General features: G+C 35.1%; 1 pseudogene; it reads left to right on the top strand.

The window, feature by feature from the left end:
- Nucleotides 1–67,172: 67,172 nt before the first annotated feature.
- On the top strand, nt 67,173–172,585 carry LOC125118076 (transcription initiation factor TFIID subunit 13-like; annotated as a pseudogene).
- Nucleotides 172,586–288,358: the final 115,773 nt, after the last annotated feature.

Genomic DNA, 288,358 nt, shown 5'->3' on the forward strand with positions numbered 1-288,358 from the left:
ATAAACCCATTTTTTTTGGCCATACCAACTGGCATGCTGAAGTTTCAGGGCCAGGGATTGAACCCAGACTAGAGCTGTAACCAGTCACAGAAGTGACAATGCCAGATCCTTAACTAGACGAGCCACCAGAGAACTCCAATAAGCCTATTTTAATAACAAAAATTATTAGAGAAATATCTCCTTGTTAGGCTGGAGACACCTCAGGTAAGAAAGCAACATTGACAACTCTTCATTTAAGCTGAGAGATAGACTGGTGCAAGGCCTAAAATCAAGGTTCAATATGTGCTTCCATTATATCAGGGGTAAATCAGGAGGGCCTCAAATGCCCTAACTACAAGCTATCCTCTCCCAACTCTCCTCCCACAGGTAAGATTCCTTAGTTAAATGACACTTCTTATCAAAAGGACTAAATTCATTTCCAGCTTGTCCCTGAGTAGTGGGTCTCAGTCCCTTGCCATCCCATGTAATTCAACAAGCCAATCACATCTTTTAGGGAGAGCCAGGGGACACCTTATCTTCTTGATACTATGAAGCCTGCCTACAACAAACTCCGATGGTACACTCTGATCCTGAGTACAACCACCATTTGGACTGTGAATATATGTAACTAATAAATTGCTGTCAGTACATTTGTCCAGGTTCTAACATTTTTACATCTGGTCATCCTGATAACTCTAGGGCAGAAATCCTTTCTTCAACAATGGTGTGAATGAGACACAACATAGATAATAACAGCACAGAAGTCTCATTTATATGGTGAAGAAATAGAGATTTTAAGTGACAAGAAAGTCTAAATGAACATATTCATTTATTATGTATCTATGCATTTATTAAAAATATTCATTGAGTGAATAATATTTTCCAGGCATTATGTTCCTACTAGGGAGACAGTGGGAAAAAGGAAGTCATAGTCCTTGACTTTTAGAGAGTTAATAGTAGTCAAAGCCATAAAGTTTAGTAATTCCTTAATCTCTAATCATGTCACATAATTTAGTTTTTGTACTCCACTTAGATTTTAGTTTCCATGAGAGCTTTCTTTAATCACTTACTGTATCCATCAAAAAGTTTGTACTCAATATATCTAGCTGATTGATTCATTTGTGCAATACATGTATATGGATAAAATGTGAGGCCAGTGACCTCATAAAGAAATTCTATAGACTTTACTACCATAAGGAATCAAATTATGGGGTTGATTTGGATTTCAATTTTCCTTACTATTAAGATACATTAAATTATTTTTCATAATAAATGGGAATAAGTTATGGCCTGAATAACAACATGTATTTTAAAATATTCGAGGTGATGACATATTTAAGATCATTAAAAAATTTAAATGAAATAAAACTGGTTCAGGAACCCGAAATGGAGCCAAGGAGCCAAGCACCCTTATTTCTTGCCAGCTCCAATCCTAAGTCTTGACAATTTATACAACTTTGTAATTTTTTGCCTTTATAAACTTCTTCCATATTGTAGTCTAGCAGAACACAATTCAAGTGCTTTCTTGGACTTGCGCTTCCCATCTGCAGTCCTAACAAACTGAATAAAAACATTTTGTTTTTCCTCACCCAGGTCTCTATTCTTGTAATTCTTGGATAACATGGATAAGATTGTTTCAGTGATAAACCCCTTTCATTTCTCTTCTCTATTTCCAAATTATTATATCATAGACATATTTAAAATATTCCAAATAATGTAATGCAATATTAATCATATTAGAAAATTATAAACATTGCAACTGTTAGCTTGGCATTTATATTTAACGCTACCATGTGACTATAGATAAATATAAGATATGAACAGCTGAAGCACTGATGTGGAGGAGTTTATAGCTGCTGAAATTATCTCAAGTCTGTCTCAACTGAGCTTGGAACAGTTAGTTTAGCAAAAGCAACAAATCAACTTGAGTACTACCTGTTTACTTAGAATTAGGTCAAATTAACATTGCAACTTGTTTCTTTCATTAATTTCACAGCATGTTTCTTTCATTAATTTCATAGCAATTCAACTGGGACCAATTTTTCTGCCTCTTAGTTCCTCAAAATGTCTTTCCATGGCTTCTCGTAGCCTTGATGTAAGTTTTCCTGGATCATATTACTTCCTAAACTCTAAACAGAGAGAGTAAAAGCACATATCACCAAGAGAATCATAAAGCATCTGCTTCTGTGAAATGATTTCCCATTTAGGATCTAGGCTAGATATCCCCTGCCAAATATCTAAAACATATTTTCCCTGACAATATTCTCTGAAATTCAGAATTTAGGAAATTTATCATCTCTTCTTTCTTTACTTAGGCTATCTACAACATAATCTTTTGAAATTGAAGTAGCCGATATTCCTTTACTGTACTTGCCAATTACAGCAATTACCTAAAATGATGAGTTGCCAGTTCTATCTCAAGTTGCTCATCTTTAATTCAGGCTTTAACTTGGATTCAAATGACTATTGGCCTAAAGAAGCCAAACCCAGACTTCTGTTTAATAGAGTTTCAGAAACTTTATTCTACACGCTCCCTGGCTCAAGGCAATATATCTGTCTTAGTTGAAAGTCTAATATTAATTTATTTTCAGTATAAAATATGTTTAATATATTTAAGTGCCTTTCCCATCAGATTATAATTGTTAATGAGAAAAGATAAAAAAAAATGCTTTTGTTTCCCATAAACGTTCAACTACTTACCACTTAATAAAATGGAACTTTTGAGTTATTTTGGTGACTCAAATTGCTTGAAGGAAATGTTTAGTAATCCAAGTGTATTTTTCAGTGGCTCATATAATCGCCAATGTAACTATTCTAGAAGTCTAGTCTACACTTTTCTGGCAATTTAATTTCAATTATTTTACATTTCCACTGGGTAGCAGTTGAAGAATGACTAAAATATATTATAAAATTATCAGAAAATTATTTTACAATAAATATTAGGGAAGTGCACAAAATGCTGTATCTTTTTATAACATCATTCCAGAGTAGAATGTACATGATATTTTACTTTAGTATAACAAGAATCCTATCATTTCATCAGAATAGATATTTCCTGTATATTTTTTCCATTTTATCCTGATTTTTTGAAAATATTCTTATAAAATATATTACTTTCTCTTTTGACAGTCCTTATTATAAAAAATTAATTCTCTATTTGACAGGTAGTGTATTTAACACATAACTCTACATTATGTTCAAATGAATAATATCTATTGCTAAATGATAATTCTTGGTTCAATAATTTAAGATGTAGACTTAATTAAACCAATGTTTCAAAAATCACTTCATTTTGAGGAGGAGATCAAGATGGCATATTAAAAGGGCACTGAGCTCACCTCCTATCACAAACACATCAAAAATATATCTACATTTGGAGCAATTATCACTGAAAATTAATTGGGAACTGTCAGAAAACTCTTCTACAATTAAGGCTATAAAGAATGATCCATAGGGAGTAAGGTAGGAGAGAAAGAGAAGTGATCAGGTCAAAAGAGAAGGGGGATATCATGGGCTTGGAGATCCTCCTTGTGGAATGAGGAGTTCAAAGAACACATTGGGCACTCCAGCCCTGGGATTCCAATACCGAAGATGAGTTCCCCTTAGCTGGTTAGAACAACAGCGGAACTTAGAGGAGTGCTGTAAGAAACCTAGACTCTATTTGTGAAGAGTGTGCACTCACTTGCTCACTCCTGGAAACAAGGCAGAAGAAGCAGATTGAAAGTGCCCAGGGATCTTGCTGGTTTCCCTGCCACTGCTCTAGTTTGATCCCTGGCACCTTTAGCTCAAGAGTAGCTCCCTACTAGGACAAAAGCTGCCATGGATGTGCAAAGTAAGCACTTGGGGGACATAAAGACTGCTCAAACCTGGCACTGCATCTTAATGGAATAAGGGCAGCCTTGACAGGTGTTAATGGATTAGGAGCTGTCTTGAACTCTTATGGGTGTGCCAGGACCATCAGAGCAGGAGTCCCAGCCTGTACTGGGTACTCACTCCAGCCTTTCTGGATTTAGTACTGCTCACCTCTAGGGCAAATGTACCATTGCTGTGAATGGAGAGAGTGCATAATTTGTGGGAATTAAACAAGATTGAACATGAACTTCAAGGTTTCTACTCCAGCACCTAGAAAACTACCCATGCCCCTGCCCATAATGGGGTGATCATGGACTACCTTATTCTACCCTCTCACTTCCAGTCTGTGTCCCTAGATCTGAAATGAGTCTCTTGTAGACAGCACATATACAGGTCTTACTTTAGTATCCAATCAGCCTCTCTACGTCTTTTGGTTGGAGCATTTAATCCATTTACATTTAAGATAATATCAATATGTGTTATTTTTGCCATTTTCTTATGTAGTTTGGAACTTGTTTTTGTAGGTCTTTTGTCTTCTCTTTCCCTTTTTTTTCTCTTCCCTTGTGATTTTATGTTGTGTTTAGATTGTTTTTTTCTTTTTTGTATGTGTATGTATTGTAAATTTTTGGTTTGTGATCACCATGAAGTTTTAGTACAGCAGTCCATATAAATACATGATTATTTTAAGTTGTTAATTTCTTAACTTCAAATGAAATTCCAACATGCTACATTTGTACTCTCCTCGCCGTTGCTGGTTTTGAAATCATACTTGTGTGTGGATGATGTCTTACATTTACTATATGTTTGTCTTTTTTTCATATTTAGGTTTGTATTTTTCCATTATAGTTTATTTACCTTGTTCTATCAATTTCTGCTGTATAGCAAAGTGATCCAGTCATACATACATATATATACATACACACATTTTTTTCTCACATTATCCTCCATCATGTTCCATCACAAGTGACTAGATATATTTCCCTATGCTATAGAGCAGGATCTCATTGCTTATCCACTCCAAATGCAATAGTTTTCACCTGCTAACCCCTAACTCCCAGGCCATCCCACTCCCTCCCCTCCCTTTCCCCTCCCCCTCAGCAACCACAAGTCTGTTCTCCAAGCCCATAAGTTTGTTTCTTTTCTGTAAAAAGTTTCATTTGTCTTTATCACCAAGATTTCCCATTCATATTTTTTTTTTTGTTTTTAGTTGTGATTTTTTTCTTTTACCTAGAGAATTTCCTGTAGCATTGTTGTAAAGCTTGTTTGGTGGTGCCGAATTCTCTTAGATTTGCTTGTCTGTAAAGCTTTTGATTTCTTCATCAAGTCTGAATGAGAGCCTTTCTGTGTAGAGGATTCTTGGTTGTAGGTTTTCCCTTTCATAACTTTAGATATATCATGCCATTCCCTTTTGGCCTGCAGAGTATCTGCTAACAAATTTGTTGATAATTTTGAGGAAATTCCTTTATATTATTTGTTGCTTTTCCCCTGCTGCTTTTAATATTTTCTCTTTGTCAATTTTATCTAGATGTATTTTGACATTTTCCTCCTTGGGTTTAGACTGTATGAGACTTTGTGCTTCCTGGACTTAAGTGTTAGGGAAGTTTTTGGTTGCTAGCTCTTCAAATAGTTTATCAGAGCCTTTCTCTTTCTCTTCTCCATCTGGACCCCTAAAATGTGAATGTTGATGCATTTCATGTTGTCCCAGTGATCTCTGAGACTTTCCTCATTTCTTTTCATTTTTTTTCTTTATTTTTTTTCTGTGACAGGTTTTCCACCACTCTGCCTTCCAGCTCACTTACTCATTCTTCTGCCTCAGTTGTTCTGCTATTGGTACATTCTAGTGCATTTTTCATTTTAATTATTGTATTGTTCATCTCTGTTTTTTCTTTAAATCTTCTAGCTTTTTGTTAATTTTTTTGGTATTTTCTCTGCCTTTCCTTCCATTATTTTTTCTAAGATCTTGGATCATCTTCACTATCAATGCTCTGAATTCCCTGCTTCACTTAATTTTTCTTCTGGGGTTTTATCTTGTTCCTTCATCTTGAATATACTTCTCTGCACCTCATATTATTTAACTTTCTGTGTTTGTGGTCTCTTTTAATCAGGCTACAGGATCATAGTTCCTCTTGCATCTGGTGTCTGTCCCATGGTGGGTAAAGTTGGCCTAGGGGCTTGCACAGGCTTCCTGGTGGAAGGACTGGTGCTTGCCCACTGGTAAGTGGAGCTGTTTCTTGTCCCCCCATTGGGCAGAGCCATGTCAAGAGGTGTGTTTAGAAGTAATGGTAGGCTCAGGATAATTTTAGGCAGCCTGTCTGCTGAAGGGTAGGACTGTGTTCCCACCCCATTAGTTGTTTGGCCTGAGGCATGACAGAACTTGAGCCTGCAGCTTGTTGGTGGGTTCAGGTTTCAGTGCCAAGATGGCAAACTCTGATAGAGCTTATACTAATGAACATTCCCTAGGGCCTCTGTCATCAGTGTCCTTGCCTCCACAATGAACCACACTGAAAGCCCCTTCCTCAGTAGAATTTCCAAGACCCATAGATAGGTCTAGCTCAGGTTCCTATGGAGTTACTGCCTTGTGCTGTGTCCCATGCACAAGAAACCTAGTGTGCACCCTCCAAAAGTAGAGTTTCTGTCTCTCCAAGTCCTATGGAATTCCTGAACTCAAATCCCACTTGCTTTTGAAGACAAATGTTCTGAGGGCTCTTCCTCTTGATTATAACCCTCTGGTTTAGAGGGCTATTTTTATGTGGGAATGTCCCAATGGCAGACCTCTATGGTTGGGAGCCTGACATGACACTCAGAAATATCACTTATGTTGGAGAACCTCTGTGTTATAACTATTTTCCAGTTCTTGGGTTACACCCTCAGCATGTAATGGATATTGTGAAAGCCCCTTCTGACTCTCTTGATGTGGCTTCTTCTTTGTCTTTGCATATATAACATATTTTTTGGAAAGTTCCAGTCATTTTTGCTGGTTGTTCACCAGTTAGTTGTGATTTTGGTGTTTTTGTGAGAGGAGTTAAACTCGAGTCCTTCTGCTATACCATCTTATCTCTTCTTTGGTAATATTTTTCCATGAGGCAATATGTAAAGCATGGATTAAAGGAAAGAGCAGAGGTTTAGAATTGGGCAGATAAGGGATCAAATCTGCTATATTAACTACGAGGGCTTTTGTTTATCAACTTGGATATGACATGTATAAACTTTAAATGTCCTTATCTGTAATGTAGCAATAACAGTTTTTATCTTTTGAGATTATAATTAAGATTATATGTGTGGTGATATAAAAGAATATTGAATCAGAGTGGAGATGGGGTGAACAAAAAATAATTTTAAAATGCAAGCAGAGGTTGAATCAGAAAGACATTTTAGAATTCATATGAATGCAATTTAGAATCATTCACTATTTCAAGCATGAGGGTATTTGATGAGGTGTTTAAGAATCATAAGAACAATGGTGCTATGGATTTGAATTGATATGAGGGAGAAATTAGTGGAAAGGAAGACAATTAGAGGGCTATTCATATAGTTTAATCAACATACCACACAAAACATGTATGGATTGGGCCACTAGGCATGATAAAAGCTCTATCTTGTGTCAGAGAGGCAAGGCTGTACTGCAGTGATGTGCTTCATAGTCAAACTGACAAAATTCTGGAAAGGGGAGTGAAAAAGTGAAATTATAATATAAGTGAAGGAGGATAATGAAGAGGAAGAGAAGATTAGATATTTATAGAAATATAGTATCTAGCTCCTACTTTGAGCAGACTGTTGACTTTTGGGCATCAAGATTAATTTTAGATTATTCGCACCAGAGCAAGAGATTTTTCTGTGAGTTCCCACTGTGGCTCAGCAGTAACGAACCCAACTAGTATCCATGAGGATGTGGGTTTGATCCCTGGTATCACTCAGTGGGTTAAGGATTTAGCATTGCTTTGGCCTGTGGTATAGGTCACAGGTATTGCTGCAATATGGCATTGCTGTGGCTTTGGAACAGGTCAGCACCTGCAGCTCCAATTTGACCCCTAGCCTGGGAACATCCATATGTCACAGGCGTGGCCCTAAAAAGACCAAAAAAAAAAAGAATTTTCTGATAATTATAGAATAACTGGCTAATTTCTTATCAAAATTGAAACACTTTCTAAACTGAAGGAGTACTGTTAATAATTAAATAAGTGAAACAGATAAAAATCAAGACCTATCCTGGGAAATCCAGAGCTTATGTTCACCTCATCATTTGACCATATTTAACTCAAGATCTGAGCAAAAAGAAACTTGAAGTTTTAAAATCTAATATATTTATCTTGGGGGAAATTGGGGAAGTTCCTTAGGAAAACAAATAAATCTTCCTTCTATTACTTTATAAAATACTTTTTTATGAATAAATTTTTATTCATAAATAGATAAAACACTAAATTATTATATATCTTTTTTTTAATCTGGGCACACAATATGCAGAAGTTCCCTAGCCAGTAATGAACCTGAAGCACAGCAGATATCCTTAACTGCTAGGCCACCAGGGAACTCCTTACACATATAGTAAATAACATTTGAAGTGAAATATATTGCTTTGAACATATGGGCTCTAGTTCTAGTTCCAAGTTACTGTGCGTGAGACTCCAGAAAAGTCATATCAGGAAATAATTGTCAAATTTCTAAAGACTCCTTACATCATATGTAAGAGTAGAAACAACACAGCCTTTTTGCCTTTATAGAGCTATTTCAAAGATCAAATAATATAATGCAAAAAAAAGAGTTTTGAGACTATGAGAGTGACACCAACATCATGGTGGCATAAGGCATTCCTCTTTTCTGTTCCCCTATTCAACAAAGAATTAGACATTCTCCAATTAACCAGAATACCTTTATGGTAGCTATTAGATCCAACACCATATGTCAAGGGATCCAAAAGTAGTCTTATCTACTTGTGCCTATCCGTGTATCCAGTAATAGGCAGAAAAAACTCATTATGAGCTTTGGAACAAGACTAGTAGCTAAGTTACTCCAACCTTCTTGCCATGGCCAGGGAGAGTACTGGCCTGAGCAGATGCCAAATAAAAAGAATTTGCAGAATTCCTGTCTTCCTTTTGGGAAATTCAGAAGTTTGGATGCAGCAGAGATGACTACAAGAATTTTACCAGTGCCACTCTTCACCCAACCAAGGCAAAATTACATGAAGCTGAACTATCAGTAGCAGCTATCTTTCCTGCTGGGGAAAAGGAGAGCAGTGAGTTAGTGCCTGGCTACTTCAGTGGTATGGGACAAAGTAGGAGGAACCCTTTTTCTTTCCAGCACCACCCAAGGTACTGAGGTGGGACCTCCATGACTGGCAGACACAGAAGATGAGGAAATACACAAATAAGAACATCAAAATGTATTGAAGGGACACAGTTCCTGATAAGTGCTCAACAGGAAGTCCAATCATGAGCCTATAAGAGTACTACACAGGGTATTTTCCTTCTAGGTCCAGGCGTACCACCAAAGTTCCAAGAGCTAAACTACACTTCTCCTTAATCTGAGGTTGGCTCTTTATGCACATTCCCAATTGTGGCTGCAAGAGTAAGAATCAGTAGATAGGGAATACACTCAGAAAACAGGTCAGGATATGTGGGCAAGTGAGAAACCACAAATTTGACCTATAGAACCACCTCTCAAAAACAAAAGAGATGTTTCCATTAGCCACCATCGTGAGTCATAAGAACCAGAGAAGACATAAAATCTTAAGAATTCTTCCATTAATTTGGGATTCTGTCCATCCAACTGCTGAGGTTCCCACAATTCTGGCATCCTTCTCCCCTACCCATAGTGGTAGAGCCTACAATCCTTACAACACTGGACATGGTAGAGGTACCTATGCAACCCCCCTTCCACCTGCAGGGGGAGAGTTTGTGATGGGGATGTCAGATGCAAAAGAAGAGCCCACCAACCCTGTGAACCAAGTGGTGATACCAGAGACATGGCAAAAACAAGGCACCACTGACCCCAGTGGCACATGAAGCTATAACAAAGGCATAGGATGATACCTCTGACAGAGGAAATGGAAGGGTAGAAAGTGCAGATTCCCAAGTATAACTAGAGATAGCAAAAATAAAAGAAACCAAAAACTTGTGCTCTAACATTACTAAAAAACAAAAGATAGACCTATAATTTCTAACCTGTTGAATCAGTAGAATCAAGTAAAAAGGTGTTTTTTACTTCAAATGAACCAGGAAAGGAGAAAGTCACCAAGAACCATGAAGAACAGCAGTAACACTGTGCCCTGAAAGGAAAGTGAGTTCTTCAGAAATCACTTAAAGTTATAAAATACTTCATTTAACAGATGGAGAATTCAAAATAGCTGTTATGAAGAAACTCAATAAACTATGAGAAAACTCAGAAAACAAGTTAAATGAGCTCAGGAGTAAAATCAGTGAAGAGGAGGCATACTTTACCAAAGTGACTGAAACTCTAAAAATAACCAAACAGAAATTCTGAAGATGAAAACTTCAATAAATGAAAAATGCATTGGAAAAATATTGGATATAGAGAAGACTATATGGAAGACAGAAACATCAAGCTCAAAGACAGAAATCTAGAAATGGTACAAGTAGAAGGTACAAAATAAATAACATTTAAAAATGATTAAATTCTACAAGAGCTATCCAACACTTGTAGGATGGTGGACATTATAGAAATAGGTATTCCAGAAGGAGAAGAAAGGGAGAAGGGAGTAGAGAGTTTATTTAAATAAATAATAGCTAAGAACATGCCAAACCTGAGGAAGGGATGGGCTATATAAATTCATGAAGCTAAGAGAACACCTAATTACATCAATGAAAAAAGACTTTCTCCAAGATACATTATATTAAAAATATCAAAAGTCAATGACAAATAAATAATTTTAAAAGCAGCAAGGGAGAAGAGGAAGGAAACATAGAAAGGAACTTCTATTAGACTACCAATAGATTTCTCAGCAGAAACACTACAGGCTAGGAGGGAGTGGAATGACATTCTAAAAATACTGAAAGATTAAAAACTGTTACCTAAGACTGAAGTATTCAGCAAAATTATTATTCCGATATGAAGAATAATTAAAAACTTTGCCAGACAAAAAAACTTGAAGGAGTTCATGAACACTTGCCTTATAAGAAATGTTGAAAGGATCTCTTTTAATAGAAAAAAAAGGCAAAAGTACACAAACCTTTGAATAAGTTGATAAACAGAATCGGAAAATTGCAATTCTGTGTGAAAATAAGTTTCAAAATACTTTATTATAGCACAAAGTATAAAAATTTTAAAAAGTAGAAAAAATAACTATACCTATGTAAATTTGGTAACAAAATCACAATATAAAAAGGGATAATTTGAGACATTAAAAATACCAAAAGGAAGAGGAAAATAATGGAACTCATTAGGTAAATGAAGATAAGATGTTATTAGCAGAAAAATTACTACTTTATCTATGAGATGTTTTATACAAACACCATGGTATAAATCTAGAGCACAGATATGAAACAAAAAAAATACTGGGGAGTTCCCATTGTGGTGCAGTGGTTAATGAATCCGACTAGGAACCATGAGGTTGTGGGTTCGATCCCTGGCCTTTCTCAGTGGGTTAAGGATCTGGTGTTGCTGTGAGCTGTGGTGTAGGTTGCAGACGCGGCTCGGATCCCGTGTTGCTGTGGCTCTGGCGTAGGCTGGTAGCTACAGCTCCAATTGGACCCCTAGACTGGGAACCTCCCATATGCCGCAGGAGCAGCCCAAGAAATGGCAAAAACAAAACAAAACAAAACAAAACAAAAACAAAAAAACTGGAACTCATTAGGTAAGTGAAGATAAGATGTTATTAGCAGAAAAATGACTACTTTATCTATGAGATGTTTTACACAAACACCAAAGCATAAATCTAGAGCACAGATACGAAACAAAAAAAAATACTGGAAACTGTGAAAACATCATAGAAAACCATCAAACCAAAATTCCAGTAAGAAACACAAGGAAAAAGAAAAAAATAGAGATACAGAAAAACCATAAAACAAAAGAGAAAAGGTTAGTACCAAATCTTTATCTATAAATTAATCGCCAGAAGTGAAAATGGATTGAATTCATCAATCAAAAGACTGAATGACTGGATAGATTTAAAAACAAAAACTTATGGTCTCTGGAGGAGACAGTTTGGAGGGTGGGGGGCTGTGCTTGGGCTGTGGGATGGAAATCCTGTGAAATCAGATTGTTATGATCATTATACAACTACAGATGTGATAAATTCATTTGAGTAATTGAAAAAAAGAAAAAAAATGAAAATCATAAAATAAAAAAAAAACAGAACAAAAAAAAAGAACCAAGAATCAACTACACGCTGCCTCCAGGAGACTCTTCTCAGTTCTGAAGAAAAACAGAGGCTAAAGTGAAGGGATGGAAGATGATACTTCAAGCAAAAGGCAGACAAAAGAAAATAGGAGTATTATTACTCTTATCGGATGAAATAGACTTCAAGCCAAAATGATAGCAAGTGACAATAGGATAGTAAGTAATTATAAAGGGGACAATTCATGGATTCACGAGACATAACAGATATTATTATATATACTTGTAACACAGGCACACAAAATTATATAAAATAATTATTAATAGGCCTAAGGAAGACATTGATAGCAACATAGTACAGGTAGGGAACTTTACAACCCAACATACATCAACTGATAGATCATGTGGACAGAAAGTTAACAAAAAAACAGTGGCCTTAAATGAAACATTAAGCCAGATGGCTGTGATAGATTTGTACAGAACATTCCTTTCAAATGCAGTAGAATACATATTTTTTTCAAGAGCACATGAAACTTTCTTAATGACAGACTATACACTGAGACATTAAACAAGTCTCAATAAATTTAGGAAGATTGAAATCATATCAAGCATCTTTTCTGACCACTATGGTACAAAGTTAGAAATCAACTGCAAGAGGAAAGTAGGAAAAACCTTAAATATGAGGAGACTGGACAGCATGTTATTGAACATCTATTGAGTCGGTGAAGAAATATATGGACAAATAAATATCTGAGAATAAATGAAAATAAAAATACACTCCACTAAAAATTTGTGGAAACCAGCAAAAGTGGTACTAAGAGGGAAGGTTATAGCAATATAGGACTAACTCAAGAAACAAAAAAAATCAAATAAACAATCTAATTGTATACCCAAAAGAATGAGAAAATAAGAACAAAGCCCAAAGTTAGTAGAAGAAAGGAAAAAATAAAGACCAGAGTAGAAATACATGAAATAGAGACTAAAGACAATAGAAAAGATCAATGAATTTAATGGTTAGGTTTTTGAAAAAATAAACTAAATTGGCAAGGCAATAGGTAAACTGAATAAGAAAATAAAGAATTAAGATTCTGATAAATAAAATCAGAAACAAAAGAAAAAAAAATTAGCGCATACCACAGAAACACAAAGGATTATAAGAGAATATTATAAATAGTTTTAGGCCCAAAATTGGACCACCAAAAAGAAATGGACAAATTCTTAGATTCATACAACTTCTCAAGATTTGTATTAATCTTTGAAGAAATAGAAAATCTGAATAGACCAATCACTAGTACAGAGACTGAAAGAGTGAAAGATCAATCAAAATGCTCTCAAGAAATAAAAATCCAGGACAAGATAGCTTCACAGGTGAGTTCTATCAAATATTCAAAAAGAGTTAATACTTATTCTTCTCAAACTATACCACAAAATTTCAGAAGATGAGCATTTCTGAGCTCATTCTAGGAGAAAAGCATCACCCTGATACCAAAACCAGATCAAGGTACCACCAAAAAAAAAAAAAAAAAAGAGAGAATTATAAGCCAACATCCACAATCAATATAGACACACATATCTTTAACAAATTATTAGCAAACTAAATTCAACAATGTATTAAATGGATCATGCAGCATGAAGTAGAATTTCTCTCAGGGATGCAAGGATTCTTCATTATCCACAAATCAATTAATGTGCTATACCACATAAAAAATTGAAGAACAGAAACCATAAGATAATCTCAATAAATGCAGATAAACATTTGATAAAATTCAACATCTGTTTACAACAAAAACTATCAACAAAGTGGGTATAAAGGGAACATACCTCAACATAATAAAGGCCACTTACAACATACCCTCAGCTAACATCATACTCAATAGTGATAAGATGAATGCATTTCCTTAAGTTTAGGACAAGACAAGGATATACATTCTCACCACTTTTATTCAACATAGTATTGGAAGTCATAGCCACAGCAATCAGACAGGAAAAAGGCATCAAAATTAAAAAGGAAGTAAACTGTCAGTTTGCAGATGACATAACAGTATATACAGAAAATCCCAAATATACTACCGAAAAACTTTTAGAATTCATCAATGAATTCAATAAAGTTCCATGATACAAAATTAAAATACAGAAATCTGTTGCTCCTGTACAGTAAAAATGGACTATCAGAGAGAGAGAAATTAAGAAAACAATTTCATTTACAATTATATCCAAAGTTAGAAAACACCTAGGAATAAACTTAACCAAAGGAGGTAAAGGACCTCTACTAAGAAAATTATAAGATGCCAATTAAAGAAATTGAAGATGACACCAAATCAAAATATATACTGTGCTCAGACTGGAAGAATAAATATTGTTAAAATGACAATATTATCCAAGACAATCTACAGATTCAATGTTATTTCTATCAAAATACCAATGACATTTTTCACAAAACTAGAACAAATAATTCTAAAATTTATGTGGAAAAACAAAATATATCTCTCTCTCTCTTTCTTTTTTTTTTTTGTCTTTTTGGGACTGCACCCATAGCATAGGCAAGTTCCCAGACTAGGGGTCAAATCAGAGCTGCAGCTGCCAGCCTATGCCACAGCCACAGCAACACCAGTTCCAAGGCATGATTGTGACCTATACCACAGCTCACAGCAATGCTGAATCTTAACCCACTGAGTGAGGACAGGGATCAAACTCATATCCTCATGCATACTAGTCAGATTTGTACACCACTGAGCCATGAAGGGAACTCCAACAAAAGATCTCAAATAGCCAAAGAATCTTGAGAAAGAAGAATAAGGCTGTAGTTATCACGGTCCCTGATGTCAAACTATGCTACAAAACTACAGTAATCAAACTTGTATGATCTTGGCACAAAAGCAGATACAGAGAGCAATGGAATAGACTAGAGAGCCCAAAAATGGAACAATAATTTTATCACTAATTAACCTATGACTTAAGATGCACAAATGAATAGAATAGAATAGAATAGAATTAATAGAATAGAATAGAATAGAATAGAATAGAATAGAATAGAATAGAATAGAATAGAATAGAATAGAATAGAATAGAATAGAATACCAGCTCTTCAACGAATGATGTTGAGAAAACTGGAGCTAGATGTAAAATAATCAAACTGGACTAATTTCTCACACTGTATACAAACATAAACTCAAACTGGATTAGAGACTTAAATGGAAGACTTGAAATCAACCATAAAACTAGCAGAAGAGTACAGAGGTAATATATTCTTTGACATTGGCTTTAGCAATATTTGGGGAGTATGTCTGCTCAGGTTAGCAAAACAAAAGCAAAATAGGCAAATTGGACTATATCAAACTGAAAAGCATTTGCACAGCAAAGGACACTCTCAACAAAATGAAAGGGGCATCTACTGAATTTGAGAAGATATTTGCAAACCATATATCTAATGAGGAGTTAATATCCAAAATATAAAAAGATCTCATACAACTCAACATTAAAACAACAACAACAATAAACAACCCAATTAAATATGGACAGAGGGCATGAATAGATACTTTTCCTAAGAAGATATGTGGGTAGCCAACAGGCCCATATAAAGATGTTCAACATCATTAATCACCAGGGAAATGAAAATCAAACCCACAATGAGCTACTACCTCATACTTGTAAGAATGGCTGTTATCACAAAGACAAAAAAATAACAAGTGTTGGTGAATATGTGGAGAAAAGGGAACCCTGGTTCATAGTTGGTGGGAATGTAAATTGGTAGAGCCACTTAAAAAAAACAGCATGGAGTTTTCTGAAAAAAATTAAAAACATAACTTGATCTAGTAATTCTACTTCTGAGTATTTTTCCAAAGAAAACAAAAGTATTAATTCAAAAAGATATATGTGCCTGTATGATCATTGTAGCATTATTTATAATGTCTAAGATATAGGGGCAACTTAAGTGTCTATCAATATATAAATGGCTAAAGCTGTGTTGTGTGTGTGTATATATATCTATATATAGATAAGTTTTATATATATTGATGTGTACATATGTGGATTATATATAAATATATATGTTGTCTTATATATATGTAAAATAGACTACATATAAAGAATACATATATATAGAATAGAATGCTACTCAATAATGAAAAAGAATGAAATCTTGTCCTTGTGATAACATGGGTGAACCTTAGGAGTATTACGCTAAGCGAAATAAATCAGACAAAGAAAGTCAAATACAATATGATTTCACTTACATGCAGAATCTAAAAAACAACGAAATGAATATAACAAAACTGAACAGACTCATAGAACAAATGGGTGGTTACCCTAGAGGAGAAATGTTGGAACATGAGTAAAAAAACAGAAGGGAGACTAAGAAGTATAAATTTCTAGTTACAAAATAAATGAGCCACATGGATGAAATGTATAGCATGTGGAATATAATCAACTATATATTATAATATATTTGTATGATGATAGATGGTAACCAGTCATATCATGGTATTCATTTTGTAATATACAGAAATATCAAATGCCTATTGTGTGCATCCAGAACTAATATAGTAATGCAACTCAATTACATGTCAATTAAAAAATATGTAGACTGTGAGGAAATGCTTCAAAATACTAATGATGATTATATCAGGGCCTGGGATTATGGGTGACTGCTAATTTTTACTTATGTGTTTATGTATTTCTATTTGTCTTCAGTGAACATGTAATGCTTATAAAATTAGAAATAAAATAAATGTTATTAAAAATTAAAGACATTGAAGAAGACACAAAAATATGGAAAAATATCCACATTCATTGATCTGAATAATTATTTTAAAAATGTCTGTTCTACACCAAGCCATTCATAGATTCTACACAAGTCCTATCAAAAATTCCAATGTTTTTTTTTTCACAGAAATAGAGCAATCCTAAAATTGTATAAAACAATAAAAGTCATCAAATTGTTAAATAAATCATGAGAAGAAAAATGCTGGAGGCATCACGCTTCCTAATTTCAAACTATACTACACAGCTTTAGTAATTAAAACATAATGGGTAATAATAAAAAAAAAACATAATGGTACTGGCATAAGAACAGACACATAGACTAATGGAAAAAAACAGAGTCCACAAGTAAACTCCCACTTTTATAGTCAACTAATATTTCACAAGGGAGCCAAGAAAATTTAATTGGGGTTGGATAGTGTCTTCAACAAATGTTGGGAAAACTGGATAACTCAATGCAGAAAAATGAAATTGAACCCATTGCTTACACTATAGACACAAATTAACTCAAAATGAATTAAAGCCTTAAACATAAGATTTTATACCATAAAACCAACAGAAGAAAATGAAAGAAAGAAACTCTGACATTGGTTTTGGCAATGATTTTTTTATATATGACAACAAAAGCACAAGAAGCAAAAGTAGAACTTAACAAGTGTCACCATATTAAGCTAAATTGCCGCTTCACAGTAAAAGAAACAATCAAAAAATACAAAGGCAACATATGAAATGGGAGAAAATATTTGCAAACCAATTATCAGATAAGGGATATATCCAAAACATATAAATAATTCATGTGATTTAATAACAACAAAAATCCCATTATAAAATGATTAGAGAAACTAAATAGACATGTTTCAAGAGAAGACGTCTAAATGGAAAAAAGGTACCAAAAAGATGCTCAACATCACTCATTGGAAATGCATATTAGAACCACAATGAAATATCATCTCACACCTGTTAGAATGACTATTGTTAAGAAGACAGGAGAAAACAAGTATCATCAAGTATGTTGAGAAAAGGGAACACTTGTTCATTGTTTGCAGGAATGCAAATTGTTTCTGTCATTGCGGAAAACAACATGGAGATTTCTCAAAAAATTAAAAATTTATCTACCATACAATCCAGCAATTCCAATACCATTTGCTTATCCAAAACAAGGAAAACATGATATAAAAAGCATATGTGCACTCCTATGTTTATTGCAGGATTTTTTCACAACAGCCAAGATACAGATACAGATCAATTCTAAACGTCCATCTGTGGATGAATAGATAAGGAAGATTTTATATACTTTCCCACACTTCACACAATAGAATATGATCAACCATAAGAAAGAAGGAAATCCTGATATTTATGACCACATGGATGGACCATGACAAACTGTACTATGTGAGATAAGTCAGACAGATAAAGACAAATACTATATCACTTATCATGGAAATAAAAAAAGCTGAATTCAGAAAAACAGTAGAATTATTATTTCCATGGGCCATGCAGTAGGTAAGTTGGGGAAAGTTGTTTAAGGTTACAAATGTGCAACTCATAGATAAGTCCTGGAAATCTTATGCACAGTGTAGTGATTATAGACAACAATACTGTATATAATCTTCAAGTTGCTAAGAGGCTAGATCTTAATTGCTCTCACAAAATAATAAATGATAATTATGTGACCTGATAGAGCTGTTACTAACAACATTGTGGTAATCACAATGTAATATGCAATTACATCAAATCAATAAGTTGTATACCTTAAACTTAGTGTTACTTGTCAATTACATCTCAATAAAATACATTTTAAAAAATTTCAAGTCTTTAAAGTTTTATAAAATTTAAGGAGGTATTATTACTACCAAAAGTACTATGATGATTAAATCTATCTCCTTAAAAGCTTATTCCTTACACTATAATATCTTCTATTAGAGGTAACTTACATTCCAAAGATAATATAGCTAATAGAGGATGATATTTTTTATTCCATTTAAGAGTGTGATGTTAATTTGAGCAATAACTATTAATCCAACTTAACTATTACTATATAAGACTTGAGAATTTCTACTGTTTTTGAAAATGATTGGCCAATTACAAATACATGCAGTGCACTTTGGGATTTAAGAAATTAATCCTCCTTCTAAATTAATCCTTTATTTTAGTGTCATACAATCCCTTAATACAAAGGGATATTCATTTAAAATACAGTTGTGAAATAAAAAGTCAAGAGTCTAGAAACAAAATATATTTTTAAAATGATTGTAGCACTGATAGTATGGTGCATAATTTTATTCATATTTTAATGAAAAGAAATAAAACCAGAAACCCCTTGATATTACTCCCTTTCTTCTTTTTCATCTTCCTTTCTACTAATCCACATCAATGACATGAGTTGTGGGTTATATTTTCCAGAGCAAAACAAATAAATGCAGGTAAGACCTGTCAGAATAAGGTAGTAAGTACAATACTGGCCCATTTTGAAGATGATGTGACCTTTAAAAGTAAAGTGCTCCTAGCTAACAATGAATTGTCATATAGGAGGCAAAAACTTGATTAAAGATTTACATCATTTGATATCAAACATATCTAGAAAATGCAATTTGAAAGGAAATATACTGGATTGATATGTATCACCTCCAGATTGTTAAAGAAATAATTTGAAATTAAAGAAAGTTCCAATTAATCACTTTTACCTATAAAGACTATATTTTTTAAATGAATGCTAATGTTGTAAACATTCAAAATAGATAAGATCTCAGAGGAGCTCTGACATGCACTCCTTTGGGGAAAATGTTGAAAAGATTAAAGGAAGCTCAATGCTGATTTTTTTTTAGGTAATAAAAGATGTTTGTAAATCTCTTTTTTTTTAATTTTATTTTCCCACTGTACAGCAAGGGGATCAAGTTATACTTACATGTATACATTACAATTACATTTTTTCCCCACCCTTTGTTCTGTTGCAACATGAATATCTAGACAAAGTTCTCAATGCTACTCAGAAGGATCTCCTTATAAATCTATTCTAAGTTGTGTCTGCTAATCCCAAACTCCCGATCGCTCCCACTCCCTCCCTCTCCCATCAGGCAGCCGCAAGTCTTTTCTCCAAGTCTATGATTTTCTTTTCTGAGGAGATGTTCATTTGTGCTGGGTATTAGATTCCAGTTATAAGTGAGATCATATGGTATTTGTCTTTGTCTTTCTGGCTCATTTCACTCAGTATGAGAGTCTCTAGTTCCATCCACTTATGTCAGGGCCACTTAATGACTACTAAGGCAACACTTAGGGGAAAAAGTAATGTATGGTTGATAAGAAAAAATCCAAAGTATCTTCATGTTAATATTATCCTCATTATCTTGTCTCAACTTTATTTCTCTGTTAATAGATTGCTAATAGCTCTATTTTCTCTTAATTTCCATTATGTTATTTTTCTCCTTGACCTGAGGGATGCTTTTTCTAAAGTTGAGGTGTCTGAATACAGTGCTTTATGAAAGGTGTAGATTTCTCATTTCTAGCTGTAATACTTACACAAGAGAGAATACAGTGGGGGAGGTTTTATCTGGCCTCACAGCTATTACTGAACTGTCAGAACAGAATATGAATTTGTGCCAGAAGATGGAAAATATCAAAAGTAAAATCTTTTTTCTATATGATATAGATAACTAAATGTGAATTTTCTCTGAATATGAAATGTGTAGCTATATTATTTGGATTATAACACATGATACATATGGAGAGTTTTAATTTGGACAAAAGTTTTTTTGTTTTGTTTTTTTGTTTTTTGTCTTTTTTTGTCTTTTTTTTGCTATTTCTTTGGGCCGCTCCCACGGCATATGGAGGTTCCCAGTCTAGGGGTCCAATCGGAGCTGTAGCCACCGGCCTACGCCAGAGCCACAGCAACGCAGAATCCGAGCCGCGTCTGCAACCTACACCACAGTTCACGGCAACGCTGGATCGTTAACCCACTGAGCAAGGGCAGGGACCGAACCCGCAACCTCATGGTTCCTAGTCGGATTTGTTAACCACTGCGCCACGACGGGAACTCCTGGACAAAAATTTTATATAGTTTGACCCAAGCAGTGGATGAGCTTTCCCTGAATCTAGTGGAGGTGTTCAAAAACAACTGCCCTGGACCAAATCCAGTCTGCTGCCTTTTAAAAAAAATTAAAAGTTTGTTAAAATGTAGGAGGGATTATTTGTTTATATATTGTTTATGGCTGCCTTCAGGCTGCACCAGCACAGTTGAATAGTTTGCAACAGAAAATTTATGGCCCGGAAAACTGAAAATATTTTCTAAATGGCTTTTCACGAGAAAGTTTGCTGATGCCTATTCTAATGTATTATTCCTTTACTGATTCTTCTATAAACTAATAAAATTTTACAAGAAAGTGCATAAGGTATCAGAAATAAATTTTCAAGGGACCAATACAGACATGAGAACACTTCACAATAAGAACCACATTGTGAAATATCACTGAGAATAACCTCTATTGGCCAATCTGTCACTGTTGCATTCATGCACAATTTTGAGTGTGTTGTATGATGATAAGTTAGCACCTAAACACTCCTGAAAATTTTATAAATATTATTTATTCATCTGGGCAGCAAACCAGTCTGTATTTGACTGCCCATTCAATAATTATTAGGCACTGAGTTCCAGTTAAGTTTTGTAGTAAAATGCTAATATTAGCTGATAATGATTATACCTGGGAAAATTATTCAGTAGGTTGAAATGATAAAAAAAATACTTCATTATTGTTAAAATATAGGAATGTTTTCTGATACAATGAGAAAACAATTTGGACTAAATTCCAACCTGAATTATTTGAAGAGAAGAGTTTGTGTAATCATCAGCATGATATGGTAATTAGTTCATAACAGACACCAACGATTTTACTTCATTACCTGTGCCAAACGAAAATTGTCACTTGCCATCTGCCTCTACAAGGATTAAGTCACCAGCCACTGGTGCTTGGTTGTTCACTGGCTTTCAACATGCCCTGGAAGGAGTTTAGGATGGTGATCTAGATTTTATGAGTCCAATTAATTGCATCTTCTCATATCTAGGAAAGCACAAAAATCATTAATGAGGACATCTACTCCCCATGACTAGCAACAACCTTCCTGTGACTAGCAGCAACATTCTACTAAAATGTGTGCTTGAAAAAGTTACATATATATTGACCCCCACTACCACCTCTTTGGAGAATTTCCTCAGAGCTACTTGAGAGGCTGTTTTCTGGACTGCAGTCATCACTTTTGCCTGAAGTAAAACTTAACTCATAACTTTCATGTTGGGCTTTATTATCAGTCAACACACATAAAATTGATACACCATTGATTTAATGAATACATCATTGAATCAATGAATATGTATATATTCAACAAATTAAAGGTGATTGGACTAAGAATTAGATGGCTTTATTTCAAAATATAGCTCAAAAACATACTCATGGTATATAATTGTACAATTAATTTATCTTCTTTAAGCTTCAATGGCCTCATCTAAGAAAAATAGGTAATAACAATACTGTCAAGAAAATCAAGAGATGTGTGTCAAAGTACACTTATAAATGTAAGATATTAAATTGATAAATTATATATCCATATGTAACTGTAAATATATTAACTCTACATGTTCATCAGAAATGAAGGTAATATTAGTACTTACCTCCTATGATTTTTCATAGTAAGAAAATCCCTAAGTAAATGACTGACAATGGTATGTGCTAAAAAATTCTTAGCAGTTAAAATTAATAATTATATAAAAATTATTTGATTTGAATTAAGGATATATGTATTTAAATACTTTTTTTCAAAATCTGTCATCAATTACTCTATTTCTTAGAGCATTAGTTTTCTTAACTATAATAAAATATATTTCCTTCTAGGATTATTGACAGGATTATATGAGAACATGTAATGCTATCTTGCTAGGTACTCAATAAATGTTATTATGTTATGAAACAGATAAAGGAGTTTGAAAACAATGTTCAATACATAATATATTTAAATTTTTACTACATCCCTGATGAGTCACCTTATGACTTTCACAATCAGAAATAAACTTCAATGCTTAAATATATTTTTGCTAACTAATTTTACATTTTATGCTGCCAGATTTTCCTCAGAAATGGGGTTCAGAAAATTATGATTTTAGGCTTTGGACCATCAATTTACCCATTTTTGCAATTTAGTGTAATTAGAAAATAATTGAGATGCAGTCCAAATTTAATTACCCACTATGCTGATTTACTATTAAAATTATTTCCATTATTTTGATAACATAGCCTGGGAATTTGAATATGGGACTGGAAATCTAAAAAAAAAAAATTGAATTTTATTTAATACAAATCTTCATCCCCAAATATCAAAATTTTTGAATTTCTTCCTTTTTGGACCTCAGTTGTAAGACAAAATCAATAATAGCTATCCTTCAGAATTTCAGATTCAGTTTTCATTATTATGTAGTTAACCAGCTAATATCAAAAAGTATTATGGGAAAGCAAAAAGGAAAATAAACATATAACATATAAACTATTATTATTTTTTAGAAAATTTGCAAGTTCAATTTCATATTCAACCCACACATTTGCATTTTATGCAGTAGCTTTCTTTGTTTAATTTCATTTTTGTACCTGATGTGAAGTAAGGTCAGGAACATGTGTGTTTCTTTCTAGTATTAAGCAAATCTCGTGTTTGTTGTATTTTTTTCTAATTTCATTCTTTACAATGCATCCACATTTATGCGAAATCTTTAAGTGTGTTAAAGAATTACAAAGGTTCTTGCATTTACTCCAGGAAGGTAAGCAGAGATTCTGTTTTGGAGAATCTCAGGAAAAAAAATATCTGATTAGAAAAAGAAAAAAAAGGGGGCTGAGGTTGCACTGGTAATGGGCTGTTTGCTCACAATTTATGTTCTTTTCTTAGCAAAATTTGCTGTAGTCATATAGCAAGACTTGCTTACAGTCAGTGCTGATTTTAAAGGAAAGTGGAGGTTGGGTAATGACTGAGGAAGATCTGTAGTCATGGTTAATTCTTAAAGATTAGTCATCAATCTACAAAGGAAGCCATGGAGCTAAATGGAGCATGAAAACATCCTACCCCTCCACAAAATGAAACAAAAAAGTGAAGTTATTGAGAATCTTCTGCTGTGAACACATAAACACTTTATGAAAAGTTTATGTCCTATTTTATCCATATTAGCAGAATTAATGTAGATATAACTTTGATACTTTATATAACTTTGGACAGGGATTTTAAAATACCTTTTAGGTGACTAATTCCTTTTAAAATACCATAAAAGAAATATATATCTCCTTCCAATTATCATATACGTATATATTATAATACATAAATATATGTGTATATATTATGTCTAAAAATAATATGTATGTGTATATATTTATATAAAAGTTCTCATAAACCTTCAGGGACCCCACAGACCATCTTAAGGCCTATTTGGGACCCCAGCTTAGGTATTCCTGCTCTAGTTTAGTTTTTAATAAGAAGTTGAATAATATGACTTTTATTATTTTTTCACTCAAAAATAAATTCTTTGCTTTTCAATTAAAAAAAAAACTTCTTCAATCCCGGTGCTGTGTAATATCCTCCATAGAATGTATACCAAGCTTTCTATTTAGATTTTTGATACTTAAAGGATTGCTTGGCTACATATGAAATCATTGCCTCACTATTTCTTTTTAAGCACTAGTTCTTTTTCATTTATTTGTTTTCAAATTTATTCATTTATTTGTTTAAAATTTTTCTTCATGGGATCCAATTAAATGTATATGTATGTTAGATTTTTGTATGTCTTCTACAAGAATAAATTATCTTTGATTTTATTCTTTTTTCTAGACTGTTTATTTTTAAATTTTTTGACACTTATGCTTTATATTTTTATTAAAGTGTAGTTGATTTACAATATTTCTTCAATTTCTATTGTACAACAAAATAACCCAATCACACACATTTCCTGTGCTGTACAGTAGGGCTCCATTGCCCATCCATTCCAAATATTATCTGAGTGTTTAAGTGTGATTTTGAGAAGAGTTTTCAACATTTAAGTTTCAATTCTTGTATTCTATTCTCTTCTGATAGTAGTTTTCTGCGGTTTTTGGCATACTGTTTTCTGCTTATTTTGCTAATGTATTATTTCTTAAAGACCAGAAGTAGAAGTCATTTGTGAGCTGTGTGACTTTTTATTTCCTTAGTTCACTGTACCAAGAGGGGTGTTAAATGCAGTTTATTTTCATTGGTGGTGTTTTCATCTAGTCAAAGGGAAAGAGCTAGTATGTCTTATGATTTTGTGATGCAACTTTGTTTTTCAGACCTTTAATTTTCACCACTTCCTTACTTTATCCCTTCATTACCAGGCCACCAACAGAAGTATCCTCCTTCCAAGGTAGCCAATTCTTCCCAGAATGATTCTCTAAGAATTTTCCACACTTTCTAAAGCCTTTTATTTTTTATACATTTTTAGTTCCTTTCATGATCTCATCCACTATGTCTTACCCAAATTATGTACTTACTTACTGAGATTGAGAACTTCTTTTTCTGGGGTTGACTTTACCCAAGTTCTACCAAAAATGATACTCTCCACTTGTTGAGTTTTTGAACTCTCCACTTTTATGTGTTTATTCTGCTTTGGTCAGCTATGGCATGGAACTGACTGTAGTTTCAAAAAGTTTATTGCCACCTGAATTAGCTTCCTAATGCTGCCGAAACAAATTGCCACAAACTAGGTGGCTGAAAAATAACAAAAATTTATTCTCTCACAGTTCATGAAGCTAAAAGAATGAAGTCAGTGTGATGACAGAGCCATGATCATGTCTCAAAGCTCTAGGAAAGAATTTTCTCTTGCCTCTTCCTTATTTTTGATGATTGTCAATCTCTGGCATTCCTTGGCTTGTAGTTGCATCACTTCAATTTCTGCCTCTGTCGTCATATGGCCAAATTTCCTCTGTGTGTGTCTGTATCCCTGTGCCTTCTTTTATAAGGATATCAGTCATATTAAAATTAAGGCTCACTCTAAATCACTCATCTTTAATTATATATGCAAAGACATTTTGTGCAAATAAAGGCAAATATTGAGTTTCAGAATGAACACAAAATTAGGGGAAGAGATGGATACTACTCAACCCAGTATACTTACTTACATATATAAATTGTGCTACAGTTATGGGTTATATTGGTATTATTTTCCCTGCTTGTATATCATATACCTTTTTGAGGCTTGTGCAGAGAAATTCAGATATAGGTAACTATCATTATTCTATGGGAAACTGGATTACCAAAGCACTCCGAGGCTAAGAAAGTAATCTCCATATTAATCAATGCTTAGCTAATGCTTATAAAATTTTCTCTTGATTCTGTTTACATTGACGAAAGATGTTTTATCTCAGAAAATTGATTGATACAATATTATTGAGAATTACCTTAGTTGATGATTTTTATTTTCCAGATAAGAACCCAAGAAGGTAAAAAAATACTTAGCCCCTTAGTGAGAAGGTAAGGGCTAAAATTTAGTAAGTGAGTGTAAAAAACAACAAAATATTTTCTGGAAGAAAACTACTTAATAATTTTGCCCAAGGAAATTAGAAATTAGCCAAATTAATAGAACTGGGAGATTATACTGATAACCACAATAAATTAAATTTAACAACTACTTAACCTGATTTAAAAAAATTCTTAAGCTGTGTTTATATCTGATCTACAGATTGAGTTCAACTTAAGTTATCATACATTAACATTTATTCCTCTGCACACTATGAATTTTTTTTTAATTCTCAAAACATAAGTCTTCTGGTTTGAAATCAAGATAGCAGAGTAGGAGGACACAGTGTTCACCTCTCCCCACAAACACATGAAAACTACATTTACATGTGGAGCAATTTTTACTGAAAACTAACTGAAGACTAGAAGAAGGACTTTTGTACAACCAAGGCTGTAGGAAAGATTCACATGAAAATGGGTAGGAAGAGACGCAATCAGATCAGGACCTGTGCTCTTGAGAGGGGACACAAAAAAAGAGGTGATTACATAGGTAGAGAACCTCCCTGAGGAATACACAGTTCAAACCCCATATTGGATCCCTTCAGGGATGGGGTCTGACACCAGGAAGACAATTCCCCTTAGCTGATTTGAAAACCACTGATACTAACAGGACAGTTGAATGGAACCTAGACTCTAGCAAAGAGCATATAAGTACTTGCTTACTCTTGAAACAAGGCAGAAGACACAGACTAAAACTGCATGGGGCTCTAACAAATTTCCTGCAAACATCAAACACATGCCTCAGTCTGAGTTAGGGGCTTGGTCTAGCCTCACTTGCTCTGCAATGCAGCTCCACACTAGGCCAAGGGCTGCTGTGCCCAAGGGAAATGCTTAGGTGTGAGGGACAAGATGCCTCAGACCTGGAACATCATCCGAATGGGGCAGGGGCAGCATTACTGGTGCTTAAAGAGGCAGAGATCAGCAGCAGCCCAGAACTCTAACTGGGGTTGAGACCACCACAACCCAGATACACATTGACCCATACCAAGTACCTTCTCCAGACTGCTCCAGCACTGTTCTCCTCTAATGCAAGGGTAATGCTGATCGAAGAGGGGAAAGTATGCACCTACAGGGAATGGAGCCTGCTCAGGACCCTCAAGTCTTCTGTTCTAAAAACTTGGGACCCACTGTGGCTCTCAATAGGGAGGTGTTGGCCACTGAGCAGAGGAGAATCTCCAACTCATGCCTGGCTCTGGCCCTAGCCTGTCCATATCCAGCCCCACTTCGTACCAAGTTGATAACTGCCAGTACATCCCAAAAAAGATGTGACTCATGTTCATGTCAGATCCAGTTCTCATACCAAAGCCCCTGGGCACACGCAGACTATATAGGGATGCTTCCACACAGGATACTCCTTCATGACTGGAATACATAACTGTTTTGTCTAATTTTATAGAGATGGAAATTTAAGCAAGATAAGAAGACAGAGGAATTTCTTTCAATTGGAAGAACAAGAGAAAAGACAACTAATGAAACTCAAATAAATAATTACTAGATGCAAAATGGAAATCATAAGTAAATGAATGGTAACTGAATTAGAGAAAGTATAAATCAAGACAGTGAAAATTTTAACAAGGCACTGGAAAGATATAAAAAAGAACCAGTCAGAATGGAAGAGTACAATAACTGAAATGAAAAACACACTAGAAGGAATTAACAGCAGACTACATGATACAGAAGAATGTATAAGTGATCTGGAAGAAGAAATAATAGAAAGACCAGAAAGAAAAATAAATGATAAATGAAAACAGTTTAAGGGATCTTTGGGACAACATCAAGCTTACCAGCATTTTTATTATAGGGGTTCCAGAAGGATAAGAGAGAAAGAAAGGGGTTAAACAGCTCATACACCTCAATAGAAAAAACAAAAAAACAAAACTGACCCAACAAAAAATGGGCTGAAGACCTGAACAGAAATTTTTCCAAAGAAGATATACAGTCAACAGGCACAAGAATTATGCTCAATATCAGAGAAATGTTAATCAAAACCTTAATGAGATAGTACCTTCACACCTATCAGAATGTCTATCATCAAACAGTCTTCAAATAATATATATTGTCAAGAATGTGAAAAAAAGTACCCTAGTACATCTTTGGTGGGAATGTAAATCGGTGCAGCCACTGTGGTGTTTCCTCAAAAATCTAAAAGTGGAACTGCCATATGAAGCAACAATTCCACTCCTGGATATACATCTGAAAAAATGAAAACACTTATTCAAAAAGGTACATGCCCCACCCCACCCCCCCACTGCAGGATTCACAGCAGCATTATTTACAATAGCCAAGATTTGGAAGCAATCAAAATGCCCATCAATGGATGAATGTGTAAAGAAGATGTACATATATACAATGAGATACTACTCAACCATAAAAAAACAGTGAAATTTTGCCATTTCCAGCATCAAGGATAAACTTGGAGGGCATTACGCCACATGAAATAAGTCAGCCAGAGAAAGACAAACACTGTATGATACAACTTACATGTGGAATATAAAAAATAGAACAAATATATATAACAAAACAGAAACATATTCACACATATAAAAAAGCAAACTAGTAGTTACTGGTGAAGAAATGAAAGGGGGGAGAGCCAGGATAGGGGTATGGGATTATGAGGTACAAACTACTTTGTATAAAGTAAATAAGTGATAAAGATATATTGCACAGCATAGGATAATACCACTATTATTTTATAGAACTTTAAATAGAGTATAATCTATACAGGTATAAAATCACTATGTTGTGCACATGAAACCAATATAATATTGTCAACCATACTTTAATAAAAGATACATTTTCTGTAACATTTTTTTCCCATTCACTCAAAACGTGTCCTTATTTATAAATTCCTGTGTGATGACACTTAATTATCACAACATTCTTTCTAGCTGGCCTCAGGCGGGATTGTGCAGCTGCCAATTATTATAGAGAACTTATATGTGATTCTCCATGAATAAAAAGTAAATTTGCTCACAATTCTTCCTGTTACTAGGTCAGGAACTTATACAAATGAGTACATGTTACTGAGTATTTAGAGATATGCCAAAGAATTGTTGGTGGGAGGATAACAAGGAAGAGATGATATTCAAGACAGTTTAAAAAAAAAAGGTCATATTTACCAACTAATGGTTTAAAAAGATCCAAAACAAGAATGTGCAGAATAAAAATAATTAAAAAAATTAAAATCATTAAGTAAAAATCATTAAAACATGTGAAGATAATTCCAAGGCTTCGATCCCTGACAATGATACTAATTTTTCTATCTTTCCCACACTGATATTAAGATTTTCAAGCCATTTGGGGAATAATTTGATCAACTGAGAATGTTCATTCTTTAAAGAATAATTTATATGTTTGAATTTTGTATGTTCTTATTACAGATATATGAAGATGTGGTGAAGTTTTCACATGATTCCCCTTAATGAGTTATCTAGATAAAATTTTTCTGTACCTATGTGCAAAGTATGGCATTGAGGACAAAATTATAGATGATTCTTGACATGAATGTGTTTTCAAAACTGGGATCAAAGGCATGGAAGATCAACTTAATGCCTTTTTTTTTGAGCTAAACTCTTGGACATTTAAGTAACATTATTAATATATAAACACTTCATTGAAATAATAGTGTAAGATAGTCTATTCAAACCAAAGTGGTAGTGTATGCAAATAATTGTGTGTGATGTAGTATATATATTATATAAATATGTATATAAAATATATCTATATCACTCCACATATATGCATGTCAGGTTAGAGAAACATGAAATAAAAGCTAAATTAATTTGGAGACAAGATGGCAGAAGAGTAGGGGGACACACTTGCCCGCTCCCACAAACACAACAACAACAAAAAAACACATCTACAGGTTAAATGATTCACACAGAACAGCAATAATCACTGGCAAAAGAACCTAAACTCCAATAAAGGCAAGAATCTCTTGACATAACTGGGTAAAACAAGAGAAAAGAGGAGAGTGAGAGAAGGGGAATATGGGCTGCATGGGCGCTCCCGAAGGGGAACTGTGGAGGAGAAAAGGATCCCACACCCTGGAAAGTCACCTACTCGACGGAAAGAACAACTGAATAGGAGGGATATCCAGATGCAGAGAAGAGTGCAGTAGTAAGTCTGAGATCTGAAGAGCAGAGTGAGAACTCAACAGATCATCCGAACTACTGGCACAGTCACCAAAAACAGAAATGCTTGGGTGGGGGCTATGCACCAAGACCTCAGCTCTGGAGGTTAGTCCCCTGGAACGGGCTGGGGTGGGTGCTGTAGAGACTGCTTGGGGAACTAGGAACTGGTCAGTCGGGTTTGCTGGGAAGAGACTGCCTTGGGGGTCTAGAAAGTGGTCTGTCAGATTGATGGGGCAGAGACTGCCTGGGAGTCTAGAAAGCGGAGCATCATGAGTGGAGGGAGCAATACGCTAAGGGCTGAGGGGTGGAAAGCCACATCAGAGGGAACCTGGCAGAAGAGCTGGATCTTCAGGAAAGACAAGGCACCAGTGTCGGGGAGGGTAGAGGAGAAGGGGTGGGCCGCCATAGAATACTCCCCACATCACAGCAAACTCACTTGCCTGCCAGATATCAGAAAACTGTGCTTCCCAGTGCATCCCCCCTCCACTCGCATGCCAGACCTGAGACTGCCTGCCATCCCGGAGGGCTGGCCTCACCATTTGTGGGAAGACAACCATCGCAGGGGCTTTCTCTGCCCTGGCCTGCTTGCCCCCTGGAGGGGCTACACTCCCTCAGAGCATCTCCCAGCACCGCCAGCCCCCTGGAAAAGGACCGCAGCCCAGAAAAGCTAGAACAAACTTGGCCCGGCCCTGCAATATCTGCCTCCATTCCTAGGCAGTCCTGCCAATTCACCTGCCCTGGGGAAGAGCCCCTTAGGTTCTCAGTGGCCCATCTAGCCACTCCCACCCTCAGGGGGTGCTGCACTCCTGTGGAACAGATGCCCAGCACTGCCAGCCACCTGGAAGAGCCCCACAGCCCAAAAACACCAGAGCAAGCTCTGCCCTGCTGAGTGAAATCTGCTTACAACTTGGTGCAGACCTCCCAGTCATGTCTGCCCTCAGGAAGTCCTCCTTTGCATCAGAGAGTCCTTGTCAGCCATGCCCAACATCAGGAAAAGCCATGCTGCCTCAAAGAAGACCGACCAACAATGCCAGCCTTTGGGAAACATCCCACAGCAGTGCCAAGGCAAACCCTGCCCAGCCATGGGGAGTACAACTCCACCAAGAAAAAGAAAACAACAGGCAAGATGAAGAAGCTGAGAAACCACCCCCAGTTAAACCAACAGGAGAACAAACCTACAACAGTCAACAATGAAACAGATCTCTGCAGTCTGACAGACCTGGAGTTCAAAAGGGAAATAGTGAAAATACTGAAGGAATTAAGAGAAGATATGAACAGTAATGCAGATTGCCTCAGGAAGGAGCTAGAAAATATAAGGAGGAGCCAAGAAAAATTAGAAAATTCATTGGCAGAGATACAGACTGAACTAAGGGCAGTAAAAACCAGAAGGAATAATGCAGAAGAATGAATTAGTGATGTGGAAGACAGAATAATGGAAATCACCCAAACAGGACAGCAGACAGAAAACCAAATGAAAGCAATGTAAGAGACCTATGGGATAATATAAAGCAGGCCAATCTATGCATAATAGGAATTCCAGAAGGAGTAGAAAAAGACAAGAGGATTGAAAATATATTTGAAGAAATTATCACTGGAAAATTCCCAAATCTAAAGGATACTGAGTTCAAGATACAGGAAGCTCACAGGGCCCCAAACAAGTTGAACCCAAATAGACCCACACCAAGACACATTATAATAAAAATGGCAAAAGTTAGTGATAAAGAGAGGATTCTAAAGGCAGCAAGAGAAAAGCAGAATGTTACCTACAAGGGAACCCCCATAAGGTTATCAGCTGATTTCTCTACAGAAACTCTACAGGCCAGGAGGGAATGGCAAGAGATATTTAAATTGCTAAAAGGAAAAAATATGCAACCTAGAATACTCTATACAGCAAGAATATCATTTAAAATAGAAGGGGAGGAGTTCCCATTGTGGCTTAGTGGTTAATGAATCCAACTAGCAACCATGAAGTTGCGAGTTCTATCCCTGCCCTGCTCATTGGGCTAAGGACCTGGCATTGCCGTGAGCTGTGGTGTAGTTTGCAGACGTGGCTCAGATCCCTTGCTGTTGTGGCTCTGGCGTAGGCTGGTAGCTACAGCTCCAATTGGACCCCTAGCCTGGGAACTTCCATATGCCATGGGAGCAGCCCAAGAAATGGCAAAAAGACACATACAAACAAAGAAAAAAAGAATAAAATAGAAGGGGAAATACAATTTTTTTCCAACAAACAAAAGCTAAAAGAATACAGCAATACAAAACCCTGGCTAAAAGAAATATTGAAAGGGCTCCTCTAAACCAAAAAGAAAGGAAGGAAAGAAAGGAAGGGAAAAAAAATGTGGGGGGAAGAACTAGGATGATTGAGGAAACCACAATCAGAGAGCAGTCACTCAAATAAGCCAGCATACAGATTTAATCATGAACATGTTTCAAACAAAATAAAATTAAAAAGAAAAAAAAGAGTCATCAAAATCATAAAATGTGGGCAAGGGAAGTAAGCAAATTAATAGACTCTTTGTTAAATTTTTTGTTTGTTTCTCTTCTTAATTTTAGTATAGTAATTAAGTGTTTGAACCTACAGGACCATCAGGCTAAAATGCACGATTATAGGAAGGAGTTAGCATATTTAAAAAACAGGGCAGCCGCAAACCAAAACCAAACATTGCACTGACAAAAAATGAAAAAAAAAAGCAAAACAAAACAAAAAAACACTCAAGCAGAAAATAATCAGAGACCATCCAACCAAGAAAATAAAAGAATAATGGAGATCCACAGAATCAACTGGAACATGAGGTTCAAATGGCAATAAATAATCATCTATCAATTAGCACCTTAAATGTCAATGGACTGAATGCCCCAATCAAAAGACACAGAGTGGCTGAGTGGATAAAAAGGCAAAAACCTTCAATATGCTGCCGACAAGAAACTCACCTCAGGACAAAGGATACATATAGATTGAAAGTGAAAGAGTGGGGAAAAATATTTCACGCCAATAGACATGACAGGAAAGCAGGAGTTGCAACACTCATATCAGACAAAATAGACTTTAAAACAAAAGACATAAAGAAAGACAAAGAAGGACACTACTTAATGATTAAGGGATCCATCCAAGGAGAGGATGTTACTATCGTCAACATATATGCTCCAAATACAGGAGCACCCAGATACATACAGCAAGTATTAACAGACATAAAATGAGAAATTGATGGGAATACAATCATAGTAGGAGATTTTCATACCCCACTCACACCACTGGACAGATCCTCTAGACAGAAAACCAATAAGGCAACAGAGATCCTAAAGGAAACAATAGAAAAGTGAGACTTAATTGATATCTTCAGGACACTACATCCGAAAAAATCAGAATACACATTCTTCTCAAATGCTCATGGAACATTCTCAAGAATCAACCACATATTGGGACACAAAGCTAACCTCAATAAATTTAACAGCATAGAAATTATTTCAATATCTTCTCTGACCACAGTGGCATGAAACTAGAAATAAAGCACAGGAAAAGAAATGAGTAAAAATCTACTACACGGAGACTAAACAACATGCTACTAAAAAACCAATGGGTCAATGAGGAAATCAAGAAGGAAATTAAAAAATATTTTGAGACAAACAACAATAAGGAAGACACAACCTCTCAAAATCTATGGGATACCACAAAAGCAGTGCTCAGATGGAAATTCATAGCGATACAGGCCTTCCTCAAAAAAGAAGAAAGATCTCAAATTGACAACTTAACCCTCCACCTAAACGAGTTAGAAAAAGAACAAAAAAGACCTAAAGTCGGCAGAAGGAAGGAAATTATAAAGATCAAAGAGGAAATCAATAAATTAGAGATTCAAAAAACAAGAGAGAAAATCAATAAAACCAAGAGCTGGTTCTTTGAAAAGGCAAACAAAATTGACAACCCCCTGGCTAGACTGACTAAGCAGAGGAGAGAAAGAACCCAAATAAACAAAATTAGAAACGAAAAAGGAGAAATCACAAACGCATACTGCAGAAATACAAAAAAAAATAAGATAATACTATGAACAACTATATGCCAACATATTTGAGAATATGGATGAAATGGACAACTTTATAGGATCTTACAGCCTGCCAAAACTGAATCAAGAAGAAACAGACCAACTGAACAGACCAATCGCTAGAAACAAAACTGAAGAAGTCATAAGAATACACCCTACAAGTAAAAGTCCAGGACCAGATGGTTTCACAGGCCAATTCTACCATATGTTTATATCTGGAGGATCTGATTCCCATCCTCCATAATCTTTTTCAAAAGGTTGAAGAAAAGGAACACTCTCAAAGACATTCTATGATGCCACCATCACCATAATTGCAAAAGCAGACAAAGATAACACCAAAAAAGAAAACTATCAGCCAATATCTTTTTTGAATATAGATGCAAAATTTCTCAACAAAATCTTAGCAACTAAATCTAACAACATATCAAAAAGATCATACACCATGACCAGGTAGGGTTCATCCAAGGTTCACAAGGATGGTTCAACATAGGCAAATCAATCAATGTCATACACCACATTAACGAAAGAAAGTAAAAAAACATATGATCATCTCAATAGATGCAGAAAAACATTTGACAAAGTCCAACATCCATTCATGATCAAGACCCTCGCCAAAGTGGGTATAGAGGGAACATTCCTGAACATAATCAAAGCCATTTATGACAAACCCACAGCAAGTATAATCCTCAATGGGGAAAAACTGAAAGCCTTCTCACTCAAATCTGGAACAAGACAGGGATGCCCACTCTCACCACTGCTCTTCAACATAGTTTTGGAAGTCCTAGCCACAGCAATCAGACAATCAAAAAAAAATAAAAGGCATCCAAATAGGAAGAGAAGAGATAAAACTGTCACTGTATGCCGATGACATGATACTAATCACAGAAAACCCTAAGAACTCAACCCCAAAACTACTTGAACTGATTAATAAATTCAGCAAAGTAGCTGGATATAAGATTAACATTCAGAAATCAGTCAGATTTCTGTATACCAGCAATGAAATATTAGAAAAGGAATACAAAAATATAATACCTGTTAAAATTGCACCCCAAAAAATAAAATACCTTGGAATACACCTGACCAAAGAGGTAAAGGACCTAAACAAGATGTAAAGAAATGGAAAGATATTCCATGTTCCTGGATTGGAAAAATCAATATTGGAAAAATGGCCATACTACCCAAAGCAATCTACAGATTCAAGGCAATCCCTATCAAACTATCCATGGCATTTTTCACAGAAGTAGAACAAACAATCCAAACATTTAGATGGAACCACAAAAGACCCAGAATTGCCAAAGCAATCCTGAGAAACAAAAACCAAGCAGGGGGCATAACTCTCCCAGACTTCAAGAAATACTACAAAGCCACAGTCATCAAAACAGTGTGGTGCTGGTACCAAAACAGACAGACAGACCAATGGAACAGAATAGAGAATCCGGAAATAAACCCTGACACCTATGGTCAATTAATCTTTGACCAGGGAGTCAAGAACAGGATGTCTTGTTCTTGAACAGTGTGTCTAGGATACTTTTGTGTATCAAATATGTATAAACATATATATTATCTATAAAATATATGAAATATATATCCATCCATTCATATGTCTGACTAAAATAACATGAAAAAAACATGGAATAAAAACATAATTACAACTGTCTTGTCTAGCAGTCTTTCCCAATCTTTCTCTGTTCTCAGAAGGATTGAGGTAAACCTCTTCTCATCCTTTAATGTATTCAGTAAATCCATAAATCACAATGCATTTATGGAAATACTACTATGTTTTTGACTTCTTGGGTACAAGCGGAGCAGCATGTCCTATATCTTCCATCTTCTGTCATGCCTATCTTTTTAAATTTTTTTTTTATTTTTTGCATTTTAGGGTCACACCAGTGGCATATGGAAGTTCCCAGGCTAGGGGTAAAATTGCAATGACAGTTGCCAGCCTATGCTACAACCACAGCAAGGCAGGATATGAGCTGCATCTGAGACCTACACCAAAGCTCATGGAAACTCTGGATCCTTAACCCACTGAGCAAGGCCAAGGATTGAACCCACATCCTCACGGATACTAGTCAGATTCATTTACACTGTGCCACAACAGGAACTCCTATCATGCTTATCTTTAACCTGCTTGCACTTATATTTATTTCTCACCCTTCCCCTTCTCTAGTCTACATAAAAGGAGGCTTGCCCATTATACGTTGTATTTCTTATGGTTCCCAGTCATTCAATTTTGGCCTGAGGGAAGAAAAGGTTGGAGACTCAAGGGTAGAACATACAGTAATTTTTCCTCCATGGGTTCAGCCACTGCCAGATAGCTAAGCCTGGCTCTAACCCAATGAAAGTACAAGATCTCTCTAGCCTACGTTTGGTAGAAACTTTTTCCAAATGCTAATATACTGGTTGCTTCACTGTCCCCTTTTTGGCTTTTCAGCTCATACATCATCTGTGCAGAAAAAAAAATCATGTGCATCAAAGTTCATCTGCCATATGCACAATGTGCTAATTGCAATGGTTGGTCAACAGGGAAAAAGAAAGGATGTGTCTACATATATAACTGAATCACTTCACTATACAGCAAAAATTATCACAACATTGTAAATCAACTACACTTTTAATAAGATTTAAAAAAATAAAGTCCATCTGCTTTAAGCTCTCAGGTTCGCTCTCCTGGTTTCATCTTGATTGATTTGATAAGAATAGAGTTTAAGTGCAAATAATGAAACATCCCAGAGGAATGGCTGGAGAAGAAAAGGAGTTTGCAAAACAAACCACATAATTCACAGTTTACACTTTCTTCTGAGTAAAGATATTCCCCTCAGGATCTTGCACTTTAAGAAAGTATTAAAGAGACATAGATTTATTGTATATTTTGATAAAAGCAATTCAATATTAGCATGAAGTTCTCATTCTTTTTTTAGTTGTAATGAGAGCTAACTTTCATTCATTGTATGAGATGTAACTGGTCTCTTTCACAATAATGAATCATTCACCACATATTTCTTTAATTTTTTTCCTGTGGGAAAAGTGCTGTTGTCGAATAAGGGGAAACAAAAACATACAAATACATGTACAAGGAAAAAGCCGGACATGAATAACTAAAACTTATCAGTCATCTTTGCTCTGAAAGGTCTACTGATTTCTAAAGAAAAGCACTGGATTTGAATTTAGAACCTTTGCTTTGACAAATTTAATTCTCACAGAGGGGTAAAAAAAAGAATTCACCTACTTATTTTTACAAGCAAAGACAAACCATTACTCACATTTTTAACTAGAGCTCCTAAACCATTCTTTACCATTTTCATGACAGCTATTTGTAGGCTGTGGACTGTTGGATGAGTGTCTTGAATTCATTCTACTCACTTATTTTATAGGAGAAAAAACTGGAGCCAAATAATCCATTTGAAACTGTAATGTATATCCTGAATCATCCTGAATATCATACTTTCCTTGATCACAGTATTTTTTTATTTCCCCAACATATTATTTATTTCTACTGTACATCATAGTAACCCAGTTACACATGCATGTATACATTCTACTTTCTCATATTATCATGCTTGATCATAAGTGACTAGACATAGTTCCCAGTGATACATAGCAGGATCTCATTGCTAATCCATTCCAAAGGCAATAGTCTGCATCTATTAAACCCAAGCTCCCAATCCACCCCACTACATCCTACTCCAACTTGGCAACCACAAGTCTATTCTCCAAGTCCTTGATTTTCCTTTCTGTGGAAAGGTTCATTTGTGCCATGTATTAGATTCCAGATAGAAGTGATATCATATGGTATTTGAATCTCTCTTTCTGACTTACTTCCCTCAGTATGAGAGTCCCTAGTTCCATCCATGTTGCTGCAAATGGCATTATTTTGTTCTTTTTTATGGCTGAGTAGTATTCCATTGTGTATATATACCACATCTTCCTAATCCAGTCATCTGTCAGTCGACATTTAGGTTGTTTCCATGTCTTGGCTATTGTGAATAGTGCTACAATGAACATGCAGGTGCATGTGTCTTTTTCAAGGAAGGATTTGTCTGGATATATGGCCATGAAAGGGATTGCTGGGTCATATGGTACTTCTATGTATAGTTTTCTAAGGTACAATTCTCCATAGTGGTTGTACTATCTTACCTTCCCACCAATAGTGAGGAGGGTTCCCTTTTCTCCACACCCCCTCTAGCATTTGTTCTTTGTGGACTTATTAATGATGGCCATTCTGACTGGTGTGAGGTGGTATCACGTGGTAGTTTTGTTTTGCATTCCTCTAATAATCAGGGATGTTGAGCATGTTTTCATGTGCTTGTTGGCCATCTGTATATCTTCCTTGGAGAACAGTCTATTCAGGTCTTTTCCCATTTGTCCATTGGGTGATTGACTTTTTTGCTGTTGATTTGAAACTATTTTCTCCCATTCTGTAAGTTGTCTTTTTGTTTTCTTTTTGGTTTCCTTTGCTGTGCAAAAGCTTTTCAGTTTGATTAGGTCCCATTGGTTTATTGAATATGTCATAAAAAAAACTCCCTACAAATAAAAGCCCCAGACCAGATGGCCTCACAGGTGACTTCTAATAAACATACAAAAAGGAACTTATACCCACACTCCTTAAACTTTTTCAAAAGGTTGCAGGAGAAGGAACACTCCCAAAGACATTCTATGATGCCACCATCACCGTAATTCCAAACCCAGACAAATATTCCACCAAAAATGAAAACTATGAGCCAATATCTTTGATGAGTATAGACACAAAATTCTCAATAAAAATTTAGCCAGCTGAATCCACAACATATCAAAAAGATCATACACCATGACCAGGTGGGAATCCTCCCAGGTGCACAAGGCTGGTGCAATATATTCAAATCAATTAATGTCATAAACCATATTAACATAGAAAAGTCAAAAACCACATGATCATCTCAATAGATGCAGAAAAAGCATTTGACAAAGTCCAACATCCATTCACAATCCAAACCTTACCAAAGTGGGTATAGAGGGAACATACCTTAACATAATTAAAGCCATTTAGAACAAACTCACAGGAAATATTACTCAGTGGAGAAAAGCTGAAACCCTTCCCACTAAAATCTGGAATAAGGCAAGGATGCCCACTCTAACCACTGTTACTCAACATAGTATTGGAAGTCCTAGCCACAGCAATCAGACAAAGAAAAGAAATAAAAGGCATCCAAATAGGAAGAGAAGAGGTCAAACTGTCACTGTATGCAGGTGACATGATACTCTATATAGAAAATCCTAAGGACTCAACCCAAAAACTACTGGAACTTATCCACAAATTCAGCCGAGTAGCAGAATATAGGATTCACATTCAGAAATCAGTCACATTTCTATATACTAGCAATGAAATATTAGAAAAGGGATACAAAAATACAATACATTTTAAAAATGCACTCCAAGAAATTCAAATACCTTGGAATACACCTGACCAAGGAGGTAAAAGACTTATATGCCAAGAAGTATAAAATATTAATCAAGGAAATTAAAGAGGAAAGATATTCCATGCTCCTGGGTTGGAAAAATTAATATTGGAAAAATGGCCATACTACCCAAAGCAAGCTACAGAGTCAATGCAATCCCTATCAAATTACCCATGACATTTTTCACAGAACTAGAACAAACAATCCAAACATTTATATGGAACCACAAAACACCCAGAATTGCCAAAGCAATACTGAAGGACAAAAACCAAGCAAGAGGCATCTCTCTCCCAGACTTGAGGCAATATTACAAAGCCACAATCATCAGGACAGTGTGGTACTGGTAGCAAAACAGACAGACCGACCAATGGAACAGAACAGAGGACCCAGAAATAAACCCAGACACCTATGGTCAATTAATCTTGGACAAAGGAGGCAAGAACATAAAATGGGAAAAAGACAGTCTTTTCAGCAAGTATTGCTGGGAAAACCTGGACAGCTGCATGAAAATCAATGAAACTAGAACACACCCTCACACCATGCACAAAAATAAACTCAAAATGGCTGAAAGACTTAAATTAAGCCAAGACAGCATCAAACTCCTGGAAGAGAACATAGGCAAAACATTCTCTGACATGAACCTTACAAATGTTTTCTCAGGTGAGTCTTCCAAACCATCAGAAATAAAAGAAAAAGTAAACCAATGGGACCTCATCAAACTGACAAGCTTTTGCACAGCCAAGGAAATCAAAAAGAAACCACAAAGACAACCTACAGAATGGAAGAAAATAGTTTCAAATGATGTAACTGACAAGGGCCTAATCTTTAATATATACAAACAACTGATATAACTCAACAGCAAAAAAGCCAACAACCTAATAGAAAAATGGACAAAAGACTTGAATAGACATTTCTCTAAGGAAGACATACATTTGGCCAACAAGCACATGAAAACATGCTCAACATCCCTGATTATTACATAAATGCCAATCAAAACTACCACGAGATACCACCTCACACCAGTCAGAATGGCCATCATTAATAAGTCCACAAATAACAAAGTCTGGAGGAGGTGTGAAGAAAAGGGAATCCTCCTGCATTGTTGGTGGGAATGTAGTCTGGTACAACCACTATGGAGAACACTATGGAGGTACCTTAGAAAACTATACATAGAAGTACCATATGACCCAGCAATCCCACTCTTAGGTGTGCATATCCTGACAAAACTCTCCTTAAAAAAGACACATGCACCCACATGTTCATTGTAGCACTATTCACAATAGCCAAGACATGGAAACAACCTAAATGTCGACTGACAGATGACTGGATTAGGAAGATGTGGTATATATACACAATGGAATACTACTCAGCCATAAAAAAGAACAAAATAATGCCATTTGCAGCAACATGGATGGAACTAGGGACTCTCATACTGAGGGAAGTAAGTCAGAAAGAGAGATTCAAATACCATATGATATCACTTCTATCTGGAATCTAATACATGGCACAAATGAACTTTTCCACAGAAAAGAAAATCAAGGACTTGGAGAATAGACTTGTGGTTGCCTAGGGAGAGGCGGATGTAGTGGGGTGGATTGGGAGCTTGGGTTTAATAGATGCAGACTATTGCTTTTGGAATGGATTAGCAATGAGATCCTGCTGTGTATCACTGGGAACTATGTCTAGTCACTTATGATCAAGCATGATAATATGAGAAAATAGAATGTATACATGTATGTGTAACTGGGTCACCATGGTGTACAGCAGGAAAAAAATCATATTGGGAAAATAACAATTGAAATAAATAAATAGGAGTTCCTGTCATGGCTCAGTGGTTAACGAATCCACCTAAGAACCATGAGGTTTCAGGTTCGATCCCTGGCCTTGCTCAGTGGGTTAAGGATCTGGCCTTCCCATGAGCTGTGGTGTGGGTTGCAGATGTGGCTCAGATCCCTTGTTGTGGTGGCTCTGGTGTAGACCAGTGGCTACAGCTCTGATTAGACCCCTAGCCTGGGAACTTCCATATGCTGCGGGAGTGGCCCTAGAAAAGGTAAAAAGACAAAAAATAAATAAAATAAAATAAAATAAAATAAAATAAAATAAAATAAAATAAAATAAATAAATAAAAATAAAATAAAATAAAATAATATAATAAAATAAAACAAAACATAAATAATCCCCCTCAAAAAATAAATACAAATAATAATAAATTAAAATACCATTTAACATACACTAGATAGCATGTTTGGGAAATGAAACCAAATACTGATCAAGAAAAGTTTATCTGTTCCTGACTTAATTTTTTACCCAGGCAAAATAAAGCATATTTTATATAAAAAAAAAAGTACCCATAGGAAAGGGTAAAATTATTTTTCTTTAAATATGTATATACATACATATACACTTATATGTATATATATGTACATTTATATAGTCAAGAATTTAATGTATAGCAAAATTGAAATTAAAATAATGCAGCTAAATTATTATGAAGATTTTACTAAAAAATCACAGGCATCAAAATTTTCAGTTATCTTTACCCTAAAGTTTGTATGGATAAAATTTGTATATAAGGAGTACTCTGCATGTTAATAACTTCTGCTTGTTTTTTCTTTTCTTAATCTGTATTTTGTCAGTCCAATTTACAGAGTCGCAGCTAGAAAACCTAGGGGGATAGTAGGATTTTTTTTCCACTTCTACAAATACATGGGTGTTATTCCTTGGAGCTTGCATAAACCTTCCTGAATCAATTATTACATTGGTGATTATAAAACACAGATTTTGAAACTTCCTCATTTCTTTTGTATTTGTTAGCTGGCATTCTTCTGAAAGAGAATTCTTCCATTCTCCCCCTTTTATTAGTATGAATAATAGATTCATGGATTCTTTTATTATCCTTTGTCTATTTAATCCATTACAATTATTCTGTTTTTGAACTTTAAAATAATGGTTTAACTCTTTATTTGGGAATAACTTAGACTTACAAAAGAGTTGCAAAGTAGTACAAAGACACAATATACCTTTACCAAGATTCTCAAAATATCATAAAGCCAAATCATTAATAAGTAGAAGAGGAGCACCTCTGTACATATATCCCCTTCAGCAACAATAATTTGGTAGCCATATGCAGGAAAAATTGCTTTTGTGGGAGTTTCATGATCCAAGTATAAAATTATGTAACTTCAGTGGAGTTAAAGACTTGACTCCAGCATCTCTCATCCACAATCCATGAGTACTTCTGTCTTTCAGGGAAAACATAGAAACTTTAATATTATTTATGCAGAATGATTACATTTAGCATTGAGAAGCAATGAGTTGCTCCGGTATAGCACAAGGAACTATATCCAGTTTCTTGTGATAGAAGATGATGGAAGATAGTATGAGAAAAAAAATATATGTATGACTGAGTCACTGCTGAACAGCAGAAAAAGATACAACATTATAAATCAACTATAATTAAAAATTATACTTAAAAATATTATTTATGCAGAACTATGAAGTCCTGAGCATATTCTTTTCATTCCATATTTTCTCCAGCACATTTAGGAGCAAGGAACAAGTAGCAAATCTCATTCTTCTCATAAAATTGACAAAAAAATTTCTGTTATGAAAATCATAGTCATTCAGAACCTGGCCTTTAAAAGTATTTGATTTGAATATCCAGGGGCAATATTTTGCATGTCTTTATTGCCATATCACACCAGGCATTACCAGTGTCCTCTTTACCACTGGAAATAGAGTTAATGGTACCTTTAAATGTGGTAATATCAGAGAACCATTACCAGAAACACCAAAACAAATTTATAGCAAACTCATCCTTATCTCCTGTAGCCAGAGCGAAATTTTCAGAAAATTAAATACAGAGCATCATCCTGCAAGTGATTAAATTACAATTTAAATTCCCAACCTCACTGAATGGCTTATTTTTTTTAAGTTTATTTGAGAACAAGAGTGAAAGCTTTTGCACATCTGGCAAGGTAGACATGTTTTGATAATAGACACAATCCACCCTACCAATATCATCACAAACGGAAAATATTTTTGTCTATGGTGACTACAGAGGAATAGTATCCTGAAAATTGGAATAGGGACATATGAGAAGTTCCTAATGAAGCTTGGAATATTGAACCCTTAAATTCTGCTATGTCTTCTTTGCCAATAGAAATAGTCCTTCTGCCTCTGTCTGAAGAACTTAGTCATACTTTGCATGAAGAACCTGGATGGCTTACTCTGAATTGGATGTCTTGCAAGACACAGTTTATTACCATCAAGACTTACCTCCACCACCTGTCTTTGCTTAAGGACATATAACTAGACTCAGTCTCAGCAAGCTCTGAAAGATGAGATATAAGTCTTGACCCAAGCAGAGAAGCACTATGCTTAAAAACAACTGCATGATTTTTGCAATGTACACAAACAGAGACATGGAGAATATATGTGTGAATGAATATTTAAGGGTATAGGAAAATGCTAAAAGGAACATAAAATTATATCAAGCCAAATTTATTGGTATGGGCCAGCTAAGCACTCCTGGATTCCAGGAGTGTTCAAGGAGTTATATAGGGCTCTAAAATTTATTTTCTTGGTTGACTGAAATGTGAACCAGATGATGCCCTATAGTGTATAAAGTTAAAATGCCAGACCTGTCTTGGTACACTATAGAGGAAGTGGTCAAAAGGTTAGGATGATTGGGATATTAGAGTGGATTTATTATAGAAAACCTGCTCACACACACTGGTAGGATCAAGAGGATGCATCTTCCACTGTGGCTGAGAGAAATAAACATCTTTTTATTTTCCTCTTCTCTGTAGTTCAGGAGTTACAGTGGAAACCGCTGTCACTGAGCAGTCTACTAAATTTTTACCTTATCTCTATAAATAATGGATTTTAAATCAGTCAACAGAAGTCTAACTAGCATCAGTCACCAAAACAGGGAGAAGAAAGTCCTCAATAAATCCCCAGATTTGAAACACTTTGGAGACACAGAACCACATGAGCAGGAGGCTAGGTCCCATGGAGAAAAAAATCCAACCACACTGCCAAAAATTTATGTTATTTCTCTCAGCCTTTTCCAAAATGACTTATAACCTTTCCCCAATCTAATAATGCAGTGGGAAAAGGGAAATAATTAGATTTTGGGTAATTACTGGACACTGGCTCTAAATTGACATTGATTTCAAACATGACTGTGGTCCACCAGTAAGAGTAGGGTCTTAATGGAGAGGAACAGTGGAGTTTTAGCTAAAGTCCATTTCACAGTGGTCTAGTGACTCCATGACCCCAGATATGATTATTTTCAAAGCTTTGGACTGCATAATTGGAACAGACATACTTAGCAACTAGAAGAATCTCCACAATGGCTCCTGGACCAGTAGACTAAAGACTACTATGGTAGAAAAGGCCAAAAGAAAAAAAAAAAAGAAAAGAAAGCCACTAGAATTGCCTTATCTAAGAAAATAGTAAAACAAAAACCATGTTACATTCCACAATTTTTCTCTCTCTACTTTCTATCACTCAGGTACTACTGAGCATCTGTTATAGAAATTGATATGATTAACCATTAATCTTGGGAAATATTATAGGATTTCATCAATACTTTCCTCTAGAACTTTCATATTTGATTTTATGATCAATATAAAGTTTCCACAATTGTTTGGAATGAGGAAAAAATTATTTGTTTTCCATATGACTTTTCAGCCTTTCATGCTGTAGTGGGTTGAATGGTGTGGGTTGAATGGCGACTCCCCCTGCCCTCCTTAAGGCATGTGCTCATTCTTACCTTTGGATTTGTAAATATAAGTTTACTTGAAAAAGGGAGCTTTTGTGGTATAATAGAGGTTCTCAAGATAATATTATCCTTGATTGCCTGGTTGTGACCTAAATCCAATGACTACTGTCCTTTTGAAAAAAAAAAAAGATGGGGGGATATGAGGCAGACACCTACAATGGAAAGCGGCTGTAAAGATGGAGGCAGAGCTTGGAACGATGGGTCTAAAGCTAAGGAACATTAAGGATTGCCAACCACTACCAAAATCTAGAAAAGTATAGGAATAAATTATCCTCTAGAGCACTGTGAGGATATAGCCCTGCCAAGACACTAAGTTCAGGTTTGTAGTGTCTGGAACTGTGAAAGAATAAATTTCTGTTATTTCAGGCCACCAAGTTTGTAGTACTTTAAACAGCAGCCCTAGGAAAATATAAAACTACAAATAAATTTGATAATCTCCAGAATAATAAAGCATCAAATTTGACTCAAGTAGGAAAAAAAATCAATAGATCACATGAAAATGATAGAAAATACAGGGCTTCCACATAAGAGTGTATGAGGTCTAGATGGTTTAAGAGAGTTCATTCTATGAACCTCTTGAGAATAAATAATCCAATTCTACTTAAAATATTTCAGAGCGTAGAAAAAGAAGGAAATCTTTCATATTTAACTTTTAAATATATTTAACCTTTGGAGTTTTATTTCTTTTTGTAAATTTTATGAGAAACTATTTTGAATTTGTGTTTATTATTGTATTTGTTCTTAATGCTATTGTTCTTATCTTTATACACTTTATTATTGAAGTATCTTAAAATTCCCTCTAATCTCATTGCAGATACTTGGGTGGTTTTACTTATTAATATGTCTAAACATAATTTGAAATAAATATAGAATAGGAAATTATGTTGTGAGCCACATGGGAGGTCCAGAGCAGGTAATTATTTATTTAATCTTGTTGTAAACTTAGTTAATTCATAAATATGACTAATTTTAATGTCTGATAGTGACAAAATCTAAATTGGCTTCCAGTTCTTCTAGTGAGCTATGGTCAATAATGGGGATGGGGCTCATGAAGGTAAAACAGGAATATCTGGTATGCTGCTAGTAATATTTATTTTCCAAGAATGGATAGCCATACTTCAGATTCACCTGAAGCACAATGGCTAAGCTTAATGGATTAGGACAAAAAGTTATTGTACATGTGTCTTTATAATCTTAAGACATTGTCTCAGTGGCATAAAAATCAATATTCTGCTAAAATAATGTCTGCCAGTAACAGCAGTTGTTGATAAAGATATGGACTACCAGGAACTCATATACATGTAGAAATGAAGAAAATTTGATAATGCTTAGTTAAATTGCATGCACATATATCCTTACCGAGGTATGTATGTGTATTACCTTGACCCAAGCATCCTTCCTCCCAAACTCCTATCCAGACTCACCTTTGCAAGAAGAGCAGCTTAGCATGATAAAGTAAGTGATGGTATCAGGATTTGTACATTGTCATGCAAAGCCTTTAATTCTATGCTACAGCAAGAACAAAACAATACAAAAAATAAAATTAAGAGATTAATTGTTTGGTGACATTAGACATTTGCTTTGTTTTGGAAAAGCAATGAATGTTACAGAAGCTTGAGACTATTTAAAAGAAAGTAAGCCACTCCTTAATATTTGGTTATCGTCATTGAGATTAAGGTCTATCTTTATATTCCCTCCCTTGACAAACCCTCATATCTCACATAAGGATATTTTTCATATCAGTTCATCCAACTATAGCCACCTCATACCCAGAGACAGAGCATTTGGATGCAGGACGTTTACTGGAAAATATTCCTGAGATGAATACCTGTTGGGGAATGAACAGAACAGGATTGGACAGAATGAGTTTAGTGTTGATGCAGTCCCAACAAAGGACTCATCTGAGTTCACAGTGAGCTTTAGACTTAAGATGGCCATACAGAGTTGCCCTCTAATGTGGAAATGGGTCTGGGTTGACTATTCATTTGATCGATGCTACTCCTGGGAAGAATATATACCTTGGGCAAGGTGGCTCGCTTCAGATGAGGAAAATGCTGCTGGTGGGTAAATGTAGACACTAGACATCACCTGGTTACAGCACCATCTAAAAGAGTAGTAAGTGCTTCATGGAGCATAGGGAGGATCTTATTGGAGACCCATAGCATTCACTAAAACGACACTTGCTATTATTACTCTAAGGTTTTGCTAGACCTACTAGGTCACTGGGAAGAAGATAAAAATATAATGTCTTCTTGGGTTTGACATTTTTCCCCAAGAAGGCCTTTTGAAAAGTGTGTCTGGGGAAAGTAAAAGAATCATGGAAATTTCAATCCCCCAAATTGCTGTTAGAAATATCATCTGAAAAAACAAAGCAATTCTAAGTAATCTGAAATATATTTTTAAACATTATTTGGCCTTTCTTATCCCTCCTAACATCCCTGCTATGCTAATTTTTATGTACAATCACTCCAACACCACACTCAGTACCTAATCATGATGCCCAAAGTTTATTTCTTTAGAGTAAACTTTTTTTTAGAGTAACTATTTTCTTTAGAGTAACCTTCTTCATATGCTCTTTCCATAATACACACTTTGGAACAATAGCCAGATAATGTTCCTCAAGACTGAGGATATGATAAATTGCATCTTTGATTTTATTAGGGAATCTGGTCGCAGTGACAATGTTTGCATCTTGCACTTCTTTAGGAGGGAAACAGATGTCGACCTGGAATTGATTCATGATTTTATGAATGACTTCTCCATAAAATCTAATAATATGGTCATAAACACACTTGTTCAGTGAAATTTGCTTAGCAACAGTTCTTCTCAAAATTATGTACCATTTATTATTGTATCCCAGGCAGCTATGGGGTTATTTTTATATCCAATGATTGTGATTTGGTCTTGTATCTCCTTGCTCCCTTTACTTGGTAAATGGATAGTAAATTTATGTGCTAAGTAAAGCTATGCAATAACTAACCTCCTTTGATCAATGATCTTGGAGTGGTATTTGAGGCCTACTGTAAACTTGAGTCTAAAATTTTTTTTGAGTCAAATTTTTTTAATCAATGAATTTTATTACATTTATAGTTGTACAATGATCAAAATTTCTTAATGATTGATCTTTTATTTAAGCTCATAAAACCTTGACTTGTTCTTATAATATATCCTTGGCTTGTTCTACATTTGCTTCAAGGCCAGTGATGGTATCATACTCTAGTCCAAATGCTGATACCTTATATTAAATTCATTCATTATGATGTGTACCCCACTTTCTTTTTGACCACTGAGAAAACTGCACATTTACTTCCACAGTGACAGGAATTAAAACCTCAAAGGCTCACATGGCTGCTTCACACTTTTCCTTTTGACATGAAATAAAGGTAGTGTTACATTTTCTTGGGGAAGTAGAAGCAGTTCCTCTAGTGTCCTTTCTTTCAACTTCTTCCTTATTTTCCAGAACAGCTTGCTCTATACTAGTAAGTAGAATTTCCTCTGGGTATTTGATTTGAACATTATAATTTCTAATGATTTGTCTGATTTGGTAACACATTGGTCCCATGAAAAAAAATGATGAAATTTCTGGGGAATAACACATTTGTTGTGACTTCAGTGTCCAGATCCCCAATAATCTCTTGATTATATTTCTTGGCTGCTCCCAAACAAGGCTTTGCTCCTTTGATTGTGACTTTGTTACTCTGTTTTCCCGAACATGAAAAGTTAATAATCACATCACCATACTCCTCACTCAGCTCCTATAATACCTGGCCCCTTTGCAAAAGATAAAAGTGCTAGTAGTACATGGGATTTATCAGTATGTTGTCCTCTACCACATTATCTAGATTTGTAATTAGATTCAGTAGTTTCTTTTATGTATTTCAACAGCCTTCTCTGTCCCTATGATAGTTAAAAATTCTTGATTATTGTCTTCAGGGACTGGGAAAATTATACATGCTGCAGTCTCCTCAGAGACTTTGGGATCATCACCTCCATTTTTACTCATGAGGAATTTATGATACTCTGGTTTGACATGGAGGACCACAAAATAACCCTTTGTTTGCTCTTCTTCTGCAAGTTGCAGCAGTTTTTCTTGGCCTTCTCAACTCTTTGGGCAGGTCCCCTATTAATAACTCTTTGAAGTCCTGAGTTGCTTTTTGGAAAGTGGATGTACATACTTTCACATTCTTTTATAACTGCACCAATTGTTTTTTAGAGTTAATATGGGATTTGTATAGATTGGAGGGAATAGAAATTTTCACTTCCAAAATATTGGCTGTATCTTTCTGAATTGAAAAAAAATCAAATTACAAGCACCACTTCACAGTTTGCTGGCTTTCCACTGATGACAATATTTTCTGAGTTGCTACTTGCTTATTATGGAAGGTTAATTTTGGTGTTGCTTGCTGCAAAGATTCTTTTTTGATGTTCATGTCTCCTTTTCCAATGATATTGTTGCGAAGCCTTTTGAATAGGGTAATAGCTATGGAATAGCTACTTTCTACAATGTTTGTTATTACATTCTCCAAATATTGTGTGCATTTTTCTAATTCATATTTTGGTCCTCTAAGTTGAACAATATGACTTTTTTGTGCTGGATCAGAAAAATTTTACAACCTCTGGAAATTTCTTATGGATGTCGCATATCCATTCACCTTTCTGCCCAATGATTGCATGGTGGAATCTTTGCTCAATGATTAAGTCCTTGTGCTCATTTTTGAAATGAGAAGCAAGTTCAAGAACTTCTCTCTTGGCCTGTGGGACACCCTGAGATTCCCCATCAATTCTTTTTATTATTTTTATGGCCTCACCTGCAGCACATGGAAGTTCCTGTGCTAGGGGTTAAATTGGAGTTGCAGCTGCAACCTATGCCACAGCTTGTAGCAATGCTATACCCTTAACTGACTGAGTGAGGCCAGGGATCAAACCTGCAAATTCACAGAAACAACATTGGGTTCTTAACCCACTGAGCCACAGTAGGAACTGCTCCCCCTCAATTCTGATCAAGTTATTCTTTTCATTTTCAGGTGAGATTAGCACAGAAACCTTATTCCTTTTGTTGATTCAGTTTATAATAACACCTTTTTTCCCTAGTAAGTGTTTGTAAAACTCATAGCCAACTTAAATCTCTGCATAATCCATCCTGTTAATTAGCTCTTTGACTATGACCGCAACTTGTTCTTGAGCATAATTCAAATCTTCTGGTCATCCTTCTCTTTTAATTTTAACTTCTCCAATAAAGTTTATGTGAACTTTTAGCATATTCCAAATAATTGTGGATACATTACAACCTTTTTTAACAATAACAAATTTGTAAAGCCAGGAAGGTACACAGATGGAGGTAAGAGTGTAAACTTTGGTCTCGGAGTAGACTTCAATAGATGCCTACCTCATACTTTCAGGCTTATGTTGATTTGTCACAGCATCTGACATGATTTCTGAGGGCAAAATCTCTATTGAAGCACCAGTTCTTTCCAGGATCTCCTGGACAGAATTACTCTTGGGACTTACTGTATACTTGTGCTGCAATTTCATCTCTATATCTATGGATGTGGTTTTCTCCATAGCATTCGAAAACATCATCTTTATGTTATCCTGAACTTGACCTAGTTATTACTTTTTTTCAGGAAAGCTTATTTGTTTCTGATTAGCTCTAGTTGGTGAAATGATGTGTGTCTCCATTTCTGGTGTGATTTTGTCAAAAAATTTATTGTATGGTCCAGCAATGAAAGGATGAAATGCCTTTCTACAGCACCCTTATCTTGCTCAACAGACATAAGTAAAACTTCATGTGGTGTCTTTTTCATGACCTCTTTGGTGCCAACAATATTGATCCAGCTGTTATGGTTAACTGGGCATAAGGTCTAGATATTGGTTGCAGATGTTTTTTACCAGGTCTTGTACTTTTTCTCCAGTCTTATCTACATCAAAGCAAAGACATTCTTTGGGAGTGGAAACTGTAGCCAAAACTTGTTTCTTAAAACATGTAAAAATATACACCTGAGCTTTCATGACAGTTTCTGGCTTACCAGAGACTATAATATAGAGCCCTTGGTTTTTGACAGAAGTTAATTCTAGTTGGCACTGGTTCTTTGCATGATAGCTAGATAGAATTTTGCTTGCCTACCTTCCTCAAACTGATTTATGTATTGTTTTTCCTCCAGAAGTACATAAAAAACTTAAATGACAACTGAGGTCATGACAGGTTGAATATTATTGTTCAAGGATGCAGCAGGTTCTTGACCATTTTCCAACCAACTTGTTTCCTCTAGTAGTTGAATGAATTTATGTTTGTAGGTTAGACTGCCAAGATCCTCTTCTGAATTTAAAGCAGTAATACAATTGTTTTTTTTAATGTACCTACTTTGCTGTTCAGGTAATTCTTTTTGGTATTCATTGTTTTTTTAACTATTTAGACATGTTGTAGCCAGAAAATTCTTCTTGTAGCTGCAGTTTTTCATATTGCTGGGTGGGAAAAATAAATATTTTAAAGCTGTAATTCCTCTCCAAATTAACCTATAAGCTCTAGTCAATAAAAATTGAAATCCTAATATTTACAAAATTTGACAAAAATATCTAAGGTACCTCAGCTCTTATTAGAGTACCAAGATAAGGCTCAAATTATAGGAATTGTGAGGAAACAGCCACTATTATGTAAAAGAGAAAGATATCTTTAGATTATTATTTTTTTTGTCTTTTTGCTATTTCTTGGGCCACTCCCGAGGCATATGGAGGTTCCCAGGCTAGGGGTCGAATCGGAGCTGTAGCCACCGGCCTACGCCAGAGCCACAGCAACGCGGGATCCGAGCCGCGTCTGCAACCTACACCACAGCTCACGGCAATGCCGGATCGTTAACCCACTGAGCAAGGGCAGGGACCGAACCCGCAACCTCATGGTTCCTAGTCAGATTCGCGAACCACTGCGCCACGACGGGAACTCCTAGATTATTCTTATCAGAATCATCAACAAACTTCATTTGCCTAAGTTAGTGCCATCATTTTTTGATCCTTAGCACTTTGGGCTGCAAATTACTTTTGAAAAAATATTATTCTCTAGTCTTCAAAACCATATTTAGAGGATTTCTTATTTTTCTTAACAACTTTTGAAGAATAATTTATATACTATAAAATTTACATAATCTATACATACAAGTTAATGATTTTTAGTCAGTTTACAGTGCTGTACAACCATCACAACAGCTCAGTTTTAGAACATTCCCATCACCCCAAAGAATTTCTTCATGTTTACTTGCAGGAAATCTGGTTTCCACACTCAGACAAACACTAATTTATTATTTTTTCTCTATAAGTTTGCCTTTTATGTAAATTTAATAAAACATTATCATATAGTTTAAGGGGTCTTTTGTACCTCAATTTTTCCCTTTATTTTTTTTATGTCACCTTGCTTTTTACTTTTTATTTTTTTATGTAATGATTTTATTTTTTTCCATTATACCTATTTTACAGTATTCTATCAATTTTCTACTGTACAGCATGGTGACCCAGTTACACATACATGTATACATTCTTTTTTCTCACATTATCATGCTCCAACATAAGTGACCAGAATTCCCAGTGCTACACAGCAGGATCTCATTGCTAATCCATCCCAAAGGCAATAAACTTCATCTAATAACTTCAAGCACCTATCCATTCGACTCCCTGTCCCTCCACCTTGGCAAATACAAGTCTATTCTCCAAGTCCATGATTTTCTTTTCTGGGGAAAGGTTTATTTGTGCTGTATATTAGATTTCAGACATAAGTGATATCCTATGGTATTTGTCATTTGCTTTCCAACTTACTTCACTCAGGATGCATCCATGTTGCTGCAAATGGCATTATTTTGTTCTTTTTGTGACTGAGTAGTATTCCACTGTGTATATATACCACGTCTTCCTAATCCAATCATCTGTCAGTGGGGGGTACTATTTATTTTTAGTGTGGGAGTTCAAATTTTGCTCTCTCTTTCTTTGGTGTGAGCAGGCTGTTATCCCCATGATGCTCAGTGTGTTTTCAGGGAGAAGGAGGCAATGGGTAGGGCCAGCAGTCAGTGCCTGGTCATTGGGCTCTCAACAGCCGCAAGGACATGCAGGAAGTTGGCACAGGCTACTCCTAGTTGCAGAGCCCTGGGAAGTGATAATAAGCCCTAGGCAGATCTACAAACTGACCAGAATATTTTGCAGTAGCAGTAGCAGGGTGCGTGATTTCCCAGGGGAGTGAGAGCAACAAGAGCTAAGGTGATTGGAATCCCAGGTGGTCCCTGTTCATGGACCCCTGTGGTGGCAAGCCACTTCCACCTCTGGAGCCAGAGATAACTGCAGTGATTTGTTCCTGCCTCCTGTAGACCATGCAAGAAGCACCTTGTCCTGCTTAGCCCCCACAGGAGGTGCTGCACAAGCTGCTCCTAGTTGCAGGTTCCTGGGAAGGGACAATGATCAAGTTTCTGGGCACTGCCCAGAATGTTTTGCAGTGGCAGCTGTAGAGCAGGTGTGTTCCCTGGGGAGTGAGAGCAACAAGAGGTGTTGTTCAATTGCACCATCCTCTTCTGTGTTGCCCTCTGAGGTGGTTGGGGCTGCAAGTGATTTCTCTTCAGGTATCCCAGTGGCGGTGGGCTACACCTAATTCTGGAGTCAGAGATATCTGTGGCAGTTTACCCCCGTCACCTGCAGACCATGAAAGAAAAACCCTGTCCCGCTTAGCCCACACAGGAGGTGATGAACCATCTGCTCCTAGTTGTAGGGTCTTGGGAAATGAAAGTGACCAATTGTCTGGGTGCTGCCAAGAGCATTGGCAGTGGAAGCTGCAGGGCGGGTGTGTTTCCAGGAGAGTTAGAGCAACAGTGTATGCTGCTTGCTTGCAGTGCCTTTTTTCTTTTTTCCAACCCCTTAGGTGACTCGGGTCACAATGTGGAGCCCACTCACAGGTCCCCAAGTGGTGGCAAGCCATACCTCCCTCTGGCTTCTGAAATGACCATTGTGGTCTGTCTCTGCAACCTGTAGATAGTGCAAGAGGTACCATGTTGCCCATAGCCCCCTGATGCCCTTAGTTTACACAAGAGGTTCCTGGCCACCCATAGCCTGCACAAGAAACTCCCAGTCTCCCCTAAAGACCAAGAGGCTTTTTGCTACCTGTAGTCTGCAACAGAGCTGCCCCATTCTCTGTGATCCCAGGGGCATACACATGTTCTGGTGGTTCAGAGAGTTTCCTGTGATGGTATGCCTCTCCTCTTCTCATTCTCCCCAACAATGGTGCCTTGCCTCTCCTGCAGATCCGGACCTTCTCCCAGGTTCCTCTGCCATGGCATTCCACTCCCCAGCCCATATCACACTGCTCCCCCACCCATGGTGCACTGTTCCTTAGCCCCTCAGGCTGTCCCCACATAGCCAGCCCCTGTCTTCTCCCCAGGACTGACCTCCGGAGCATAAGTCTCAGTGTCCAGCCCCCAACTGAGTGTCTCAGGCTGTAGTGTCCAGGCCAGTGGTTCAGATGATCTGTACAGCTCTCACTCTGCTTTGCTGTTCTCAGTCCAGCTGCTGGGCTTTTCTAGGTGACTTTGAGGTCCCTCTGACTTGGCTGATATTTTTGTCACTTGGATGGCTTCCCAGGATGTGGGTTCCTTTTCTCCTTCACAGCTCCCTCTGGAGAATGCTAGCCCCATCCTGATTCCTTTTCTCTCTCTCTCTCTCTTTTTTTTTCTTTTGTTCTGGCCAGTTATGTCAAGAGTTTCTTGCCCTATATGGAGGTTTAAGTTCTTCTGCCAGCATTTAGTTGATGTTCTTGTGAGTTGTTTTACATATTGATGTTTTTTTTAATGTGTTTGTGTGAGAAGGTGAGCACAACCTCTCATTCCTCCACCATCTTGCTCCACCCTCCTCTTTTCCTTTACATAAATGCTTTTCAGATTCAACCATGTTAGAGCATATATCAGTAGTATATTCCTTTTTATTGCTGAATGATGTTTTAGCTCTACTTATTTTTACCCTAATGTCTGTCCTTACTCAATCTTTTCCTTGCTCCAAAACCTCCACTGGGACTCTATATACCCAAGTGTTACAGGATTTTCTTTTGGACTCCTTTCTTTGTCTATATTTTTTTCTACATATGATATAATTTGTAGTCATAACATTGAATATCATTGATAGACGGATTATCCTCAAATCAAATACCCCAACACTGAGCTGCAATGTGTATATGCATAAGCCTTCTTAACATCATCACTTGATTGTCTAATAGTCTTTTCAATCTTAGTATATCAAGTGAACATTTGATTTTGTCTTAAGATTTTCTCCTCTTGGAATATTCTGAAACTCAGAAAATGTCACCTGACTTTTCTCCTACTAATCAGGCCAAGTATTTGGTGTCATCTTTGACTTCTCACATTTTTTCACATAACACATGTAAATTAAGAGAATTCTTATTCATCTAAGTCTGACCTTTTCTCCTCATTTCTGATTTACATTTCTTGTCTAAACAAAAATGTAAGAAGAATTTAAATGCTATACCACTCCCCCTCTTGGACTCTCAGGACATATTTTCCACAAAACATTCAAGTAAGAGGTGATATCAACATTGTGGTGGAATAAAACATTATTTGTTTTTGCCCCCCTTTTAACAATGAATTAAACATCCATCTATGAACAAAAACACTTTTGTGGGAGTTGTTGGATGCAGCTCAATATATCAAAGGACCTTGGAGGAGTCTCACCCACTTGTGTATCTGAAAAGAGGTAGACAGATAGTGATATAGGCTGTGGAACAAGAAGAGCCAGCAAACCTGCCCCAACCCTTCTTACGATAGTCAGGAAAAGACCAGAAGAATGCTGATCTGGCCCAATACTGAATAGATAATAGAGAATTTGCAGAAGTCCAGGTTTTCTGAGGTGGAAGTTACCATATACTATTTGAGCATAATAATAATAATACATGTTTAACCACAGTGCAGATGGTATGAAGAATTTTTCTCAGAGCCATCCCTGCCCCCAAAGCATCATTGCATAGGGATGAAATATCTGGTAGCTGGGACACCTCCTGTGAGATAAAAGGATATCAGTGAGGTCTCCCTACCTCAGTCGTGCCAGATGATACTGGAGAAACCCTTTTTTTTTCCAGCTTTACTCAAGAGTACTGAGGTGGGATCCCCATGATTTGTGGGGAGGGAGGAGACTGGGGAAAAGTCAGTGAATATCAAAGTGCCTTAAGGGGACATGATTCCTGCCAACTGTGTCAGAACTTTAGCAGGAGGTCCACCTAGGAGCCTCTGGTTGTACCTCAACTGAAGATCTCCTTAACAGGTCTGCAAGTATCCCTGATCTTATAAATGCTAAACCCATAAATCTTCCAATTCTGTAGCCAGATCCTTGTGCATGCTTTCAAGTGCAATGGTGAAAGCAAGTCTGATATATACAGCTGTCAGAAAAACAGAACAGAATTGTGGACAAGAGAAAAACCATGTATGAGCTATGTACTACCTTCTGGAAAATAAGTGAGTTTTCTCAGGAACATGAAAACTAAAGGACACATGTCATCACTCAAAGATAACAATACATCTCCAATAACTGATCTCAATGCTGGATTTTTTCAATTTAGCTGATAAAGAATTCAAAATAGCTGTTTTGAAGAAATTCAATGAGCTACAAGAAAACTCCAAAGGGTAATTCAATGAAATCAGAGGGAAAAAAAATACATGAACAAAATATTTACCAAAGACATAAAAAATAAAATAAGAACCAAGCAAATTAAGGAGTTAAAGAATTCAACAAATTAAGTGAAAAATGCAATGGAGAATACCTGCATCAGAGTAAAGCAAATGGAAGAAAGAATAAGTGGGCTAGAGGACAAGAATTTTGTAACAACTCAGTCAGAGCCAAACAACAACAAGAAGAATGAATAAGAAAGAACCAAAACCCCAAAGTAATCTGTGATTCCATCAAGAGAATATACATTAAAATAATCATGATTCCAGAATTTCCTATTGTGGTTCAACTGTAAATAACCTGACTAATATCCATGAGGATACAGGTTTGATCCCTGACCTTGCTCAGTGGGTTCCAGCATTGCTACAAGCTGTGGTGTAGGTCACAGACATGGCTTGGATCTGGCATTGCTGTTGCTATGGTGTAGGCCTGCAGCTATAGCCCTGATTTTACCCCTAGCCTGGGAACTTTCATATGCCACACCTGTGGTCCTAAAAAGCAAAAAAAAAAAAAAAAAAAAAAAAAAAATCAGGATTCCAAAAGAAAAACAGTGGGTGAAGGAGACAGAAACTTTATTTAAATAAATAATGAGAACTTCCCAAAATGGAGTAAGACTTGAAAACCCAAGCTCAAAAAGTTAATAGATCATCCTTTATCTCAATGCAACAATCAAAAAAAAAAAACCTAGGATACATTAGATGAAACTGACATAACTCAGATATATGGAATCCTAAAGGCAGCCAGGAGTGGGGGGTTGTAATTTACAAAGAAACCTCCATTAAACTATCAGCAGATTTCTCAGCAGGAATCCTACAGGTCAGGGGAAAGTAGAATAACATGTTCAAAGTGTTGAATAAAGAAATTGCAAACCAAAACTATTCTATCTGGTAAAGTTATCCTTCAGATGTGAAGGAGAAATAAATACTTCTTGCCAAAAAATGCTGAGGGAGTTTACCACTGCAATATTTGCCTTTTGATAAATGCTAAAAGGATTTCTATAAGCTGGAAGAAAATAATGCTACTCAGTGACATGAAAACATTTGAGAGTATATAATACACTGGTAAAGGTAAATATACATTCATATAAAATAATATGCTTATGGAATTCCCTTGTGGCATAACCGGATGAGCATCCAGCATTGTCATTGCAGCTGCTTTGGTCGCTCCTGTGGCACAGGTGAATTTCTGCATACCATGGTGTGGCCAAAAAAAAAAAGGTAAATATATTTAGAAAAATCTTTTAATAGGATTGTGCGTTAACCACTTAACTATAATATAAAAGTTTAAAGATAATAATGTTAAAAGAATTATAGCTACCATAATTTAATAAATACACAATATAAAAAGAGATAAACTGTGACATCAAAAATAAAAGAGGAGGAGTAAAAAAGAGTGAAGCTTTTTTAAGTGATCAAAATTAAGTTGTTATTGAGTTACAAAGGACTATTTTCTCTGTGAAACGTTTTGTGTGAGCCTCATGATAACTCCAAAGCAAAATCCTAGAGTAGATGAGCAAAAGAGAAAGAAAGGGGAAAGAGAGAATACTAACATGAAAATCACCATGTTTACAGAGGTAGGCAGAAACAGGGGGAAAAAGAAACAATGGATACAAAAGATCCAAAAAGAGAATGATAAGATGGCATTACTAAGTTCTTACATATCAGTAATTACTCTTAGTGTAAATAGAAATAATCCACCAATCAAAAGGCACAGAATGGGTGGATATATTATTTTTTAAAAAAGCAAGAACAAACTATATGCTGCCTACAAGAGACACACTTTGACTTTAGGAATGCACATAGAATGGAAGTGAACAGATTGAATAATATATTCTGTAGAAACTGTCATCAAAATGGGTAGCAATATTTAATATCATACAAAATATGCTCTAAGTCAAAAACTGAAACAAGGGAGAGAGAAGGTCATTTATCATAATAAATGGGTAAATTCATCAAAAAGATAGAAATTGTAAATTCTATGCACCCCAAATGGGAGCATTTACTATAGCAAGCAAATAGTAATAGAATTGAAGGGAGAAATATACAGGTTTTTTCTTTTTTTTTTTTTTGCATGGCCAAAAAAAGAAAAAAAAAAAGAAAAGAAAGAAAGAAAGAAAAGAAAAGAAAATAGAGCCACAATATAACAAAATCTATGGGGTGTGCAAAAGCAGTTTTGAGAAGAAAGTTTACAACAGTGAATGCATATAGTAAGAAATTAGAAAATTCTCCCCAAATGGCCAAACTTTACAACTATAGAAACTAAAAAATGAACGAAGTAAACCTGAAGTCAGAAGAAGAAAGGAAATAACAAAGCTCAGAACTAAAAGAGACCAGAAAAAAATAGGAAAAAAAAAGAAACTGAGATGGCTTTTCTAAATGTAAATAAAATTAATAAATCTTTAGCTAGACTAACTCAGAAAAAAAGAGAGAAGACAGATAAAATAAAAATGAAAGAAGTCTTTCGATCAGTACTGCAGAAATGCATCAGATGAAAAGAAAATACTATGAACAGTTATATGTCAACAAATTAGATAATGTAGAAGAAATATATACGTTCCTTGAAATATACATCCAACCAAGACTGAGAGAGCAATAAATAGAAAATCTGACTAGACCAATGAGTATAAAGATTGAATCAGTAATAAAAACTTCCCAATACAGAAAAAAACCTAGGACCAGATGGCTTCACTGGTGAATTTTACTAAACAAATAATAGTTAATACCAATCCTTTCTCAAAATTCTCAAAAATAAATCAAGAATTTATACTTCCCAACTTAATTTGTGAGGCCAGCCTTATCCTAATACCAAAGCCAAATAAAAACACTACAAAAAAAGAAAACTATAAACCAAATATCCTTGTGAATACAGATGCAAATATTCTCAACAAAGTATTAGCAAACCAAATTCAACAACACATTTAATGACACCATGATCAAGTGGGATTTATCCCTGAGATGCAATAATGGTTCCATATATATGAATTGATAACTGTGACTCACCACATAAATAAAGGATAAAAATCTTATGATTATCTCAATAAATGCAGAAAAATATTTTGACAAATAACAATGTTCTTTCATTAAAACACTCTAAGATTGGGCACAGAAAGAATATACCTCAATTTAGTAAAGGCCATATACAACAAATATACAAATAAAACTATTCTCAAGGTAAAAAACTGAAAGCTTTTCCTCCAAGGTCAAGAACAAGACAAGGATGCCCACTCTCACCAGTCTTATTCAATATAGTACTGGAAGTCCTAGCTAGGGAAATTAGGTGAGACAAAGAAAAAAAGTCTTCCAAATTGGATAAGAAGAATAAGATTGTCATTATTTGCACATTATGTTATCTTGGATATGGAAAATCCAAGACTCAAAGGAAAAAAAACCTGTTGGAATCAAACAAGTTCAGTGAAGTTTATACTTACAAAATCAGCATAGATAAATCAATTGCTCATCTATACATTAACAACAAAACGTGAAAAAGAAATAAAGAAAATCATCTTATTTACAATAGCATCAAAAACAATAAAATACTTAGGAATAAATATATCCAAGGAGTTGAAAAACCAGTAAAAACTACAAGAACTTGAAAAAAATTGAAGAAGCAAACAAATGGAAAGATATTCCATGTTGATCAAAAAAATTAATATTATTAAATGTTCATACTACCCAAAGCCTTTTAAAAATTCAATACAATTTCTATTACAATTACAATGGAATATTTCACAATGATTAAAAAAATATGAGAATTTGAATGGACCCACAAAGACTCAAATAGCAAAGCAATTATGAGAAAAAAGGGCAAAGTCAGAGGCGCCATGCTTCTTGATCTAACTACACTACAAAGCTACAGTAATTAAAACAGTAAAAAATTACAGTAAAATATAAATGTCTGAGCAGAGACTAAAGTACGTTATCAATAGAATTTCTAGGTAGAATTTTAATTGTTTAATAAAAAGTTTATTTAGTCCCAAATTCAGAAGACTTTTTAATATTTGCCTTTGACTGGAAATCTTTTGAGATGTACAAATGTGAGAGCCCTTTATTTTTTATCGATGGACTTTGGCACTAAGAAATAAAGATACACACATACTCATACATATACACAACACCCTCTGAAAGTCTTACAAATATCTTAAAACCTGGCAATCTGACAATTTAAAAAAATGGCTTAATGATTGCATCAAAAAGTGTTAAATTGGAAATTCCCTTGTGGCTCAGCGTTAAGGATCCTTCATTGTCACTGCTGTGGGAACTTCAGTCACTGGCCTGGGAATTTCCACATGCTGTGGGTGTGGCAAAAAAGAAAAAGAAAGTGTTAAATAAATATGGGTTGTTGTTTTAAGTTATTTTATAATGAAAAGATATTAGTCTGTCTATTGCATTTGAACTTTCACCATCAATATATTGCTATGCATACCTACAAATATCCCCATGTGTGCATGCATGTGTGAGTGAGCATGTTTGTGTGTGTGTGTGTGTGTGCATGTATATATCTTTTATCTGTAAATGGTGAATCATCAGGCAGATGTTAAGTTATTGCTAAAGCAATATGCACCTGAACACTGTCCAGACAACTTGTGCAAAATGTTGAGCAACTACATGACGTAAAATATTAAACCCAACCAAGTAATACTTAAATTATGCTTTACCTGAGAAAGAGAAAATATGTTATAAAATTCTGGTAGGAGAACAGACCTATAAAAGATGAAATATGAGGAGATTAAAAATTTGTCAAGAACAGAAGTTGCTAAAAAATACTGTCAGCCAATGTCATCAGTATAAACCAATACTAAAACAAAATCCAGTGGAAGTTTAAAATGTCAAAAAAAAATAATCCTACAAAAATCCAAAAAGGAACAAACATAACTTCAGAGGATTGTTCTGAGTAGGCTTTGAACCACTGTTCATCCAAGGGATGCCAAGAAAATTTATACAGAATTATGATGGACCTTGTGATCTAACATAAAACCCAGCGAATGTGGAAACATGTACATAGTGGTAATGATGTTCATACTAACATATTAAGTTACACTGCACTCAAGTAATAGATAAAAATTATATAACTATGTACATAGATATATAATTTAAATTTATATACATTAATATATATGCTTTGAAATAAAAATAGTATAATTACTAATTATACATTTAATGTATAGTGGTTATAAATAACATAAATAAGGTCTGAGAATAGATTATAAATACACACAAGAAGAAAGATAATTAGAATATGGCAATATCTAGATGCATCTGGCACACTTTCAAAAATCTGGGATAAAGGGAAAAAATATGACTTGTCAAGGCTGAATTGACATACTGATGTGAGATGACATTCTCATTGTGCATCAGAAGTTTACCTGGACATCCATATGCCTAGAGTACCATATATTGTAGGTTTCTGACCTCACAATAAAAAAGGCAGCCATGATGACCAAACATTCAGTGTTAGGTTTAACCTAGTCTAAGATATTATATATATATTATATATATATATATATATATATATATATATAATATATGTATGTATATATATATATGATAGATATCAATTCAGACATAAGCAAAAAGATGAAAAAGTACACAGACATTATGGTATAAAATAAATTGTGATTAAAGGATAATAAGAGATTAATTTCCAAAGAGTGATAATAGGGTGACAATGGTAAGTAAGAGAGGGTGCTAACAAATAGATTATTACAACTGGAATTTTAAAAATAGGAAAGTAAAAAATCCAGAACTAAAAATATAAACCAAACAGATATCACACTATGTACCAGAATAATATTAGAGGAAATAAATCAATATCTAAAAATAATTTTGCAGACATTTCAAAGGACAAAATGAAGTTAGAAACCCAAAAATATCATCCAGAAAAGGTAAAATTGTATTACCTGGAGAGAGTGAAATAATCTGACTGACATGTATTGGCTCTATAATATCACATGAAGGCTGCCAGAACTGCTAAGAATTTTGAAGGACTGACATCACAGTGAAAAAATCAACCAAGATGTCCATACTCTCACAGTACTAGTATTGGCCTAGGCTAGGATATTATAGATCTATATAAGAGATAGATATGAAAAAAATATGAAAACCAAAAGAAAAAAGGCAAGAAATATTATGGGATAAAATATATGAAGATTAAAGACAGAAAAAATGATTTGGAAGAAGAAATAATAGAGTGACAAGCTGATATAAGGAAGGTTGTTAAAAAAATAGACCATTACAATTACACTTTTAAAAATCCCAGAACTGATGATGTAAATCAAACAAAAAGACAACTTACAGAATGGGAGAAAATAGTTTCTATGATGCAATGGACAAGGGTTAATCTCTAAAATATACAAACAATTGATACAACTCAACAGCAAAAAAGCCAACAACCCGGTTGAAAAATGAACAAAAGACCTGAATAGACATTTCTCCAAGGAAGATATACAGATGGCCAACAAGCACATGAAACAATGCTCAACATCCCTGATTATTAGAGAAATGCCAATCAAAACTACCACAAGATACCACCTCACACCTGTCAGAATGGCCATCATTAATAAGTTGACAAATAACAGATGCTAGAGGGGGTGTGGTGAAAAGGGAACCCTCATGCACTGCTGGTGGGAATTGAAGCTGGTACAACCACTATGGAGAACAGTATGGAGCTACTTTAGAAAACTATACCTAGAACTACCATTGACCCAGCAAGCCCACTCTTGGGCATATATCCAGAAAAAACTCTACTTAAAAAAAACACATGTACCCACACGTTCGTTGCAGCACTATTCACAATAGCCAAGACATGGAATCAACCCACATGTCCATTGACAGATGACTGGATTAGGAAGATGTGGTATACAGACATAATGGAATACTACTCAGCCATAAAAAGAACAAAATAATGCCATTGGCAGCAGCATGGATGGAACTAGCGATTCTCATTCTGAGTTAAGTAAGTCAGAAAGAGAAAGACAAATACCATATGTTATCACTTATATCTGGAATCTAATATACAGAACAAATGAAACTTACCCCAGGATTGAAAATCATGAACTTGGAGAATAGACTTGTGGTTGCCAAGTGGGAAGGGGAGGGAGTGGGAGTGACTGGGAGCTTGGGGTAAATAGATGCAGAATATTGCCTTCAGGATGGATTAGCAATGAGATCCTGCTGTGTAGCACTGGGAATTCTGTCTAGTCACTTTTGATGGAACACGTAATGTGAGAAAAAAGAATGTATACATGTATGTGTAACTGGTCACTATGCTGCACAGTAGAAAAAATATATATATCAATAAATGATAAAAAATAAATAAATAAAAGGAAAAGTCCAAAGTGCCAAAAAATAAAATAAAAATAAAAATCCCAGAACTGAGGATGTAAATCAAACAAATACTACACTATATGATATTAAAGAAAGGAAGCCAATATCTAGAAACAATTTAGGGGAACTTGGAAAGATCAAAGGTAAAGTTAGAAATGTACAAAATCCAGAAAAGATAAAATACATTACCTTGTATGTAAACTTGTAAACGTAAATTATGGGAGTAGTCTAATTTGGTTCTAAAATATTATGTACATGAGCCGTGGCATGACAGCTTAGAATTTTGAGCTAGTTTCTGCTCTCACAATAAAAAAGACCGTCAAGATGGTCTCATGTTCATAGTGCTGTGTTTGACCTAGGCTAGGATAACAAAGTTATACACAAGTGTTAGATGTAAATTCAGGGACAAAACTCAAAAGGAAAAAAAAGCATTTAATCATTGTGCTATGAAATATATGTTGATTAAAATGATACAAAAGTTATAATTTGGAAAGAGTGAAAACAGAATGACGAGCATATATATGGGAAAAAGATATCCGAGGAAGAAGACTACAATTACATTGTTAAAATAAAAATATATTCAGAAAATGTTGTCAAACAAAGTCAAGACCACATAGAGTAATCATAAAGGAAAGATATCAACATGTATATATATTCTGATTGAACATTAGAAAGTCAAAGATAAAGTAAGATCTGAAAAATTCTAGAGAAGGTAAAAAATAATATCTGAAAATGCTGAATTATCAGATTGCTCTATGATGGCTCTGAAACACTCTATACATTAAGGTTCCCAGGACAGCACAGACAGAATTATGGACTCTGAGACATCCTTGGTTTAAAAAACAACCAACCTGGCCACATCTACACAGTGCTGGATTGGTCTAAAGTAGGATATTGAAGATATACTCCACTCAACTGCAGGTTGAAAATTAAGCTTTTAAAGAATGCATATTTATGTCATAAGAGTATTAATGGTGAAGAGATCAGAAAGGATTAACTTGAGAGGACTGATAAAAGTCAAAATTCATAGTGATGTTGCTAAAAATTGGCCTATTACAAATAGATTAGTGAAAATACTAATAAAATAACTTTTATTAAAGTTGAGCACATGAACCAACTTAAAATTTTACCATATATAAGGTTAACATTTATTACCATTATGTGTAATAAAGCAGGCCAACATCTACACAAAGTCAGGCAAAATGCTCTATGGCAAGGGTAAAAAAAGAGACACACTAATATCCAGAAAGGGAAAAAATATTATCTATAAAGGATGACTTGTCAGACTGGTTGAAATTTCTTTCTTTTCTTTTTTTTTTTGTCTTTTTGCCTTTTCTAGGGCAGCTCCCGCAGAATATGGAGGTTCCCAGGCTAGGGGTCCAATTGGAGCTGCAGCCCCCAGCCTACGCCAGAGCCACAGCAACACGGGATCCAAGCCGTGTCTGCAACCTACACCACAGCTCACAGCAACGTCGATCGTTAACCCACATAGCAAGGGCAGGGATCGAACCCACAACCTCATGGTTCCTAGTCGGATTGGTCAACCACTGAGCCATGACAGGAACTCCTGGTTGAAAATTTCTTTAAAGTGTAATCCCAAAAGTATCTGGGAATTTATGCAGAATTTTGAGAAATTCTGTGACGTAAAAGTGTAAAAGTCCAGGTTACATTCGCATACTGAAAGATGTACTCCTTACCTGATAAATGAACATTTTTTGGTTAAATATATGAAAATTATTTTTATAAAAGGATTGGTGGTGAAAGAGATAAAAATATATGAATTGTGTGAACAGATAATAGAACCACCACCACACAGGTGTGTTGAAAAGCAAAAATTAATAACTGAAAAAAATTCTGCATTTTAAATAATCTCACAATTTAACTGAATAGTAATAAAGACTCCAGGATTGACAGTCATTATAGTGAAAATTTCAAATGTCAAGAATGTCTCTTTGTCTGACTTTTGGCAATTTGATTATAATGTAGCTCACTGAAGATTACCTTAGATTCATCTTTTTTGTCTTTGAAATTCATGAAACTGGATTTCATTTTCCAAGCCATATTTATGAACTGTCAGTCAGTAGTTTTTAAAGTTTTATGATTATTAGGTAATTAATTTTTTTTGGGCCACACCTGCAGCATATGGAGGTTCCCAGTCTAAGGGTCGAATCAGATCTGTGGCCATCAGCCTATACCACAGCCACAGTGACACCAGATCTGAGCCATGTCTGTGACAGACACCACAGCTCATGGCAATGACAGATCCTTAACCCACTGAGAGAGGCCAGGGATTGAACTTGTGTCTTCCCATGGATGCTAGTCAGATTTGTTTCCACTGAGTCACGATGGGAGATCTTAGGTAATTAATTTTAATTTAAGTATAGTTGATTGATACTATTATATTAGTTTCAAGTGTTTAACAAAATGATTAAAATTTTGTAGATATACTTCATTTAAAATTATTATAAAATAACTTCCCTGTTTTGTACAACATATGTTATAGTTTATTTATTTTACACATAGTAGTTTTTAACCTCTTAATTCCCAGGTCTTATCCTGCCTCTATCACCTTCCCTCTTTCCACTAGTTTGTTCAACATATATTATATGTTTTGTACAACATATATTATAGTTTAATAATTTTACGCATAGTAGTTTTTAACCTCTGTTTTGTACAACATATATTATAGTTTATTTATTTTATGCATAGTAGTTTTTAACCTCTTAATTCCCAGGTCTTATCTTGTCTCTCTCACTTTCCCTCTTTCCACTAGTTTGTTCTATGTGTTAGTCTGTTTCTGTTTTGTTATATTTGTTCATTTGTTTTACATTTTAGACATCATATATAAATGATAATATAGTGTGTGTTTTTCTCTATCTCAATTATTTCACTAAGCCTAATACCCTCCAGGTTCATCCACATTGTTGAAAATGGTAAAATATTCTTTTTATGGAAGAATAGTATTTTTTGTGTATATATATATATATATATATGTAGTATGATTTCATATATTATATATATATACATATATGTGTGTATGTGTACCCACCATATCTTCTTCATCCATCTATTGATGTACACTTAGGTTGCTTCCATATCTTGGCTATTGTAAATAATGCTGTTAGGGATATTAGGATACATGTATCTTTTTGAATTAGTGTTTACATTTTCTTCACATATATACTCAGAAGTGGAATTGCCACATCATATACTAGTTCTATTTTCAGGTTTTTGAAGAACTTCCTTACTATTTTACATAATGTCTGCACCAATGTCCCTTCCCACCAAGAACACATGAGGGTTCTTTTTTCTCCACTTCTTTGTCAACACTTGTTATTTGTGGTCTTTTTGATGATAGCCATTATGATAAATGTGAGGTGATATCTTGTGATTTTTACTTGCAGTTCTCTAATGATTAGTGATGTTGAACATCTTTTCATGTGCCTATTGGGCATATGTCTTTGGAAAATGTCTATTCATGGCTTCTGCTCACTTTTTAATTGGGTTGTTTGTTTTCTGAATATTCAGTTTTATGATCTGTTTATATATTTTGGATACTAACTCCTTATCCATATTATTTGCAAATACTTCTCCCATTCAGTAGGTTGATTTTTCATTTTGTTAATAGTTTCCTTTGTTGTGCATAAACTTTTAATTTTAATGGGGTTCCAGCTGTTTATTTTTATTTACTTTGCTCAAGAGATATATCAAAAAATATTACTGCAATTTATATGTTCTGCCTATGTTTTTTATAGAAAATTTATGGTTTCTTTTATTCCATTTAGGTCTTTAAATAATTTGGGGGTTATTTTTGTATATGGTGTACAAAAATGTTCTAATTTCATTCTTTTACATGTAGCCATCCAATTTTCCCAGCACCACTTACTGAAGAGATTGTTTTGCCCATTCTATATTCTTTCCCCTTTCTCATAAATTATTTGAACATAAGTGAATGGTTTTATTTCTGGGCTCTCTATTGGGGTCCATTGATCTACATGTCTTTTTCTGTTTTAGTACCATACTGTTTTGATTACTATAGCTCTGTAATATAGTTGGAAATCAGGGAGCCTGATTTCTTCAGACCTGTTCTTTTTCAAGATTTTTTGGCTATATGGAGTCTTCTGTGTTTCTATAGAAATTTTAGATATATGTGCTCTTGTTCTGTGAACTATGCCATTGGTATCTTGATAGGAACTGCATTGAATCTGTAGATTCCCTTGGGTAATATGGTCATTTTAATCCATTAACATGGTATATCATTTCATCTGTTTGTATAATCTTCAATTTCTGTCATCAATGTCTTACAGTTTTCTAAGTACAGGTTTTTAATTCCTTACTAAGATTTATTCCTATATATTTTATTCTTTCTGATTCAATGGTCAATGGGATTGTTTCAATAATTTCTATTTCTGATAGTTCATTTTCAATGTATAGAAATGCAACAGATTTTTGCATATTAATTCACATCCTGCAACTTTATCAAATTCATTTTTGAGCTCTGGTAGTTTTTTGGTGGCATCTTTAGGATTTTCTATGTATAATATCACATCATCTGCTGTGATGGTTTTACTCCTTTTCTAATTTGTATTCTTTTTTTTTTATGACTACAGTGGCTAGGACTTCCAAAACTATGTTGAATAAAAGTGGAAAGAGTGGGCATCCTTATCTTGTTTCTGATCTTAGATGAAATTCTTTCAGCTTTTCACCATCAAGTATAATGTTAACTAAGGGCTTATCAGATATGGCCTTTTCAGATTGCAATGTGTTACTTCTATTACACTTTTTTGAGAGATTTTATCATAAATGTATGTTGAATTTTGTCAAAAGTTTTTCTAATTAAGATGATCATATGAGTTTTATTCTTCAATATTTCCCACATCACATTGATCGATTTGTGGATATTTAAACATCTTTGCATTCCTAGGACAAATCTAATTTTATCATGGGGTATGCTCCTAATATTGTATTGTCAAATTCAGTTTGATAAATTTTTGAGGGCTTTTGCATCTATATTCATCAGTGATGTTGGCCTTCAATTTTTTCTTGTAACATCATTGTCTGATTTTGGCATCAGGGTGGGGATGGCCTTATAGAATGAGTTCAGAAGCATTCCTTCCATTGCAATTTTTCCAGTAGTTTGACAAGCATAGATGTTAACTCTTCTCTAAATATTTGGTAGATTTTACCTGCGAAGCCATCTAGTCCTGACCTTTTGTCTGCTGGGAGGTTTTTTTAATTAATGATTCTATTTCATTATTGCTATTTGGTCTGTTAATATTTCCTTCCTTCCAGGTGAGGGGTTGGGAGATGGTACATTTCTGGGAATTTGTCCATTTCTTCCAGATTGTCCATTTTATTGGCCTATAATTGTTCATAGTAATGTATTATGATTCTCTGTATTTTTGTGGTATTGTTGGTAACTTCTTTTCCATTTCTCACTTTATTTGTTAGGTCCTTGCTCTTTCTTTGTTGTTGAGTTGGGTAAATAAGTTTTGTCAATTTTATTTATTATTTGAGAGAACCAGATGTTAGTTTCCATTGATCTTTTATATTATTTTTAATCTCTATTTCATTTATTTCTGTATGATCTTCATAAATTTTTTCCTTCTACCAGTTTTGGTTTTTTTATTTGTTTGTTTTTCTTTTTCCAGTTCCTTTAGGTGGAAGGTTAGTTTGCTTATTTGAGATATATTTTATATCCTGAGGTAGGCTTATATCACTATAAAGTTCCTTCAAATAACTACTTTTTTGCATCCCATAGTTTATTGGATAATTGTGTTTTGTTTTCAATTGTCTCAAGGTATTTCTGATTTCCTCAGTAATCAATTTGTTGTTTAGAAGAATATAATTTAGCCTCAATGTTTCTGGGTTTTTTTTTTTGCAGTAGTTTTTATTTGTTTGTTTTGTTTTGTTTTTGGTTGATTTTCTAGTCTCATAGCACTGTGGTCTGAAAAAATTCTTGCTAGTTTTCTTAAATTTACTGATACTTGTTTTATGGCCTAGCATTTGATTACTTCTAGAGAATGTTCCATGTGCATTTGGAAAGAATGTGTATTCTGATGCTTTTGATTAAATGTTCTCTATATATATCTATAAAGTTCATTTGTGAATGTCTCATTTAAGGTCAGTGTTTACTTATTGATCTTCTGTCTGGATCATCTGTCCATTGATGTAAGCAAAGTATTAAAGTACTCTACTATTGTGTTAACTGTCAATTTCCCCATTTATTTTTCTTAATATTTGCTTTATATTTAGGTGGTTTTATGCTAGGTGCACTTATATTTACAGTTGTTAAATCTTCTTTGGGTTGATCCCTTGATCAGTAGATAATGTCCTTTTTCTCTTGTTACAATCTTGGTTTTAAACTCTATTTTTCTTATCTAATTATTGCTACCTCAGATTTCTTTTCTTTTTTGTTTTGTTTTGTTTTGTCTTTTTGTCTTTTCTGGGGCCACACTTGTTGCACATGGAGGTTACCAGGCTAGGGGTACAATCGGAGCTGTAGCCGCCAGCCTATGCCAGAGCCACAGCAATGCCAGATCCAAGCCATGTCTGCAACCCACAACACAGCTCATGGCAATGCCAGATCCCTAACCCACTCTGCAAGGCCAGGGATTGAAACCATATCCTCATGGTTCCTAGTCGGATTCATTAACCACTAAGCCACAACGGGAACTCCCCTCAGCTTTCTTTTAATTTTTATTTGCATGGAGTAACTTTTTCCATTCCTTCACTTTCACTCTCTGTTTCATTAGCTCTGAAAGGAGTCTCTTGTAGGCAGTCTATACGGGTCTTGCTTTTCTACTCATTCATCTACTCTTATGTCTTTTGCTTGGAATATTTAGTCCATTTAAATTTAAATTTAAAGTAATTATGTATAGGTATGTACTTATTGTTATTTTGATAATTGTTTTTGAGTAGTTTCTATAATTCTTTTTGTTCCTTTCTTCTTTTGTTCCATTCCAGTGTGATTTGATAACTGTATTTAATATTATGTTTGGATTTTTTTTCTCTCTCTCTTGCATGTGTTTACTATTGTTTTTTGGTTTGTAGTTATTATTATAAGTTGTATTATTATTTTAAGTTGCTGATCCTTTAATTTCAAACACATTTTAATAACCTTGTATTTTTACTCTCCTCTCCCCATAATTACTGTGTTTGATATCACATTTTTTATCATTTTTATGTTTTGGATCCCTTAACTACTTATTGCAGATATAGATGATTTTAATACTTTGTTTTTAACCTTCCAAGTAGCTTTCATATGTTTGATTTACAAGCTTTATTATATATTTGCCTTTTCCATTGAGCTTTTTCCTTTCATTGCCTTCATGGTTCTGGTTGTTGCATTTACATTTTTGTTTGAAAAGGTCCCTTTAATATTTCTTGTAAATCTTGTTTGGTGGTGCTGAACTTTTTTAGCTTATGTTTCTCTGTAAAATTTTGATTTCTCCATCAAATCTGAATGAAAGCCTTGCTAGAGTATTCTTGGTTTCAGTTTTTCCTCTTTCATCACTTTAAATATATCATCCCACTCCCTTCCTGTCTGCAGAGTTTCTGCTGAAAACTCAGCTGATATCCTTATGAGAATTCCTTTGTATATAACTTGTTGCTTTTCTGTTGCTACTTTTAATATTCTCTCCTTTAAGTTATCCATTTTAGTTACAACGTGTCTTAGTGTGATTCTCTCTGGGTTAATTCTCTGTGCCTCTTGCACCTGGAAGTCTGTTTCCTTTCCCAGGCTAGGGATATTTTCGGCTATTATGGTTTCAAATATGTTCTTTGCCCCTTTCTCTTTCCCTTCCTCTGGGATCCTTATAATGTGATGTTAGCATGATTGATTTTGTCATAGAGGTCTCAAACTGTCTTCAGTTTTTTCCTTTTCTATATTCAACTTCAGTGATTTCCACTACCCTGTCTTCCAGCTCATTGATACCTTCCTTTGTATAATATTATGAACTGTTGATTCCTTCTAATATATATTTCATCTCAGTTATTGTATACTGAAAACATTGGTACCGATATGTGCATTTTGGAGTCCTCCTCATACCTTATTTGTGCTGTTCAGCACCAGTCCTAGGGCTCTAGTTGGTTCTTCTTTATATTTTGTAACTCTTTGTTTATGTTCTTACTGTGTTTCTCCAGTCTTCTCCCTAGTTTTTTGAGCATCTTTATGATCATAACCTTGAACTCTTTATTGGGTAGTTTGCTTATCTCCACTTCACTTAGTTTTTTCTTCTATGATTTTATCTTTTTTCCTTCATTTGGAATATATTCCTCTGCCACCTTGTTTTGTTTAAATCACTCTTTATTTCTATGTATTTGGTAGGTTGGTTATGTTTCCAATCTTGGAGAAGTGGCCTTATGTATGAAATATCTTCTGGGGCCCAGAAGCATGTTCCCTTCTGGTCAACAAAGTTATATGTTCTAGGATTGCACTGTGTGTAGACTTTATGTGCCTGTTTCGGTGAGCTGACTACAGTGAGCACATTAGTAAATGTGGCTGAACTTTGGTCTGGTTGGCTTCCAGGCCCTACCCTGTATGGAGGCTTCTGGCTTCTGATGAGTGGGGCTGGATATTGGCATGGCTGGCTTCATGGCCAATGGTATTCCAGATCTGGTTCTGGCCCACTGGTAGGAAGAGTTGGGTTCCCATAGCTAATGTTTGCCTGCTTATGGGAGGGGCCAGTCCCTGACATAATCCTCCACAGTCCAAGGTATTGTGGAGCTGGTGCTGTCCTACTGGTAAGAGACTTGGATCTTGGGATATATTTGGATATAGAGGGTTCTAAACCAGCCAGTGTGCTTGTTATTAAGGCTGTATTCCTTCTTAGCTAGCTGGTTGGCCTGAGAAATCCCAGGACTGGTGCTGAACAGCACGAATAAGGTATGAGGAGGACTCCAAAATGGCATATGTAAGTACCAGTGTTTTCAGGGTAGGGTATGCTCCCCAAAATGGCTGCTGTCATGTCTATGTCCCCAGGGTGAGTCCCAGTTACTTTATGCCTCTCCAAGAGTCCTTACAAAAATAGAAAATGAGTCTGACTCACTGACTCAGGCTCTTTTCAAGTTGTGGCTTCTTCCCTGGGTCTCAGACGGCATGAAATTTGGAGCAAGGGTCTCTATTTTCCAGAGCCTTTTGGCTCTCCCGAAAGTAAGTCCCACTGGCCTCAAAGCCAAAACTTCTGGGGGCTCTTCCTCCCAGCATAGCACCCCCAGGCTAGGAACCTCCAGTTTAGGGCTCAGACTCCTCATTCCTTAGGAAGAACTCATCAGTTTTAATTATCCTTCCATTTGTTGGTTGAATATCCTGGTGTTATGTATCTTAACTATTAGTCTCCACCCCCCTACATTTATTTTTTGCTGTTGTTGGCCATCCCCACAGCATGAAGAAGTTCCTGGGACAAGTAATAAACTGAGCCACAGAGTGACCCAAGCTGCTGCAGCGACAGCACTGGATCCTTAATCTGCTGCATCAAAAGAGAATTCCCAGTTTCTTCTATCTTTAGTTGTGGAAAGTATTTCCTGCTAGTTTTCATGTTTTTCCCATGAATAGTTGCTCTGTAAATAGTTGTAATTTTGACATGCTCATGGAAGAGGTGAGCTCAAGATCTTCCTAGTCTGCAGTCTTGGCTACTCACTTGTACTTAATTTGAAAACATATAGAAGTTGTCTGTAATTTGTACTTCAATAAAGTTGATTTTGCTAAATTCGGAAGGTTTTTCATATGTTGATCAATATATTCTATATTTTTATTGGCATTTTTTTTCTTTTTCAATCTTTTAATAAAATTCGTGTTAAAGTGACCAGTTATGATAATGGATTTGCTTATTGGCTTTTCTAGTACCATTAGGTTGTTTCTAGTTTGAGGCCATGTTTTCATGCCAACACAAGTGAAACCTTATTATTTCCTCCTGGTTAAGCGAAAGTTTGGTCATGATGCAGGGCCTTTATTTTTTTCTAGTAATTTTTGTTGTTGTTTTAAAGTCTGTTATATGCAATTAACATAAATTTATGCTAATATTTATATGGTACATAATTTTCTTCTATTTATTCTTTTCTTAAATTTATTTATTTTTTATTACTCAATGAATTTATTACATTTATAGTTGTACAATGATCATCACAATCCAATTTTATAGGATTTCCATCCCACAACCCCAGCACATCCCCCCACCCCCCAAACTGTCTCCTTTGGAAACCATAAGTTTTTCAAAGTCTGTGAGTCAGGATATGCTCTGCAAAGAAGTTCAGTCTGTCCTTTTTTCAGATTCCACATGTCAGCGAAAGCATTGGATTTTGGTGTCTCATTGACTGACTGACTTCACTTAGCATGATAATCTCTAGGTCCATTCATGTTGCTAAAAATGACAGTATTTCATTGCATTTAATGGCTTAGTCATATTCCATTGAGTATATATGTACCACATCTTCTTTAGACACTCATCTGTCGATACACATTTAGGTTGTTTCCCTGTCTTGGCTATTGAAAATAGTGCTGAAATAAACATTGGAGTACATGTGTATTTTTGAGTCATGGTTTTCTATGGATAGATGCCCAGGAGAGGGATTGCTGGATCAAATGTTAGTTCTATGTTTAGTTTTATGAGGAATCTCCACACTGTTTTCCACAGAGGCTGCCCCAATTTACAATCCCACCAACAATATGATGGGGTCCTTTTTCTCCACACCCTCTCCATCAATAATTGTTTGTAGACTTTTTGATGATGGCCATTCTGGCTGGCGTAAGGTGGTAGCTCATAGTGGTTTTGATTTGTATTTCCCTAATAATGAGTGATGTTGAAGACCTTCTCATGTGATTATTGGCCATCTGTTTGTCTTCTTTGGGGAATTGACTGTTTAGATCTTCTGCCCATTTTTTGATGGGGTTATTTGTTTTTTTGGTATGGAGCTACAGAAGGTGTTTATAAATTGTGGAGATTAATCCCTTGTCAGTAGATTCACTTGCAAATATTTTCTCCCATTCTGTGGGTTGTCTTTTCATTTTGTTTAGGGATTCCTTTGCTGTGCAGAAACAAGTTTAATTAAGTCCCATTTGTTTATTTCTGTTTTTACTGTCACTACTCTCAGAGGTGGATCTGAGAAGATGTTGCTGTCCTTTATGTCAGAGAGTGTTTGGCCTATGTTTTCCTCTAAGAGTTCATAGGGTATGCTCTTATATCTAGGTCTTTCATCCATTTGGAGTTTATTTTTTGTGTATGGTGTTAGGGAGTGTTCTAATTTCATTCTTTTCCCTGTGGCTGTCCAGTTTTCCCAGCACCACTTATTGAATAGGCTGTCTTTTCTCCATTGTATCTTCTTGCCTTCTTTGTCATAGATTAGTTGACTGTAGGGGTGTGGGATTAATTCTGTGCTTCTATCCTATTCCACTGATCTATATTTATGTCATCATGCAAGTACCATATGGTTTTGATGACCGTAGCTTTGTAGTATAATCTGAGTCAGGGAGCCTGATGCCTCCATCTCTATTTTTTTTTCAAGATACCTTTGGTATTCTGGGTCTTTTGTGCTTCCGAACAAACTTTAAAATATTTTGTTTGAGTTCTGTGAAAAGTGTCCTTGGTAATTTGATAGGGACTGCACTGAATCTGAGGATTGCCTTGGGTAGTATAGTCATTTTGATAATATTGGCTCTTCCAATCCAAGAGCATGATATGTCTTCCCATCTGTTTGTGTCATCTTTGATTTGTTTCATCAATGTCTTATAGCTTTCAGGGTACAGGTCTTTTGTCTCTTTAGGTAGGTTTACTCCTAGGTGTTTTATTCTTTTGGATGTGATGGTAAACGGATTGCTTCCCTAATTTCTCTTTCCGATCTCTCATTGTTACTATATAGAAATGCCATCAATTTTTGTGTATTAATTTTGTATCTTGCAACTTTGCCAAATTCATGGATGAGCTCTAACAGTTTTCTGGTAGAGTCTTTAGGAGTCTCTAGGTATAGTATCATGTTGTCTGCAAAGAGTGATAGCTTTACTTATTCCTTTCCAAATTGGATTCCTTTTTTTTCTTTTACTTTTCTGATTGCTGTGGCTAGGACTTCCAAAACTATGTTGAATAGTAGTGGTGAGAACAGACGTCTTTTTCTTGTTCCTGATCTCAGTGGGAATTCTTTCAGCTTTTCAACATTGAGAATGATGTTCACTGTGGGTTTGTCATTTATGGCCTTTATTACAGTGAGGTAGGTTCCCTCTATGCCCACTTTCTGAGGGGTTTTTATCAGAAATGGGTGTTGGATTTTGTCAAAGGCCTTTTCTGTGTCTATTGAGAGGATCATATGGTTTTTATTCTTTAGTTTGTTAATGTAGTGTATCACACAGATTGATCTGTAGATATTGATGAATCCTTGCATCCCTGGGATAAATCCAACTTGATCATGATGTACAATCCTTTTAATGTTGTTGTATGTGGTTTGCTGGTATTTTGATGAGGATTTTTGCATCAATGTTCATCAGTGAATTTGGACTGTAATTTTATTTTTCTGTGGCATCGTTGTCTGGTTTTGGTAACAGGGTAATGGTGGCCTCAAAGAATGAGTTTTGGAGTATCCCTTCCTCTGCAATTTTTTGAATAGTTTCATAGGGACAGGTATTAGCTCATCTCTAAATGTTTGATAGAATTATCTTGTGAAGCCATCTGGTCCTGGGCTTTTGTTTGTTGGAAGTTTTATAACCACAGTTTCAGTTTCAGTGATTTTGATTGGTACCATCATCTTTTCTATTTAATTTTAGTCTTGGAAGTGTGTACTTTTCTAAGAATTTGTCCATTTCTCTAGGTTTTATGTTTTATTGGCATACAGTTTGATATAGTATATCTTATGACCCTTTGTATTTCTGTGATGTCCGTTGTTACATATCCTCTTTCATTTCTAATTTTATTGATTTGAGTCCTCTCTGTTTTTTTCTTGATAAGTCTGGCTAAGTCTTTATCTGTTTTGTTGATATATTTAAAGAAACAGATTTCTTTTCATTGAACTTTTCTATCATTTTCTAAGTTACTATTTCATTGATTTCTTTTTTTATCATTTATTGATTTTTTTTCTACTGTACAGCATGGTGACCCAGTTACACATACATGTATACATTCTATTTTCTCACATTACATGTTACATCAAAAGCAACTAGATAGAGTTCCCAGTGCTACACAGCAGGATCTCATTGCTAATCCATCCTGAAGGCAATATTTATCCCAAGCTCCTAGTCGCTCCCACTCCCTCCACTTCCCCCTTGGCAACCACAATTCTATTCTCCAATTCAATGATTTTCTCTTCTGGGGAAAGGTTCATTTGTGCTGTATATTAGATTCCATATACAAGTGATATCTTATGGTATATGTCTTTCTCTTTCTGACTTACTTCACTCAGGATGATAGTCGCTAGTTCCATCCATGTTGCTGCCAAAGGCATTAATTTGTTATTTTTTTATGGCTGAGTAGTAGTCCATTGTATATATACCACATCTTCCTCATCCAGTGATCTATCAGTGGACATTTGGGTTGATTCCATGTCTTGGCTATTGTGAATAGTGCTGCAATGAACATGCAGGTGCATGTGTTCTTTTAAGTAGAGTTTTTTCTGGATATATGCCCAAGAGTGGGATTGCTGGGTCATATGGTAGTTCTAGGTATAGTTTTCTAAGGTAGCTCCATACTGTTCTCCATAGTTGTTGTTCCAGCTTACATTCCCACCAACAGTGCAGGAGGATTCTATTTCTCCACACCCCCTCCAGCATCTGTTATTTGTTGACTTTTTAATGATAGCTCTTCTGACTGGTGTGAGGTGGTATCTCATGGTAGTTTTGATTGGCATTTCTCTAATAATCAAGGATGTTAAACATATTTTCATGTGCTCATTGGCCATCTGTATATCTTCCTTGGATAAATGTCCATTCAGACCTTTTGTTCATCTTTCATTTGGATTGTTGCCTTGTTTGCTGTTGAGTTGTATCAGTTGCTTATATATTCTAGAGATTAAGCCCTTGTCCGTTGCATCATTTGAAACTATTATCTCCCATTCTGTAAGTTGTCTTTTTGGTTTCCTTTGCTGTGCTAAAGCTTGTCAGTTTGAATAGGTCCCATTGGTTTGTTTTTGCTTTTATGTCTGTTGCTTTGGGAGACTCATCTGAGAAAATGTTCATAAGGTTGATGACGGAGAATGTTTTGCCTATGTTCTCTTTGAGGAGTTTGATGATGTCTTGTCTTATATTTAAATCTTTCAGCCATTTTGAGTGTATTTTCATGCATGGTGTGAGGATGTGTTCTAATTTCATGGATTTGCATATAGCCATCCAGGTTTCCCAGTAATGCTTGCTGAAAAGACTTTCTTTTTCCCATTTTATGTTCTTTCCTCCTTTGTCCAAGATTAATTGACCATAGGTGTCTGGGTTTATTTCTGGGTTCTCTATTCTGTTCCATTGGTCTGTCTGTCTGTTTTGGTACCAGTACCACACTGTCTTGATGACTGTGGCTTTGTTATATTGTCTGAGGCCTGGGAGAGAGATGCCTCCTGCTTGGTTTTTGTCCCTTGGGATTGCTTTGGCAATTCTGGGTCTTTTGTGGTTCCATATAAATGTTTGGATTGTTTGTTCTAATTCCGTGAAAAATGTCATGGGTAACTTGATAGGGATTGCATTGACTCTGTAGCTTGCTTTGGGTAGGATGGCCATTTTTCCAATATTGATTTTTCCAACCCAGGAGCATGGAATATCTTTCCATTTCTTTGAATCCTCTTTAATTTCTTAATTAATGTGTTATACTTCTTGGTATATAAGTCTTTTATCTCCTTGGTCAGGTTTATTCCCAGGTATTTGAATTTTTGGGATGCAATTATAAAGGGTATTGTATTTTTGTATTCCTTTTCTAATATTGCATTGATAGTATACAGAAAGAAGACTGATTTGTGAACATTAATCTTATATCCTGCTACTTTGCTGAATTTGTGGATAAGTTCCAGTAGTTTTGGGCTTGAGTCCTTAGGGTTTTCTATATAGAGTATCATGTCACCTGCATACAGTGACAGTTTTATCTCTTCTCTTCCAATTTGGATGCCTTTTATTTCTTTTCTTTGTCTGATTGCTGTGGCTAGGACTTCCATTACTATGTTGAGAAACAGTGGTGTTTGTGGTCATCCTTGCCTTATTCCAGATTTTGATGGGAAAGCTTTCAACTTTTCTCTATTAAGTAGCATATTTGCTGTGGGTTTGTCATTAATGGCTTTGATTATGTTAAGGAATGTTCCCTCTATACCGACTTTGGTAAGAGTTTTTATCATGAATATATGTTGGACTTTGTTAAATGATTTTTCTGCATCTATTGAGATGATCATGTGGTTTTTAATTTTTCTTTTGTTAATATGGTGTATGACATTGTTTGATCTGCATATGTTGAACCATCCTGGTGCACCTGGGATGAGTGTCTCCTGGTTGTGATGTGTGATCTTTTTGATATCTCGTTGGATTATGTTGGCTACTTTTTCGTTGAGAATTTTGTGTCTAAATTCATCAAATATATTGCTTGATCATTTTTTTTTGGTGGTGTCCTTGCATAGTTTTGGAACTAGGGTGATGATTGCATCATAGACTGTCTTTAGGAGTGTTCCTTCTTCTTCAATCTTTTCAAAAAGTTTAAGGAGGATGGGCATAAGTTCCTCTTTGTATGTTTGTTAGAATTCAGCTGTGAAGCCATCTGGTCCTAGACTTTTATTTGTAGGAGTTTTTTATGACATATTCAATTTCATTTATAGTGATTGATCTTTTCAGTTGATCTATTTCTTCTTGATTCAATTTTTGGCATGCTGTAGTTCTCTAGAAAGATGTCCATTTCTTCTAGGTTGTGGAATTTTTTGGCATATTGTTGTCAATGGTATTCTCTTATGGTTTTATATATCTCTGTAGTATCTGTTGTGACTTGTTTTTCATTTCTTATTTTGTTTATTTGGGCTTTTTCTCTCCTCTTCTTGGTGAATCTAGCCAGAAGTTTGTCTATTTTATTTACCTTTTCAAAGAAGAAAGAAACTTAGAATCACCTGGAAAACAAGTTAAAATGACATTGGAGTTCCTGCCATGACTCGGTGCTTAATGAATCCAACTAGGAACCATGAGGTTGCAGGTTTAATCCCTGGCCTTGCTGAGTGGGTTAAGGATCTGGCATTTCCATGAGCTGTGTTGTAGGTCACAGATGTGGCTCAGATACTGAGTTGCTATGGCTCTGGCATAGGCTGGCAGCTACAGCTCCAATTAGACCCCCTAGTGTGGGAGCCTCCTTATGCCATGGGATCAGCCCTAGAATAGGCAAAAAGACAAAAAAATGGCATTAAATACATATCTATCAATAACCACCTTAAATGTCTTTGGACAGAATGCTCCATTCAAAAGACACAGAGTGGCAGATTGGATAAAAAAGCAGAATCCCTCAATCTGTTGCTTACAAGAAACTCATCTTAAATCAAATAATACTTATAGATTTAAAGTGAGCAGGTGGGAAAAGATATTTCATGCCAATGGACAAGACAGGAAAGCAGGAGTTGCAATACTCATATCAGACAATATAGGCTTTAAATCGAAGGCCATAAAGAAAGACAAAGAAGGACATTATTTAATGGATAAAGGATCCATACAAGAATGGATATTACAATCGTCAACATGTGTGCCCCACATATAGGAGTACTCAGATACCTGTAAGAAATATTAAATGACATAAAAGGAGAAATTGATGGGCATACAATCATAATAGGAGACGTTAACACCCCACTCACATCAATGATCAGATACTCTAAACAGAACATCAATAAAGCCACAGAGATTCTAAAGGAAACAATAGAAAATTTAGACTTAATTGACATTTTCAGGACATTACATCAACAAAAATCAGAATATACCTTCTCAAGTGCACATGGAACATTCTCAAGAATTGATCACATAATGGGGCACTATGCTAAACTCAACAAATTTAAGAGTATAGAAATTATTTCAAATAACTTCTCTGACCACAATGGTGTGAAACTAGAAATCAACCACAGGAAAAGAAATGAGAAAAAAAACCTACAACATGGAGACTAAACAACATGCTACTAAAAATCCCATGGGTCAATGAGAAATCAAAAGGAAATTAAAAAACACCTCAAGCACATGATAATGAAGACACAACCACTCAAAATCTATTGCAAAAGTAGTGCTCAGAAGGAAGTTTAGCAATACAGGCTTTCCTCTAAAAGAAGAAAAATCTCAAATCGACAACTTAACCTAACAGCTTAATGAAATAGAAAAAGAAGAATAAGAAAAATTAAAGTCAACGGAAGGAAGGAAATAATAAAGATCAAAGAGGAAATCAATAAAATAGAGATTCAAAAAACAATAGACAAAATCACTCAAGCCAAGATATGGTTATTTCATTGACTTCTGCTCTTATATTTATGATTTGCTTCTTTCTACTTACTTTAGGTCTTGTTTGTTCTTCCCTGTCTAACTGCTTTACATGAAAAGTTAGCTTGTTTACTTGAACTTTTTCTTGATTCCTGATGTGGGCTTTTATTGCTATAAACTTTCCTCTTAGAATGGTTTTTACTGCATCCCACATGTTTTGGAGTGTCTTATCTTTGTTGTCATTTGCTTCTAGGTATTTTTTAATTTCTTCTTTGATTTCTTCAGTGATCCATTGGTTGTTTAGTAGCGTGTTGTTTAGGCTCCCTGTGTTTTTGTTTTTTGAAGTTTTTGTTGTTGTTGTTGATTTCTAATTGTATAGCATTGTTGTTGGAGAAAATGCTTGATATGATTGCAATGTACTTAGTTACCAAGGTTTGATTTGTAGCCCAGGATATCATCAATCTTAGAGAATGTTCCATGTGCACTTGAGAAAAATGTGTGTTCTGGTGCTTTTGGATGGAATGTCCTATAAATATCTATTAAGCCCATCTGGTTCAATATTTCATTTAGGGCCTGTGTTTCCTTATTGATTTTCTGTCTGGATGATCTGTCCATTGCTGTAAATGGGGTGTTAAAGTCCCCCATGATTGCCGTGTTATTGTCAATTTCTCCTTTTAAGGTTGTTAGCAGTTGCCTTGTATATTGTGGTGAACCTACGTTGGGTGCGTAGATATTTAAAATTGTTATGTCTTCTTCTTGGATTGATCCTTTGATCATTATATAATGACCTTCTTTGTCCCTTAAAGTATTCATTTGAAAGTCTGTTTTGTCTCTTATGAGTATTACTAGTCCAGCTTTCTTTTGATCCCCGTTTGCATGAAATATTTTCTTCCATCCTCTCACTTTCAATTTGTATGTGTCCCTAGGAGTGAAGTGGGTCTCTTGAAGACAGCATATATATGGGTCTTGTTTTTGTATCCATTCAGCCAGTCTTTGTCTTTTGGTTGAGGCATTTAGTCCATTAACATTTAAGGTAATTATTGATATGTTTGTTCTTATTGCCATTTTATAAATTGCTTTGGATTTGTTTTTGTTGCTCTCTTTTCTTCCCTTCTTCTCTTGTTCTCTCTTCTGGATTGATGACTATCTTTAGTGTTGTATTTTTTTTTATTTGTGTGTATCAATTGTAGATATTTGGTTTGCAGTTACTCTGAAGTTATGATATGAGTCCATATATATATACACCAGATTGTTTTAAGTTGCTGGTCTCTTAATTGCAAGTTCATCTCCAGTGTCCTGCATTTGCACCCTCCTCTTATCATGACTTCTGATTTTGGTGGCATAATTCTGTGTGGATGATTTCCTACCTTTACTGCATATATACCTTTACTTGTGAGCCTTGTCATTTGTGGTATTTTTGTTTCTGGTTGTGGTCTTTTTTTTTTTTTTTTGGCCTAGAGAAGTTCATTTAGTATTTGTTGTAAAGCTGGTTTAGTGTTGTTAAATTCTCTTAGCTTTTGCTTATGTGTAAAGCTTTTGATTTCTCTTTCAAATCTGAATAAGAGTTGTTCTGGGTAAAGTAATCTTGGTTGGAGTTTTTGTCCTTTCACCACATTAAGTATATCATGCCATTCCTTTCTGGCCTGCAGAGTTTCTGCTTAAAAATCTGCTGATAACCTTATCAGGGTTCCTTTGTATGTTATTTGTTTCTTTTCCCTAGCTGCTTTCAAGATTTCCTTTGTCATTAATTTTGGTCAATTTGATTAATATGTGTCTCAGTGTATCCCTCCTTGAGTTTATTTTATATGGTACTCATTGCACTTCCTGGATTTGAGTGAGTGGTTCCTTTCCTATGTTAGGGAAGGTTTCAGCTATTATCTTTTCGAATATTTTTTCTGTTCCCTTCATTCTTCTCTCTTCTTCTTCTGGTATCCCTATAATATGGATGTTCATGCATTTAATGTTGTCCCAGAGTTCTCTGAGACTCTCTTCATTTGTTTTCAGTCTTTTCTCTCTTTTCTCTTCTGCATCTGTGATTTTCATTAATCTGTTCTCCACCTTGCTTATTCATTCTTCTGCCTCCTGTATTCTACTGTTAGCTGCTTCCAGAGAATTTTTTTTTGTCTTTTTGCCATTATCTTGGGCTGCTCCCATAGAATATGGAGGTTCCAAGGCTAGGGGTCCAATCGGAACTGTACTTCAGTATAATAATTTTGGTGTTCCTTCAAGTTGTAGTGTGCATCCACACTTCTTTCCTTTTAATGTATGAATAATATTCCATTGTATATATCTACTGAGTTTGTTTATGCATTCATCTGATGATAGATTTGTTTCCATGTTTTTCTTATTATAATTAGTGCTGCTATAAACATTTGTTTACATTTTTCTCTGTAGACACATATTTTCATTTGTTTTGAGTTTATATCTATTATTGGAGTAGCTGGGCCATAGGGTAATTCCATGTTTAACTATTTAAGGACCTAGCAATCTGTTTCCACAGTAAATGCACCATTTTATCTTCCCATCAACAATGTGGAAAAGTCCTAATTTCTCCAATCCTCATATTTTATGTTTTCTTCTTTAAAGATATTCTAGTAGGCATTAAATGGTATATAATTGTGTTTTCGATTTGCATTTCCTTAATGGCCAGTGACTTCTACTATCTTTTTATGTACACGTTGTCCATATACACATCTTTGAGGAAATATCTATTCAATTCTTTCCCCAGTTATTTAACATTTTTGAATTATTAGTAATCTTTATATACTCTGGATGTTATCCCTTACCAGATATATGATATACCAATATTTTCTCCTAGTCCTCATGTGTTTTTTCACATCCTTGATAATATGTTCTTTGACACACAAAAGTTTTAAATTTTTTATGAAGTCCAATATACCTAGATATTGTTTTACAGCTGAAACTTTATTGTCAAATCTAATTCTTTGTCAAATCTGAAGTCATAAAGATTTACCAGTATGTTTTCTTCTAAGAGTATTATTCTCTTGTATTTAGGTTATTGATCAATTTTGAATTAATTTATACAGAGAATGTGGTAAGTATTCAACTTTATTACTTTGCATGAAGACATCCAGTTTTTCCAGCATCATTTGTTGAAGAGGCTGATTTTTCTCCATTAGATGGTGTGGCACACTTATCAAAAATAAACTGGCCATTAGTTCTCGAAGTGGCACAGTGGTTACTGAATCTGACTAGGAGCCATGAGGTTGTGGGTTTGACCCCTGGCCTTGCTCATTGGGTTAAGGATCCAGCATTGCCATGAGCTGTGGTGTAGGTTGCAGATGCGGCTTGGATCCCACGATGCTGTGGCTCTGGCGTAAGCTGGCAGCTACAGCTCCGATTTGACCCTAGCCTGGGAACTTCCATATACTGCGGGAGCAGCCCAAGAAATGGCAAAAAGACAAAAAATAAATAAATAAAAATAAACTGGCCATAGATGTTTGACACTTTATTACATTGATCTATAGTTAGACCTTTATTCACACTATTTTGACCACTGTAGCTTGGTAGTAGACATTGAAATCAAGAAATGTGAGTTTGGTTTATTTTTCTTTTTAAGTTTTATTTTGGCTATTTGGGGCTCTTTTCACTCCCATGTGAATTTAAGGATCAGATTTTACATTTTTGCAAAAAAAATAAAGCTATTGGGGTTTTGATAAGGATTGTATTGAGTCTTTAGATTGCTTTGGGGAATATTGTCTTAAACAATATTAAGTTATCCAATACATTGTATATCTTTCCGTTTTATATAGGTCTTTAATTACTTTCAGCAATGTTTAGCAATGTTTTATAGAACAGTGTAGATGTCTTGCATTTACCTGTTTAATTTATTCTTAATTAATTTATTCTTTTTGATGCCACTGTGAATGGAATTGTTTTATTATTCCCTTTACAAATTATTTACTAATATATAGAAATTGATCTTTGCAAGTTGATATTTTATTCTGCAACATTGGTGAATTTGTTATATATTTTTTTTCTTTTTAGGACCACACCTATTGCTATGGAAGTTCCCATGCTAGGGGCTGAATTGGAGCTGCAGCTGCTGGCCTGGCCATAGAAATGCTAGATCCAAGCCATGTCTGTGACCCACACTGCAGCTTGTGGCACAGCTGGATCCTTAACCCACTGAGTGAAGCCAAGAATCAAGCCCACATCCTCATTGATACTTGTCCGGTTCCTAACCTGCTGAGCCACAATTGGTACTCCTCTTTGTAGATTTTTTAGTATTTTCTACATATAAGTTCATGTCATTTGCAAATAGAGATAGTTTTGCTTTTTTCTTTCCAAATGAAGATAGCTTTTATTTGTCTTTCCTTTCTAATTGCTTTGGCTTGGACTTTCAGAATGTCGTCTTCTAAAAATTGGAAGCTTTAGCTGCTGGCCTACACCACAGCCACAGCAACGCCAGATGCAAGCTGCATTTGCAACACAGCTTGTGGCAATGTCAGATCCTTAATCCACTGAGTGGGGCCAGGGATGAACCTGCATCTTCATGGATCCTACTCAGGTTCATTACTGTTGATACATAATAGGAACTCTGGTGTTCATGTCTTTCTATGACTTTGTTCATTTCAATTAGGTTATCTAATTTCTAGGTATACACTTATTCACAATATTACCTTAAAATCATTTTTATTCCTTTATAGTTGGTAATAATGTCTCTTTACACTACTGATTCTACTAATTTGAATCTTCTATTATTTTTTCTTAGTTTACTTAATAGTTTGTCATTTTATTTCATCTTTTGCAAAAACCATCTTTTAATTATGTTGATTTTCTCTAGTGTTTATTCTATTTTTTCTTTATTTATCTCTGCTTCAATCTTTATTATTTCCTTTACATTGCTAGCTTTACAATTGTTATGTTCATCTTTTTCTAATTTCTTAAGGTGGGAAGTTAGGTTACTGATTTGAGATTTCTTTTTCTAGTCATTTACTGCTACAAATTTCTCTATTTCACTGTGTTCCTTAGTCTTTGCTTATTGTGTTTTTGTTTTGACTCATCTCTAAGAATTTTTTGGTATTTCCTCTTGGGATTTCTTCTTTGACTCATTATTAGATTATCTGTTGTTCAATTTCCACATATTTGTGATTTATTTTAGTTTTTAGTCATTGATTTCTAGTTGTATTCCATGTTCTTAGAGAAGATAATTTTTTTGATTTCAATCTTTTAACATGCATTGAATTTGTATTGTGGCTTAATATATACATATAGTCCTTTCCTAAAAATGTTACATATGTGAGAAAAATATGTATTCTGATTTTGTTGGCTAGAGTGTTCTGTCAATGCCTATTAGGTCTATGATATGCAGGGTTGTTCAACATTTCCTTGTGTTCTATATTTAATTTTTAGCCAAGTATTGAATTTTCTAACTATTATTGAGGAACTCTGTTTCTCCATTAATTCTGACATTATTTGCTTTATATATTTTGGGGTTATCTTGTTTGGTGCATATACTTTATTAATATATTCTTTATGAAGTAACCCTTTCATCAATATATAATGTTCTTCTTTGTCTTGTATAACAGTTTTTGACTTAAGATTTTAAAATGTTAGTTTTCTTTATGTTCTATAACTCTTTTGTTACTCACTTCAGCAAATACTTCTTTTGTGTTTGATGTTTGATTTTTTCCTAGAGTACTTTTTTATTCCTTTTTCATTTTATTTTCTTAATATTTTAATTTATTTTATTTGTGGAGATTATTACTGTCATCTTTAATTTATAATAAACTTGTTTGAATGTGTAACAACTTATATTCCATAGTATACAAAAATCTCTCCTCTAATACATTTTCCTTACCTCTTTATGTTGAAACTGTCATAAATAAAATTTGTATATTTTGTCTATTAATATAGGTCTATAACTATTATTTTATGCATTTTAATATATGGGGTAAAAGAGCAGTTACAAACTAAAAAATGTTATAATAGTTACTCTAATATTTAGCTAGGTATTACCTTTCCTGGAGTTTTTTATTACTTAATATTGCTTTTAAGTTACTATTCAGTATACTTTCATTTTAAGCTGAAGAATATTTGAAATATATCGTCCAAATGCCTTCTGGCCATCTTGGTTTTTAATGAGTAATTGGCTGTTAAGCTTGTTGAAAGTCCAGATTCACTTTTCTCTTGCAGTTTTTAAGATTATTTCTTGGTCTTTTGAGCAGTTTGATTATAATGTGTTTTGGTGTGAACCTCTTTGAATTTATTCATCTTAGAATTGGCTGAGATTCTTAGATATGTAGTCATGTCTTACATCTTATTTAGGTCATTATTACATATTATTTCTGGTCATTATTTTTTCAAATTAATGCCCCACTCCCCATAACCTCTTTTTCTGGGACTCTAATATTATGTATGCTGGTATGTTTGATAGTATCTCACAGGCCTTTTGACAATTTTTTTTCAATTTTTTCTTTTTGCAACTTTGACTGGATAATTTTGATTGCCCTATATCCAAGTTTGTTGATTATTTATTTTGCCTGATTAACTTTGATGTCAAACCACTCTAGTGAATTTTTCCTTTCAGCTATTATGCTTTTTTAGCCAAGGAATTTTTATTTCATTCCATCTAATATTTTTTTCCTCTTTATTGGTGATCTCTAATTGGCAAGACACCATTGTCCTGGTTTTCTTTAGTTCATTGTTGAAGATCTCCTTTAGCTTCTTAAGCATATTTTAGACTACTGTTTTAAGGTCTTTTTCTTAGTATGTCTTATGTCTGTACTTCCTCCTGGACAGGTTCTGTTAAGTTCTGCATTTTACAGTAAATTGTGCCTACCTTCTTTTTTCTTTGCATGTCTCACAATTTTTTGTTGAATATTTGATATTATGTATATTATAGTATTTTTAATTTGGAGATCAAATTCACCCATCCTAAGATGTTTTGTTATTTTTTGTTGGAATACTTAATTTTTTAATGGCTTTTCTAAATATTTTTAAAGATTGTATACTTTTTATGTAAAGGCACTGAATTCTTTCTGTTACCTTTCTTATCAACTACTGATTTGACAAAGATTGCCTTAAACTGCTGGATCCAAAAGGAAAGAATAAACAACAGACTATATTTTAAAAATATATATTCTTCTTGTCTTTGAAGATTGGTTATGAATTTGATAGCTCCTCTTCTTATCTAGGCCTTTAAAGTTGTGCCTTAGCCTTTAATTCTTGCTTATGTGAAACCTAACAATTAAACAAAATGAAAGCTTAGGCTCTTCTCCATTCTTTTCTGAGAATGCTTTAGTTCTAGACATATGTATAGCCTTCTGCATACCCTGGTACATACCAGTTTTCAAACTCTATTTCCTCACATATCTCCTTCCCCAGACTCTTCCTTCATAGGTTTTTGTTTTGTTTTGTTTGCTGTTTGTGCCATCTAATGTCCCTTACATCAGTCAACATCTGCTAGTATATACCTTTAAATACTTTTAACATATATTTCCCAGAAAATCACTCCAGCTCCAGAATTTAGAGGGGTGGAAAAAAGAAAATGTAGGCCACTTAACTTATCCTTCAGGGATCTACCAAACAGGCAAAAATGCACAACCATGATTCTTTGACAACAAGGTCCATAATCCTCCCAGTAGCAAAAGCTATACCAGAAACATGATTTGCCATACCCATGGTTGCCACTGACACCCTGGGGATTGGAGGATAGCAGTTGGGTGAAACAAAAAAGATAAAACACATTGTTACTGAAAATTATTTGTTTTTTCCCTTTAATTAAGCATTCCACTGGGTGCTTTTTGTTTTGTTTTTAGATTCCAGATTCATGATTATATTCAGAGTCTCAAAAATTTGACTCTGATAGTTTTTGCCAGCTTAATCACTGCTGTACTAGAGAGTCAGATCCTTGGAACTCCCTAATCAAGACAGTCCCATTTTTAAATACCTTTTAAAATCTCATCTCTCAGTTGTATTTCCTAAATTTACAAATCTCCAAATTTTTTGATTTTCTATATTTTCTTTTATTTCTGCTTGCAAAGTGTCTTATTCAAGACATAATACATTTTTTTGTCTTTTTTAGGGCTGCACCCACAACATATGGATGTTCCCAGGCTAGGGTTTGAATCAGAGATACAGCTGCTGGCTTACACCACAGCCACAACAAGCCTTGACTGCAAACTACACCACAGCTCACGGCAACACCGTATCTTTAACCCATTGAGTGAGGCCAGGGACTGTACTGTGTCCTCATGAATACTAGTTGGGTTTGTTACCCCTGAACCACCATGGGAACTCCTTATATTCACTGTTAATTCCAAACAGTAATAGGTAGAGGTCCAGTAATAGATAAGAGGCTACTGTTCTGAGTCCTTCTATACTTTTAGCTTAGAGCTGTAATTTCACTTAGCATCTTATAAACCTTCAATGTTAAATTTGGTGACAGTTTTATCAAATGTTCTGCCATGATATAATATTTTCTCCATGTTTCCAGCCTCAGATATCAATTTCCTAATTTCCCACCACCTGAACACTAAGCCGGTGATACATTTATTATAGAAACACACCACTTGAAGATTTTTTGAATTTTATGTTAGGGCAATTAACTCTATTGGCTGTAATAAGCAATCTAAAAATCTGTGTTTTGGCAAATAAAAGTTTATTTATAACACAAAAATTTATTGCAGATATGGCAACCATTCTAGGATGTTCTTCCTCAGAAGGCATTCAGGGTTATAGTCTACTTTAATATTTGCCTCTGACCTCTCAGAATCATTCCTTTCTGGGATTAGGTATCTGAGAAACAGATGAAACAAAAATATCTAAAGAGGTTTCAGAGGAAAGGCCCAGGAATGGCATACAGTGCTTCTATCCACAATTTTCTGGCAAGAACTAGTTACATGCCACCTATTTAAATTCAAGATTAGTTGCTATGGCATCAGGAAAAGTAAATATAACTGGTTATTAATAGACCTCTCTTACACATAATATATATAGCTGTTTTAAGATGTGTGTCTTGTAATTAAAATCTCTGAAATTGCTCAGGTCTATCTCTGGTATCCATGATATTTGTCCAATCTTGCTGCTGCTGACTTATTTTCTTATTTGTCTGTTAATGTTTTACTTGTTTCTATTTATTGCTCTTCAAGATTATATGTGAGGATTTTCCTACAGTCTAAGTTAGAGTTGTCTTCCTTTAGGGCTGTTTTTTGTTTTTGCTTTTATAATGCTTCTAGGTATGCTGCCATGATATTTCAATATTGTCCTTACCTCTCCTGTTGAAACCTTGCATTAAAAATTTGGTCTGGGTGAGCCTGTCTCTGCTTTAACATGCTCAATGCCTTAAGGAGTTTTTAAATGTTTTATTCATATTTTTTGTTGTTGTTGTTTCAGTGGAAAGATTGATCTAAGCAATCTAGTCTGCTTTTATTGGAAACTAAAAATAGAGTCAAACTTGAAAAACTGTACATATAAGAGCTGTCTTTACTTTCCAATCAACCAATCCTCAATTAACTGTAAACTCTTCAGTGATTTCTGGTTGTAAAATACAATCAATAAGTTTTTCTCAAGTTGTATGACTCATGGACATGGAGAACAGACTTGTGATTGCCAAGCAGGAGGGGGAGGGACTGGGAGTTTGGGGTTAGTAGATGCAAATTATAGCATTTGGAGTGGATAAGCAATGAGGTCCTGCTGTATAGCACAGGGAGCTCTATATAGTCACTTGTGATGGAACATGATCGAAAATAATGTGAGAAAAAAATGAATCTATATATATATATAGAATATATAAATATCACTCTGCAGCAAAGTGACCAAGGTTTATAAATAAATAAACCTTGGTCACTTTGCTGTAAAGCAAAAATTAACAGAACATTGTAAATCAACTATAATAAAAAAATAATAAAAAATAAATTTTAAAAAATATTTCATGACTGAGTCAGAAATACCCTAAAGTGACCCAAGTCATATTTTGAGTCATCCCCACATCTTGAGTACAAGCAGAACCTATGACTTGCGTCTAGTCAATAGAATACTAAGTAGTGGGATAGTCACTCTTGTGACTATACTAAAAAATATATGACTCTATTATCAGACTGGAGTGAGAGAATCATCCATGGGCCTTCAAGAGGTGAGCTTCCATGTTGTGAGAGGACCTGTGAGCATCTAGGGTCTAAGAGCAGCCCTCAGCTGACAGCTAGTAGGAAAACATAGGTCTCAGTACTACTACAACTCAAAGGAATTGAAAACAGCCAATAATCTGTGAGAGTTCAAAAATGAGTCTGAAGCTCTAAAAAGGAACACAGCCTGACTACTTGATTGTGGTTTTCTGAGTGCTCATCAGAGTACTCAGCTAAGGAATCCTGACCAGTGGAAATGGAGATATAATAAATGTGTGTTCTTTTAAGCTGCTAAATTTGTGGTAATAGGTTCGACTGCAACAAAAGGAAAATGACAAAATATATAGTCATAATAAATATTTATAAGATTTAATCTTATTTATTTATACATATGTATATACTTTACAAAGCACAAAATATAATTATAAATACCTTTTCTTTTAAGTAAGAGAGTAATATACAGATGGATTACATTTGCAACTATTATGCATATATGTATATATATTATATATTCTACTTTTAAAAATAAAACATATTTATAGGCTTTTAAACAAGGTTAATATTTTTATTTTAATGTTATTCAGGCTCCATACACTGTGCTAGAAAGTTTTCTGTCATAATTTTTATTTTTTATTTGAAAATTTTATTTTTAAATTATATTTTTATTTTTTTTACAGAATAAAATACATGTATTTAAACACAATTACATTCACACAGATTATTATATTATGGATCTTAAGAAAGAGATTAAGTGACTCCCTCTGGAGAAGTAGAATGGAAAATATGCTTAGACAAATAGGAAATTTATTTTATACTTTATCCCATTTTGTATGGCTTTCATCTTTACCATTTAGTATTATCAATTTTTCTTTAAAAGTTAGCATTATATTACCATTTAGTATTATCAATTTTTCTTTAAAAGTTAGCATTATATTAAAATTATGTATATTATGCAATTAAAATTTATAAAGAAGAAAGCCTTATGTACCATTAAATATTTTATATAGCATAATACAAAGAATAACTTAACTGGTAAGAATAACAAAAATAATACATCCTCTGAAAATAAGTAAAATATAAAATGCATAAATTGGTTAAAAAACAGTGGAACTATATAAATATGTCCTCACAATTTGTTACATCTTATTGATTCTTCAATATAGGCATTACACCATTCTAGGTGATGTGATAAACAGGACATTATATACCTTACATTGTACCATGGAGAGAAATGGTTCTTACTAATACAATTGTAGAACTGTATTATTTAATTGTACAGTTGCATTATTTAATTATAATTATCATAAATTCTTTGATGGAGAGGAAATCAGAATCAGATTGAAGAAGACTTCAGCATTCCAAGAATGATGTCAAATGACCCCCTTCATGGTGGATTACGCACTTATTTACTATGAGATATATTTCTTCTCCAGAGATTCCTTGTTTGGGCATCCACTGTAGATTTTTGGTTTGCAGTTATTCTGAAGTTTTGATATAAGAGTCTATGTATATATAAGCAAATGGCATTATTTTGTTCTTTTTTACGGCTGAGTAGTATTCCATTGTATATATATATCACATCTTCATAATGCAGTCATATGTCAATGGACATTTGGGTTGTTTCCATGTCTTGACTATTGTGAATAGTGCTGCAGCAAACATGTAGGTGCATGTGTCTTTTTTAAGGAAAGTTTTTTCTGGTTATATGCCCAAGAGTGGGATTGCTGGATCACATGGTAGTTCTAGGTATAGATTTCTAATGTACCTCTTTACTGTTCTCCATAGTGATTGTACCAGCTTACATTCCCACCAAAAGAGAGGAGGGTTCCCTTTTCTCCACACCCCCTCCAGCATTTGTTATTTGTGGACTTATTAATGATGGCCATTCTGACTGGTGAGAGGCGGTGTTTTGTGGTAGTTTTGATTGGCATTTCACCAATAATCAGGGATGCTGAGCATTCTTTCATGTGCCTGTTGACCATCTATATATCTTCCTTGGATAAATGTCTATTCAGGTCTTTTGCCCATTTTTCAATTGGGTTATTTCCTTTTTTGTGTTGAGTTGTATCAGTTGCTTGTATATTCTAGAGATTAAGCCCTTGTCCGTTGCATCATTTAAAACTATTTTCTCTCATTCTGTAAGTTGTCTTTTTGGTTTCTTTTTGGCCCTTTGCTGTGCAAAAGCTTGTCAGTTTGAATAGGTCCCATTGGTTTGTTTTTGCTTTTATGTCTGTTGCTTTGGGAGACTCATCTGAGAAAATGTTCATAAGGCTGATGACGGAGAATGTTTTGCCTATGTTCTCTTTGAGGAGTTTGATGATGTCTTGTCTTATATTTAAATCTTTCAGCCATTTTGAGTGTATTTTTGTGCATGGTGTGAGCATGTGTTCTAGTTTCATGGATTTGCATGCAGCTGTCCAGGTTTCCCAGTAATGCTTGCTGAATAGACTTTCTTTTCCCCATTTTATCTTCTTGCCTCCTTTGTCCAAGATTAATTGACCATAGGTGTCTGGGTTTATTTCTGGGTTCTCTGTTCTGTTCCATTGGTCTGTCTGTCTGTTTTGGTACCAGTACCACACTGTCTTGATGACTGTGGCTTTGTTGTATTGCCTGAGGCCTGGGAGAGAGATGCCTCCTGCTTGGTTTTTGTCCCTTGGGATTGCTTTGGCAATTCTGGGTCTTTTGTGGTTCCATATAAATGTTTGGGTTGTTTGTTCTAGTTCTGTGAATAATGTCATGGGTAACTTGATAGGGATTGCATTGACTCTGTAGCTTGCTTTGGGTAGGATGGCCATTTTTCCAATATTGATTTTTCCAACCCAGGAGCATGGAATATCTTTCCGTTTCTTTGAATCCTCTTTAATTTCCTTGATTAATGTGTTATAGTTCTCAGCATATAAGACCTTGATCTCCTTGGTCAGGTTTATTCCCAGGTATTTGATTATTTGGAGTGCAATTTTAAAAGGTATTGCATTTTTGTATTCCTTTTCTAATATTTCATTGTTAGTATATAGAATGATTTTTTTTTTTTGCTATTTCTTGGGCCGCTCCCATGGCATATGGAGGTTCCCAGGCTAGGGGTTGAATCGGAGCTGCAGCCACCAGCCTACACCACAGCCACAGCAACGCGGGATCCGAGCCGCGTCTGCAACCTACACTGCAGCTCATGGCAACGCCGGATTATTAACCCACTGAGCAAGGGCAGGGACCAAACCCGCAACCTCATGGTTCCTAGTTGGATTCATTAACCACTGCGCCACGACAGGAACTCCTAGAATGATTTCTGAATGTGAATCCTATATTCTGCTACTTTGCTGAATTTGTGGGTCAGTTCAAGTAGTTTTGGGGTTGAGTCCTTGGGGTTTTCTATATAGAGTATCATGTCACCTGCATACAGCGAGAGTTTGACCTCTTCTCTTCCTATTTGCATGCCTTGTATTTCTTTTCTTTGTCTGACTGCTGTGGTTAGGACTTCCAGTACTATGTTGAAAAACAGTGGTGAGAGTGGGCATCCTTGTCTTGCTCCAGATTTTAGTGGGAAGGGTTTCAGCTTTTCTCCATTGAGTATTTTATTTGTTGTGGGTTTGTTGTAAAAGGCTTTAATTATGTTAAGTTCTGTTCCCCCTATACCCACTTTGGTATAAGTTACCAAAACATTTGGATGACAGTTGCTAATATTCAATCAAAAGCCAAGATGCTCTGATAAAACTTTTACAGATCCTCTATAATAGGAAAACAAAGTTTCTGCTTCTCCAAAAAGAGGAAGGAACACATATTTGATTGTGTCATTATTAGAATGTGTTTACAAATGGGCAGAGGAATTGTATTCAAGCAAATCCAGGCATGGTTTTCCGTCAGGAAGATCTTTATTCAGCCTCTCTCTTTCTGGCCCTCCCTCTTTCTCTCTCTGCCTGCTTAAGTGTGCTCACCATTATTTTGTTCTCCTGTATAATATGGCTCACCAGAAGATAGCAAGAGTCAATGTTTTTTTATTTACACTTAAACAGAATAGAATTCTTACTGTAGTCTTAAGCCTAAACTGCTTTGTTTTGGGTGATGGGTGATATTGGGGACTCCCTTCCACAGATAAGGACAATGTAACTTATTTCTCATTTGGGTCTATGCTGCATTTTAACATATATGTTCAGAGAGCTCTCAGAGAAGCATAATGATTTGAGCAGTTTTTCACATGTCTATAATCACATCTTAATACTCTCACAGCATTACCCTAAATTGTTAGAGCTAGCAATATGTAGGTATAATATACAGATCACTGATTTTTATTTCACCCATTACCAGGACAATTTAATATCAAAGGACTGTAGACTAAAGTTTGTATTAGAAAATTTTCAGTTTATAGAATATATATATATTTTTTAAAATATAAATTCAACAGAAAAATGACTTTGTATTTTTTTTAAAAATTGATCTTACTATGAAGTAGTGTTTAATAATATATGCTTAGTACCATTTAAAATATCTCTTTTTTTTTGTCTTTATAGGGCCACACCCATGGCATATGGAAATTCCCAGGATAGAGCTGGAATAAGAGCTATTGCTGCCAACCTACCACAGCCACAACAATGCCAGATCCAAGCCACATTTAGGACATATACCACAGCTCATGGGAATGCTGGATCCTGAGAAATTATTAGCATATAAAGTTAAAAATCCATCAGAATTAGGTTGTTTTACCCTGATATAAGTGTGCATATATAAAGGGATGGGTTTTAAATATATAAGTATGGAAATGACAGGATAGTTACCTGAAGCTTATTTATTTCCTTTTAGTTAAAATGATGAAGCTTCTATGAATAAGAAATATTTTCCAAGTTAAATTCAAATGCTGCTTGTTTTGGCTTTACCTCAGAAACTGATCACTTGGTTTTAGCTTTATTCAATTGGGATAGAAGCCTATAATAAACAGCACTTTATAATACTATTTATTGTTTGTTTTCAGCCATTTGCATTACTAATATAAAATTATTTTCCTCAAAATTAATTTTTCTGGAATATATTCTTTCTTTGATGCATTACTCACCTCAAACAATAATAAATTAGTTTTTTCAGTACAAATTCTTCTTGCAAATGATTGCTTACTAGCTCAGTATATTCATAACAATTCTTACCTCAACAATGCCTCTTTTTTCTCACACTCTCTCTTCACTAAATCAGACATTTATGACCACTCACTGAAGACTACAGAACAGTAAATTAAGTAATCTTGCTGTTTATAGTACTTCCTTGGTCCAATAAATCTATACAGTGCTACCAAGATATGCTTCTAAAGCAGTAATCAGAGCATGTTGCTCAAAAATATTCAGTAGCTTTCTCCTTTCCTTCCTGTGTGTGCATGTGTATATATGCACCCGCATGTGTGTCCATTTTATATTTGGGGTAAAGAAAAAGATTGGATATCTTAAGGAATTTTTATCATGCTTTGGTTGGAGAATAAGCACTCTTCTCCAAAAAAACTTTCAAGTGCAAAAATGCAGTTAAATTTTCTTGTCAACTTGTACAAAGGGGAATAAACTAAGGAAATATTCAAAGTATTTTTTCCTAATATAACCTCTTCCAGAATGTCAATCTAAGAAAACTCATAGGTGATTAATATAAAAATCAGCCTTGAAGGAGTTTCTATCATGGCTCAGAAGGTTATGAACCTGACTAGTTCCATGAGGATGCAGGTTCAATCCCTGGTCTCGTTCAGTGAGTTAAGGATCCCATGTTGCCATGAGCTGTGGTGTAGGTGGCAGATGCGGCTTGGATCCTGCAGCTGAAGATTTGATTCAACCTCTAGCCTAGGAACTTACATATGCCACAGGTAAGACCCTAAAAAGAAAAAAGTCAGCCTTGAATGTTTAGATAACTGCTATCTTACCCATATTTTTCTATTATTTTCTTCTTCAATTAGTTGCCAATTTTTTCTGCTTCATCTAATCATCAGTTTATCAGATATCATGTTATGCCCCAAATGTATGTTTATGCCTTTAAAATATGATCACCCCTACTCAGGGGTGTGTTTTTGTCATTAAAATTATGACATTTTCCCTTGAGTACTCCTTTAAACTAAGAAATTTAAACAGATAAGTTTATTAACTTCCCATTGATAACTGTGGCACTCATAATATTTTCTACAGTTTACTCTATAAAAGCTTCAGAATTACATCAGCTCTGAAACTGGTTTGTGTGTGTACCCAACAGCACCGTGAGTTGGTTTCAATTTATATTTGGTTTCTTTAGAGTCTAGTGAGAACTTGAGCAGGTTTGAAGTGAGTTTTTATTATTTTCTCTTTTAGCTGTGCTAAGATTTAATGTTTTAAAAAAATGCATCATTTCACCCTGGCATTATTTAAGCTATTCTTATTTTTCTGATCAGCCAAATAAAATATGTGGCTGTGTAATGATTTCTAAGGAGAAACAGCTCCATCTAAAGGCTATTATGAATCATCTCATCCTTTTTTATTTCCAAGCTTTCAGAAATCTATGGCAAAATAGACATTACTGGTAGAAATGAAAACCCTTATAATGTTAATATAAAACTGTATTTAGAATATATACTTAAACATTATATGTGTGTGTGTGTGTGTGTGTGTGTGTGTGTGTGTGGTTAGTTAAACAAGGAGGCCATTAGACTGAGGTGGCCCTGATGCTGTGGCGGCCTATATAAGCAAACCAAAATCTAAGCCTATATACAACTCAAGGCCAAAAATTGAAATTTAGGGACAATCAATCATAAACAGCTAATTAGGTCTCAAACTATAGCCAATCAATAATCTCCTTACTTTACTTCTGCCATTTTTCTACAAAAGTCTTTCCTCGATCGCCTGTTTGGTGAATACTCCCAAAAACTTCTGTTTCAAATCATTTTTGCTCAAATAAACTCTTAAAATTTTTAATATCCTTCAATTTGTCTTTTAATATGATATCTCCTGAATAGGTTTGCTGTCCTATATTTAACTAGCTAGAAACTACACTACATTTTCTAAAGTTCATGTGTCTCTTGAGCAAAAATTGATATGGATTCAGTTTTGTGCTGAACTTGAGATAGTTTTTGGCTTTTGAGATAAATTCATGTCTCTTGCAATTTAACTTGATTTTTAACCAGCAGGGGATAAATTATAGGGTTGTGACTGATATATAGACACTACTATATATAGACAGGTAACAAGGACCTTTTTGTGACACAGGGAAATTTACTCAACACTGTGTAATAACCCATATGGGACAAGAATCTGAAAAGGAATGATTTATGTATATGTATAACCAATTTACTTTGCTGTACACCTGAAATTAACACAACTTTGTAAGTCAACTACAATCCAATAATTTCTTAAATAATTAAAAATTTTAAAATAAATTAATTTTTGACATTACTGAAGAGATTCACACACTAGAATTGAATGAACATTATTAGTGACATTTATATGAAAGAGGTGATAGTGTTATCATTTGTCTTTCAGGGATCAAATATTTCAAGTCACTTATAAATTTCATGTTTAATTTTCAGGAGAAAACATTCATATCTATAAGTGTTCTCTGAACATAAAAGAATTTTTTTTGTCATACTGATTTCACAGGGTGGTTTTTATTGTTTAGACACTGTGAAATGAAATGCCTGCATAGAATATTTTCAATAGCCTCCCATTTTTACAATACATACAAAGGCATCTCTCAGGAAATTCTTTATCATGTCTTTCATGGAGTTCTTACCAAGGATCTACAAAAGAATCCAACAGAAACAAGATTGTATTTTGGCTAGGAGAAATTAAAAAAAAAAGTAGGAGGAAGGATCTATTTCATTTGGGTATTTCTGAAGTGCTCTGCTCCTCTTTGGCAGTAAAGGATAACTTGTTAATGACCTATTCACCAACCAAATCTCTCCTAAGAAGAAGAGGAAACTGTTAATAAACAAAAAGGCAAAGTAGATTTAGTTTAATATCAGTCAGAATCATCATTTTGACATATCTCTCAGTCACAGAATTTCTGTTTAGCCAATATGGCTACTTTCAGATTCCTAATATCTACAGTCTAAGCTTTCTGCTCCAGAGCCTAAGGACATGCTACCCCTGTACCCTCTTGAAGTTTCCCTGTCCTTTATTACTATCCTCCACAGAGGGCTACACTTATTCATTTTAAGATCAAGTAATATTAGTGTCATCGTGGAAACAAATTACCTGTCTTTGTGGTCTAATGCCTCACTACTCAAACTGTGGTTCATGGACAAACATCTTGTCTGAGGAATATTTCCAGATTTACAGGAAATATGGCTATCATTATGAAAATCAGGTAAAGGAGATACTTTAGAGTACATGTTATCTTTTAAGTTTCCCTGAATCATTTATTCTACTTCTGTTAGAATAAAACAAATTTAATGTTTGTCAGAAAGGGAGCTAACATTTACTATATATTTATCATGTGCCAAGTCCTGGGAATTTAGCAGAGAAATTAAAGATATCTCTGTCCCCTATCATCCAGTAGTCTATGGAGAATCTTTATTTTACATTTGATACAATTAAGGTTCACAGTAGTAAAGTACAATGTTGGGTAAAGTTACGATAACTTTTGGAAATAGGTTATCAAAGCCATCCCTTACTGGCTCTATCAACCTGCACAGGTTACTTAATCTCTCTGTGCCTCAGTTTCTCATTTATAAAATGGAGATAGTTTTTTAAATATAAGCTATTTTATATTCTCATTATGGAGACTAAATGACTTAACAAATGTAAAGCATTTGAAACAGTGCCTGACAACGCTCTGTAAATATTATTGTTGCTGTTATTATTGTTTTTGCCCAAAGTCACACAGTTGGTAGGTAAATGCCCAGATGAGATTCAATCCAAGCATGACTGAAATCAAAGAACTTTCCACTTAACATAATTTAACCAGTTCTTTTAAAATAAAATTAAAGGCAGCTGCATTATTGTCAAAAGAACTCTGTAAGAGCATTTTGAAGACTGGCATTTTTATCAGTTCTATTTCCCTGCGCTGAAATTCAGGAAACCACTCTGTAACCACTCTAAGTTAGTTTCCCCATGTATGCAATGGAGATAATACTAGAAAACGGAGATGCTGAAAGATTAAATAACAGTGTAAATAACCCAGTAAACTGTAAATTGAAAGTTAAAACACTTGACATGGGTTTTAATAATACAACTGTTTTGATCATATGGACAATATTTAAGGAAACTCTCCTTTGCAATTGTCTTCAAACATCATGCCACACTCTTTTAAACATGACACATTTTTTTACTTTCTGAGATTATTATTTTTATAGTATTTAGTATATCACAAATATTAAATACAGAAGGTAGGTGATCAAGACAGTTAACACCTTTGTGACTAAACATAAGTTTCAATTATATTGAGTGTATTTTTTTAAGTGGCTTTCACATCTGAAAGCATATTTAAATTATGACAATACAAAATTGAATGTATGGTATGTTTTCAAAAGCCGTTATCTATCAATTCATTATTTTATGATTCTACAGGGTACTTTTTTCATGTTCATGAAACATGAGATTTGAATATCCTTAAAACTCATCTCTATGTAATCTTTAAAAATACATATAGTTTTATAATTTATAAATTATATATAATTTATATTATATAATTATTACTTATAATTATGCATAATTTATATATGTAAGTTTTATACTTTAAAATGCTGTGTGAATTTTTTAGGTCAATGGAGTTTATATATAAAATGTTAGGAAGAATAATTTGAAATACCTTCTGAGAGTATAATGATCCCTTAAAAATGATATTTATCAATCTATGTTTCAGAAGTTTAAATTATACTTTACTTAGGTGCTAAAATTTTGTTTCCCTGCTCTGCATCAATTGAAAAATGTAGGTTATCAATAATAAAATAATAATTTGTCCTGAAAAACTAATCCCTTTGGAAAGTACTATCAACCATAATACTTTTAATCCAAAATATTCTATATTTTGGCAATGTCTTCTGTGTATTTAATATATGTTAGCTAATAAATGACCAGACTCATATTCAGTTTCTATATTGCATAACAAATTATCTTAAAGACATATATAACACCCATTTGTTATATAACTTTTTACTATTGTTAGGATGGGCCATCTACTTAAGGCCTCATATGGCTCCATTCCAGGTGACAGCCAGAGCTGAGTTCTCTGGGATAAAGACCAAGTTTTGAGGTACATCAGATTGTTGGAAGAATTCATTTCCAGCAATAATGGAATTCATGATAGCTTGTTTCTTCAAAGTCAGCAACATAGAGAGAGAGCAAATCTGTTAACAATACTGAGTCTTATGTCATGTAATATAATCACAAGAGCTACTTGCCATCATCTTTACTGTATTCTATCTATTAGAAGGAAGTTCAAGGTTTCATTCACATAAGGGATGAGGACTACTTTAGGATGTGGACACAAGGAAATTGGCTTCAATAGGCCCACCTTAGAGTCTGCTCCCCATACCCATTTCTTAGCTTTAAGAGAACTAGAGGTATTAGACATGAAATATTTTAAAAATTTTTCTTCAGAATTTACATCGGTAAACCCAAATTCATATAGACTATTGAATTCAAGTATAACCCCTTCCAAAGTAACAACCTCAAACACACTTTCGATTCAAGTGTTTTGTTTCATTCGATATGTAAATGTTTTCATTGGCTGGAGTAAAATAGCACAGGGTGACTTCATGGCTCCTCCTTCATGGTGAATTCATTCGATTTTATGTAGAGTCTTGACATCCCTCTGAGCTTTGAAGGCAAGTATGTTTTAGCATTAAGTATATCAATGCAAGATATAAAGAGTACACAGCTGCCTGGAACAGAGAATATCATCTGTTTAAAAGAGTCACCATGGCTCTTTGCTTAATTAGTTGGTTGGGCAGACCATTTCTACCTTCTAACAGTCTTACAGCCTTAGACTCTGTCCTTTGTGTATCCCTTATCCAAATTTTATATTGGAAATATCAATGGCCCTAAATCTTAAAAAGATACCTTGGTTTCAGGGGTCTTTTATCAACATTATTATTATTATGAAAACAAGTACTATTGCCTGATAAACCTCTTTCTCACAGTTTTGCAGGAAGAGTATGTTTGTAAAATTACTTACAGGATCAGCCATAATATAATAAACATGTGACCCTTCAGGGCATGCACCTTTTATCCAAAAATTCCATGATACTTTTTGAAAACCTATCTTACTTTATACCAGGCAATGTATTAAGTACATATGAAAATTTCCACAAATTTCTGTCCTTTTTAAGTAACTTGAAGTTTTGGTTTGTTTTTGTAAAAAATGGTCATCAAAGATATGCCAATCACTGTATTAAAAATCATTAGGGATAAAGAGCATAACCTTAAGATACTGAGGTTAGCAATCTAGTCCTGGACAAGCTTCATTTCAGTGGAACTCTTCTGAAATTAAAACCTCCTTTTCATTTTTGTAGCATTATTTGTCAAAATGATTATGGAATGCTTAATGAAGCCATAAGGATCATTTTTAGAGGGACAAAGCAAAAATTTACAGGGTCAATTTCTCAACAGTAGCAAAAATCTTGTCACAGAAAAAGTTCTGTGCCAATAAACATTCTAAATTTCTGCTTGGACTAGAGAAGTTCAAATCAAGTCACCTGCAAAGTAAATTAATATTAATAATTAACAGTATTGATGGGGTATTGTAAGAGGCTATTTTAAAAGAAGTAGAGGATATGGACCTTACTATATGTTCATTTAAATGACATTTCAGTATACTCTGCCTTCCATATTTTGTATCCTTTAAATATCCACATTGGCATGAAATCTTTTATTCCTCCTTCACTAATGCAAGCATCTTATATGGATATTAAAAAGATTACTATGCAGCATATACAAAAATAAATTCCATATTTAACATTTGAATAATGAAGTACTAAAAACATAAATATGCCAGTAGAAAGATGGACAAAAGATGTTAACTATTAATTCACAAAAAGAGAAATAAAAATGGCCAATCAACATTCAAAAATGACCAACTCTTGGAGTTCCTGTTGTGGTGCAGCAGAAATGAATCCAATTAGGAACCATGAGGATGAGAGTTCAATACCTGGCCTTGCTCAGTGGGTTAAGGATCTAGCATTGCCGTGAGGTCTGAGGTCATAGACTTGGCTCGGATCTGATGTTTCTGTGGCTGTGGTGTAGGCTGGCAGCTGTAGCTGTGATTGGAACCCTAGCCTGGGAATCTCCATATGCCAGGAGTGTGGTGCTGAAAAGTGCAAAAAAAAATGACCAACTCAGAAACTACCAAAAAATTAAATATTGGGATTTTTAAAAATACCAGTTTGGTAAAGATTAATAAGGATACTAAACCCAGATGATGTAAATAATATAAGAAATTAGACAATCTTATCTTAAAGGAGTGCAAATTCCTACAGCTTCCCTGGAAATTTGACTACCACTTGTGTGTATGCACAGACTTCAAAACCAAATATCCCTTCTTGACTGAGCAATACAATTCTAGGAATTTACCACATTGGATTTATTATGGATCTATCTTCAAGAATATTCATTGCAACATAATTTTCAATACTAAAAAATCTGAAATGAAGTTAGAATAAAATTAAATGTGTAGGAAAAGAAAATGAATAAATTTGATAACTATGCAATGGACTATGATATTACTTTTAAAAATAGAGATACAGAATATTAAGTACATTGAAAATGTACGTGTGATATTAAATGAACACTTCTACAAATGATATATATTATAATCTTATTTTATAAAAGATGCATCTATTCATAAGAAAAATATAAAATGCATATTAATAAGTTGTCTCTTAATGGTGAGCTTGTAGATAATATTCATTTCCTAATTTGCATATTTTCAAAATGTGATCAGAAAAATAAATATTTTTATAAAGTTAAATAGTTAATGCTATGAATACATTAGCAATTTATCTTTTAAAATATAAAATGTCTACCAGATGAATTTTCATGAACCTAGAAATAAATAGTTTGTGTTGGTACTTTCCATTTAAAAAGAAATGTCTGCAATATGTTTAACTCAACTTGACTGGAGACATTTAACCAGAACAGACTGTTTGAAATTGTTTTCTTATAATTCCCATGTAATTTCAAAATAGTTTTGTTTCCTAATTACACTTAGATTTGATCTATTTCCACGGTAAATGCCCCTAAAATTGTTAGGTGGTAATAATGATAATGTGACAGAAACATACAAGTAACTTGAAAATAAGAGATCCCCCCTTTTAAAATTTTTCTTTTGCTTTTTAGGGCCTTACCTGTGGCATTTGGAAATTCCCAGGCTAGGGGGCAAATCAGATCTGCAGCTGGCCTATGCCACAGCCACAGCCATAAGAACAAAAGATTTAAGCTGCGTCTGTTACATAGACCACAGCTTACGGCAATGCCTGATCCTCAACCCACTGAGCAAGGCCAGGGATCAAACTCACATGCTTGTGGATGCTAGTCAGGTTCTTTACTGCTGAGCCATAATGGAAATTCCTGATCCCATCTTTTTTAAAAAATAAAAGCTTTTAAAAAGTGAAGAAAAATTAGAACAAAAAAGATTTTGCTATTCACTGTGATATTTTTATGAAATTCATTAGTAAACATTAATAATTTAAAAACTATATGAAATAAGAGCAGATCTAAAACTTTATATAGCACCATAGATTCACTATCATTTTGTATTAGTAACGTAATTAAGATTGAGAGCACTGGGCTTATAAATATAAGCAAAGTTCTTTCTGGAAAATCAATCTCTTTAGTTTTTAAACAATTAGGCTTGTTGCAGAGGAAAATATTAATTTTCCATTTTATTACACACTAACAAATGCATACAAACAAATTATAAATGTTCTGTGATAGTTATTTACATAAAATCTGATTTTATAAAATTCAAATAAGGACTTTATATGCAACTCAGCCAATCATTTTGCAGGTAGATGAGTAAGTTATCAATTATTATAATAAATGAAATAGTCATCCAATATCATTAACTCAATCACAATAACTGACCTATAGAATAATCAGACCAGAGATTTATTGTTTTGCAGATAATTCAGGTTAGATTACTCAAATAGCAGATGTTCAAAATCCCTACCATCTTATTTGTTTCACTTCTGGCTAAAGTAAAGGCTTAGGAAGAGCCACAACTCCTGGGCTTTAGGTATTTTTATAGAGAGCAGCCCACAATGAAATAAAGTATATAATCAGTAAGTCTACATTCAAATAAAAAGACCCAATTCCACTAATTTTGTATGCATAATTTATATGATACATGCAAGCAATCAAAAAATGCATCAGTGGCCCCCACTAACTATTTCTTTTTACTTAAAGTGTTATGTAGCTTTATCACCAAAATGCATGCTTGGGCCCATTTCTGCTACTGTATCTTTAGATTCTGCCAATTATCTAAGACAAAAACTTGATGTCGTAACCCTCTTGGTTCAGTTTCTTTCAAGATTTCCAATTAAATAAAGATAAAATCTTCCTTGCATGATATGCATAGCCTTCTGGTCTTTGCTTGCATAACCAACCTCATTTTTTTCTTTTCCATCACTTGTATTCTACTTACCAGCAACACTATACTACATGCAATTTCCCTAAAAAGAAATGCTTACTGTGACTCTTTGCCATTGCACTATGTGTTCTGCATGGAATGCTCCATTCATGCATATCTGACTGCAAAACGTAGACCCATTCTTAAATTCTAAGAACAATAGTTAAAACTCCATTTTTCTCATCTGCAAATTCTAAATATTGCCAAACATTTCTCATATTGCTCTGGAAATAAATGAGATATTGTATAATTACCATGTAGCAAACTACCAACAAAAGGCAAATGCTCAAAAATTATAAAGTTTGGAGGAGGAGGCAAGATGTCAGAAGAGTAAGGGGACATGCTTGCCCTCTCCCACAAACACAACAACAAAAAAACACATCTACAGGATAAACAACTCACACAGAACAGCAACCAATCGCTGGCAGAAGAACCTAAACTCCAATAATGGCAAGAATCTCTTGACATTACTAGGTAAAATGAGAGAAAAGAGGAGAATGAGAGAAGGTGAATCTGAGCTGAACAGGTGCTCCTGAAAGGGAACTGTGGAGGAGAAAGGGATCCCGCACCCTGGAAAGTCACCTACTCGATGGAAAGAACAACCAAACCAGAGGAATCTCCAGATGCAGAGAAGAGTGTAGCAGTAAGTCAGAGTTCTGAAAAGCAGAGCGAGAACCAAACAGATTATCTAAACTATGGGCACAGTCACCAAAAATTGAGATGCTTGGGTGGGGGCTGGGCACCAAGACCTCGGCTCTGGAGGTTAGTCCCCAGGAAAGGGCTGGGGGTGGGGTGGAGCAGAGACTGCTTGGGGGGTCTAGAAACTGGTCTGTCAAGTTTGGCGGGGCAGAGATTGCCTGGGAGACTAGAAAGCAAAGCTGTCCAGGGGAAGGGAGCAATACACTAAGGGCTGGGGAGAGGAAAGCCACATCAGAGGGAACCTGGGAGAAGAGCTGGGTCTACACCAGTGTTGGGGAGGGGAGAGAAGAAAGGGTGGGCCACCAAAGAATACTCCCCACACCACAGCGAGCTTACTGGCCCACCAGCTATCAGAAAGCTGTGCTTCCCAGTGCATCCCCCCCCACCACCCTTTACACACACGCTGGACCTGGGGCTGCCTGCCATCCGGGAGGGCTGGCCTCAACAATTGCTGGAAGCCTACCACCGCAGGGGCTGTCCCTGCCCTGGCCTGCCTGCCCTTTGGAGGGGCTACACTCCTGCAGAGCAGCACCAAACACCTCCAGCCCCCGGGAAAAGGCCTGCAGCCCAGAAAAGCTAGAACAAGCTTGGCCACGCTGTGAAAAGATCTGCCTACATTCCCAGACAGTCCTTCTGAGTCGGGCTGCCCTGAGGAAGAGCCTCTTGGGTTCTCAGTGATCCAGATAGCTGCTCCAGCCCTCAGGGGGTGCTGCAATCCTGAGGAACAGCTGCCAAGCACCACTAGCCCCCTGCAAGAGCCCCACAGCCCAAAAACACCAGAGAAAGCTCTGCCCAGCTGAGTGAAAACTGATCCCATCATGGGGTGGACCTCCAAGTCCTGTCTGCCCTCAGGAAGTCCTCCTTTGCTTCAGAGAGACCCTGTCAGCCCCATCAACACTCCAGAAAAGCCACACTGCCTCAAAGAAGACTGACCAAAAATGCCAGCCCTCAGGAAACTTTCCATGGCAGTGACAAGGCAAACACTGCCTGACCACGGAGAGTACAACTCCCTCAGGAGAAAGAAAACAACAAGCAAGATGAAGAAGCTGAGAAACCACCCCCAGACAAACCAACAGGAGAACTCACCTAAAGCAGTCAACAATGAAACAGATCTCTGCAGTCTGACAGACCTGGAGTTCAAAAGAGAAATAGTGAAAATACTGAAGGAATGAAGAGAAGATATGAACAGTAATGAAGACACCCTCAGAAAGGAACTAAAAAATATAAGGAGGAGCCAAGAAAAACTAGAACATTCATTGGCAGAGATACAAACTGAACTAAGGGCAGTAAAAACCAGAATGAATAATGCAGAAGAATGAATTAGTGATGTGGAAGATAGAATAATGGAAATCACATATCAGGTCAGCAGACAGAAAACCAAATCAAAAAACAGGAAAGCAATATAAGAGACCTATGGGATAATATACAGCAGGCCAATCTATGCATAATAGGAATTCCAGAAGGAGTAGAAAAAGATAAGGGAATGGAAAATATATTTGAAGAAATTATCACTGGAAACTTCCCAAATCTAAAGGATACTTAGTTTAAGATACAGGAAGCTCACAGGGCCCCAAACAAGTTGAACCCAAATAGGCCCACACCAAGACACATTATAATAAAAATGGCAAAAGTTAGTGATAAAGAGGGGATCCTAAAGGCAGCAAGAGAAAAACAGAATGTTACCTATAAGGGAACCCCCATAAGGTTATCAGCTGATTTCTCTACAGAAACTCTACAGGCCAGGAGGGAATGGCAAGAGATATTTAAAGTGCTGAAAGGAAGAAATATGCAACCTAGAATACTCTATCCAGCAAGAATATCATTTAAAATAGAAGGGGAAATAATTTTTTTTTCCAACAAACGAAAGCTAAAAGAATACTGCAATACAAAACCCAGGCTAAAAGAAATACTGGGAGTGCTTCTCTAAAACAAAAAGAAAAGAAGGAAAGAAAGGGAGGAAAAATTAAAAAAAAGAAGAGGAAGTACTGGGATTGAGGAAACCACAATCAGAGAGCAGTCACTCAAATAAGCCAGCATACAGATTTAATCATGAACATGTTTCAAACAAAATAAAATTAAAAAGAAAAAAAAAAGAGTCATCAAAATCATAAAATGTGGGCAAGGGAAGTAAGCAAATTAATAGACTCTTTGTTAAATTTTTTGTTTGTTTCTCTTCTTAATTTTAATATAGCAATGAAGTGTTTGAACCTACAGGACTGTCAGGCTAAAACACACAATTATAGGAAGGGGTTAGCATACTTAAAAAACAGGGCAGGAGCTCCCGTCGTGGCACAGTGGTTAACGAATCCGACTAGGAACCATGAGGTTGCGGGTTCGGTCCCTGCCCTTGCTCAGTGGGTTGACGATCCGGCGTTGCTGTGAGCTGTGGTGTAGGTTGCAGATGTGGCTCGGGTCCCGTGTTGCTGTGGCTCTGGCATAGGCTGGTGGCTACAGCTCCGATTCGACCCCTAGCCTGGGAACCTCCATATGCCGCAGGAGCGGCCCAAGAAATAGCAACAACAACAAAGACAAAAGACAAAAAAAAAAAAAAAAAAAAAAACAGGGCAACCACAAGCCAAAACCAAACATTGCACTGGCAAAAAATGAAAAAACAATACAAAACAAAACATTCAAACAGATAATAACTGGAGACCATCCAACCAAAAAAAGAAAGGAAGAATGGAGAATCATAGAATCAACTGGAACATGAGGTTCAAAATGGCAATAAATAATCATCTCTCAATTATCACCTTAAATGTCAATGGACTGAATGCTCCAATCAAAAGACACAGAGTGGCTGAGAGGATAAAAAGGCAAAATCCTTCAATCTGCTGACTACAAGAAACTCACCTCAGGACAAAGGATACATACAGATTGAAAGTGAAGTGGTGGGAAAAAATATTTCATGCAAATAGACATGACAGGAAAGCAAGAGTTGCAACACTCATATCAGACAAAATAGACTTTAAAACAAAAGACATAAAGAAAGACAAAGAAGGACACTACTTAATGATTAAGGGGTCCATCCAAGGAGAGGATGTTACTATCATCAACATATACGCCCCAAATACAGGAGCACCCACATACATACAGCAAATGTTAACAGACATAAAGGGAGAAATTGATGGGAATATAATCATAGTAGGAGATTTTAATACCTCACTCACACCAATGGGAATATCCTCTAGACAGAACACCAATAAAGCAACAGAGATCCTAAAGGAAACAATAGAAAAGTTAGACTTCATTGATATCTTCAGGACACTACATCCAAAAAAATCAGAATACACAAATGCACATGGAACATTCTCAAGAATCGACCACATACTAGGGCACAAAGCTAACCTCCACAAATTTTGGAGCATAGAAATTATCTCGAGCATCTTCTCTGACCACAATGCCATGAAAGTAGAAATCAACCACAGGAAAATAAATGAGAAAAAAACCTACTGCATGGAGACTAAACAACATGCTACTAAAAAATCAAAGGGTCAATGAGGAAATCAAGAAGGAAAGTAAAAAATACCTTGAAACAAATGATAATGAAGACAAAACCTCTCAAAATCTATGGGACACTGCAAAAGCAGTGCTCAGAGGGAAATTTATAGCAATACAGGCCTTTCTCAAAAAAGAAGATCCCAAATTGACAACTTAACCCTCCACATAAACAAATTAGAAAATGAAGAACAAAAAAGATCTAAAGTAAGCAGAAGGAAGTAAATTATGAAGATCAAAGAGGAAATCAATAAAATAGAGATTCAAAAAACAATAGAGAAAATTAATAAAACTAAGAGCTGGATCTTTGAAAAGGTAAACTAAATTGACAACCCCCTGGCCAGACTCACTAAAGAGAGGAGAGAAAGAACCCACATAACCAAAATTAGAAATGAAAAAGGAGAAATCACAATGGATACTGCAGAAATACAAAAATCCATAAGAGAATACTATGAACAACTATATGCCAACAAATTTGAGAATCTGGAAGAAATGGACAATTTTATAGAATCTTACAGCCTGCCAAAACTGAATCAAGAAGAAACAGACCTTACAACAGCCAGACTGGCCATCATGCAAAAGGCTACAAACAATAAGTGCTGGAGAGGGTATGCAGAAAAAGGAACCCTAGGTCACTGTGGAAAGCAGTGTGGAGATTCCTCAGAAAACTAAACATAGAACTACCATTTGATCCAGCAATCCCACTCCTGGGCATCTAACCAGAGAAAACCATGACTCACAAAGACACATGTACTCTGATGTTCATTGCAGCACTATTTACAATAGCCAAGACATGGAAACAACTTGAATGTCCATCGACGGAGGAGTGGATCCAGAAGATGTGGTACATATACACAACGGAATATTACTCAGCCTTTATAAAGAACGAAATACCAGCATTTTTTGCAACATGGATGGACCTAGAAACTATTACACTAAAAGAAGTCAGCCATAGAATGAGACACCAACATCAAATGCTTTCACTGACATGTGGAATCTGAAAAAAGGACAGACTAACCTTCCTTGCAGAACAGATGCTGACTCACAGACATTGAAAAACTTATGGTCTCTGGAGGAGACAGTTTGGAGAGTGCAGGGGATGTGCCTGGGCTGTGGGATGGAAATCCTGTTAAATCAGATTGTTACGATCATTATACAACCACAGATGTGATAAATTCATTTGAGTAATAAAAAATAAATTAAAAAAAGAGAAGAAACAGACCAACTGAACAGACAAATCAATAGAAATGAAATTGAAGAAGTCATAAAAACACTCCCTACAAAAAAAAGTCCAGGACCGGATGGCTTCACAGGCGAATTCTCCCATACGTATAAAGAGGAACTGGTGCCCAACCTCCTTAAACTCTTTTAAAAGGTTGAAGAAGAAGGAATACTCTCAAAGTCATTTTATGATGCCACCATTACCCTCATTCCAAAACCAGACAGAGATACCACCAAAAAAAGAAAACTATTGCCCAATGTCTTTGATGAATACAGACACAAAAATTCTCAACAAAATCTTAGCCAATCGAATCCAACAGCATATCAAAAAAATCATACACCATGACCAGGTAGGGTTCATCCAAGGTTCACAAGGATGGTTCAACATACGCAAATCAATCAGCATCATACACTACATTAACAAAAAAAAAAGGCAAAAATCATATGATCATCTCAATAGACGCAGAAAAAGCATTTGACAAAGTCCAACATCCATTCATGATCAAGACCCTCACCAAAGTGGGTATTGAGGGAACATTCCTGAACATAATCAAAGCCATTTATGAGAAACCCACAGCAAATATAATCCTCAATGGGGAAAAACTGAAAGCCTTCTCACTCCAATCTGGAACAAGACAGGGATGCCCACTCTCACCACTGCTCTTCAACATAGTTTTGGAAGTCCTAGCCACAGCAGAAATAAAAGGCACAAAAGAAATAAAAGGCATCCACATAGGAAGAGAAGAGATAAAACTGTCATATATGCAGATGACATGATACTCTACATAGAAAACCCTAAGGACTCAACCCCAAAACTCCTTGAACTGAACAATAAATTCAGCAAAGTAGCAGGATATAAGATTAACATTCAGAAGTCAGTGGCATTTCTGTATACCAGCAATGAACTATTAGAAAAGGAATACAAAAATACGATACCTTTTAAAACTGCACCTCACAAAATCAAATACCTCGGAATACACCTGACCAAAGAGGTAAAGGACCTATGTGCCGAGAACTATAAAACTTTAATCAAAGAAATCAAAGAAGATGTAAAGAAATGGAAAGATATTCCATGTTCCTGGATTGGGAAAATCAATATTGTAAAAATGGCCACACTACCCAAAGCGATCTACAGATTCAATGCAATCCCTATCAAACTACCCACGGCAATTTTCACAGAACTAGAACAAACAATCCAAACATTTATATGGAACAACAGAAGATCCAGAATCGCCAAAGCAATCCTGAGAAACAAAAACCAAGCAGGAGGCATCACTCTCCCAGACTTCAAGAAATACTACAAAGCCACAGTCATCAAAACAGTGTGGTACTGGTACCAAAACAGACAGACAGACCAATGGAACAGAATAGAGAATCCGGAAATAAGCCCTGACACCTTTGGTCCATTAATCTTTGACAAGGGAGGCAAGACCATAAAATGGGAACAAGAAAGTCTATTCAGCAAGCATTGCTGGGAAACCTGGACAGCTGCATGCAAAGCAAGGAAACTAGAACACACCCTCACACCATGCACAAAAATAAACTCAAAATGGATGAAAGACTTAAATATATGACAGGACACCATCAAACTCCTAGAAGAGAACATAGGCAAAACACTCTCTGACATCAACCTCATGAATATTTTCTCAGGTCAGTCTCCCAAAGCAATAGAAATTAGAGCAAAAATAAACCCATGGGACCTCATCAAACCGAAAAGCTTTTGCACAGCAAAGGAAACCCAAAAGAAACCAAAAAGACAACTTTTAGAGTGGGAGAAAACAGTTCCAAATGATGCAACTGACAAGGGCTTAATCTCTAGAATATATAAACAACTTATACAACCCAACAGCAAAAAAACCAATCAATCAATGGAAAAATGGGCAGAAGACCTGAACAGACATTTCTCCAAAGAAGATATACAGATGGCCAGCAAACACATGAGAAAATGCTCAACATCGCTGATTAAAAGGGAAATGCAAATCAAAACTACCATGAGATATCACCTCACACCAGCCAGAATGGCCCTCATTAATAAATCCACAAATAACAAGTGCTGGAGGGGCTGTGGAGAAAAGGGAACCCTCCTACACTGTTGGTGGGAATGTAAACTGGTACAGCCACTATGGAGAACCGTTTGGAGATACCTTAGCAATCTATACATAGAACTTCCATATGACCCCGCAATCCCACTCTTGGGCATCTATCCGGACAAAACTACTTAAAAGAGACACATGCACAATAGCCAAGACATAGAAGCAACCCAAATGTCCATCAACAGATGATTGGATTCGGAAGAAGTGGTATATATACACAATGGAATACTACTCAGCCATAAAAAAGAATGACATAATGCCATTTGCAGCAACATGGATGGAACTGGAGACTCTCATAGTGAGTGAAATGAGCCAGAAAGACAAAGACAAATAGCATATGATATCACTTATAACTGAATCTAATATCCAGCACAAATGAACATCTCCACAGAAAAGAAAATCATGGACTTGGAGAATAGACTCTTGGCTTCCCTGGGGGGAGAGAGAGGCAGTGGGAGGGATCGGGAACTTGGGCTTATGAGACACAACTTAGAATAGATTTACAAGGAGATCCTGCTGAGTAGCATTGAGAACTTTGTCTAGATACTCATGTTGCAACAGAACAGAAGGTGGGGAAAAATGTATACATGTAAGAATAACTTGATCCCCATGCTGTACAGTGGGAAAAAAATTATAAAATTCCTTCCAGCAAAAGAAAATACATAGACATGATTTAGACTAAAACTAAAAATAAATATCTAAATAATTGAGTACATGTACGCTTCCTCCTTTTATACTGCCTATTACTGCAGTACTAACAGTAACAGTAAAATGATTGAAGGACAACCAAAAGGGCTTGTTATATAAAATTCAAAACACAAGTCAAAACAAAAACAATAGACTTTTTTTGAGAATTGTAAATATATTTATTAATGTGTTTCTAATGTAATTTATTTATTTTTATTAATGTATAGTTGATTACAATGTTTCTTCGAGTTCTGTTGAGCAAAAAAGTGACCCTATCATACACATTTCCCTGTGCTGTACAGAAACAATACATATTTTTTTAATGAGATCAAGCTTCTGAGGTTTTAAAACTTGTTAAACTGATTTATCCCCACAAGTAATTATTTTAGGTGGGAATTAAAACTCTTCAAATGACACATATCTTTTGCCCAAATTGTTGAATTCCAAACTAGCACTAACAAATTTGATGATTAAATGAGATAGATGGAATATAGATTTAGTTGTTATAGAATTTTATATAAATATGTGACTAAACACAAATCAGAACATAACAAAACATTTTTTGGTATTGGGCATTTTATATTCCCAGACTAATGTAATGAAAGCAAAGTTAAAATTCTTTATTGAAAAAGAAAAATAAAGACTTTGTGGAAAATGTTTCTTAATTTTTAATAAAAATATAATAAACACTTAAGGGAAGCCTCTCGTTAAATTATATTAGTAATTTTTTTTTCTCAAAAATGGATACACTTAAAGTTAAAAAAAGCATGGGAGAAATATAAGTAGTACTAAATATGTAATAAGTACCTAAAATATGTCAGATACTGTGCTAAGTATCTAGTGTAAGATAGCATATTTCATCCTTAGAAGAACCCTATGAATTAGGTCCTATCTTCATCCTTGTTTTACAGAGAAATAGCCTGTTTCAGAGAACTGATTTATTAAAAGAAACACAGCTAGTGAGAGGCAGAATTGGGCTCTAAACCAAGATCCATATGATTCCATGTTCCTGTTTTCATGCAAACAAAAACAAACTTTTATTCAGACTTCAGTGTGTTTGAGTGTTTATTTCATGTAGATCTGTAATCTGTTTTATCTCTCTGCATGATACCTAGCACTGTTTCTAGCCATAGTAAGTGCCTATGTATACCTTAAATCCTCTTACCTCACACAGCTATTATAAGAATTAAGTCAGAAAATGTGTGTAATTTGGATGTAATACTCAAGACACAATATAAATGCTAATTAATTTTAGTATTACAAGCCATGTAATACAGGCATCTTCAGAATGCAAATTTTCACTTGAGTGGAAGAAAACCAAAAGCAAATAAACACAATCAGTATACTTCCACAATATCTCTTCCACTTGGTAAAAAACCATAGAGCATTCTAAATTTCTAAAACATTGGATTATTTGTTATAGAAGTAATTAGAAAAGTTTACACAAAAACTGCAAACACAATATGTTGAGTTTTGGTTATATTTAAACCTAATACCACTTACCAAGGTTGGAATCTGTTCCTTAGCTAAAAAACAGGGAATGATTCTCTGGATTTAATTAATTTTTCTATTAAGATTCAAGCTTGGCAGTTTCCCTTGTTCTATTTCACATTATTCTTGTTCCATGATGGTGACAATTGGGATAATTATGAGACATAACTACAATTTGCAAAAAAATCTTTGATTTCTACATCATAGTATCTTAAATTTTCTATTTTAATTGTAGCATCTATTTTCTAATGCACTGTTAAGTGTGGAGGGTGAAGTGATGGAGCACATGCTTCTACAAATATGCTTCTTTCATAGTGTTGTATAGAATCTTTCCTTACCGTGAAGTGTTGCCTAAAGTTGGAACTGTGTTGTTGTGTGCTAATATTTGAATAATTGCATTGTCTGTAATACTTACTGGTATAAACTACCAAATTAAAAGCACTCTGCTGCCCCAAATTATTGATTTATTTTTGTTTATTTAGAATAAGTGAATTCACTAATTTCATATTTTTCCATAATATGATAACTAAAACCATTTCATGAATTTAAATCAATTTACTTCAAATAAATGAATTAACTCCAACTTAGTAAAACAATCAATATATTCAGAAATTATTTATTAGTTGTAAAAATGATTAAACCAATGAGATTACACCTAAAAGAAGTTTTAAAAGATGTTATGAAATTTCTATGCACCAGAATTTGAAAAGCATCAAAATGAAGGAAATAAAAAATCTCTTGTTGTCTTTTAAAGTGACTCAAAATCAAAGAAAATAATAAACAACTACTGAATTTTAAATTATGAATTTGATTTCAACTTGTTTTCTTCATTTATTTATTCGAAGAAATACTCTGAGCTGATTACACGTGAGTCATAGGCTCAGATGTGGCTCAGATCCATTGTTGCCATGGCTGTGGTGTAGGCCTGCAGCTGCAACTCTGATTCAACCCGTAGCCTGGGAACTTCCATATGTTACAGGTGTGGCCATAAACAAACAAATTACAAAGCAAAACTAAAACAACTATCACAAACTTCCCCTACTACTTCTGCTTAAATTTGTCAGCTGGCACTATGATATCCTATTATATTTAAATTTCAATTCAATATGTCATTATTTCAAAAAGTTGGCCCTTCTCTGATGTTTTTGCCCATTGCACACAGCGTATAGCCTGTTATTGCCAATTTAGACCCAAAATTTTAACAATGAGATTTACTCAATGTCTTCAGGGAGTTATTTATAAAAGATGCATTTCTGCTGGTATAATTCACTGGGCATAAACTAATTTTCTTAATGATTTGTGACATTTTGAACAATATACCTTTTATTCAGGTGACAGAAATAATTATAAAGAAGTTGTCTTTCAGAATTTACACTCATTTTAAAGGAAACTAGTTAATGATTTGGGTTCTCTGAGAATGTAAAGTGGAGCTGTAATGGGAAAAACATAAAAAATAATTAAGATAAACAAGTTTCTGGATCACAGAAAGAAAATAATTTATTTTGCAAAGATTTTCTCATCTTATTTTAGAACTCTATTTATACATTCAGTCTAGTGTTGAAATGCTAATCTGGTTGGTGCAATAAATTTCCTTTTCATGTAGAAAGTGTAATAGAATTTTTATTAGAAATAGAGGAGTAATAAGTATCATGTGTCAGAATCCTGGCATCCAAATTAAAGCCTTGTAAACAATAACCTCTTAAAAAATAGAGGCACAGGAAAACAGGAAAATAGGAAAAAGATTACAGCCTGAGAGATTTGCTTGGTAGTGTCTATTTCTCATTCTACTAAATCTCCCTTTAGCTCACGTTATCCATGATCTAGTTTTGTCGTACTTTTATTAAAAATTTTCAACTTATCAGATAATTAAAATTAAGCTCATTTTAGTAGTAAAATATAGAAGGAAGAAAACATGGTTTTAAAATATAGACTTCCAAAAAGGAATGTTCAAATATCTTACTATTTTTGCCTTTTAAAGGGTGGCAAATGGAAATTTACTCACCTCCCTCCAGCCTCCCTTATTACATTCCCATAAAAAGGAATACAAATACATAATCTGAGAGTGATAGTTTATCTAGAGAGCAAAAGAAGCTATTATCTCTAACTCTCAAAATGTACATTCTATAGCAATTAGAAGTGAACACTACAAGAAGTATCATTTGTAAATTTCAACTTGTTTTCTTCATTTTTTTTATTTGAAGAAGTACTCTGAGCTGATTACACGTGAGAATACTGCAATCTGAACCAGTCAGACACAATCCCTCTCACTTATAGACATCATGACAGTAGATTTAAGGTCACGAAAGAATTGAATGTCATAATCTGCACCCTATCTCTGTATACCATATTAAAAAATCTGATTATTTGTGAAAGAGTGAAAAAGGGTGAGTGAAGGGAAAAAGAACAGAGGGACAAGTTAGAGATCTTGTTAGAAGCTGACGCCCATTGGGCAAAACTTTTTTTTAAAAAAAGCATATTCCTAGCATATTCCCAGAGAATCTGAATGCATGGTTAGTGAAGTACAGGATCTAATATTTTTAGGTGTGTGAAAGAAATGTAAAAAAAAAGGATCTGGAGGAATAAAGATATAAACATGGTTGTGTAGGAAAATTAGTAGGATATTTCAACAAACAAAATGCATTTGTTCAGGATTTTACTTTTATTGGCTATCCAAATCTGAGATTAGGAATATACTCTTTTTCATTTTTTTCCATAAGTCAATATAGAGTTTTATCTATTTCTAAGTGCCTCTTCTCTGACCACCACAAAAGGAGTTTGTTTCTCAATATATTCTTCTCTCAGCAAGGAATGTGTTTTAGGTATTGTAATTGTGAGTCATGGATTTGACAGTCAAGAGAGGTGTCAAGGTTGGTGTGAGAAAAAAAATCAGAATCTTTATTATATATATAACATATTTAAGCAAGGTTGGAATGTGAATTCTAGGCAATCGATAAGAAGTTAATATTATAGCTATTGTATTGATAAAGATATTAAGGGCCAGAGAATTAAGAAACATCAAAGATCAGCTTCATAAACATGTTTTGAGGTTCAAATAAGTTAATATAAGTGTTTAAGACAGTGTAAGAAATTTGATCTATGGAAACTCATTGCTTTTACTACTCTGCTCCAATATCTAGAATAAAATCTGGCATATAGTAGAAAAGTAGTACATGTTTACTCATAATGTTTTATAATTTACATATCTCTAGAAATTAATAATGCTTTTTTGTATGTCTTTATTCAGAATAAGTTAATCATTTAGTACAGATTTTATGAAAGAAGACATATTAATTGGAAACAAAGCAAATATGAATGATCTTTAAAATACCAAATGTACAGGCAATAATGAAAATGTTTGCAAAAAATAATATTAATATTTAAAAGTAGTTTGAATATCATATTATGTAGAAAAACTTAGATGTCTATGAAGAAGAAATTCAGTGGGAGATTATTTTTATTGCATGTCATTTAAGATTTTGTAGACTATTTCTATTAAAAAATTTACAATAATCAGAAGAGAGTGGTGATTAAAAATTTGGATAATGGAATAGTAATGCTGTCTTGCACCTTCAAGTTAACTTTGAAGACATTTTCTTCACCCATCCACTTCTTGTTCTGTTCTCATATTCCACTTTAAAGTCGTTTTCATGATCTACCAATACAATTTATTCAACAAGTAAATATTTTAAAGACACCTTATAATGAGAAATTTTATATGCCTCTATTCCTTATACATGATATAAATATAGATCTCTTTTTCAATTCAAACATTTGCTATTACTATCATAGGTTTCCACTATTTATGACTCCTCTGGAAAATTTGTTATGAATAATAAATAAATTTAATAATTGTAGTATAGCCAGACTATGCTCTTCAGATTCCAAAATACATATTACCTTAAGTTAATAAAAAAGAATCCATGCTTAATGGGTAGCAATCATAATTTAAACTAACAATTTTAATATTACATAAAAATCTTAATGTTATTTATATCTTAGGTTTTGGTACTCCAGATTAAAAAATTACTTTAAAGTGAACATATGTGGAGCACACTTAGTGATCTTTATAAAATAATTTTTATATGTATGACATTAATAATTATAGATATAAATAGTGAAAAAGTTTTGCTTTGTTTTTAATTTATGGCTGCACCCGTGACATGTGGAAGTTTCCAGGCCAGGGACTGAATCCACACCCTAGCTGTGACCTACACTGCAGCTTCAGCACCGCAGGATCCTTTCACCCACTGTGCTGGGTGGGGGATTGAACCCGCAGCTCTGCAGTGACCAGAGCCACTGCAGTCAGATTCTTAAACCACTGCACCATGGCAGGAAATCCAGTGAAAAAGTTTTAAAAAGACAGAAAGTATTTTTAAAATCATACATATATCCATCACATATATTAACTGTTACTTTGTTTTAGTTTAAATTTTGGCCTCTTTATTTCTCATTTTAAATGGTGTTATAGAATATGTATGATTCTTTCTCTTATTCACTAAATATTATCATGAGCATTTCAATGTTATGAAATATTTTGAAAAAATGATTGAAAATTGTACAATAGTCCATTTGATACAATATGAACCTTATTATTTTAATTACTGCCTTAATATTGGGTATTTAGTTCATATTCTCTTTCATTTAGTAATGTCAAACAGTAAAATTACTGAGCCAAAGAAATTACCATTTTAAGATTGTTTATATTGATAAATTATCTCTCAGAAGAGCTATATCAAATTATAGGCTCATTCCAAAAATTATAGGCTCATTTTGAGACAGGTTGGGGGTGGGGGGTTGCGCTGAAGGTATGGGATGGAAATGCTATAAAATTTGGTTGTCATGATCATTGTACAACTATAAATGTAATAAAATTCATTAATAACAAAGTAAACTTTTTATAAGTAGTCATCAAAGGAAAAAACTAAAAAACAAAAAAATTATAGGCTCATTTAAAAAAATCAAATTTCAAGTACATATTAACACATATAGGACATTATTATTTTAAATTTTTATTTTTTCTAATTTGATTAAAGTAGTATCTCAATTTAATGTTTATTTCCTTGTTAATAAGGTTGAATCCTTTCTCCTATATATAATTGCTTCTTGTATTTCATATTTAGTAACATATTTGTATGTCCTATATACCTGTTTTATTCATTATTTATTATCTTAATTTAATTCCCAATATTCTCCTCCTCTATGTGGTCCCAATTGCATGTTATACAAACTTAGACAATTTGTTAGGCAAAAAACTTCCAAAGAATGTTTTAATCAATGGCTGCATCCATGTAGCATAGCCACAAGCAGAACCACAAAAATAATAATAATTTTACAAACATGCTAGTATACAGTGTATTGCCTACACTGATAGGACCAAATTAACCTGGGAATAATATGTAAGCCATGCTCAAAAGCCCTTTTGATCACTCAACTTATTAATTACTTAATTGCTTTTTAGGGCCTTATGCTAGGCATATGGAGTTTCCCAGCTAGGGGTTGAATTGGAGGTGCAGCTGCCGGCCTACACCACAGCCACATCAATGCAGGATCTGAGCCATGTCTGTGACCTACACTACAGCTCATGGCCATGCCAAAGCCTTAACCCACTGAGCGAGGCCAGGGATTGAACCTGTGTCCTCATGGATGCTTGTCATGTTCGTTTCTGCTGAGCACTCGAGAGCACTCCTGAGCACTCGAGTTTAAATTAACCCTTTAAAAATGTGACAGAGTGTGTTAAATATTCTCCAAAATTCATATTTTTCCTTCCACAGTATAAATTTGTTGTCAATGAACAAACAAACAAACACTGCCAAAAGCAATTTTTCGTTCAGAGACTATATTTTCTGATTTGTCTTGCAGTAATATTTGGACTTGTAATTGCGTTGTAACAAATAGAATATGAGGGGAAATGATGTGTGTCACTTCTATGACTGACCCATTAAATTGCCCCATGTGAAACTGCTTCTCCCCTTTGATGGCTGGATTTCTACTTGTAGGCCAACATGGAAAGCTACTTGTTAAAGATGGAACAGCCTCCATCAACTTATGCTAGGTGATGGTAACTAAAACCCTTTTTAGCTATGCCTTTACTTAGTCTTTTCTTTTTGCTGTTCCAATATGAGCAGATTCTAGTTAAGTTCAATTAAATGATGCTAGCATCTCCTTCACAACTACCAAATTCAAATTTCAGTTACCATGATTAACCATGAGTAATTGCCTATATCACAAACTTTACTTCTTTTTCTTAAGGCCAAAATTTACTCTAAAAATAAAAGATATGCACACTGTTTAGCAACTAATATCTCTTTCAAAATTTGTCATTTATTTGTCAATGCATACCAACTTTTCATTTCAGGTACAGGTACTGGACATCACTTATGGTTGAGATGGAGTACTGACTTCTACTTTTGACTGAAGAATGTCATTAAAAATACCAGAGGGCTTGTCTCATTCAGGCCAAAGTGTGGAAGTTAGTATCCACCTTCAAATAAAAGAAGATGATGACTTCCACAAGCCAGGAAAAATGCCCTCACTATAACTTGACCATGCTGGTACCCTGATATCAGATTCCCAATCTCCAGCACAGTGAGAAAATAAATTTCTATTGTTTAAGCCACCCAGGCTATGGCATTTTTTTATATCAGTCTGAGCTGACAAATACAGTACATAAGACCAGTAAATTCCATAAGCATGGATCTGTTGCTGCACTTCATTTGTTGTGAAATGAGTTCCTTGATTAAAAGCAGTGCTGTGTGCAATACTATGATAGTGGATAAGGCATTTTGTAAGTCTACAGATGGTAGTTTCAACAGGAGCATCACATGCAAGGAAGGCAAATCTATAACCAGAGTTAAGACCCTTGTCCATTAAGAACAAAATCCTGCCCCCTCCATATTGAAAGCAGTCCAATGTAATTAACCTTGCACCAGGTAGCTGGTAAAACACCACAGGGAATAGTGTCATATTGGAAACTCAGTGTTGGGCACTCAGCCATGACTGTAGTCAGATAAGCCTTGGTGAAGGATTAAGTCCATATTGCTGAGCCTGTATGCATAATAGACATTTTTCGCCATGACAGCTACTTTGTTCATGAGCCCTTTGGGCAATGACAGGAGTGGCTGGGGAAATAGGCTGACTTGCATCTGCAGAACAGGTCGTCCTATCCACTTGACTATTAAGTTCCTTTTCTGCTAAGGTCACACTTTTTTTGGCATAGGAATGGAACAAAAATGTCTTCGTATTTTCTCCCATTGTAAAAGGTCTATTCAGATACCTCTTCTTCAGACTTTCTTGTCACCAAGTTTTAAACATATTCCTACCAAGTTCCTAACCATTCAGCCAAACCATTTAAAACAGCCTTTAATCTAGTATATTAATTATTATTGACAGAATTATGTCTCTCCCAAAATTATAGTTTGACACTCTGAATTCAATGTAACTGTATTTGGTGATAGGGCCTTTGAGGAAGTAATTAAGGTTAAATGAATGCAGGAGAGTGGTGTCCTCATAAGAAGACAAGATGTCAGGAATGTGTACATACAGAGTTAGATCACAAGAAGAATGTGGCTATCTGAGAGCCAAGGAGAGAGGCTTTAGGAGAAACTGAACATGCTAATATCTTGATATTAGACTTCTAGCTTCCAGAAATATAAGAAAGAAATTTCTGTTGCTCAAGCCATGCAGATTGTGGCATTTTGTTAGGGCATCTTTAGCAGATTACTAGAACCACCAAACATGCCTTTATGAATCCAGAATATGGACCAAGGAGTAATTTCAAAATTTATAGCTTATTATCTAAAATGGACTTTCTGATAGGTTATCAATGCTATAACTAGAGATAATGCAATTTCTTTAGCTGACATGACAAACAAACCTGTCTACAAAACAGCAGCAGACTCACAGCCATGGAGAACAAACTTGTGGTTGCCTAGGGGGAGGAGGGAGGAAGTGGGATGGATGGGGAGCATGTGGTTGGTAAATGCAAACTATTACATTTAGAAGGATAAGCAAAGAGGTCCTACTGTACAGAACAGGAAACTATATCTAATCTCTTGGGACAGAACATGATGGAAGATAGTATGAGAAAAAGAATGTATGTAAGATTACATTTTATATATATATATATATAAAACTGGGTGACTAAGCTGTACATCAGAAATTAACTCAATACTATAAATCAACTATACTCTAATAAAATAAAATAAAATAAAACATGGCATAAAGCATGAAATTGAAAATATATAAGCATCATAGAAGGAAGCAACAGGAATAATACATATGAAATATGGCAGGTACTTTTACTACATAGTGCAAAAAACTTGCAGGATTCAAATCAAATATAAATGAAGTTAGTTACAAAAAAGTAGCTGACCAGGAGAATGCTGACACAGTTGAAGAGACTCTAGAAATGTAGTCAAACGAACTTAGTGAAGGCAAACTCATTCAGCATAAATATAGGAAATGGTTGTGATAAAAAAATAAAGATGTTCTACAGGAAGTAACACTAAAAAATAAAAACCTCACATTATGGAGATACTTTATAACATTGAAAGCAAAAGGGTAAAACAAGCAAAGACTAAAAGAGTCATGTTGGAATTTGATTCAAAACTTGAGTATGACAGTTTTGTCCAGGCATGGAAAAGATTCTTACTCTGTTGTAAGTTAAACATCGAAAAGAAGGTGGTGAGGGAAGAGTAGGAGGATACTGAGCTCACTTCCCCTCATGATCAAATCAAAACTACAACTACATAAGTACTAGCAGGATGGCTTTTCTACAATCATGTCTGTAGAGAAAGACCCACACAGAGTCTGGTAGGAAGGGATGAGAAAAAATCTGCTTCTAGAGGTGTATGCAGAAGAAAGGGGCAGTAATCACAAGTTCAGGATGGAAACAGATATATAGGCAAAGGAAGCTCAAAATATTCCAGACAGAATGAATCCAAAGAAATTAACACTGTGACATATCATAATTAAACTGGCAAAAGTTAAAGAGAATAAATCGGCAAGAGAAAAACAAAGAGTCACATACAAGGGAACTCCTATAAGGCTATTAGCTGATTTTTCTGCAGAATCTTTGCTGGCCAGAAGGGAGTTCGATGATATCTATAAAGTTCTGAAATGAAAAAAATACCTATATTCTAGGATACTCTACACAGAAAAGTTATAAGTTTCTCAGACAAGAAAAACTTGAAAGTTCATCAATACCAAACCAACCTTACAAGGAATGTTAAAGGACATTCTTTTAAAAAAGTTAAAAAAAAAAGACAGTAACAAAATATAAGAAATTATAGGACAGGAAAAATCCTACTGGCAATGGAAAACATATAGTAAATGTTGTAGATCAACTATTTAAATGTGTTGGTATGACAATTAAAACACAGACATTATAAAATTAAGTAAAACCACAACAAACATTTAAATGACAGACATGACATCAAAATATGACATTAAAAACACAAAAGATGGGGAGGTTAAAATGTAGAGCTCTTAAAATAAAATTTTAAAAAACCCTACTGTACAGAACAGAGAACTATGTCCAATAACTTGTGGCAGAACAGAAGACAGTATGAGAAAAAGAACCTGCACACAGACACACACACACACACACACATATATATATATATGACTGTCTGATGCTATGCATCAGAAATTGACACAACACTGTAAATCAACCACACTCTAAATAAATAAATAAATAAATAATAAAATGCAGAGCTCTTAGAAAATATTTGAGAGTTTCCACCATGGTTCAGTGGGTTAAGAGTCTGGCCATCTCAGGTCACTGCAAATGTATGAATTCAATTTCTGGCCTGGTTCAGTGAATTAAAGGATTTAGTTTTGCCATAGCTGTACCTTGGATTCAGTCCCTGGCCTGAAACTTCCATGTGCCACAGGTGAAGCAAAAACAAACAAACAAAAAGCAACAACAAAAAACGGAGTTTCTGTTGTAGTTCAGTGGGCTAAGAACCCAACATAGTGTCCGTGAGGATACAGGTTCAATCCCTGGCCTTGCTCAATGGGTTAAGGATCTTGCATTGCCACAAGCTGCAGCATTGGTCACAGATGTGGCTCAGATCCAGTGCTGCTGTGGCTGTTGTATAGGCCTGTAGCTGCAGCTTGAATTTGAACCCTAGACTGGGAACTCCATGTGCCACAGTTGCAAACCTAAAAAAAAGAAAGAAAAATTTTGAACTCAAATGACTAAAAGTTTAAAACAAGTAGATACAAGTCAACATGTATAAATTCCATGGTAACCACAAATCAAAAAACTATAATAGATACAGAAAAGTGAGAGTAAGAAACACAAACATAACACTAAAGAATATCACTAAATCACAAAAGTGATTAAAAGATGAAATATCTGATAAATTATTTTTCTTAATTTTTGAAAGACATTTTCTTTAGATATAGAATTCTTTGCTTCAGTATTGTGATGGTAAGTATCTAGGGTCATATATTTATGGACGAGAAGTCTGTTCTTATTCTTGTGTTTTTACTTATCCTTCTTGTTCTCTGAATCCATGGTTTGATGTCTGTCTTTGATTTTGGACAATTTTCATTTATCTGGGAAATTTTTAAATAATAATAACAATTGTTATTATTTTGTCTTTTCAGGGCTGCATCTGCAGGGTATGGAGGTCCCCAGGCTAGGGGTCCAATCAGAGCTTCAGCTGCTGACTTATGCCAGAGCCACAGCAACACCAGATCCAGGCTGCATCTGTGACCTATACCACAGCTCACAGCAGTGCCAGAACCCCATGTGCAAGGTCAGGGATTGAACCCGTGTCCTCATGGATGCTAGTCAGGTTTGTTAACTGCTGAGCCACTATGGGAATTCCCTAATAATTATTTTCAAAAATATTTATTTATGCCATTGTCTTTCTCATCTACTTTTGAGATTTCAATGACATATTTTAGATAATACTTTGCCCCATAATTCTAGGATGATCTGTTCTTACAGGATTTTTTTAATTGTCTTTTTTCCTGTCTTATTTTCAGTAATTTGATTCATCTATCATTAAGTCTACTGATTTGCTTTTTGTGTTTGATTTTAGTCTACTGTAAATTTTTATTGAAGACATTGCTTATATCTATTGCTGTTTTTCATTTCAAAAATTCCCAAACGGGCATAGTCTAATGGGGGTTTCTTTGTAGGTTACAATTTTCTTTGTTATTGCAACACTGTGGATTCTCTCTTTGTCATTGATTTTTAAATTTTTAATTCAACCTGTCTTGGAGAAGTTTGTTTTGAATTAAAAAATGATGTGATCTAAGGAATCCCCATCATGGCTCAGCAGTAATGAACCCAACTAGTATCCATGAGGATAAAGGTTCAATCCCTGGCCTCACTCAGTGGGTTAAGGAACTGGCATTGCCATGAGCTGTGGTGTGGGTCACAGATGGGCTCAGATCTGGCATTGATGTGGCTGTGGTATAGATCAGCAGCTATAGCTCAGATTTGATTCCTAGCTTAGGAAACTCCATATAACTTGGGTTTGGGTTTGGCCCTAAAAAGACAAAAAAAATGAAGTTATCTATTAACTACATGAATTTGGATTTCCAAATCTCTCCCCAGATTTTGGGAATTCTCAGACATTATTTCTTTAAATAAACTTTCTGCCCCCTAATGCTCTTTTTCTTCTGGAACTCCAATAGTTTAGATATTGAATTTTTTTATGGTGTCCCATATATAACATAAGCTTCCTTCACTCTTTTGCATTGTTTTGTCTTTTTTTTTTCTTCTCAGACTGGGTTATTTCAAAGCTTGTATCCTCTATCTCACTGATTCTTTCTTCTATTTATTCTATCTTGCTTTTGATGCTCTTTATTCCATTTTTCATTTTATTCATTGAATTCTTTAGCTCAGAATTTTTTTTTTGGTTCTTTTATAAAGGTTAATTTCTCTATTTAATAATGTATTAGTTTTCTTATTTTATCAAATTGTCTTTCTCTGTTTTTATTTTGTAGCTTATTGAAATTCCTTAAAATAGCTATTTTGAATTCTTTATCAGATAAATCATAGATTTTTATGTCTTTGTTTCCTGTTACTGGAAAATTATTTTGACTTTTTGATGTTTTTATGTTTGTTTAATTTTCATGTTTATTGGAGGTTTGTATTGCTTTTTTTTCACATTTGAAGTAGTCAATTCCTCCAATCTTACTAACTCCCTTTCAGGGTAAAAATATCTTTCATTAGTCCTGTTAGATTCTGAGACATTATCTGACCTTGTAAGGATATACCTGCTCCATGCTTCTTGTTTCCTCTTGTGTTAGAATTTTTTTTCTTTTTCTTTTTTAATTGTTATTTGAATTCTTAGATATCTTCTTTTGATCCTAAGTTACCAGTCTGGCTGCTAATAGCCTCTCTTTTCTTGAAGGTAATGCTATAGCTCAAATTTGTGTTTTCTCCCTTTCCTGTAGACAGACTCCACTTTCTGAGCTCCATGTCTACCGGAGCTCACTCTCACCACCACCCTCAGGGACATGCTCAGGGAACTAGCCACAGAGTGCAGGAAATTATATGTTTGGCCCATAATATGCTTTGGGTTTAACCATAGGTCTGTTGAGGAAATCTATTGGTGAGGTTCCCCTGAAACTTGTGGGCATACTTACTGATGGAGTCCCAAGCACATTCAGCAAGAACTCTGTTCCTTTAATGCCCTCTGAGAATTTTATATTCCATGCTCCCAATCTCCTCTATCCCCTAAACATGGACAAGTTTAATGCTCTGAATAGTATGGTAGAAAAATGAATCTCTTTGATAACATTGCCCACAGCTGGGAAAGTCAGGCATTCACTCACTGTCTCTCCCTTTCGCAGGTATGAGAAATCATGGGTTGTATAGTTTAGCCTGAAGTTGTACCTCTGAGTGAGGAGTAATATTGGGAAAGTCAAGCTGTTCCTTTTGTTCAATACAGTGAATCTGGGCATTTTTTTTTCTCCAATGGAGTGGTAGGACTTTTTCTATGAAAACTTTGATCCACAAAAGCTCTCTTGTCCATAGGTCAATGTCCAAGTCAGTATTCTGCCAACTCTGCTAAGACCATGCCCATTAAGGGCCAGAATGGTTCAATCTCCTATAGGTTCCACAGTTGGTACTGAAGTCTGTATGTCTATTACCCAATGTGACAGTGGCTGCAACTTCTCCTGGGTGACCCTGGCACACGATTCCAGGTCCCATTCTTTCCACAGAGGCACCTCTGTTCATGAATAGATGTTAAATTTTATTGTCTAAGAGAGAGACCAAAATGAAGGATGTCTTATATCACCATAATGCTGATGACACTACTAAGACAAACATCTATTTATGCACTACTCTTAATACAGTCACATGGTTTAATGATATTGCTTCATTTTAATACCTATTAAGGGATGTTCTTCCTTATTTTTTGCCTTAAAACTTTCTTGAATATTTTCATCTTGTATTACCTCAGGTGTGTCTTCTATAATAACTTCCTATCAAGATTATATAATTATGTTTGAATATATGTGAATATATTCAAAGGCTATTGACATATAATACTAATATTGCCATTTTGAAACATGATATTTCTCTCACTATTCAAGTATATGATGATACAATTTTTAAAAAAATACATGTATTTTGTGCACATTGTTTTAATAAAATATTTAATCTTTTTTATTATTCTGTTATCTAAATGTTTCATTTACCTGCTAAGTCTTCAATGTCATCATCTATTTATCTCAGTGAACACTGTGTTTCCTTTATCTGGGATTATGTACTCTTAAGGCACAATGAAACAACAGTAATTAACACAGTATTTCTGCAAATTTGTCAATTGTTTGAATATTAAATGTTTATTTTAAAAATGTATACACATTCATTTTTAATTGTAATTTTCTTTTTTTATGAGTGCATTTAGAGCCAAGATGATTGAATATACCACAGATTTGGCAAATCTTGTTGAACAAAAAATACACACAACATTGTGCTGCATATTGGAATTATGTGCTAACCAGATTTCATAAATTTTGAAGGAAAATGTATGTTCATGTAATTAATCCAATTATAGGTGATTTTAACTGTGGTCTATATAATTATAGGAAATTATATACAGGATGCAGTAACTAACTCTGGTAAAGTACAAAAATGTAAATCTCTTTGAAAAAATGTTAATTTTGAGTAGCATCATTAAAAAACATTGATGAAGCAGGAATTATTCGAATTCAGAATTTCAATGACATCTGGGATGAGGTCAATTCCCCTTACCTTAAAGTAGAGAATATTGAGTAAAATTTTAAATGGATTTACTTGGTGTCACAGACCCTGCCTACAGAACAGTGAAACAGCTTATAGAATAGTAAAATACAGCACAGATATCTTGTATTCAAGGGCAGTTTTCCATAACTATACTATGTTGTGTCATATAAAGGAAAACATGGACAATGAAATCTATTTTATAATAAATAATTTGTCTAGTCTTCATCCCTGGTTCCAGGATGGGAGCTTCTAAACTCTGGAATTTCCTTTGTTGATAGGACTATCTTTGTTGTTCATGGTGGGTCCCTCAAACCACACTTATGTTTATGCTAATGAAGTCACTCATTCTGGGCTCCAAGATATTTTTATAATGGGTGCTGGCTATGCTGGAAAAACCAATCATGTGATTATAAGATTGGGGCTTTGAGCCATGTGGCATAATCCTGACCTCTCAGACTCCAAAAAGGAAAGAGAGGCTACAGATTGAGTTCAATCACATGGCAATGATTTAAGTAAAAAATGTAATAAAACCACAATAGGAGTTCTTGTTGTGGCTCAGTGGTAATGAACCTGACTAGTATCCATGAGGATGCAGGTTCGAGCTGGCCTCATTGAGTGGACTAAGGATCTGGAATTGCCATGAGATGTGGTGTAGGTCACAGATGTGGCTTGATCCTGCATTGTAGTTGTGGTGTAGGCTGGCAGCTACAAATCTGATTCGACCATTAGCCCAGGAACTTGCAAACAAAAAACCCTCAATAAATACTTTGGATACCTGAAGTTTGGGCTAAGTATCTAGTTAGTAATACACATCTCTGTGGCAGGAGGTTGATGTATTTTGCACAGAAACTTTGCATTGGGAACCCTCACAGTTCTCACCCAATGTGTTTCTTCATTTCACAAGTCCTAATTTGTGTTCTTTTTAAATGATTTTTATTTTTTCCATTATATTTGTATACACTGTTCTCTCAATTTCTACTGAACAGCAAAGTGACCATTCACACACACACATATATATGTACACATTATTTTTCTCACATTATCCTCCATGATGTTCCAACAGAAGTGACTAGATGTAGTTCCCTGTGCTATACAGCAGGAACTCATGGCTCATCCACTTTAAATGCAGTAGTCTTCATCTATTAACCCCAGACTCCCAGGCATCCCATGCCTATCCCCATCCCCTTGACAGACATAAGTCTGTTCTCCAAGTCCATGTGATTATTTTCTATGGAAAAGTTCATATGTGCCATATATTAGATTCCAGATATAAGTGATAACACATGGTACAAGTCTTTCTCTTTCTGACTTATGCATGTAGTATGAGAGTCTCTAGTTCCATCCATGTTGCTGCGAATGGCATTATTTTCTTCATTTTTATGGCTGAGTAGTATTCCATCATGTATATATATCATCTCGTTCTTTTTAATGTCAAGTTATGTAATTTTTTTAAACTTTCTTTTGTCTATTTACTTTATATCATTTCCCTAAATACATTTTTTTCCCACTGTACAGCATGGGGAACCAGTTACACATACATGTATGCATAATTTTTTCTCTCATTGTCATGCTCCATTGAAAGTATCTAGACAGAGTACTCAGAGGTGCTACAGAGCAGGATATCATTGCTAATCCATTCCAAAGGCAAGACTTTCCATCCATTGACCCCAAGCTCCAAATAATTCCCACTCCATCCCCCTGGGCAACCATAAGACTACTCTCCAAGTCCATGATATTCTTTTCTGGGGAAAGGTTCATTTGTGCTATATAAAACATATCAGATATGAGTGATATCATATGCTATTTGTCATTCTCTTTCTGACTTACTTCACTCAGTATGAGAGTCTCTAGTTTGATCCATGTTGCTGCCAATGGCATTATTTTGTTCTTTTTATGGCTGAGTAGTATTCCATTGTGTATATATACCACATTTTCATAATCCAATTGTCTGCCGATGGACATTTGGGTTGTTTCCATGTCTTGGCTATTGTGAATAGTGCTTCAATGAACGTGCAGATGCATGTGTCTTTTTCAAGGAAAGTTTTGTCCAGATATATGCACAAGGGTGGGATTGCTGGGTTATATGGTAGTTCTAGGTACAGATTTCTAAGGTACCTCCGTACTGTTCTCCATAATGGTTCTACCACTTTACATTCCCACCAACAGTCCAGGAGGGTTCTCTTTTCTCCACACCCCCTCCAGCATTTGTTATTTGTGAACTTATTAATGACGGCCATTCTGACTGGTGTGGGGTGGTGTCTCATGGTAGTTTTGATTGGCATTTCACCAACAATCAGGGATGTTGAGCATTCTTTCAAGTGTTTGTTGGCCATATGTATGTTTTCCTTGGAAAAATGTCCATTCAGGTCTTTTGCCCATTTTTCCATTGGGTTGATGGATTTTTTCATGTTGAGTTGTATTAGTTGCTTGTATATTTTAGAGATTAAGCCCTTGTCAGTTGCATCATTTGAAACTATTTTCTCCCGTTCCGTAACTTGTCTTTTTGGTTTCCTTTGCTGTGCAAAAGTTTGTCAGTTTGATTAGGTCCCATTGGCTTGTTTTTGCTTTTATTTCTGTTGCTTTGGGAGACTGACCTGAGAAAAATATGATATATATATATATATGGTATATATATATATATGTGGTATATATATATATATATGGTATATATATATGATATATATATGGTATATATATATGGTATATATATATGGTATATATATATATATATATATATATATATATATACCTGAGAAAATGTTCATAAGGTTTATGTCAGAGAATATTTTGCCTATGTTCTCTTGAGGAGTTTGATGCTGTCTTGGCTTATATTTAAGTCTTTCAGACATTTTGGGTTTATTTTCGTGCCTGGTGTGAGGGTGTGTTCTAGTTTCATTGACTTACATGTAGCTGTCCAGGTTTCCCAGCAATGCTTACTGAAAAGACTTTCTTTTTCACATTTTATGTTCCTGCCTCCTTTGTCCAAGATTAATTGACCATAGGGGTCTGGGTTTATTTCTGGGTTCTCTGTTCTGTTCCATTGGTCGGTCTGTCTGTTTTGGTACCAGTACCACACTGTCCTGATGACTGTGGCTTTGTAACATTGCCTGAAGTCTGGGAGAGTTATGCCTCCTGCTTGGGATTTGTTCCTCAGAATTGCTTTGGCAATTCTGGTGGGTCTTTTGTGGTTCCATATAAATTTGTGGCTTGTTTGTTCTAGTTCTGTGAATAAGGTCATGGGTAATTTGATAGGGATTGCATTGACTCTGTAGCTTGCTTTGGGTAGTATGGCCATTTTTCCGATATTAATTTTTCCAACCCAGGAGCATGGAATATCTTTCTATTTCTTTACATCTTCTTTAATTTCCTTGGTTAATGTTTTATAGTTCTCAGCATGTAGGTCTTTCACCTCCTTGGTCAGGTGTATACCCAGGTATTTGATTTTCGGGGGTGCAGTTTCAAAGGGTGTTGTATTTTTGTATTCCTTTTCTAATATTTCATTGTGAGTATACAGAAATGTGACTGATTTCTGAATGTTAATCTTGTATCCTGCTACTTTGCTGAATTTGTGGATCAGTTCAAGTAGTTCTTGGGTTGAGTTCTTAGGGTTTTCTATATATAGTGTCACGTCATCTGCATACAGTGACAGTTCAACCTCTTCTCTTCCTATTTGGGTGCCTTTTATTTTTTTTCTTTTTGTGACTGCTCTGTCTAGGACTTCCAGGGCTATGTTTAATAACAATGGTGAGAGTGGGCATCCTTGTTTTGTTCCAGATTTTAGTGAGAAGGCTTTCACTTTTTCTCCATTGAGAATTATATTTGCTGTCAGTTTTTTATAAGTGGATTCGCTTATGTTAAGATATGTTCCCTCTATACCCACTTTGGTGCGAGTTTTGATCATGAAATGGATGTTGGACTTTGTCAAACGTTTTTCTGCATCTATGGAGATGCTCATGTTATTTTTGACTTTTGTTAATGTGGTGTATGACTTTATTGATTTACATATGTTGAACCATCCTTGTGAACTTGGGATGAATCCCATCTGGTCAAGGTGTATGATCTTTTTGATATGTTGTTGGATTTGGTTGGCTGGGATTTTGTTCAGAATGTTTGCATCTGTATTCATCAAAGATATTGGCCTATAGTTTTCTTTTTTTGGTGATAATATTGTCTGTTTTTGGAATTAGGCTGATGTTAGCATTATAGGATGTCTTTGCGAGTGTTCCTTCTTCTTCAAACTTTTGGAAACGTTTAAGAAGGATGGGTATAATTTTCTCTTTGTATGTTTCTTAGAATTCATGTGTGAAGCCATCTGTTCCTGTACTTTTATTTGTAGGGAGTGTTTTTATGACATATTCAATTTCATTTCTAGTTATCAGTCTGTTCAGTTGATCTCTTTCTTCTTGATTCAGTTTTGTCAGGCTGTAGGTCTCTATAAAGATCTCCATTTCTACTAGGATGTCAAATTTGTTGGCATACAGTTGTTCATAGTATTCTCTCTGGTTTTTTTTTTTAATTTCTGTAATATCCCTTGTGACTTCTCCTTTTTCATTTTTTATTTTGTTTATTTGGGTTTTTTCTCTCCCCTTCTTGGTGAGTCTAGCCAGAGGTTTGTCAATTTTCTTTACCTTTTCAACAAACCAACTCTTGGTTTTATTGATTTTGTCTACTTTTTTTTTTTGAATTTCAATTATATTGATTTCCTCTTTGATTTTTGTGACTTCCTTCCTTCTGCTGACTTTAGGTTTTGTTTGCTCTTCTTTCTCCAATTCATTTAGGTGGTGGGTTAAGTTGTCAATTTGAGATTTCTCTTCTTTTTTGAGGAATCCCTGTACTGTTATGATCTTCCCTCTGAGCACTGCTTTTGTGGCATCCCATACTTTTGGAGTTGTTGTGTCTTCATTATCAGTTGTCTTGAGGTATTTTTGAATTTCCTTCTTGATTTCCTCATTGACCCATGGGTTTTTTAGTAGCATGTTGTTTAGTCTCCATGTAGTAGGTTTTTTCTCATTTATTTTGCTGTGGTTGATTTCTAGTTTCATGCCATTGTTGTCAGAGAAGATACTTGAAATAATTTCTATACTCTTAAATTTGTTGAGGTTAGCTTTGTGCCCCAGCATGTGATCAATTCTTGAGAATGTTCCATGTGCATTTGAGAGGGATGTGTATTCTGATTTTTTTGGATGTAATGTCCTGAAAATGTTAATTAAGTCTAAATTTTCTGTTGTGTCCTTTAGGATCTCTGTTGCCTTAATGATTTTTCTGTCTAGAGGCTTTCTCTAGTGATGTAGTGGGGTGTTAAAGTCTCCTACTATGATTGTATTTGCATTAATTTCTCCTTTTTTGTCTGTTAGTATTTGTTGGAGGTATCTGGGTGCTCCTATATTTGGGGCATATATATTGATGATTGTAATATCCTCTTCTTGAATGAATTCTTTAACCATTAAATAGTGTCCTTCTTTGTCTTTCTTTATGGCCTTCGTTTTAAAGGCTATTTTGTCTGAGTACTGCTACTCCTGCTTTTTTGCCTTGTCCATTGGCATGAAGTATCTTTTTCCATCCCCTCACTTTCAATCTATATGTGTCCTTTGCTCTAAAGTGAGTTTCTTGTAGGCAGAAGATTGAAAGTTTTTACCTTTTTTATCCAATCTGCCACTCTGTGTCTTTCGATTGGAGCATTCATTCCATTGACTTATAAGGTGATTATTGATAGATACATATTTATTGCCATTTTAAACCTTGTTTTCCAGTTGATTCTATGTTTCTCTTTTCTTCTTTTCTTTTTTTGGGTTGGATGGTTTCCATTTTTTTTATGCTTGTGTTTTTTTTTTTTCTTTTCAGTTTTTGTGAATGCAATGTTTGGTTTTGATTTGTGGTTGCCCTGCTTTTTTTTTTTTTATCACGTTAAGCCCTTCCTATATCTGCTTGCTTTTGCCTGATAGTCATATAGGCTCAAACGCATTATTAAAATAAAAAGAATAATCTATATTTTCTTGCTTTCCTTCCCCACATTGTATGATTTTGATGTGTGTTTTTTTTTTTTTTTTAACATCTTCATGTTTGGATTTGTATGCTGGCTTATTTAAGTGACTGCTTTCCAATTGTGGTTTCCTCCATCCTAATTTTTCTTTTTCTCTATTCTCTCTCTCTCTTTTTTTTTCAATTTAGAGAAGCCCTTTAAGTATTTCTTTTAGAATGGGTTTCATATTGCTGTAATCTTAGCTTTTGCTTGTTGGAGAAATTCTTTATTTACCTTCTAATTTAAATGATATTCTTGCTGGATAGAGTATTCTAGGTTGCATATTTTTCCCTTTCAGCACTTTAAATATATCTTGCTACTCCCTTCTGGCCTGTAGTGTTTCTGTAGAGAAATCAGCTCATAGCCTTATGGGGGTTCCCTTATAATTAATGCTTTGCTTTTCTCTTGCTGCTTTTAGAATCCTCTCTTTATCTTATCTTTTGCCATTTTTATCATAATATGTCTTGGTGTGGGTCTTTTTGGGTTCAACTTGTTTGGGTTCCTCTGTGCTTCCTGTATCTTGATATCAGTATGCTTTATATTTGGAAAGTTTTCAGCCATAATTTCTTCAAGTATATTTTCAATACCCTTTTCTTCCTCTTTTCCTTCTGGAATGCCTATTATGCATAGATTGGCCTGCTTTATGTTATCTCACAGGTCTCTTATATTGCTTTCAGATTTTTCTTTTTGGTTTTCTGTCTGTTGTCCTGATTGGGTGATTTCCGTTATTCTATCTTCCATGTCACTAATTCATTCCTCTGCATTATTCATTCTGCTCTTTGTGGCCTTTAGCTCAGTTTGTATCTTTGCAAATGAATTTTCTAATTTTTCTTGACTCCTCCTTATATTTTCTAGTTTCTTTTTAAAGGAATCTGTATTACTGTTCATATCTTCTCTTAATTCCTTCAGTATTTTCACTACCTCCCTTTTGAACTCAATGTCTGTCAGGCTGCAGAGGTCTGTCCCATTGTTGTCTGCTTTAGGTGAATTCTCCTGTTCCTTTAACTGGGAATGGTTTCTGTGTTTCTTCATCTTGCTTGTGCTTTTCTTTTCTGTGATTCTGGGGAAGCCAATCTGTAGTTGTGTAAGGCTACTTCTATGCAAGAATACCCTTTTGTATTTTTGGGGGGATTACTATTTTTTTTTTTTTTGGTGTGCAAGTTTGAATATTTGCTGTCTCTTTGGTGTGAGAAGCTTGTTGTCCCCAGGATGCTCAGTGTGTTTTCAGGGAGAAGGAGGCAATGGGTGGGGCCAGCAGTCAGTACGTGATTGTTGGGCTCTTAATAGCAGCAAGGACCTGTAGGAAGGTGGCACCAGCCGCTTCTAGTTGCAGGTCCCTGGGAAATGGTAATAAGTGCTAGGCAGATCTTCAAGTTAACCAGAGTATTTGGCGGTAGAAACAGCATGGTGCTTGAGTTCCCAGGAGAGTAAGAGAAACCAAAGTTTGGGTTTGATTGCAATGCCTTCTTCTGAGGTAATTGGAACTGCAGGTGTTGCTCGTTCAGGGACCTCTATTGGGAGCAGGCCATGACCATCTCTAGAGTCAGTGATAACTGCAGTATTTTGCCTCTGCCAACTGTAGACCATCCATGAAGAAACCCATCCTACATAGCCCACATATGAGGTGTCATGAAGGGTGCTCCTAGTTGCAGGATCCTGGGATGTGACAGAGATGAGGCATGTGGGTACTGCCCAGAACATTTGGCAGTGGCAACATCAGGGCTGGTGTGTTCCTGGGGGTGTGAGAGCACCAACAGGTGGTGTTAGGTCACAGTGCCCTCCTCTGTGGTGCCCTTTAGGTGAATGGGGCTGCAAGTGATTTTTGTTTAGGTATCTCCAATGGAAGTGGGCCACGCCACCTCTGGAATCAGGGATAACTGTGGCAGTTTGCCCCTGCTGCCTTCAGACCACACGAGAAGCACCCTGTTCCACTTACCCCACAAAGGAGGTGCTGTACCAGTTGCTCCTGGTTGTATGGTCTTGGGAAGGGACAGTGACCAATTGTCTGGGGGTCACCCAGAGCATTTGGCAGTGGCAGCTGCAAAATGGGTATGTTCCCAGGGGAGTTAGAGCAAAAGTGTATGGTGCTTGGTTGCAATGCCCTCTTTTTTTCTTTTTTGGCAACCCCTGACGTGACTGGGGTTGCTGGTGGAGCCCACTCACAGTCCTCCAGTGGTGGCAAGCCATGCCTCCCTCTGGCCTCTGAGTTGATCACCACCATCTGTCCCTTCCACCTGTGGATCATGCAAGAGGTACCACATCACACTTAGCCCCCCTATGCCCTTAGCCTACACAATAGGTGCCTGCACATGAAGCACCTAATCTCCCTTAAATGAGCAAGAGGCTTCTTGCTGCCCGTAGCCTCCACAGAGCTGCCCCACCCTCTAAGCCTGTGGGCATGTGCATGGTCCAGTGTAGGGAGTTTCCTATGGTGACCTGCCTCTCCTCCTCTCTCCTCCCTGTCAATGGGTCTCCTGAAGGTCTCTCCTGAAGGTCTGGACCATCTCCCCGGTTCCCTCTGCCATGGTGTTCCCCTCCTTAGCTAGTGGCACACTGCTCCTTAGCCCTTCATGCCATCCCCAGTTCTCTCCCCAGGACTGACCTCCAGAGCCTGAGTCTCAGCACCCAGTCCCCACCTGAGCTTCTCAGGCTGTGGTGTCTGGACCAGTGGTTCAGATGGTCTGTGCAGCTCTCACTCTGCTTTGCTGTTCTCAGTCCAGCTGCTGGGCTTTTCTTGGCAACTTTGAGGCCCCACCAACTCAGCCACTCTTTCGTCAGTTAGGTGGTTTCCTAGGAGGTGGGTTCCTTTTCTCCTTCACAGCTCCCTCTTGGGAATGCTAGTCCCATCCTGATCCCTTTTCTCTTTTTTTCTTTTGTTCTAGCCAGTTATGTCAAGAGTTTCTTGCCATTTTTGAAGGTTTAAGTTCTTCTGCCAGCATTCAGTTGATGTTCTGTGAAAGTCGTTTTACATATAGGTGTGTTTTTTTGATGTGTTTGTGGGAGAAGGTGTGCATGAGCTCTTACTCCTCTGCCATCTTGTTCCACCTCCCAATATGAAACTTTATAGAACTATTTTCTTTTGCTTATCCATTCATCCGCTGATGTATATTTGAATTGTTTCAACTGTTTGGTCAATGTCAACAATGCTGCTGTGAATATTCATACATATTTTTGTTTGAACACTTGTTTTCAATTTTTTGTGGCCTATATCTAGGAGTAGAGTTCTTGAACCAAACTGTAATTGTATTTTACCTTTTCAAGGAAATACCAAACTATTGTATGTACTGTCTCCACCATTTTACATTTCTACAAGCAATGCGTATGGGTCCCAATTTCTAAAAAATATTTTAAAAAGTAGGATGTCAACTCTGTCATTCTTCTCTTATCAAGTTCATCAAATCACACAACAGCACTTAAAAGTAGAAGGATATTTTGGAATTTTTTTCAATTTCATTTTTAGATTCAATTCACTGTCAGCCTCTAAAAATAAAATTATTACATTATTTATGAATGTATTCTTTTGTTGAATTCTATTAACAAAAATATTTTGACTTTCAAATTGTTAAAAAAAATGTATTTATTTCTGAGATGACAACTGTCCCGCCTATTACATGTACAGACAGATCTTGATATTTGAAAATATTAAGATATCAATATATTTCATTCCTTCTGCTCTTTTTTTGGTTTGGAATATATCTGCACAAATACAAGCCAGTAATTGAACCCATGATATTCTTTATTGAGAAATTAAATGTTTTGGCTTTAATTGAAGTAATTACATACAAAAAAAATCACAGCAGTCAAAGACACATTCCATGTATCACTTTAAGGAAGATCTTAACTGATTATTTCTGAACTGGATAATTTTAAGTTAGTTTGCATCATCTGGAAAATACCAAAGTGACATATTTTCACACTCATGGCTTAATTACTGTATTTTGCAGACCTGTTGATAAAGCCTGCAGGAATTCTAATTAGCTGTGATTCTGCCTTGCTTTCTCTGTTGTACAATCCACTGTTAGCTTACAAGCTCTGTACTGTGATTTGCTCAGCCAAGGGTGAATACAGCTGTTGGCCTCCTGGCTTCTATCCAAGCTGGAAATCCTGCCAAATTTTTAAAATAAGTCTGCTTACTAACCTTTCTTTTCTTGTTTTCTAGATTAAATCTTAGCATGAAAAAGTTTAATTTTGTCCTAAAAGAGAATAAATTTCATTTCTAGCAGTAGGTTTAAAGGCATTATTTTATATTACCCTTCAAATAAGTTAATGATGTTAAAATATAATTTATAGCTGCAAACAGTAAATAAATAAAGTTACATTTTCCAGGGTTTTGGAAGTGAAATTAGGCAAAATGCATCATTTTTGGTACTCAATGTGATGCATGTTTTTAGTGATTCTTCAACTACAAATCTGGATTTCATTTTAACAATTTTAAATTTTGATGAAGTCTCAAACAGAGACATATGTGGCAACAAAATTTATCTTGTTAGAGAAACCATTGATAGCACTCCTTAAAGTCAAATAATGAAGGAGGGGGAGTAAAATTTCTCATTATATGTTTTAAATTTTGATTTTTAAAATACTTAAAGACCTTTTCTTATATATGTAATAAACAACAAATAACATCATAATACTATATGATTTCTTCTACCTTGGGAACTGTGTTCCTTAAGGGAATATTAACTTTTACATTCCTGTGAAATCTCAAACTCTGATAGACAAATTCTGGAGACCATACCAGAGGGAGAATATCCATAATTTCGTTAAAATAAATTACTAATTAAATTTAACAACTTTCTCTTATCTATATTTTAACTTCTAGCTATAATCAGATAGACCCTACTCTTTAAGACCAAAGAACTAAAATTATATTTTATTCTTAAAATGTATGAGCTACTTTAACATTAATTTATTTGTTGTCAAAACCAAGAATCCACAAACAATATGCCAGTCTAGATTGATCAATATGGTTAAATTGCAGATGAATTCTTTATATTTCAATCTACTCTAATCAACTTAAAAGTGGAGTCCAAATAATGAGGTCCTACTGTATAGCACAGGGAACATCCAATTACTTGTGATGGAATATGATGGAAGATAATATGAATAAAAGAATGTATAGATATGTATAACTGTGCCACTTTGTTGTATAGCAGAAATTGACACAACATTGTAAACTATAATAAAATTTTAAAAAGAACAACTGAATTGATTGATGAGGAATAACTGAATCAATATGATAAAAAAACAATATTTATTATCTCCAATAGAAAATTATGATTGGAAAATTGATTGCTCATCCTTAATTTACTTTAATTTATTTAAAAAACGATTTTTAAAATTTTCTGAGCTGATAGAAATGCATTACAGGGTTTGAGGGAGAGGGAAACATGGCTGGCATTTTTTTTTTTGCTCTTTTTGTCTTTTAGGGCTGCACCCATGGCATATGGAGGTTCCCAGGCAAGGGGTCCAGTTGGAATAGTAGCCGCCTGCCTAGGCCAGAGCCACAGCAATGTGGGATCCAAGCTGCATCTGCAACCTACACCACAGCTCATGGAAATGCCGAATACTTAACCCACTGAGTGGGGCCAGGGGTCGAGCCTGCGTCCTCATGGATGCTAGTCAGGTTCGCTAACTGCTGAGATGTGACGGGAACTCCAGTTCATCCTTAATTTTAAATATCAATTCTAAGGGATACAAGTTGACTTAGATATTTTTCCTAAATTGACTTTTTGTGTTCTCTGTCTTCATTGTCTTATGATCTTTACCTCTAGAGCCATTTACCTTTAACTTTACTTCGGGCTCTCCAACAAATGTAACCCTCATGAGGACACATATAAGGAGTCTTGGTTACATAACTCATTTGCTGAGCATTCATTCATTCAGCAAACATTTGCCAAGTGCTTACAATGTACTACACACGGAGAACACAGTAGTGAAACTAAGAGACCAATATCAGTGTTCATGGAATTTTGCTTTGAGCTTCATCTTACCCATTTACTGCACTCCCAATAACTGAATCTAGGTTCTGTCCTCTCCAAATTATCTATCTGTCTGTCTGTCTATCTTGATGATCTGTCAGTATGTTTATAAACGAGTATATGTGTATATATATCAATACATTTATTAATCTCATCTTCATTCCAGTAATTTATCTGATTTTTTCTTGAATTTTTAGTGTTAACAAGCATATCCTATGAAAATGATGCTGTTATTTCTTCCTTTCCAAATATGATCATTTTTAATTATTTATACCTGCCTTACCATAATAGGTGGTACTCAATGCATTATTAGATATGGAGGTTGTGGGCATCTTTATTTCATTCTAGATGTCAGTGAAAAATCTTGCACCATTTTACCACTAAGTGGGTTGATTGTTCTAGACTAATTAATAGATATATTTTAATATTACATGAAATAAGATTCCTTCTAGTTTAAATACATTTTTATCATAAGTGGATGCTAGATTTTATCAAGTGCATTTTCTGTATTTTTGGAAGTGATCATGTTATTTTTCTTTTTATCTGCTGATGTGGTGAAATACATAGTGAGTGATTTTCCTTTGTTAAACAATTATTAATTCCTGGAATGAACCAAAATTAGCCTAACTATATTACCCCTTTTCTATATTGCTCACTTTGTCTTGCTAAGGTTTTGCTTATAACTTTTGCATTTACGTTCACAAGTGAGAATGTCATATGGTAAAATTGGTACTATTTAATCCTTAACTCTTTGGTAGATTTAACTATTAAAGCCAGCTTACCCTGGTGTTGCTTTTAAAAAGGTTTTATAGGAGTTCCCTGGTGGCCTAGTGGTTAAGGATTTGGTGTTGTCACTGCTGTGACTCAGGTTTGATCCCTGGCCAGGGAACTGCCACATTTTGCTGGTGTTGGTGAAAGAAAGAGAGAATGAGAGAGAAAGAAAGAAGAAACAAAGAAGAAAAAATAAAGAAAGGTTACCAATAGTTATAAAACTAATCATAATTTATATTTACCCTGTGGTATTTTTATTAGAATTTTTTCTATTTCATCTATATTTCCAATTGTGTGACATAGAGTAGTTTGTGATAATTCCTGCCAAACTTTCTCATATATTTAGAATTTTTAATAACATTGCTTTTTAATGTTTTCATGGTTTCCTCCTCTGTGCAAAAGTTTTGCAGTTTGAGTAGGTCTCATTTATTTACTTTTGTTTTTTCCCTTGCCTGGGGAGACAGACCCAGGCAAGGGAAAACATATGTCAAAGACTATATACTGCCTATGTTTTGCTAAGACATTGCTAAGACGTATGTCAAAGACTATATACAGCCTATGTTTTCTTCTGAGAGTTTCTTCTGATCTTACATTTAGTTATTTAATGCATTTTGAATTTATTTTTGTATACAGCATGAGAAAAATGCTCTAATTTTATTCTTTTACATGTAGCTGTCCAGTTTTCCCAGCATCACTTATTGAAGACACTGTCTTTTCCCCATGGTACATTCTTGCCTCCATTATAATAGATTAACCATATGTGTGTGGGTTTATTTCTGAACTCATTATTTTGTTTCATTGATCTGTTTTTGTGCCAGTACCATTGTGTTTTGAGCTTTGTAGTTCAGTATGAAATCAGGGAGCATCATAACTCCAGCTTTCTTCTTACTTCTCCTCAAGACTACTTTGGCTATTTGGGGTCCTTTGTGGTTCCACACAAATTTTAGGACTGTTTTAGTTCTGTGAAGAATGTCATAGGTATTTTATTGGGATTGCATTAAATCAGTACATTGCTTTGTGTATATGGAATTTAAAGGGCAAGTTAGGTAAAGGAGATTAAGAAATACAAACTAGTATGTGTTAGATAAATAAGATAGAAGGATGTAATATGAAACATAGGGAATATAGCTAATATTTTACAATAACTTTATATGCAGTATAATCTATGAAAATATTGAATTACTATGTTGGAAATCTGAAATTGATATAATATTGTAAGTCAGCTATACTTTAATAAGAAAAAGCACACAATATCACATCATATCCATTAAGAGGGCTATTAAAAAAAAAACCCAAAAAACAAGAGATAACAAGTCCTGGCAAGGATGTGGAGAATAGGGAACCCTGTCTGTTGGGACAGCCACTGTAGGAAGCTGCATGGAGACTCCTCCAAAAATTAAAAATAGTACTACATATGATCCAGTAATTCTACTTCTAGGTACATATCCAAAGTAAATAAAATCACTACCTTGAAAAATATCTGCACCCCTTCGTTTATTGTAACATTATTTACAATAGCCAAAACATGGAAGCAACCTAAATTTCCTTGGACAGATGAATGGATAAGGAAAATGTGATGTCTGTATGTATCTACATATCTACATACATATGTATACCTACCTATATATGTATATCTACATATAGATACAGAGTATGCCATATAAAGAAAGAAACCCTGCCTTTTGTGAGGATGTGGCCCTCAATGGCATTTTGCTAATTGAAATTATCAGATAGAGAAAGACAAATACTGTATGGCCTCACATATATGTGGTATTCAAGAACAACAAAAAAAACCCTCACAGATGCAGAGAACAGGTTATTGGTTGCCATGGGTGAGGTACATGTGGGGGAAATTGGTGAAGGTGGTTAAAATGTAAAAACTTCTATATAATATAAACAAGTATGTAATGTTCAGAAGAGTTACTACAGTTAACAATACTACGTTGTATATTTGGAGTTGCTAAGAGAGTAGGTATTCAATATTCTCAAGAAAAAAATCCGTAGCCATGTAAAGTGATTGTTCTTAAATAATCTTGGAATATTTTTGCAATATATTCACATATAAAATCATTGTACACCTTACACTAATACAATGATCAATTACACCTCAAAAATTGGAAAAATATGGCACATATTTTAGTTTTTAAAAAGCTCTGGATTCCTAGACTTAAATGAGTTTCCATGGTAGACAATACTTCACACAAGTTGTCATATCTGGATGATTTCGCTTTGTATTGTTTTGCTGCAACAAATTTTAGTTGAGTACAAAATGCTGGGTCTTGTGAATCCTTCTAGCAAATCAGCAAACCTAAGTAGGATTTTGAAAGCCCTCAACATAAACATTTACTTCTAAGCATGATATTAGCTGAATCTCTCAAGTTTTGATATACAGTATTTTCATTAGGATCCAGATTAAAAATATTTTCTTAGTTCCATTGTTATTTGTTCTTTACAACATGGGTCATTCAGGAGTAGATATTCTTTAATTTCCAAACACAGAGTAATTTGAGATATGATATATTTATCTTATTGCTTATTTTAATTATAGTAAGAGAACATATTCTTCATAATCTTGAAATTTCATTTTTTTTAATACTTGCTACGGAGAGAGGGCGCATATATTTCAGTTTCCCCCTAAAAGTTGCGTTTTATTCCTCTTTTCCAAATGTATTAATAGCACTTTCTTTGATAGTCAGAGGACTCCCAGTTTGGTTGATCATTCATATTGTTACCCTTTTTTTATGGATGAGAATTTGGCAAATCTGTGGAAGATTCCATTGAATTTAACCGAGTGTTTTCTTTGGGAATTACATCTCTTTGTCTCTACTAATCTCGACTAATACTTTTTTTTTCTTTCCTGTCTTTGCCTTCCTTCCTCCTTCCATCCTCCTCCCCCTTTTCTTGACTTAAAATCTACATTGTCTAATAGTAAGACAGCAACACCAGCTTGCTTTTTCATTGCATAATATATATGTTTCCATTCTTCCTTTCAGTTTCTTTTGCATCCTCATGTTAGACAGGTTCTCATAATCAGCATATAGTTTGTATTATTGTTGTATTATATCTAGTCTGAAAATCTTTAATGTTCAATTGAGTCCATTTACATTTAATGTAATTATCATCATATTTTTAGTGACATAGCTTATTACTATTTGGCATTATTCTATTGTTTGTTACATTTCATTGCTTTCTGTCCTCTCTTTTTTGAGTTGATTGCATGTCTTTATCAGTCCATATTAACTTGAAAGTTAAATGCTCTTTCACTATTCTTTTTTTCTTTGTTTAGCATTTTTATTTTCAGTAAACAACTTTTCAAGAGTTCTCATCTTTTTTTCCTGGAACTTATGTAGACCATCCATAACATCAGTATTGGAAATATTTAAATATCTTAACACTCTTCTTTCATAATTACACTGGAGATTAAACATATTTTATTTATAAAAAGTTCATTCAAATGAATGATTTTTACTTCTTCCCAGAAAATGCAAGGATATTAAAACCTTTTGCCTATGTCAGAAAATTTTAATTTTAAATTTTACACACATATAAAAACACACATGCATGCATACACATACACCTATATCCATTAGTTTTTATTATTATTATTATTATTTGGCTAGGTTTTCCAAATAATTTCAGTTATTTGTTGCATGTCATTTCCCCCATCTCCCTAAACTTCTATTTGTGATCATTTAACTTTTACTTGAAGAAAATCCTTTAGTAATCTAATGAAATTCTGATGGTAACATATTTTATTGTTGTTTGTCTGATAATATTTCTAATTAAAGTTCAAATTTGGAGAATATTTTTGCATTGTATATTATTGTAGTTTGACACTTCTTTTAGCACTTTGAATACATTTTTCAAAGTCCTGTCTTTCAATATAACTATTGACAATTCGACTCTACATCATGGCATTGATCTTTTAAAAACACATTTCTTTTTCTGAAATTTTCTTTGTGAAAATTTCCCTTTGATTTTGTTTTTAGCAATTTTAGTTTTAGTATATTTTAGTATGTTTACTGAGGTGATATTTTCCTTGTGTTTATCCTACTTGCATCTTTATGAAAATCTCATTTAACTATTTCAATCCACTCTCTTCCTGCTTGTATAGTTTCTGGAGAGAAGTCCAATGCAATTTTTTTTGGTCTACACCTGAGGCATGCAGATAATAATGGTTATTTTTGTATCTAAGTCTAATAATTCCAAAATGTCTATAATATCTAAATCTGTTTTGATGGTAGCCCTGCTCTTTCATACCATGTAGGACTATGTTTAGCTTCATAAGAAATGCTATACTGTCCTTCTGCCAGCAAGCAATGAGTTCTTTGTACACCACATACTTATTAGTAATAGTTATTGTCATTTAAAAAAAATTAAACCATTCTAATAGGTATGTAACAGTATCTTATTGTTGTTAAATTTACATTTCCTTAATGATAAATTATGTTGAGCATCTTTTCATATGCTTATTTGTTGAAGTGAATACATAAGATTTTCCCAATTTTTCACGTTGGATTTTTTTTTCCCCTTATTAGTCAGCTTTTAATGGTTTCTTTGTACATTGTGTACAAAAGTCCTTTATGAGGTATGTGTTTTCCAAATATTTTCTTCTGGTCCAAATTTGGCATTCTTTTAAGAATGTCTTCCAAAAATCGAATGTGTCAAGTGTCTCCACCAAATTGTCTTTGCTCCTTTGTCAAAAATCAGTTGACTATACTTGTATGGGTTTATTTATGGACTAATTCTATTCCATTGATGTATATGTCTGTTCTTTTGCTAATACCATATTGTTTTGATTATTGTAGTTTTGAAGTAGTAAAACTAAGTAATATGTATCATCCAGCTTTGTTCTTCTTCATTTTCATTTTTAGTATACTAGTTCTTTTGCCTTTCTATATAACTTTAGAATCAGTTTGATGATAGATATGAAAGTGCTTGCTTGGATTTTAATTGATATCATATTGAATCTATTGATCAATTTGAGTAGAATTGGCATATTTATAATATTGCATCTTTTCATCCATGAACCTGTAATATCTTTCCACTTATTTAGATATTCTCTGATTTCTTTCACAATTATGTAACTTCCCTGTCATAGACTATATACATACTTTATTAGATTTATATCCATGTATTTCATTTTTGGTGATTTATAAATAACATTGTTTATTTATTATGAAATTGTAATTGTTCATTGCTGGTGTAGGAAGGCAAGTGATATATGTATATTAACCTTGAATCCAGCAACATTGCTATACCCGCTTATATGTTTCAGGGATTTTTAAAAGCTATCGGAGAGAGGACAAGATGGCAGAGGAGTAGGGGGACACGCTCGCCCTCTCCCACAAACACAACAAAAAAAGCACATCTACAGAATAAATGACTCGCACAGAACAGCAACCAATCGCTGACAGAAGAACCTAAACTCCAATAATGGCAAGAAGTTCGTGACATTACTGGGCAGAACGGGAGAAAAGAGGAGAGTGAGAGAAGGTGAATCCAAGTGGGATGGGCGCTCCTGAAAGGGAACTGCGGAGGAGAAAGGGATCCCCCACCCTGGAAAGTCACCTACATGGGGGAAAGATCAAACGAACTGGAGGAAATCTCCACATGCAGAGAAAAGTGTAGCAGTAAGTTGGAGTACGGAAAAGCCGATCGAGAACCGAATGGACCATCTGAACTACGGGCACAGTCACCAAAAATTGAGATGCCTGGATGGGGGCTAGTCACCGAGACCTCAGCTCCAGAGGTTAGTCCCCGGGCTGGGGGGGCGGGGCGGAGCATACGTAAACTGCTTGGGAGGTCTAGAAACCATTTGACAGGGCAGAGACTGCCTGGGAGACTAGAAAACAAAGCTGTCGCAGAGGAAGGGAGCAATACTCTAGGGGTGGGGAAGTGGAAAGCCGCATCAGAGTGAATCTGGGAGAAGAGCCTGGTCTGTGCCCATGTTGGGAGGGGAGAGAAGAAGGGGTGGGTCCCCATAGAATACCCCCCATGCCACAGCAAGCTTACAGGCCCGCTAGCTAGCTGAAAGCTGTGCTTCCCAGTGCATCCCCTCCCCCCACCCCCGCCACCCATTCCGCTCTCGCTGAACCTGGGGCTGCCTGCCATCCAGGAGGGCTGGCCTCAACAATTGCCTGAAGCCTACCACTGCAGGGGCTGTCCCTGCACAGGCCTGCTTGACCTTTGGAGGGGCTACACTTCCACAGAGTAGCACCAAACACCACCAGCCCCCGAGAAAAGGCCTGCAGCCCAGAAAAGCTAGAACAAGCCTAGCCAGGCCGTGAATAGATCTGCCTAATTCTCAGATGGTTTTTCTGAGTCAGGCTGCCCCAGGGAGGAGCCTCTTGGATTTCCAGCGGCCCTGCTACCCGCCCAAGCCCCCAGGGGGTGCCAAGCTATAGAGGATCAGCTGCATAGGACTGCCAGCTGCAGGCAGGACCCCCTGCAGCCCAGAAAAGCTGCAACAAGCCTGGCCAAGTTGGGAAAAGATCTCAGACGGTTTTTCTGAGTCAGGCTGCCCTGGGGAGGAACCTCTTGGGTATCCAATGGCCCTGCTGCCCGCCCAAGCCCCCAGGGGGTGCCCTAGTGGATCAGCTGCATAGGACTGCAAGCTCCAGGCAGGACCCCCTACAGCCCAGAAAAGCTGTAACAAGCCTGGCCAAGTTGGGAAAAGGTCTCAGACATTTTTTCTGAGTTGGGCTGCCCCGGGGAGCAGCCTCTTGGGTTTCCAGTGGCCCTGCTACCCACCCAAGCCCCCAGGGGGTGCCCTAGTGGATCAGCTGCATAGGACTGCCAGCTCCAGGCAGGACCCCCTGCAGCCCAGAAAAGCTGCAACAAGCCTGGCCAAGTCTGGAAAAGATCTAAGACGGTTTTTCTGAGTCGGGCTGCCCCAGGGAGGAGCCTCTTGGGGTCCAATGGCCCTGCTACCCACCCAAGCCCCCAGGGGGTGCCAAGACCTAGTGGACCAGCTGCATAAGACTGCCAGCTCCAGGCAGGACCCCCTGCAGCCCAGAAAAACTGCAACAAGATTGGCCGAGCCGGGAAAAGATCTCAGACGGTCTTTCTGAGTAGGGCTGCCCTGGGGAGGAGCCTCTTGGGTTTCCAGTGGCCCTGCTTCCCACCCAAGCCCCAAGGGGGTGCCCCACTCCTGCAGAATAGCTGCTCAGCACAACCAGTCCCCTGGAAGAGCCCCTGCAGCCCAGAAAAGCTGAAACAAGCTTGGCCAGACTGTGAAAAGATCTGCCTACATTCTCAGGCCAGCCTTCTGAGTTGGGCTGCCCTAGGGAAGAGCCTCTTATGTTCTCAGTGACCCAGATAGCTGCTCCAGCCCTCAGGGGGTGCTGCACTCCTGAGGAACAGCTGCCCAACACCGCCAACCCCCGGCAAGAACCCCACAGCCTAAAAACAACAGAGCAAGCTCTGCATGACAAAGTGAAATCTGCTACCATCGTGGTGTGGACCTCCCAGTCCTGTCTGCCCTCAGGAAGTCCTCCTCTGCTTCAAAGAAACACTTTTAGCCCCATCAACACTCCAGAAAAGCCACTGCCTCAAAAAAGATTGACCAACCACGCCAGCCCTCAGGAAATATTCCACAGCAGTGACAAGGCAAACACTGCCCGATAACAGAGACTACAACTCCCTCAGGAGAAAGAAAACAACAAGCAAGATGAAGAAGCAGAGAAACCACCCCCAGTCAAACCAACAGGAGAACTCACCTAAAACAGTCAACAATGAAACAGATCTCTGCAGTCTGACAGACCTGGAGTTCAAAAGAGAAATAGTGAAAATACTGAAGGAATTCAGAGAAGATAGGAACGGTAATGCAGATACCCTCAGAAAGGAACTAGAAAATATACGGAGAGCCAAGAAAAACTAGAACATTCATTTGCAGAGATGCAAACTGAACTAAGGGCAGTTAAAACCAGAATGAATCATGCAGAAGAACGAATCAGTGATATGGAAGATAGAATAATGGAAATCACTCAATCTGGTCAACAGACAGAAAACCGAATCCAAAAACTGGAAAGCAATATAAGAGACCTATGGGATAATGTAAAGCAGGCCAATCTACGCATAATAGGAATCCCAGAAGGAGTAGAAAAAGATAAGGGGATGGAAAATATATTTGAAGAAATCATCAATGGAAACTTCCCAAATCTAAAGGATACTGGGTTCAAGATACAAGAAGCACAGAGGGCCCCAAACAAGTTGAACCCAAACAGACCCACACCAAGACACATCATAATAAAAATGGCAAAAGTTAGTGATAAAGAGAGGATCCTAAAGGCAGCAAGAGAAAAGCAGAATGTTACCTACAAGGGAACCCCCATAAGGTTATCTGCTGACTTCTCTACAGAAACACTACAGGCCAGGAGGGAATGGCAAGAGATATTTAAAGTGCTGAAAGGAAAAAATATGCAAACTAGAATACTCCATCCAGCAAGAATATCATTTAAAATAGAAGGGGAAATAAAAATTTTTTCCAACAAACAAAAACTTAAAGAATACTGCAACACAAAACCCAGGTTAAAGGAAATATTGAAAGGGCTTCTCTAAACCAAAAAGAAGGGAAGGAAAGGGAAGAAAAAAGAAAAGAAAAAAAAAAGAAGAAGAGGAAGAACTAGGACTGAGGAAACCGCAATCAGAGAGCAGTCACTCAAATAAGCCAGCATACAGATTTAATCATGAACAGGCCTCAAACAAAATAAAATTAAAAAGAAAAAAAGAAAAAAGAGTCATCAAAACCATAAAATGTGGGCAAGGGATGTTAGGAAATAAATAACCCTTTTTGTTTGTTTGTATGTTTTTCTTCTTAATTTTAATATACTGATAAAGGGTTTGAACTTACAGGACCATCAAGCTAAAACACACAATTATGGGAAGGGGTTAGCATACTTAAAAAACAGGGCAACCACAAGCCAAAACCAAATATTGCATTCACAAAAAATGAAAAAAAAATGCACTCAAGTAGATAATAACAGGAGATCATCCAACCAAAAGAAAAAAAAAAAGAAATGAAGAATGGAGAACCATAGAATCAACTGGAACATGAGGTTCAAATGGCAATAAATAATCATCTATCAATTAGCACCTTAAATGTCAATGGACTGAACGCCCCAATCAAAAGACACAGAGTGGCTGAGTGGATAAAAAGGCAAAAACCTTCAATATGCTGCCGACAAGAAACTCACCTCAGGACAAAGGATACATATAGATTGAAAGTGAAAGAGTGGGGAAAAATATTTCACACCAATAGACAAGACAGAAAAGCAGGAGTCGCAACACTCATAACAGACAAAATAGACTTTAAAACAAAAGACATAAAGAAAGACAAAGAAGGACACTACTTAATGATTAAGGGATCCACCCAAGGAGAGGATGTTACTATCATCAACATATATGCCCCACATATAGGAGCACCCAGATACATACAACAAATATTAACAGACATAAAGGGAGATATTAATGGGAATACAATCATAGTAGGAGACCTTAATACCCCCCTCACATCAATGGACAGATCCTCTAGACAGAACACCAATAGAGCAACAGAGACCCTAAAGGAAACAATAGAAAATTTAGACTTAATTGATGTCTTCAGGACACTACATCCAAAAAAAGCAGAATACACATTCTTCTCAAATGCTCATGGAACATTCTCAAGAATCGACCACATATTGGGACACAAAGCTAACCTCAATAAATTTAGGAGCATAGAAGTTATCTCAAGTATCTTCTCTGACCACAATGCCATGAAATTAGAAACCAACCATGGGAAAAGGAAAGAGAAAAAACCTACTGCATGGAGACTAAACAACATGCTACTAAAAAGCCAATGGGTCAATGAGGAAATCAAGAAGGAAATTTAAAACTACCTTAAAACAAATGATAATGAAGACACAACCACTCAAAATCTATGGGATGCTGCGAAAGCAGTGCTCAGAGGGAAATTTATAGCAATACAGGCCTTTCTCAAAAAAGAAGAAAGATCCCAAATGGACAACTTAACCCTCCACCTAAACGAATTAGAAAAAGAAGAACAAAAAAGACCTAAAGTCAGCAGAAGGAAGGAAATGATAAAGATCAAAGAAGAATTCCATAAAATAGAGACTCAAAAAACAATAGAGAAAATTAATAAAACCAAGAGCTGGTTCTTTGAAAGGGTCAACAAAATTGACAAACCCCTGGCCAGACTCACTAAAAAGAGGAGAGAAAGAACCCAAATAACCAAAATTATAAATGAAAAAGGAGAAATCACAACGGATACAGCAGAAATACAAAAAACCATAAGAGAATACTATGAACAACTATATGGCAACAAGTTTGACAATCTGGAAGAAATGGACAATTTTCTAGAATCTTACAGCCTGCCAAAACTGAATCAAGTAGAAACAGACCAACTGAACAGACTGATCACTAGAAATGAAATTGAAGAGGTCATAAAATCACTCCCTACAAATAAAGGTCCAGGACCAGATGGCTTCACAGGTGAATTTTATCAAACATATAAAGAGGAACTGGTGCCCATCCTCCTGAAACTCTTTCAAAAGGTTGAAGAAGAAGGAATACTCCCAAAGACATTCTATGATGCCACCATCACCCTCATTCCAAAACCACACAGAGATACCACCAAAAAAGAAAACTATCGCTCAATATCATTTATGAATATAGATGCAAAAATTCTCAACAAAATCTTAGCCAACCAAATCCAAAAACATACCAAAAAAATTATACACCATGACCAGGTGGGGTTCATCCCAGGTTCACAAGGATGGTTCAACATACGCAAATCAATCAGCATCATACACTACATTAACAAAAAAAAGGCAAAAATCATATGATCATCTCAATAGACGCAGAAAAAGCATTTGACAAAGTCCAACATCCATTCATGATCAAGACCCTCACCAAAGTGGGTATTGAGGGAACATTCCTGAACATAATCAAAGCCATTTATGAGAAACCCACAGCAAATATAATCCTCAATGGGGAAAAACTGAAAGCCTTCTCACTCCAATCTGGAACAAGACAGGGATGCCCACTCTCACCACTGCTCTTCAACATAGTTTTGGAAGTCCTAGCCACAGCAGAAATAAAAGGCACAAAAGAAATAAAAGGCATCCACATAGGAAGAGAAGAGATAAAACTGTCATATATGCAGATGACATGATACTCTACATAGAAAACCCTAAGGACTCAACCCCAAAACTCCTTGAACTGAACAATAAATTCAGCAAAGTAGCAGGATATAAGATTAACATTCAGAAGTCAGTGGCATTTCTGTATACCAGCAATGAACTATTAGAAAAGGAATACAAAAATACGATACCTTTTAAAACTGCACCTCACAAAATCAAATACCTCGGAATACACCTGACCAAAGAGGTAAAGGACCTATGTGCCGAGAACTATAAAACTTTAATCAAAGAAATCAAAGAAGATGTAAAGAAATGGAAAGATATTCCATGTTCCTGGATTGGGAAAATCAATATTGTAAAAATGGCCACACTACCCTAAGCAATCTACAGATTCAATGCAATCCCTATCAAACTACCCACGGCAATTTTCACAGAACTAGAACAAACAATCCAAACATTTATATGGAACAACAGAAGATCCAGAATCGCCAAAGCAATCCTGAGAAACAAAAACCAAGCAGGAGGCATCACTCTCCCAGACTTCAAGAAATACTACAAAGCCACAGTCATCAAAACAGTGTGGTACTGGTACCAAAACAGACAGACAGACCAATGGAACAGAATAGAGAATCCGGAAATAAGCCCTGACACCTATGGTCAATTAATCTTTGACAAGGGAGGCAAGACCATAAAATGGGAACAAGAAAGTCTATTCAGCAAGCATTGCTGGGAAACCTGGACAGCTGCATGCAAATCCATGAAACTAGAACACACCCTCACACCATACACAAAAATAAACTCCAAATGGCTGAAAGACTTAAATATACGACAGGACACCATCAAACTCCTAGAAAAGAGCATAGGCAAAACACTCTCTGACATCAACCTCATGAATATTTTCTCAGGTCAGTCTCCCAAAGCAATAGAAATAAGAGCAAAAATAAAACCCATGGGACCTCATCAAACTGAAAAGCTTTTGCACAGCAAAGGAAACCCAAAAGAAACCAAAAAGACAACTTTTAGAGTGGGAGAAAACAGTTCCAAATGATGCAACTGACAAGGGCTTAATCTCTAGAATATATAAACAACTAATACAACCCAACAGCAAAAAAGCCAACCACCCAATGGAAAAATGGGCAGAAGACCTGAATAGACATTTCTCCAAAGAAGATATACAGATGGCCAACAAACACATGAGAAAATGCTCAACATCGCTGGTTATAAGAGAAATGCCAATCAAAACTACCATGAGATACCACCTCACACCAGTCAGAATGGCCATCATTAATAAATCCACAAATAACAAGTGCTGGAGGGGGTGTGGAGAAAAGGGAACCCTCCTGCACTGTTGGTGGGAATGTAATCTGGTATAGCCACTATGGAGAACCATTTGGAGATACCTTATAAATCTATACATAGAACTTCCATATGACCCCACAATCCCACTCTTGGGCATCTATCCAGACAAAACTCTAGTTAAAAGAGACAGGTGCACCCGCATGTTCATTGCAGCACTATTCACAATAGCCAAGACATGGAAACATCCCAAATGTCCATCAACAGATGATTGGATTCGGAAGAAGTGGTATATATACACAATGGAATACTACTCAGCCATAAAAAGAATGACATAATGCCATTTGCAGCAACATGGATGGAGCTAGAGAATCTCATCCTGAGTGAAATGAGCCAGAAAGACAAAGACAAATACCATATGATATCACTTATAACTGGAATCTGATATCCAGCACAAATGAACATCTCCTTAGAAAAGAAAATCATGGACTTGGAGAAGAGACTTGTGGCTGCCTGATGGGAGGGGGAAGGGGCGGGAGTGGGAGGGATTGGGAGCTTGGGGTTATCAGACACAACTTAGAATAGATTTACAGGGAGATCCTGCTGAGCAGCATTGAGAACTTTGTCTAGATACTCATGTTGCAGCAGAACAAAGGCTGGGGGAAAAATGTAATTGTAATGTATACATGTAAGGATAACCTGACCCCCTTGCTGTACAGTGGGAAAATAAAAAAAATAAATAGATAAAATAAAAGCTATCTTTGGGGATTTTTTTACATATGCAATTATGTAATCTGTGAATTGTAGTTTTATATCTTCTTTTCCCATCTGAATAACTTTTATCTCCTTTTTTAATCTTATTTCACTAACTCCAGTATCATAATATGCTTTTTATTATCTCCTAAAATTATCCTAGGAAACTGTAACTTGGGAAACACTATCCTGCTGAAGACAAACCAAACTATTTCACATTATATATGAGGTCTTACATATAAATCCCTATTAATCCTTCCAATCTCATATCTTTCCTCCTACAAAAACATATCTCCAATTGCAGTAAATTATTTTAGTTATTTTCAATGCCCAGAATTAAAAAAAAAATTTCTCATTCTGTCTACATGGCCTAGAACACTTTTTCTACCAAGCTCACACTTTATTAGCTCAATCTGTTTTCCCTTTCATTTTATGTATCACTTCTGTATCCTCAGTACTTAGGACAATGCCTAGTAAAAATAGGCAATTAACATTTGTTTAGTGAGTAAACATATGACTAAATATTTTTTACAGTAAACTATTTAACAAGTTTTTAAGTGAAAACACATTTTTATCTATAGCCACTAATGACGCACAAATTAAGCATAACTTTATGAAAATAATCAGATATTGCATAGTTTCTTTCAAATGTAAAGAAAAAAATAATTTCCCATAATATTATCCGGTTGTTATTTTTTATCATCATATAGACTTGGAAAAATGATGATACCTCTGTATCAATAATTTTTCAGGTTTAATTTCAAAGATAATGCTGGCGATGAAAATCCCTCAACTAAGACTAAAAAATAAATTCTTCTTCTTCTATTTTACTTATGCCATTGTTAAAACTTCTATTTCAGTCACTTCAAATTTATATTCCTGAAAATATTAATATTGCCATTGTTTGTATAATATAATTGAGACTTGAACACCATATGTTTGGACTGTGTGGGTTCACTTGTATGTAGATATTCAAAAATATACTACTACAGGTCCACAGTTGGTTGAATTTGTGGATGCAGAACCTGAAGATACAGAGGGCTAACTGTTAAGTTATATAAGGTTTTTCAGTTTCACAGTGGGTTAGCACCCTTAACTCTATAGAAGGGTCCATTGCATATTTTGTGTGTGTGTGTGTGTGTGTGTGTGTGTGTGTGTGTGTGTGTGTAAATTGCATTAAAGAATATACTCAAGAGACTCAATGAAAAACCACCTCAGTAGTCTTGAAGGTAGGTGGGAAGATATTTCTCAAGGGTTTTATCTGTCTTTGATTCACCAAAAACAATTAGGTGAGACACCACCCTTGAATTAGCAAGAGCTGTTAAATTGTGGTTTATGATTGCCTAGGAGCTGGCAACTGCAGCACTTTACAAAATTCTGCCATGAAGGCAAAGAAAGAGAGTTGCTACTTTACTTTACCTGTGGAACAAAAGTCTAGATTTCCCAAAATGCATATGATGAATACAGAGTGTTCTCCAATAATTACACAAATGAACAGAGACAATTATTTTGTATGGGTGAATATCTGCTAGAACATGGGCTGAGGTTCACAAACTCATTTTCACACATAAAAATAAATGCTTTTGAACTCAAGTGTTATCTAATAAAAGGTTTGAAGGACTGTTTTTGTCAAAAGACTTTTCATCTTTACATGGCAAAACTTTCCTTCGAAAAAGCTGTGCAGCTTGTCAATTACTCTATACATCTTTAAATTGCTCCTTTCAACATACAAACCAGCTTAATAACTGTTGTCAGTTTGAGCAATGTTTCAGATTTTTATAGTTTTATTCATATGGATGAATAGACCCAATCATGTTAATAAGAAATATGTCTCTGAATGAGTAATTTGTCCTAAGTTTCTTTTTTACAAAGATTTTTCTTATTTAAATATAACCCAAACATGAAAATATATATCCAAAATGCCAGGACATTCAAATAAGAACTTATTAAATAGCCTCTAATGTGCAGCTACAACTATGATTCTTCTTCTAGTGTATCATACCAAAATGGTGGAGTAAAATACACATGGATAATTGCATTTAACTATTTTGATGTGTTAAATTTTGGTGACACTCAGTGGTGGGAAATGATTTTTTTGGAATTCAGAACATTTCTAAAAATCTCCATTAGGATACTTACTGCTCTAAAAATTTGGATACATATATACCAACATGCAAAATTATTATAGATAATTTTAAATTAAAAACATTGAATGATAGTTAAGACTTATAATTACACTAGAATGAATCAGGACAAGAGTTTCTCTTCACAAACGGAGAAAAGAATAAACATCAAGTTTTTCATATACTCTGAATGATCTTAATGAAACGACAACATTCCACTTTTTGTTCACATTGAGAATATAACTCAAAACTTGCAAATATTCTTAATACCTTTGAGACACTATGATTGTGGGGATACTAATTTTAACACATTTTGCATTTTAGTTTTTATCCCCATAGCACTTCTTACAAACCTATGATCTGAAAAACACATACTTGCCTTTAAAAGATCAATAGGATTTGTTAATGTGAATAGATAGTAACATAAATATATATACAAAGTAGACTTCTTATTAAAAATAAATCGCTCAGAGTAATCATAGGAAAAAAAACCCCATACACACACATATAGAAGGGCATTCTACAAAATAACACACCAATACTCTTCAAAAGTGCCATTAGGAAAACAAAGACCAAGGGACTGATCTAGACTGGAGGAGACTAAATAGATATAACTACTAAACAGATTTGGACTGTGGGATTCTGGATTGGATCCTGGACCAGGTAAAAGATATTAAGGAGAAAATTGGTAAAATAAATTCTATAGATTAGTTAACAGTATTGTACCAAATTTAATTTTCTGGTTTTAATAAGTGCCAACAAAAATCAGTTGATTTAAGAAAGAAATGGAAAATTTTAAATGAGCCAAATTGAAGACTGTAACCTTGGGAAGAGCATATCAGAAGACTCTGAGAATTGTTCTACCCGTTAGAATTCAAAACATAGTTATAGAAGTTTTCTGAGACAGAGAGCTATACATTAAATGACCTATCTAAGTGTCATCATGACCCCTTAAAAGATCAAGAAAGAATATTACCTTTTAAGGAGTTGTCTTTTGAAGCTAGCTAAATGTTGCTCCTTATGGTAGAACAGGCATTTCTGGCTATGGGAAGGTTTGGTCAATGCATAATGTATATATACAGTACAGAGTAGAGGGGAGAGAGGGGACCAAATGGCAAAGAAATTTTATGTCTACATTTTTTTGATTGCCATAAACTCTGAATTTTATTTCACATAAGTATACTATGCTTATGTAAAATATTAACATTAGGGAAAACTAAGTGAGGGGTATAGAGGAACCTCTGTGCTGTTTTTCTAAGTTTTCTGTAAGACTAAAATTATTTAAAGAATAGTAATTTAAAATATTGGAATAAAGATACTTAAATTATTATATATATATATATATACACACATTTTAAATGAGAAATATATCAATTATGTCATGAAGTTCATTTTCAGAATTGGAATATCAGTCAATTTAACTTCATAGCAATAAGCACTTACTACTTACTGTTGTATATTTCTTAAATTCCTTGAAGGACATTCCAATAAATTTCTCATTTGCTAATTACATCAATCCAGTAAAGAAAATACCAGGTCTGTGTTAAAAATCAGGAACAAATGTTCAATGAGGTGACATAATGCCTTGGCCAAGAGCATAAAGCCATTTGTAACAGAGCTATGGCTTAGTTCATTGCCCTTTACCATGATATCATGCTGCTTCCAAATGCCTACTATGTGCAAGATACCCTGCTAGTCTCTGGCATTACATATTCGATATTTGTTGAAAGCTGTACGGAAGTTTGAAAAAGCATACTCTAAAACTGAAAGGCTTTGTTATAGTTTGTTGAGAGGATCAGAGATGGCTGAAAGATATGATATCAGATGATGATAAAGAAGCAGTCAATAAAAGCAGGCACCTTTGATCAGGAACATTAGAATGTAATCGCTCTTTTATTATGTTTTAGCCTCAAGCTCCTCAGATTTTTAGACAGACTATATTTGATTGCCGGAAACACTCAACCATTCTCTGATGCTTTTCTGAGCAACCTTTTTGCTTGTGTTTTTTGTTTGTTTGTTTGTTTTTTGTTTTGTTGTTTTTTTTTTTTAGATAATACAGCATCAGTGGCTGAGAGGAAACCAATTTGTTCTGTCAAAATTCACTTATTGTGCACTGTGGGTGTTTCTCCATTTGGCAGATTTATGCTTCATATTAAGACTAAAAGCAATACTATTGCCAATTGAGGTACTTATCTTTGACATTTACTGTCATACTTCTCACTGTTCAAAGGACAACAACAGCTTAATATTTCTTTTTTGTTGATGTTAAATTACTAACCCACTACCAAATCTTTCTCTGTCAAGATATTGAACATCACAGTGATAATCAGTGATAATCACAGTGGCAAAGCAGACATAGGTCTGGTAATGCTCTCTTTTATAAAGCATATAATAATAGTTGGAATGGATGAAGGAAGAAGGGTGATTATTATTTGAGAATGTTTTTAGTAAAACTATCACTAGTGAAGCCACATTTTGATAACTCTAGATTTACAACCTGGAAAGTGTCAGAGAAAACTGCTCCACATTGTGCTTTCCAGTTTTTAATGGCCACTCCTGAAAATGTTTCATTTTTGACCACAGGAACTTGGTTGCTTTAAAAGTCAGGATGGAACAAAGTCAGTTTAGTCATCCTAGCTTTGTCTTTAGAGATACAAATTTTCTAGGAACTGTATTGAAAAACTCAATTTACATTAATTAAGAATTTTTTTTCTTAAAATAGTTTCACAAGTTTTGGTAACATAGAAGAGGTTAAGACCGTTTGCTCTAGTGCCTTAAATCACTCAACATCATTCTTTCAATGAATATTTATTGATTTTCTTCCATATGCCATGTACTTTTCTAGACACTAGAGAAAAGACTGTGAATCAAATAATCAAAATCTCTGCTATTAGAAGCTCACACACTTACTGGGAAGTTAATAGCTAATGTCAATAAAATACTAATCAGTCAGTCTAAGAAAGAAATACAAAATTTTAAGGCAATTGAGTTTATAAACTGGGATTAACATCTCAGAAAGCCCCAAGAACTGTTCCACCCATTAGGTGTCAAAACACAGTTATATAAGTTTTTTGAGGCAGAAAGCAGTACATTAAATGATGTATTATTGAGAGTTAACAAAATCCAAATCTGCAAGTACAATGGATGATATATGGATGTAGCCAAATTAGACATGATGGAAATCCCTGGTCAAATTCATTCATTTTGTCTGGATATATTAATTTATAAAGATAAATGAATTTAAAATTTATGTATACTCACTTCTTTCCGGTCCTTGTAAGGAGAAAGAGCAGACCAGCCAGAGCACTGGCTAAAGTCTAGGGCCAGAATTGGTTTACGAGGAACTGGCTAGAGTAGGTAAATTGCCCAAAGTACTTTATGCCAGATAAAGATAGTGAAGTAAATAAAAATGAATCATTGAATAGGAATAAGATTTAGAAATCAAAATTATCAGTTTAAAAATAAAACAAAACAAACAAAATGTCCAAAGAAGTATGAATATGACTGAAGTATTAATATTACAGTGGAGGGAAGCAGCAAAGGAGAGCAAGCAAGGATCCTAGGTCATTTGTTATTTTAAACACCATGTACAGTACTTACAATATAGGTCAATGAGTGCAGTATGGACAGACATACATGGTTGGTAGGTTGATTTGGATTGAAGTGGGAAAAAAGTACCCATTTATTTAATCACATAGCAATCATTATGAGCTGCATTGGTCATATTCATTTACTTTATTAATCAGATCCAGTTTTTATCCTGGCCATTCAGATCTAACCCTAGCCTGGTGAAATGTATACCATGGTGGAATAGCAGGGTCTATTGGACAACTGGTACCACAAAAAAAATTTCCATCACTTCTATTTCATTGAAAGATGTATTCTAGAGTTTGAGCAAATAACAAACAAACGAAAAAAATTCAAACCCCCCCAAATAAATGAAACAAACATGTGTGTGACATATAATTCTCAACATATAATTTAGTATTGTGAAAAATTATCAACAGGTGAAGTATTTTAAAAGAACTAAAATGGAGACAATTATAGAACAGAAGATCTTACCTTAAATTAAAAAAAATGAACTATCAGTTTAAAAAATATTGGAATATGTATTCTAATTTGGAATCCTGAGGCACCTAGTTTATATCCAGAACCATTTTATGATGAACTGTGAGTTCCAAGGACATGAGCTGTGAAGAGCTCAATATTTTTTAGAATAACATTTTACATGTTAAGATGTTTAGAGTCTGGTGTTAAATATCTGAGGCTACTCACACACACACACACAAACACACACAGACTTACAAATAGAATTAACTTAAAATGAATGGTTTTTTAAAAGTTTAAAACTTTAAAAATATAAAAAAAGCTTTAGTCTCCTAAATGAAAACTCACAAAATAATCCTTTTGACTCCTATCAGCTAATCAGTTAATCAACTAATTGGATTAAGTCCATGAGAAAACCCATTTTATTTTAGTGAATAATCTATGCACAAGAATCACAGCATACTAAAGGAAAATAGGACCATACAAAATGAGTTCTCGTACCAGGATATATGGTAATCTATCTATTTGTCAAAGATCCTCATGTTTGTATTTGGCCAAATTCTTTGGATAATGCTTTGAGTAGTAAGTCTGTAATTTATTTAGAGCTATTAAACTATCAGCCTATAAATAAACTCTAAGAAACTACATATTTATATTGATATTTTAAAATATTTAATATTGTTCAAAATGATTTTATATTATCTCAAGAGTAACTTAAGTTAGCAAAAAAATCCAAGCTGAGATCACTATTAAATTAGTTGATATGGCTTTGTGATATCAGGAATTGTATTCTTCTTGCTCATTACTGAATCTCTTGCTGTAGCACAATTATTGACACATTGCCTGTTTGTTAAATATACATTGAATATAAGAATGAATTAGTAAATGAATGATACAGTCTTTAATTTACAGATATTCTCTACCAAGAGGGAAAAGTTTAAGTAAGCTAAGTAAGTTGCTTATCAGGTTACAAACTGTCTTTCTTAAGATTTCCTTAAGAAAAACTATCTTCCTTAGAAACATGTAAAATTTAATTATAAAACAAAGATAATATCTACTGTTAAATTATGTTTCTTTAGGTTAGTATTAAAAATCAGTTGTGGAGAGATGTTTGTCCTACAGCTAAGATGAGGACAGCACAAATGGGTAAAAATGGCTTAAGTAGACCAAATGAGAAAAATGAAAACAGTAAAAATTTAGCTTATTAGCTTCATAACTAATTTAATAAAGAGAAGGAGAGTGATAGAGACTGGGTTATAACCCATCACAGATGAGTAAACCAAAACAATAAAAATGTATCCTGTAATAACCAGGTAATTTATATCAAGACATTAAGGGTCTTTGAAATAATTGTAGGAGAATAAGAATGTGCATAACGATATTCATTGTGCAGGTGATATATTACTGTTAATAATTAACTGTTAAACTTGTGATTATATTTTTATGTTATTAACACATAAAAATTAGGTGTGTTCTGCAATACATGTTAATGAAAACATTTGAAACATTGTTGGACAGAAACACATTCTTCCTATTCCTTATACTTTCTTCCACATAGAGTGAAACCAGTGTGTCATCTCTGGCCTCACTTCCTCCCTTATTCAGACTCTAAAAAGATAAAGGGACTTAATAGTAGATTCAAACTCTTACATTTAGAATGGATAAGCAATGAGTTCCTGCTATATAGCTCAAGGAACTATAGCCAATCTCTTGGGCCAGACCATGACTCTTAAGTATCCCAGTTTGGATGATAAATAAAACGGTCACCTTATTTATGCTATACAACATTTCTGCTGTATTCTGTACATATGTGAATGTGTCACTTTGCTGTATAGCAGAAATTGACAGAGCATTGTAAATCAACTATAATTTAAAAAAAGATAAAGGGACTTAATCTGATTAGTGAGTTTATAAGGAGAAACATGGTCTGCATAGCCTAGCTTCTTATTTTCTTTCTTTTGGAAGAGATTTGTTTTCAAAATACTTTTCACCTCTACCTCTCCATTTGATAAGTCTTACAGAGTATATTGCCCATGATTTTTTATATTGCCCATGCAGGGAAGCCTATAAGAGCTGAATATTATCTGTGAAATGGTCACAAAGTCTGTGTCATACTGGGGTTCAAAATTAGGAATTACCTAATAAAAGTGAATTTTGACCACCATATGTCTTATTCCTTTGTTATATTTCTTAACTCCCAGGCTGTGAGTTGTTATTTATTGCACCTCCCTTGTTTTAAATTATATGTAGTTAGATTCCCCAGATAAAAGTCTCATAAATCAGCAAGACTAGAAGCAAGGAATTTTCCACTGAAGCTATTGTTTGTTATTGTATGAACATGGCCTCAACTCAACCTCAGCAGAATAAAAAAATCAGATAACTACTAAATTTATAGCACTTGATAATTTCTAGCATGCTAATTTTGCACCACCAAATAGTACAGATTGTCAACTATTTGAAGATGAGAACATATCATTGTATAACTTTGCATCTCAATAACAACAATAATGTCACTGATATCAATAACAATGGCAGCAAAAACATTAACAACGTCATTTATTGAATGCTTACCATGTGCTAAGTTCTTCTGTCATCTAATCTTCACAACAAATAATTTAGGTAGGTATTTTATCTCATTTTAGAGAGTTTTCAAAAAAGGGAGATGTGAATAACTACATACCTTGCTAAGGATCGCATAACTCTTAAGTAGGAGAACCATGCTTGAACTCACTTTTCTCTGCTTCCATAGTTTGTACACTAAAGCATTATGCCTACTAAAACCATAAGGTCTGTTTGCCTGGGACAGTCCTAATTAAAGCCTTTTGCTTCAGCATCTCATCCTGTTTGTATCTTTACTGACTCTTGAGTATCCCACTTTGGATGATAAATAAAAAGGCCACCTTAATTATGCTATACAACCTTCCTGCTATATTCTTCCATCCTCAGGCAGTATGTCAACATTTTATATCTCTTTCCTCCTATTAAACTTTGACCAATCTTAGGTTCTATACTATAAATACATCTTCCGTATAAGAGCTTGCTTATTAAAAAATTAATCAATACACTTCCAGTTGATACCTATACTTTTTCAGAGGCTTTCCGGAGATATTGAAACCAGCCAAAAGACTCTAATGGTAGGAGGTTCAGAGTTTGGGACAGAGTACCATATGTTAAGCAGTCTGTACCTTGGGCACTCCTCAAATTGTGCCACCTAGTCCTTCTGTATGAACAGATCCTCATGAAGTAACTGTCACATTTAAATTTTACTTTGACTTGAACTAATTTACTACATTAACCATTAGAGAATATAATAATATTTGATAGTATATTGGTATCTACATAGTTTGAGGTTATTTACACTTAGAAATATGTCACTACAAACTAAGAGTAAATTACATAAAAATAAACTAGCTTATAACTCTGGTTGTTAAATTCACATTTATTTAAAGGAGCATAGAGTGCCAAATGCTGAGCTGAGGTTCAACAAAAGACCACAAGAGAAATGGAAATAGAAGTTTATTATTTGCAGGCCCTGAAGTAAGTTTATTATTTGCAGGCCCTGAAGTAAGTAAGTAAGCTCCTCAAGGAGCCACATGGGAGCATCATGGTAGAGTGCACATACTTTTATTAAGGTCCATGGGTGGAACGCTTTGATATTCTTGGGTTAGGGCTGGATTGGTCAGTTCAAACCCAAAGAGCAGGATTTGAGTGATCCCTATGTGGTTCTTATGTAAGGGGCACATAAGGCATACAGGTGCTGAGAGGCAGGGTAATTGTTGAGCTTTGGGGAAAGTAATATTAACAACTTATCTGGGTTCCATGGTGGCTCAGTGTGTAAAGGACATGGTGTTGTCTCTGCTGTGGCTTAAAAAGAACATAGTTGCCTGTGACTCTAGGTTTCTGTATAAGGCATATGCTTCCATGAAAGGGCTCATGTCAGTTTAAAGTCCCTGCAAGCTGCTTGGCCAAATAGATTAGATTTATTGATTATTTATTTATTGGTGACAATAGCACAGAGTAGCTTAGCTAAACCCTGGATATGTGATTTTTAAGATAAAATGGAAAACATTTTCCATGGGAAAGTAATCTGTAAGAGCTCACTTCATAGGCAGTTTCTATTTTTTCCTATATTTTTTCCATGTGGTGTTTTTGAAACATAGCTATAAAATTCTTTGGAACTCTGCCAAAGAAATGTGGTATCTATGTCTGCTCTCCTTAAATTTGAATTCTGTGTGTGCTTGACTAGCAGAATATAGCCATAGTGATACTTTGCCATTTTGTGGGCTAAAGCCTTAAGAAACCTAGTTTCCACATGTCGTGTCTTAAGATGCTTTCTCTTGGAACCTACAGACTACAATGTGGAGAAGCCAAATCTGCTTTACAGAGCTACATAGAAAGGAATCAACAATCACCATCAGCTTGTCATAATATTTATGATCCAACTTGGAAAAGGGTCTTCCACTCAGTTCCTGTGAAGATGACCTAGCTAATGCCACGTAAAAAAAGAAATGAGTCGTCCCTACCAAGCCCTGACCAAATTGAGTATTCATAAGAAAAAAGTGAACATGTTGTTTCAAGCCACTGAGTTTTGAGGTATTTTGCTATGTAGCATTGATAACTAGAACAAAGTAATTTTAAAAAAAGAACTTTAATAATTTTTGAAACCAGAGTTCCTTTCATGGTGCAATGGTTAACAAATCTGACTAGGGACCATGGGGTTGCAGGTTCAATGCCTGGCCTCGCTCAGTGGGATGAGGATCTGGTGTTGCCCTGAGCTGTGGTATAGGTTGCATATACGGCTTGGATCCTGAGTTGCTGTGGCTCTGGCGTAGGCTGGTGGCTACAGCTCTGATTAGACCCCTAGTCTGGGAACCACCATATGCTGCGAGTGCGGCCCTAGAAAACACAAAAAGCAAAAAAAAAAATTATGAAAAATTAGAAAAGAACAAAATAAAATATAAGCTCCTTCACAGATACAAACTATATAAACTGACATGTTTTCCATGCCTGACGTGTATTTTTTTTTTCTGATATGTTTTAGTTTTTGAAGTGGAATTTTAGATAGTTTTCTCCTCATTTTAAGAAACAAGGGCAAAGGTAAATTTTGTTGTGAAGTAAATTATTTTCATAACTCATCCTTCTAATAGTCTCTTCAGCTGTCTCTCATTCGACTTTTAATATTTAGGGAAAAAAGACATTTTTAGTTTAGTCAGTAGCAAGTTTTATTATAGGATAAGTTTCATTTAAAAATGTATTATCATAAGAAATTTAATCTCCATGGTCTTCCAAGTACAAAAAAGTATATTGCTGACATAAAACCCTCAGTATTTTTCACCTAGAGATTCATCTATCAGTATATGAGACAAAAATCATTTTTCATGGCTAAACATTAAAATGAAGAAAGTCATTGACTAGCCAGTTAAAGATTTCAAAGATTTTTATGTAAACTGATCTATGGACTACCTGTGATAAAGGCACAGACCTCTCGAAGGAAATGAATGCCAGTTTTTTTACAGTGCAGTGTATTACTCTATTAAGAAAACATGTAATAAAATTCATTGAGTAATTAAAAAAATAAAAAATAAAATCAGTGGCAAAAAAATAAAGAAAAAAATGAAAAGTGTTGAAGGACATCTAACTAAATAAGATATATATATATATATATATATATATATATATATATATATATATTTATTTATTTATTTTTGCTTTTTAGGGCTACACTCACAGCATATGGAGGTTCCCAGGCTCGGGGTCCAATCAGAGTTACAGCTGCCAGCCTATGCCACAGCCACAGCAATGCAGGATCCAAGCCACGTCTGTAACCTACACCACAGCTCACAGCAATGCCAGATCCTTAACCCACTGAATGAGGCCAGGGATCGAACCCACAACCTTATAGTTCCTAGTTGGATTCATTTCCTCTGTGCCATGATGGGAACTCCAGATATTTCTATAATATTAAAATACCAACCTTTCCTATACCTCAGTTGTCTTTTCCTAAGAGTTAAGCTAAGGTAATACCAACTAAAAGTGAATTGATTGATATTTCTATACAAGGATTTATAATAGGCCAAGTATTTAGGTATAAGAATCATATTCTTTAGATATAACCTGATTGCCATACATGTTTGCCTGAAATCAAGGCAATGGAACAATGATTTTTTTCAATTCTTAATTCCTCTTACTGCGACCGAAACTACAAGTACTCACAACCTTAAGTTCTAATTGCTTCAGCTCTCCAACCAAAACCTTCATCCTGCATTTCTTCTAACTCATTCCTAGTGTTCATTCTTTCTCTCCTTTATGACCAAACTCATACAGACATACCATCTCTTACAAAAACTTCAGTCTGTTCTCTATGTCCACGAGTTTGTTTTTGTTCAGTAAATAGCTTCCCAGAGTTCTTGTGTGCACAAATTTCTGCTACGGCAGTGTGAGTCTATATGTGTAGCTTTATTGAGATATAATTCACATGCCATATAATTTGTTCATTTACAATGTATTATTAAATGTTTTTTTAGAATATTCACAAAGGTGTACAGCCCTCACCACAATCTAGTTTTAGAACATCTTCATCATAACAAAAAGAAACTCTTTATCCATTAGCATTCACTCCTTATTTCTTCCAAACTCCCCAATCATAGGTAATCACTAATCTATTTTCCCCGTCTCTCTCTCTTTCTCTCTCTCTCTCTCTCTCTCTCATATATATATATATATATATATATATATATATATATATATATATATAATTTGCTTACTATGGTCCTTTGTGACTGTCTCACTTCCTTTAACATGTTTTTCAGTATTCATTCATGTTGCATCATGTATCAGAATGCATTAATTTTACTGCAAACAATGTTACATTGTGTTGAAATACCTTATTTTTTACATCCATTCATCAACAGATGGACATTCTGGTTGTTTACCCATTTGTTTATTATTAAAAATGCTGCTATTAAAATTATTGTATAGGTTTTTGTGTTTTACCATGATATGTTAAATGTAATTGCATTGAGTACAAACTTTACAGCTAGCTTTTTGGTCCACAAATCACTACATAAATAACAGAGGCATGTTATGATCAGTGACAAAACACATCACTTCTTTCAAAGTCTTGAGATTTCTCACTGTCCATAGCAGCAAAGCATGTAGTTATGTTGGCTCCTGGATCCCAATGATAAACCCTGTGGCAGTCTACAAAAATAGACAATAAAGGAGGATAGAATTGGCCAATAAATAAGCAAGTGCAGCAAACAAAAAGTGATAACACTGAAGTGAAGTTAAAGTCAAATATAAATGCAGTTATAGAACAAATAACGGACTATGAGTGTGTTAACACTGCCACTTCACAGGAAGCTCTAGAAACGTAGCTGTTAAGAACTTAGCGAAGGGGAACTTAACTGATATAAATGAGCAAACCAAAAGGATGAAAATGACCCAGAGGAATTACATCAGCCAAAACTTAGCATTAAAGGAACTCTAAGAAGTATTTCAAACATCCAGAGCACGAAGGTAAAATTTTGGAAGCTGATCTAAACTTAGAAAGGAGCAGACAATTCACAAAAGCATAGAAAAGATGCTCTCTCTATATCACTGGATATACCAGAAGGAGGCAAGCACAAGTAAAACACTCGATAATTTTTTACAAAGATTTAAAAACCTCAATTCTCAATGTTTCTAATGTTTTAAATGACATTGAAATAAATATTAGTTTCACTATTTTTATTCCCCTATACACTTATAATTAATAGTAAGAGAGTTTTTATGTTTTGAAAAAACATGAGTGAGGTCACAGAACAATTCGAAATTTTCTCATTAATTATTAAAGTTGTTCACCATGGTTTCAGCTTACAGCAATTTTTAGAGTTCCATACTATCATATAAAGCGAAGACTGCCTGGATATTAAAACACCTATTATTTCCTAACTTATATGTTTCTAGTGAACATTTAAACTTTTTAAGGCAAGAAATAACTCGATTGTTTTTAATATTAAACTTTTTATTTTTAAATAAATTTAGACATACAGAAAGGATGGAAAGATAGAGTTTTTCTATACCTTTCACCCATGTCCCCTTAATGTTAGCATCTTATATAACCATGGTACATTTGCCAAAACTAAGAAATTAACATTGGTGCCTGACTGTTAATGAACTACAAACTTTATTTGGATTTCAACATTTTTTTTCACTAATATCCTTTATCCACTAATGGCCTTATTATATCAAGTCTGTGTATATTCTGAAAAAGAGCAGCAAAAACAAATCCAAAGTAATTAATAAAATGGCAATAAGAACATACATATCAATAATTACCTTAGATGTTAATGGACTAAACGCCCACCAAAAGACATAGACTGGCTGAATGGATACAAAATCAAGACCCATATATATGCTGTATTCAAGAGACCCACTTCACTTCTAGGGACACATACAAATTGAAAGTGAGAGGATGGAAGAAAATATTTCATGCAAACGGGGATCCAAAGAAACCAGGAGTAGCAATACTCATATCAGACAAAATAGACTTTAAAATGAAGAATATTTTAAGGGACAAAGAAGGTCATTACATAATGATCAAAGGATCAATCCATGAAGATGATATAACAATTTTAAATATCTATGCACCCAACACAGGTTCACCACAATATATAAGGCAACTGCTAACAACCTTAAGAGTACAAATTGACAATAACACAATCATAGTGGGGGACTTTAACACCCCACTTACAGCAATGGACAGATCATCCAGACAGAAAATCAATAAGGAAACACAGGCCCTGAATGAAGCATTGAACCAGATGGACTTAATAGATATTTGTAGGACATTTTGTCCAAAAGCAACAGAATACACATTCTTCTCAAGTGCACATGGAACATTCTCTAAGACTGATCATATCCTGGGCTACAAATCCAACCTCAGTAACTTTAAGAAAATTGAAACCACATCAAGCATCTCTTCCGACCACCATGCTATACAACCAGAAATCAACAACCAGAAAATAACTGCAAAAAACACAAACACGTGGAGACTCAACAACATGCTATTCAACAACCAATGGATCACTGAAGAAATCAAAGAGGAAATTAAAAAATACCTAGCGGCAAATGACAATGAAGATACGACACTCCAAAACCTATGGGATGTATCAAAAGCCATTCTAAGAGGAAAGTTTATAGCAATACAAGCCCACTTCAGGAAACAAGAAAAAGCCCAAATAAACAAGCTAACTTTACATCTAAAGCAGCTCGAGAGAGAACAGACAAGACCTAAAGTTAGTAGAAGGAAAGAAATCATAAAGATCAGAGAAGAAATCAATGAAATAGAAACAGAGAAGATACGGAAGATAACCCCATCTTTGAGGAAGAAAATAAAGAAAGTGGAGGGGGTGCAGAAGTTAACCTGGTAAAAGACTTTTTTTTTTTTTTAAAGAATTACAACATACAATATAAGGATTTGGGGATGATCAGAATCCTAATACTGAGCCGGGGGATATTCTTGAAGGCCTTGTCAAAGAGTTCATCACTGAAATGATACAAGGTACCATCAACTGGAAGACAAGGTCAAGTACAAGTTAAAGATACCATCTTCTTTATTGGAAAGGATCCAGGGAAGTTTGCTGAGGTTAGAGTCTTGTTTACTATGAATGAAGAATTGAAACTAGAAAAGCATTGATGAAAACCTACTATGGATCTTGATCCCTTTTATAATTTCTGAAGCTTCCTTATTTTCTGGAACAATCGTATATAGTAACTATTTTCTATAGTAAGGTCCTGATCTCTAACCATGTAAATGAAATATGAATAAAAGTTTTTTCATGTCTTTGATTTTAGAGTAAAAAAAAAAGTCTATGTATATTCCAAGTAAGTCCTCCAGAAAATTAGCATTCATTTCTTTGTTTCTTTTTTTCTTCTTCATTTAATTATGAAATATTTTAAATGTCTATATACAAGGATACATTGCTAAACAAAATACCATACTAGCTGTCTTACAGCCCATATTTATTTAGACAGTTTTTGTCTTTATGAGAATGGACAAGAATAGCTATAAATAGAAAAAAATATTTTTAGACAAACATCACTTAAAAAATTCCAGCCTCTTTATTTCTAAAAGTTGATAGCATCATTGACCATGATCATCTCCCATTCAGCTATCTTAAAAATGCTTTTGTGAATTATAAAATAATTCCAAATTTCTAGTTTCCTTAAGTGTACCTCAATTGTTTACTTCCCAAATATGTTTAAAAAAAGAAAAAAAAATCTTATTCATTTTTTTGCCCAAAGCTAACTTTTGTGAAATATCAGATGCAAAATTTCACATACATCCTGTTATTGTTAGATTCACTCACAAATTGAAGCACTTGTTGAAGCCAAAAAATGGCCCAAATCTAACATTTGCCTTTGATATAATTATTGATATAATAATTCTAAATTATTAATAGGTAGCTTATATCTTCCTTAAATTCATAGATACTATTAGCCTCTAAAATTAGAGGAGTTTTGTGAATGGATCTATCATTTTTGCTAAAAGTAGCTATGGTAAGGGCTTCTCATTTTCTGTCTGTTAAGAGGAACATACAGTTCATTGCTGAGACACCTTATACAGAGTATTTTCCAAATTTCTGTCCTGAGAGAAGAAAGACTTCCTACATTTCACTTTGGTTTTAAATGTATTATATCACAGAATAAAATCAGGCTGTTCCTTGAGTCTTCAGTGACCTGCAAGAGAATGGAATGGAAAACAGTTGCTAACATTTGCCTGTAAAAAAGGCAGTCAATTTATTATCAGTCAAATAAATGAGGTATGTGTAAAAATCATGTCCTTAAAATGTTGGCATTATATTAAGGTAGTTATGTACATACTCTGACTTGAAGATATTTAGTAATGGAGCTCAGTCCTAAAGAAATAACATTATCCACATTCTCCATCCTCTGATCTTAGAAGAAAGGAAGGGACAATAAACATCTTGAACATAGGATGCCATGGTGGGCAATATTTGGTAGCCATGTTTGTGGCAAAAGTGGAATAAATGAGAGGTGTTCTCAGAAATTTTGAGTCATTGGGATGCCAGAGGTTATTCCATATGTCAAATTACTTCATTTTGCAAATAATAAAATTAAGCTTTAATGTTAATTATTGTATGGTTAGATAAAATAGGATCTGGTACTAGAATAAAGGTACCAGTCATTCAAACAGATATTTTTTTTTGTAGAAACATGTTACTATTTCCTAATTTTTTCCTGAGAATTGTCATCATAACACAACAAAATTCATGGTGAACAAATGAGAAAATGATGAATCAGAAAACATGATTAAATTATCTAGTTACTTGGGTTGATAAGTATCCTAAGAATTTTTAAATATGTGATATTTCCACATATCCTAAAAATTACTCTCATTCAAAATTTGATTGGAACATATAACCACCTTAACATAAATCTTGCAATTTTAAGTCAAACTGATATCTTTTAATTAAAAAGCCTAAGGTTCCAAGGCTAGGAACTATGTATAGACTTACAAGTAGAGTAAACTACCTAAAGTAGTTGATATAACTGACTTAGGGGGTTTATATTATAAGTTATCACCTTGCTAACCAATATATTCCAACATGAATATACATTCAAATCATTGCCTTTTTCATAGTTGTCATCATTGATGGTGACATAGTTAAAGCTAGGAAAAGATGAGAGGATTCTGATTCATTTGTGCATCAAAAGAAGATGTGAAAATTATAATACATTTACCTTAACTAGAAAAACAAGTCAATGTTTCACTGTATGCTTAATGCTTCTGTGATTTTAGTTCTTCCACAGAGGAATGTGCTAGTATATTTTTTAATTGTGTTTTTATTTACCAGACTGTCATCTCTGTCTCAAACCACTTCCTTGTTCTAGCTGTCTGTGATCATATGGATTTCCACCCCACCTCAGCTACACTCCCCCATGGCCACTTCTAGGACTAAACAAATATGAAACTACAATAGGTAACCTCTTTCCTTTATAAATCTTAACTTTACTATTGATATTTTATCTTTTCTCTGAACTTGTAAGGACCTCTAGTCCATTGACATCTCTGTTTTCCCATATATCAGCTTCCTTCTGTTTTTACTTCCCATAAATGAAGATTACATTTACCATGTTTGATCAAATGTGTTCTTTTATTCATCTTCTACTTACTCCTTCAGCCATTCTAATCTGAAAATTGCTGGTGATCCAATATAGTCATGGCCATCATCAAACTTACTAAACTTCTTATCATTTTTCTATTTTCAAATACAGGTCTTCTAGTGGTAGTTGGGAGGATGTTCAGGGAGCAAAGGTAATCTGGAAGATGTTATTAAGGGAGTCCCCTGTGGTTGGGCTCATAAAGCATGCTGTCCCAGTTCTCTATTTAAATTAACATTGCAGTAAAATCACTAATGGAAGCAGAGTATGAAATTTTTTTTCTGCACACAAGAAGCTTTATCTCTTCTCTGGATCAGTTGATGGCTTTTGCATCTTTATATACTATTGCTATTCACATAGAACAATAAAATGAGTTAAGAAAATATTGAGAAACATCTTGTTATGTAGTGGGAAAGCTAACTTAAAAATCAGTGAATTTGCATACTAGTGGTCTAAAACGCATTAGTGCAGTAACCAATGTTTTTTAAATGCTTGCATTCAGATCTTCATTAGTAGTACAATCAGTTGTATTACAACAGTGAAAAACTAAGTTGAACATGTGAAAATTAACCAGTGTATGAAAATTTTGAGGCACTGAAATTCAGCATATCATCTTAAACTTAGGTTTGTAAATTGAAAACTATAAAATCTTAAGAATAGTAGTGATAAATATTGAAAGCAGTTTCTATTTTAGGTCAAATAATTGCTTCATCTATGCTTACTTTTATTAAAGTAATATTTTCTAATGGCAATATTGCTGATCTTAACATTTTAGTAATTTCACTAAAGAGCAATATTTCAGATTTGCCATGTTATTAACAGAACCATTTAAATTATGAATAGTTACTAATATTGCAGATGCTTTAAATACTTAAATTTGTGTATTAGGGTTGTGGCAGCTGAAATGGCGGCATATTGGTGAAGACTTGCTCTCCCAAAATGGACAGACATATCTAGTTTATAATTATATATCCATCACTTCTTGGCCTTTTGGCCAAGATCAAGTGTAGTATAGGTATATCTACACGCATACACATATCTGTATTTATATGCATAAAACAATAAATATTCTGAAGATTATGTATTCTTTAAGTGTAAGAGAATTGTCTATTGTAGTTTCTTTAAAAATCTTTTCATCTTCAGAACAAAGCAGAAATATCTGATATTTTAAAACTACCAAGAAACAATCACTATAAAGAATTTTTGAGTTCTCAAAAAATGATATTTAATCTCAATCTAATATGCATATTTTAGATAAGGACAAAGATATTTTTCCAAAGCACATGAATTTGGGCTTCTAAAATTCTGTTTTCTTAATGCTTTAAATTAAAGATTTTCATGAGGATCATCCCAAATTCTACAGAGTACTGCTGTCATGGATAATTTATCTCAAGAGTCTACTGTGTTCACACTGGTTGCAAATATAATACCAATTCACCTCTTAAGAAAAAGGATGAATTGAATATGAGTGTTAGTTGCATTTCTTAGATTCCATATATAAGTGATATCATGAAGTATTTGTCTGTGTCAATGTGACTTATTTTACTTAGTATAATGCCCCCCAAGCTCAGCCATGTAGCATCAAATGGCAAAATTTAATTCTTTTTTATGGCTGAGGACTGTTCTGGTGTGTGTGTGTGTGTGTGTGTGTGTGTGTGTGTGTGTATACATACTACATCTTCTTTATTCATTCACCTATGTATGGATACCTAGGTTACTTCCGTATCTTCGCTATTGTAAATAATGCTGCTGTGAACATTGGGGTACATATGTCTTTTTGAAAAGTGTTTTCATTTTCTAAAATATACGCCCAGGATTAGAATTACTGGATCATATGGTAGTTCTGTTTTTAATTTTTTGAGGAACCTCTATATTGTTCTCCATAGTGGCTATAACAACTTACATTCTCAGCAACAGTGTACTAGGATTCCCTTTTCTCCACAACTTCACCAACATTTGTTATTTGTGTTCTTCTTTTTGATGATATTCATTCTAACAGATGTAAAATGTTCATTCTAACAGACAAATCATTGCGGTTTTGATTTTCATTACTCTAATGATTATTGAGCATCTTTTTATGTTCTTATTGGCCATCTGTATGTTCTTGTTGGAAAAATGTCTACTCAGGATTTCTGCCCATTTATTAATCACGTTGTTTGCTTTCTTTTAATATTGAGTTGTATAGGTTGTTTATTTATTTTGGATGTTAACCCCTTATCATTCATATTTTTTGTAAATATTTTCTTCCATTTAAAGATTGTCTTTTTGTTTTGTTGATGATTTCCTTTCCTGTGCCAAGATTCTAAGTTTAATTAGATCCCATTCATTTATTTTTGTTTCTGTTTGCTCTGCCTCATGAGACAAATCATTCACATATATATGTCTTTTACACCTTTAGGTAAGTTTATGAATAAATATATATTCATAATTTATGAATATTCACACAATTTATGAGAAAGAGTGTTCTGGCTATATTTTCCTCTAGATGTTTTATGGTTTCAGGTCTTACTTTTAGGTCTTTAATCTATTTTGAGTTTATTTTCTTATATGATGTGAGAAATTCTAATTTTATTTATAGGTAGCTGTGTAGTTTTTCCAGCATTGCTTATTAAAGAGACTGTCTTCTCTCCATTATATATCCTTGCTTCCTTTTGTGTGTGTGTGTGTGTGTGTGTGTGTGTGTGGTGTGTGTGTTTTAGGGCCACACTGTGGCATGTGGAAGTTTCCAGGCCAGGGGTTGAATTGGAGTGGTAGCCACTGACCTATGCCACAGCCACAGCAATGCCAGATCTGAGCTGTGTCTGCAACCTACACCACAGCTCATGGCAACACTGGATCTTTAACCCACTGAGTGGGGCCAGAGATCGAACCTGCATCCTTATGGATGCTAGTCAGGTTTGTTACTGCTGAGACAAAACAGGAACTCCATCCTTGCTTCCTTTGTTGTAGACTAATTGACCATAAGTGTATGGGTTTTTCTGGGGTGAGGGGATCTGTATTCTGTTCCATTGATCTTTGGGTCTGTGTTTGTGCCAGTGCCATGCTCTATTGATTACTGTAGTGTTGTAATATAGTCTGAACTCAGGGAGTGTGATCATTATAATATTTTTTTGGGCCACACTCATGGCATGTGGAAGTTCCCAGGCCAGGGATTGAATCCGTACTATAGCAGCAACCCAAGCCACAGCAGTGACAACACTGGATCCTTAACCCACTGTTCCACAAGGGAACTCCCTAATGTTTTCTTTCTCTTTAATGAATATCGTTTTGGTTGTTTGTGGTCTTTTGTGTTTCCGTAGAAATTTTAAAATTATTTATTCTAGTTCTGGGGAAAACGCCATTAATATTTTGATAGGGATTGCATTGAATCTGTAGATTGTTTTGAGTAGTACTGTCATTATAACAATATTAATTCTTTCAATTCATGAATATGTTGCATATTTCCATTCCTTCCTGTTATCTTCCATTTCTTTCATCAGTGTCTTATAGCTTTCTAAGTACAAGTCTTTTACACCCTTAGGTAAGTTTATTCCTTGGTATTTTATTTTATTTTTTTGATATGGCTGTGAATCAGTCCCTTAATTTCTCTTTATGATAGTTCATTTTAGTCATAGAAATTCAACACATCTGTATATATTAATTTTGTATCCTTCAACTTTATGGAATTCATTGATGAGCTCTAGTAGTTTATTTGGTAGCATCTTTAGGGTTTTCTCCATGTAGTGTCATGTTGTCTGCAAAACAGTGAAAGTTTTATTTCTTCCCTTTTGATTTGGATTTCTTTTATTTCTTTTTCTTGTCTGATTTTTGTGGCTAGGACTTCCAATATTACACTGAACAAAAGTGGCAAAAGTGGGCATCCATACATTATTCTTGATCTTAGAGGAAATGCTTTCATCTTTTCACTGCTTTTGCTGTGTCCCACATGTTTTGAATCATCATGGTTCCATTTTGATTTGCCTCCAGGTATTGATTTTTTTTTATTTCTTCATAGACCCATTGGTTGTTTACTAGCGCATTTTTAAGCCTATGCATTTTTGTGTTTCTTCTCAAATGATTCCAAAAAATTGCAGAGAAATAAATGCTTCTAAACTCTTTCTATGAGACAAGCCTTACTGTGATACCAAAACCAGACAAAGATACTGTAAAAAAGAAAATGACAGGTCAATAACACTGATGAATATACATGCAAAAATGCTCAACAAAATATTCAAAACCAAATGCAACAATACATTAAAAGGATTATATACCATGATCAAGTGGAATTGATATCAGGGATGCAGTCATGGTTCAGTATGCACAAATCAATCAATGTGATATATCATGTTAACACACTGAACAATATAAAAATCATATAATCATCTCAATAGATGAATAAAAAACTTCAGACAAAATTCAACATCCATAAATGATAAAATCTCTCCAGAAAGTGGGTATAGAGGGAACATATCTCAACATAATAAAAGCTATGTATGTTAAGCCCACAGCTAACATCATATTCAAAAGTGTAAAGATGAAAGCATTTTACTATAAATATGTGTATGTGTGTATAATATGTCCTTGTTTTCTTTCCTCTCTTATTCCCTAAATTATGTAACATAAGATACATGATTTTATATCATAAGATTTAGGTATTGTTAATTTTACATCATAGTATTTATGGTATTGTACATTAAAGGGAAGAATACACACACACACACATACACACACAATCTGTTTCTCTGGAGTACCGTGAATAATAAAATGTCCCATGATCATATATAAGGAGGCTTAATATTGCCAAGATGGAAGAACTCTACAAATTAGTCTTCAGATTCATCCTATCAAAATTCCAGTTATCTTTTCTTAAAAGAAATTGACAAGCTGATTCAAAGATTTCTATGAAAATATAATGAACCCAGAGATTTCAAAATAACCTTAAAAAGGAATTAAAGGAGTTGGGGCACTCACCTCTTGATTTCAAGACTCATGACAAAGCTTTATCCAAGTTAAGACCTTTATGCCTTAAAGAATAACATCAAGAAATATAAGACAACTCAGATAATGTGAGAAAATATTCACAAGTCACTTACCTTATAAAGGACTTTTATAGAGAATATATAAAGAACCCTTGTGACTCACTAGCAAAATAGCAAATAACCCAATTAAAATATGGCAAAGGGTTTGAATAGATATTTTTTCACAGAATATCTACAAAAGGACAAAAGTCACACGGAGATATGCTCAACATGATCAGATCTTGATATGTTGCACACACTTTTTAAACACTAAAATTATTAAATTGTATACCTTAAAGGAGTGTATTATGCGGTATTTGAAGTATAACTCAACAAAGCTGTAAAAAATGTGAATGAGAAGAAATTTACCTTGTGTAAAAATCATATGATAATCTGTGTCAGGTATCATTCCCTCTATAGTGGAGTTGGGAAGCAGAGATATTATTTCAATATTTAAGGAAGAATAATCAAGGTAACCTAATAAGTGGGGATTTTATTAGAAGGGCCTCCCTGGGAAAACTTACTGCTTTTAGGCTAGCCCAAAATAATTACAACTAAAATCAGGGCCTTAGGATGTCATTAATAACCCAATTTGACATTTGACAATATTTAAAATTCAAATCTAATTATGCTCAGATAAGGAGAATCATGTAGAGGGCTATGTTCACCACCACCCTAAATATAGTTCTAAAGTTTTCGATCCTCATGGCTTTACTCATGGGACACTTCTGCCTTTAAGGGTAAAGGACTTAGATATACCAATCGTACAAAACATTTTAGGAATAAATAACTCCTAGAACATACTACAATAAACTAACATTTTAAGAACAACTTCTCTCTCTCTCTCTTTTTTTTTCTTTTTAGGGCCATAGCTGAAGCATATGGAAGTTCCCAGGCTAGGGGTGGAATCAGAGCTGCAGCTACAGCTGCAGGGCTGTAGGCATATGCCACAGCCACAGCAACACCGCATCTGACCCACACCTGTGACCTACAGCACAGTTTGCCACAACGCCAGATCCTTAACCCACTGAGCAAAGCCAGGGATTGAACCTGCATCCTCATGAATACTAGTCAGATGCTTAAGCTGCTGAGCCACAACAGAAACTCCAAGAACAACTTCTCTTTCATTACACTCACAATGACGGAACTTCATGTGACATCTTTCTGTCTTAAACTCACTAAGGATTTAACCTATCATTTGGTGAGGTAGAACTAGCTCAAGTTGTGATAACCTCCCTTTCAATTCAATTGAGCTCTTTGTAAATCTATACAATTGAACCATCTTCCCCTCATAAGTAAGCCAGAATTAAAGTGTGCTCACAATATAACCAGAATTATCTTTGAAAATGGAACCACTTCAATCTTTTTATTCATACAGCATCTACCATATGTCTGAGACTTTGTATTAATAATAATACAACCAGTTAGTACAATCACCTACCAAGATCTAACATTCTTGGATCATTCCTCCTATGATGTCAACAAAAGCAGTTTTCTAGTACGGACTATGAGTGTTTCTGTCTCCATATGCAGGCATTTTAATTTCAACAAGATTAACTGATCATAAGAGAAGCAGATGTACAAGTAGCATCCTGTCCAGTGAGAATGTGATCTAAGACCCACATGGTTTGTCATTTTGTTTGATGACAGATTATTTAATAGCTCTGAAGTGCCAATTGAGATTTAAGGGTATTAGTATAAAGAAAACTAAATGAATTAAAAAATTATGTTTTATACATAAAAACCACATTCCCTGCAATAGTTTTATCTGCTCATCTAGGTTATTAATTAGATAAAATGTTGCTAGTTATATGTCTCAGTAATGACTGTGGTGGGAATAAAGAACAAGTTAAGCTTTTCAATTAACCTTCTTCCCAAAGGAAGACATATAAAATGTGGTGTAGTCAAGCAAATAATTTAATTTTCTTATTTTCTAGCTTATTTTTAATTATCTACATCCAATAACAAAAATTGAAAACCATGTTAGGACTGAATACCAACTAGTTGGCATTTCCATCTACAGCCACTTTACTAAATAAAAGATTTAATTATCAGAGGAGGCAAGATAGCAGAAGAGTAAGAGGACATGCTCAACCTTTCCCACAAACACATAAAAAAAATCTACATGTAAAACGGCTCACATAGAACATCAACTGAATGCTGACAGAAGAACTTAAACTTCCAAAAAGGGCAAGAAACTCTTGACATAACTGGGTAAAACAAAAGAAAAAAAAGATAGAGAGAAAAAGAATAAGGATGGGACTAGCTTTCCCAATAGGGAGCTGTGAAGGAGAATGGGAACAACACCCTGGGAAGCCACCTAACCAACGGAAAGATCAGCCAAGTCAGAGGGATCTCCAAGATGCTGAAAAAGTGCAGCAGCAGGACTGAGATCTGAAAAGTAGAGTGAGAGACACACAGATCATCTGAACCATTGGCACAGACACCACAGCCTGAGATGCTTGGGTGGGGGCTGGGTGCTGAAATGTAGGCTCTGGAGGTCAGTCTCTGTGAGCAGTCTGGGGTTGGCAATGTGGAGACAGCCTAAGGGGCTAGGGAGCAGTATGCTAAGGGCTGGGGAGTGAAAAGACACAGCATAGGGAACCCAGGAGGAGTCCCAAACCCACAGGAGAGACAAGGCACCATTGTTGGGGAGGGGAGAGGAGGGGTGGGCTGCCATAGAAAACTCCTTGTGCCCCAGTGTGCAGGCTTGCCTGCTGGTTTGCAGAAGGCAGAGTGTCCCTAGTGCAGCGCCCCTTGCAGCAAGATGCCACTTGCCATCTAACACAGACCAGGCACCCTGCCAGTGGGAAGCCACTCACCGCCCACCATGCTCTGGGTCTCCCTGCCACAGGAAGCTGCTCACTGGTCCACTGCGCTCCCCCACCCCCCTGCATGGAAAGCTGCTTGCTTGCTGGCCCGCCCTGGACTGTGCCAAACTACAGTTTGGCTTCCCCAAATTCACAGAAAAAGAAAAACACAAGCAAGAAGAAGAAGCACAAAAACCATTCCCAGTTAAAGCAACAGGAGAATTCACCTAAAGCAATCAACAATGAAACAGACCTCTGCAGTCTGACAGAATTTGAGTTTAAAAGGGAAGTAGTGAAAATACTGAAGGAACTAAGAGAAGATATGAACAGTGATGCAGATTCCCTCAGAAATGAACCAGAAAATACAAGGAGGAGCCAAGAAAAAGTAGAAAATTCATTTGCAGAGATACAAACAGAGTTAAAGGCAATAAAGACCAGAATGAATAATGCATAGGAATGAATTAGTGATGTGGAAGATAGAATAATGGAAATCACCCAAACAGGACAGCAGACAGAAAACCAAATGGAAAAACATGAAAGCAATGGAAAGCATGAAAGATGAACCCTATGGGATAATATAAAGTGGGCCAATCTATGCATAATAGGCATTCCAGAAGGAGAACAAAAAGAAAAGGGGATTGAAAATATATTTGAAGAAATTATGGCTGAAAACTTTCCAAATCTAAAGGATACTGACTTCAATATACAGGAAGCACAGAGGGCCCCAAACAAGTTGAACCCAAATAGACCCACACCAAGACATATTATAACAAAAATGGCAAAAGTTAAAGAGAGACTTCTAAAGGCAGCAAGAGAAAAGCAAAGCATTAATTATAAGGGAACCCCCCATAAGGCTATCAGCTGATTTCTCTACAGAAACACTAGAGGCCAGGAGGTAGTGGCAAGATATATTTAAAGCACTGAAAGGAAAAATATGCAACCTAAAATACTCTATCTAGCAAAAATATCATTTAAAATGGAAGGGAAAATAAAGAATTTCTCTAACAAACAAAAGCTAAAAGAGTAAAGCAATATGAAACCCATTCTAAAAGAAATACTGAAAGGGCTTCTCTAAATTAAAAATGAAAAAAAAAAAAAGAGAAAGAACTAGGATGGAAGAAACCACAATTGGAAAGCAGTCACATAAATAAGCCAGCATACATATATAAACATGAATGTTAAAAAATAAAGATATCAGGAGTTCCTATTGTGGCACAGTGATTAACGAATCCGACTAGGAACCATGAGGTTGCTGGTTTGATACCTGGCCTCATTCCATGGGTTAAGGATCCGGCATTGCTGTGAGCTGTGGTGTAGGTTGCAGACACAGCTCGGATTCGGCATTGCTGTGGCTCTTGTGTAGGCCAGTGGCTACAGCTCCAATTGGACCCCTAGCCTGGGAACCTCCATATGCCGCAGGAGTGGCCCTAGAAAGGACCAAAAAAAAAAAAAAAGACATCAAAATCATACAATGTTGTCAAGGTAAATAAGAAAAAATAGATCCATTTTCTATTTTAATGATGTGTTTGAGCCTATATGACTCAGGCTAAAGCAAGCAGATATAGGAAGGGGTTAACATACTTAAAAAACAGGGCAACCACAAATCAAAACCAAACATTACACTCACAAAAATGGAAAAGAAAAGTACTTAAGCATAAAAGGAAACCATCCAGCCAACAAAAGAAAAGAAGAAAAGAGAAACAAAGAAACAACTGGAAAATAAGGTTTAAAATGGAAATAAATAAACATCTATGAATAATCACCTTAAATGTCAATGGAGTAAATGCTCCAATCAAAGTAACAGAGTGGCTGATTGGATAAAAAAGCAAAAACCTTCAATCTGCTGCCTACAAGAAACTCACATTAGGGCAAAGGACACATATAGATTGAAAGTGAGGGGATGGAAAAAGAGATTACATGCCAATGGACAAGACAGGAAAGCAAGAGTTACGATACTCATATCAGACAAAATAGACTTTAAAACAAAGGCCGTAAAGAAAGACAAAGAAGGGCATATTTAATGGTTAAAGGATCCCTTCAAGAAGAGGATATTACAATCATCAATATATATGCCAAAATATAGGAGCACTCTGATACATATAGCAAGTATTAACAGACATAAGAGGAGAAATTGATGGGAGACTTTCACACCCCACTCACATCAATGGACAGATCCTCTATAGACAGAAAATCAATAAAGCAATAGAGATCCTAAAGGAAACAATAGAAAAGTTAGACTTAATCAACATTTTCAGGAATTAATTCCAAAAAAATCAAAATATACATTCTTTTCAAGTGCACACGGAACATTCTCAAGAATTGATCACATACTGGGACACAAAGCCAACCTCAAACAAACTTAAGAGCATAGAAATTATTTCAAGTAGCTTCTCTGACCACAATGGCATGAAACTAGAAATCAACCACAGGAAAATAAATGAGCAAAAACTTACAACATGGAGACTAAACAACACGCTACTAAAAAACCCATAGGTCAATGAAGAAATCAAGAAGGAAATTCAAAAATACCTTGAGACAAATGATAATGAAGACACAACCAGTCAAAATCTATGGGATGCTGCAAAAGCAGTGCTTGGAGGGAAGTTCATAGCAATACAGGGCTTCCTCAAAAAAGAAGAAAAATCTCAAATTTACAACTTAACCCACCACCTAAATGAATTAGAAAAAGAAGAACAAGAAAAACTTAAAGTCAGAAGAAGGAAGGAAATCATAAAAATCAAAGAGGAAATCAATAAAATAGAGGTTTAAAAAACAATACAAGAATTCAATAAAACGAAGAGCTGGTTCTTTGAAAAGGTAAACAAAATTGACAAACCTCTGGCTAGAATCACCAAGAGAGAAAAACCCACATAAACAAAATAATAAATGAAAATTAAGTCACAATGGATACTACAGAAATACAAAAAAAACATGAGAGAATACTATGAACAATTGTATGCCAACAAATTTGACACCCTAGAAGAAATGGACATGTTTCTAGAGAGTTACAGCCTGCCAAAACTGAATCAAGAAGAAATAGATCAACTGAACAGACCAATCACTAGAAATGAAATTGAATATGTCATAAAAACACTCCCTACAAATAAAAGTCCAGGACCAGTTGGCTACACAGCCAAGTTCTAACAAATATACAGAGAGGAACTTTTATCCATCCTGCTTAAATGTTTCCAAAAGTTTAAAGAAGGAACACTGCTAAAGACATTCTATGATGCCACTATCACCCTAATTCCAAAACCAGACAAAGATACCACCAAAAAAGAAAACTATCAGCCAATATCTTTGAAAAATATAGACGCAACAATTCTCAACAAAGTTTAAGCCAACTGAAATCCAACAACATATGAAAAAGATCATACACGACGACCAGGTGGGATTCATCTCAGGTTCACAAGGATGGCTCAGCATATGCACATCTATCAACATCGTACACCACATTAACAAAAGAAAAGTAAAAAACCACATGATCATCTCAATAGATGCAGAAAAAACATTTGACAATGTCCAGCATCCATTCATGATAAAAACTCTTTCTAAAGTGGGTAGGTATAGAGGCAACATTCCTCAGCATAATCAAAGCCATTTATGACAAACCCACAGCAAATATAATACTCAATGGAGAATAGCTGAAAGCCTTCCCACTAAAATCTGGAACAAGACAAGGATGCCCACTCTCACCAATATTTTTCAACATAGTACTGGAAGTCCTAGCCACAGCAATTAGACAAAAGTAGTAAAAGGCATCCAAACAGGAAGAGAAGAGGTAAAACTGTCACTGTATGCAGACGACATGATACTATACATAGAAAACCCTAAGGACTCAACCTCAAAACCACTTGAACTGATTAATAAATTCAGCAAAGTAGCAGGATATAAGATGAACATTCAGGAGTTCCCGTCGTGGCACAGTGGTTAACGAATCCAACTAGGAACCATGAGGTTGCGGGTTCGGTCCCTGCCCTTGCTCAGTGGGTTAATGATCCGGCGTTGCCGTGAGCTGTGGTGTAGGTTGCAGACGTGGCTCGGATCCCGTGTTGCTGTGGCTCTGGCGTAGGCCGGGAGCTACAGCTCCGATTCAACCCCTAGCCTGGGAATCTCCATATGCCGTGGGAGCGGCCCAAGAAATAGCAACAACAACAACAACAAAAAAAAAAGATTAACATTCAGAAATCAGTCACATTTCTGTATACTCACAATGAAATATTAGAAAAGGAATACAAAAATATTATACCTTTTAAAATTGCACCCCCAAAATTCAAATACCTGGGAATACACCTAAGGAGGTGAAAGACTTAGATCTCTAAAACATTAATCAAGGAATTGAAAGAAGGTGTAATGAAAGGGAAAGATATTCCAAGCTCCTGGTTTGGAAAAATTAATATTGGAAAAATGGCCATACTACCTAAAGCAAGCTACAGATTCAATGCAATCCCTATCAAATTACCCATGACAATTTTCACAGAACTATAACAAACAAGCCACAAATTTATATGGAACCACAGAAGATCCAGAATTGCCAAAGCAATCCTGAGAAACAAAAAACAAGCAGGAGGCATAACTCTCCCAGCCTTCAGGCAATATTACAAAGCCACAGTCATCAGGACAGTGTGGTACTGGTACCAAAACAGACAGACCGACCACCGGAACAGAATAGAGAACCCAGAAATAAACCCCGACACCTATGGTCAATTAATCTTGGACAAAGGAGGCAAGAACATAAAATGGGAAAAAGAAAGTCTTTTCAGCAAGTATTGCTGGGAAACCTGGACAGCTACATGCAAATCCATGAAACTAGAACACACGCTGACACCATGCACAAAAATAAACTCAAAATGGCTGAAAGACTTAAATGTAAGCCAAGACACCATCAAACTCCTAAAAGAGAACATAGGCAAAACATACTCTGAATTCAACCTTATGAACCTTTTCTCAGGTCAGTCTTCCAAAGCAACAGAAATAAAAGCAAAAGTAAACCAATGGGACCTAATCAAACTGACAAGTTTTGCACAGCAAAGGAAACCAAAAAGAAACCAAAAAGACAACTTACAGAATGGGAGAAAATAGTTTTAAATGATGCAACTGACAAGGGCTTAATCTCTAGAATATACAAGCAACTGATACAACTCAACAGCAAAAAAGCCAACAACCCAATTGAAAAATAGTCAAAAAACCTGAACGGACATTTTTCCAAGGAAGATATAGATGGCCAACAAGCACTTGAAAGAATGCTCAGCATCCCTGATTATTGGTGAAATGCCAATCAAAACTACCATGAAACACCACCTCACACCAGTCAGAATGGCCATCATTAATAAGTCCACAAATAACAAATGCTGGAGGGGGTGTGGAGAAAAGTGAACCCTCCTGCACTCTTGGTGGGAATGTAAGCTGGTAGAGCCACTATGGAGAACAGTATGGCGGTATCTTAGAAAACTCTACATAGAACTACTATATGACCCAGCAATCCCACTCTTGGGCATATATCCAGACAAAATGCTCCTTTAAAAAGACACATGCACCCGCATGTTCATTGCAGCTCTATTCACAATAGCCAAGACATGGAATTATCCCAAATGTCCATTGATAGATGATTGGATTAGGAAGATTTGCTGTATATACACAATGGAATACTACTCAGCCATGAAAAAGAACAAAATGATGTCTCTGGCAGCAACATAGGTGGAAATAGAGACTCTCATACTGAGTGAAGTAAGTCAGAAAGAGAAAGACAAATACCGTAAGATATCACTTATATCTTGAAACTAATATATGGCGCAAATGAACCTTCCCACAGAAAAGAAAATCATGGGCTTGGAGAATAGACTTGTGGTTGCCAAGGGGGAGGGGGAGGTATTGGTGTGGCTTGGAAGCTTTGGGTTAATAGGTACAAGCTATTGCCTATGGAATGGATTAGCAATGATATCCTGCTGTGTAGCACTGGGAAGTATGTCCAGTCACTTATGATGGAACACGTAATATGAGAGAAAAGAATGTATACATGTATGTGTAAGAAAAATTTATTACCTCAATGTGATACCCTCAAAAAAAGATTTAATTATCAAAAAATGATAAATTTCCATTGTATTATATTAATTATCTCCATAGATATTCTCTGTACTATTAGTGATAAATGGGGTCATTGTTTTAAAAAGTAATACAATAGACATTCATTTCTGGGTTGCATTTGTTTTAACAGGTAATAATTTTTTCAAAAGGAAAGTAAATTACACTCACTGTCCATTCTTTCCTGGTTTTATTGTGCACAGAAAGATTTTCTTTAAATAATCATGTTGATGAATAGAACTGTCACAATGGGGCTTTCAGAAAGTTTACAATTTAAAGAGCAGTCAGAGAGGAAAGTTAAAATTACCCTGCAGAAACTATACCAGAATCTGTCAAGTGTCCTTTTTTCTATCTAAATTTGTTTGCATTTGTTGTACTACAAGCTTCTCTAAGTTTGAAATTTGTATGGTAGTTTCCTTTGCATCACAGTCTCATTTATTGATCAAGTTGAAATCATTCAAATGGAACATTGGAAAGCACTCAAATATGAAACTGAAAAATTTCATTATTTCCCTAAGTAAGAGCTGTCCCCCCTTCCAGGCAGAGGTTCAGAAAACGCTCTTTTCTTAATTGGTGTGCCAAAGTATATCACTTTGCTAATTATTTTTTTAAGTAGTACAAGTTAATCTAGCATTCTAAATACATATTCTGACATCCTGGGCAGGAAAGCATGCTCTGTTTTGCATTTGATAAAAACGTGAAAACCAGCCTTTACAATAGAAAACAACTTAAAAAGTATTCAATAATGAATTAAGAAAAGGCAGTGAAAATATCATGAACAATATTTATAGAATGTTTTAACTAGATTTGTGATTGCCATCTTTCTCTGCAGATGCATGTGTTAGAACATTTTCTCTGTTCCATCTTCATTTTTCATTATAACTCCTATTGTGCTGTTTTCTCTCTTTAATACCATGGACAAATCAATCAGATTAATTTTTCCACTAATAACTTAAAAACACAACAAATCACAAGAACATTCATGTGTTGTTGCTCACTCCAAAGGTCAATGAGATTCTACAGCTTTTTCCTCTCTAGTATGAGATGCTAACTTCATTGTTTCCCAGTACAAATTCATATCCATTATTCACTTCACCGATGATAATCTATTTACTATTATTAATCTCTGTTTTTGTTTATGTGCTTTGTTTTGTTTTTGGTTTTGTATTTTGCTTTTTTAGTGCCGCATATGTGTGGCATATGGAAGTTCCCAGGCTAGGGGTCAAATAGGAGATACAACTGCCTGCCTACACCACAGCCACAGCAATGCAAGATCCAAGCTGTGTCTGTGACCTACACTACAGCTCACAGCAACACCAGATACTTAACCCACTGAGCTAGGCTAGGAATCAAACCCACATCCTCATGGATACTAGGTTCATTAGAACTTAGCACAATGCGAATTCCTCTATAAAGCTTTGTATTTCAGTTCATTTTTATTTTTGAGGCCTTCTTCAGAGGTTATCACCTTGCCCCATTAAAAAAAAAATTACTTTTCCCAGAGTTCCAGTCATGGCACAGAGGAAACGAATCCGACTAGGAACCATGAGGTTGCGGGTTCGATCCCTGGCCTCACTCGGTGGGTTAAGGATCTGGCGTTACCATGATCTGTGGTGTAGGTCACAGACACGACCTAGATCTGGCATTGCTGTGGCTCTGGCATAGGCTGGCTGTTGCAGCTCCGATTAGACCCCTAGCCTGGGAACCTCCATATGCTGCAGGTGCGGCCTTAAAAAACAAAAGACAAAAAAAAAATTGCTTTCCCCAAATCATGATTCAGAATGAGAAACTCCTCTTAATTTTAATAAGGTAATGCATCTGAAACTCAAAGAATTCCACAAGAAAAATCCAAAAATGGGAAATAATTAATAATCAATGACGGGTTGCTTTGTTCATGTTAGATTACAAATGTTTCGAGAAAGCTTGTGTGATAAATATTAACAGGTGAATTCTCTAGGAACTACTGAATATCACTGTAATTGAGGATGCTTATAACATTGCCTAGAGAGGGTAGAAGAAATTCGAGGAACCATCTAGGAGACAAAAGTCAGTCTGTTCTTTCCAACGATTGCTCATTTGTCCAAACTCCCTTCTGCAGCCCAAGCATATGCTAAATACACTATCTATTCTGTTGTTTTTGATATCATATTTTCAAAAGGAAGATATCCTGCTTTTGGTAAATCACACACAAATAATTACTCAGACAGGATACTGGTTCCAAACGGTTGGTTTTCTGACAGGACAAAAGAAAGTTTCCTTTTTTACATAAATATCTTTTAAAGAAAATTAACAAGGAGAGCAATAGAGGTCATACTCTTTAAACTTTATTCTGATGGTCATGACCAAGGAAGAATTTTTTTTTAACTAAGAAGATACCAAGTGAAAGTATGTAAAATGCAGTTCCCTTTATAAAAAAAAAAGATAGGAAATCAAAGAAAATTGTTTCAGAAATTTTCTAATTTGAGAACGTGATATTTTAGAACTGAGTATGAAAAACTCTCTTTTTGTTTTGTTTTGTTTTGTTTCCTTAGGACTGCATCTGGAGCATATGGAAGTTCCTGGGTTAGGGGTTGAATCAGAGCTGCAGCTGCTAGCCTACGCCATAGCCACAGCAACACCAGATTGAGCTGTGTCTGTGACCTACGCCACAGCTCATAGCAATGCCGAATTATTTTTTTTGTTTGTTTGTTTTTTTGTCTTTTTCCAGGGCCGCACCTGTGGCATATGGAGGTTCCCAGGCTAGGGGTCCAATCAGAGCTGTAGCCGCCAGCCTACTCCAGAGCCACAGCAATGCAGGATCCAAGCCGTGTCTGCAACCTACACCACAGCTCACAGCAACGCTGGATCCTTAAACCACTGAGCGAGGCCATGGATCGAACCCGCAACCTCATGGTCCCTAGTTGGATTCATTAACCACTGAGCCATGACGGGAACTCCCACGGTTTCTTAACCCCCTTAGTGGGGCCAGGGATTGAACTACCATCCTCATGGATACTAGTCAGGTTTGTTACCCATAAGCCACAATCAGAACTCCAAGAAGTCTGTTCCTTTATAAACTATATAGAAAAAACTATCATTCTTAAAGATTCAGGCTATATGGTGTATTATCATATTTACATGGACATATAGTAAAATAAAAATAATTATGGTATAACTGTTGTGGTAAAATATACCCGACATAAAATTTACCCCTTTAACTATTTATAACTGTGATATTACTTTCACAGTGTTACAAGCCATTACTACTATCCATTTCCAGAAAAAAAAATTTTCCCAAGCAGAAATTCTTCATCTGTTCAACAATTACTACTCTTCATTTCCCCTATTTCCAAAGTATGGTAATCTCTATTCAATTTTCTGTCTTTATGAATTTGCCTATTCTGGAGACCTCATGTAGTTGTAATCATATAATATTTTCTTTTCTCTCTGGATTACTTCACTTAGAATATTGTCTTCACTTAGAATATTGTCTTCAGGGTTCATCAGTGTTGTAGCATGCCTCAAAATATTAAGGTTTGATAATATTCTGCTATATATGTTTGTGGATGTATATACATATATTCTCCCTTTTGGCTATATTGAACAATGCTGCTATTAACATTGGTTTACAAGTATCTGTTTTAGTTCCTGCTTTCAGTATTTTGGAGTATATATCTAGGAGTGGAATTGCTCTTACAATTGAGAATTGTATCCACTTTAATTATTTTTTTGGTGTGGTATGGGGAAGGTGTCCAATTTTATTTTTTTGTATGTGGAAATCCAGTTTTCCTGGCAACATAGTAAGTTTTGAAATCAAGAAGTGTGAACCTTCCAACACTGGCTACTTGGGTCCATCAATATTCCATACGAATTTAAGGATGAGTTTTTCAATTTCTACAATACCATTAGAATTTTTGTAGGTATTGCATTAAATCTATAGATCACTTTGGGAAGTGCTATGGACTGAATTCCGTGCCACTAAATTCATATTTTGATGCCCTAATCCCAACATGAAGGCATTTGTAGATGGGGCATTTGAGGGGTAATTAGGTTTATAAAAGGTCATGAGGGTGGGATCTTCATATTAGTGCCCTAATTAGTGTAGACCTGGAAGCTTACTTGATCCCTCTCCCCACCATGTGAGGATAAAACAAGAAAACAGCTGTCTGAAAGGCAGGGAAGGGCCCTCATTAGAACCTGACCATGCAGGCCCCCTGACTTCTTAGCCTCCAGAACTGAGAACTACATGTTGTTTAAGTATCCCTGTATATGTATTTTGTTATAGCAACCTGTACTGGCTAAGATAAATGGTATTTTCATCTTATCAGTATTAAGTCTTCTAATCTATGAATGTGTGATGTCTTTCCATTTATTTTTGTCTTTACTTTCAGCAATATTTTTATAATAAATTTTTTCCATTTTAGATGATTTACAGTGTTCTGTAAATGTTCTACTGCACAGCAAGGTGACCCAGTCACAACCTAAATGTCCATTGACAGATGACTGGATTAAGAAGATGTGGTATATATATACAATGGAATACTACTCAGTCATAAAAAGAACAAAATAATGACATTTGCAGCAACATGGATGGAAGTAGAGATTCTCATACTAAGTAAGTCAGAAAGAGAAAGACAAATACCATATGATTTCACTTTCAGCAATATTTTGTTGATTTTAGTGTACAAATCTATTGCCTCGGTTAAATTTATTCCTCATATTTTATTATTATTTTGATGCTACTGTTAAATGAAATTGTTTTCTTAATTTCCTTTTCATATTATTCATTGTTAGTATATAAAAGTGCAACTTATATGATCCATCAATTTCACTTCTAGGTATTTACCAGAACAAAGCAAAAGCACTAACTTCAAAAGATATCTGCATCCTCATGTTCATTGTGTCATTATTTCTAATAGCTAAAACATGGAAACAATCTAAGTATCCACCAATAAATGAATGAAGAAAGTGTGGTATATCTACACAATAGAATATTATCCAGTCATAAATAATAATGAAATATTGCCATTTACAACAAAATGGATGGATCTTAAAGGCATTATGCTAAGTGAAATAAGTCAAACAGAGAAAGACAAATACCACATGATTGCATTTAAAATTAAGTGGAATCATTTTTTTTTAAAAAGAAAAGGTTATAGATGCAGAGAACAGACTGGCTGTTGCCAGAGACAGGATTTGTGGAGAGGGGAGTATATGAAATGGGTGAAGAGAGTCAAAAAGTACAAATTTCCAGTTGTAAAATAAAAAAGTAACAAGGATATAATATACATCATGGTGACTGTAGTTAGTAACACTGTGTTGCACATTTGGAAGTTGCTAAGAGAATAGATCTTAAAAGTTCTCACCACAAGAAAAAAATTTCTAATTATGTATAGTGACAGATGTTAACTGTTGTGGTGATCACAATATATGCAAATACTGAATCATAATATTGTATACCTGAAACAAATGCAATGTTATACTAATTATATCTCAATTTTTAAAAAAGGAAAAGCTTTCATGTACACTGCAGAGAAGGAGGTCTGAAATCTACAGGCCATACAACCTGACTCTCTTCTAGTAGGTGCCTCCAAAAATGAGATAATAGACTCACCACATATGTTGTATCTTGTTTCTGTCTCAGAAGAATTCTGCCTAGTCAGCCATAAATCCAGTATATTAAGGAACCAAAGCCATATCCTGACACTACAAAATGGAAATATCTTATTAGCAATGTTACTATTGTAATAATTGAATATAAAAAGTTGTATTACTTCTGTGATCCTGTTATTGTCATAAAACAAGTATAAATATATAGTAGCCATCACTGAGTCATGATATAAAAAAATAAAAGTGAGATTAATTTGAGATTGCATAAATTATTAAGTATATTTTCTAAAGGGTAACAGAATAGTATCTTTATTGCATACACTAGACTACTTGGTGAATAAAATATGACCTTTTATTAGATTTGGACTTGAGATAGTAGAGGTCGAAAAGATTGGAATGGTTACCAAAGGAATTCTGCTAATACTTAGTCTACTTCAATGTCCAACCGCACTTAATAATTTTGAAGACTGGAGAGAACAGAATGCAAAGAAAGGAACATAAGTCAAAATCTGGGAGAACAAGTGAAATGGAAAAGGAAAACAAAGGGCTATGCCCCATCAGTTTAGGCAGTTGATAGTAGAGATTTTTCATTAGCCTGTTTCTTACTTTTTATGGCTTTATTAGTAATTCTTCCTTTTTGCCAGTAATCCTAAAATTTTTATTTCTTAATTAGGAAAATGCAACTTAAAATGTACTCTAAGACACCTAACTTTGTCCTAAATAGTATGATTCAGGGGTTTTAAAAATGAGGCTGCAGCAGTATCAAGAAGAAAATTTCTGGCCGTATAAAAATCAAGGGACAGTTTATTTCAAAATAGTTCATTTTGAGGTTCTTCATTCAACAATGTGAAACATTTCAGAAGTGATTTTCAACTTTACAATCAAGTAATCTACTTTGGATGCACTATGACCCCAATAAATCCCCCACCAAAAATAACCACTAGGCACATGCCAGTGGCATTGGTTTATTTTCCCATGAAACCTTTTGGAAAATCAATGTTAGCTATTGGTCTAAAGGCCAAATTTATTGATTTCAGTGACTTTATTCTTTCAATTATCCTTTATTGGTTCTCTTGCCCATCGAACAACAAATTGTCACTTATATGTATACACATATATATTACTATCTAAGAAAATTTTCAGAGACTATATTTTAAAATTTTTATAACACACTTTCATATTAATCAAGGCACTTAATTATTTTTTTTAATATAGAGACTTTTACAGTACATTTTTAAATTTTTTTTTCTTTCTAGGGCCGCACCATGGCATATGGAGTTTCCCAGGCCAGGGGTCTAATCGGAGCTACAGCTTCCAGCCTATGCCACAGCCACAGCAATGCCCGATCCGAGCCTCATCTGTGACCCACACCACACCTCACGGCAAAACCGGATCCTCAACCCACTGAGCGAGGCCAGAGATCGAATCTGCAACCTCATGGTTCCCAATCAGATTCATTTTTGCTACGCCATGATGGGAACTCCAACTTAATCATTTTTTAAAGAATGCAGTATTTTAGGACATCTCTATTTCATTACTAGATAAGAATGCTTCTAGTATTTCATTACTAGATAGAATGCATACTAGATAAGACTTTGGTTTGCTATTATATTTTAAAATTAATTACTTTACTTATTTAAATTTTAATAATAGAGAAAAATTCAAAGGGAAATTTGATAAAATGTGTGAACCTCTCAGTAAGCTCTATACCATCCTAATATTTTTACATTTTCTTGGTGTTTTCAGAAAACAATTTATTAATAATATATTTCAAGTTTGATGTGTATCTCTTCCCAATGTTAGTTATCTCTCTCCCTATAGATAACTACTATTCTTATTTATAAAAACATTTTATCACCTATGTTGAATCCACAAATAATATATTGCAATTTTGTATGCTTAAACTGTGTATAAATGGTATAATATTTCATGTATCTTTCTGTAACTTCAATATTGCCTGTCCTCCATTATCTACAGTCTCTCACTGAATTTCCCGTGAAACATATTCTGGAACTTTTCTATCTATACCTGATGTATAGCTGCCAGCTATAACATGTCTTATATTTAACTATTTAATACCTTTCAAGTATTAACTGTTGGCTTTTCATGTATAGCCTATATTGTCTTGAGGTAATTTCCTTTCAGTTCTAGTTTCAGATGAGAGAGTAAACACATGATATTATTGCGTTTAGTGAAAAACTCAAAAGTCATTTCCCCTCTACAGATACAACCTACCCCTTCCCTAAGAATTTTCCTACCAAAGGATGACAGCATACAATTCTAAGGAATTGGGAGCACTTCACTGAAGTAATCCTATCAAAAAGACAATGTGCACTTAAAAAAAGTTTATTGAATTTAAGGGTCACAAGATATATTTTACAATATTTCTCCTGAGTGCATAGCTGGGCAAAAATTTCTATCATTGTCCTTGTCACTGGACATTAAAAACAATTCTTCCGGGAGTTCCCGTCGTGGCGCAGTGGTTAACGAATCCGACTAGGAACCATGAGGTTGCAGGTTCGGTCCCTGCCCTTGCTCAGTGGGTTAACGATCCGGCGTTGCTGTGAGCTGTGGTGTAGGTTGCAGACGCGGCTCGGATCCCGCGTTGCTGTGGCTCTGGCGTAGGCCGGTGGCTACAGCTCCGATTCGACCCCTAGCCTGGGAACCTCCATATGCCGTGAGAGCGGCCCAAGAAATAGCAACAACAACAACAACAACAACAACAAAAAAGACAAAAGACAAAAAAAAAAAAAAAGCAATTCTTCCAACAGGAGAAAGGCTATTCCAAATGACTCCCTAAGTTGACCCCAGAACTGTAACTTCACTAATTGAGCTAAGGAAATAAATGGCTAATAGTCTCTTGAATTATTTCCTCTTCATTCCATTTATGCCTCCTGATGGTTTCCCTTCTCCATACCTCACCTTTAAAATCCCCATATTATATATTCTAACATTTAAAAATTTACATAAAATTACATTTTCTTGAACCAGAAGCCACTTTTCCACCAGAGAAACAATGTCCCTAAATTATAACAAAATGCATGCTGTATTCCACAATTTTAGTTTCAAATTGGAAGTTTAGAGTAATATATGAAAAGAAATGATCAAAAAAGTACTAGTTCATTTAATTCCCTACACTAACTAAGCAGCTTTATTCATTCAAGGGCAGAAAAAAAAAGGAGAGAACTTCAGCTCTCCCTAAATGTAAATTACTGACACAATTGCACATACTTATGCCAACAGAAAGCTGAATTTAGCAGGGCCCTCTGGAGTTTTAAATCCTCTGAACAGTTAATCTAATGGCTGGTATGCACTTTCTTTCAGGGAAGTTGTCAGTATTAAAATGAGAAATATGCAGGCAGGGAAATAGTCACCTTAGTGAACCATTTGCATAATAAAAATTAATGGTCAATTTCTTGTTTATATCCAGTTCACCAATTATCAATAAAAAATATTGGACCAGGAATCTATTATCCACATTTATTAAAATTATCCTCACATCCTATTATAGAGTGTTTGTAAGGTAGCAAACATTGAAAAGGCTTTTATTCCCCCCAGTAATAATTAATGTGAAATTTAAGGGAACTTTTTGCCACACTTATATTTTAGTAATTGTCTTCTGTAGTATACAAACTTTCCTTGGTCATGTTGCTGAACCATAATAATCCTGAAATTGTTTTCTTAAAAACTTTTACTCTACTATAAAATACTTTCATCTGAATCATAATTAAATAAAAAATTGATTTAATGCAATGGACAGCATAATTAGCATTTTAGAAGTAATTCAACTGCCTACTAGTTTCCAATACGAGTAGAGAAATTGTCATTTTATGCCTAAATAATTCAGGAAGAAAATGTAAAACTGGAAAGAATGTTGTATATAAGAGTAGTATTTTAACATATATGCTTTCTAATATTTTGAGCTCTTAAATATTCATATTTTAGGTCACACTAAAGGAGTAGAGAAGTGTGCTAACCAAGAGTTCAATCACCTAAAACTAATTGAAAATCAAACTTATCAACCATTTTATTTCTTATTACACCAATTAGATATATAGAATTCACTAATATATACATACTTACATACATACATACATTTCTGTTGGAAGAAACATATTCTAATATAAACAAGACCGTAAGATCTTTGTGGATAAGATACTGCTTTATATTTTATACTATGATATTCCATAGCATTCAGTTAGGCATAGCCCAACAAATGAATATCTCTAAGCATTACAGCACTAGCTGTATACTCTTCAACTATGCCACTAAGGAAACTAATTTTAATGGAAACCTCTACTAAGTATTGATGCATACAAATTATCACAAATCTGGAAAGTATTTCCTTAGAATTTTCCACAGGATGTGATCCCTCTAAAATCACAGAAGGATTAATATATTTGATTCGAGAATATGGAAAAAAATTTAGCATCCTAGGATCTTAGACCCAGAAGTCATCATGGAGAATATCTACTTCAAGCCCCATGATTTTCAGTTGAAGGAATTCATAACCAGAGAATTGTCTTCCAATGCTCAGCAATTTAAGTGGTTGTATATTACCATTTTTGTCTTAGCTCCATTCTCTTGATTTTTTTAAAAAAGAAAATTATGTATACATAATACATATATTAACAAAGAGAAAATTCTTCTTCTCATTTTATTAATGGTAAATAATCAAATTTTAAGAAGAAGATATTCCTTGTCTTTATAGGTATAGTTCTCTCTGACATTGATTGAGTACTTTGGATGGTGCTAGTCCTATGAAGGAGGGCCTATATACTAATATTGACTGAGTTGAATTCTCTTAATAAGGTGCTACTACTCCCACCCAAAACCTATTTATTTATAAACCTAACTGAAGGCAACTGGATTTAGAGAATGTACATAGCCAAAGCATTAGATTGTCTTCTTTCCTTATTAAGCCTAGGCTGTATGAATTAGAAAATTATTTACTAAACACACAACATTACAAAATGGTGAAACCCTAACTATTCCTCTTTGGATATAGGCATCCATTAAAGGAACTAGAATAATCAGTTCTTTTACAATATAGTATTTTTATATTTACTTTTGAAAAAAGCTATTCAAAAATCTCTGAGTTAAGCTGCCTTTCAATTCCAGTTCATTGTGCAAAAACTAATCTTAAACTTCTAAATATATTACTTGACATTTTATAGCCGTCAGAGCTGAATATCAACTTTTTAAATGTTAGTGGAAATTGGATAAGAAACCACATCTCAAAGGAGAATCACCAGAGTATGGAAGAAGGCTATTAATTTACTTCCCATTACCACTTGGAATCTCCTTTCAATGCTCACACCTATCTATCATCCGCTCTGCCTAGACTATACCCATAAAAATAATTTACTGAGTAAGGGACTGAAAAATAGCATTTGTGATTTATATTTGATCACTGACCTATGATTCATACTTTAAATTAATTATTTTAAGTTGTTTTTAATTTTGATGTAACAACATAGTTACTGGTGGATATTACGTTAAATAAGTTTTAATGGCTAAAGATCATTTGTGTAGATTGCACAATCATTTCAGTGTATATGTTTTGGCTCTTGATGTGCAAGATAATAACCAACAAATCATAGATCCCTGAGATCATAAATAACCTGTTCTGCTGCTTCACCTTTAAACAGAATCTCATTTAGCTTGCTTTGATGTTCTTTCTTTCATACAAAAAGAATTTCCTTTTCTTCAAAAAAAAATCCACATTTGTTGAAAGAGTAAACAAAAATACAGAAAGCTCACTATTATGTCCCATCCTTTATAATCCTATACCAAAGGATAGGTATTTTTGTGTATATACTTCAAAGTATTTTCACCTGTGTGTTTGCAAGTATATGCTTATTTTTAAGCTATGCACCTATTGATCTGATTTCTTCACTTAGAAGTACAATTCTAAACCTCCTTCTAGGTCAATAAACATAAAGATGTGCTGTCATTAATTGTTCTAGAGTATCCAGTTGCATGGATGCAGTATAATTTATTTAGCTATGCCCCTATTTGTCATTTTATTTCTTTGAAAAACATTCAAATAGCGGCGTCCTAGTATATAAGTTTTGTGGATTTGTTCTAGTTTTTTTTTTTTTTGGACAAACTTCTAGAAACAGTATTTCTTAGTCAAAGTATATCATGTTATGGAAGATTTTGATAATACCGGAGTTCCCGTCATGGCGCAGTGATTAATGAATCCGACTAGGAACCATGAGGTTGCGGGTTCGGTCCCTGCCCTTGCTCAGTGGGTTAACGATCCGGCATTACCGTGAGCTGTGGTGTAGGTTGCAGACGCAGCTCGGAATCCCGCGTTGCTGTGGCTCTGGCGTAGGCCGGGGGCTACAGCTCCGATTCGACCCCCAGCCTGGGAACCTTCATATGCCATGGGAGCGGCCCAAAGAAATAGCAAAAAGACAAAAAAAAAAAAAGATTTTGATAATACTGATAAGCTGTGTTCCAGAAGGTGTACCAATTTACACTCCATCAGTGACACATGAGTTGCCTATTTTCCCAAGCTTAGACAAAGTAGTAGACAATGATAATCTTTAATAAAATGAAACTTTATTATTTCCATATATGAATATTTTATTTTCAATAAAGTTAAATAGTTTTTACATAATAGTTAACCAATTTGAACTCTTTTGCTAATTGACCATTTGTGTCCTTACTAATTTTCTGTGGTGTGTTAATCATTTTAGGGGTCTGTATTGCCATGTTTTCCAATCTGAAGAGTAGAGAAATTCAGTTCTGGAATAGATACTTTTTTGTCAGTAGGGTGAAATTTTAAGACATATTTCTAGTTAACAAAGATTGAATTTAATCAAGATTGATTGAATAACTAACAGAGAATAAACCTATTAAGAATAGATTCTTTTTCTTTTCTTTTTAGGGCCACACCTGCAGCATATGGAAATTCCCAGGCTAGGGGTCAAGTTGGATGTAGAGCTGACAGCCTACACCACAGCCACAGCAATGCAGGATCACAGCTGCGTCTGCAACCTACACCATGGCTCACAGCAACACTGGATCCTTGACACACTTAGCAAGGCCAGGGATTGAAACTGCATCCTCATAGATACTAGTCAGGTTTGTTTCCACTGCACCACAATGGGAAATCCAAGAACATATGCCTTTATTGAAAAATAATCATATCTCAAAATACAGAACAAAGTTTCCACTGCATCTATATATAATTTTAATGGGGTAACAAACTGAACTGACAGTACTAATAAATATGCAGAAAATATGATTTAATTTCCTTTTAGTCTGGCTACTGTTACTTTTCTCTTGAGCAGCAACTCACTGGTTAACATAGGACTGGCTTTATCTTATATGAAATTGCTTACTTTTTCAAATAGCCTTCCTACCCTAATAGAGCTCTATGAAATAGATGAGTGGTATATTGGTTTTGAGCAAATTTTGGATCCAGACTGCTTGAGTTTATATTATCATTTAGCATACTTAGTCCTTCAGATTCATTACCTGTATAATAGGACAATAATAATACCAGCCTCATATGGTTTTTGGTAGATATTAAATGACATTGTGTGTGTAAAATACTTATAATACAAGTATACATTCTTTTTTCTCACATTATCATGTATTCATGTATGTGTAACTGGGTTACCATGCTGTACAGTAGAAACTTGACAGAACACTGTAAACCAGCTATAATGGAAAAAAAAAATAAAAATCATTATATATAAAAAATACTTGTAATAGTGTCTGACACATGATAAGCACTCAATAAATACTTGTTGCTACTTTTCTAATAAATGGTATGTGAGAGTAAGTGTGATACTTACTTTTGTGTGTCAACTTTGGTTAGGATATGGTATCCAGATATTTGGCAAAATAGTACCTTGAATGTTTCTTTGAAAGTGTTTTTTAGATGGAATTAACATTTTTTAAAATTCAAGTATAGTTTATTTACAGTGTTGTGTCAATTTTTGCTATAAAGTGAAGTGACTCAGTTATGCGTATATATATAGACACATTCCTTTTTTATGTTTATTTTCCATCCTGCTCTATCCCAGAAGATTGGATATATTTCCCTGTGCTATACATTAGGAGCTTGTTGTTTATCCAGGCTAAATTATATATATATATATATATATATATATATATATATATATATATATATATATATATATATATTTTAACAGCCACACCCATGGCATATGAAGTTCCTGGGCTAGGGGTTGAATCAGAGCTGCAGCTGAGGCCTACGCCCCAGCCACAACAACAGTGGATCCAAGCCACATCTGCGACTTAAGCTGGAACATTAGCCCACTGAGCGAGGCTGGATATTGAACCTGCATCCTCGTGGCCACTATATTAGGTTCTTAGCCTGCTGAACCACAACAGGAATGCCCCATTATAAATAGAATGCTTTCCATCGACTAACTCCAAACTCCCAGTCCATCACACTCCCTCCTCTCTCCCCCTTGGCTAACACAAGTCTCTTCTCCATGTTCCTGAGTCTGTTTCTGTTTTGTAGATAGGTACATTTGTGCCATATTTTAGATTCCACATAGAAGTGATATCATATGGTATTTGTCTTTCTCTTTTTGACTTACTTCACTTAGTATGAGAATCTCTAGTTGCATCCATTTTGCTGTGAATAACATTATTCCATTCTTTTTCAAGGCTGAGTAGTATTCCATTGTATGTGTGTGTGTATGTGTATATATGTAGTTGTATATATATATGTATATATATGTGTATATATGTATATGTGAATATATATGTATATATATCACATCTTCTTTTTTATAATGATTTTTATTTTTTCCATTATAGTTGGTTTACAGTGTTTTGTCAATTTCTATTCTACAGCAAGGTGACCCAGTCACATATACATATACACATTATTTTTCTCACATTATCCTCCATCATGTTCCATCACAAGTGACTAGATAGAGTTCCCTGTGCTATACAGAAGGATATCATTGCTTATCCACTCCAAATGCAATAGTCTGCATCTATTAACCCCAGACTTCCAGTCCATCCCACTCCCTCCACCACCCCCTTGGCAACCACAATTCTTTCTCCAAGTCCATGAGTTCCTTTTCTGTGGAAAGGTTCATTTGTGTCATATATTAGATTCCAGATATAAGTGATATAATACGGTATTTGTCTTTCTCTTTCGGACTTACTTCACTCAGTATGATAATATCTAGTTCCATCCATGTTGCTGCAAATGGCATTATTTTGTTCTTTTTTATGTAGTATTCCATTACGTATATATACCACATCTTCTTAATCCATTGATGAACATTTAGGTTGTTTCTATGTCTTGGCTACTGTGAATAGTGCTGTGATGAATATAGGGGTGCACATATCTTTTTGAATTGCAGTTTTGTCTGGGTATATGCCCAGAAGTGGGATTGCTGAATCATATGGTAATCATATTTTCAGTTTTCTGGAGAATCTCCATGCTGTTTACCATAGTGGTTGTACCAATTTACATTCTGACCAGTGGTGTGGGAAGGTTCCTTTTTCTCCACACCCTCTCTAGTACTTGTTATTTGTAGATTTGTTAATGATGGACATTCTGACTAGTCTGAGGTGGTATCACATTGTAGTTTTGATTTCCATTTATATAATAAATAGTGGTGATAAGCATCTTTTCATTTGCCTATTGGCCATTTGAGTGTCTTCTTTGGAGGAATGTCTATTCAGGTCTTCAGCCTATCTTTCAGTTGGGTTGTTTGCTTTTTTGTTGCTGAGTTGTATGTGTATTTTAGAGATTAGGCCCTTGTCAGTTACATCCTTTGTAACTATTTTCTTCCATTCTGTAGGTTGTCTTTTTGTTTTGTTTATGGTTTCCTTTGCTGTGCAAAAGCTTGTAAGTTTGATTAGGTCCCATTTGTTTACTTTTGCTTTTATTTCTATTTCCTTGGGAGACTGACCTAAGAAAATATTTGTACAGTTGATGTCAGAGAATGTTTTGCCTATGTTCTCTTCTAGGAGTTTTATGGTGTCATGTCTTATGTTTAAGTCTTTAAACCATTTTGAGTTTATTTTTGTGCATGGTGTGAGGGTGTGCTCTAATTTCATTGACTTACATGCAGCTGTCCAACTTTTCTAGCACAAGTTACTGAAAGAGGCTGTCTTTTTCCCATTTTATATTCTTGCCTCCTTTGTTGAAGATTAATTGTAGGTATCTGGGTTTATTTTTAGTGTTTCCATTCTGTTCCATTGATCTCTATGTCTGTCTCTATGTGTACAAATACCACACAGTTTTAATTGCTGTAACTTTATAATATTTCTGAAGTCTGGGAAAGTTATGCCTTGGGATTTTTTCTTCAAGATTTCTTTGGCAATTCTGAGTCTTTTATGGCTCCTTATAAATTTTCGGATTATTCCTTCTAGTTCTGTGAAAAATGTCATAGGTAATGTAATAGGGAGTGCATTAAATCTGTAGGTTGCTTTGGATGGAGATTAACATTTATATTTATTGGCTTTGAGTAGATAAAAAATCAATCTCCATTATGTGGGTGGGCTTCATCCAATCAGTTGAAGGCCTTAAGAGGATAAAAAAGACTGAAAGGTCCACTGAGAAAGACTAAATTCTGCCTGCAGTCTGCTTTTTGACTTGGACTGCAACATCAGCTCTTCCCTATGTAACCAGTTTGTCAGCCTACACTTCAGATTTTGGACTTGCTAGCCTACATGATCAACCACATGAGCCAATTCTTTAAAATCCCTCTCCCTTCCTCTCTTACTTCTCTCTCTATGTCTCTGTCTCTGTATTTTTCTCTCTATATCTATCTACACACACACAAACACACACACATCCTCTTGGCTTCATTTCTCTAGAGAATCCTGATTAATACAGTAAAAGTGTAGTTTAAGTGATCTCTGAGCAGAGAAGACAACTTTTGGTCCATAGTCTGTGAATCTTCTGTTATTCTCTGATCTTCTGGGTGATGTCACTTGTTCACCTAGGTACTCTTTACCTGGCAGAAATTTATGGCTGAATGCCATGGCTGGTATAATATACAATCTGATCTCTTTTGCCTTAGTCATGGCTCAGTAGTGCTTCCTAGCTTTATCAACAGTATCTAGGCTCATGTGGATAACATAGATCACTCTGGAGCTTGGCATTTGTTTACATTTATCTCTGGCTTGGACTTTCACCTGACTGCTCACTAATCAAAGCCACCTTGATTCCACTTTAGTGACTACACTTTACAAATTCTCAAGCCAAACACTTAACTACAATAAGTCCTGTTTATGCCATGTGAGAGACAAAGGAAAACTACATGCCAGCTCCTCTCATTTTTCTGATCACGCTTTTATCACCAGCTTTTTCTTGATGTAACTGTGCCCAGATTAGTAGTGATTCCATACAGACTTAAGATTCATTCTATCAAGTAGTTATTTCTTTGTAACAAACAAGTGGCTTAGAACAATACAGAACAAAATAATTTCTTATTGCCATGCATATGTAAGTTAACTGTGAATCAGCTAGTCTAAACTGGGCTCAATTGTGTGGCTCTGAGTCAAGTTGTGGCAGCTTAGGCAGGGCTGCTTTTCCTTACAGGGCTGTGGATCAGCAAGGTTGCTCTATTACATATGAATCTCTTCTTCCTTGGCCCAGTAGCTGTCTGGAGCAAATTTTACTCATGGTGATAGAGTGAGAAGCTGAGGCACAGGAGGGTCCTCCCTGGTCTGATACATCTACCTAACTATTGTAGCCCCACCTGTCCTCCTCACACTGCCTGGGGGATGGGTGCTCATGTGGTGCAGACCTCAGTACCAGGTCATCTCTCACATGGCCCAGCTTCCATGCAGCCCATTCTCTCTTTTCATCTATAAGTCCAGAGCCTTGAACCTTCTAGGAACTGCATTGATAATCCCAGTGACAATAATTTATTTTAAATTAGGTCTGTTTATTAAGGCGAGAACATGAAATGGATAAAATAGAGCCCTTCCCTTGATCCCTTGCCCTTACACTCCTCTCAAGCCTGCAACTTTGGCCCAATAAATGCTGTGTTCTGGAAACTGCCTAGGCTTATGGCTTTGGTGACCACATCTAGTGCTTGTCATCACTTTTCCAGTCACAACTTAGCCTGAACCAAGGAGTGGTGGGCTAGAAAGGATTGGTTTCCTTCACACATGCACTTCTCACCACCTCCTCAAAGAAAGGGGTGGTGATGGTACCTCCTGCTCTGAGGAGTGACCTGAGGTCATCTGGCTGGTGCTCTATAGGGACAATGGAAGGAGCACAGGCTGGAAGTCAGAAGCTGAAGTGTCTATATAAACTACAGAGAATCACTGAATTTTCCTTGGTTTTAACCTGTTCCCTTTGAGAAGATTCCTTCTAGCTTCAGAACTATGAAATATTTGCTGAGGTAAAGCTAAAAAAGGGGGCATTCTCTTAAACTCTTCATGCTGCCTGGGACCCATTCTATAAAATGGGGGGAGAAATGACAGCACTGTAGCTCTTGGCAGGGTTGAGATCTTGGCAAGGGCCAGAGAACCCCCAGGGTGAGGTGATGTGGCCTGGCCCATCACAAGCTAAGCATGAATGATTTCACAACATCCTGCAGCTTCTCCAACCACGGGGACCAAGAGGAGGACAGAGAGGCAGCTCATCACCTGGCAAACACTGATTGTTAAGGACTGTTAGCTGATTTGTTAGGGAAAAAATTAGACAAAAATATTAGAAAAACATATAGGAGAAAAGCTTCCGGATTGAGAGCTGGCAAAAACCTAATTTTCAATGTCAAAAGCTGAATATTACCTGGGTGTTATTCTTTGTGTTCCTTCTTTAGCAAACCTTAATTTCCCTTCAGACCATTGGATGCCTCAGGCAGACTAGAATTAAAACTGGAAAAGCAGAAGAAAAAAGCACATTCATATTTTTTTCAAAATATTCCCTTTTTTGCTTATTTTAATATTAAATTGACAAAAATTTTCAGGTATTACACTAAATAGTCAATAAGTATATCTATGAATCTGCCTCCTATGCAGTGAATTTTACTAGAGCATACAATTTTTGTATTTTCCAAGGTTACTTTGTTCTAAACACCATGACGCTGTATCTCACTATATTTCTCATAGATAAAAAAGCATACCAATGTAGGCAGAATCTTCTCTGTCTGATTTTCCTATATCTATTCCTATATTTTAATTGGGTACAGAAGCTGGCTTACCAGTAATTCACCATGTTTGACCAAATATACAAGGAAGTCTTTACATTTTGCTATGTTAACAGGACAAAACAAACTTTAAACAAGTGTGACTTAGAGTGAGAATGAAAAATGACTTTATATGCTGTTTAATCACCACAGCATTCATCATGACCAGTTTGGCACTTTATATGAAGCACATATTTAAGTTAAAACAAGTAATTCCTTTTTCATAGGAATCAACTATTTTTATTAGTAATTAAATGCTACATACTAGTTAAATGCTTCCTGAAATTCATCAGAAGATTTGCCTTAAATCCTATTTTTATTAATAATTAAATGCTACATACTAGTTAAATGTTTCCTGAAATTCATCAGAAGATTTGCCTTCTTAAAATGTAAATATTTTATAAAAAAGTAGGCTTTAAACTTATTAAATATTTTTAAGGCAGGCAAGGGTATGGGAATGAAATACTAAATGAAAATGGTAAATGTTGGCAAAGGTTTGAAAAACCTCCAAATAAGGAAAACATAAATGGAAGGATGATGGAAATAGCATACTTGTTTTATGATAATATGACAGTAAATGACAGACAAAAGCTGTATATATCCAGAGCTTGCTGATCCCTTTTTCCACCAATATATGGTGGGAACAAGTCTCCAAATCTTACTGTCTACAGGTTCAAGAGATGGGTGATAGTTTCTGTGGAAACCAAGCCCCAAATCAGTGAAGCATATTCAACTGAAGCAGTCTAGAGGCAGTCTGAACTATTCACATCATAAAGCATGAACAAACTTTCCAAAAGTGGCTCATCTTGGCCCATATTAGCTGCAACTTTAAAGTTATTTAAGTGGCTAATTTTCTGTTGGCTTCCTTTAGTGGAAAAAAAACCTAACTTTATAAAGTTATACATTTAAAGAATAAATTAAGATTATTTGATCTTACCTTCATAAATATTTTCCTCGCGCTCTTATTTCTCACTCTCTGGCTCTTTAAAGATACGGTATATATCAACATTCTCACTAAATATTAATACTTTGCCTTTTCATACATCATTTAAAAAAGACTAAATAGGAGTTCCCGTCGTGGCGCAGTGGTTAACGAATCCGACTAGGAACCATGAGGTTGCAGGTTCGGTCCCTGCCCTTGCTCAGTGGGTTAAGGATCCGGCGTTGCCGTGAGCTGTGGTGTAGGTTGCAGATGCGGCTCGGATCCCGCGTTGCTGTGGCTCTGGCATAGGCCGGTGGCTGCAGCTCCGATTTGACCCCTAGCCTGGGAATCTCCATGTGCTGCGGGAGCGGCCCAAAGAAATAGCAAAAAATAAATAAATAAATAAATAAATAAATAAATAAATAAATAAATAAAATAAATAAAAAAGACTAAATAATTTCTTAGCTTGTATGTTTATGACATTCTGAGGACAGATACTTCATTATGAACATATCACCTTCTTTATATTGAGAGTCAAGAAAAAATAGTATTTGGCATTTGTACACATTTCTATTCCACACACCTTTATGTCATGGCTGAAGTAATAGCTTTGAAAATCATTTTACTAACTCAGGCTATCTACTGGATGCTGACTGCTGAAATACCGTCTTCCATTGTTGTTTCTCTATTTCCCCAAACAGAAGGAAACCTCTATGTGCAAATTCTTTCATCAAGTTGATCTTAAAATGTTCATTTCATCTCCCTGGTCACCACCTGTGAAATAAGCACCAAAGAAATTGAAATCGAATGTCAGCCTTTACCCAAGAAGATTTTAAGGAACTGATTTCTGAAGAGACAAAGTCTCATGCCCATTAGTTTCCTTAATCTAATCATCTCCAGAAAGAACTGTTTCTTCCTGTGGCTAAATCTATTATCGGGAGGATATAACCTCTGATCATAGCCAAGGAAATGACAGATTAAACTGTGAAATTAAACAATTTTTATGAGCCTATTGAAAAAAATTATTTTTTACTATCAAAGCATGCTATAATTTGTACTGTGAAATGATAATTGATAATCATCATGTAACAATTGAGGTATATTCTTCAGAGGATTAAACTAGCCCAGTTGCTTAAAGATAAGGTTTGGGTTCAAATACAGAGTACTATTTTCCTAAAGGAGTAAATGCAACTTTTCAATACATACATTAGCAACTTATAAACAGCTTAATTTTTTGAAATTTCATTTGTGATTCACTTTTATAATATGCTGGATGGAAAACACAATTCAAAAAACTCAACTATGAATGGCAAAACAGTTTCTAAGCTAGCCCACAAGGGCCTATTTAAGCAATATTATAGTTTACATGGTGTATATGTAAGGTTAGCATGTAAAAAAATTGCAAATAACAATTATGTATAGATTTGTGTCCTCATTTAAAAATGATTATCATGTCACTACATTTTCAAAAAGTATTCACTTGTAGCTTCCTGGTTGTTGAAATATTATCAAACAAAAACAAATCAAAGAAACAATTGTTTTTTTAATCATCTTAAATGTTCATGGTTGAGAAAAACAGTAGGGGCACATGTGACAGTATATAAGACTTTCCTAAAAATTATTATTATGAGGAATTTGGTTATTTTTAGGAGTATAAAAAGTGATGACATTAATTCCTTATACCTACATATACATGAAAAAATGTCATTTTGTAATAGATAATAAAGGATTATCACTAATACTAGCCTAGTGTGCAGTGAGATTGAATTTGGAACTCATAAATGGAAAAAATACATACTGTTTTGCTTTGAAGGTAATAAAATTTCCTCAATAACAAAAGAAAAGGACCTTTTAAATTTTTTCCTGGACTACTTCTCTATTTGTACTGTAGTCTTTCTTGGTCTCTCAGTACTTCTCTCCAAGTTTCTAAAAATTTCACCACCCTTAATATCATAAATTTTTACTTATTCTGATCCAAAACTATTCAGACAATGTCAGTACAGTAACATTAAAGTCCTATCCTCTTACCAAGGTTATGGCTCCTCTACCTGCCAGAGACCTGTGACTGTTGGACCTAAACTCCTGGGACCTATGTGGTAGATTAGTGGAAAATAATTATGTCTGCTGCCTGATCCCTGAATATACATCCACTGGGGGAAGAGGAGTGGAGAAAAGAAAAACACAGAATCTAAGAAATTGAAAAGATTTTGTGCAGTGGAGATGAAAAATAGCTAAACACTTAAGCTTTAGATGTGAAACTGTGTCTCCATCCTTACAAACTCAGAATAATCAAGATGCTACCTATCTTATCAAGGAGGATGAGAAGAAAGATGGTATTGTTCCTGGGAATATACTGAGAGTTGGAAGACACCTAAAAGCCATCCAGCGTTAGAACTATAATATATGAACAACTAGTAATTCAAAAGGAAACTTTAAAAAAAGAATAAATTATATTTTAAGTGTTATATACTAGTAGACATTTCATATAACATCAAATAAAGTCTACTTCCTGGGAGTTCCTTCATGGCACAGTGGTGAACAAATCTGACCAAGAACCATAAGGTTGCAGGTTCGATCCTTGGCCTCGCTCAGTGGGTTAAGGATCTGGCATTGCCGTGAGCTGTGGTGTAGGTTGCAGACATGGCTCGGATCCCGCGTTGCTGTGGCTCTGGCGTAGGCCAGTGGCTGCAGCTCTGATTTGACCCCTAGCCTGGGAACCTCCATATGCCATGGGAGTGGCCCTAGAAAAGACAAAAAGACAAAAAAAAAAAAAAAACACCAAACCCACTTCCTGGAACACATACCTAGTTGTAGTTATTCATCCAGTGGGGCAAAGTCAAAGACTGTTCTTAGGACTATGGTGTTTGAACATTGCTACTGGGCATATGAAATTAATCCTCAAACTTACAATGAACTGAAAAGAGTAATATTCGATATTTTAAGAAAGCTATAATTATTTAGTTTTAAATGCTGTGTCCCAAACACATTGCAGGAACATCAAGAAATTTTGGAGGAAGTTCTACAAGTTCATACTTTCACTAATACCTAATTTTAAACATCCTTTCAATACGTAAAGAGGATTGGGCTCAGAAAAACAAATCCACTTTTTAAATGTGATTTTTCAAAAGGAGTTCAACTTTCTAGTCTATTTTCTATCATTTTACTCCTATTCTCATCATCTTTTTTGGGTTGCTTTGTGCAACCATATTTTTTTCTCTAACTTGCATCACTCCTAAATTGGAGATATGACTGTGTTAATTAATATTCCATTTAACAACATAATGTTATCATATCTGGGAAGTAACTTAAAATCTTCTGGTCCCACCTTTCCATTTAATAGTGGAGGATACTAGGGCCTGTAGTCACATGTAGAAGGTACTAATTCTAGGATTCAGGTTTCAGACCTCTCGTGTTGTGTTCTCTGAACTGAACCACATTTTCTGCTTCTTCCGGATTCTTGGTTTTTTTATCTTGTATTTAATATTTAAAAAATTATATTGCCAACATAAAAGGCCTAAAATGTAGCTGATCCAGAAAAAGTGTAGAAAAAATAAGTAATTGTGCAAGTCAGATCACATTTCTCCTCAGTTCAAATAAATCTCATCTCATTTAGCCTATTAGCTGAAGTCCTCACAATGACTTGTGAGGGTTTTAATAATCTTGTTCCCTGCTATTTTTCTGACCTCTTCTGTTATTATTCTCATTCTCATTAAGTCTGATTCAGCCATACTGGTCTCTATTAGTCTTTAAATGCACCAAATTGTTTCTCCTTTAAGGGCGCTCCACTTAATAACCCCTCTCCCTAGTATGCTTTTTCCTCAGATTTCTACATGACTTACTCTCTCACTTAATTCAGGTCTAGCTGATTATAATATTTGAAATATTGTCTGTATATATGCCCAAGAGTCAGATTGCTGGGTCATATGGTAGTTCAATGTGTAGTTTTCTAAGGAACCTCCATACTCTTCTCCATAGTGGTTGTACCAGCTTACATTCCCACCAACAGTGCAGGAGGGTTCCCTTTTCTCCACACCCCCTCCAGCCTTTGTTATTTGTGGACTTATGAATGATGGCCATTCTGACTGTTGTGAGGTGGTGTCTCATGGTAGTTTTGATTTGCATTTCATGAAATGATGTTTAATTTTATCACTAGTCAGGAATGGTGACATCTTGAAATAATTTTTTATATGTTTTTGTTCTGTTTTATTTTTAAAATTCTACTCAATTCCCACTATGTTTATTTCACATCCCACTAGATTGTGATACTACACTGGCTTTTTGGTAGAGCTTACAGGAGTTGATGTTAAACTCGGTATGGGAAGTAAGAGAAATGGAAGCATCAAGGTAGATTCCCAGATGTATGCTGTGAAGGAAAATTTGACAGAACAACTGAATATTCCCCAGAAATCCAGTGTGGAAATAGGGATATTTTGCATGTTATCTAATGAACCTATGCATTAGTGTTATTTGTTCTATGAAAAAATATATTTGAAGTAGAGAGTAGAGATAGTCCTCCTTCAGTGAACACTCCTATTTCCTTCTCTTTCTCTCTCTGTTTTTTTGTTTTTTGTTTTTTTGTTTTTGGTCTTTTTAGGGCCAGACAAATGGCATATGGAAGTTCCCAGGTTAGGAGTCAAATAAGAGCTGTAGCTGCCAAGTTATGCCACAGCCACAGCAATGCCACATCTGAGCCACGTATGTGACCTACACCACAGTTTGCAGAAATGTCAGATGCTTAACCCACTGAGCGAGGCCAGGAATCAAACTGACATCCTCATGGATTTTAGTCAGATTCTTAACCCACTGAGCCTTAATGGGACCTCCCCTTTTCTCCCTTTGCTCTTTTTTAAAAGTATTTATTATCATTTAATATAATCTACTAAATAAGATTCATAAGGGTAGGAGCTCTGTTATAGTTATTGTTTGCAAGAAAAATTCTTAACAAACTGTCTCCCAGACTGTCAATTGATATAGGAGCCCAATCAAGATCATGCATATATGATGATGAGCAGCCTCAAACCAAGTCTTTCAAGCAATTGTGTCTGGAATTAGGAATTTGAGTACCCATCCACATTCATGAAACAACTTCTACATAGAGGCAGTAAATCCAAGGTTATTCTTTGAACGAGCAATTTATACAGGGACAAATATAGGTATTCCCTTCCTCCATGTTTGTTCCCCCATACATCTCCTTACCATATACATGCAGACCTCAAATCCAAAATAAGAGCTAGGTACTTACAAAATGGGAAGTTTTTAAGGTGTTAACAATGACCAAGGAGGATGCAACTAATGTTTACTTCCCCAAACTCTTAGAATTCCTCCAGGATCATAAGCTAACATAAGAATGTTCTAGGGGTGATGGGATTAAGATGGTGGAATAGAAGGACTGGAGCTCAACTTCTCTCCCAAAAACAAAAAAATTTAAAACTACTTGCTGAGCAATCTTCAACAAAATGGACCGGAAACCTTCAAAAAGATATCCTACTGCAGAAGACAAAGAGAAGGGCACATCAAGAGGTAGAAGGGGCGATTATGTGATATAACAACCCCATACCTCCTGGGCGGGAAGCCTCACAGACTGGAAAGTAACTTGTTCACAGAGACTCACCTACAGGAGTGAGAGTTCTGAGCCCCACATCAAACTCCCACGTGTGGGGATCTGGCCCTGGGAGAAAGAACCCCTGGAACATGTGGCATTGAAGGCCAGTGGGGCTGGTGCACAGGAGCTCCACAGTACTGGGGGAAATGGAGACTCCATTCTTAAAAGCTGCAGACAGAATTTCACGTGCACTGGGTCCCAGGGTAGAGCAAGGTCTCCATAGGAATGTGGGTCAAACCTGACTGCAGTTCTTGGAGGACATCCTGGGAAAACAGGGGTGAATGTGGCTTGTTGTGGGGGAAGGACATTGGAAGCAAAGTTTTCAGGAGTATTCAGCAGCATGCTTTTCTCTGGAGGTGGGCATTGAGGGAAAATCTGGCCCCACCCATCAGTCAGTGCTGAGAAGCGCCAGGGCAAACAACAATCCAGGTGGGATCACAGCCCCGCCCATCAGTAAGCAGGCTGCCTAAAGTCTGCAAAGGCACACAGCTGCCTTTAATCCCACCCAGAGACAAAGCCCCACCCACCAGAGGGATAGGAATCAGCTCCACCTACCAGTGGGCAGGCATCAGTCCTTCCCATCAGGAAGCCTACATCAAGCCCTTGTACCAACTTCAGCCACAAGGGGGAAGACACCAAAAGTAAGAGAGGTTACAACTCTTTTCTATAAAAAGGTCACCACACCAAAAACCTATACAAATGAAAAGACAGAGAACAATAACTCAGATGAGGGAGGAAGAAAAAACCCCAGAAAACTGGCTAAGTGATCAGGCGATTCTCAGAATCCAGGAAAAAGACATTAGACTGTTGATTCTGAAGATGATGCAAGACATTGGAAATAAGCTGGAGGCAAAGATGAATAACTTACAGGAAACAGTGAGCAAAGAGATACAAGATATAAAACTTAAGCAAGAAGAGATGCAAAATACAATAACAAATAAAAAATTCACTAGAAGCAGCTAACAGCAGAATATAGGAGGCAGAAGAACAAATAAGCAAGGTGGAGGACAGATTAGTGGAACTTATGGATGTGGAACAGAAAAGAGAGAAAAGACTGAAAAAATGAAGAAAGTCTCAGATAACTCTGGGACAATGTTAAACACACCAACATCTGTATTATAGGGGTGTCAGAAGGAGAAGAGAGAGAGAAGGGGACAGAAAAAATATTTCAAGAGATAATAGCCAAAACTCACCTAACATGGGAAAGGAACCACTAACCCAAATCCAAGAAGTACAACAAGCACCATGTAAAAAAAACCTGAGGAGAAGCACCCCAAGACACATATTAATCCAATTGACCAACATTAAAGACAAAGAGAAAATCTTGAAAGCAGCTAGGGAAAAGAAACAAATAACATACATGGGAACCCTGATAAGGTTATCAGCAGATTTTTTCAGCAGAAACTCTGCAGGCCAGAAGGGAATGGCATGATATACTTAAGATGACAAAAGGAAAAAACCTCCTACCAAGATTACTTTACCCAGCAAGGCTCTCATTCAGATTTGAAGGACAAATCAAAAACTTCAGAGATAAGCAAAAGCTATGAGAATTCAGCAACACTAAAACAATTTTACAAAAAATACTACAAAGGAACTTCTATAGACAGAAAATAAAAGTCCACAACCAGAAACAAAAATACACAAATGACAAAGTTCACCAGTAAAGGCATATATACAGTAAAGTTATGAAATCATCCATGCACAATTATGCCACCAAAATCAGAAATCATGAGAAGAGGAGGGTACAAATGCAGGAAAATGGAGATGCACTTGCAATTAAGAAACCAACTTAAAACAATCTCATGTATATAGACAATTATATCAAAACTTCAGAGTAACTGCAAACCAAATATCTACAATTGATACACAAACAAATAAGAAAAATCAATACAAATACAACACTAAAGATAGTCATCAAACCACAGGAGGAGAGAACAAGAGAAGAAGGGAAGAAAAAAGAACAACAAAAACAAATCCAAAGCAATGAATAAAATGGCAATAAGAACAAACATATCAATAATTACCTTAAATGTTAATGGACTAAATGCCCCAACCAAATACATAGACTGGCTGAATGGATACAAAAACAAGACCCATATATATGCTGTCTTCAAGAGACCCACTTCACTTCTAGGGATACACACAAAGTGAGAGGATAGAAGAAAATATTTCATGCAAATGTGGATCCAAAGAAACCAGGAGTAGCAATACTCATATCAGACAAAATAGACTTTAAAATGAATATTTTAAGGGACAAAGAAGGACATTACATAATGATCAAAGGATCAATCCAAGAAGAAGATATAACAATTTTAAATATCTACACACCCAACATAGGTTCAGCACATATATAAGGCAACTGCTAACAACCTTAAAAGGAGAAATTGACAATAACACAACAGTAGTGGGGGACATTAACACCCCACTTACAGCAATGGAGAGATCACCCAGACAGAAAATCAATAAGGAAACACAGGCCCTGAATGATGCATTAAACCAGATGGACTTCATAGATATTTATAGGACATTCCATCCAAATCAACAGAATACACATTCCTCTCAAGTGCACATGGAACATTCTCTAAGATTGATCACATCCTGGGGTACAAATCCAACCTCGGTAACTTTAAGGAAATTGAAAGCATATCAAGCATCTTTTCCAACCACAACACTATATGACTGAAATCAACAACAAGAAAAAATGCCAAAAACCCAAACACATGGAGATGAAATAACATGCTACTAAACAACCAATGGATCACTGAAGAAATCAAAGAGTAAATTTAAAATTACCTAGCAGCAAATGACAATGAAGATACCACCCTCCAAAATCTATGGGATACATCAAAAGCCGTTCTAAGAGGAATGTTTATAGCAATACAAGCCCACCTCAGGAAACAAGAAAAAGCTCAAATAATCAAGCTAACATTACATCTAAAGCAGTTAGAGATGGAAGAACAGAGAAGCCCTAAAGTTAGTAGAAAGAAAGAAATCATAAAGATCAGAGAAGAAATCAATGAAATAGAAATGAAGAAAACCATAGAAAAGATCAATGAAAGGAAAAGCTGGTTCTTGGAAAAGATCAACAAAATTGATAAACCCTTAGCCAGACTTATCAAGAAAAAATGAGAGAGGACTCAAATCAATAAAATTAGAAATGAAAAAGGACAAATAACAACAGACATTACAGAAACACAAAGGATCATAAGAGACTACTATATGCAACTATATTCCAATAAAATGGAAAACCTAGAAGAAATGGACAAAATCTTAAAATAGTGTAATCTTCCAAGACTAAACCAAGATGAAATAGAAAAGATGAACAGACCAATCACAAGTACTGAAATTGAAACTGTGATTAAAAACCTTCCAACAAACAAATGTCCAGAATCACATGGCTTCATAGGCAAATTCTATCAAATATTTAGAGAAGAGCTAATACCTTTCCTTCTGAAACTATTTCAAAAATTTTCAGAGGAAGGGACACTCCCAATCTCATTCTACTTGGCCACCATCACTCTGATACCAAAACCAGACAAAGATACCACAAAAAAAAGAAAAATACAGGCCAATTTCACTGATGAACATCTATGCAGAAATCCTCAACAAAATACGAACAAACCATATCCAACAATCTATTAAAAGGATTGTACAAAATGATCAAGTGGGGTTTATCCCAGGGATGTAAGCGTTCTTCAGTATTTGCAAATCCATCAGTGTGATACACCACATTAACAAACTGAAAAATAAAGATCATGTTGTCCTCTCAGTAGATTCGGAAAAAGCCTTTGACAAAATCCAACACCCATTTCTAATAAAAACCCTTCAGAAAGTGGGCATAGAGGGAACCTACCTCAACATGATAAAGGCCATACATGACAAAACCACAGCTGACATCATTCTCAATGGTAAAAAGCTGAAAGAATTCCCGCTGAGATCAGGAACAAGAAGACAAGGATGTCCTCTCTTGCCACTACTCTTCAACATAGTTTTGGAAGTCCTAGACACAGCAATCAGAGAAGTAAAAGAAATAAAAGGAATCCAAATGGGAAAGGAAGAGGTAAAACTATCACTATTTGCAGATGACATGATATACTATACCTAGTGAATCCTAAAGACCCTACCAAAAAACAGTTAGAGCTCATCCATGAATTTGGCAAAGTCGCAGGATACAAAATTAATACATAGAAATTGCCAGCATTACTATACACTAACAATGAAAGAGCAGAAAAAGAAATTAGGGAAGCAATACCATTTACCTTTGTATCCAAAAGAATAAAATACCTAGGAGGAAATCTACCTAAAGAGACAAAAGAACTCTTCTCTGAAGAGTATAAGACACTGATGAAAGAAATCAAAGATGACACAAATAGGTGGAAAGAAATCTTGGATTGGAAGAGTCAATTATCAAAATGACTATACTACCCTAAGCAATCTACAGAGTCAATGCAATCAAATTACCAGGGACATTTTTCACAGAACTCAAACAAAATATTTTAAAGTTTGTTTGGAAGCACAACAGACCCAGAAGAGCCAAAGATATCTTGAAAAAGAAAAATGGAGCTGGAGGAATTGGGCTCCCTGGCTTCAGATTATACTACCAAGCTATGGTCATCAAAACCATATGGTACTGGAACAAAGGCAGACATATAGATCACTGGAATAGGATAGAAAGCCCAGAATTAAACCCACACACCTATAGCCAACTAGTCTATGACAAAGGAGGCAAGAATATACAATGGAGAAAGGACAGCTTGTTCAATAAGTGGTGCTGGGAAAACTGGACAGCCACAGGGAAAAGAATGAAATTAGAACACTCCCTAACACCATACACAAAAGTAAACTCCAAGTGGATGAAAGACCTAGATATAAGACCAGACACTATAAAACTCTTAGAGGAAAACACAGGCCAAACACTCTCTGACATAAAGGACAGCAACATCTTCTTAGATCCACCTCAGAGTAATGACAGTAAAAACATAAATAAACAAATGGGACATAATCAAACTTAAAAGTTTCTGCACAGCAAAGGAAACCCTAAACAAAAGGAAAAGACCACCCACAGAAGGGGAGAAAATCTTTGCAAATGAATAAACAAATAAGGGATTAATCTCCAAAGTTTATAAACACCTTCTGCAGCTCCATACCAAAAAAAACAAACAACCCCATCAAGAAATGGGCAGACGATATCAACAGACAGTTCTCCAAAGAAGACATACAGATGGCCAAGAAACACATGAAAACTTGTTCAACATCACTCATTATTAGAGAAATTCAAATCAAAACCACTATTTGACACCACCTTACATCAGCCAGAATGGCCATCATCAAAAAGTCTACAAACTGTAAGTGCTAGAGAGGGTGTGGAGAAAAAAGAACCCTATTACATTGTTGGTGGGATTGTACGTTGGTGCAACCACTGTGGAAAATAGTATGGAGATTCCTCAGAAAACTAAAATTAGAATTACCATTTGATCCAGCAATCCCACTCCAGGGCATCTATCCAGAGAAAACCATGATTCACAAAGGCTCATGTACTCTGATGTTCATTACAGCCCTATTTTCAATAGCCAAGAATGTAAACAACCTAATTGTCCATCAAAAGAGGAATGGATCAAGAAGATGTGGTACATATACACAATGGAATATTACTCAGCCATTATAAAGAACGAAATACCAGCATTTTTAGCAACATGGATGGACCTAGATGTTATCATTCTATGTGACGTCAGCCATAAAATGAGATATCAACATCAAATGCTTTCACTGACATGTGGAATCTGAAAAAAGGACAGACTGAACTTCTTTGCAGAATAGATACTATCTCACAGACTTTGAAATACTTAATGGTTTCCAAAGGAGACAGTTTTGGGGATGGGGGGATGCACTGGGGTTGTGGGATGGAAATCCTATAAAATTGGATTTTGATGATCATTGTACAACTATAAATGTAATAAATTCATTGAGTAATTAAAAAAAAAGAAAGAAAAAGAATGTTCTTCTATGCCTCATTGGAAAAAAACAGAAATAGGGATTCAGTTTTTTGCTTCTTATGATACTAAACAGATCAAACAAATTATAAAACAGATCATATGCTTTGATTCAGATTGTAAATAAGTACAATCTGGGAGCCTATATGTCCATATGTATCAAAACCATTTAAAGTTTTACATCTCTAGGTTTGATCATTTATAAGCATTTATCATAAAGAATGAATGTCTCCAGCACATATTTATTTACCAAGATATTCATATTGTATTCTTTATAATAGTAAAAACATTAGGAAGAAATACTTAAATGCCCAACAGTTCAACACTGGTGTCTCACATTTTCCACAATGTTCATTTTTTATTTATGTACTTTATTCATAGGCTACCCTATTCCTTCATGCATATGTATTACAATTATAGCATCAAAGGTCTGACATGAATGATGCAATAAGTAGTACTAAAGTTAATTGTTAATTATAAAGTTTACAAATACCTTTTTTATTTTCAAGTTGACAATACAGTTATGTAACCAAATGTCTAACACATAAAAGTGTTTAATCATTAATTATAAAGTTTATAAATGCCTTTTTTAAAAATTTTCAAGTTGATGATACAGTTATGAAACCAAATGTTTTCTAACACATAAAAGTGAGTTTGGATAGCAATGGATGCCTTTATTGAGCAACAATTAAATGACAATTTTCTTAATATATTTGGTCATGGGATCCTTTCTATTTTTTTGTAAAACCACTAACATCTTAGTAGAAAAGATTTCATTGATATAAATTCATGACTCATTGATCTTATACCATCTCATCATTTTATATAGTAAGTGATTATGTGAATCAATCATATTTGCACATCCTGATTATTTACTAGATTGAGATTAGAATTCAGATCTCCATACACTGAGGCCACTATTGTATTTCTTTTATCAACTCTTATTCTGTAGGCATGTATTTTATATAAATGTAATTTGTATGAGTTGCTATGCTTATATCCTTTTGTTTTTCTTCCCCCAGGGGACAGGGGCAAATTTAATAAAAACTTTATATGTTTTATATAGAGAATAAAAAATATTAACACATTGAAGTAGTATGTATGAAATAATGTTTACAATTTGATAACATATTTTTCAAAGATTTCATTTTTATAACAATATATTTAAATAGTGATTTAGAGCTAATAAAGAATATTTGTTATCACTGTGTCAGTTAAATATTCTGAGATATGATAAACTTCAAACTTATCTGCCCTTATTGGAGTCAGCATGGCCTGGATGCACACATCGCTTTTCAGAACACACTGCCTATTTCATAAGCTTTCCTTGATTTTCAGTCAGTAGTTCTTTCCAAATGCTTTATTTGGGGAGTGTTCCTGAGGTTTATATTGGATTGGCCTCTCAAGTTTTAAATGATTTGAGGTCCCTGACTTCAAACTTTTTCCCTATCCAGTGAGTTACTGGTTCTCAGGGTATACTTTTATAAACTCCCTCATCTTCTTTGCTCAAATGGCACCTTCTCAGCAAGGTCTACACTATCCATTCTAATAAAACTTCAACCAACTACTTTTCCCCGTCCCACTTCTTTTGGATCCTCTTTACACAGCTCTTTAAATTATCCATAGTACTTTTCACCTGCTAAAACTGTGTGACTTAGTAATATGTTATTTTTCTAACTCATTATTTTTCTCTGCTAGAATTTAAGTTCCATGAGTGCAGTTTTTTTTTTTTTTTTTTTGCTTTTTAGAGCCTCACCCTTGGCATATAGAAGTTCCCAGGCTAGAGGTGGAATTGGAGCTGCAGCTGCTGGCCTACACCACAGCCAGAGCAACACGGGATCTGAGCCATGTCTGCGACCTACACCATAGCTCACAACAATGCCACATCTTTAACCCACTGAGTGAGGCCAAGTATTGAACCCACATCAGCATGGATACTAATTGAGTTCATTACCACTGAACCACGAGGGGAACTCCTGAGGGCAGATCTTTTTAATTCCTGTTTTTTTCACTGATGAATGTTTATTGAGTGCTTACTATATGCCAGGCCCTATTGTAGGCAGTGGCACATAGTAAACACTCAATAACCATTAGCTGAAAGAAAAAAAAAAACCTGCTTAAGAAGTTTCAGTGACTCTTTCTTTCCTAGTATAATAGACTATAGTTTTCTTCAATTTATAAATCCTTTAAAAATCTGTTGACACTCTACTTACGTATTGCCTTTCCTCCTCAGCTTACGTCATTGATGCAATCAGTCCAATTTCTTTAAGATCCCCAAACTGTAGGTCTTTAGAAAAAAAAAGGCTAGATTTGTGAATGTTGAATAATAATCCTCCATAATCTATCCACATTATGTCTTTTCAGTCTCAGCCTCTGGTATTCATCTTTCCTTGCATCCTGTGAGACATAAAAGATTTGTAACCACCATTCCTTATTCCAGGACTCACTTTAATTCCATTTCATAATTGAAGCCTTTCCAATACTCCTACCTACGCATGGCTTCAATCCCTTTCATTCTAAATTGAGCTTCACACTTGCTTCAGTATGGATCTATTAGTCTACCAACTAGGCCATTATTCCTTGACATCTGAGGAAATTTCTATTGTGTTTTTGTATCATTGAATCTAGTACAGCGTATGATACATTGTAAGTGCTTAAAATATTTGCCAAAAGAATGACTGCTATGTGAAATCGTACCTTAGAATGTTCATCCATGTTATTCTTTTTCTTTAGATGGCCATTATCTTGCCCCTCTAGTTGACTCCTAAACACTTATGGTTATAATGATTCTTCCTTCATCTGCCCAAATCACTTCAGTTTTCTTTATCAAATAATGTTAACTTCTCAGAAACAACCTTTGCTATAAAGCTTTATGTTAGACTATATATAGTCAGTCATTGTTACTGGTTTCCTAGGTGCCCAGCATTTCTAAGGCTATCTACCTATGTCTTACAATGGAGGTTAGCCATCACCCTCCACGAAAGTTTGAACACTTAGCAGCTAGTCAATATACAAATTGATAATGGGAGTTCCCATCGTGGTGCAGTGGAAATTAATCTGACTAGGAACCATGAGGTTGCGGGTTCAATCCCTGGCCTCGCTTGGTGGGTTAAAGATCTGGTGTTGCTGTGAGCTGTGGTGTAGGTCGCAGACACAGCCTGGATATGGCATTGCTATGGCCCTGGCGTAGGCCAGCAGCTACAGCTCCGATTAGACCCTTAGCCTGGGAACCTCCATATGCCATGGGTGTGGCCCTAAAAGGACAAAAGACAAAAACAAACAAAAAAACCAAATTGACTGATAATGATTCTGGAAACTCAGAATCAATTTTGGGTAGGAGTTCAGGACTGTGTTGACCTACAGAATCTCTAACAGATAATGTCCTCACTTTTAGAAATCTGTAGTAAAAAAGATTATCTTTTGATTATAGCAGAACTCTAATTATGTCCCCAGATATCTTTTCCTCAATTCCTTTATCTTAAATTGATTTTTATAGTATGAAGCAATTTTGTGGTTGCTTACTTTCTTAACTAGGAAACAAGAAAACATGTCTCTTTGCTAAAAATGATTTTCAAAGAGATATTCTTTTTGTAAAGAAGTTTCTTGCCCAATAGGTTTAGGAAATATTGAATTATGTAGTGCCTCTCTTAGAGAATCATGACACATATTAACATATTAAAGGTCTGAGAAGTTTTGTGGATATGCTTTTGCTGTATGTGTTATTCAATTTAATCTTCAGAATTTCCTGTAAGAAAGATACACCTTTATTCTCATTTTATAATAGAGAAGACTATGGAACAAAGAGATTAATTTGCTTAAAGTCACACAGCTAATAAATGGTTAATCCAGGGTAAGCATAGAGAATTATGTGAATCAAATGATTGTGCTCTTAACAGTCACACCTGTGTCATCTAAGCAGTCTTTGAAATAGCTTCTATTACAAGGGCATGCATTTTTTATTGAAGTATAGTCGATTTACAATATTAGTGTCAGGGATACAGCATAGTAATTCAGCATTTTTATATATTATGCTCCATTAAAAGTTATTACAAGATAATGGCTATAATTCCTGGTGCTATACAATATATCCTTGTTGTTTATCTATTTAGTACATAGTGGTTTGTATCTCTCAATCCCATACCCCTTATCTTCTCTCTGGCAACCACTTTTTTGTTTTCTATGAGTCAGTTTCTGTTTTGCAGTATACATTTTTTTAATTTATTTTTTTAGTTCCTACATATGTGATGTACATTATTTGTCTTTCTCTTTCTGACATTTTTCACTAAGCATATTATTATCTAGGTACATCACATTGCTCTAAATGGCGTTATTTTATTTTTGTAGCTGAGTAATATATATATATATATATATATATAGAACGTTTTCTTAAGCCAGTTGTCTGTTGATGGACTTTCATTGCTTCCATGTCTTTCCTGTTATAAACAATGCTGCTCTAAACATTGGGGTAAGCGTATCTTTTCAAATTAGCATTTTTGTTTTGTCCAGATATATATCCAGGAGTGGAATGGTTGGATCATATGGTAGTTCTGTTTTTATGTCTTCTTTAGAAAAATGTCTTTTCAGATCTTCTGCCAATTATTTGATTGGGTGTCTGTTTTTTTTTTTTTTTTTTTGGCTACTGAATTGTATTTGCTGTTTGTATTTTTTGGATGTTAACCTCTTGCCAATCATATCATTTGCAAATATTTTTCCATTTCATAGGCTGTCTTTTCATTGTGTCAATGATTTCCTTTGCTATGCAAAGGTTTTTAATTAGGCCTCATTCCTTTATTTTTGTTTTCATTTATTTTGCCTTAGGAGACAGATCAAAAAATACTGCTCTGACATATCAGAGATTTTTCTGCCTATGTTCTCTTCTAGGAACTTGTATATATGGTGGGAGGAAATGTTTTAATCTCATTCTTTTACATGTAGTTGTTCAGTTTTCCCAGAACGACTTATTGAAGTGACTGTCCTTACTCGATTGTGTAGTCTTCCCTCCTTTGTTGTAGATTAATTGACCATAGGTATGTGGGTTTATTTCTGTGCTCTTTATTCTATACCATTGATCTATATGTCTGTTTTTGTGGTAGTACTACACTGTTTTGATTACTCTAGCTTTGTAGTATAGTCTGAAGTCAGGGAGTATGATACCTCCAGCTTTTTTTTCAATATTGCTTTGGAAATTGAAATTTTTTTGTGGTTCTATATGAATATTGCAAAACACAAACTGACTCACAGAAATAGAAAACAAATTTGTGGTTACCAAAGGGGATAAGAAAGTGTGAGGCACAAATTAGGGGTATGAGATTAAGGGATACAAACTACCATATATAAAACAGATGAGCAACAAGGATATTTTGTATAGAAAAGGGAATAATAAGCATTATCTTGTAATAATCTATATGACAGTATAATCTACAAAAATAGCCTTCTCTCTATCTTCTCCGTCTGAGATACCTGTAATGAAAATATTGATATGCTTATGGTTATTTCAAAGATCTCTTAAACTGTTTTCTTTTTTAAAATTTGTTTTTCTTTTTGCTGTTCTGACTGAGTTCCATTTTTCTATCTTTCAGATCACTATGTATTTTTCTGAATAAATTAGTCTGCTAGTCATTCCTTCTAGTGTGCTTTTTTTGTTTGTTTGTTTCACTTAGTGAATCCTTCATTTCTGATTGGCTCTTTTTAAAAAATATTTTCTAGTTCCTTGCTAGAATTCTCACTGTGTACATCTATTCTTTTTTTTTTTCTAATTCAGTTAACATTTTTTATTACCAATGCTTTGAATTCTTTATCTGGTAGACTATTTATTTCTGTTTCATTATTTATTTTTTCAGGGATTTTCTCTTGCTCTTTCAATTTAGAGCTGTTCCACTACTTTTTCATTTTGCTTAACTTTCTCTGTCTCTATGAAATTGGGTAAAGGGGTTAGCTATTGTGGTCTTGAAGGTGTGTTCTTATGCACGTGTACTATACATGGTATGTGTGCTCAATATCTTTGGTGGAAGAACTAGACTTGATATGAACATAAATAACCTCTCTCCTAAGAGTGTACTGGCATCTATCACTTTGTACAGTGACAGGGCTTGAGCTGCAATTGGGTGTGAGGCAGAACTTCCCCTCTGCCAGCACCACTCCATTGGGGCTTGGGTCTGATTCTACATTTCTGGAGCAGGACCTCTCATGGTAGGACCTGACCTAGCCTTGTTTCCTTTAATCATGCTCTTTCCGTCTTCCAGCACTGACCCTTGCCCTAGAGAGGGGAGACACCAAAGCAAGCAGGGGGCGGCGTCCCATGCTGCAGACACAGGTCTAAACTGCCTCCAGTGTGCTACTGGTGCATGTGCCAGCAATTGTTTTATTAGCTCTGTGAGGGAGTCCCAAGTCCTCTTTGTCCATCATAGCCAGTCACACCCCACAGCCTCTGACACACCTGCCCTGCTGAGGAGCTACACTTTTAGATCAGGGAGGACCTGCATGGACTCTTGGCATATATCATAGTGTGAGTAGTGATGGTACAGCTGCTGTCAGAGATCTGAGCTGCTTCTGATGCATTGCCTGAGTAAACATTAACAGTGACTACTGCTGCCACATCTAGGCTCTGCCCCAGGACTGGGTTGCCTCTGCATCCCTCAGTATATTTTCTCCCCCCTTGTGGCAGTTGTAGAGCCATCACTGTGCTGTGACATGCAGTAACTGTGGCTGGAGCCTTCTTTAGGCTCAGGCTGAGGTACAAACCAGGCAGTCATGGGAAATGAGTGAGCCAGACATGCTGTTTCAGTTTGTCCTTTCTGCCCTGCCTCTGAGCCTCCTTCCAGGACCCAACACAATAACTTTTCTTCCCTTTCTACCTGATTACATATGTACTTTTCTTAGAAACATGGTTGTACAGGAGTCTTTCTGCCAGTTTCCAATTAGGTTAAGTTGATAATTGTTCCACATGTAGATGTATTTTTGATGTGTTCATGGGGGGAGGTGAAGTCTGTTTTCCTACTCCACCATTTTGACTGATCCCCCATAGAAGGGCGTGTATTAATAATGATAGTAAAAATGTCATTAAGTGTTTCATGTGTGTCATTCTTTTACCATGCTAAAAATATTTATATGCATCATGACATATGATTCTCAAAATAACACTATGAGATTGATGGGAGGTATAATAATAGGCCTGGGGAAATAGAGACTTAAAGAGGTAAGTAACTCACCCAAGGCTTCACAGTTGTTAACTGGTAGAGCTGAGATTCAAAGTCTAGAATGGAAATAGACTTAAGATCAAGATATTTCCTAGCAGGAATTTATCTGCATTAAAAAAGGCAGTGTCACCCAAATGAAATAATTGCTTATTTCTGAATTAAAGTGCCCACATGATTCCTCCAAAGCAATTTAGAATCAAAACACTCTTTTGAGTCCAAAAATAAATAAATAAAACACACTTCTGGAAGTTAAATAACTGTTAAAATGGATTGTGATTACTCATTAAACAAATAAGTAAATATTACACTTTCAGAAGTTTATTTGCTTAAATGTTTCTACACCTCAGATGATTTTGTACTTAAATACAGTCTAAGGCAGATTGATAGGATGAAATGTTCATAAATGCTTTTACAACTTTTTAGAAAGAGAATATGTTTTGAAGTAAAATAAATATATTTTTAAAAGAAAAGGTTAATTAAAATCAGAATGCAGAAAAGCTCAACATAATGTAAATGATGGCATATATATATATATATATATATATATATGACATTTCATTTTTAGACATATAAGGGATTGCATATAATGAACACATGGAAGGTATTTGGCACATACAGATCAAATTTTCAGTTTTACATGTCCACCTCTGTGCTGAACGTCGCTCCAATGGAGTTTATTAGGTGCCTACCCTAAAATGAAGGTGAGCTGATGCTTGAGATATGGTAGAAAGAAGACTGGTTTTGTAGTCAGAAAATCTGTCTGCATTTCGTATTGTAGACCTATATGTAGTGTAATATCAGGCATACAGCAGGTGACTTTTACTTAAAATGTAGTAAACGAATAAATAGATACCACTTAACCTGGATCTGTGACCTTGGGAAATGTGATGTCTTCTATTCCCTAGTTTCTTCATCTGAAAGAGTGGGATATAGCCACTATTTATCACCAAGATTAAATTTGAGAAATATGGTGATGCATGGGGAAATCTTTTAAAACCTTTTGCAGAATGACTTCTAGACTAGCAGAAATAACTTTCAGACAGCCTGTTTCAGTTCCTCTTAGCCCACCTGAATGTTTTAAATGATGAAGTAACATATATACCAGGCACTTATAAAAAAAAAGTATATTGGGGGAAAGTGTTGCAGATAATAAAGGAGATGGTACCACTTACACTTCATACACCCCAATTGAAGGTTATGCAGTCCGTTGCTCTTGGAATGGATTAACAATGAGATCCTGCTGTGTATCACTGAGAACTATGTCTAGATACTTACAACACAGCACAACAATGGGAGAAAAAATTATGTATACATGTATGTGTAACTGGGTCCCCATGCTGTACAGTGGAAAAAAAAGTGTGTGGGGGTAAATAACAATAAAAAAAATTATGCAGTCTAAAGAAAGGATAGACAAAATATAAAAGTAAGATCTTAGTGGTATGTCAGAGACAAGGAGTTCTATTCCCTGCCCCTGCCCCAGTATGAGTCACAGTGAAGTGGGAAGAAATCATAGAACCCACAGATAGCTTTGAGGAAGGTAGGTATGAGAATATAGATATAGGACACCTTCCTTCCAGGTTGAAGCAGCAGCAAGTGTCACAGAATTCCACATCAAGGATGGTTCTAGAGTAATAAAGTTGGCCACTTGAAGTGTCATTAGAGTTGGGCCTGAGTGAGCCTTGCAGAGTGCATGTTATGGAGAATAGCTGACTGTTTTCTAATGATACAGAGAGCATCATGTGTATGGTACCGAGAAACAACTGATACCTTGCAGTTGAGATGAATAAGATGCTGTTAGTACCTGTATGGAGGCCAATTAGGGAGCAGATGAGAGGAGAAATGTTTACATAGGGAAATCTTTGCCTCTCCTATTGGATTTTTTGGCACTATTGTGCCTCCTAAACTTGGAAGAAAACACAGAGAATAGGAGGAGAAATAATATCTTTAATTGACTGGGAAAATCTTGGATTAAGATTATACTTACCCATCTTTAAGGAGGCTTTGAACTTGGCAGGATTGGTATCCAAAATGAAAATTCAGTTGATAATTAAATAAAATAACATTCTTGGCCCTCTCCAAGATTATGAACAGACAGTCACATTGCTACAAGTAGAAATCAACCTCATAATGAAATTAAAAGTAATCTCTACTTTTAGAGCAAGACATGCTTGCTACGTGAACTCTAAATGTAGTATGAATTTGAGAAATTTCCCAAAAATAATATTCTGAATAAAATTTATTGGTGAACAGCTGACAATTGCTTAACTTTCATATTATCTTTTCCTCCAAATTTAAATATTCACAAGTAAAACTTTAAGGTATTTCATACCTATATATTTTAAATATATTTTTCTTAAAGGAATACAACAACCTATTTTCTTTTTTATTTAGGAGAGACGCTCTCTTATTTTCAATTTTGTATTTTTCTATACAGTTTGGCTTTTTAAACTATGTATACATATAGAATGCATTTATTTAACTTTTTGCCAAGATACATTTTCTGAGTAATGAGATTATGAGTAATTTTTATTTTTCTTTACATTTCCCTGTATTAACAATGAATGAAAATTATTTTAAAATACTCAATAAATTTATAAAGGAATATACAGATCTGAGGCATTGTTTTGGTTGTTGATAGGGAAGGCAAATTATTGGAGCTAAGTGCGAATTTTAAATAGTCTAATCCCTGACATAATAATTGAAGAGCACTAGAATCTTAATCCCAAGTGGGCATTAAGAATCTCTGAAAATAGAAGTGTCTTCTTTAAAAATTAACTTAGATTTAGACCAGGAGCCACAACTCAAAGAGTATAGATTCTCACCAAGGTTGAGAAGAGAAAAGGGAAAACTTAACCAGGTTCAGAGATTTTGGAACATTTAAGAGGCATACTGTGAATTCTAGGCATTTAAGAGCAAGCAAATAAAAACTGGAGGTGGAATAGGGTTTTAGAAAAACAGGTTAGGAATGGGTATATTTGAGTGAGCCAAAAAATATATTGCCCTACCCTGCTTATAGGATTTATGGTCTAATGAGGAACCAGAAAATAATTAAGAAAATAAACAAAAATAATTATAATTTATAAGTGTAATGAAGAAAAATAGGATGTCCTTAGAATGGATATCAGAAGAGGGGATATATTAGATTGGGCAGTCGGAGAATGTTGTCCCAAAGTGACACTCGAAGGTCTGATTGCTGAATATTATAGGGAGCAGGTATGAAGTTACTCAAATGGAAACAAACTTGAAGTATTGTGCAGTAGAAAGAAGGTTCATTTGTACGTAAAAAGAAGAAAGTGGTAGATGATCATGTCAGAAGTGTAATAGAGGGGTCAGATGAAGAAAGATATCTCAGCTTTGTCAACCATGTAACTTACCATCCAAACCCAAATTATTTTGTAAAATAAATCAGCTTTATTGAGGCATAATTGATATATAAATGTGTAAGATATTTAAAGTGTACATCATGGCAACTTGATATACATATACATTGTGAAAGGATTCTCCCACCTAATTAACATATCCATTACCTCACCATCTAGTTTTGTTTGTTTTGGTGAGAATATTTGAGTTTTATTCTAAGCAAAATTCAGTTAAAGAATACAATGTAATCAGCAATAGTCACCATGTTTTACATTAGATCCTATGTCTTTATTCATCTTATATCTAAAATTTTGTACCATTTTATCAACTTATCCCTATTTTCCCAAACCCATACCCCTGCAACTATTTTTCTAATCACTAACAATTTGTGCTTCCCCAGCTTTACTGAGGTATAACTGGTATATAACATGGCATACCTTTAAGGTGTACAACATATCAATTTGATACATTTATATATTACAAATTTGTTGCCACAATAGCATTAGCTAACACATCCAACCCATCACATTATTACCATTTCTTTTTTGTGGTGATAACATTAAAGATCTATTCTCTTAGCAACTGTCCACTATGTAATACAGTATTATTAGCTATAATCACCATGTTGTACCCATTAGATCTCCAGAACTTGTTAACATTATAACTGGAAGGTTTTAAAATTTGATCAATATCTCCCTCGCCATTTCCTTTACCCCTACCCCTGGTAACCACTACTATACTGTGTTTCACTGGAGCTCAACTTTTCTCCTAAAAACAAAAAAATTCACAAATAAAGACTGAGCACTCTTCACACAAATGGACCAGAATCCTTAAAAAAGATATCCTACTACAGAAGAAAAAGAGGAAGACACAAAAAGAAGTAGTAGGGGCAATTTTGAGATATAAACAACCCCATACCTCCTGTGTGGGAAGCTCCACAGACTGGAAATTAACTGGTTCACAGAGACTCACCTACAGGAGTGAGAGTTCTGAGCCCCACATCAAACCCTCACATGCAGGGATCTGGCACTGGGAGAAAGAGCCCCTGGAGCATCTGGCATTGAAGGCCAGTGGGGCTTGAGTGCAGGAGCTCCACAGGACTGGGGGAAATGGAGACCCCATTCTTAAAAGGCACACACAGAATTTCACATGCACTGGGTCGAAAGGCAAAGCAAAGTCCCCATGGGAATCTGAGTCAAACCTGACTGCAGTACTTGGAGGACACCCTGGGGAAACAGGGGTGAATGTGAATTGTCGTGAGGGAAGGACATTGAAAACAAAGCTCTTGGGAATATTCAGCAGCCCTGCCATTCTCTGGAGGTGGGCATTTTGGGAAAATCTGGCACAACCTGTCAGTCAGCTGCTGCGAAGCCCCAGGGCAAACAACAATCCAGGTGGGATCACAGCCCCACCCCTCAGTAAACAGGCTACCTAAAGACCCCTCAGGCACACAACTGCCTCTAATCCCATTCAGAGACTAAGCCCCACCCACCAGAGGGATTAGAATCAGCTCCACCTACCAGTGGGCAGACATCAGCCCCTCCCATCAGGAAGCCTACAGAAAGCCCCCATAACGACTTCAGGCACAGGAGGGCAGACGCCAGAAGCAAGAGAGGCTACAAATCTATTATCTGTAAAAAGGTCACCACACCAAAAACCTATAAAAATGAAAAGACAGATAACTATGACACAGATGAGGGAAAAAGGAAAATCTCAGAAAAACAGCTAAGCAAGGAGGAGATTCTCAGCCTCTAGGAAAAAGACGTTAGACTGTTGATGCTGAAGAGGATGCAAGACATTGGAAATAAACTGGAGGCACAGATGGATAATTTGCAGGAAACACTGACCAAAGAGATACAAGATATAAAACTGAAACAAGAAGAGATGCAAAATACAATAACTGAAATAAAACACTCACTAGAAGCAGCTAACAGTAGAATACGGGAGGCAAAAGAATGAAAAAGCGAGGTGGAGGATAGATTAGAAGAAAATACAGATGTGGAAGAGAAAAGAGAAAAAAGACTGAAAACAAATGAAGAGAGTCTCAGAAAACTCTGGGACAATGTTAAACGCACCAACATCCGTATTATAGGGGTGCCAGAAGGAGAAGACAGAGAGAGAAGGAGACAGAAAAAATAGTCGAAGCAATAATAGCTGAAAAATTCCCTACCATGGGGGAGGAATCACTCACTCAAATCCAGGAAGCAGGAGAACCATATAAACTAAACCCAAGGAGGAATACTCTGAGACACATATTAATCCAACTGACCAAAATTAAAGACAAAGAGAACATCTTGAAAGCAGCTAGGGAAAAGAAACAAATAACATACAAGGGAACCCCAATAAGGTTATCAGCAGATTTTTCAGCAGAAACTCTGCAGACCAGAAGGGAGTGGCATGATATACTTCACGTGGTGAAAGGAAAAAACCTCCAACCAAGATTACCCAGCAAGGCTCTCATTCAGATTTGAAGGAGAAATAAAAAGCTTCACAGATAAGCAAAAGTTGAGAGAATACAGCAACACTAAACCAGCCTTACAACAAATACTAAAGGAACTTCTATAGGCAAAAAAGAATACGAGAAGAAGGAAAGAAAAAAGAGCAGCAAAAACAAATCCAAAGCAATGAATAAAATGGCAATAAGAACAAACATATCAATAATTACCTTAAATGTTAATGGACTAAATGCCCCAACCAAAAAACATATACTGGCTGAATGGATACAAAAACAAGACCCATATATATGCTGTCTTCAAGAGACCCACCTCACTTCTAGGGACACATACAAATTGAAAGTGAGAGGATGGAAGTAAATATTTCATGCAAATGTGGATCCAAAGAAACCAGGAATAGCAATACTCATATCAGACAAAATAGACTTTAAAATGAAGAATATTTTAAGGGACAAAGAAGGACATTACATAATGATCAAAGGATCAATCCAAGAAGAAGATATAACAATTTTAAATATCTATGCACCTAACATAGGTTCACCACAATATATAAGGCAACTGCTAACAACCTTAAAAGGAGAAATCGACAATAACACAATCATACTGGGGGACTTTAACACCCCACTTACGCAATGGACAGATCAACCAGACAGAAAATGAATAAGGAAACACAGGCCCTGAATGATGCATTAAACCAGATGGACTTCATAGATATTTATAGGACATTCCATCCAAATGAACAGAATACACATTCTTCTCAAGTGCACATGGAACATTCTCTAGGAGTGATCACATCCTGGGCTACAAAACCAACCTTGGTAACTTTAAGAAAATTGAAAGCATATCAGGAATCTTTTCGGACCACAACACTATACGAGTAGAAATCAACAAGAAGAAAAAACTGCAAAAAACACAAACACGTGGAGACCAAACAACATGCTACTCAACAACCAATGGATCACTGAAGAAATCAAAGAGGAATTTAAAAAATACCTCGAAGCAAAGGGCAATGAAGATACTACACTCCAAAACCTATGGGATACAGCAAAAGCCATTCTAAGAGGAAAGGTTATAGTGATACTATCCCACCTCAGGAAACAAGAAAAAGTTCAAATATTCAAGATAACTTTACATCTAAAGCAGCTCGAGAGAGAAGAATAGACAAGACCTAAAGTTAGTAGAAGGAAAGAAATCATACAGATCAGAGCAGAAATCAATGAACTAGAAACAAAGAAAAAACATAGAAAACATCAATGAAACGAAAAGCTGGTTGTTTGAAAAGATCAACAAAATTGATAAACCCTTAGCCAGACGTATCAAGAAAAAAAGAGAGAAGACTCAAATCAATAAAATTAGAAATGAAAAAGGAGAAGTAACAATGGACATCACAGAAATACGAAGGATCATAAGAGACTACTATATGCAACACTATACCAATAAAACGGAAAACCTAGAAGAAATGGACAAATTCTTAGAAAAGTACAATCTACCACGACTAAACCAAGACAAAATAGAAAAGATGAATGGACCATCACAAGAACTGAAATTGAAACTGTGATTAAAAACCTTCCAACAAACAAAAGTCCAGGACCAGATGGCTTCACAGGTGAATTCTAACAAACATTTAGAGAAGAACTAACACCTATCTTTCTGAAGCTAATTCCAAAAATTGCAGAGGAAGGGATACTCCCAAAGTCATTCTACTTGGCCACCCTCACCCTGATACCAAAACCAGACAAAGATACCACAAAAAAAAGAAAAATACAGGCCAATTTCACTGATGAACATAGATGCAAAAATCCTCAACAAAATACTAGCAAACCACATCCAACAATACATTAAAAGGATTGTTCATCATGATCAAGTGGGATTTATCCCAGGGAAGCAAGGGTTCTTCAATGTCTGCAATTCCATCAGTGTGATACACCACATTAAAACAATGAAGAATGAAAACCATATGATCCTCTCAATAGACATGGAACAAGCCTTTGACAAAATCCAACACTCATTTCTGACAAAAAACCCTTCAGAAAGTGGACATAGAGGGAACCTACCTCAACATGATAAAGGCCATATATGACAAAACCACAGCTAACATCATTCTCAATGGTGAAAAGCTGAAAGAATTCCCGCTGAAATCAGGAACAAGACAAGGATGTCTGCTGTCGCCACTACTCTTCAACATAGTTTTGGAAGTCCTAGCCACAGCAATCAGAGAGTAAAAGAAATAAAAGGAATCCATATGGGAAAGAAGAAGTAAAACTATCACTATTTGCAGATGACATGAGACTATACTTAGAGAATCCTAAAGACCCTTCCAGAGAACTGTTAGAGCTCATCCATGAATTTGGCAAAGTCGCAGGATACAAAATTAATACACAGAAATGCATGGCATTTCTATACACTAACAATGAAAGAGCAGAAAGAGAAATTAGGGAAGCAATCCAATTTATCATCACATCCAAAAGAATAAAATACCCAGGAGTAAACCTACCTAAACAGACAAAAGTCCTGTACTCTGAAAACTGCAAGACATTGATGAAACAAATCAAAGATGACACAAACAGATGGAAAGACATACCATGCTCTTAGATTGGAAGAGTTAATATTATCAAAATGACTCTACCACCTAAAGCAATCTACAGATTCAATGCAATCCCTATCAAATTACCAGGGACATTTTTCACAGAACTCAAACAAAATATATGTATTTTTTGGTCTTTTTGCCATTTCTTGGGCCGCTCCCACGGCATATGGAGGTTCCTAGGCTAGGGGTCTAATCGGAGCCATAGCCACCAGCCTATGCCAGAGCCACAGCAATGCGGGATCCGAGCCGCGTCTGTGACCTACACCACAGCTCACGGCAACGCCGGATCGTTAACCCACTGAGCAAGGGCAGGGATCGAACCCACAACCTCATGGTTCCTAGTCAGATTTGTTAACCACTGCGCCACCACGGGAACTCCTCAAACAAAATATTTTAAAGTTTGTTTGGAAGCACAACAGACCCAGAATAGCCAAAGACGTCCTGAAAAAGAGAAATAGACATAGAGGAATCAGGATCCCGGACTTCAGACTATACTACAAAGCAACAATCATCACACCTGTATGGTACTGGCACAAAGGCAGACATATAGATCAGTGGAACAGGATAGGAAGCTTTGAATTAAACTCACACACCTACAGCCAACTCATCTATGACAAAGGAGGCAAGAATATACAATGGAGAAAGGACAGCTTGTTCAATAAGTGGTGCTGGGAAAACTGGACAGCCACAGGGAAAAGAATGAAATTAGAACACTCCCTAACACCATACACAAAAGTAAACTCCAAATGGATGAAAGACCTAGATATAAGACCAGACAGTATAAAAATCCTAGAGGAATACATAGGCCAAACACTCTCTGACATAAACCACAGCAACATCTTCTCAGATCCACGTCTTAGAATAATGACAGTAAAAACAAAAATAAACAAATGGAACCTAATCAAACTTAAAAGTTTCTGCACAGCAAAGGAAACCCTCAACAAAATGAAAAGACAACCCACAGAAGGGGGGAAAATCTTTGCAAGTGAATCAACTGACAAGGGATTTATCTCCAAACAACTTCTGCAGCTCCATACCAAAAAAAAACAAACAACCCCATCAAGAAATGGGCAGACGATATCAACAGACAGTTCTCCAAAGAAGACATACAGATGGCCAAGAAACACATAAAAACTTGTTCAACATCACTCATTATTAGAGAAATGCAAATCAAAACCACTCTGAGGTACCACCTTACACCAGTCAGAATGGCCATCATCCAAAAGTCTACAAACAAGAAGTACTGGAGAGGGGGTGGAGAAAAAGGAACCCGAGGTCACTGTTGGTGGGATTGTAAATTGGTGCAGCCACTGTGGAAAACAGTATGGGGATTCCTCAGAAAACTAAAAATAGAACTACTACTCACAAAGACACATGAACTCTGATGTTCATTGCAGCACTATTTACAATAGCCAAGACATGGAAACAACCTAAATGTCCATCCACAGAGGAGTAGATCAAGAAGAAATGGTACTTATACACATTGGAATATGACTCAGCCACTATAAATAACAAAATACCAGCATTCTTAGCAACATGGATGGACCTAGAAATTATCATGCTAAGTGAAGTCAGCCATAGAATGAGACTCCAACATCAAATGCTTTCACTGACATGTGGAATGTGAAAAAAGGGCAGACTGAACTTCTTTGCAGAAGAGAGACTGACTCACAGACATTGAAAAACTTATGGTCTCCAGAGGAGACAGTTTGGGGTGTGGGGAGATGTTCTTGTTTTGTGGGATGGAAATCCTGTGAAATCAGATTGTTATGATCATTATACAACTACAGATGTGATAAATTCATTTGAGTAATAAAAAAGTAAATTAAAAAAATCAGCCATTTAAAAAATAAATAAATAAAGCAGATGTAGTTGCTAGGTTGTCTCGTTAATTTCCTTCTTATCATTCTTTTTAGGGCTGCACCCATATCATATGGAATATCCCAAGCTAGGGGTTCAATCAGAGTTTCAGCTGCCAGCCTACACCACAGCCAAAGCAACAAAGGATCTGAGCCACACCTGCAACCTACACCACAGTTCAGGACAATGCTAGACCCTTAACCCACCAAGCGAGGCCAGGGATCAAACTCACATCTTCATGGATACTAGTTGAGTTCATTACTGCTGAGCTACAATGGGAATTCCTCCTTCCTATCTTTAATGGCCATATTTTATTGATCTTTCCCTCTTTTGTCCCTGTCAATCAATTACCTTATTAATTTTAAGATTTTTATTATTTTCTTATTATAGTTCTGTCAATGTTTGTCAATTTCTGCTGTCAGCAAAATGACCAGTCATACATATACATACATTCTTTTACTCACTTTATCCTCCATCATGTTCCATCACAAGTGACTAGATATAGTTCCCTATGCTATACAGCAGGATCTTATTGCTTATCCACTACAAATGCAATAGTTTGCATCTAACCCCAAACTCCCAGTCCATCCTATTACCTCCCCCTTGGCAACCATAAGTCTGTTCTCCATGTCCATGTGTTTGTTTCTTTTGTGTAGATAAGTTCATTTGTGCCATACATTAGATTTCAGATAAAAGTGATATCATATGGTATTTGTCTTTCTCTTCTGACTTACTTCACTTAGTATGAGAGTCTCTACTTCCATCCATGTTGCTGCAACTGGCATTATTTTGTTCTTTTTTATGGCTGAGTAGTAATACATTGTCTATATATACCACATCTTCCTAATACAATAATCTGTTGATGGGCATTTAGGTTGTTTCTATGTCTTGGCTATTGTGAATAGTGCTGCAGTGCAAATAAAGGTGCATGTATCTTTTTCAAAGAAAGTTTTTTCTGGATATATGCCCAAGAGTGGGATTGCTGGGTCATGTGGTAGTTCTATATTTAGTTTTCTGAGGTACTTCCATACTGTTTTCCGTAGTGGTTGTACCAATTTACATTTCTACCAACAGTGAAGGAGGGTACCCTTTTCTCCACACCCTCTCCCGCATTTGTCACTTGTTGACTTGTTAATGATGGCCATTCTGACCAGTGTGAGGTGGTATCTCATTGTAATTTTGATTTAAATTTCTCTAATAATTAATGATGTTGAGTATTTTTTCATGTGCCTGTTGGCTATCTTTATGTGTTCTTTGGAGAAATGTCTATTTAGGCCTTTTGCCCATTATTCAATTGGGTTGTTTTTGTTGTTGTTGAGTTGTATGAGTTATATATTTTAGAGATTAAGCCCTTGTTGGTTGCATCACTTGAAACTACTTTCTCCCATTCCATAGATATTTTTTTATGGTTTCCTTTAGTGTGCAAAAGCTTGTCAGTTTGATAAGGTCTCATTGGTTTATTTTTGTTTTTATTTCTTTTGCTTTAGGAGACTGATCTAAGTAAATATTTGTATAGTTGATGTCAGAGAATGTTTTGCCTATGTCTTCTTCTAACTCCCTCATTTTTAATCTATAAATCTTGATGAGTTCTACTTACTCAAAGTTTTTACTTCCTCTTGACTTTTAAGGCTTCAGGATTTCCATCTACTGCTTTCTTTTTGTCCTTCCACATTTTCTCCTGCTACTACATAAGCAATAATGTTTCCGTCATATTTAAACTCCTCTATAGATATAATATGGTTGGCTTGTTTAATCACTATACCACAGCTGGATAATTTTCTTTCCAAGAGATCAAATCATATTCTGTAGGCCAGGTGATATACAGGTTGTCTTTAGGCCAAGTAACCATCCCTGTCTAAATCTTGTGACTTTGTGGGTGTTCAAAGGCTTAGCCAATTCAATGTAATATTATCAGCAATAGTTTAGAAATTAGGACATGGTTTTCTCATATTCCCAAGCTACTCTCATTCCAGGATAGTATAATTCAACTAATGTATCTCTCTCACTGAACACAGTTACCCCTCACTGAATGAAAATAAATTGTTTCCCTTCTCACATTATTCTTTCTTTCATTCATTCATACACTCTCCCAATACCTTTTGGTATATACATATGAAGGTTATTCTGTATTCATTAGGCTTTAAAATAAATTGTTTTTATATTAATAAACATCTCTCAAGTATGTATCTTACAACAAATGTTTATTTTTCCCTCACATTTTGTATAGCTATGGGCCAGATGTAGCTTTATGCCTTCATTTAGTACACAAACAAGTGGAATCACCCCTATCTGTGACCATTACAGATCATTCTATTCTTGTGGCAAATGGAAAAGAGCAATGCTCTACAGATGGCACATAAAGATTTTTCTCACAAGTCAAATTGATTTATATTCAATTGTGTATGGTGAAACATATGGCCAAGATCAATGTCAATATGGTAGGGAATGGGGCCATAGGAAGCATTGCAATTCAAATGTCAACAAGTAGGAATGTATGAAATCTCTTAGGTGGGAAAAAAAAGTGAGTAGATTGAACAGATGAGAAAATATTCATTCTATCACATGTCACCCTCTTGGTCACAAATATTCAATTTTCTTATTCCTGAATGTAAATAAACTCACTCTTTCCCAAGAAAACATTAAAAAATTCCACTGAATCATGGTATCAAATGAAACTGTGAGACTTTGGAGCGGTCTCTACATCAAGCTTTTTTCTAAATCCAGGAAATAGAATTAAATACAAGTTTTGTAGTCTTCCAAACACCTAACATAAACTGATGAAACAGTGACACTGATATTTGAAAGTGAGAAGGCATAAAAATTAACTCATTGGAAAACAGAAATATCTGAAATCTTCTGGAAAAAGATTATATACAAAAATTTTTCCTTGATTCCACTCTAGTTCCATTTTTTGGGGAGGAGTTTTGCAGTCAACTTTTCTGCATCACTCTTATTTTTGCCCTATTGAAAGTGATTCCTTTTCCATGATTCTTGTTAGCTACATCTTTAGAGAACATGGAATATATTTTCTCCTATTTTACTCTAGTCAGTTTAATACACCAATATCTATACCCACAATTCTTTTCAAATGATGCCTCTTTATTAGAGTTACAGGTAATTTAAATTTAGGCTTTTGTGAAGCCACTGTTTTCCCTGAGCTGTTTAATCCAATTTAAAGGATTTCCTGAGAATCACCTAAATCCATTCAGAGTTCTTTTATTTATTTATTTTTTGTAACAAAACCTGTAACCATGCCTGTTCTTGATTTGGTCCTTGATAGAAGATGATTCTTAATTGTCTTAATTGGCTTTTCTTGCTCAAAGCATTTCTTAATTTTTTTTTCGTTTTCCATTTGATATTAAGAATAGTTGTACCTTTCTCTCTTTTTGCTCTCTGCTTATAAAGAACCCAGTTGTCCTTTTGTTTGTTTTTTTGTTTTTATTAATCATTATAGTACCTTGTCAAATTATAGGACTAAGCAGTCAAATTATGCATCCAACATTCTGTTTTCCAACTCTTCATCTAAAACTGGTATATTAGATAATTATCTTCCTTCCAAGTTATCACAAATGACACTTTATAAAAATATTTCTCATTGTGGGAGTTCCCTTTGTGGCTCAGTGGTTAACGGACCCAACTAGGATCCATGAGGATGTGGGCCTCGCTCAGTGGGTCTGGGATCTGGCATTGCCATGAGCTGTAGTGTAGGTCACAGATGTGGCTCTGATCCCTTGTTGCTGTGGCTGTGGTGTAGGCTGGCAGCTGTATCTCCGATTCGACCCCTAGCCTGGGAACTTCCATATGCTGGGGGTGTGGCCCTAAAAAAAAGAAAAAAAAATATTTGTCATTGTATATATGAGCTATTATTTTTTCCACTCTCTGATGATAATTTCCTTTAAATGCCTGAGTTGGCACCAAAGACAATGACATACATATTAGATATTTTGTCATGTCAGCACCTTAAATATTAATGTCTATATTAGTTAGCTGTGCTATGGTAACCAGCAACCCTAACTTCTCAGGGGCTTATCACAATAGAAGTTAATTTTTGCTCACATTTTATGTTGGTTGTAGGTCAGCTGTAGTTCTGATTCCCATTTCTTTATTCCAGCACTCAGTTAGCCTGATCAGCCCCAATCTGGAAGATGCTTTGATAACATGTTATTATGGCAAATAAAAAAAAAAAGAAAAGAAACAGATGTAACAAAAACATTCAGTGGATTTTAAAGCAACTAGTTATATATCATGTCTGTTCATGTTTCATTGGTCAAACATCAATGAGGTGAGGAAATAGACTCCTCCCTCAGCAGGCATTGCATTACTCATGGAAACAGATCCTATAACTTCTCTTACAGAAAGAGAGTATATAGTTCAGAATAACAAAGTCTACCATGACTTGTTAGAAAAGCTAGATATTTTTAATACAGAGTGAGTCATAAATCATTTTAAAATTACTTCTATCTTCCTTGTGGTACACATATACAATGGAATATTACTTGGACATCAAAAAGAATTAAATAATACCATTTGGAGCAACATGGATAGACATAGATATTATCATACTAAATGAAGTAAGTCAGGCAGAGAAAGACAAATATATGAGATCACTAATATGTGGAATCTAATAAAAATGATACAAAATAATTCATTCACAAAACAGAAACAGACTCAAAGAGTTCAAAACCAAGCTTAAGGTTGCCAAAGAGAAAACGCTGAGAGGAGGGATAGATTGGGAGTTTGGGATTAACATAAACACATTACTATGTACAAAATTGATTGGTAACAAGGACCTACTATATAGCTCAGTGAAATCTACTCAGTACTCTGTGATAGCCCATATGGGGAAAGAATCTGAACAAAGAATACATATACATATGTATATACATATACATATATATGGATGATTCACTTTGCTATACACATGAAACTAACACAGCATTGTAAGTCACATGTATTTCAATAAAATTTATTTAAAAGATAAAAAATAAAAGTAAAATAAAATAACTCCTATCTTCTTAAAAGTCCTTACCAACCTCTCATTTTGAACACAAAGGAATAGCTATAAGATATGAGGATATCTTTCTGGATTTTAGAAGATTTTGTATAAATTCAATATGCTATTGAGACCAATTGTCAAGTATTTGTGGGAGTTCCTGTAGTGGCTCAGTGGGTTCAGAGCCCAGCATAGTGTCCGTGATGATGCAGGTTTGATCCCTGGCCTCACTCATTGGGTTAAGGATCCTGAGTTGCTGCTGGTTGTGGCATAGGTCACAGATATGGCTCAGATCTGGTGTTGCTGTGGCTGTGGTGTAGGCCTCAGCTGTAGCTCCAATTTGACCCCTAGCCTGGGAACTTCCATATACCTCAGGTTTAGCCCTAGAAAAAAAGAAAAAAGTGAAATAAAGTCAAGTATTTGTGGCTATTGATGAAACCATTTAACATTGAAACTCTGGGTAGAGAATACAGATGCTTTTTTCCACTTTCTTAAAGTACTTAGAAAATAGTAACAACAGGATTCTAGAAGACTAGATGGTGAGATGGAGGAGGGGAAGTATAAAGGAGACAGATAAAAGAAAACAAATATAGAGAGTGAAACTGACAATCTGATTCTGGAGAAGGGAACTGACAAATATTACATACCTTACTCTGTTATAGTCACTGTGCTTGGCATTTTGCATAATGCTCTTAATCAATTCTCAAAATAATATATAATTACTTCCAGTTTGTCAATCATGATTGAAAAGTAAAATTTGTGCAATTTTGCAGCTAAATTTCAAACCCAAGCCTGGCTCTTCTTCCTGTATTTCCTGCTGTATATCTCAAGCATATTTTCATTGTGGCAATACTTGTGCTTTTATGGACATGGAAACAATTTATTGTGACATTTCCTATGATCCTGAATCACACACGCCTTAATAATTTCCTGGATCTATTTTATGGCAATCACTTTAGCACAATAAAAGAGCTTCAAAGTAGAGATACCTTTCAAACCAGTAAGAGGGGTTTACTGTGAAGACTGACAAGGGAGTTCCAGCTTTCAGTTCAATTTAGCAAATATGTATTAAGTATCTAATATGTTTTACTGATGAAATGAGTAAGATATAGTTGCTGGCCTCAAATTATTTAGAGACTTTGGAACAGGAAGAAATAGAATTATTCCGGGATATGTTGGTGCATTTCGTAATACTTACATAAAAACTATCTAGCACAGTGACTCATAATGGAAGCCTAATGAGTTAATCTCTAAAACTTAACCAACACTTATATTCAAAGAAATTTACAATCATTTCACACTTTACTAGAACGTAGGGAGTGAATTATGAAAGGAGGTCTAAAAAACACAAAAAAGCTAGCCTCACGTCATTTATGTTTCAATAAAAAGTAAAATTATTAATATGTACATCCCCCTACTTATGAACAAGTTAAGTTTTAAGGAAATGTAAATTTATTTGTCTTAGGTCTAAAATGATATTATACAAGGGAACGCTTGCACTATCAGTAGCTAACATGGTTTATACACTTTTGTTCTAATGTTCAGTTTTTCCATAAAACATTTCAGGTTAGCATGTTAAAAAGATAAATTTCTGTATCGAATGAAAGACTGATGAGAATAAAAAAGCAGAAATAAAATTATTGTGTACAATTATTTTTATTTTTATTTTATTTTTTTATATTATGATTTTTATTTTTTTAATACAACCAAAACATTTTAAATATTTGTTGTAGCAACAACAAAAAAAGCTTTTAAAAATTAAAAGTAATTGCTGTGCTTGTTTCAGAACAATGGTTTCTGAAACTTTAGGAACTAGAACATTATGTATTGAAAGAACTGAGGAAGCTGTAATCTGATGGTGAATCTGACTGGAAAGATCAACTGAAGCAGGGCATGGGGAGTTTGTGTGGCTGGTGGGAATTTCTCAAACCTGAAGAGAGGACAAAAAAAGTTGGATGAAGCTCTCAGAAAGATTACATGAGAAGCAATTGAGTAAGCATTGTCCTGACCTAATATATTGTAATTAATCAATGATATTTTGGCACAAGCCTAATTTCTGGAAATGTGAGTGATAAGATTCATTTCATTGATCTCAATTCAGCATTCAGAAAGATTTGGTTAATGATTTTAGTCACTCCATTTCTCTATGGGGCATACGGAATATGACTCTAAAGCACCAGTAACTTAGATGCTATTTCTTACTTAAATGACTTAGCAGAATTCTTTACTAAAACTGGGTCGAGGCAGTCAAGATCAAGAACTAGCTGATAAGAAGGCTCAGGCTAGCCTACATAAAGATTTGTGACTAAAGATTGGTCAAGAACAGAGTCTTTATAATTTTTCATGACAAAAGTTTCAACTCACATATTCAAATCTTGTTCCATACCAATTAATTGTACTACATTCATCTAATATTATGAAAACTTACAATCTTAGGCAAAGTACCTGAATGTATCTGAACACACTGTTTCTAGTTTTAAAAAATCTGTTTTTAATTTATAGCCTTAAAATGTTTAATCATCCCCTCATATACATTAAAAAATGAAGCTAATGAAAGGATTCATTAGACCAGGATCAATCATCTCTTAGAGGATATGGTCAGAGGCAAATCATGCTATGTGAATTAAAAAATCTCCCAGCATGATAATGGAAAGCATTGTTTCTTCCTGTGATTGTACAGTTTTTTTGCATCATATTTCAGTCTGTGCAATTAGAAGCATGCAAGTTTAATTTTGGTGTGTGAATTATGTCCTTTATGTAATATATCCACCAATTAATTTTGGCCCTAAAGTGTATAATTTTATATTGTTTGATATTAAAATACATATACTTCCATTTTATTTATATTTGATATATATGATATATATATCATTTCTTTTACTTTTAATCCCTCTTTAGTATCAAATTTATTTGTCCCTTGAACAGCACACAACTAGATCTTGTTTTCTTATATTTTACTTTTATCTAGACTAAAAGTTTGTCTTTTATTTGGAATATTTGGTCCACTTACACTTACTTGAATTACTGACATATTTTTATTTATTTTGATCATCTGATTTTGTGTTTTCTATTTGTCCTGAAATATTTTCTTTATATTACTTTCTTCATTTAGATGATTTGTCATTTTCATCTTCTAATTTTTAAAAATTTATTGATTTTTAAGTATTACCACAAAAACAGTATTCCAGCTCCTTAGTTTGTTAACATATTTTATATTTTTAAATCAAAGTATATTTGATTTATTATATTATGTTGCTTTCAAGTGTATGACATAGTGATTCAGTATTTTTTCAGGTTGTACACCATTATAAGTTATTATAAGATAATGGCTATAATTCCCTTTGCTATAAAGTATATCTTCATAGAATATTTTATATATGCTAGTTTGTATCTGTTAATTTGTCCCTCCCACCTTCCCTCTCCCCTTTAGTAATCACGAGTTTGTTATCTATGAGTCTGTTTTGCATATACTTTCATTTATATCATTTTTAGATTCCACATATAAGTGATATCATGCAGTATTTGTCTTATTTCAATAAGCATAGTATTCTTTAGGTCCATCCATGTTGTTGCAAATGGCAGTATTCCATTCTCCTTTTACAGCTGAGTGATATTCCATTGTAAATACTTAACGCTTATTAATCCAATTTGTGGGCGCTTGGGTTGTTTCCATGTCTTAGTTGTTGTAAATACTGCTAATATCAACATTAAGGTTCATTTATCTTTTCAAATTAGTTTTTTCACTTTTTTTCCAGATATCCAGGAGTGGAATTGCTGGATCATAAAATAACTTCTATTTTTAGACTTTTGGGGAATCTCCATACTTTTTCTACAGTGGCTGCATCAATTTACATTCCCATCAACAATCTACAGGGTTCATTTCTCAATATCCTCTCCAACATTTGTTGTTTATATTTATGATAGCCATTCTGAGAGATGTGAGGTATCACTTTTATTTTGATCTACCTATTTCTAATAATTGATGATGTTGAGGAAATTCTCATGTGCCATTTAGCCCTATGGATGTCTTCTTTGGAAAAATTGCTTTTTCAGATCTGCCCATTTATTGATTGCGCTGTTTGGATTTTTTTGATATTTGGTTGTATGACCTTTGCATATTTTAGATATTAACCCCTTGTTAGTCATGTAATTTGAAAATGTATTCTCCTATTCCCTATGTTGTGTTTTTGTTTTGTTAATAATTTTCTTTGCTGTGCAAATATTTTAAGTTGGATTAGGCCCCATTTGTTTAGCTTTAACTTTATTTCTTTAATGTTAGAAGACTAATTCAAGAAAATTTTGCTATGACTTATGTCAAAGAGTGTTCTGCCTATATTCTCTTCTAGGATTTTTATGGTTTCTGTTATTATATTTAGGGCATTCAACCATTTTGAATTTATTTTTGTATGTGGTGTGAGGGAATGTTCTTATCTCATTATTTTACATGTGATTATCCAGTTTTCCCAGCACCACCTGTTGAAGAGATAGTCTTTTCACCATTTTATATTCATGTCTCCTCTGTTATAGTCTAATTTAACATAGGTACATGGGTTTATTTCTGGGATCTCTATTCTGTTCCATTGATCATGTGTCTGTTTTTGTGCCAGTATGATGTTGTTTTGATTACTGTAGCTTTGCAATATAGTTTGACTTCAGACTATACCAAAATATTTTTAAATTATTAATGTAAGTGGTTATTTCTATAAACTTTCCCCTTATCTCTGCTTTTACTTCATCTTATATCAGGTTTGTTGTAGTCATTTTTGTCTCAAGATATTTTCTAATTTTCCTTTTCATTTTCTCTGTGACCAATTGGCTATTTAAATGTGTTGTTTAATTTCCACATATTTGTGAATATGTCAGCTTTTCTTCTGCTATTAATTCATACCTTGTAGTTGGTAAATATCTTTGGTATGATTTCAATCTTAAATTTGTTAAGGCTTGTTTGTGATCTAACATGCAGTCTATCCTTGAGAATGTTCCATATGTACCTCAGAATAATGTGTATTCTGCTTTGGGGCTGAATGCTCTGTATAGGTATGTTAGGTTGTTTTGGTCTATAGTGTTGTTCATGTCTCCTGTTTCTTTGTTGAATTTCTGTTTGGTAATTCTATCCATTATTGGGACATTGAAATATCCTACTATTATTATCTTTGCTGTCTAATTCTTCTTATAGTTTTGTCAGTGTTTGCTTTATATTTTAAGATCCTCTGGACACATATGTATATTTGTTATACCTTCCTGATGAATTGACATTGCTATCATTGCATAATAACCTTTATTTTTTGGTGATAGTTTTTCACTAAAAGTCTATTTTTTTGAAATAAGTATAGCCAACTCTTCTCTTTTTCAGTTGCCATTTGCACAGTATATCATTTTACTTTCCTTTTTTTTAATATATGTGTATCCTTACATATAAAGTCTCTTGTAGACAGCATATAGTTGGATTTTTTCTGATATCCATTTAGCCACTGTATATCTTATGACTGAAATATTTAATCTATATACATTTGAAGTAATTATTGGCAGCAAAGATTTTATTGTTGGTATTTTGTTAATTTTTTGTATTGTAATTTTTAAATTTATTTTCACTTTTCTTACTCTTTTTGTTTCATTGTTTTTTTTTAATTGATATGCTTTGATTCCCTTTTCTTTTTTTTAAATTCTATAGGTATTTATAGTTACTATTGGGCCTACATAATATACCTTATAGGTATTTCAACCTAGTTTAAGCTGATATCAACTTAACTTCGGTGACATACAAAAACTCTACACTTTTACTCCCTCCATACACTTTTTGTTATTGATGTCACATTTTACACCTATTTATGATCTGTATCCATTAATATTGTATAGTTGTAGTTATTTTGGTCAGTAGACATTTGATTCTGTCTCAAACACCCATAAGATATTTGGTCCCTGACAAAATGCCCTTGAAATTTGGCCCTATCCAAAATGCCAAATCATTTTGCAAGGACTAAATATCAAGGACTTTTTGGCAGGGACCAAATGTCTTATGGACATTTTATACAGGGCCAAATATTCCTACAAATATCAAGGACCTTTTGGCATGAACTAAATATCTTATAATATAATGTCTTATGGACCAAATGTCTTATAGACAAACGTCTTGTGGGCATTTTGGATGGGACCAAATGTCCTGCAAGGATTATTTTTATTAGTGCTGACTTGACTTTTACACTAAAATTAAAATTATTTACTTACCACTCTTGTAGTCAAACAGAATTCTGTGTCTATGTATTTACTTGTCCCAGTTTTATACTTTCTTATTGTACAGTGTTGCTACTTCATGTTCTCTCATACCAAATTGAAGAATTCACTCTAGCATTTCTTGTAAGGTAGGTCTAGTGGTGAAAGAACTATTGCTTTTGTTTATCTGAAAAGTCTTTATCTCTCCATGTTTGAAGAACAGTTTTGCTGGGTAGAGAATAGCAGTTCTTTTTCTTTCAGTACTTTGAATATACCAATCCACTCTTCCTTGCCGGCAAGGTTTCTTCTGGAAAATCTGATGATAGTCTTATGGATGTTACCTTTTACATGATAAATCATTTTCTTTACTACTTTCAAAATTCTTTTTGTATTTGACTTTTGGCATTTGATTATAATGTGTCAAAGTGTGAGCTTTATTTGACTCATCTACTTTTATGGCATTTCGGGTTTCTAGATCCAGATGTCCATTTCCTTTCCTAGATTTGGGAATTTTTTAGCCATCATTTCTTTAAATAAACTTCCTGGCCATTTCTCTCTCTCTCTCTTTTTTTTTTCTTGGTCTCTTGTAATACATATATTGACACACTTATGGTGTCCCATAAATCCCTTAAATTTCCTTAATTTCTTTTCATTCTTTTTACTTTTTGCTTCTCTGACCGAATAATTTCCAATGACCTGTCTTCCAATTAGCTTACTCTTTATCCTGCTTGCTCTAGTCTGCTGTTGAATCCTTCTATTGGAACTTTCTTTTCTTTTTTTTTTTTTTCGTCTTTTTTCCTTTTCTAGGGCCCCACTCCTGTGGCATATGGAGGTTCCCAGGCTAGGGTCTAATTGGAGCTGTAGCTGCCAGTCTATGCCAGCACCACAGCAACATGGAATCAAAGGTATGTCTGCGACCTACACCATAGCTCATGGCAATGCTGGATCCTTAACCCACTGAGCAAGGCCAGGGATCAAGCCTGCAACCTCATGGTTTCTAGTAGGATTCGTTAACCACTGAGCCATGACAGGAACTCTGGAACTTTCAATTCAATTGTTATGTCCTTTGATTCCAATGTTTCTGTTCCTTATTTTTAAAAATTCTGTCTTTTTGAAAGTCTAACGGTGTTTATGCATTTTTCTGATCGCAGTGAGAATTTTTATACTGGTTATTTTGAATTCTCTATAATATAATTCATATATCTCCATTTCCTTAGGGTTGGGTTCCAGAGCTTTAACTTGTTATTTTTTCTAGATTGTGTTTCCCTTTTCCATCATGTTTACTGATTGTGTTGGTATCTACACATTATAAATGAAAACATTACTTCTCCCAGTTTTCATGGACTAAACCTGTACAGGAGAAGACCCTTTACAATAAACTTTTCTGGAGCTTTTGAGGCCCTCTCAAACTTTCATGCTTGTCTAAATCACCATCTTTGTTTTTAGCAATCCCCCAGTGTTTAGAGTATGCCAAGTCCTGTCAGTGCTTCAAGACTGGTAAGATAAATGCCAGACCCTTGGGCAGCACCTGAAAAAGATGGGATATTGGATGTGAATTACAACTCTATTCCTCCACAGGGAGAAGCTGAGAGCTGAGGACTTTCACCCTTCTTTTCTGTGCTGAGATGCTGGAGGAGTTGTGGTGCCTAATTAAAACTACTACACTTTTCTCTGTAGCCACCAGGGGTCTAGCATATGCCAGGTCCCATCCACACTCCAAGACTTGTGACAGATAAATCATTCCCTCATATGCCAGTCAGAAAAGTTAGAATTTATATATGTGGTCCAACTCTTTCTCTTCTCCAGGAGAAGATGGGAGTTGGAGGTTTTCTCTTGATTATGTGGTACTTTTCCAGGTATGAGGGTTATGGTCAAAGGATGTCTTCAATCTTCCTACTGGTTTTGACATGGCTAGTTTAATTTGAGGTGGAGGAAACTATTTTTTTTCATTTTTTTTAAAAAAATTATTGAAGTATAGTTGATTTACAAGGTTGTGATAATTTCTGCTGTACAACAAAGAGATTCATTTATACATGTACATACATCCATTCCCTTTCACATTCTTTTCCCACATAGATTATCACAGAATATATATTTTCTTACAGAATAAAATACATATACTAAAACACAATTACATTCAGACAGATCTTAAGAATGGATCTTAAGAAACAGATTAAGTGTCTCCCTCTGGAGAAGTGGAATGAAAACTATGCTGAGACAAATAGGAAATATATTATATGCTTTATTGCATTTTGTATGGCTTTCATCTTTACCATTTAGTATTATCTATAACATTTCAATTTTTCTTTAAAAATTAACATTATATTAAAATTGTGTATATTATGCAATTAAAATTTATAAAGAAGAAAGCCTTATATACAATTAAATATTTTATATAGCATAATAGAAAGAATAAATTAACTGGTAAGAATAACAAAAATAGTACACCCTCTGAAAATAAGTAAAATATAAAATGCATAAATTGGTTAAAAAAACAGTGGAACTATATAAATATGTCCTCACAATTTGTTACATCTTATTGAGTCTTCATTATAGGCATTACACCATTCTAGGCGATGTGATAAACAAGACATTATAGATCTTACATTGTACCATGGAGAGAAATGGTTCTTACTAATACAATTGTAGAACTGTATTATTTAATTGTACAGTGGCATTATTTAATTATAATTATCATAAATTCTTTGATGGAGAGGAAATCAGAATGAGACCTAAGGAGACTTCAGCATTCCAAGAATGATGTCAAATGACCCCCTTCATGGTGGATTATGCACTTATTTACTATGAGATATATTTCTTCTCCAGAGATTCCTTGTTTGGGTATCCACTGTAGATTTTTGGTTTGCAGTTATTCTGAAGTTTTGATATAAGAGTCTATGTATATATAAGAGATCGTTTTAAGTTGTTGGTCTCTTAATTGCAAGTGCATCTCCAGTGTCCTGCATTTGTACCCACCTCTTCTCATGATTTCTGATTTGGGTGGTATAATTGTGCATGGATGATTTTGTATCTTAACTGTACAGATACCTTTACTGGTGAGCCTTGTCATTTGTGGAGGTTTGGTTTCCTGTTGCTGTGTTTTCTTTTCTGCCTAGAGAAGTTCCTTTAGTATTTGTTGTAAGGCTGGTTTAGTGTTGCTGAATTCTCTCAGCTCTTGCTTATCTGTGAAGGTTTTGATTTCTTCTTCAAATCTGAATGAGAGCCTTGCTGGGTAGAGTAATCTTGGTTGGAGGTTTTTTCCTTTCACCACGTGAAGTATATCATGCCACTCCCTTCTGGCCTGCAGAGTTTCTGCTGAAAAATCTGCTGATAACCTTATTGGGGTTCCCTTGTATGTTACTTGTTTCTTTTCCCTAGCTGCTTTCAAGATGTTCCCTTTGTCTTTAATTTTGGTCAGTTGGATTAATATGTGTCTCAGTGTATTCCTCCTTGGGTTTACTTTATATGGTACTCATTGTGCTTGCTGGATTTGAGTGAGTGGTTCCTTTCCCATGTTAGGGAAGTTTTCGGCTATTATCTCTTGGAATATCTTTTCTGTCCCCTTCTTTCTCTCTTCTCCTTCTGGCACCCCTATAATATGGATGTTGGTGTGTTTAACGTTGTCCCAGAGTTCTCTGAGACTCTCTTCATTTCTTTTCAATCTTTTTTCTCTTTTCTGTTCTGCATCCATAATTTCCACTAATCTGTCCTCCACCTCGCTTATTCGTTTTTCTTCCTGTATTCTGTATTCTGCTGTTGGCTACTTCTAGTGAATTTTTTATTTCAGTTATTGTATTTTGCATCTCTTCTTGTTTAAGTTTTATATCTTGTATCTCTTTGCTCAGTGTTTTCTGTACGTTCTCCATCTTTGTGAGGAATCTCTTATCTAGTTTCTAGATTTTTCCTAAAGGAATGGATCCAAGTGTTGCTGTTGATATCAGTGAGTCCACTGGTGGAAAGAGAGTTCAGGGCTTACTTTTTCACCATCTTGCTGATGTCATTCCATATATTATTAAATCTTATAGTTAATCAATATTTTTTACCTTTCACCTGCTCAATACAAATACATTGAACACTGTCTGTGATAACCCATCTATTGTTGCTTTATGTTTTACATCTTCCTAGTTCTTTTAGTTTTTACTTAATGAGAAATGACTGTTACTGCTTTATGAAAGTATTGTTTGCTTAAATTTACCATTGTATTAACTACTTGTTTTTGGTTTTTTTTTTCCTCTTTCATCATAAAACTTCTACCTGGGAAGCTTTGTTTTTGCCTTTAAGATCACTTTAAGATCACTTTTAGTATGAATCCATTTTAATGTTCCTTAGCACATATTTCCCTATAATTCTTGAAGGATATCCTTGTTATATATTCATTTCAAGGTAATTTCTTTTATTTACATTAGTATGTAGAATATATTATTTTACTGTCATAAGGTTCTCCACTGAAAGTGTGGTAATCTTTTAGATTATTAATTTTTGCCTTTGAAAGTAATCAATTTGTTATTTCTGGTTGCTTTGCAGATTTTGTATTTAGTCACCTGCAGTCTTACTATCATTTATGTAGTTGCAGATTATTTTTTATTTAACCTGTTTGGGATTCATTTGGTTTCTTGAATCAGTGTACTGCTGCCTTTCACAAGCTCAATAACATTGTTGTATAAATGAAGGTTCTTCTTCATTATTACAATTATTCCCTTTGAATTTCCAAATAAATTAATTTTATAGCTTCTCACACCATCTACTACAACTCTGAAAATATTGCTTATAATTTTTTACCTTTTATTTTTCCATACACTATTATAGATGGTTTCTTTAGATCAGTCTTTCAATTCACTTGTTTTCATATAAGCTGTCTTAATTATGCTGTAATTCATCTACTGTTTCTTTTTTTGTAAATAGATGTTTTACTGTAGAATAGTTTTATATTTACAGAAGATTTGCAAAAATAGTACAGTCTTCATATACTGCATAGCCAGTTTCTCCTAGTGGTATTATATACACTGGGTTTAAAACTTTAAACTGTTACTGTTGCCCTCTGCCTGGGGTATCTGATTAAAATCCTTAACTTTGACAGATCTTCTGTCTCCAGCCTCCCACCCTTTCCCCTCACACTAAGAAGACATGAAAATCAAATTTCCTTGATTTAGCACATGTCTTTAAGGTAAAAGGAAAATTTAATATCCAGATACCTTCTCTGGGTTCCTATTTTCACTAACCGTTTAATCTCTGAGTATATCTAGTTTTTCATTTCATTAATTCATTCGTTTTAGTTTTTATTTTATTGAGAATTTTAAGTGTTTTCAGTGGGAGGAAGTAGGAGGATCATTCAGGATATGGAAGGCACCATGCCAACTGGTATTTTATTCTAAAACCTCTTAAAAATAATTATATGTGTATTAGTTAACTATCCTCAAAACAGAATATTCTTAGTTCTTATATATAGGAATTATCTATAGGGAAAACAGACATCAGCAGTCACAAATCTGTCACTGAAACTCAGCTGTTCTAAATATTACTCCTTATATATCATTAAAGCAGAAAATTTTGATGTGGTAATTTTTATGGGCTGTGCATTTTAAATTAATACCTAGCATAAGCTATCAGTAGCAGCAAAATAGTCTATTCTTTATTATTTCAAGAAGACAAGGCAGGACACTGACTTTAACAATTATTCTCATCTAATTTTTGGTCTAGGAAGCAAACCCTTGAATTAAAACTTGACAAGTTAGAAGAATTCAAATTTCAGCATATTTCCCAGATCACACATGAAAGTACTCTCACGTAGCCCACTGCTGCCATCATTTATCCACCAGGTGGCATTGCAGGCCTTCAAAATCAACTGGTTTCATCCACTAGGCCTTAAATGACAGTGTGGAGATTTTGATCAAATTCTAAACGGATGCTGACTATTGCCTTTGGAATAGATTAGCAATGAGATCCTGCTGTGTAGCACTGGGAACTATGTCTGGTCACCTACACTGGAGCATGATAATGTGAGAAAAAAGAATGTATAATTGAATGTGTAACTGGGTATCATGCTGTAGAGTAGGTAATTGACAGAACACTGTAAACCAGCTATAATGGAAAAAAAATAAAAATCATGTTGCTGAAAATGTGTAACTGGGTCACCATGCTGTACAGTAGAAAAAAAATGTATTGGGGAAATAATTACTAAAAATAATTAAAAATCATTATATAAACAGAACAACAACAAAAATTCTAAATGGAGGAAGAGATAGATATAAACAAAGGTCTACTTGCCTCTTCAAACACAGACTTTCTTAAGAGTGAACAGTTACAAGAAACACTGAGGAATGAAACTGTAAGTTGTTAAAGTATCATAAGAACAAAGGAATCAGTTAAGTAGATTATCCCAGGTTGTTTAGATTGCTTCTTTTTTTAATGTTTAGAAGATCCCCTTCCTGATTATATTTGGTAACGTGTTAGCATATGGGCATTTCCTGAATAGATAGTAGTAGTAACTATCTCAGAATATTGTGATGTATTAAGGACTTAGCCAACCTAGAATTTGCTAATATGCAGTTGATAATACACAAGTCCTGACTCTCCAGGGTATAATTATTAAGAACCCCTTAAGGGATTGCTGAAAAATAAGAACTTATTTTTTCATTCTCACTTGGTCCAGAGGTTTAATTTCTTTCCCGCCACTGAAGGAGAAGCAGAACCTTATAATCATAGGATTTTTAGAATCAAAAGATTCGTAAAGACTATATGATCCAATACTTTAATTGTACAGTTTAGAAAATGGAAATCAACCTAGGTTAAGAAACTTCTTCAAGACAGAATATCTTACCAGGATTATAGTCATCCTCTCAGCTGTGACATTTAGTGAACCCAAATTATTTGTTGACAGTATTTGTTTAATACCTTCAGTTGCAGGGTGAAAATCCGTAAAGGTTGTATAAAATATTGTGTCTTTAAATAGTCGTCTTCCTTCTTCAAGAACTGTATAACTCCATTTCCACTTGTAAATGAACGAACTTCATTTATCCAACTGAGAATATTTAATTTCTTTAAATTTTCTGTTCAAACTTATAATCCCCTTAATCGTTCTACTTTCTTCTAACTTCTGCTAAGCAGTTTGTAAGTTTATATTGTCACGAAAATGATCACTGATTTTTCTCCCTCCCACTGAAGTAAAATATTGGAAGTGTCTTAAAGCAAAAGATGTTCTCCACATGGAACAGAAATTCCTACAGTGAAGTGCTGGCTACTTAATTCCCTTACCGAACAACAGGAGTTACAAAGGCAAAGGGTCACACTGTATGGATTAGGATGCTGAGCCCACAGCAGGAAAAGCCAGCTAGGGGTCACAAGTAATAAGGGAAACTGTTGGTTGTGTAGTAGTTTGTCTGAATGTGAATATAATTGCTGCACATCTCAAGGGTTGATGGGACTGAAATAAATTTGAAGGGACTCTTTGTCTTAATTTACCACTCATATGGGGGGAAATGAAAAGGTAGATACTCCTGGGATCTAAAAGGTACTTGTTGGGAAGTGGATCAGGCATTCTCATTTTCAGGTTCGCAGGGTAAGACTTATTAAACACGTATCAGCAGAGCTTGGAGGCCTGAAAAAGTAAATGCTTAATGTACCACCCACTTAGGAATAGCCCCGACCTTGGGAGAAGCTGGCCTAGCATGTTTCAAAGCCTGGCTCAAGAGTTGTTCTTCCATCACCTGACTCTACCAAAAAATAAAATGGATCTGGTCAGGCTCAATAGACTAGTTACCATTAGAGGAAATACTACTCCCTGAAAAGAAAGAGCTTGGTTGGGATATGTTTTCCACCTAAGAAACATATTGTTTTCACAGCAGTGTTCATTGCAGTTTTCTTGATATAGAATGCAAAGAGCAGTCAATTATTTTCATTTCACCTATTTCTTTTGATTCTCATTGAAGAAACACTCTTTGGGCCAAAGTTATTAGTGTCACTCTTCCTACTACTTCTCTAAATCTTGACTAAATACTGTTCTGAATTTCATAGGATGGTCATAAGTGGGTAAATAACACTCAGAACAAGTACATTCATAGCATCTGCTGAAAATGCTCTTATCACCATAGTAACTCTGTCTTCACACACAGTGTCAAAAGAACAGGCACCTAGTTGGCCTTGACTGCTCTTTGGTAATCAACCCTTACACAGCAAGCTTCAGGAAACATCCTTTTGATAGATGGTGTTCCTATGAGAGTAGCTGAAAAAGTGGAGGCAAAATATCTTCCTACCTCAGGACTTCGTGATGAACCATGGCAACCTGGCATAGCTAGAGTGGGATCCCCAGGCCTAATTTTAGCCAACTGGCTTCTTTGTGATTTGCTTCATTTTTATTTTGTTTGACAGTTCTGAAGCTGTGCTTTTCTTACAGCTGAGAAGCCTGTGGCACTGACTGCTGAGAATAGTTTTCACTCATGTAGAGACCACACACATACACACATACACACACACAGACGGAAAGAGAAAGAGAGGGGGGGAGGAAATATGTGAAAAATTTTAATAGTAAGGGCTGCTACAAAAGCAAAATGTATGAAAAATTGAAATGACAAAGACTGTTAGCAGCTCGTCTCATTGGCACAGACAAACTGAAAAGGTTACTGGCAGTCTGAGCATTTGAAAGGTGACAGCAAAGAAGACATGGCTAGCAAGGTTCCCTCTCCCCACTGTAATTCTACAAAGGTCAGATTCAAAGGAATTCTGATTTACTTCTAAATCTATAAGGCTTAAGATATCACAGTAAAGATGCTATGAAAGGATATGTTTTTCATTTTTTGACAAATTTAAAATCGTTTAACTCTTCAGAACTGATTTTGTATAAGTTTCGGCATGATAGTAGCTTCACAGATTTAGAAAAATTCCAGGATGATACTCAGAAAGAGTAGCTATTCAACTTCTCATTGGAAAAGGTTCAATGAAATAAATGTTTTGGGAGATAAGGCATGAATTCAGAATCTAAATGAGGTAACTGATATTAATCATATATAGAAAGGGATAAATAAGAACACATTCAAAGGAAGCTATAGATGCTAATAATAATTGAAAAGGACAGAAGAGAAGCCTTGATTGTTATTATATATCCCAATAAAATCTTTATTCTAATATAGGATCATGGATGATGGAACTTCCCACCCTATGTACTTATCAACATTACAGCCACAGAAGTTTTTGAGAAAGAGCTCCAACCTACCATTTTCATTTTAGTGGTAGAGTCAGTGGCTTAAGGATCTGGCATTGCCGTGAGCTGTGGTGTAGATCACAGACGTGGCTGAGCTGTAGGCCAGGGGCTACAGCTCTGATTCAACCCCTAGCCTGGGAACCTCCATATGCTGCCGGGTGCAGCCCCAAAAAGACAAAAGAAAAAAAAAAGAAAGAAAAGAAAGTGAATCTCAAAGAGGTTAGGTACCTTTCCCCAGTCTCAAAATAAGAATCAAATAAGTATCCATATAAGAATATAAATTCCCAATGTTCTTTCCAATGGATAAATATTTTCCAAACTTGCATTTTATACGATATTTTCTGGGAGATGTTTCATAAGTATCCCCACACCCCCCCAAAAAAAAAGGCTGAGGGGGAAAGAGCTATATGGAAAAAAAAGACTCATAGTGTTCCATGACTATTGACAAAATTCATTATATATTAAGAGTAGTGATGATTCAAAGAGGTGCCACAGTAAACAACTGGCCTAATATAAATTCAAGCTGATTTGAAAATAGAATTTCTTCTTCAAGAATGTTTATTAATATTCTTGAAACTGTGTTCTGAGGACACTAGTTTAGGAAATCTCACTAATAAAGTGAAGCCAAAGATACAAACTGACTACAGCATGATTTTATATTTGCATTACAATACATATTTTCAAAGTACTTTTTTACCATTAAAAATTTTATATAGCATAATAGAAAGAATAAATTAACTGGTAAGAATAACAAAAATAGTACACCCTCTGAAAATAAGTAAAATATAAAATGCATAAATTGGTTAAAAAAACAGTGGAACTATATAAATATGTCCTCACAATTTGTTACATCTTATTGAGTCTTCATTATAGGCATTACACCATTCTAGGCGATGTGATAAACAAGACATTATAGATCTTACATTGTACCATGGAGAGAAATGGTTCTTACTAATACAATTGTAGAACTGTATTATTTAATTGTACAGTGGCATTATTTAATTATAATTATCATAAATTCTTTGATGGAGAGGAAATCAGAATGAGACCTAAGGAGACTTCAGCATTCCAAGAATGATGTCAAATGACCCCCTTCATGGTGGATTATGCACTTATTTACTATGAGATATATTTCTTCTCCAGAGATTCCTTGTTTGGGTATCCACTGTAGATTTTTGGTTTGCAGTTATTCTGAAGTTTTGATATAAGAGTCTATGTATATATAAGAGATCGTTTTAAGTTGTTGGTCTCTTAATTGCAAGTGCATCTCCAGTGTCCTGCATTTGTACCCACCTCTTCTCATGATTTCTGATTTGGGTGGTATAATTGTGCATGGATGATTTTGTATCTTAACTGTACAGATACCTTTACTGGTGAGCCTTGTCATTTGTGGAGGTTTGGTTTCCTGTTGCTGTGTTTTCTTTTCTGCCTAGAGAAGTTCCTTTAGTATTTGTTGTAAGGCTGGTTTAGTGTTGCTGAATTCTCTCAGCTCTTGCTTATCTGTGAAGGTTTTGATTTCTTCTTCAAATCTGAATGAGAGCCTTGCTGGGTAGAGTAATCTTGGTTGGAGGTTTTTTCCTTTCACCACGTGAAGTATATCATGCCACTCCCTTCTGGCCTGCAGAGTTTCTGCTGAAAAATCTGCTGATAACCTTATTGGGGTTCCCTTGTATGTTACTTGTTTCTTTTCCCTAGCTGCTTTCAAGATGTTCCCTTTGTCTTTAATTTTGGTCAGTTGGATTAATATGTGTCTCAGTGTATTCCTCCTTGGGTTTACTTTATATGGTACTCATTGTGCTTGCTGGATTTGAGTGAGTGGTTCCTTTCCCATGTTAGGGAAGTTTTCGGCTATTATCTCTTGGAATATCTTTTCTGTCCCCTTCTTTCTCTCTTCTCCTCTGGCACCCCTATAATATGGATGTTGGTGTGTTTAACGTTGTCCCAGAGTTCTCTGAGACTCTCTTCATTTCTTTTCAATCTTTTTTCTCTTTTCTGTTCTGCATCCATAATTTCCACTAATCTGTCCTCCACCTCGCTTATTCGTTTTTCTTCCTGTATTCTGTATTCTGCTGTTGGCTACTTCTAGTGAATTTTTTATTTCAGTTATTGTATTTTGCATCTCTTCTTGTTTAAGTTTTATATCTTGTATCTCTTTGGTCAGTGTTTCCTGCAAATTATCCATCTTTGCCTCCAGTTTATTTCCAATGTCTTGCATCCTCTTCAGCATCAACAGTCTAACGTCTTTTTCCTAGAGGCTGAGAATCTCCTCACCACTTAATTGTTTTTCTGGGGTTTTTCCTTTATCCCTCATCTGAGTTATAGTTCTCTGTCTTTTCATTTGTATAGCTTTTTGGTGTGGTGACCTTTTTACAGATAATAGAGTTGTAGCCTCTCTTACTTCTGGTGTCTGCCCCCCTTGTGGCTGAAGTTGGTCTGGGGGCTTGCCGTAGGCTTCCTGATAGGAGGGGCTGATGTCTGCCCACTGGTAGATGCAGCTGATTCCTATCCCTCTGGTGGGTGGGGCTTAGTCTCTGGATGAGATTAGAGGCAGTTGTGTGCCTGAGGGGTCTTTAGGTAGCCTGTTTACTGAGGGGCAGTGCTGTGATCCCACCTGGATTGTTGTTTGCCCTGGGGTTTCTCAGCAGCTGACTGACAGGTTGTGCCAGATTTTCCCAAAATGCCCACCTCTAGAGAATGGCAGGGCTGCTGAATATTCCCAATAGCTTTGCCTTCAATGTCCTTCCCTCACAACAAGCCACATTCACCCCTGTTTTCCCAGGATGTCCTCCAAGAACTGTAGTCACGTTTGACCCAGATTCCCATGGAAAATTTGCTTTGCCCTTGGACCCAGTGCACATGAAAATCCGTGTGTGCCTTTTAAGAATGGGTTCTCCGTTTCCCCCAGTCCTGTGGAGTTCCTGTGCACAATCCCCAATGGGCTTCAATGCCAGATGCTCCAGGGGCTCTTTCTCCCAGTGCCGGATCCTCGCATGTGAGGGTTTGATGTGGGGCTCAGAACTCTCACTCCTGTAGGTGAGTCTCTGTGAACCAACTAATTTCCAGTCTGTGGAGCTTCCCACACAGGAGGTATGGGGTGTTTATATTGGGAAATCACCCCTCCTACCTCTTGATATGGCCTCCTCTTTTTCTCCTGGAGCAGAGTATCTTTTTTAAGGTTTCCATTCCATTCGGGTGGAGATTACTCTGTCTTTAGTTGTGAATTTTGTTGTTTTTAGGAGAGAAGTTGAGGTCCAGTCCTTATATTCTACCATCTTAATCTGGAATCACCTCAACGTACTTCCAAAGCAATTATTCATTTAATTGTTATAAAATTTAAGACATATTTGGTGGTGTTAGCTTCATTTTACCAATGAAACACCAAGTTCAGTGATATTATCTTTTTATCAAGGTCACAACCATAAGTGGTAAAGAGTAAACACGAATTTTTCCTTCCAACTCCTAGTCCAGTATTCTTTATGCTGTGCTATACAACAGTGCTGGAGTATCACCTTTCTTATAAATCTCAGATGTTTGAGTGCATGCTTAGTCAAAGGTTGGTGACATGATTTGAAGCAATGCATAATTATTTAAAAAAACCCTTATATTATTTCTGTAGCCTAAGAGTAAAGAAACACATTTAAGACCAAAAAAAAGGGTGTAAGAAAAAATTTGTTGGGTTGATTATATTAAGAGTTTCTATTTTGTGAATGATTCCAGTCAACCTGTTGATAGAATATTCTGCAATGTGTCTGATAATGGACTATTATCTAAAATAAGCAGTTAAATCACATATGATACAATGAGAAACATAACACAAAAATCGCCAAAGGGTAAGAACAGGCAAGTTATATAACAACTTCAGTGTCTAGGTATATAAAATTGCTCAAAATCATTAGTAATCAGATAAATGTATATTAAAACCATGCTATGTCACTTTATATTCACATTTTCAGAAAGTTTTAAAAATTATAATGTTAAATATTTTCAGAGATGGGGAAACATTTGTATTCACTATTAGTAGACATGTGGACATTTGCAGCCATTATGGAGAGCAGTGTGGTAGCATTGGCCTAATTAACTACACACATATACTATGACCCAATAACTTCTTTTGTGGGTCTACGATCCAGGAAAATTCTCATATTGTGCCATAGGGGAATATATAAGAGGATATTTATTGTAGTAATATTGTTTGAAATCTAGGGTATTCTTACTAGAAATGTAGATAAGTAAAATGTGGTGAATGCCAGTTTTGGTTTCTTCTCAGAGATTTAGATAGCATGCTTATAAAAAGAAAATGCTGGAGAAACTGAAAATTAAGAACTTTCTTGAAACAGTCAGAGAAATAAAGCCAAAGGTTGAACAGTTATCCCAAAATCTAGGAAGAGATTGGCACCTGCAACAAGAAACCATACTCTAACATTGGCTTACTTGGAAAAGATACCACTGAATTCCATGTCAAACAATAAGAAGTTCCAGCTTAAAATAATAACAAATTGCTAAAGGCTGAAAGGATGAGTGGGCTAGGATTAGAGTGTGAGGACTTTAGGAGTGTCAGATATATTTGGATTAGTACTCTCTGGAAAACTTCTCCTCCATGAATCCCACCAGGTGCTCACAAGGAGGGTGTAAGGAGTTCTGATAAAAATTTTTTCATGTTGTTGGCTAGGGGAAGGGAAAAGAATCCTCAGAATTCTAGCCAGGTCCATCTCCTTGAATTTTCTTATGAAAGAAAAGCCTTAATCTTCAGAGAAGAATAACAAAAACTGTATCCTTAGGACTTCAGAACAGGGAACATTATCAGATATAAATAGTGACATTATATAATGATGAAAGAGTCAGTTCACCAAGAAGATATAACAGTCCTAAATATCCTGCCTCAAACAAGAGAGGCTCAAAATACATGAAGCAAAAACTTTATAGACATGAAAACGGAAAAAGGCACATCCACAATTAAAGTTGGTCACTTCAACAGTTCTTTTTAAGGTATTGATAGAATAAGTAGGCCAAAATACAGTCCGAATATATATGATCTAAATGCTATCATTGATATTTATAGAACACTAACTAACAATAGCTAAATACAGCAAAATACACTCACATAGATAAACCATATTTTGGACCACAAAATAAATTTTTAAGTTCAAATAGATAGAAATTACATAATAATATTCTAGTATCAGTAACAGAAAGATATCTGTAAAGTCCCCAAATATTTGGAGATTAACATACTTCTGTATAATCCAATTATCAAAGAGGAAGTCTTAGAGGGAATTATAAGTATTTTGAACTCAATGAATATTAAAATACAGCATATCCAAATTTGAGGGATGCTGCTAAAGTGGTGCTTAGGGGAAATTTAAAGCAATTAATGCTTGTAATAGAAAAGCAAAAAAAAAGTAAAATTGGTATTCATCTAAATAGAAGAGGGGAAAATTAAACTAAAGGTGAACAGAACAAAGTAAAATTAAAGATTAGTGCAATCAAATCAATTGAAAAGAGAGACAAAGGAAGGAAAATCAATGAACACAAAAGATGTTTCTTTCAAAAGATCAATAAAATTGATAAATCTCTAACCAGAGTGGCCAAAATAAAAAGACAGAGGGCCATCAGTAATGAAAGAGTAGATAATACCTCTGATCCCAAAGACATTAAAGGATAATAAGGGAATACTATGAGCAACTTTATAACCATAAATTTAATAACTCAAGTTAAATAGAATAATTCCTCTAAATATAGAGGGGGTAGGTATAATAAAGGCCACATGAGAAATATCCATGTCATAATCCCAGGAACTCATGTGAATATGTTACTTTACTTGACAAAAACACTTTGGAAATATTATATTTTTCAATCAGGAATTGTGATGCCTCCAACTTTTTTTCCTTCCCAATATTTTTTTTAGACTATACATGTTTTTTTTTGTGGTTCTATATTAATTTTAGAATTGTTTTTTTCTATTTTTGTAAAAACTGCCAATGAGATTTTGATAAGGAGTGCATTAAATCTGCATAACACTTTAGCTACTATGGACATTTTAACATTATTAAGTTTTCCAATCCTTGAACATTATAAGTTTTTCCATTTGTGTCTTGTTTAATTTCTTTCATCAGTGTTCTCTGTAGTTTTGAGAATACAAGTTTTTCACCTCCTTAGTTAAGTTTCTTCCTAAGTATTTTATTCTTTTGGGTATTACTATGAGATTGTTCTTAATTTCCTTTTCAGGTAGTTCATTATTAGGATATAGAAATGCAAATATTTTTGTTAATAGTGTATCCTTCAACTATACTGAATCTGTTTATTAGTTTTAATAGCTTTTTGTGAAGTCTTTAGGATTTTGAGGAACTTCCATAGTGTTGTCTGTAGTGGCTGCACCACTTTGCATTCCTATTGGCAGTGTCATCTGCAAACAGGATACATTGCAATTCTTTCTGATTTGGATGCCTTTTTTCTCTTTCTTGCCAAATTGCTCTGGCTAGGATTTCCAGTATTATGTTGAATAGAAGTGGTGTGAGTGAGCATCCTTTCTTTGTTACTAACATTAGAGGAAAATAATACACACTGGGGAAAATGTTCAGCAAATGGGAAAACTGGCTATCCACATAGGAATAAATTTAAAACATTATCTTAGACCATACACAAACAAATCAACTCAAAATAGATTAAAGATTTGCACATAAGACCATAAACTGAAAAACTCAAAGAAGAAAACCGGGGAAAATTTTGACATTGAGCCTAGCAATGATTTCATGGACATGATGCCAAAAGCAAGGCAACAAAAGTAAAAATAGGTAAATAGGGCTACATCAAATTAAAAAGCTTCTGGGATTTCCCGTCGTGGCGCAGTGGTTAACGAATCCGACTAGGAACCATGAGGTTGCGGGTTCGGTCCCTGCCCTTGCTCAGTGGGTTAACGATCCGGCGTTGCCGTGAGCTGTGGTGTAGGTTGCAGACGCGGCTCGGATCCCGCGTTGCTGTGGCTCTGGCATACACAGGTGGCTACAGCTCCGATTGGACCCCTAGCCTGGGAACCTCCATATGTCGCGGGAGCGGCCCAAGAAATAGCAACAACAACAAAAAAGACAAAAGACAAAAAAAAAATAAAAAAATAAAGCTTCTGCCTAGCAAAGAAAACAATCAACAGAGTGAAATGACAGTGTACAAAATGATGCAATATTTGTAAATTGTATATCTGATAAGTTAATTTCCAAAATACATAAGAAACTTTTGTAACACAATTAATAGTTAATAATAATGTAATTAAAAATGGGCTAAAAACTTGAATAGATGTTTCTCAAAAAGACATGAAATGAGCAACAGTAACATGAGAAACTGCTCAATGTCACACATCAAAACCATAATGAGATATCATCTCTCTTGTCATGATGTCTATTATTAAAAAAAACAAACAAAGAAAATACCAAGAAAACAAGTGTTAATGAGAATGTGGAAAATTGAAACTCTCACACATTGTTGGTGGGAATACAAAATGGTATAGCCACTATGGACAATACCATGGAAGATCCTAAAAAAGTGAAAATATAACTATTATATGATCCAGCAATCCCACTTCTTGGTAATGTCCAAAAAAATTGAAATCAGGATAACAAAGAAACAGTAGCAATGCCATGGTCATTGCAACACTATTTACAATAGCCAAGATATGAAAACTGCCTAAATGTCCATCAAAAGATAAACAGATAAAGTAAATATGATATATACATACAACAGAATACAGTGTATCCTTAAAAAAAGAAAATATGCAATATGTAATAACTTGGATAAACTTTGAAGACATTATGCTAGGTCAATTAATGTAGTCACAAAAGGGCAAATACTACATGATTTCAAATATCTGAAATAGTGAAATTCCTAGAATCAAAAAATTCAAAAAGAGGTTGCTAGGGGCTTCAGGATAGGGCAAATTGGGAGTTATTAATTAATAGGCATAAAGTTTCACTTAAGCAAGATGAATAAGCTCCAGAGATCTATTATACATTGCACCTATAGTTAACAATAATGTACATTTAAAAATATTTTATGAGGGTAGATCTCATGTAGTCTTATGACAATCAAATAAAATTTTTAAAAGAAACAAAAGTCACCTAGGTATTGAGAAAATAACATCAGAATCACGATGGTATTAAGACTTTTCTACTATTGACCCCCCTTTTCAAGCAATGATTAGATATCCATCCATGAACAAAATGCTGTTGTGGGTGTTGTGAGATCTAGAACATATACCAAGGGACCCAGGAGTCTTGCCCACCTTTGCATCTGGTAATAGGAGGAGAGAACTTGGTATGGGCTAAAGAACCATTGGAGCCAGCCAACCTGCCCAGATCCCTCTCACCATAGTCAGGAAACAATCTGGAGTATACTGACCTTGGAAGATTCAAATTGGAAATAAATAATTAAAATTATCTGTGTTCACACACAACATGATCTCTTATGTATAAAATCCTAAAAATTTTATGCAAAAAATCTATTAGAATTAATATATTAAACAAAGATGTAGGATACAAAAATCAATGAACAAAAATCTGTGGCATTTCTCACAATAACAATGGATTTCAAGAGCTAGCTATGTAGGAGTTCCCGTCATGGCTCAGTGGAAACGAATCTGACTGGAGTCCATGAGGACATGGGTTTTATCCCTGGCCTCACTCATTGGGTTAAGGATCCAGCGTTGCTGTGAGTTGTGCTGTAGGTTGCAGACATGGCTTAGCTCTGGAGTTGCTGTGGCTGCAGCATAGGCTGGCAGCTACAGTTCTGATTTGACCCCTAGCTTGGGAACCTCCCTATGCTGCATGGGAAGCCCTAAAAAGACAATTTAAAAAAAGAAAAGAAAAAGAAATCAATGACCTTAATGAACATTCTATTCTTGAGGAGAAAGCCCACCAACCCAGGGTATAAAGCTGCAAATTAATTAATTAATTAATTAAAGTTAACTATGCAACTCCATAGTATTATTGCCTCTGACCATGTCTCATTGTAATGTCCTTTCCCCCCACCTTGAACAACCTGACTGTTCACTCCCTATTAGGGAAGGAATGTCACACATTCCTCACCCCACCTCTATATAAAGAGTTCCCCATGCGGATAAGGAATCCCACCCAAAACCAATCAGAGGATCAAAATCACCCCCATGCAGAGATCAAGCAACACTCAGCCCTTAAGCATGGTGCAGGGGGGCCAGAACAGGAGAAATTAGTGGGCCTGGGTCGGGTAAATTGTGTCCCAAATCAAGTCTGCAGCATGGGGCTGTAAGGGAAGACCCAGTTGTGAGCAGGGGCAGTCCCTACTCCCGGGTGGCCCACTCTCTCTAAGGGCATGAATAAATATGATGTACACTGCAAACTTGATTCTAACTTGTTTGCAATCTCCAAGGCAACCCTGGTGGCAGTGTTTTTCATTCTGGGATACAACCAGGAATGGCCCTTTTAAAAGTACACCAGCAAGAGCTGTAACTTTCAACCTAAGATGCTGTCACTTTAAGGGGAATCCCCTTCCACCCAGACCACTCCTATCCAAAATGTAATGCGCCTGCCTAGAGAACCAGCCTGCCTCCATCCCTAATGCTGCATCAGTTCTGACATGGCAAGACCACTACTTCTATCTGCCTCTATCCTGGCACCCCTGCAGCACTTCCTGGCTGAAACAATCCCCCACCAAATGCCCCACCACTCCAAATCCTTACTGAGTGTGGGCACGAACTAAGAGAAACAATACAGGGAACAGTAACATGAGGAAGCGGGTTCAATCCCTGGCCTCAATCAGTAGATTAAGGATCCAGCATTGCCACAAGCTGTAGCTTGTATCTGGTGTTGCTGTGGCTGTGGCATAGGCCAGCAGCAGCCGCTCTGATTCAACCCCTAGCCCAGGAAATTCAATATGCCACATGTGGGCCATAAAAAGAAAAAAAAAACTGAAACTCAAAATTTTACATGTTCTGAGGTTCAAAATATTTTAAAAGACTTTATACAGAGGAGTATAAGTCAACTATACTTCAATAAAAAAATATATCAAACAACTGAATGTAAAATGTAAAACTATTTTCTGGAGGAATAAGTAAATAAGGTAAAAATTGAAAGAAGACTAGATTGAGAGTTAGGTGTTCTTCTAACAGTGATCTCTACTTAACTACATGTACTTAGTTAAGTAAAATTACCATTCTGGCTTCAGTTTATCCAGCTGTGAAATAAAGAGAATATACCATCTGAAATATGAATTACTTCACAGCTGTATCATCATACAATTTTTCTTGTTTTATGTTACACTAATGGATGACATTCTATTTCATATGCTGGAATCATAGGCCTTCAAAACTAAAATGAATCATTATGGTAATAATAAAATTGAAACAAAAAAGTCATGTGACTTTTTCAGTAAGTATCACAGAGCTACTTGGGGCAAATCTGGGAATATAACCTGATTTTACAAACTCTAGTTTAATTCTCTTACCCACACTTATGGAAAAACTGACAACATTTAGTCAATTCACTATTTTTGGATATTTAAAACTGTACATTATGTGACACACACTGTACTAGACACAAAAAAATTATAAATTGATTTTAAAATATCCCTGATATTTTAGTTTACATCCTAACCGAAGAAACAAATACCAAAACAAGTGAAATATGGTAAATATTTTCTTAAGGAATGTACACATTTCCTAGGATCATAGTGGAAGAAGTGATAAAGAGATTTCTGAGTTTAACATTAGTGATGAGTAGGAATTTGTCATGCATAGAAAGAGGAATGGTCATTGCAAACAAAGTTAATAACTTGAATAAAGACACTAAATTATAAGATTAGTTTCTGGAGCAATTAAACACTTGTTATGTGAAGGAATATGGCATATATATAGCAAGAATGAGGCTGAAATATAGGCTAGGACTAGATTGGTAAGAATCTTTGTTTTGAACAATATTGAGTAATATGAAATATGAATTGCCTGACAAAGAATTCAAAGTCAAAGAAGCTCAGTGAGCTAAAAGAGAACATAGACAAGTAAACCAAATTAAGGAAGCAATGCATGAACAGATGAGAATATCAACAAAGAAATAGAAACAACAACAGCCAAGACATGGAAACAACCTAAATGTCCATTGACAGAGGAGTGGATAAAGAAGATGTGGTACATACACACACTGGAATATGACTCAGCCATTAAAAGGAATGAAATAACAGCATTTGCAGCCACATGAATGGACCTAGACATTATCATGCTAAGTGAAGTCAGTCAGATAGTAAGACACCAACATCAAATGCTGTCACTTATATGTGGAATCTAAAAAAGGACAGAATGAACTTCTTTGCAGAACAGATACTGACTCACAGACTTTGAAAAACTTATGGTTTCCAAAGGAGACAGGTTGGGGGATGGGGTGATGCGCTGGGGGTTTGGAATTGAAATGCTATAAAATTGGGTTGTAATGATCATTGTAAAACTGTAAATGTAATAAAATTCATTGAGTAATTAAAAGAAAAAGAAACAACAACATTGGTAACAAACAAACAGAAATTCTAGAGCTATCAGAAGTACAGAAATGAAAAGAGTGAGTAAAGCCTAGAATACTTATGAGAGACAATCAAATGAGGCAAAATATGCAGCATGAGAATCCCAGAGAGAGACAAAGGGGTATAAAGCTTATTTAAATAAATAATGGTCAAAAACATCCCAAATCTGGGAAGAGAAATGGGCATCCAGATTCTAAAAGCTAATAAATCAAATAAATCTTCATTGAGACACATTGTAACCAAATTATCAAATGTAAGACAGAAAAATTTGAAAGCAGCAAGAGAAAAATGACTCATTATGTACCAGGGAATCCCCATAAGACTAACCATGGATTTCTCAGCACAAACCTTGCAGGCTACAAGAAAGTGAGATGATATAGTCAAAGCACTGAAAGAAAACTGTGGCAACCAAAAATGCTATATCCAGTAAAATTGTTCTTCAGAAATGAAATAGTGATAAAAACTTTCTCAGACAAACAAACCTGAGGGAATTTTTCACTATGATGCCTACTTTATAAGAAATGCCAAATGGTGTTATTTGAGTTGAAATGAAAAGACACCAATCAGCAACATGAAAGCCATGAAGGAGTTCCCATCATGGCTTAGCAGAAATGAACCTGACTAGTATCCATGAGGATGCAGGTTCGATCCCTGACTTTGCTCAGTGGGTTAAGGATCTGGTGTTGCCGTGAACTGTGGTGTAGGTTGCAGTTCAGATCTGTCGTTGCTGTGGCTGTGACACAGGCAAGCAGCTACAGCTCCAATTTGACCCCTAGCCTGGGAACCTCCATATGCCACAGGTACAGCCCTAAAAAGACCAAAAAAAAGTAAAAATAAAAAAGAAAAGAAAAGAAAGAACGCACATAAAAAAATTCACTGGTAAAAGTAAATATATAAACAAATGTAGAATAATGCTGTAAATGCTGTAAGGGTGGTGTGTAAATCACTTTTAATTTTAGAATTAAAGTTAAAAGGCAAAATGTTAAGAATAATTGCAACTATAAAAACTGTTAATGGATTTACAATATAAAAATTTCAACTTATGAATTACATAAAGTGTCGGAGCAAGAATTACAAGTGTATATTTTTTATACAATTGAAGGTAAGTTTTCATTAGATTAAAGTAAATTGTTATAGGGAGTTCCCATTGTGGCGCAGCAGAGATGAATCCAATTAGTGTCCATGAGGATGCAAGTTCAATCCCTGGCCTTGCTCAGTGGGTCAGGGATCCAGAGCTGCCATGAGCTGTGGTATAGGTTGCATATGTGGCTTGTATCCCGAGTTGCTGTAGCTGTGGTATAAGCCAGCAACTGTAGCTCTGATTCAACCCTTAGCCTGGGTGCGGCCCTAAAAATTTTTTGTAAATAATAATAATAATAAATAAAAATAAATTGGTATAATTGTTACTTTGTGCAAGCCTGGCAGTAACAGAGGAGGAAGAGGAAGAAGAGGAAGAAGAAAGAGAAGGAGAAGGAGAAGGAAAAAGAGTAGGAGGAGAAGAGGAGGAGGAGGGAGAAAGAGAAGGAGGGGTGGGGAAAGAGACAGTAGAGGAGAAGGAAATATCACTGAAAAATCAACAAAAAACAAAGCAAGACAAGAGAAAATTAGGAAGAAATATGAAAAAGCAGACAGAAGACATTTAAAAATGCTATAGTCTTTCCATATTATATTTTCTTTAATCATAAATGGATTAAACTCCCTAATTAAAATACAGAGTGGGTGAATAGACAAGTGAAGACTATATGTTATCTACAAGCGACTCATATTAGATTTAAAGACATACATAGGCTGACAGTGAAGGAAAGGGAAAGTAATTCTATGAAAAAGATAAAGAAAGAGAGCACAGGTGGCTATACTTATACCAGACAAAATAGACTTTAAGCAAAAATTTTCATGGGACAAAGAAGGACATTATATAATGATTAAAATGTCAATCATCAGGAAGATATAGTAGTTATATACAGACCCCAGCATCAGAGTACATAAATATATAAATGCTGACAAAACTGAAGGAAAAAATAGATAGCAAAAGAATAATAGTAGGAGAGTAGGAGACTTCACTACTCATCTTTCAAAAATGAAGACCATCCAGACAGAAAATCAAGATGGAAACAGTAGACTTGAGAGACACTTTAAATCATATGGGACTGACAGACATATACAGAACATAACACTCAAGAGCAGCAGAATACATATTTTTCTCAACTTCACATGGAAAATTGTCCAGGATAGATAAAATTTTAGGCCACAAAACAAGTCTTTAAAATTTTTAAAAGATTTAAATCTTTCCAAGTATCTGCTTCAACTCTATGAGTATGAAATTAGAAATCAAAAACAGAATAAGTATTGGAAGAATTTTAAATATGTAGGTATTTAACAACACATTCCTTAATAACAAATGGGTCAAAGAAAAAAATCAATAGGGAAATCAGAAAATATCTTGAGATAAAAGAAAAACACAGCAAACCACAACTTACAGAATGCAAACAAAATGAAATAAAAACAAAATATAAAGGAAGTTTATACTGACCAATGCCCACATTAAAAAAAAGAAAGATTTAAAATAAACAGTCTAACGCTACACCTCAAGAAACTAGAAAAAGAAAAAAAATTCCCAAAGTTAAAAGAAGGAAGGAAATTAATAATGATTGTAGCAGAATAAATGAAATAGAGAATAGAAAGACAATAGAAAAAAATCAATGAAACTAAGAGGTAGGTTTTTAAAACTTTACAGAACTTTGGACTAACAAAAAAGAAGGCTCAAAGAAAAATGATAAAAATACACTAGTATCAACAATTATGCATCAATAAATTGGATAACCAAAAATAAATAGATAAGTTCCAAGATATACACATCCTAACTAGACTAAATCATGACAAAATAGAAAATCTGAACAGACCAGCCATGATTATAAGGAAATTCAATCTGTAATTGAAAACTTCTCCAAAAACAAAATCACAGGACCAGATGGCTTCACTAGTGAATTCTACTATACATTTTAAAAAATGAAAAAAACTCATGGACATGGAGAACAGACTTGTGGTTGTCAAGGGAGAGAGGAAGGGACTGGAAGTTTGGGATTAGTAGATGCAAACTATTGCATTTGGAGTGGATAAGCAATGAGATCCTGCTGTATCACACAGGGAACTACATCTAATCACTTGTGATGGAACATGATGGAGGATAATTTGAAAAAAATAATGTATACATTATTTTTATATAATATATATAACTGTGTCACTTCTCTGTACAGCAGAAATTGACAGAAAATTGTAAATCAACTATAATAAAAAATTGTTAAAAATGAAAAAAATTAAAAATGAATGCCAATCCTTTTTGAACTCTTCTTAAAATATTAACGAAGTGTGAACATTTCCAAACTCATTTAATGAGACAAGGATTAATCTGATACTGAAGCCAGGCTAAGAGAGTAAAATAAATTTACAGGCTAATGTCCATGATGAACATAGATGCAAACTCCTCCACAAAATATTACCAAATCAAACTTAATAGAATTTAAAAGTACCATACATCATGATCAAGTAAGATATAGTCCTAAGATGCAAGGATGATTAACATGTGCAAATCAACAAATGTAATATAACACAATAATAGAATGAAGGATAAAAAATTCACACAATTGTCTCAATGGATTCAGAAAAAGCATTTGATAACATTGAAAACTTCTATAATAAAATAATGCCCCAAAAAATAGGTATAGAAAGAATTCACCTCAACAAATTACCATATATGACAATCTCACAACTAACATCATAATGGTGAAAATTTTTAAATTTCTTCTCTAACATCAGATAAAGACAAGTACACTCATTTTCAGCACTTTTATCCAGCATAGTCCTGGGATCCTAGCTAGGGCAACTGGGCAAATAAAATAAATCTAAATCCATAAGAAAGAAGTAAAATGATTTATATTTGCAGGTGATATGATCCTCTACATAGAAATCTCTACAGAGTCCACAGGAGAAACTGTTATAACTCATAAGTGAAATCAGTAAATTGCAGGATACAAAATCAACATTCAAAAATCACTTGTATTTCTGAAAAGGAAATTAAATGTATGGGAAATCTCTGTACCTTTCTCTCCATTTTGTTGTAAACCTAAAATTTATATAAAAATAATTATTTTAAAAAACATATATATATATATATATACACAAGTAAATATGTGTGGTGTTAGACACAGTCAGCATAATTGTTACCTTTGAAGAGGAAAGTGGGAGCTACAGTCAGGGCTTTTGGAGTGCTAGGGATGTTTTATTTCTTACACAGGTTTTATTTACTTTGTGATAATTCATCAGTCTACATATTATGATTTTTGCACTTTTCATTATATGTATTATAGTATGGTAAAAAATGAATTAGTAAAAATGATGTGTCATACAGTGGAATATTATTCAGCCTTAAAAAAGAAACACTGCCACTGCTGACAACAAGAACAAACCTGGAATACATTATGCTATGTGAAATAAAACAGTCATAGAAGGGCAAATAGAGTACTATACAATTCTTATTATATGAGGTATCTAAAAAGTCAAACTAATAGAAGTGACTGCCAGGAGCTGAAGGATCAGAGAAATGGAGAGTTGTTCAGTAGATAGAAATTTTCATTTATTCTAGTTGAATAAGTTTTAGAGCTCTGCTGTACAACATAGTGCCTATAGTTAAAATATAATATACCTCAGAATTTAAGAGGGTGGATTTTGTGTTATGTATTCCTCATATACACACACAAAAACAGAAAACAAATAAAAGGGGGACACATGAAAGTTTGGGAGGTGTTTGATATGCATATGACTTTGTGGTGATGGGTCATGGTATCACTGGTGTTTACAGGTGTCATAATCCATAACATTGTGCACATTAAATATGTGCCAGTTGTTACATAACAATTATACCTCAGTAAAGTGGTTTCAAAAATAAGTGCTTATATTAGAAAATGAGAAATGTCTCAAAATACCTAAACTTCCAATCTAAGAAAGAACTAGAGTGAAACAATTTAATTGAATGGACAATTAAACCCAAAGGAAGCAAATGGAAAGAATAATAAAGGAACAGAAGTCAGTGAACTTGAAATTAAAAAAAGATAAAAAATCAATGAATACAAAAGTTAATTTGAAAGCACCAATGAAATCACATAATTTTTAATAATCAATAGAGAAGATACAATTTACCAATATCAGAAATGAATGGGGATGCATCACTACAGGTCCTAGAGATGCTAAGAGAACAGTAATGAAATGAACAACTTTGTGCCTATAAATTCAACAACTTAGATGAAACAGACAAATTCCTTGGAAAACAAAAATATCCAATGATCAGTGAAGGAAAAATAAAAACCCTGAATATCCTACCTCTAGTTAAAAATTTGAATCTGGGTGTTCCTGTCATGGCTCAGTGGTTAACGAATCCGACTAAGAACTATGAGGTTGTGGGTTTGATCCCTGCCCTTGCTCAGTGGGTTAAGGATCTGGCGTTGCCCTGAGCTGTGGTGTAGGTTGCAGATGCTGCTCGGATCCCGCGTTGCTGTGTCTCTGATGTAGGCCGGTAGCTACAGCTCTGATTCAACCCCTAGCCTGGGAATCTCCATATACCGCAGGAGCAGCCCAAGAAATGGCAAAAAAAAAAACAAAAAAAAAGAAAAAAAATTGAATCTGTAGTTTCAATAACCTTCCCACAAAGAAAACTCTGAGCCCAGATGGCTTCACTGTTGAATTCTATCAAACACTTATGAAATAAATAATAACTCTGCAAAACAGTTCCAGAAAATAGAGTGAAGACACTTCCCACCTCATTTCTGAGGTTAGCACTATCCTGATTCCAAAATGAGGGGAATAATAAGAGATTAAAAAATATAGTGACCTGGAGTTCCCGTCGTGGTGCAGTGGTTAACGAATCCGACTAGGAACCATGAGGTTGCGGGTTTGATCCCTGGCCTTGCTCAGTGGGTTAAGGAGCCAGCACTCCTGTGAGCTGTGATGTAGGTCGCAGATGCGGCTTGGATCCCACGTTGCTGTGGCTGTGGCGTAGGCCAGCAGCTACAGCTCCAATTTGACCCTTAGCCTGGGAACCTCCATATGCCGCGGGTGCAGCCCTAAAATGACAAAAGCCAAAAAAAAAAAAAAAAAAAACCTCGCAAATTGAACCCAGTAAAGCATATTGTTATCAAATGTGGTTTATCACTGAATGCAAGGCTTGGTTCAATGTTTGAAAATCAATACTACTTATTACATACACAGGGTAAATAAAAAATATACACAATGATTTCAATAAATGTAGAAAAAAAATCCAGCCAACACAGAGAAAGCCTATCAGCCTATCTTCCCACTGATTATAGATAAAATTTTTGCAAAGAATACACAAATCAACTACCTGAAAATTCTTAAAATTATTCTTAAAAAGGCAAAACTATAGGAACACAAAACAGATCAGTTAGTTTTAAGGGGCTGAGAGTCAAAGGAGAAGCTGACTAGATAGTATGAAAGACATTTTTGGTGTGATGGAACTGTTCTATAACTTTTTTACGGTAATGATTACATAACTTTTGTGAAAAGGCATGGAATTGTGTATTAAAAGGGTAGGTTTTACTGTACATAAAGTGTACCTCAATAAATCTGACTCAAAAAAATAAGTTATGGGGATTCTCCTCATCTGCATTGGAGGAATTGTGTAGGAAGATTGGTCTATAGTAAATCTTGAAGACGGCTGTTATGATAATATGAGGGACATTGGAAGGTTTTTAAAGAAGAGTAACAAAAAACTCATGGCTATGTTTTAGGGAGAAAATAGTGGCATCAAAAATGAATTGTTATAAGGAGGGATTGGATTTAGAGAAAACAGTTTGAAAGCTCTTGGCGTTATCCAGACAAAAAGTGATAAATGTTCAAAGTTATGAAATTCTCAGGTTAATGAAACACAATTTTCATCTCTCATTTCTCTATTGTAGTATAGCATACTCTTTTTAAAGTATCTTTTAACAAATATTTGTACTTTAAAGATTTTCTTTATATTCCATAAATTCATCTGAAATTGTGTGTGTACATATCTGTATATCTATCTATGTCTATATGTCTATATAACTTTATATCTATATATATATATAGATATAGATATCAATTTTTAAAAGATATTACCATTCAGGTCCTTTTGCTATACTGGGAGTCTCAAATTTAATACTATGATATGAATTCATACATATTTCTTGTGCCTTTTTTGCAGGGATAGTGGTGAAATATAAATATCAATTACGAATTAAGATAACTTTTAAGAATGTTAATGCCATGCCTGCTACAATAATGTATATTATTGAATGTGCCAATTTCAGTTAGTAAACGGTATTTGTGTAGGTGATTCTTAACTGATCTCAGTCAAGCTATAGGTTTCCTAATTCCACACCTATTTCAATGCCATGCAATTTCTAATTGTCAATGTCTTATCATTAACACCTACAATTATGTCGAGAGTGCTCTCCATTTAGAATAAAGTGATTAATGCCAAGAAAAAGGAAAATTAGTTTTAAGACACTTTTTCAAAATCTTTTTAAAGTTCAACGGATTTTTCACAGAAATTCGTATCAGGACATTAATAGACCATCTGTCAGCCTTGGTCATTAATTAATCCTCTACCTTTTGAGGGATGCAATGATTAGATATTGATCTCTACTATCATTATGTTTGCATGATGTAAATGTAAAAGATCTTGTAACATCATAAGTTCAAATTGGAATTTTAGCTCTACAATAACTGTGTTTAGCTCTAAAGTATTAAGACTGTGCCTTGATTCATTTGTAAAATAGAGTAATACAGCTGCTTATAATAACTTCATGTTAAAATGAAAGTATAAATTTGATCACTTTTTAAAAGCTGACACAAATTAAATATGTATAAATTCTACTAGTAAAAGCTACTATTTTCTTTGTGAATTACATACTTTTAGTTTAACGTAATTTAATTTATATTCCTCCTATTTCCATAAAGGACACGGTACAGTTTATAATGCTAAAGTATATAATGTGAATGGTTAAATTTTCTATAGCCGTAATTGTTTTCCTTGGTTAAAAAACATACTGTTGCTAAAATGTTAAAGGGTAAAGTGAGTAAAACTTTTTCTTTACTCTTTGAATATGTTAACATTTTCAGAGCACAGCTATTCTTTATGTTTACCTTAAGTTCCTTGTATGAGTAATTATTTTGGTAGATAATGTTAAGTAGACAAGGGATAAATCAACCTTGTTTCAAAAGACCTTGTAAATGGAAAAAACATTGTTTATGGCCTAACATCTACTTAAATGACTGCTGCATATAACTACAGAATTTCAAGTTAAGCAACCATCAAAATATTGCCACAGGAAAGAGTAACATTTGGCATTAACAACATCCTTTTCTCTATGACTGATGCAATCACTTAACCAATAAGTAATATAATGTGCACCTGTATTTTGCTACACCAGATACCTTATTCAAAGATACTTATACCTTTGTTATTTCTTGTGTTACCATTAGACATTAGATTAAAATTGTCCTCTAGGAGTTCCCATAGTGGCGCAGTGGTTAACGAATCCGACTAGGAACCATGAGGTTGCGGGTTCGGTCCCTGCCCTGGCTCAGTGGGTTCACGATCCGGCATTGCCGTGAGCTGTGGTGTAGGTTGCAGACGCGGCTCGGATCCTGCGTTGCTGTGGCTCTGGCGTAGGCCGGTGGCTACAGTTCAGATTCGACCCCTAGCCTGGGAACCTCCATATGCCGCGGGAGCGGCCCAAGAAATAGCTAAAAAGACAAAAATAAATAAATAAATAAATAAAATAAAATAAAATTGTCCTCTAATTCAATATCATCTGCTACATTATGTGCTAAATTTCTTTGAGCTTACTTCTCCTTTAAAAATGGTGTTTCTTGCTTTAAATAAATTGGCTTAGTGGTTATATAGAGATAGAATGGCATCAGCTTCCCCTTGTGAGATTATAGTTTCTTTGGAAAAAAATTTGTGTTTATTGGTAACATTCTCCAGTATATCTGTTCTAATGATACAAACCCCTTGTACATAAATCAACATTGTGAGTCAGTTCTTTCTCAAAGGTCTTTTTAACCTTCTTTAAAATGAAGCTTCAAATTGAACTTTCAAAGTACCACTTTCTACAAATAAATTGTGATGCTTAAGAGTGGCAAAGGGCCTTGTGAGAAAATATAATGGGATTTATATTTAATATATGCTTATGCAAAATCTCCCAAGTTTATTTCTGTTGTAAACTCATATGCATGTGAAAACTTCTGGAAAGTATAACATTATCCTGTATTCTACCTAAGAACTACTGATGATATTAGCACATGTTTCATTCTCACATAAATGATCATGATTACCTAATTCCCACTTCCTGTGATTTCATGAGATGAAACTTGAATGAAATATTCTATCCATGGTGCCTAACTTTTGAAGACTATTTATTTCAAATTATTTATTTTACGAGAAGAATTTATGTAAAAACACTCCACCATAGAGGTTTGCACATCTTGACTTATCTAATGTTGTAAATCAACTACACTTCAATAAAAAAGATGCTCTAGATAATACATGTCTATGACAAGTGTTCTCTACTGACATAAAACATTCCCTTTCATTAAAATCTACTTTTTTAAAGTTTTTGGAATGCATTAGGACAGTTTCACTGATTATCATTTTTCGCTTAAGCAATTTTAAATGCCAGATTTAGTTCAGTCAGATTATACCACAAAAATAAAAATAAGTAGACATTTTTCTTAATATGAAAAAATTGGGGAAGGACATTTTAGGCAGAAAGAATATATATTTGGGGATTGATAGGTAGTTTGGTATGGCATAAGCATAAGACATAAGAGGGTTAATGGTGGGAAATAAAGCTAATAAGTGGGAATTTTAATTGTTAGGCAGCGAGAAGATAGATATTTCAAAGAGTGTTATATGATAAGAAATGTATCTTGAGATTCTAGCAAACTGCTATTCTAAGTCAGATGAATTATCTCTGGAATATGAGTTGTTATACCCACACCAAACTCTGGACAGTGACTGATGTTTAGTGAAAAGCATAACTTAATAATCCAGTTTAAAATGCTAGAGATAGGTCAAATAGGGATGGTGAGAGACTTTATCATAACATAGGTCATAATTTTACTTATATTTATGTGAACAAATGCTCCCCTTGAAACCCCAAAGTTCTTCAGTGAAGAACTTAGACTAAAAATTTTAACCTAACTCCTGGAAAATACAACTCTAAAGTAACCCCCATTTTGCTCCTGTAGTATATCTGATTTTAAGTAGTGCTGACCCTTCAAAAGACTACCAGAATGAGAAAACAGTAAAATTAAAAATCTCAACTTAATAGGTACATTTGCTTAGAATCTTCTTTAGAACAATAGGAAATTTTTACTCTAAACAGTTACTCTGATTTTGGTATAATTGAGATTGAGCTGTTTTTCCTTATAGTAATTAGACATGGGGATGATTCCTTTCCTAAGAGTATAGCCAGTTTATGATTTTTACAAAGAAAATAAAGATACGTCATCAGTTTAGAGCCATGCACACACTAGGCAAAAAAATTCTGTTTTTTGCAAGAGTCACTAGCTAAGAATGTGCTGTTGTTTTTCTTACATTACTGAAGGGTTAGTAAAAGAATGAGAAGATGGAGGAGAAGGAGGGGGGAGGTAGTGAGGTTTCAGTAGAGACTATATGTGACCCATGAAAATGAAAACTATTTACTGACCTTACAGAAAAAAATTGTCAATTCCTGACATAGAAGGTACACATGTCTTACCATGACAGGAACACTTAAGTCAAAATCAACTAAAAAATTTATAGGGTTATTTAAAGAAGGAGCTTATGTAACAAGCATTGGGGTCCCATGTACTATTTTTAGGTCTTTTGCTCTAGTTTGCTTCAAGATGGAATGAAAACTTTTCAGCATATTAATCTCTGACATAAATTATTTTAAAAGACTCTTAAAACATTCATTTGTAAGTAGAAAGAGCCAGTTTTTAGGATATAAAGTCATTATTTAATTGTTTAGCTCCACTACTTAAAAATGGAGTCACCACTCATATACAGTTTTCAATGGTATCTCAACCTTTACTAGAAGGTGATATATTTAAAGAATAGTAAACAAAACAAGGTAAGATGTTTTTCATCAGATGATTCAGGTGATTTTAAAAAAATGATTTTTTCAATTTACAGAAAATTAATGTATACCTAGTTAGTTAGAGGGGAATGAGTTGCTGTTGGGTTGGTAGTAGGCTCACAAGAGAGTTACCAGGGAACGAGTATACATCACAGGTGCATCTCTGCATAAGCTTACATTGTCCCCCTCCAATCCCAAACTGAACCTGAGATAGATTATAGAGGGGCTGGACACTCTATAGAAATATTTATCCTTCTATAATCTTGATTCCTATTGAGACAAAAAAATAATTTGATTAAATTTTGTCTAGAATAGCTGAAGCATACAGCAGCAAGAATTAAAAAGGAATAAAATTGTAGCACTTGCTCACAGTGCCCCCAGCACACTTAATAGCATCCTAAGAAAGATAAGTGATTTACTTCATTAATATTTAAAGTATAGTACCTCTAAATGTGAGATGGTATAGTAAAAAAGGGAATCATCTCTGGAATCATACAAGCCTGAGTCTGATCTTGGTACCACCACTTGTTAGCTATATGATATCAGACTCTATTAAATTTTATGACACCAAGTTTCCTCTTCTGTGTAATGTATTCTGTAACACCTATTTCACGAAGTTATTTTGAGGATTAACTAAGTTACTTTTTATAACAAATACAAATCTTGGCATACAACAGATGCTGATTCTCATAAAATATTATTATCCCATATTTTTTCTTTATATTTAAAGAATATAAAGAATATAGAATGTTGGTTGCCTGTTTTTAAAAACTCATGAAACAAAAGTTGCAAATTTTGTAGGAAGTTAAGAGGAAAAATATAGTATCATTAATTCAATTTGTCTAGATTCTGTATTTTAAAACACTAATACCCTAATCATGGTATGATTATAAAGCCACAGTACACATAAGGGTTAATAAGAAAAAAGGCTCAGTATATCATTAACAAAAAATTAACCAACTTATCCCGAGAAGATACCCTCAGATCTCTATTGCATGACTCCTCACCAGTGACTTGAACACTCTACAAATGCAAAGACTAGTGGAGTCTGTATTTCATGGTGTAGGATTATGAGAAGTTGGCTTATATTCTGATAAGTGGAAGACTGAATAAAATCTTTTTTCATAATATCTAGTAATCAGTTTATGATAGGAGCATTCAAGCATGATGTCCCCCTCCCCAAAAGAACTGACAACATCTTTAAATATGTTTTTATCCATATTTTATCTATATTTCCTTTTAATTTTTATTTATTTATTTATTTACTTATTTATTTATTTATTTATTTATTTACTTTTTGTCTTTTGAGAGCCACACCTGTGGCATATGGAGATTCCCAGGCTAGGGGTCGAATGGGAGCTGTAGACACCAGCTACGCCAGAGCCACAACAACACAGGATCTGAGCCACGTCTGTGACCTACACCAAAGTTCATGGCAATGCCAGATCCTTAACCCCCTGAGCAAGGCCAGGGATCAAACCTGCAACGTCATCGTTCCTAGTTGGATTAGTTAACCACTGAGCCACGATGGGAACTCCATATTTTATGTATATTTTTTATCCATCAAATATTGAAATACATATGCTGACATGTTACAAAGTCACTTTTAACAAATTTGGCCACTGCTTCATTCTAAAAGCAATGTAGTGCTTTTGTATTTTCTATTATATTATGATTTTATATGCATGGGTTTTCAATGAGGCCATTTTAGAAATGTCACAGAAATTAATATCACTAGATAATCCATTCATTTTTCAATAGACATTTAGGTTGATTCCATATAAATTTTTGGATTGTTTGTTGTAGTTCTGTGAAAAGTGGCATGGGTAATTTGATACTGATTGCATTGAATCTGTAAAATGGTTTGGGTAGTATGGCCATTTTTATGATATTAATTCTTTTCAAGTGCACATGGAATATTCTCAAGGATTGACCACATACTGGGGCACAAAACTAACCTCAACAAATTTAAAAGTATAGAAATTATTTCAAGTATCTTCTCTGACCACAGTATCTTGAAAGTAGAAATCAACCACAGGAAAAGAACTGAGGAAAAACTGACTACATGGAGACTAAACAACATGCTACTGAAAACAAATGGGCCAATGAGGAAATCAAGAATGAAAATAAAAACTACCTCAAGACAAATGATAATGGAGACACAGCCATTCAAAATCTATGGGATGCCACAAAAGCAGTGCTTAGAGGAAAGTTCATAGTGATACAGGCCTTCCTCAAAAAAGAAGAAAAATCTCAAATTGACAACTTAGCTCACCACCTAAAGAATTAGAAAAAGAAGAACAAAAAAACTTAAAGTCAGCATAAGGAAGGAAATCATAAAGATCAAAGAGGAAATCAATAAAATAGAGATACAAAAACAATAGAAAAAAATCAATAAAACTAACAGCTGATTCTTTGAAAAGGTAAACACGATTGACAAACATCTGGCCAGACTCACCACGAAGAAGAGAGAAAGAACTCAAATGAAACAAAATAAGAAATGAAAAAGGAGAAATCTCAATGGATACTGTAGAAATATGAAAAACCTTAAGAGAATACTATGAACAATTATATGCCAACAAATTTGACAACCTAGAAGTAATGAAGAACTTTCTGGAGACTTACAGCCTGCTAAAACTGAATCAAGATGGAATAGATCAACTGAACAGACCAATTACTAGAAATGAAAATGAATATGTCATAAAAACACCCCCTATAAACAAAAGTCCAGGACCAATGGCTTTACATGCAAATTCTACCAAACATGCAAAGAACTTTATACCCTTCCTTAACTTTTCCAGAATGTTGGAGAAGGAATACTCCCAAAGTCATTTTATGAAGCCACCCACTCTAATACCAAAACCAGACAAAGATAATCCCAAAAAAGAAAATTCTAGGCCAATATCTGTCATGAATATAGACGCAAAAAATTCTCAACAAAATTTTAGCCAACAAATTCAATAACATATGAAAAAGACCATACACCACGACCAAGTGGGATTCATCCCAGGTTCACAAGGATGGTTTAAGATACGCAAATCAATCAACGTTATACACCACATTAAAAAAAGGAAAGTCAGGGAATTCCCGTCGTGGTGCAGTGGAAACAAATACAACCAGCATCCATGAGGATGTGGGTTCGATCCCTGTCCTTCCTCAGTGGGTTAAGGATCCAGCACTGCTCTGAGCTGTGGTGTAGGTCACAGACGCAGCTCAGATCTGGTGTTGCTCTGGAGGTAAGTTCAAGATCCTCCTTTGTCAGTATCTTGAACCTGATCTCTTTTTCTATTGTTGGCTTCTATTTTAATTCAATTGTTTGATTTAAATCCCTTTACATATTTTGAGACCTGCTCTGCTCTAAAATGGTCTGTCTTGGAGAATGTACCTACTACACTGCAGAAGAAAAAATATTCTGCTTTTGTTGAATGGACTGTTTTATGCATGTATGTTAGTTCTATTTGGTTCATGATATTTTAGGTCTTTCATTCCTTTGTAGATTGGCTATCTATTTGTTCTATCCATTATTGGAAGTGGTATTAAATTCTTCACTTATTTTTGTTAAATTGCCTGTTTTCCTTTCAGATTTTTTCAGGTTTCATTTAATATATTGTGAAACTCTTGATATTACTTGTTTATATATCTTCTTGATGGATAGATCATTTTATCATCATGAAATGTTCTTTTTGTCTCTAGTGACATTTTTCTTAATGTTCAATTTGTCTTCTATTAATATAGGCATTCTAGATTTTTTCTGGTTAAATTTTGCATGATTTATCTTTTACCATTCTTATTTCTTTCAACATGTTTTATGTCTTGAATGTAAAGTCTGTCTCTTAAAGACAGCATGTAATTGAATCATGCTATTTAGTTGGTCTGCCAATATCAGTTTTTTGATTGGGATATAGATAATGTTATTACGGAAAATTTAAGCTATGTTCACCACTTTGTTACTTTGTTTTCTATGTATCTTATAGTTTTCTTCATCCATTTTTTTCCATTACTATCCTTTTGGTCTTAAAATACATTTTCCAGTGTACCTGGTAGTTCATTTTAATATACTGAATTATCTTTACTAGTTGCTATTGGGATTATAATTACTACCTTAATTTAAAACAGTTAATATTAATAATAAATTAATTTCCATAGTATGCAGAGGGAATTCTCATCATGGCTCAGAGGTTAGCGAACACAATCCATGAGGATTCAGGTTCAATCCCTGGCCTTGCTCAGTAGGTTAAGGATCCAGTGTAGCTGTGAGCTATGGTGTAGGTTGAAGATGCGGCTTGAATCCCACGTTGCTGTGGCTCTGGTGTAGGCCAGCGGCTCCAGCTCTGATTGGACCTCTAGCCTGGGGACCTTCATATGCCACGGGTGTGGCCTTAAAATGACAAAAAGTAGTATGCAGAATATTTGATCCAATGTAGCTACATTCCTTATGCCCTCATTTTTGCTTTATTTTCACAAAATGAATCTTATAAATAAACCCATAAACAGTTTTCTCATTACTGATTAATGAATTTGTCTTTTTAAATCATATAGAAGAAAATAGTTGGATATGCATTTATACTGTCTTTTATATTTACCTGTGTAGTTATCTTTACTGGTGCTCTTTATTTCTTTGTGTAGATACTGATTTCTGTTGAGTGTATTTTCAATTGATCCTGAACAACTCCCTTAGGGTTTCTTGCAGAACATTTCTGCTAGTGGTGATTGGCCATTTTTTCTTTTACTTTTCTAATGTCTTTATTTACAATTTATGGGTTTTCAACTTTTAATTGTGCTAAAATGCCCATAACATAAAATTTATTACCTTTACCATTTTAAGTGTATAGGTTCAGTGGTATCATGTAGGTTATATTGTTGTGAAACCATAACCATTTTCAAAAAATGATTCATCTTGCAACACTGAAAATCTATACTCATTAAAAATAATTTCTGATCTCATACCCCCACACCATGGAAACCATTATTCCATTTTCATTCCCTATGATTTTTCTCATCTAAATACCTCATAATAGCAGAACCATACACTATTTGTCTGATAAGTTGCTTGTCTCACTTAGCATACGTTCTTAAGTTTTATACATGTTGATCATGTGTCAACATTTCCTTCCTTTGCAAAGTTGAATAATATTCCATATAGCACCTTTTACTTATATATTCATTCATCCACGAACACTTATATTGCTTCCACATTTCAGCTATTTTGAATAATGCATCTATAAACATGGGTGTACAAATATTTTGAGATTCTTATTTCATTTCTTTTGAAATGTATACTCAGCAGAATTGGGTGATAATAGGGTAATCGTATTTTTTGTTTTTGAGGAAGTCTCATACTTTTTTTCCTGCAGCAGTTACACTATTTTACATTCTCTCTAACAAGGCACAAGTTTCCCAATTTTCCACATCCTTGCCAATCCTTGTTATTTTCTGTTTTTAATTTTTGACAATAGCCCTCCTATTGTGAATAGTGTAGTATTTCATTATAATCTTGGTTTTCATTTCCCTAATGTTTAGTGATATTGTGTATCTTCTCATGAACTTATTGGCCATTTACATATTATCTTTGGAAAAAAATTTCTATTCATTTGCCCATGTTAAAAATCAAATTAATTTTTTGTTTCATGTTGAGTTTTAAGAGTCATCTATATATTCTGGAGATTAACATCTTAGATGTATGAATTGCAAGTACTTTCTCTTATTCCATGGGTTGTCTTTTTTATTAAGACTATTTTTAGAGAAGTTTTAGACTCAAAGCAATATTTAAGGGGAAGATACAGAGAGTTCCTGTATGCTCCATGCCTCTACACATGATCCTATTATCAACATCCCCAACCAGAATTGTACATTTATTACAATTGAGGGACCTACATTGACCAACCATATTCACCCAAAGTCCATAGTTTACATTAGGGTTCACTCAGGTAGTATACATTCTATGGGTTTGGATAAATTTATAATAACATATTATCCACCATAATGGTGTCATACAGAGTTTTTCATTCCCCTAAAAGTCCTCTATACTCCACTTATTTATCCTGCCACCCTCACTCCCTGATAAAAACTAATGTTTTTATTCTCGCCATAGTTTTTTTTCCTCTTATAGAATGTCATATAGTTGAAATAATACACTAGGTAGCCCTATCAGTTTGTCTGCTTTTATTTTGTAATATAAATTTAAGGTTCCTCAATGTTTTTTTTTTTATGAGTTGATAGCTCATTTATTTTAGCACTGAATAATATTCCATCATCTGGATGTATCACAGTTTATTTATCTATTCATCTACTGAAGTATGTCTTGGGTACCTCTAAGACTTGGCATCTGTGAATAAAGCTTCTGTAAATGTGGATGTGTAGGTTTTTCTGTGGACATAAATTTTCAAATCCTTTGAGTAAATTACATGGAGCATGATTGCTGGATTATATGGTATGATTATTTTAGTTCTGTAAGAAATCACCAAACTGTCTTCCAAAGAGACAGTACCATTTTGCATTCTCAGCAACAGTGAATGAGAATCCATACTATTCTATATCCTCCCAGCATTTGGGATTTAACATTTTTCATTGGTATATAGTGGTATCTCGTTTTGATTTGCACTTCCCTTATGATATATGCTCTTAGAATGTTTTTGTATGCTTATTTTCCATCTGTTTATCTTCTCCAGTGGAGTGCCTATTAAGGTTTTTAGCCTATTTTTAAATCACATTGTTTTCTTACTGTTGAGTTTTAAGATTTCTTTGTATATTTTGGATAACAGTTCTTTATCAGATATGTCTTTTTCAAGTGTTTTCTCTCAGCTTCTGGTGTCTTCTTGTTCTCTAAACCTTGTCTTTCACGGAGCAGAAGTTTTTTGTTTTGTTTTGTTTTTGTTTTTGTTTTTGTCTTTTTGTCTTTTGTTGTTGTAGTTGTTGTTGTTGTTGTTGTTGCTATTTCTTGGGCCGCTCCTGCGGCATATGGAGGTTCCCAGGCTAGGGGTCCAATCGGAGCTGTAGCCACCTGCGTATGCCAGAGCCACAGCAACGCGGGATCCGAGCCGCGTCTGCAACCTACACCACAGCTTACGGCAACGCCGGATCGTTAACCCACTGAGCAAGGGCAGGGACCGAACCCACAACCTCATGGTTCCTAGTCGGATTCGTTAACCACTGCACCACGACAGGAACTCCAGAAGTTTTTAATTTTAGTGAAAGCCAGTTTATTATTTCGTTCATGGTTTGTGCTTTTAGTGTTGTATATCTAAAAAGTCATTGCCATACTAAAGTTCATCTAAGATTTTCTTCTATATTATCATCTATGAGTTTAATAGTTTTGCATTTTTATATTTTGGTCTCTGATCTATTTTGAGTTAAATTTTGTGCAGGATCTATTTAATTCTAATAGAGGTATGTTGAGATCTCCAACTATTACAGCAGATTCATGCATTTCTCCTAGAAGTTCTAAGTTTTTGCCTCACCTAGTTTCATGCACTGTGGTTAGGTGCATACACATTAAGAATTATTATGTCCAATTAAAAAAAGCAATGCCTTTAATATTATGTAATGTCCTTCTTTATCCCTGACAGCTTTCCTTATTTAGAAGCCTGCTCTGTATGAAATTAATATAGCTACATCTT

Source organism: Phacochoerus africanus, chromosome X, assembly GCF_016906955.1.
Source record: "Phacochoerus africanus isolate WHEZ1 chromosome X, ROS_Pafr_v1, whole genome shotgun sequence".
Taxonomy (NCBI): Eukaryota; Metazoa; Chordata; class Mammalia; order Artiodactyla; family Suidae; genus Phacochoerus; species Phacochoerus africanus.